At 42.8% G+C, this 231,217-nt stretch overlaps 1 protein-coding gene across 1 annotated transcript; it reads right to left on the bottom strand.

Moving 5' to 3' along the window:
- Positions 1-53,766: 53,766 nt before the first annotated feature.
- On the bottom strand, positions 53,767-192,364 carry CLIC4 (chloride intracellular channel 4). Its single transcript, XM_073615472.1, has 6 exons — positions 192,156-192,364; positions 115,573-115,682; positions 78,701-78,826; positions 78,386-78,492; positions 54,244-54,425; positions 53,767-54,151 (listed from the first exon to the last, which is right to left on the bottom strand). The coding sequence occupies exons 1-6, from the start codon at positions 192,222-192,224 to the stop codon at positions 53,987-53,989; spliced, it is 759 nt and encodes a 252-aa protein (XP_073471573.1). The 5' UTR covers positions 192,225-192,364; the 3' UTR covers positions 53,767-53,986.
- Between the last annotated feature and the right edge of the window lie 38,853 nt (positions 192,365-231,217).

Here is a 231,217-nt window from a genome sequence, read left to right as displayed (position 1 = left end):
GAACTATGATTCACATAAGAACCCGCGGTCTGGGGGCAGATACGGAGGAGACATGTCCCAATCATTGGGTGCGCATCTAACCTCCCTTTGCTCAGAGGGCAGCGGGTGACATAGAAAGTGAAAAGGACAGAATTTTGGTGTGAAACTATCATCGGCTGGTAGTCCTGCTGGGCACTAATAGGGAGGACAGCAAACGTGCATGCAACGCCAGTGCCTAGCACTTGGGTCAAAGATGAAGACTGGGACCAAAAAATATAAAATATCCCAGGGCGCCTAGGGGCCAATAGTTGGCTAGTGGTGAAAGGTGATGAGACAGCGGCATGGCGAGCAACAAGCATAAACAACATAGAATATAAAATACACATTATAACAAGCAGTATTTTACAATAAAGTACATAGATACAATATACAGTGGATATAATTATTGAATTCAGATATAAGTAGTGCATGCGTAGTACATTAAAGTATGCACCATTAGATAAATATAAAATTACAGATTAATACAAAAAAAATAATAAGTGGAAAATAGGGATTTGGATAAAGGAGTGGGAAAAAGAAAGAAAAGAAAGGGGGGGATGCGAGGAAGGGAAAGAGTGGGGGGAAGAGGGGAGCGGGAAAAAGGGGAGGAGAGGCAAAATGGGGGGTGGGAAAGGAGGGGCGTGGTTGGGGTACATGGGGGTGTTGTAATACGTTCGCTGATTTATGTGGGATATTATATTATTATATATATGTACACATACAGTACAATATTGACCTAGCAGAGACTCCCTCCCTTGTTGATGTTAATATGCAAGAATACAGATTAGGAATGTAGGTATCGCAGGACTCAAAAGGGTGTTCAGGTGGTATCTGTTAATCTAATCTAATTACACATATCAAAGGGGATTTGTTGATGTTGATATGCGGGAGTGCGGATCGGGGCGGTTAATGACTGCAACTGTTCAGGGCTAGGGGTTATTGTCTGTCTGAAAGACTCAAGCATATCAAAGGCCTAAATGGAAATGGCCAATCAAATTGCTCAGACATTCAGTGTCTAGTGAATATAACATTGCGTTCAGTCTATAGTATAGTCCTGTCTATGTATGACTATGAAGGCGCAAATCTAGGAAAAATGGGACTCTAAATTATATTTACTCTGCTGGATATTTTTGTCATCTGTGGACTTTGGACTTTGTTCTGTGTTGGAAGTCAATAAAGTGCATCTCTCTGGAAGAATTGGGTTGCTGCGGAAGAGTACTTACATCATTATAATAACTACTAATTAATTATCATACCCACTCTACATCATATATCACTACAGGGGGGAAAGAGAAAGGGGGGGGAGAAGGGGGAGGATAAGGAAGTGGGGTAAGGCAGAGGGGGTGAGGAACAGGTAATCAGGCCGTTGAGAGTGGTAATAAATGGTTTGATTACAGGAAGGGTTTGAAACTAACAGTCTCGTTTAGGCCATGGTATATCATGGCCTTCAGGCCATGTATCCATCTGGTCTCGAGCTGTAGTAAGGCACGGTCCACACTGCTGCCTCTGGTGTTATTCATTATTGGCCTTGGAGTTATTGCTTTGACATAATTTTTTGGTTGAATAATGATTTGATTTGGTATATTTTTCTATATTTTTGGATGCATAGAATGCACTTTTTGGTTAAGTTCTATTGGCAGATAGCATGTCTAATTTTATTTGTATTTTTTTTAATGCACACTAAAAAAAAATGTGGAGAATAATACTTGGCTATGTGTTTTACCTCAAATGACAGTTTGGGAGTAGACAGTTACATTTAAAAAAATACAATGTAAAATTGACAAGGGACACCAACATAGTTGTATCTTTGTTCTTAAAAATTACAGGATAATGGTGTTGTGGTAACTTGCCCAAAAAAAAATCATAATAATATTATTCTTGATATCACTAGAAAAAAAAAGCCTTTGAAAATTTGTTTGCAATAACTCCATCAGTATCACCAACAAAGCAGCTTCATTATTATCCCATTAAAGAAGAAGAGAATTGTGCTCTGCATTTGGAGATTTCATAATTTGCCGCGTCACGAATGTTAATTCTCCATTACAAACGCTAGTTTACAAGGCTGACCACTTCTGCTTCCGAGCATGCGTGTTTGTACTTTGAACTTTTGTCCGACAGACTTGTGTACACACAGTCGGAAAATCCAACACACATTTGTTGGTGGAAAATTTGAAGATATGCTAGCCAACATTTGTTGCCGGAAAGTCCAACAACAAATGTCCGATGGAGCATACACACGGTCGGATTTTCCGCCAACAGCCTGACATCCAACATTTCCCGTCAGAAAATCCGATCGTGTGTACGGGGCTTAAGTGTTAACTGTAACATTGTGCACTGGAGACCATTGTATTATTTTCTACCTCTATACACCTCACTTTTTTTTTCTAATAAAGGTTTACTGGATTTAAAAAAAAAAAAAAAATTGTTGCATCAACTAAAAATTTAAAGAGCAACTGCACTGTGGACACTATTTATTTAATATTTATTACAGATTTTTGTATAGCATCATCAATTTACGCAGCGCTTTACATATATATCATACATTCACATCTGTCCCTGTCCTCACTATGTCAAAAAAGGCAAAGGATTAGTCACCAGCAGGTATGAGCCAAACTGCCCTAGGTTTGGTTTGAGCAGAACTTTGAAGAAGTTCAGATGCTGAACCCAAACCCCACTAAAATCAATGTGAGCCGAAGCTGTCAAATAAAAAAAAAGGACAATTTGCTGGGTTAATTGGAAGGGGTTTTAAGGGGTGGTCACCATCCTGAGGAACATGTACTAATGCAAAAAAAAAAAAAAAATTGCCAGGACCAATTCCTTTAAATAACATGCTTGGGAGGGTGTCCCAATCCTGCCTTCGAAGGGATGCATCTCTGTTATGTACAGTGGCGTCTCCAGCTTTCATATTTAGGGGGGGGCACATGGGGGGACAGGGACAAAAGTAGGGGGGCAACTATAAAATATAGATATATCTATATATATAAATATATACTGGGGCCCTTTACTACTACCCCACAACGGCCCTTTCACATGTTCTGCAGTAAGCTCCCTTCCTACTGTATTGGGGCCCCCCAGGGTGGCAGAAAACAAGAGATATGTGTCACCAGTATACCAAGAAAATATAAGGATCCAAAGCAGTGGGAGAACTATCAGGGTTGCAAAGGTTGTCTTGCCTCTGGGCCCTGGTGTTCTGCCACTGTGGGGTTCCCCAGCCTCCTCTTGCTGTCCTGCTCCTGCTATTGACTGCTCTGGTCTGGCATCTCTTGGAATTTACAGGCTGGTTCTCCTGTCCTAAGGATGGGAGAAATCAGTCTGTTTTTTCAGTAACTGGGAGTCCTGGTGGAGTCCTTCCTGCAACTCGCTCTTCTCCCTGCCAATGAGGATACAGGGGAAGGAGCAGATCGGGTTTCCGTGTGAGCGCTCACATTATGCAGTGTCAGCAAGCAGAGGGAGGGGGGAGGAATCACCCGAAGGAGCTGACTGGGGAAGCTCTCCCTCTTAGACATTGATTTTTTGTAAAAAAAAAAAAAAAAAAAATGTTTTTTTTATTGGGGGGGGGGGGGGGGTGTTATATGGTGGGGCACAGCATAATGTTGGGGGGGTCAGGGCCCCCTCTGGCTCCCCGCTAGGGACGCCATTGGTTATGTACTGACATTTACCCAGGAATCATTCTTTAACCACTTCAGCCCCGGAAGGATTTACCCCCCTTCCTGACCAGAGCATTTTTTGCGATCCGGCACTGCGTCGCTTTAACTGACAATTGCGCGGTCATGCGATGTTGCACCCAAACAAAATTGACGTCCTTTTTTTCCCCACAAATAGAGCTTTCTTTTGGTGGTATTTGATCACCGCTGTGTTTTGTTTTTTTTTTCGCTATAAACAAAAAAAGACCGACAATTTTAAAAAGAAAGCAATATTTTTTACTTTTTGCTATAATAAATATCCCCCCAAAAAATATAAAAATCACCATGGCTCTGCGCATGCTGCCTTTGTTTTTTTTTATTGATGCCTAGTACCCACTTTTGATCTTTTACGCGGGCCCACTGATTTCATGATATGGCTCCGCATGTCCTCCTCCAATCCTCTGCACTGTATGTGGATAACATGTTACCTCAGTTTTATTCATTGTTTTATTTTTTCTTGGTGAATGATCATTGGTGTGAATTTGTTTTCTCTTGCCATTATAGCAGTCAACAACCCACCCACTTCCCTGTGTGTGTTGGTGAATCTATTTGAATTAATTACTGGAGGTGTGTACAGTAGTTGATCTGCTATATGCCTGTGTTGTCGGTATTGCTGTAACCAGGCTATGAATAGGTCTTTATCTGGACTGAAACGCGTCAGCGTGGGTTGTGCCATGGAACATTTTTCTCCTTATTTAAAATAAAGAAGATTTTTTTCTACCTTCACTTGTTGCCAACATTTGTTCATGAGTATAAACTGGGAAGCAGATGAAGACTGTTAGTTTGGCATGGTGAAGTGCCGAACTACAGCCAGAGAGAGGTATAATTGGGTTGCAGCACCTTACCTGTGTGGATCTGTGTGTGGATGCTCTCCATTCAGGTGCTGACAAACCTGTGATATATAGCGAATTGTGTATGGTGAGAATATATAACCACTTCAACCCTGGAAGGATTTGCGATGTTGTACCCTAACAACATTTATGTACTTTTTTCCCACAAATAGAGCTTTCTTTTGGTGGTATTTGATGCGGTTTTTATTTTTTGCACTATAAACAAAAAAAAAAAAGCGACAATTTTGAAAAAAAAACTCACAATATTTTGTACTTTTTGCTATAATAAATATCCAAAAAAAAAAAAAGAAATAACATTTCTTCATCAGTTTAGGCCGATATGTATTCTTCTACATATTTTTGGTAAAGAAAATCACAATAAGCGTATATTGATTGGTTTGTACAAAATTTATAGGGTCTACAAAATAGGGGATAGATTTATGGCATTTTTATTTTTTTTTTTTAATTAGTAATGGCACTAATAAACACCGTTCTGCCTCTCCATGTCACGATCGCGGGCCACCTGCAGACATCGAGTCCACAGGGCATGCGGGCATGCTCCCGCGGCATGCGCCGCTGGCAATGCGCGCGCTAGCCCACGATTTAAAGGGGACGTACAGGTATGCCCATTTGCACAGCCGTGCCATTCTGCCGATGTATAGCGTCGTGCGCTGGACGGCAATCGGTTAAAATGTTGGCCAAAAAAAAAGCACACAGACTCCTTTAAGGGTCTGCTGTTTAATTTGAGGACCTTTGGAAGGGTCAGTGTGCTGTTTTTTTTTTGTTATTTGCCTAACTTTCAGACAAGTTTTCCTTTATAAATGTCAGTGCTGCTGCAGCACCTTCTGTACATCACAGAGATGCATCACAGGCAGGATGGCACTGAATGCCAACAAGGGCCTGCATATTTTTTTTTCTTTGTAAATGTAGCACGGCCCCCTTGAGGCCCCCTTGGATTTACCTGTTCTGCTGCATCGCCATGACCCTGTGAACATTCCAACCCACATGACACTCTGGGTTCAGACATCTTGTACAACACCTTTGAATGACACATCACACAAGTCAAATATGTTTATATTATCTAAGCTTTTACTGGAGTAAGTAATGTGGTATTGATACACAAAGGAGGGTAATTGGTAAACCGACTTCTGGATAACAGCCCAGACTCGGAAGAATAATTTCCCGACAAGACAGCTTAGAAACAGTTTAACAGTACAAACGCATAATTTACATATATGCACAATGAGGTACCACCTGGAGTATAACTTGTAAGGACAGTAAAGGGTTAACTATCTAAGACAGGCAGTCATACACTAAAGGGGAATCTCAGGCCAGCCTATTCAACCTTTATATCCTAATGAGAGATTAGACAGAATAGGGATGGAATTAGGGCCATTTAAATGGTAATAACAGCCCAATGTCCAAGATGCAGGCCTGATCGTCTTTACTGGCAGTTGGAGCTCATTAGACTGTTTTCAATAAGGCACAGTGATGTGATAGTAAGCCGAAAGGCATAAACACTCTAGTAGTACTCCTTGAAGTGTTTTTAGGTAAAGGTGTCTATGTACAGTGTTCCAAACAGAATTGCAGTAAAGCGTTCCCAAGGTAAAGGTGTTTGTACACAGTGTTCAGATAAAGCAACAGGGAAGGATTGCAAAAGATGGGCAATTACACTCTCACTAACGACCAGACTGGCTAATGCCTTGCAGACAGTAACCCAGGAAGAGACGTCCTTCAGCGAAGCGACCAGCGATGACCCACAGCTGATAGGTATGGATGGCCATAGTGTAGATCTGCTGAGTGGGTGGAATCACTCGATCACCGCGTGGCAGGCCTCAGCCCCTCCCCCCGCACCACAGGGAGATGGCGCGGGGGGAGGGGCTGCGGCCTGGCACTACACTTGGCAAGGCCCAGGAAGAAGAAAGAGTGGGGTGGATCTCCTGACCCTTTTATAGTTCCTCCCAGGAGTCTCCTCGGGTTGTAGCAAGGATTCCTGGGATGTGTAGTCCAGATGTAATGTCACACAACGGAATCGCCGGTTTAACAGACTACTAATCCCACAATCCTTTTGGTCGGGCTCACAGATATGATGACAGTCACTGGTGCCCAGCACTAGAGGAATAGGTCTATAGGTGAAGAATGACGGGGAATTGCACAATAGTATGACTGTAGTCCACATCGCTACATAAAGATCACTTTTGCTGTAGCACAACCTACAACAAGAATGGTAAAAATTCTGTAGAATCCCCCCCCGACCCCCCAAAAAAAAGAAAAACACATACCAGACCAGTTGAGTCTGGTACAGATGTTAAGGGGAACTCCATGCAAAGAAAAAAAAAAAGAAAAAAATATGAGAGGTTGCCCTAGAAATCCATCCCAGACCTTTAATCTGAGCATGCAGTCTGTCTGGCCAGGAAGGGAAAAGGAACCATACCAGGCAAAGGGGTGTACCTTGCCTTTCCAATGCTGATGCAGACAAGGGCCTCTTCCCCAAAACCCTGGCAGGTGGTTATGGGGGTCTGGGAGGGCGGGGGGAAAAAAGCATCTGTGAATGGTGCCTGTGCCAAGTGATAAACCCCCTATGTTCACAATGGAGCAGGGCAGTTGCTTGGCACAGGACCTGGAAGCTAACAGTGATCACTGTAGTAGTGGTGCCTACTGCAGTGATTTCCAGTCTCCACAGGGATTAGCTAGGTATGACATATACATACTTACATTGGTCCAAGCTGGGCCAATGTAACTGGAAAAAACTTCAGCTTTAACAAATTTATATGTTCCCTATAACATAGCAACTTAAATTTTTGAGTTCAGTTCCACTTTAATTTAAGGAAAGAGTATACAACCTATTAGAATATACATGAAAGATACGGAAGCTGTAAAACTGAAATGGAGTGATGGACTAAGCATATGTCAGCGGTCAGCACACAGACAGACAGACAGACACATGTGCATTAGATTCTGTTCACACCCAAGTGACACCTAAGATGCTTTAAAAAATGATTTTTATGGTGTGTGGACACATAGTCGGGAGGTCCCATAGGAAATGGCTAGGCACCTGGTTTACCATGGGCATAGGTGCATCAAGCAACACAATTGGTGTGATCGGGTCCTTAAAATTGTGACATGCATCTACCACATATATTTGAAGATGTATGCAATTGACTTCTGTTTTTATTACAAAGAGAAAAAGATTAGAAGGAACCTCTTCTTTAACTAAGAAGGGGAGTGTCAGGCAGTTTGTTTTTGTATTGTATACTATTGTGAATTGTTGATTTACTAAGGGATTAGAATGTTCATTTGGCCCAGACAAGCTCTGGTTGCTTCACTCAATGTTTAAGGGAAATTGCTATTCTTTTTTTTTTTAATCCCCTAGTAATTCATTTGAGCACAGCTCCACAGTGCCAAGTAAACTGTTAACCCTTGTATTAAATTAACTGCACTTATTTACCTACATACTGTTAAGCCTAGTACTCACTGCTAGTTTGGCCCAGCAGGCTGAACGAAAAAAATACTGACAGCTCAGGTTGGAGCCGCTACACTAACAATCCAATGTTAGTACAGCGATCTCCCCTTCTGTTCTGTTGTGTTCTGATAGGGGGGTGGCCCCACTGCCAGAACACGCTAGTCAGTGCTCTCAGCCATTTTTGGCCATGCCTCTTCAACAGAAGCTGTCGGGCCGACTGCAGTACACAGGGGCCAAATGTCGGCCAGTTTCTATTGAATCACCCGATGCCATCCAACGTTCGGCCCGCATGTACGGGGCTTCTGTATTAGCATAGCAGGGACAAGGGGTGGGCAGGATGGACGGTTGCCCTGGGTGCAATGGATCACCTTAGGAATGGGGGCGCCTTCCTTCTGTTGCAAGGCTGACAGGAGAAATGACAGTGGCAGTGATTTTAAGAAGTGAGTGACTGCTGGGTGTAGGATCCCTAAAGGCATAAACATCGTGCGCAGTTTGGCATCTTTTCCCTGGGCGCTAGATGACCTTGTCCCAGTGCTGAGTGTTAGGTCCATTTCAGATGGCTGTTCCAAACAGCTGACGCGTTTCGCACTCTAGTTTGAGTGCTTACTCATAGATGATGAGCTATGAGTAAGCACTCAAACTAGAGTGCGAAACGCGTCAGCTGTGTCTGTACCATCTGCCTGATTGTCCTGTATTTTTGATGATCCTATTTTTACAATAAAGAAGAATTTTCAACTTCATCCAGTGTGCGGCATCCAGATTCTCTTGTTCCAAACCTGTGGGACATTGGCTGGGTTTGTGAAGCAAGTCCTGTTTTTCCAAACCACAAGGTGAAGTTGATAGCCCCATACATATTTACCGTTAGCTAGCCATAGCATATCGAGGAGCGATTTAAATATGTCAATGCGTAGTGTATTTCCTGAGATATTGGGCAGGAGCTGTATGGCAACTCCATCAAAGTCTACTTATCCTTTTTGCAAGGCTTTGTGAATTATGATTTCCTTCATTGTGTAATAATGTACTTGACATACGATATCTCAGGGACTTATGGGGGTCTGATGATTTGGGCCCAAGGGCCCTGTGGACTAGATAATGATCTTTTTAGGTCAGGCATCCTCTAATAGTTGACTGAAGATCCCAATTACAGTGTTTTAGTTTAGCCAGGGTGGTCGCCTCTGGAAGATCTCTTATGCAAACGTTGTTTCATCAGTTCTGGTCTTCTAAGTACTCTAATTGGAGTTGGAGGCAGGACAGGCGTGGAAGCACAGTGGCTAGGTTTGTTTCCAGGGCCTGTACCCTAATTTCTGTAGTTGAATTAGTTTTCTTATTACTATCCACAGCTGGGTGGTAGATTGTTGTATGGGGATTATGTGCTCCCTGAAAGTTTTTTCTATATGGGCAGAAAGATAGTCTGTCCTTAGCTGAGATATAGTGAAGTTCCGGAAAATCTGCAGGAAGGGTATCTGAGTGTACTTCCAGTTGGTGAGCGAGAGGTTGCGAAGGCAATGGGTCGTCCAAGGGATCCTGTTGTTCCAGGACTGATAGGCGCTGTATGTCTTGCTGAGACCCATCATTTGGCCCGTAAAAGTCTGGAGATGGAGTGCCCAGAGATCTGATCGCATGTGCATGTGAAAATATGTTAGAAGTTTTACTTCACCTTAATATGAATCAATAAAAAACTTTTTTTTTTAACTCTTTCACCATTGGTCTGGTGACCTTTTATTTGTATCCTAGTTGGAGGCACCCTGCTTTCATGACAGCAGTATTACTAGAGTTTTATTGAGCTTTGTGTATTGAACTAACTTGTTGCAATCATAAGACCTTGTCCACATGGGTAAAAAAGGTCTGTACAGTAATAATAAGTTGTTTGTTTATGCTTGTGGAGCCACCTGGAGCTGCATGCAGGCAGCAGTTGTACGGACTCCAGGACACAGCTAATTTTTGGCAGGCATGCAGGGGTAGGTGCACGGCCTCGAACGCAGACAATGTGTGTCCGGGGAACCTAACCCAGCTTGCCTTTCAAAATTGGCTATGCGCCTGTAGGCAGGTTGCCTATTGTGTATTTAGCTATCACCCAGCTGCTTGGGTCAGGGGAAAAGGATTAATGTTATGCCACCTTTCCCGGTGTGTTTGCGGTATTTTGCTGGGGTCCAGCCTCCCTCTTGTGTCCTATAAAAGGCAAGAGGTCTGGATCCTAAGGGGGTCCCGGGCGAACACTTGGAGAAAAGCATGGGGAACCTACACTAAAGACTTGCTGGTACCTGTGGTCCACTCTGGAACACGGATTTGCCTGAAGAACCCTGGAACATGGACTTCTCTGTTAGAGCATTCCCAAGCATGGACTTTTCTCCAACCTGGGACAGCCACAGTTAGGTTTAGTTAGGAATGGAACGTTATTGCATGTTATACATTTTTTGCCAAGTTTACAGTAAATGTTCATTCAACTGCTCAAAACCTGGTCTTAAGTTATTCAAGGGGTGCATGTAAAGATTTTGGAACATCAGAGAACTTGGGTCCTTAACCACAGTAAATGGTATGTGTAACAGCACTACAGCAGAGGTTCATGAGTAAATACAAGGAGAAACAACAACCAGTCATTGGCGTGGTACCCAATGGCGTCACAAGGGGGGGGGCAGAGGGGGGCCCTGACCCTCCCAACATTATGCTGTGCCCCACCATGTGCCCCCCAATTAAAAAAAAATTATTTTTTTTTTACAAAAAGGCAATTTCTAAGAGGGAGAGCGTGCCCAGTCAGCTCCTGCGGTTGATTCCTCCCCCCTCCCTCTACTCGCTTACACTGCATAATGCGAGCGCTCACACAACCACGGGCCGCCCGATCTGCTCCTTCCCCTGCATCCTCATTGGCAGGGAGAAGAGCGAGTTGCAGGAAGGACTCCACCAGGACTCTCAGTTACTGAAAAAACAGACTGGTTTCTCCCGTCCTTAGGACAGGAAAACCAGCCTGTAAATTCCAAGAGATGCCAGACCAGCGCTGTCAAAAGCAGGGGCAGGACAGCAAGAGGAGGCTGGGGAACCCCACAGTGGCAGAACACGAGGACCCGGTGGCAAGACAACCTTTGCAACCCTGATAGTTCTCCCACTGCTTTGGACCCTTATATTTTATTGGTATGCTGGTGACACATATCTCTTGTTTTCTGCCACCCTGGGGGTCCCCAATACAGTAGGAAGGGAGCTCACTGCAGAACATGTGAAAGGGCCCTTGTGGGATCATAATAAAGGGCCCCAGGAGATATATATATATATTTGCATTTTATAGTTGCCCCCCTACTTTTGTCCCTGCCCCCCATGTGCCCTACTAAATATGAAAGCTGGAGACGCCATGGGTGGTACCTGGTTAGGAGACAGGTTCTCCAGTAGCAATGAGGTTGGTATTCTGACTCACTCCCTAACTGTGTGTCTTGGTCAGTCACCGGGAGTGGACTAGCATCACAGAGATCTATGGCCTGGTCGCTTGGTACAAAAAGAGAAGAGTTAAGTGAGAGCACGTATGAGGTCTGTGCTATGTGGTCAGCTGGACCCTATTCTGTTACTGGGAGGTAACAAAGGTACGCTGACTTGTGGAGTGGGCAGCGACTCAGCCTCTCCCTTCAAATGCAACACATACTGTACGAGTGTGTAGGACATGAGAAGAAGAAGCTCAAGGAGGAACTCCATACCTTGGGTACCGCACACATGTGGCTCATCTCTGAGTTGGGAGACCGCCTTAATGTTTGGTTGTTCACATGACTGTGGCTTTTTCCTGGTCTTTGGGCATTGGTTAGCATGCCTTCGGCAAAGCATTACCCCACATGCAAGGGTTAGAGATCCTGTTCAATGCCTGGCATAGCCCAAAGAACCCACCGAGGGGGAGCCTCTCGTGTGACCCTTGCTTGGCACCCAATGAGATAGGGAAAACCTGGAGGACAAACTGTCAAACACCCCCTTACACAACGGAGTCTATACAGCTGCTGGGTGTCCATTCATTAATACAGGCTGCCTGCACACAGCTCTAGGCTCATAAACACCTTTATTCTTGTACAGGCCTCTGCGCCTCTATTACTGAGGCCTAAAACATTGTAAACAAAAATCCAGCACATTATAAGCTCATGAGTTTGCAAGAGAGGGTGGCTACATTTATATGTTTAGTGGGACCATGGGGAGTGACCTCTGTATACTGCTCTACCTACTACTGACCTCCACACACTGCAATACATCCCACTAACCTCTGTACACTGCTCTAAATCCTACTGACCTCTGTACACTGCAATACATCCTATTGAGCTCAGTACATCTCCCCACCTACTACAGACCTCTGTACACTGTCCTACATCTTACTGACCTCTGTACACTGCCCTACAAACTACCGACCTTTGTACACTGCAATACATCCTACTTACCTCTGTACATTGCTCTACCTACTACTGATTTCTGTACACTACTCTACCTACTGCTGTACACTACAATTCATCCTACTGACCTCTGTACACTGCTCTACATACTATTGACCCCTGGATACTGCCCTATCTACTACTGACCCCTGGGTGTTGCCCTATATATTACCGACCTCTGGACACCACCCTTCCTACTACTAACCGCTGGACACTGACACTGCCCTACATACAACTGACCCCTGCACACTGCCCTACCTACTACTGACCTCTGTACACTGCAATACATCCTACTAACCTCTGTACACTGCAATACATCCTACTGATTTCTATACACCGCCTCACCTACTACAGACCTCTGTACACTGCCCTACATCTTACTGACTTCTGTACACTGCCCTACATACTACTGACCTCTGTACACTGCCCTACCTACTACTGCCCCCTGTACACTGCCCTACAAACTACCTACCTCTGTACACTGCAATACATCCTACTTACCTGTGTACATTGCTCTACCCACTGCTGACTTCTGTACACTACTCTATCTACTACTGATACCTAGACGCTGTTCTAGCATAAGGCATACAATGGCTCATTTGATGCTTGGTTTTTTTGCTCTCAGTGGTCTCGGAACATGCAACTTCCATATATACTTTCTTCAAAGTTGAGATAATTTCCAAGCAGCTAGTAATAGGTCTATACAGAGCGACTTACTAGCACAGGTAAAGAACTGCACTCAGCCAAGCAAGATAGAAATATGAGAACATCACCACAGGTCTCCTGGAGGGTGGAATGAAAGCTTTGATCTCAGACCTGTTCTTTTTTTTCTGAACCCTGGAGTTTGGAGAGCAAGGGCCTGTGCTAAAATTTTAATTGTAATTGTAATTTTAGTTTGACATTAAACATTATACCAAAGAGTACACCACTCTGAAACCACATGTAAAGCCATATGTATGCATGTCTTCCAAAAATAATAATTTTCCCCCAGAGGCACTTGGAAAATTTTCTCTATAGTGATTAAGCAATACAGCTTGGCCAAGGGCCCACTCACATGTACATTCACAGTGTTAAAGTGTTAGGCTGGCTGTAGTCATAGTCTGAAGAGTGCTGCAGAGGACTCCAGGCACTTAACAACCACTATTCTGGATTGACAAGTTAAACATAATAGGAACTTATCATCGCTGAAAGACACAGAGGGGACCTCCAGCACCAGTATATTATCTGCATGGGGGGGCATCAACAAATTAGCTTGGAGTGATTATAAAAAGTCAATTAATACAAATAAAAACTAAGGTTCTTGTGCTTAGTTGTTTTACGTGAGTACATAACTTTACTACATATACTGATATATGTTTTCAAAGTGACACTAAACAATATCCCTATTCTCTAAAGCAGCGGTCCCCAACCTTTTTGGCACCTGGGGCCGGTTGCATGATAGAAAATTATGCCAAAGCCCAGGGGGCGATGCGGTTATCGCGGGCTATTTGTTGGGGCAATGGCAGGTGTTGGCACTTCAATCATCACGGCACCATGGTTGATATGTGTCAGGATGATTAAAGCGCATTATTTCTATTGTTACATTGTAATATAAAATTAAATAGTTCAACCATAATGCAGAAACAGTGGCAGCCCTGAGTGTGTCACTTGCCACCATCCCCTGCCACAAGATGCAGCTGGTCACTTGCCACGTCACCTGCCATCAGATGTAGCTTGTAACTTGCCACGTCACCTGTCACCAGATGCAGCTTGTCATCAGATGCAGCTTGTCACTTGCCACATTGCCTGCCACCAGATGCAGATTGTCACTTGCCATGTCACCTGCCACCAGATACAGATTGTCATGTGACCTGCCAACAGATGCAGCTTGTCACTTGCCACGTCACCTGCCACCAGATGCAGCTGGTCACTTGTCACATCACCTGCCACCAGATGCAGGTTTCCACTTGCCACGTCACCTCCCACCAGATGCAGCTTGTCAGTTGTCACATCACCTGCAACCAGAAGCGGATTGTTACTTGCCACGTCATCTGCCACCAGATGCGGATTGTCACTTGCCACGTCACCTGTCACCAGATCCAGCTTGTCATCAGATGCAGCTTGTCACTTGCCACGTCGCCTGCAACCAGATGCGGGTTGTTACTTGCCATATTGCTAGCCACCAGATGCAGATTGTCACTTGCCACGTCACCTGCCACCAGATGCAGATTGTTATGTCACCTGCCACCAGATGCAGCTTGTCACTTGCCACCAGATGCAGCTGGTCACTTGTCACGTCACCTGTCACCAGATGAAGCTTGTCACTTGCCACGTCACCTGGCACCAGATGCAGGTTGTCACTTGCTACCTCGCCTGCCACCAGATGCAGCTTGTCACTTGCCATGTTGCCTGCCACTAGATGCGGATTGTCACTTGCCACATTGCCTGCCACCAGATGCAGCTTGTCACGTAACCTGACACCAGATGCGGATTGTCTCATGTCACAACGCCTGACACCAGATGCAGGTTGTCAATTGCGATGTGGCCTGCCACCAGATGTAGCTTTTCACTTGCCATGTTGCCTGCCACCAGATGCAGCTTGTCACATGTAATGTCAACTGCCTTCAAATACAGCTTGTCACATGTCACATCACCTGCAACCAGATGCAGCTTGTCACTTGCCACATCACCTGCCACCAGATGCAGATTGCCACATCACCTGCCACCAGATGCAGCTTGTCACTTGCCACGTCGCCTGCCATCAGATGTAGCTTGTCACTTGCCAAGTCACCTGTCACCAGATTCAGCTTGTCACTTGTCACGTTGCCTGCAACCAGATGCGGATTGTCACTTGCCACATTGCCTGCCACCAGATGCGGACTGTCACTTGCCACGTCACCTGCCACCAGATGCAGATTGTCACGTCACCTGCCACCAGATGCAGCTTGTCACTTGCCACATCACCTGCCACCAGATGCAGATTGCCACATCACTTTTCACCAGATGCAGTTTGTTACTTGTCACCAGATGCAGCTTGTCACTTGCCACGTCACCTGCCACCAGATGCGGATTGTCACATTTATACATATGACCTTGGTGGTATGGACATGTCATTGCCATCATCCCATGCAAAATTGTAGAACATTATATATAACCTCTAACGGGATTTTTAAGGCAATGAAAATTTGTAAATTTACTTAAAATCAATTTTATTGTAGATCAAGAAAGATTATGACTATTTATACAAAATCAAATAAGTAGAGAAAGTTTAGTATAAAAAATTCATATTGCTAATATTGCATAGCTATAAAAACAATTCGAAGAAAGGTGATACAGCACACCACTCAATACAATCACCACAGATGAAAACCGTGGCGTCGAGTGGTGGATTTCCAACGCGTTTCAACCTGTGTGTTTTTATGATAAGTCTTCTTCAGGGAAATGCATCACATTCTAGAAAATCAAAAATGTCATATTACTATTTATATTTCTCTCAGTTAATGTATTTTAATTCCTGCAATGTGCAGATGTTCTATTACTCACATGTTTCCAGGATATTTTATGGACAAACATAGGTTCCCAACAAGGGTGGAAGGTACCAAGTCTCCAAAGATTAAATATCCTATAACTCCTACAAGACGGCTGGAGATATGCATTGAATCCAAATATTTGGCGTATTCAGCATCAAGTAGTGATAGCTGTGTAAAAAAGGAGGGGGCATGGTTAAAAAGAGGCCACAAAAATGACGGGGGAGGGAGGGGAAAGGACAGGAAAGGGGGGGGCCCCAGTGGGGCCCGGGAGGGGGAGAAAAACGGCGAGGGAAGGCCTGTAAGGACCCTCCACTCACACATCTCATCCCCCATCCCCTGTACATCCGCACAGACCCCTCACCATCCTCCAAATCCCCAAACCGCTCAGCGTCACCACGGAAACCAAAACGCCGCAAGGCCGCGCATGCGCACCACTACCACCGAACGTCAGCGTCACCACGGAGACGGACGACGCTGCAGGGTAGTGCATGCGTGCCGTGGGAACCTGCATTGAATCCCACACGCATCCCGCAGCGTAAAGCGGCCAGCCCGCTGCCATTTTAAGGAAGGGCTGTGCCCATACTAGTGTTTTATCTTCCCAAGCGAAAAGGATTGTCCCCATAAGGGAGTGAACCAAAGGACAGGATCACTCTCAAAGAACCCCCTGCATGTACCCTTATGCAGAAGAAAACATACCATTACAATGTATCCACCCTCCCTTTTAATCCGCAAAGTGCGGAAAGAGGGGAGGGGGGAAAAAAGGAGGGGGGGGAGAAAAGGGTATGATAAGTATTGGGCTAGATTAAATAATGGAAGAATTATATGTACAAAAACCACATAAGTCCCCACGCGCACTAAGATTGTAAAAAAGGCGGAGGGGGAGACTAGGACTAATAGCCACCGACACGAGAAGCTCCCCGTCTGAGGAGAACCCCAGGCAGGGAGAAATTGGAAGGCCCCCATGTATATCTAACACGGGGGCCCCCCTGTGCCGGGTAGGGTATAGGATGCAGGGGGTATATAGAAACCCCTGTCCGTAAGAAATCCTAGCAGACTGGTCCCCAATACCAGGTTAAACCCAGAGATACCCCAGAAGGGGGGGCAGAGTGCAGAACATAAACAGGAACAACCCCTAAATATTGATAATACATTGAACAAAGAGAATATAATCACATAAATATCGTTTGGAAGGGCTGGAATGCCCAAACCAGGTGATAGCAATAACCTCTAATCAAAAAGAGGAAAAAATTACACAAAATAATAAGGAGAACATTCAGATCATTATCTTAATTCGTTCCATCTAATAATTGAAATTGATAAAACTCCCCTAGGAGCAAAATATCTATCTAGTGCCTATACATACACCAGGGTTACTCATGGAGAGTAACCCACATAAGGAAGGATCTAGAGGGATGAGAGCATGGTCCATCTAAAGGGATGAGTGACCGCTCTAATGGAGAGTGGGGGGGCATCTTAATCGGTTTTGCCCAACCCAAAGCCCTCCAAAAAGGACCTGAAACTCTCCGTTTCATTCAAACCTGGGGGGTGGTGGCCCTAAGACGCCTGATCCAGCGCATCTCGAGCTGGAGCAGGATCTTGTTCCAATCACCCCCCCTGGCTGGTATATGGAGTCTATCCAGAACTGTAAAATTGACCTTGGGCATCCTATAATTATGTTGTTTGGCTACATGCCTACCCAAAGGTAGGTAAAGATTGCCTATGCCCATGCTGTGTATATGTTTTTCCACTCTTTTGGCAAATTCCTGTCGGGTCTTGCCGACATAAAAGGCCCCACACTGGCATTGCATTAAGTAGACTACCCCCCATGTTCTACAGTTGGCAAAGTGTCGCAACTGGAAAATCTCCCCACTAGGTAGGGTTATCTTGGTTCTTTTTCCTATGACTCCACATTGTGCGCATGATCCACATGGGTATGTACCCCAAGTTTTACAGGGACCTCTTCTCGCACTTCCTTTATATTCACTCTGTATGAGTGTATTGCCTATGGAGCCGGATTTCCTGTAGGTGATTTCCCGCGGCATGCATGCGCTACCCTGCAGCGTCGTCCGTCTCCGTGGTGACGCTCAGCGTCACCACAGATCTGACGTTCGGTGGTGGTGGTGCGCATGCGCGGCCTTGCGGCGTTTTGGTTTCCGTGGTGACGCTCAGCGTCACCATGTTTAAGCATATTGAAGGGCGGTTAGGGCTTGTGAGCTGCGCCATTGGTTGACGCGGCAACCAGCCCCCGCCCACATCACATAAAGGACGCCTGAGACGGCAAGATGGCGTCAATCCCCCCTCGGGAACCACAGAGGGATGTCAGAGCAGACGTTTGGCCCAATTTTCTCTACCATCCCTGGAGCACTTTTCGTTTGACATCTGACAATAGTAAGTGTTCTTTTTTCCAACTCATTTGACCTTTGCAAATGGGAAGTTTGTAAACTTTTTTTTTTTTTTTTTTGCCTTTGGGAGGAGGTTTGGGGATTTGGAGGATGGTGAGGGGTCTGTGCGGATGTACAGGGGATGGGGGATGAGATGTGTGAGTGGAGGGTCCTTACAGGCCTTCCCTTGCCGTTTTTCTCCCCCTCCCGGGCCCCCCCCCCTTTCCTGTCCTTTCCCCTCCCTCCCCCGTCATTTTTGTGGCCTCTTTTTAACCATGCCCCCTCCTTTTTTACACAGCTATCACTACTTGATGCTGAATACGCCAAATATTTGGATTCAATGCATATCTCCAGCCGTCTTGTAGGAGTTATAGGATATTTAATCTTTGTAAACTTGGTACCTTCCACCCTTGTTGGGAACCTATGTTTGTCCATAAGATATCCTGGAAAGATGTGAGTAATTGAACCTCTGCACATTGCAGGAATTATAATACATTAACTGAGAGAAATATAAATAGTAATATGACGTTTTTGATTTTCTAGAATGTGATGCATTTCCCTGAAGAAGACTTATCATAAAAACACACAGGTTGAAACGCATTGGAAATCCACCACTCGACGCCATGGTTTTCATCTGTGGTGATTGTATTGAGTGGTGTGCTGTATCACCTTTCTTCGAAATTGTTTTTATAGCTATGCAATATTAGCAATATGAATTTTTTATACTAAACTTTCTCTACTTATTTGATTTTGTATAAATAGTCATAATCTTTCTTGATCTACAATAAAATTAATTTTAAGTAAATTTACAAATTTTCATTGCCTTAAAAATCCCGTTAGAGGTTATATATAATGTCACTTGCCACATTGCCTGCCACCAGATGCGGATTGTCACTTGCCACCAGATGCAGATCGCCACGTCACCTGGCACCAGGTGCAGGTTGTCACTTGCTACTTTGCCTGCCACCAGATGCAAAGTGTCACTTGCCACGTCGCCTGCCACTAGATGTGGATTGTCATTTGCCACATTGCCTGCCACCAGATACAGCTTGTCATGTAATCTGCCACCAGATGCAGCTTGTCACATGTAACGTCACCTGCCTTCAGATGCAGCTTGTCACTTGCCACGTCGCCTGCCACCAGATGCAGCTTGTCACGTAACCTGCCACCAGATGTGGATTGTCACATCACGTCGCCTGGCACCAGATGCAGGTTGTCAATTGCGATGTCGCCTGCCAGTAGATGTCGCTTGTCACTTACCATGTTGCCTGCCACCAGATACAGCTTGTCACATGTAATGCCACCTGCCTTCAGATGCAGCTTGTCACTTGCCATGTCGCCTGCCACCAGATGCAGATTGTCACTTGCCACATTACCTGCCACCAGATGCAGATTGCCACGTCACCTGGCACCAGATGCAGGTTGTCAATTGCTACGTCGCCTGCCACCAGATGTAGATTGTCACTTGCCATGTCACCTGCCACTAGATGCGGATTGTCACATGCCACCAGATGCTGATTGTCACTTGCCACATCACCTGCCACCAGATGCAGATTGCCACATCACCTGCCACCAGATGCAGCTTGTCACTTGCCACGTCACCTGCCACCAGATGCAGCTGGTCACTTGTCACATCACCTGCCACCAGATGCAGGTTGCCACGTCACCTGCCACCAGATACAGCTTGTTACTTGCCACGTCACCTGCCACCAGATGCAGCTTGTCACTTGTCACGTCACCTACCACCAGATGCGGATTGTCACTTGCCATGTCACCTGCCACCAGATGTGGATTGTCACTATCCTGCAACAACAGAGACAGCAGAGAAAGAGGCTTCTCTTCCCAGCTTTTCAGCACATGTAAGGGCGGGCAGTGAGAGATGATGTAATCCGCCCGCCTGCTTACCGAGCCCATTTGCTCCCTCACTTGCCCACCAGCCAGCTTGCTCTCTCACCTGCCGGCCAGCCTGCCCTGCCGCCGCCCGGCTGAAGGGAGGCTACGGCCCAGTCACGGGACATGGCCTGGTGGTTGGGGACCTCTGTTCTAAACACGATCCATACACATCCACTATTTAATGGCCCCGTAATCAATTTTTTCAAGAAATTGTTTCTTTGTTGTGTATCTGCCTGTTTGTAATATCCTCTGTGAGCTCCAGAACATATCGTTTTCAACCTCACTTCCCTTTGTTTGGAATGAGTGGTGCATGCTAATTGTGGTCATGTGCACTACTCTATGCACACTACAGATCCCCTAGTCCATAGTCTACCTCATGAGTGAGCAAGAGAAGGTGGCTACATTTATACGTACAGTGGGACCATGGGGAGTGACCTCTGTATACTGTTCTACCTACTACTGACCTCTGTACACTGCAATACATCCTACTAACCTCTGTACACTGCTCTACATCCTACTGACCTCTGTACACTGCAATATATGCTACTGATCTCAGTACACCTCCCCACCTACTACAGACCTATGTACACTGTACTCTGTACACTGTCCTACATCTTACTGACCTCTGTACACTGCCCTACAAACTACAGACCTTTGTACACAGACCTTTGTACACTGCCCTACAAACTACTGACCTCTGTACATTGCAATACATCCTACTTACCTCTGTACATTGCTCTACCTACTACTGACTTCTGTACACTACTCTACCTACTACTGATCTCTGTACACTACAATACATCCTACTGAACTCTGTACACTACTCCACATACTACCGACCCCTGAACACTGCTCTACCTACTACTGACCCCTGGATGCTGTCCTACATACTACTGACCTCTGGACACCACCCTTCCTACTACTAACCGCTGGACACTGACACTGCACTACATACAACTGACCCCTGCACACTGCCCTACCTACTACTGACCTCTGTACACTGCAATACATCCTACTAACCTCTGTAGATTGCTCTACATCCTACTGACCTCTTTACACTGCAATACAACCTACTGATTTCTATACACCGCCCCACCTACTACAGACCTCTGTACACTGCCCTACATCTTACTGGCTTCTGTACACTGCCCTACATACTACTGACCTCTGTACACTGCCCTACAAACTACCTACCTCTGTACACTGCAATACATCCTACTTACCTCTGTACATTGCTCTACCTACTAATGACTTCTGTACACTCTACCTACTACTGATACCTAGACGCTGCTCTACATACTACTGACCTCTGGACACCACCCTACCTACTACTAACTGCTGAAAACTGACACTGCCCTACATAATACAGACAACTGGACACTGTCCTACATACAACTGACCTCTGCACACTGCCCTACCTACTACTTACCTCTGTACACTGCCCTAGATATTACTTACCTCTGGACTCTGCCCTACATGCTACTTACACTGGCCACAATTCAAAGCAGTCAGCCAGGCCAGAATTGAGGCCAGACAGACCTGAAGCTAGTCAAGCAAGTCACCCTGCAGTATCAGATGTTCTTCCTTTGTAATGGACTCTTGTATCAAACTTGTAGAGGTGACTACTTATCCAGACATGCAAGAAATTGTGAATGGAAGTGAATGCCAAGCTTCTCCCTAAAGGTAACTTTTAAGGTGGGCTAAGTTTATATTTTTTACAGTGATATTTGTTTTATAGTATTTTTTTAGCCTTTTTTCATGTCACCCTTACACTTTATTGGGGCATTTCTAGGTAATTTCTTTAAAAAAAAGTGATCACATAATCTCTGTTCTCAGCTACATATGAGGCTTGGAGAGGTGGAGGTGGAGAAACAGCAGTACAATGATCTTCCCATTGAATGGCTGTGCAGGGGGGCATGTCAGCACAAGTCTGATCATTGGAGGACAGGCAGGCTGTTCTCCAAGCACAGCCAGAAAACTGAAAATCCTAGGATGAATGTGCCTAATGTAGTCAATCTGAAATAGGAAAGCAGGGGAACTAGCAGGATCGAAAGCAAAAATAAAAATTAAGTACAGTGCTACGTTTAGAAAGAAAGTGAAAAGCAGCCAACACACCTATAGACTCAAGGCAGAAAAAAAACAAAAGAAACAAAAGTGTGGCGCTATATATCACATCCACAGCCGTGTGTATTACAATGAAGACATATAAAAATGGTGAATACTACCAAAAAAATGTATGACCATAAAATGGATAGTGTCAAATATTTAATCAGTGTTGATCACATATAAAGTAAATACACAATAATACTTAATCATCACATGTGCCAGTGATTAATAGAAACCCGTGCTGGTTCCATGAGCCAGACACCGAACATAAAAAATATAAAACTTTAGAAGTCCATAAAAAATGTGTAGAAAAATAGTGAAGAAAACATCAACAGAGTTCAAAGGGGGTGATGCATGGCCAGATGGTATTTACAGAATTTTAGTCGCACCAAATCTGGCGAGTGGGCAGAAGGGAGACCACCAGTGTGCATAGATTGTACATCAGTGCCGGGGCCAACACCAGGAGTAGAGGAGGCTTACCGGAAAGAATTGACCTGAAATGGCGTACGCCAGACAAGTCAAAAAAGCATAATAACCACTGGTTCTGGGAAATGCGTCTTGTCAGATGTCATCAACAGATGGTGGAAAGAAAAGGGGGGGTCCGCACGGCTTCCTCTCCCATAGGTGATCCAGCATAAGCCAAACGTGTAGTTTCATATGCCATGCAAGGAGCAAACAAAACTCACATAGCGTAAAAATGTTTTAAAACACCAGTTTATTAAAATAATAAAAAACAGACTCACATTTTGGAAGAACGAAACAGAGCTCAAATATCAAATAGCGGCGATCTTGAGGGGTCCACCCAACATGTTTCAGCTAAGGAGCCGTCATCTGGGGTATGGACCACCCTCACCTCACCACTCTATAAACAGAAGATGACCCCCACTGGGAGTGTCTACAAACCGGAAGTGCAACAAGTAAGAATCACTTCCGGTTTTCAGGGTCATAGGATGACTAATTGAATAGTTATATTAAGAACAAATTAATGAAGCAGAGAACCATATATCTCATGTTTCTAAATTAGAAGATTAAAAATGAAAAATAAGTACAAAAAAACGGTAAGCTGTGCCCTGAATCAGTCCATCTACCAGGAACTGGTCAGAGCGCTAGCCAAGCCTCCCTTTCAGCCAGCCTGCTTCTCAAGCCTCACTTTCATATGTGATGCACGTTCCATCACACAGAGAGGAAGTAATACCACTGCACTCCATAAGGAGGAAACCAAGCCTCAATCTGAGGCGAAGTGTCAGCAGAGAGGAGAAATAAATCAGTGCACTGAAAAAAGGCATTAGTGTTAAAATAAAAACAGATTGGAAAAGAAAAAGAAAAAAAAGGGGGATAAAAATTATTACACAAGGCTAATGCTTGCAATAACATTACCTTTTAAAGGTGATACAAGGACATTCTAATAAGGTTAATTAGTGATCAATATTAGAATCATGGACCATAATATTAAAGGGACACTGCCAATGGGGGACATCAACAGCATACATATCAAAAATTACATTCTGAATTAAACCATAATTATCCCGGACTCCATGACATAAATTAAGACAACCAGTAATATAATCATCTTGTATAGTAAAAAAACAATATTCTTTGTCATTAGACAATAAGAGAGATCATATTTATATTCAAGCTTGGTTAATAAAAGAGTTGATGTCCCACTCCACGTTTATACCCTGTGGAAAATGGGACCCCAACTCATATACCCAGTAGGTCTCTAAACGCGAGACACCTCTAAGAATCGACCCGCCCTGCCAGGGGGGCAAGTACCTATCTATAATGAGAAATTGAGTACCCACAGGGTTCCGATCGTGAACCTCCCTGTAGTGTCTAGGGACAGTGTGTTTAGTACTGCCCGCTTTAATAAGATTGATGTGTTCCGAAACCCATGTAGTAAAAGATCTGATGGTCTGGCCGACATATTGCTTGCCACAAGGGCAAGTTAAAAGATAAACTATTCCTGTAGTGGCACACGTGCAGAAATGTTTAATTTTGTAAGTACGGCCGGTCACGGTGGAAGAAAAACTATGACTAGCCCTTCTGCCACAGGTATTGAATTTACAGACCAAGCACTTTTTACAAGGATAAAATCCAATCAAGTTGTGGAAAAAGGATGGTCTCTCTGGTGGGTTGATGACATTAGGTGCTAACCTATTCCGGAGAGATGGAACACCCTTAAACACCACCTTTGGAGTCTTAGGCAACAGAGGTCCCAAGATTTTATCTGTTTTTAAAACATCCCAGTGATTTTCAAAAATTTTCTTAACATGCTTGTGCTGCATGGAGAAAGATGTCAAGAAGGACCATTTGAATTCATCATTCGTTTGTCTAGGTCTATCCTCTAATAATGACTGACGGTCTGTTGCACAAGCACTTTCGATCTCATTATCTAAATCCACAGAGTTATAACCCTTCTCCAGGAACCTATCTTTCAAGGTCATGGCCTGTAGTCTAAAAGTGTCTGAATCAGTACAGTTCCTTCGTAATCGTAGGAACTGACTTTTGGGAAGAGATCTGATCCAGGAACTGTGGTGGTAACTATCAGTCGATATGTATGCGTTCCTGTCGGTGGGCTAAAAGCGTCCTGTAGTCTAAAAGTGTCTGAATCAGTACAGTTCCTTCGTAATCGTAGGAACTGACTTTTGGGAACAGATCTGATCCAGGAACTGTGGTGGCAACTATCAGTCGATATGTATGCGTTCCTGTCGGTGGATTTAAAATAGGTACTAAATATAAATGAGGACCCACTTCTTTCAATGACAAGGTCTAAAAGAACTAGCAGGATCACCAGGGATTTCACACAAAGGAAGAAATACAAAGAGAACAGGATACTTTTTTTTTAACACAAGTACCTGGTGCAGCAGGCACATACAGTGCCTTGAAATTTTCCACATTTTGTCATGTTACAACCAAAAACGTAAATGTACTTTATTGGGATTTTATGTGATAGACCAACACAAAGTGGCACATAATTGTGAGGTGGAAGGAAAATGATAAATAGTTGTCAAAATTTTTTACAAATAATTATGTCAAAAGTGTGGCGTGCATTTGTATTCAGCCCCCTGAGTCAATACTTTGTAGAACCACAAGTAACGTGGTGCTTACTAATAACCAGTGAATAATAATCAACTAAATGCTTGCTTCTCAAAGTGCATGTGCTAAGTGAAAAACAATATATAATTTACGTGCAAATAGCAATCAAAAGTGCTAATGATAATCAAATCATAAGTAAATTGATTATCATAAAAACTCATAAGGATGCAAAAAATCCTAGTAAATATTGCATCCGTGACACATATCTCATGTGAATAATTGCAATAAAGGATTAACCTGAACAATTTATAAAATAAAGAATAACATAATAATTGCTACAAAAATCCTGAAAAATAAAATGTGCAAAATAAACGTGCAACATTAACGTGCATATAGCAACGTGCAAATAGCAATCAAAGAGTACAGATAATCATCAAAGTCTTTAAGTGAAATAAACAAGTCCCATAGGCGTGCACAAAAATCACACGAATAGTAAGTCCACACTGTGTAATTACAGTCATCAATGGTAAATAAAATAAAAATATTGTTTGAGAAATATTACACTATGGAGCCCTCTCTTTTCCTGCATGTAAATGAGCTTATTGCCCTGTGAGTGTGACTACGCTGAGGAGTTTTTGGGAATCGATCGACCAGTGTGGGGGTCTACAGAGAGGCTTATTGTCTTGCTGCATGAGGTGAGAGGCTGGGGGAAATAGTGTGGTGCACATCGAACGGTGGAAACTATCTGGATATTGGCACTTGCACTTTACCATTGATGACTCTAATTACACAGCGTGGACTTACTATTCGTGTGATTTTTGTGCACGTCTATGGGACTTGTTTATTTCACTTCCTAAAGACTTTGTTTGATGATTATCTGCACTCTTTGATTGCTATTTGCACATTGCTATTTGCACGTTGATGTTGCACATTTATATTGCACATTTTATTTTTCAAGATTTTTGTAGCAATTATTATGTTATTCTTTATTATATAAATTGTTCAGGTTAATCCTTTGTTGCAATTATTCACATGAGTCACAGATGCAATTATTTACTAGGATTTTTTGCATCCTTATGAGATATCATGATAATCAATTTGTTTAAGATTTGATTATCATTAGCACTTTTGATTGCTATTTGCATGTAAATTATATACTGTTTTGCACTTAGCACATGCACTTTGAGAAGCAAGCATTTAGTTTATTATTCACTGGTTAGTAAGCTCCACATTACTTGTTACTATTACCACATATGTTTAGTGCGAGAACACCTTTATGTTGGCAGCTACTTTGATAGGCTTATACACTGCGCATTAGTATTTCCTCTTTACAACTTTGTAGAACCACCTTTCGCTGCAATTACAGCTGCAAGTCTTTTTGGGGATGTCTCTACCAGCTTTGCACATCTATAGAGTGACATTTTTGGCCATTCTTCTTTGCAAAATAGCTCAAGCTCTGTCAGATTGGATGGAGAGCATCTGTGAACAGCAATTTTCAAGTTTTGCCACAGATTCTCAATTGGATTTAGGTCTTGACTTTGACTGGGCAATTCTAACACATGAATATGCTTTGATCTAAACTATTCCATTGTAGCTCTGGCTGTATGTTTAGGGTCGTTGTCCTGCTGGCTGGTGAACCTCCGCCCCAGTCTCAAGTCTTTTGCAGACTCTTATGCCGCGTACACACGAGCGGAATTTCCGGCAGAAAGAGTCAGATGGGAGCTTTTCATCGTATATTCCGACCGTATGTATGCCCCATCAGACTTTTTCCGTCGAAAAATCAGATGGACTTAGATAGAGAACATGTTCTATATTTTTCCGACGGAACAAATTACTATCGGAAAAAACGCTCGTCTGTATACTGTTCCGATGCACCAAAAACAACGCATGCTCTGAAGCAAATACGAGATGGAAGCTATTGACTACTGGCTATTGAACTTCCGTTTTCTAGTCCCGTTGTACGTATTGTACATCACCGCGTTCTGGACGGTGGAATTCTGTCGGAACTCTGTCGTAAAAACCTTCAGAGTTTATTCCAACGGCAAAACCGATCGTGTGTACAGGACATAACAGGTTTTCTTCTAAGATTGCCTTGTATTTGGCTGCATCCATATTCTCATAAACTCTGACCAGCTTCCCTGTCCCTGCTGAAGAAATGCATCCCCACAACATTATGTTGCCACCACCATGTTTCACCGTGGGGATGGTGTGTTCAGGGTGATGTGCAGTGTTAGTTTTGCTTTTAGGCCAAAAAGTTAAATTTTTATCTCATCTGACCAGAGCACCTTCTTCCACATGTTTGCTGTGTCCCCCACATGGCTTCTCGCAAACTGCAAACAGAACTTCTTATAGCTTTCTTTTAACAATAGCTTTCTTCTTGCCACTCTTCCATAAAGGCCAGATTTGTAGAGAGCATGACTAATAGTTGTCCTGTGGACAGATTCTCCCACCTGAGCTGTGGATCTCTGCAGCTCCTCCAGAGTTACCATGGGCCTCTTGGCTGCTTCGTCTGATGAATGCTTTCCTTGCCCGGCCTGTCAGTTTAGGTGGACGGCCATGTTTTCGTAGCTTTGCAGTTGTGCCATGCTCTTTCCATTTTCGAATGATGAATTGAGCAGTGCTCTGTGATATATTCAAAGCTTGGGATATATTTTATATCCTAACCCTGCTTTAAACTTCTCCACAACTTTATCCCTGACCTGTCTGGTGTGTTCCTTGGCCTTTATGATGCTGTTTGTTCACTAAGATTATCTAACAAACCTATGAGGGCTTCACAGAACAGCTGTATTTATAATGAGATTAAATTACACACAGATGGACTCTATTTACTAATTAGGTGACTTCGGAAGGCAATTGGTTCAACTAGATTTAAGTTAGGGGTATCAGAATAAAGGGGCTAAATACAAATGCACGCCCCACTTTTCAGATATTTATTTGTAAAAAATCTTGAAAACCATTTATTATTTTCCCTTCACTTTACAATTATGTGCCACACTGTGTTTATCACATAAAATCACAATAAAATACATTTACGGTTTTGGTTGTAACATGACAAAATGTGGAAAATTTCAAGGGGTATGAATACTTTTTCAAGGCACTGTATCTGGAATATGAAATGTTGAGATAGCATATTCTTTAACAATATGTAGAACCATACACATTTTCAATGAACACCCCATTACTAACTAAAGTACATTTTCTGCCTAAAATGGCTTCCTGGACACACAGCAAAAAAAAGCTGTCCCTTGAAACTTTTTTGAAATAATGGAAACTCTGGAAAAAAATTGTTATGGAGTTTATTGTTACTTTAAATTATCTTTTAAATTCAGCTTTAACGAAACATTGCAATCTTTCTCTACACAGGAGGCCAAATGTTATTTTATTTGCACTGAAATTAAAAATCTGCAGGCTTCAAACTGTTTTATAAAACTGTATGACAATGTTTCTCTGTGTTATTTATAGCTGCACCGGGTATATTATCAGAGATGTCATCAGGGAGTGGAGAATCTTCTTTCCCCTGTGCCAATGGTATATTTGTTTTAAGTTCTGCATATTACACCCTGAATGTTGACCTGCATTGCTGCCACTTTCTCTTCTGGGTTTAATGAACCTTATGTAAGGTGCCACTGGAGCACAAAACATGAAACATACAGTACTTATGACAAATCCTGAAAAGGATTGGTAAATGGTATTATTTGCCTGGAAGTGGTATTGTAATAGAAATTAAATATGTATAAAATAAGGGTATGAGCCGCACATCTGAACAATCCCAACAATCAATAGTACAGTATGCGACAACCTCAGCCTGGACGCCAACCAGGCCATGCCCTCATTTCGATCCACCCCTTGGAGCTTAATCATCCCCATGAATCCCCAAAATGTATTGAGGGCATGGTCTGGTTGGCGTCCAGGCTGAGGTTGCCACATACTGTACTATCGATTGATGGGATTGTTCAGATGTGTGGCTACAGGGAGACTATCCTTCATACCCAGTGATCACAGGAGCCAGGACGAGCTCCCTCCCACACTAGCACTCACAGCAGTGGATATCAAGGATTTTCATCCCTCTTGAGAGCCTAAGCAGTTCACATATTGCATCTTTTGGGTCACAATGTAAAAAATAAGTTTAATGATCATGACCATGGATTATCAAGCTGAGGTAGAACTTTTAGATCCAGACAAGCCTTTTTTTCTTCGTTTTTAAAAGTGTGGGAAAGAATTAGAACTTCAGTACATCTAAATGGGGTTCCACTGTAAGGATTTTCCTTTATTACCTGTCCTACTGACAACATTTTTTGCAGAAAGGAAGTAAGGAGAACTATTCAACAGCAACACATACAATCATAACAAATGCGTTTCTAAGTAGCCCCTATGACATCTCTCCCTCGCTTGCTGAATCAAGGTAGAATCTCATTCACCATCAACAGAAAGTCACCTCCCTGGTTCTGGTTCATCCAGTGAGGGAGCAATGTCATAGGGACAGGAGAATGGTTGCTTAGCAATCCTGGTGAGTTGTCATTACTGACAGGTTCGCTAGTGTGATATGGCCATAATTCAGGGAGTAATTTATCAAAACCAATGAAATATTTGCAGGATTGCTGCTAATATAAGCCATACTTACTATGTTCATGCCCCAGCACAGGTCACTGGCAGCTGACATTGCCTTCAGACTGTAGAGGGAAGTCTACATGCTTGTGTAGGGACTATATTTTTTGTGAATGAGCAATTGAAAAATCGTTTGGAAGGGACAGAGATTGGTGGAATTGATAAAGCCACAAGCTCATGCTAGAGCTGCACATTTATTGGCTCATGTGTTGTGTGCTGGACCCTTTAAAGTTAAATTCCAGTTTGCACTTAGAATTGCAACTAGAATTAAAAATGCTTCCTCCCCCCTTCTAAACCTGTGTAAAAGAGATTTATATAGTTTTATACCTACTTTCATCCTGCTCCGGTCTGGTCACATGATCCAATTCCCCTCTGTCAATCAGGGGTGGCTTCAGGGGAGAGGAGGGAGCACCAACAGCAGATGGGCAATAGGTGATGTCGCCGTTCCAGGCTTTACCAGCCATTGTTGAGCTCTCTCTTCTCTCCCCTGCAGCTGCTGATGGCTGACACAGGGGATCACAGTACATTACTTATTCTATTACAATTTAAAATCTGTGGAATAATTTGTAATCTGTCCTGTTATACTTTTGTTATCCCAAGCAAAACAGGATTATTAGTGTGCTCTTTTTGCATTGTCTTATTCTTTGTTTTATACCTACTTCAAAGCCTAGTCAGAACAGAGTTATACAGTATATATATATATATATATATATATATATATATATGTATATATGTATATATATATATATATATATATATATATATATATATATATATATATATATTGCAGAGTCCCTTCCATTGCTTTCTTTGTGATGACATCTAGTGGCTATTTTTGGTATTACTGCTATTTACCCGAACCCAGTTTTGCAACTTTGGAATTATACCGTGCTTTGTTCAGGACAAACTAGGCCTACATTTGATGGTATTTGCAATTGATATCTCTTGTTTTTTTTTTTTAAAATATCAGAATAAAACTGGCCCCCAAATAGTAAAAAATATATATTTTTAAAAATCTAGCTGTATATTTCTTGCCATTACCATGGCCCACCACAAAAAACAACCCAAAATAATTTCTCCTACTCATGACATGCATGTAGATACCACATATATGTGTACATTATGTGTTGTTTGTATCTGTAGAAGAGCCCAGAACCAACCTAAAACACACTGACACTGATGCTGAATAAATATAGTTTTTTTTTAAATCCTACTTAAGACACACCGACACTTTCACTGACACTGATGCTGACAAATATAAAACTTTTTTTCTCCTACTCAAAAGACACTGGCACTAACACTTGCACTGATGCTGACACTAACACTGAAACTGACACTAACCTAGATCCAGCTCACATCTAACTATATACAGTATATATATATATATATATATATATATATATATATATATACACACACACTATCACACAAAAGTGAGTACACCCCTCACAAGTTTATGTAAATGTTTTATTATATCTTTTCATGTGACAACACTGAAGAAATTACACTTTGCTACAATGTAAAGTAGTGAGTGCATAGCTTGTATAACAATGTAAATTTGCTGTCCCTCAAAACAACTGCACACTTCCATTAATGTCTAAACCGCTGACAACAAAAGTGAGTACACTCCTAAGTGAAAATGTTTTGTGTGGTCACCAATATTTTCCAGCACTGCCTTAACCCTCTTGGGCATAGAGTTCCCCAGAGCTTCACAGATTGCCACTGGAGTCCTCTTCCACTCCTCCATTATGACATCATGGAGCTGGTGGATGTTCCTCCACCCTCCATTTGAGGATGCCCCACAGATGCTCAATAGGGTTTAGGTCTGGAGACATGCTTGGCCAGTCCATCACCTTTACCCTCAGCTTCTTTAGCAAGGCAGTGGTCATCTTGGAGGTGTGTTTGGGGTCGTTATCATGTTGTAATACTGCCCTGAAGCCCAGTCTCCGAAGGGAGGGGATCATGCTCTGCTTCAGTATGTCACAGTACATGTTGGCATTCATGGTTCCCTCAATGAACTGTAGCTCCTCAGTGCCGGTAGCACTCCCACCCCCATGCTTGACTGTAGGCAAGACACACTTGTCTTTGTACTCCTCACCTGGTTGCCACCACACACACTTGTTGCCATCTGAACCAAATAAGTTTATCTTGGTCTCATCAGACCACAGGATATGGTTCCAGTAATCCATGTCCTTAGTCTCCTTGTCTTCAGCAAACTGTTTGCGGGCTTTCTTGTGCATCATCCTTAGAAGAGGCTTCCTTCTGGGACGACAGCCATGCAGACCAATTTGATGCAGTGTGTGCTGCAGCTCAGTTTCAGGTTCTTGGCAATCTTCTTATAGCCTAGGCCATCTTTATGTAGAGCAACAATTCTTTATTTCCGATCCTCAGAGAGTTATTTGCCATGAGGTGCCATGTTGAACTTTCATTCACCAGTATGGGAGAGTGAGAGCGATAACACCAAATTTAACACACCTGCTCCCCATTAACACCTGAGACCCTGAGACTAATGAATCACATGACACTAGGTAGGAAAAATGACTAATTGAGCCCAATTTGGACATTTTCACTTAGGGGTGTACTCACTTTTGTTGCCAGTGGTTTGGACATTAATGGCTGTGTGTAGCCAAGAGGGGGGGGGGGGGGGGTTGGGACTTTAAATGAGGCACAATATTTGTGCCTCCATCCCGGGTTCAAGTACATAAGAAGGGAATGTGGGACTTTAAATGAGGCAATTGACTTGTAGAGGTAGAGTATTTAGTAAACATTTTTTATTTGTAACAATAGTAAAAAAGTATTTTCATATATATACACATGCACAATGGCATAAACATAATGGATACATATACATTAGCTTGGCAGCACATAAGAGGTAGTAAATATTGATAAATATAATACAAGGAGTTTCATATTAGTAGGCATTAGTATACCATATGCAAAAGAGCTGCTATAAGATAGGTAAACATACACATTGATAATTGCATAGTACTCAATTAATTTTAGATGTATAAAAAGTATATATGGGCCAGTGAATATGTAATGAACCAGACTTGTCTGAGCACCCCATGGAAACTCGACGCGTTTCATGGCTATATGCCATTCAGCAGGAGTTGGGTACAGAAGTAAACTGTAAATATAAATAAATATGTAGTATTAGTAATTATGTTCTACCCCTTTAAAGGGAGAAAAGACCTCATGGGGAGAAAGATTTATACTCGCATGTCGGATAAAGCACTGTGCTTGGCTAGCATCGAGGAGGATGGGACCCCAAATGGTTGTCTGTTCCAGAGCTGAGGCAAGGAACCCCACCTCAGCCAAGAAAAGCTCCACATAGCATGCCCGATTGTTACAACACATTCCACATGTGTGGGGATGATTGCAAGTTTGGTGTTCTGGAAAAAATGTATAGAAATGAGAAAATTGTGTGTAAAAACAGTGAAAAAAGTAAAAAAAGTGAGAAAATGTGAAAAGTGAAAAAACATGGAGTGTTTAAGAGAAAAAAAAAAAAAAAATTGATACGTGTCTATTTTAAAGAGTGTTGTGTATGTATAAAAATACACACATACACCATAGTGAGTGGGTATGTTGCATGAGTCAAAGGAAAAAAGGGGGAAATGAATTGCATGTGTCTGTATCCAGTGAATGGGCTGTGTGTGTTACCTCCCTGGTGTCAAACACACAGTGAAATGGTAGGCAATCAAGCTCACCTGCTTAAGTAATCCAAGTGTGGGGCGGGTCCCCGACCAACGTCATGCACACCATCAAATGAGAGTAGGAGTTGGCAGTGAAATGCACCAGCGGCACAAGCGTCAAAGTGGAGCCACGCCAACCCCATCTTCGACGTGAGATGGACCAAGAACGTCCCTGTATTGCAGCGTCAAAAGACGCCACAAACAGGTCGTAACATGACGCCGATGCGCAGGAGGGCCCCCCCACCAATATCTCAAGGGAGACTTAGGAGGGAAGCACTGCTGCGCATCGCAGCTCCGGAATCAAGACAAGAAAAAGGGTGCCCCCCCATCCCCGATCCAAACCAGCCTCAGTGTGAATGGAGTCATATAGAACAACAGAGGCCCAGTAAAAAATATATATTTTTTATGTATAAATGAATTATAATTGGAGAAAATGGGCATGGTATCAAATAGTATATCTTATACAGATATTGCATATGTCATTATTTTGTAAAAGTTTAATCAAATGCAGATATACTTATAGTACAATGTCAAGTATACCGCCAGGTGCCATAGCATTGTAGATATCTCAAGTGTGTGAACCTTAAATAGGTGCACTAGCAACCAAGACAGACCTCACACATGGATGGCAGGGGAACACTGCCAATCCAAAAAATCAATTGCCTCCATCCCTGTTGCATATAGCCAAGAGGGGGGAGTTTGGGACTTTAAATGAGGCACAATATTTGTGCCTCCATCCCGGGTTCAAGTACATTCACTACTTTTCATTGTAGCCATGTGTCATTTCTTCAGTGTTGTCACATGAAAAGATATAATAAAATATTTACAAAAATGTGAGGGGTGTACTTACTTTTGTGAGATACTGTACCCCCCCCCTTCGGCTCAACACGGAGGTGTTGGAGGCACCAATGGACTCGGGAGAGGGCATCGGCATTATGATGTTGTGTCCCGGGTCTGTGCTCTACCACAAAATTGAACTCTTGGAGAGAAAGGAACCACCTTGTCACCCTGGCATTGGTGTGCTTGTTCTGTCTCATCCAGGTCAATGGGGCATAGTCTGACACCAGGCAAAACCTCCTACCTAGGAGAAAATATCGTAGGGAGTCCAGAGCCCACTTGATGGCAAGACACTCCCGCAGTTACTCTCCGCTGTTGTCAACTTCCTACTCAGAAAAACTACAGAGTCCTCTCCCCCATTGACCACTTGAGACAGGACCACTCCTAACCCTTCACTTGAAGCATCTGTCTGCATTACAATATCCTTAGCAAAATCTGGAGCTACGAGCACCGGATGCTGGCACAATATCGTCTTAAGCTTCTGAAAAGCTTTGTTGGCATCGGCATTCCACTTTATCATCACTGACTTTCTGCCTTTGGTCAAGTCAGTCAACGGCGGAGCAATGGTGGCAAAGTTGGGGACAAACCTCCGGTAATAGCCAACTATGCCCAAAAATGCTCTGACCTGCTTTTTGGTTAGGGGACGTATGGCTTCTACCTTACTCATTTGAGGCTTCACCAGCCCTCTACTCACAATGTACCCTAGGTACTTGGCTTCCTCCATCCCCATTGCACACTTCTTTGGATTGATGGTGAACCCTGCTCTTCTCAAGGAGTCTACGACTGCCTGAACCCGGGGAAGATGGGACTCCCAATCAGTGCTGAAAATAACTATGTCATCCAGGTAGACGGAAGCATATCGTCGATATGGACGCAAAGTTTTATCAATGGCCCGTTGGAATGTGGCGGATCAGAGTAGACCAAATGGTATCCTTTTGTATTGGAAGTGGCCTTCCGGGGTGGGGAAGGCTGTTTTCTTCCTGGCTGGAATCTGCCAGTACCACTTTGTGAGGTCCAGCATGGTGATATTCCTGGCCGGTGATATACCTCTCAATTAGCTTGTCTACCCGGGGCATGGGATATGCATCAAACTTGGAGAATTCATTAAGCTTTATAAAGTCTTTGCAGAAGCGAGGGGGGGGGGGGGCATTCGGGTTAGGTACCAACACGATTGGACTCGACCACTCGCTCTGCGACTCTTCAATGACTTCAAGCTGAGCTTCTGGGATACGATAAGGCTTTAACTGGATTTTTACATTGGGCTTGGTTACAATGTCATGCTCGATGATGTTGGTGAGACCATGCAATTCTGAAAACATGTCTCTATTTCTTTGCAGAAACTCTTTTGTTTGCTGGGTTTGGGGCCTAGACAGGGTAGCAGCAACCTGCCCCAGGTCAATCCCTGCAGGGTCCCCTGACTGGACACCTACCACTGCGGATATCTGTTCTCTGTCGCTCCAGGGTTTTAACAAATTTACGTGATAGATCTGGTATGGCTTTCTTTTCCCTGGCTGGTGTACCTTGTAGTTCACCTCACCCACCTTTTCTACTACCTCAAATGAACCTTGCCACTTGGCCAAGAACTTGCTCTCCACCGTGGGTATTAGAACAGCTGCCCGGTCTCCTATTTGAAACTTCCTGACTTTGGCCAGCCGGTTGTACACCCTTCTTTGGGCATCCTGAGCCTTCTGCAGATGCTCCCTCACTAACGGCATCACTTTAGCCACCCTCTCTCGCATTTGGGAGATATGCTCTACCACGGTTTTGTGAGGACTCACTTTCCACGTTACCTTTACTGGATCGAGCAACCCCTGGGACCTTCGCCCATACACTAGCTCAAACGGTGAGAAGCCCGTGGACGCTTGTGGAACCTCCCAGATGGCAAACAGGGCAGGGAGTAACATATCCCAATCTTTCCTGTCTTTCTGGATCACTCTTTTTAATATGGATTTTAGAGTTTTATTAAACCTCTCAACTAGGCCATCGGTCTGCAGGTGATAGACGGACGTCCGCAACTGCTTAATCTGAAACAGTTTGCACAAGTCCGCCATCACCTTTGACATAAAAGGGGTGCCCTGGTCTGTCAATATCTCTTTGGGCAACCCAGTTTGTGAAAACATTTGAAATAATTCCCAGGAAATGGCCTTAGGAGGAAGTTTTTCTTAAAGGGACTGCTTCTGGATACCTAGTTGCGTAGTCTAGGATGACTAATATATATTGGTGCCCCCTTACTGACTTTACCAGGGGTCCTACGAGATCCATAGCAATCCGCTCAAATGACACCTCAATAATTGGCAAGGGTACCAGGGGGTTTCTGTAGTGGGACACTGGGGCAGTTAACTGGCAAGTGGGACAAGATGCACAACATCTTTTAAGCTCGGCCTTCACCCCTGGCCAGTAAAACTGGTCAGTTATCCTGGCCCCTATTTTTTCCGCCCCAGGTGTCCTCCCAGTGTGTCGTTGTGGACTAGATCGAGGAGCATCCGCCTATACAGCTGGGGAACCAGCAACTGCTCCACAGTTTTCCCTCGGCTTTCAGCCGCTCGATAAACCAAGTCCCCCTTCAACGCAAAATGAGGAAACCTCTGATCTGCACCTGGTATTTGTGGGACCATATCAGTAACAGAAATCTGCTCTCGAGCATTGACCAAGGTAGGATCCTGTAACTGGGAGGTGCCAAATGCACCCCTGGATACATCCAGGTCCCAAATTAACATTCTCTGCAATGTCATTATCAATGACAGGTATCTCTACATTAGGAGGTGTGTTGTGAAGTTTTCAGGCCCGGACCCCTTAGACTGTCCCTTCCAGACCCAGTGTCCCCAGTCCTCTTGGCTGTCCTGGCAGTCCACTATGTACCTGGTTCCATAGTTCAAAAAACAGTGGACAGTCCCGCCCCACTATGATGTCATGTATCAGACTTCTTACCACCCCAACTTCTTGTGTCACCAAGGTATAGCCATAGGAAACAGTCACCGGCACCAGGTGGTACTCCCTGGTGTCCCCATGGATACACACTACCCGTAGAGTCTTACTTACTGGGTAGAGTCTCCCGATCACCCTGGCATGTACCAGTCCTGGTCTATAAAAAAAAAGTCCAACAAAGTGACAATGTGCTCCTTCAAATTGTTCTGTTCTTCTTGGAAAACAGTGCCCCATAAGAAACACACTCACTGCTATTATTCACCCCACAAGGAGGTATTTCACCTTCACAGTATGAGCCACTGTACAGCCTGTGGAGTGGGAGGAAACTTCCTGTCCTGTGTTCTCCAAGTGCCTCCTTGTCTGCGATGTAAGTGGTCTCCTCACTGTTAACCTCTTAGATGTTGCCCACATGTAGAGAGGAAAGAGACTCCATAGTGTGATACCGTACAAATATCCAAAAATGTATTAATAATACTGATGGGTACTCACATTTAATAAAAATCATTAAAAGCAAAAACAGTGTTTAAAAACAGGAAACTGGAGCGATCTGCGCTCCACGGCTCAAAGCCGGAAGTAATGCAATGATGCTGTATAGTCCCGCGGGACTATACTATCTGGAGCCAAAAGGAATGTCAGCCAAGCAAGTCTTTAACAGGAATTCAGGAAGTTTTGAACAAGCTTTGAAACAATGTAATTACACTAATCTTGCAAAGTTCAGATTATGATTATACAATGTTATACAATTTCAATAGGACCCAAAATTCAATTAGACAATAAGACCTCTTTCACACTGAAGGCGCCTGAAAAGCAACTCTCATGACCCCTCATGACCCCCCAGTGTGAAAGCCCAGGGTGCTTTCACACTGGGGCAGTGCCCTTGCAGGATGGGAAAAAAAGTCATGCAAGCAGCATCTTTGGGGTGGTTTGGGAGTGGTGTACACAACGCTGCCAAAATGCTCTGCCCATTGAAATGAATGGGCAGCACCGCAACGCAGGCACTTTTAATCCTTTGTTCGTCCGCTAGCGGGAGTTAAAAGCGCCCTGCTAGCGGCTGAAAAGCGGCCCCAGTGTGAAAGGGGTCTAAAGCATGTTTTTGTTCTTTGCTCTGTTCAACAGAACCTGATGTGGTTCATATTTAGAAAGCCTTGGAAGAACTTCAAATAGATGACAGCTCTACTTCATAGAAGGGACTATGGTTGTTTGGCTCCAGCTGGTTTCATTTTATTATATGTGGGGTACATATTTTTTTTAATGCTTTCCAATAAAAACTTGCCTAATAGTTTTCATCCAAATCTTTTAGAATGCAAGGTTTTCTTTTTTCAGTATAAAAGAAGATCTGTTTGAATCCAGATTTTAAGCACAGCAATCTTGGCTAAAGAACAAATTATGAGAGACTGTATTTTTCAGCCTTCAGAAATTCTTACATGCTCAGTCCCCAAAACTTTTCCTAATACAACCCATTCAGCCAATAAGCAAGATGATTTAGTAAAAGTATGGAGGAATAACAATGCGGCAATTTCCAGTAGTATTTTTTATTTTTTAGTTCTATAAAGACTTGTTAAATGATATATATTTTTTTTGTTAAAACTAGAAGCTAATGTATAAAGTCACATGAAAACTAATTTTTCTATATGCATTTCGTTCCAGGTGAGTTTGGATTTACGCTCTTTATGTCCTCTCCCCTCCTACCAGGCAGTTGGCTAGGTTTAGTATCACAAGAAAGTTCCAAATTTCCTAGCCACACAGGCACATCATATAGGCTGGCGATTTACCCACTCTGTATGTCTTACTATATTTGAACGATGACCTATGGTAATCTATACTTTGCTAACAGTTTGGTTCAAAATGTACAGACCCCTAGTGTGTGAAAAGTAGGCACCCAATAACAAAACTGCAGTCTATGGCAAGGCTACATAGAGAACAAAGCCTGTTATAATTGGCAGGCAATGTGGCAGTCTGGATTTTTTTTCATTATATTGGAGAATGTATTACTGTCAGCAGCACAATGTGTGGGTGGCTGGGCACTGTCCCTGGCAGCCCTGCTCACAACCTACGTGGCCTGTAGAGAGCCAAATGGCATTTTACTCAAATGCTTCCACATGGAGACATGCTTCAAAGATAAAGACGTGGTCTGGTTTGAACTGCAAAACAAGTCATTAGCTTCAATTATGTTTAAACTAAGATACAGGTATACTAAGAGACTGAGGGCTCAATTCACTAAACTTTAAATAACACACGAGTATTTGTGCAATTCAACGCGTGCAGTATTTAACCCAGGAACATGCAATTCACAAAAAAAAAAATGCACGTTAAATATCCCATGAGTTTATGTTATTTTTTACATTTTGCAGTATTTAACGTGTGTTTTTGCTCCTTATTTTATCACAGACCAGACCTCCGGCTGCAGCTGGAAGTGAAACATTTAGTAGCGGTATTTCTACCACTGCTAAATGTGACATTTCAGGTCAGGAATTCCTGATAAAACAGTAAAAAAATATTACAAGGTTTCTTCCCCCCCTCCAATGTCTATACCAGACCCTTGTCCGAGCATGCAGCCCATCAGGCCAGGAAGGGGGGGGGGGGGGGGAGAATGTGCACCTCTTCCCTCCTGAACCATACCAGGCCACATGCCCCCATCATGTGTGTGGGGGGGTAACCCCCTCCTGGCAAAGCACATTGTCCCCATGTTGATGACAAGGGCTTCTTGCCCACAACCCTGGCCTGGTGGTTGGGGGTGACTTATCAGAATCTAAAACCCCCCCAGATTCCAGCCCCACCATGAGAATGAGTGGTACCCCTACTCATTCACCAAAAAAGACAAGTGTACATAAAAACACAACAGTTTTTGACAAGTCCTTTATTAAAAAAAAAAAAAAAAAATTCTACCATCGTCAATCAGAACAAATGCCTCCCGCCCGCATGAAAAAAAAAAATCCGCTGCCCATGGACATTCCCACTCCGTCAGTTGGTTCACACCATCTTACAGGCAGCTTCCCCCTGCCACTTAAGTAAAAAAGGGGACAGGCCACACATCATTGACTATACATGAACACATACAGTGGGGACGGAAAGTATTCAGACCCTCTTTTTTTCACTCTTTGTTATATTGCAGCCATTTGCTAAAATCATTTAAGTTAATTTTTTTTTTTTCCTCATTAATGTACACACAGCACCCCATATTGACAGAAAAACACAGACATTCAGACCCTTTGCTGTGATACTCATATATTTAACTCAGGTGCTGTCCATTTCTTCTGATCATCCTTGAGATGGTTCTACACCTTCATTTGAGTCCAGCTGTGTTTGATTATACTGATTGGACTTGATTAGGAAAGCCACACACCTGTCTATATAAGACCTTACAGCTCACAGTGCATGTCAGAGCAAATGAGAATCATGAGGTCAAAGGAACTGCCTGAAGAGCTCAGAGACAGAATTGTGGCAAGGCACAGATCTGGCCAAGGTTACAAAAAAAATTCTGCTGCACTTAAGGTTCCTAAGAGCACAGTGGCCTCCATAATCCTTAAATGGAGAACGTTTGGGACGACCATGACCCTTCCTAGAGCTGGCTGTCCGGCCAAACTGAGCTATCGGGGGGAGAAGAGCCTTGGTAAGAGAGGTAAAGAAGAACCCAAAGATCACTGTGGCTGAGCTCCAGAGATGCAGTCGGGAGATGGAAGAAAGTTGTAGAAAGTCAACCATCACTGCAGCCCTCCACCAGTCAGGGCTTTATGGCAGAGTGGCCCGACGGAAGCCTCTCCTCAGTGTAAGACACATGAAAGCCCGCATGGAGTTTGCTAAAAAAAAAAAAAAAAAACACCCGAAGGACTCCAAGATGGTGAGAAATCAGATTCTCTGGTCTGATGAGACCAAGATAGAACTTTTTGGCCTTAATTCTAAGCAGTATGTGTGGAGAAAACCAGGCACTGCTCATCACCTGTCCGTTACAGTCCCAACAGTGAAGCATGGTGATGGCAGCATCATGCTGTGGGGGTGTTTTTCAGCTGCAGGTACAGGATGACTGGTTGCAATCGAGGGAAAGATGAATGCGGCCAAGTACAGGGATATCCTGGACGAAAACCTTCTCCAGAATGCTCAGGACCTCAGACTGGGCCGAAGGTTTACCTTCCAACAAGACAATGACCCTAAGCACACAGCTAAAATAACTAAGGAGTGGCTTCACAACTCCGTGACTGTTCTTGAATGGCCCAGCCAGAGCCCTGACTTAAACCCAATTGAGCATCTCTGGAGAGACCTAAAAATGGCTGTCCACCAACGTTTACCATCCAACCTGACAGAACTGGAGAGGATCTGCAAGGAGGAATGGCAGAGGATCCCCAAATCCAGGTGTGAAAAACTTGTTGCATCTTTCCCAAAAAGACTCATGGCTGTATTAGATCAAAAGGATGCTTCTACTAAATACTGAGCAAAGGGTCTGAATACTAAGGACCATGTGATATTCCAGTTTTTCTTTTTTTAATAAATCTGCAAAAACTTCAACAATTCTGTGTTTTTCTGTCAATATGGGGTGCTGTGTGTACATTAATGAGGAAAAAAATGAACTTAAATGATTTTAGCAAATGGCTACAATATAACAAAAAGAGTGAAAAATTTATGGGGGTATGAATATTTTCTGTCCCCACTGTACATTGTTGGTCAATGACTTTACAAGGGGACGGGGCCACTTGGTACTGTCATTGACCACACCCCATGTGTGGTCATTGATTGTGGGGGTGGGGCCCCCTTGCTTACTATACTCCCTTACATGGGATTGCAGAACCTGGGAGCCCGCTTTTTAGATTCCGATAAGTCCCCGCCCCCCACAACCAGGCCAGGGATGTGGGGAAGATATGGTAAGACGAGCATTTGTGCCCCCCCCCCATATTGAGGGCATACGGCAGGAGGGAGCTGCACGTTCATCTTTCCCCTTTCCCGCCCTGCCTAGCTACATGCTCAGATAATGGTCTGGTATGGAATTTGTGGGAGGCCATTTTTTTTTTTGGCAACATTTTTTCTCAGATTTTTTGCGGGGAGTTCCCCACTGACAGCAGGGATGAGTCATGGTTGTTGGGACGCTGGAGAGAGTGTCAACTCTCTAATAACCAGATCGATTACTTTCATGTATTCCCTAAATAATGAGTGGCTAGACTACTTATTTAATGGATGTATTTATTTATTTTTGTGAATTGACTTTAACCACCTTGAGACTGGATACTTTCCCCCCTTTCCTGCCCAGGCCAGTTTTCAGCTCTGTCACACTTTGAATGACAATTACCCAGGCATCCAACACTGTTTAAAAAAAAAAAATACAAATTTTATTTGTGTACAGATAGAGCTTTGGTGGTATTTAATCACTACTGTTTTTTGCTAAACAAAAAGATACAGAAAATTAAAAGAAACAAAAAATATTTTTCTTAGTTTCAGCTCTCAGTTCTTGAGGCCCTAAAATGGCAAGACAGAAATACCCCCCAAATTACCCCTTTATGGAAAGTACACAGCCCAAGGTATTTAGTAACAGTCATGGTGAGTTTTTTAACCGATTCCCGACCGGCGCACGCCGATGTACATCGGCAGAATGGCACGGCTGGGCAAATGGGCGTTCCTGTACGTCCATTTGAATTGCCTGCCATGCCATTGCGTGCGCGCCGGCCGGGAGCTCCGTGAGTCGGGTCGCGGGTCCCGCGGACTCGATCGCCGCGGGGATACCCGCGATCGCCTCACGGAGAGGACGAACGGGCAGATGCCGTTGTAAATAGCATCTCCCCGTTCTGCCTAGTGACAAGTGTCACTCAATCTCTGCTCCCTGTCATCGGAGCAGAGATCAGTGACGTCACACATACAGCCCATCCCCCTACAGTTAGTAATCACTCCCTAGGACACACTTAACCCCTCCCCGCCCCCTAGTGGTTAACCCCTTCACTGCCAGTGCCATTTACACAGTAATCAGTGCATTTTTAATTGCACTGATCGCTGTATAAATGACAATGGTCCCAAAAATGTGTCAAAAATGTCCGACATGTCCGCCATAACGTCGCAGTCACAATAAAAATCGCTGATCGCCACCATTACTAGTAAAAAAAAAAATTATTAATAAAAATGCCATAAAACTATCCCCTATTTAGTAAACGCTATAACGTTTGCGCAAACCAATTATTAAACGCTTATTGCGATTTTTTTTTAACAAAAATATGTAGAAGAATACGATCGGTCTAAACTAAGGAAAAAAAATGTTTTTTTATATATTTTTGGGGGATATTTATTATAGCAAAATGTAAAAAATAATGCGTTTTTTTCAAAATTGTCGCTCTTATTTTGTTTATAGCGCAAAAAATAAAAATCGCAGAGGTGATCAAATACCACCAAAAGAAAGCTCTATTTGTGGGAAAAAAAGGACGTCAATTTTGTTTGGGAGCCACGTCACACGACCGCGCAATTGTTAGTTAAAAGGACGCAGTGCCGAATCGCAAAAAACACTCTGGTCAGGAAGGGGGTAAAATCTTCCGGGTGGTTAAGCAATTTATTTTTGTCCCAATTTTTTGGAACATGACATTTTTTTCACAAAGTTGTCATTTTAAAAGAGAAGTATGTTTTGTTTTTTTATTCGGATATTTATACTTACCTAGGTGGATGCAGCATCAGACCGATGCTGCAGCTGACCCCGGTATCTCTGCACTGAGAACCGAGCCTCTGAACATCGCAGATGGCTTAGTTCTCACAGATCCAAGAGGAGAGCTGCTGCCTGTCAGTCAGCATCTCTTCTCTCTGCTCCTCCATGCTCATTGGAGCGCTGAGCTGTGGAGGGGCGGGGAGCGGCCGTCTCAGCGGCCCGATGAGACACGGGGACTGCCATCAGTCAGGGCAGCTGGCGGATCCAGACTTTAGAAGTGGGGATGACACGCTGCCTCGACTGATTGCAGTGACTTCAGCAGACTTCAGACCACTCTCCTCTGAAAACTGGTCACAGGAGTGCAAAACGAATTGCACGCCTGTGACCCTTAGGAGTAGCCCAGCCTAAAAAGCTCAGGCTGGACTTCTCCTTTAACAAGTTATATCTCAGACAGAGCATAGGCCTACTTGTAATTACACCCAAAACACATTCTGCTATGGCTCCTAAATATGGTGAGTCTATAGAAGACTTCAGTTTGCTGCCACATGTTTTTGGAAAAGAAAATGAAAGTTAAATTTTGTTTACACAAAGTTGTAGATCTTTCTCACACATAAGCATACTTAGAACTACAACCCAAATCACATTCTACTACTCCTCCCGAGTATGGAAATACCACATGTGAGACTTTTACTGTCCGGACTGATTATGTACTGAACAGCAACAGCCTGTGATCATGTTTTTTTGGTTACTCTGATTGTTTATTACAGTGATGATCACTGCCCCACCCGGCTGCATCTGTACATTCACCAGACAGGAGGCGGTCAATGTCAGTCTATGGGGTATTTACCGTACATAAATACCACAAACTGATAGCAAATTAACGGTTTCAATATCGCATTTGATATTTGGATCAAATGAGTCACATGATCCAAAGATCACATGCAATATCCTTTCATCAATTATGCCTAAAAAAAAAAAATTTAAGCTATGCAGATACAGGCATCATACAGGTATGTTTTTTTTAAAGTCGGTGGTCAGCTTTTATGTAAAAGCCATCCTAGTGGCCCCCACTGACCCCAGATCTCTCCATAAAGAGTACCTGTCACTGCCTTCTGCTGTCAAAAGGGATGTTCACATTCCTTGTAACAGCAATAAAAGAGATTAAAAAATACATTTAAGAAACTGCACAATAGCCTGGACAGCAATGCCAGCAGCAGCTGCAAGAGGAAAAGAGGGTCAGTGTATTAAATAAACATACACTGGGCATAATCGCTTTTGCGATGAGGGTATTAGCACCTATAAAAGGGTTAACAATTAGGCTTCTTTTACACTGATCCGCAGGTGCAGTGCAGTGTACCTGTGGCTTTCCTGTGGATTAGAGAAGGGTAGAGAAGTAAGCGCCACCTGAGTGTAGTATTAGCAACTGTTTTTAATGACACCAGGTAAAATTACACTTACGCCCTGTACACATGGTCGGATTTTCCAACTTGTCGTTGGAAATTACGACCGTGTGTGAGCTCCATCACACGTTTTCCATCGGAATTTCCGACACACAAAGTTTGAGAGCAGGATATAAAATTTTCCGACAACAAAATCCGTTGTCGGAAATTCCGATCGTGTGTACACAAATCCAAAGCACAAAGTGCCAGGCATGCTCAGAATAATTTAAGAGACGAAAGCTATTGGCTACTGCCCCGGTTATAGTCCAGACGTACATGTTTTACATTACCGCGTTCAGAACGATCGGATTTTCCGACAACTTTGTATGACCGTGTGTATGCAAGACAAGTTTGAGCCAACATCCGTTGGAAAAAATCCATGGATTTTGTTGTCGGAATGTTCGATCAATGTCCGACCATGTGTACAGGGCATTACAGGATAAAACCATAAAAAAAGAGGAAAGCCGTGTCTATAAGTCGAGTGGGGTATCCATCCAGAGGGATGTATCAATGCAAAAAACCCCTCTGTTTAACCTGTCAGTTCATACAACATGGTCAAAAAACTTTCACTGCTAAAAAGGGAAAAACTATACCCTAAAGGAATTCTACAACTACAAGAATTCTACTGCCTTACCTGCCCCTGTGGCCTATTGTACGTTGGCGGAACCATCAGAGCCCTAAGGGCACCTTTTGGTGAGCACTGGCGCTTTATCGAAAAAAGGCCATGACCACCACAGCGAACCCAAACACTTCCTGACACACCACGGCCAATCCACAGCTGGCCTTGGTGTGTGGGTCATTGAGTCCATCCCGGCCACATACCCTGCAGCCGAGCGGTACAAACACTTATGCCAGCAAGAAACCTACTGGATTTACTCCTTGAGCACCTTAGCACCTGGGGGGTTGAACGAGGATATTGAGGTGCACACTTTACTTTAAGTCACCCTGTCTCCTCATGAGACCACCCCTACAGATATAGACTCATTACAATACTTTTAATAACCATGCATAGGTACGCATATCCCTGTTTCTTGTGTTGTCCTAATACGCATGCCTCATCCATGTCCACTCACTTCTCATATTACCATTTTTTCTTTTTACTATTATTTTTTTTATCTATCTCACCCTCATTCCTATTATTACTCTGTTTTATTTTTAGCCTTATTCCTCATTTTTCATTCTTATAGTTATTTTTTATTATTATAATTATTTATTTTTATACTTATTTTCATTTTTATCTTTTATTTTTAATTTCATTTTCTTTTTTACTACTATTATTTTTATTTAGCGTGGGAAATATTATCATTTCTCGCTGTCATCCTTGTTTTATTTCATTTATACTTACCTTTACTTTCACTCCTATTTTTTATTTTTTCCATTTTCATCACCATTTATTTTTCCTCCTTATTCTTATTTTTTTATGACACTCCCAATTTACTAGTGCTCAACCCTCTTTTTATTCTGTGTCCACTGTATTACCGTGTAGCGCCCCTCTTGTCCACAGTCGGCGCTGTGCTTCTGTCGGCCGATGCTGGGACCTGTTGTCCTACGGCGCTGGCCTATAAATAGCACAGTGCAGACACCTCCCAATCAGGCATATTGAAGGAGCAGAGACTCCGAGTGCATAGCGTTTTCAAGCCTTTCTACAGCCTTCCTCCCTGGATGATCCCTCCCCTGGATACTGATCCCGGAAGCGTTCGAACGACCTATGATGTCACGCACGCTCCACGCCGGCCCCAGCCTCTTCGTGATGGACATAGAATGAGCTCCCGGCCGGTAATCCATCATCTGCAGCCCAGCATCCCTGCAGCGTCACCAGATCAGGACCAGAGGGCATACTGAGGACCGCTCACTAATACAGATGAGCTTTTTTTTATGTTTTTGTCCTGTGTTATTTTACCTGGTGTCATTAAAAACAGTTGCTAATACTACACTCAGGTGGCGCTTCCTTCTCTACCCTTCTCTTGCCCATTACAGAGCCAGCTCTCTGAGGACAGCAGCCACCTATTTTAACCATTGCACTGCCAGTTACTGCTTAACCCTTGAACTACCAGCCTGTCCATCATGGACTAAGTTGCTCAGCCATTTATATCTTATGTACTGTATGGACTTGTGTATCTGCGCTTACAGTTATCAATACCTTTTTTTCCTGCTGGTTAGCTGCACTGAGCCATAGACTATTATATCCTGTGGGTTTGGTGCACTTTCACAAAATGCACCACATCTGCAAGATATAATAGTGGGTAAACATCCAACAGGGATTGGGTCCACAAAAAAAAAATGATCCTGATTGTTTAAAATCTTTATTATTCTATTCAAAATGAAAAATATAGTTGAAATTCTTAACCATTTCATTGTGGCCCACAACTAGTTATCAAATCACTTAAGTGGCCCTTGCTCCTCAAGGTTGAGCACCCATCATCTAAATAGACATACAGTTGTGCTCCTATGTTTACATACCCTGGCAAAATTTATGATTTCTTGGCAATTTTTCAGAGAATATGAATGATAAAAACTTTTTTACTCATGGTTAGTGTTTGGCTGAAGCCATTTATTATCAGTCAACTCTTTTTAAATAGTAATCGCAACAGAAACTACCCAAATTACCCTGATCAAAAGTTTACATACCCTGGTGATTCTGGCCTGATGACATGCACACAAGTTGACACAAAGGGGTTTGATTGGCCATTAAAGGTAACCATCCTCACCTGTGATCTGTTTTCATCCAGTGCTGCACTGACATTTCTTGATTCTGAGTCATGGGTTAAGCAAAAGAATTATGAAAGGATCTGCGGGAAAAGGTAGTTGAACTGTATAAAACAGGAAAGGGATGTAAAAATATATCCAATGAATTGAGAATGCCAATCAGCAGTGTTCAAACTCTAATCAAGAAGTGGAAAATGAGGGGTTCTGTTGAAACCAAACCACGGTCAGGTAGATCAACTAGAATTTCAGCCACAACTGCCAGGAAAATTGTTCGGGATGCAAAGAAAAACCCACAAATTACTTCAGGTGAAATACAGGATTCTCTGAAAACATGTGGTGTGGCTGTTTCAAGATACACAATAAGGAGGCACTTGAAGAAATCCATTACTATGCAAATGCCACAAAGTATTCCGCTTACAATACTCCAAACAGCACAGAGACAAGCCTCAAACCTTCTGGCACAAAAGGTCATTTGGAGTGACGAGACCAAAATTGAGCTTTTTGGCCACAACCATAAACACTACATTTGGAGAGGATTCAACAAGGCCTATGATGAAAGGTACACCATTCCTACAGTGGTGGGTCGCTGATATTTTGGGGATGTACAAAAGGCACAAGAAATTTGGTCAAAATTTATGGCAAGATGAATGCAGTATATTATCAAAAAATACTGGAGGAACATTTGCATTCATCAGCCAGGAAGCTGCACATGGGACGTACATGACAATGATCCAAAACACAAGGCCAAGTTGACCTGTCATTGGTTTCGGCAGAATAAAGTGAAGGTTCTGGAGTGGCTATCTCAGTCTCCTGACCTCAATATCATTGAGCCACTCTGGGGAGGAGATCTCAAACGTACAGTTCATGCAAGACAGCCCAAGAATTTACAGGAACTAGAGGCTTTTTGCCAAGGGGAATGGGCAGCTTTACCATCTGAGAAGATAAAGAGCCTCATCCACAAATACCACAAAAGACTTCAAGCTGTCATTGATGTTAAAGGGGGCAATACATGGTATTAAGAACTGGGGTGTGTAAACTTTTGATCAGGGTCATTTGGGTAGTTTCTGTTGCCATTATGATTCAAATAGAGTAAACAGTCGACTGATAATAAACGGCTTCAGCCAAACACTAACTATGAGTGAAAGAAAACTGTCATCATTCATATTCTCTGAAAAATGGCCAAGAAATCATAAATTCTGCCAGGGTATGCAAACTTATGAGCACAACTGTATATAGAGAATGATATGTATAATAATGTGATGTTCTATCATGTACCCCATGTTTTTTTGTGTATGAGTTTTTTTACTCTCTGAACCTTTAAAGTACCACCATATACGGGAGACCTTCTTTCTATAAATATATAGAGATGTGGCAGAACCTCTTATTTATGATATACAGTATAGAGAATGAGCAGAGCTTTCTCAAGACAAATACTACAAGTAAAATTAAAAACAAAACAACTTTATTAATCAGCCAGACATAAAAATGTAAGCAATGTGTTTACAGTTTTTTTTTTTTACATATCAAACCTACTTTGGGTTGCTGGTTACAAAATTAAAAAAAATGTATTAGTACGCAATTGCTGACCTGGGGAAAAGCTACTTTTTGCATAAAACATAACCCCTCAGGAAGCACTGTGAAATGTGGGTGATGAAGATATTAATGGGGGTTAAACTGTGCCATTTGCGATGTATAGCAATTTTCACACACTCCATATTCTTGGATCAGCCACCTTCATGCATTAAATGTCTTCTGCTTCCTTGGTGAAAATAGAATAAAAAAACAAAAAAATATGCCATATGTATATAATCTATGTAACCAACAAGAAGCTTATAGCTTTCCAGCAATAAGTACATAACAGGTTAGAACATTGATTGGGAGATTTTCCAGAGTAAATTAACGTTGGACCAGTACTTGTGAGTGGTCCTTAAATAGCTATACACTAATGCCAACCACAAAATCTATCATGGTGACCTAACTGCAACAATTTACATTGTTGTATTTTGGTTGTAAGTTGCATTTGACAATCTACGCAATTGCAAGCTGGTGGATGAAAATGCCTAATGTATGGCTAGCAACAGACTAGAACTGGAGCAAACATACGGGATGACTCATATTACAGCTCAGCCATAATAATGACACTTTAACTGGTCTGTTGTATCAAAGGTCCCTGATTTTAAGTGACAGCTCCATATCTCGGAAGTGTTCCTGGTTTTCAGTCCTAACCAACTGTACCATAAAATCCCTTGCCTACTCTAGTCGCATTTTAGGTCAGCTTGGAAAAAACTCTTTAAAAACAAACAGAATACTTTTTCTAGATCTGGACTGCAACCCAGCAGTTGCAAGGACAGTAACGTTGTATTAAAACTGACACAACAAATTAAATTAGGAAATGTTCCTGTAAAATAAAATTTCTGGAATAAAAAAGTAGAAAAAAAAAATACTCCTATGTACAAGTGATTCATTTATCTGTTCATATTTTTTTTTTTAACTATACCATAAAAATGTACATTGGTTAGAAAACAGTGTTTTATCAAACAATACTAGAAGTGTTAATTGTTAAAATGATGTGAAACAGAAGTCTCACTGTGACTTGAAAGAATAATAAGGTAACATACTGGTAAAAATATCAGTTCAAATAAAGTCAGATTTTTAAAGTACCAGAGTGAAGGCCACTTTAAGGCAATATCCCAAAAACGCCTTTGAAATCCCTAAAGATACGGGGGACTCCTACTGATTTACAGATAGTCTGATACAAATGGGAAAAGTTTGCAAAAAAAGACAAGATAAACTGGTGACAGCCAAGAAACTTTATGAATGGTTTTCTGGTAAATGATTCATATTGACATTATATCAATACCAATATTTAAAGGGGGGTTCTTAAGTTGACATGCCCTTTAGGTACAATGATCTGACCATAGCTATAAAAGTAGTAATTACTAATTAGATGTTAACAAACAATGTGCAAAAATCAGGTAAATTATAACAGTCAAAAAAGTGCCTCAACAGAATGAATAGCGTATGCTGCTGTTAACTTACATAATGGCGAATTTGGCATAATGGAAATGACCTTATTGGTGGTAGTCATTACTATATGACTGAGTAGAAACAAAAGCCAAACCCTTGGATTTTAATTTAATTTTCCTGACCAAACTACATTTAATACATGTTAAATTTTGCTGAGTTATGCTCAAGGCAGAAAAGAAAGATATCTAAAAGGACAATGTAAATCTACAAGTTAAGAACTACAATATGGAAGACATTTCCATTTCTTAAAGCATGTCCGATGTAATGGCAAACACATGGCAATTGAAGGCTATGCAATGTCCTGCATAATTTAAAAAAAATATTTGTAATGTCTAATATGTTACTATACAAATTCCATTACCGTTTCAGGTGGACAGTTCTAGCACTAGAGGCAAACATTAAAGAGTTTCTGTCTTGTAGAACTCAGCAAAGTGTCTCATGTAATCAAAGTTAATGCAAAGTCCAAATGTGTTTTTTTTTTTTTTATTGTTTTTTTAGTTTTGGATAGAGTAGGGAATGGCTGAGTAGTAGGTTGGGTTTTTTTCTGTCTGTGCCCCATCAGAAAAATTTCCTTTTACTTTCTGTCCAACAGTAAGAAAGAAAAAGGCGATCTCTCCGAACCAGGGCAATATCCACTCTTAGACCAGACCAGCTTGCCCATTTCCATTCACCTTTGTTCCTGTGGCAATTTAAAATTTGGGATTTCTAATTACTTTGGGGTCATTCATACTATCTCGGCTCCATCTGCATAGATTAATGCAAGGGCACATAGAAAAAAACCTGTATTGTATGTTGCCCTGTTCACCCCACATTGAAGGTGGGTAAACAGCACAGCTCACTGCTCTGCAATTAACTGCGGTGCACAGATTTGAATTAAGTGTTATTCAACAACATTTATAGGGGGGTAAACAATGTCTTGGGTTGCAAAACACTGCTCCTTTCAACGGACACCAGCCCACATGCATTTTAGCAAGGGGGCTGGTATGAACAAGCCCTTTTTATTATCAGAGATAATGGTCAACAGAACAAAAGGTGAATCTCCACAGCGGGGACACAGATAAACACCTGACAGGCGTTTCATCTCCTCTGTAGTCTATTTAAAACAAAATATAGTTTTGTTTTTACATTCACTTTAAAACAGGATACACACGATTGGTTTATTGAGAACATACATTGTAGTGAAAGATTCTGTGTACTGCTACAAGTCGCTATGTGGACAGGAAAAAGATGAGATGTTCTCATTTTGAAAATAGTGTCATAATTGAGAAGCCACCTTAGTGTCTGTACTGCATTTCCATGTAATTTGAGACCACAATACAAATTATTGTGGTATCACACATTGCTAGATAAACAGCATATACTCCTTTAGTAAATCAACCACAATGCATTTACTTCCAAATTGATCAACGATGATCACTCATATTTTGACAGCACACAGGATATGTCATAGAAAGCTGTTAAACTGATGCACACAAAATCAGCCATGTGACAGGTAACACCCTATTAGTGACAGAGGCATTACTTATAATTATCAATGTATGATGGATTTATGTTAAAGATGTATAGCTGTATTGCCAAAAGCATCTGTGGCTAGATTCAAACACTCAAGCATCTGTGGCTAGATTTAACAAATAACAGTCAAGCCATCTGTGGAGTTCAGTATGTGGAGGTCATCATTGTTTGACATAAGATACTGTCCTAGTAAGAGTTTGTTTTGCTATCAGCCTACTCCTTCTTGCTCTCAATGTTAAGTTGGTGTCTGCTTGTCACCAACGAATATATATATATATATATATATATATATATATATATATATATATATATATATATATATATATAAAATCTATGTGCTGGAGATATTTCGATAACAATGCTGCTTTTTTATTTCCAATATCCATCTCCTTCAAATTTTAAAGGATATGTGTCATGTAACAGTATTTCAGCCAAGAGATTTGTATGCCCACAGCCCTTTCAAATAAGAGGTTCTCTCCCCAAACTGATGAATACTGTATCTAAAAAGATCAGGGAATCTCCTACTTCTTTTCCACATTTAAATGAGATGATTTAGCCTTTTGCTGCCTGTGTGGCACAATAATGACATAACCCCTTGAACAGCTGCTTAGCCTTCTCTGTACCATAACCATAAGAAAGAACTTGTTCTCAAAACAGCTGTCAAATTAAGAACCACTAATTCTTTTTATCTTCACCAGACAAGCTGAAAAAGCATCTGTAAAGACCTTGTTAAACTTTGCAGATAAATCAGACAAATCATGCTGGGCAGCAAAGCTCTGGCTGAAAAACAGCAAGCATGCCATAACTATAAAAAGGTAAAAAAATGGATGGGTAACTTTAGTTAAATAAATGTTTTCCTATTAATGGTCTTGTTTCTTTAGTTATGTACCATATAAAAATGTCTGCAGCAATACAGAGCATGGCACATCATGGGAAGAAACTTATGGCACAGTGTCTCACCCTGATGGACGGAAACCAAATTCAAAGGGAAGAAAAGGACAAAAAAACAAAAAAAAAAACAAACCAAACCACTGAACCCTTATCAGGTCATTAATAGTTTGCATGAAGTGAAAAAAAATATGTCTTATGTAAATTATTCTAACACTGCATTATTTAGCAACCATGTTTACTTATGTGACCCAATATATAGATTCCAAAACAATAACTTTATACGAAAACATTATGGGCTTAACGTGTGCCTCATTTTGGATTGGGATTAAATTTATGGAAAACACCAAATACATTTTTGTGAGGACATAAAAAAAATGGAATTCTGCCCTAGAAATATCTGTTGTAAATTAAGGCCTCGTCTGGTTTTTAAAATACAGTTCACTTGGTGAGCCTTTTGGCTACATCTGCATACGCAATTTCTATCTCTCTATCCTCTGGACAGGTGTTGTTAAATTCGTCTCTGCTGTATGCATTTGTCAGGTATCTCCAAATTCCGGTCATGGATTTTGGGAGGTCGAAGTTTCTGTACTTTTTGGTCACCACCTACAAAAGAGGCGAGAACAAAATTGAAAGAAGTCAAACATACTAAGACTTCTATGCATTACTGAAATTTCATCAATATTTTCTTCTCATACCTTGACTATGTGAAGCTTTGGCAAGAGGTTGCAGTCAGCCAAGGTCATTTCCTCACCATCCAAGAATTTACGGCTAGAAACTGTAAGGTCCTCCATACTGTTCTCATCTATTTCATCAGGTAGTGGTGAATTCAGGTAGTCGTCAAGCTTTTGCAAAGTTTTTAGAAGTCCTCTCTCCAATACTGCAGAACACAAGTGGGAAATATGTTTGAGCAAATCAAAATATCGTTGTGCAGAAAGAAGGACTAGGACATCAGTTAATAATCAAGTATTGAGCAATAATTTAGGGTGAGAAGTAAGATCAGAAGTGCGATATTCACAAATTAGGTAGACAATCGCTTTCACGATCACTGTTGTAGTTTACATTATGGTTATAGGACTGCAGAGGGCAGCACAGTGCTGCAGAAATGTACAAACATGCAGTAGTACCATTATTAGAAAACACTTCTTACACCTATACATTCACTAAAGCCAGAAATACAGCCACATATACACTATGGCTAGTTTTTTTTTTTTTTTAAATCTATGCTAGGGCTGTTATGATGCACTCCTTACCTCTCCCACAAATTCTCCCACCTCCTGCCCATCTTTCCCAAGCTCTTTCCCCCCTGCTTGTGGTGCAGGGCTGAGCTGGGGAAGGAGGACTACATTTGCTTTCTTTGGATGTGAATCTCTGAAAACCACAGCAGTGAGCACCTCAGGCAAGGGCACACTTCATGCAGGTGGTAAGAGTTGGGAGTAGGAAGCAAAGTTGTCAACCAGAGTGCTGAATAAAAGTTTTTCTACCACTGCTACTGGCCAAGCATTAGGAAATTTGTGAATTCACATTCACCAATCTCACCTGCAACAGAGCTGAACACTTCTGGGTTCCCCTTTGAGTGTGTCAGATCTCTAGACCAGCTCAGGTACACATAGGGGACCCTCTGTCCTCAAACTTTATCTGATATCTTATCAAATCTTTATCTGATATCTTATCAAATCTTTATCTGATATCTTATCAAACAGAAACCACTGGCTGATAGTAGACACATGCAGAAATTGTCCCAAAAAAAACAAAACAAAAACAAACATACATACCACTTTTTTTTATCAAACAACAACAATAATTTATTCTGTGTGCACTTTGTTCTTGGGTGATTAAGGTTCTGTTTTTTTTTTAGCATGCTTCAGACATACTATTTATTTAAAACACTAGCACTTTAAGGAAATGCAGATGTATACATTCTGCACATAACATCTAACGGCGAGTATCTGTGTTTCTCATCAAATTAAAAGAAAAACTATCTGGTTGCACGAAGCGAAAGAGCAAGAGACTGTCTCCTTCTGCACTCTCAAAACTAGCCCTAAAGTTAACCCCTAATAAATGTATTCAATGATTATCCCTGTATGCAGAAACAATAAATATGCATACAAAATTATCAGAATCAGAGCTTGCTCATAAACACCACATTGGTACAAATTACAGTTATTGAAAATTAGAAGGCATAAACTTGTAATTTTCTTTTTTTAACCTACCACATAAAAGGAATCATGACCAATATCTGACTTAACCTAACTAGGCATAAAATAAAAAAAAGCTCAGGGGTAAATCAAAGCTTGTGATGTCTGTCAAAAAATTGTGTATTTAAAGTGAAATGTTTGCTTTTAATTCTCCTTATAAAATGGCTTATTCAGGTCATGCTAACCATAGTGCAGAGCATGACAGCCTCTTACTTTTTCAAATCCACAAAGATACGTTTTTGGGGGGGGGGATAGAGAATGGAGGGTTACAGCCTCTCTAAAGTTTTCATTGCTGTCTGTGTCCTTGGTAAAGAGATTTCCGCTTATGTTCTTTTAGTACAGGAAATAATCTGTATTTTTTCTTGTTGGAAAGATTTCTAACATTTTAGTAGAGTGAGGAAGAGTTTAACCCCATACACACTACTATTAGATTTTCTGCAGACTTTTATCGTCAGATTTACCAAAATATATAATATGAGGTCAAACCTTATTTGTTGGTTTGTATGCAATCCGGCAGGCCCTTGCACTACATGGTTTTGGTAATTGAAGACAAAAATCTGCAGAAAATCTAATAGTGTGTATGGGATCTTAAGGCCCGTACACACGCTTTGATTTTTGGGCGTCAATTGCAATTCTTACCGTTAGTAAGGTGCTTTCGACAGCCGGATTTCACTTTTTCGTCAGAAGCTGGATGTGCAGACTATAAAATTTTTGTTGGATGTGAACTTAACATCTGATTTTCGTTTCATTTGTACGGTTTTCGTACAAAAAAAATTGTAAGCTCAAGACTGCGCATGCTCAGAAACAAAAAAAAATACATACAAAACTATTCAACACGTTACGTCACTTCTGACGTTGTATTCTGTCAAACGAAAATTCTCGTACTGTTAGTAACCTCTTCACTTTTGACAAGAGACTAGCATGCCACAAAAATCGGACGTTCTGTCATCCGAAAACCAAAAGCGTGTGTACGAGGCTTTAGAATGTGACAATGTTTAAGTTGCCGTCAGTCCTGTCTTTTTTAATGGAAAATTCACCCCTCACTTCTTTTATAGGTGTCACAGGTTTTTTTTTTTTTTTAACTCTTCTTCTCCGCCAAATAGAAAAACCACATAAAAATTATTTGGGTACTAATGCTTCAGTGCTCTATGGAAGCATAGCTGAGTAACAGCCACACCCCTCATCACAAACATCCTCAAACAGTATAAATAATCTACAGTGTCTAATCTTTTCACCTAACACAATTGACACACATTTCCACTTCACTCTAATGGTAATAAACCACTTGCCGCCCGCCATATAGCAGAAAGACGGCGGCAAAGTGGTTTCAATATCCTGACTGGGCGTTATATGACGTCCCCAGGGGGGCGCATTGCGGCGATCGTTGTTGCGGTGTGTCAATCTGACACACCTCAACTCCGATCTAGGTAAAAAGTCTCTGATGGAGACTCTTTATCACGTGATCAGCCGTGTCCAATCACGGCTGATCACGATGTAAATAGGAAGAGACGGTGATCGGTTTTTCCTCACTCGCGTCTGACAGACGCGAGTAGAGGAGAGCCGATCAGCTGCTCTCCTGACAGGGGAGGTCTGTGCTGATTGTTTATCAGCACAGCCCCCCTCGAGTCCCGCCCAGGACCACCATCATGCCACCCAGGACCACCAGGATGGTCATCCACACTGGACCACCAGGTATGCCCCCCCCTAGACCCCCAGGGAAATACTAATCCAGGCAGCTGCCAATCAGCGCCCACTCACAATGCTTACCACTGCCAGTGCCACCAGGGATGCCTATCAGTGCCCATCAGTGCCGCCTATCAGTGCCACCCATAAAAACCCATCTTTGCAGCCTTTCAGTGCCCACCTGTGTCACCCATGAGTGCCCATCAGTGCCGCCTATCAGTGCCACCCATCAGTGCCGCCTATCAGTGGCCATCGTCAGTGCCGTCTTATCAGTGCCCATCAGTGAAAGAGAAAACTTACTTATTTACAAAATTTTATAACAGAAACAAAAGCAAAAGAAAGCTCTATTTGTGGGAACAAAATGATAAAAACTTAGTTTGGGTACAGTATTGTATGACCGCGCAATTGAATTAAACTGGGGAAAGGGTAAGGGGAAGGGGACAAGGAGCATTATGAAGTGGCCAGATTAGGGTGGCCACAAAGTTCGTGATGAACTAATGCTGTAACCATATTAGTACGAAAAAGAAAAAGAGCACCCAGTGCTAGTGTCTGGGTAAGGGGTTACCTTAGCAAAGCTTCCTGATAATCAATCACTAGTTGGCTGAGTTGCCAGAAAGTTAAATAATTCACTTTATTTGGATAGTTAAAAAACATTAAACATTAGGCAACACACTTAATTAAAACGTTGATAAGTTAAACGCAGTAGGACCAAAAGGGCCCTATTACTGCGACTATAGTTTGGTAATAGGCCTGACACAACAAACAAAAAACGCACTAAACAAAACAAAAACAATACATACAACGGATGACAGCGCCCGGACGCCGTAAGGATTTTGCTAGTAGCTGGCTGGTAACGGGTGATCAAATTTATGTCACCAATTTAGTATCTGTTATTATGGTGTTAGTGTTCACAATTGGCCAAAAAATACAGCAAGAAAAATCCTTTTGGGGATAGGTGGGAATGGTGGTGGGGGAACAAGTTGGGTGGTTATTAACTACTGCCGGCTTCACTAGAAGTGCTAAGCACTGAAATTACAAAGCTCTTGGTAAAAATTAGAAAGCAGTAGAAGTCCACATGATGATGATCAGATCCTGGGCATATTTATGAGAGGGTTGGTTAAATAAGATGCGGTAAAGGAATGATTGTCCTTTGAGCAGTTTAGGTAAAAGTCATTAATATTAGTATAGTAAGTATAGAGAGTATTCTCAAATATATAAGGATAGGAAATCTACCAAACTTGACTCAGATGAATAGAGGTATTAGACTTTACCATTTGTTGCATCAGTTGTCCTCTAAGATCCGCTCTGGATTGTTCATTCAAAAATACTGCCCACCTGGTGAGAAGGAGTGCTGGTGAGAGGATGCAGCTCCGATGCAGACAGCATCAGCTGGAGGGACGGCGGGATCGTGGATTGTGAAACCGCGGTCACTACCTCCTAGTCAGATCGCTGCTGTAATAGCCACCTGCTGATGGAAGTCCTCCGGCTCCTGGTATTCCTCCTAGGGGCTTGAGTCCACCGCCAGTTGGTAGAGGAAATCAGATTGGTGCGGATGCCGGGTTAACGTCAGTGGGATGGGCTGGTCGGAGCGGTCAGCTGGCAGCAGCTACCTGACACTTCGTCTCGTCTCCTGATCTCACACACACACACACACTATGCCCGGCGCCCGCGGCGTGTCGGCGTTGATGACGTCAACGCGTTTCGCTATTGCCGATAGCGTAGCTTCTTCTCGGACGACTGAATTGTCATTCAAACTGCGACAGCACTGAAAGCTGAAAATTGGTCTGGGCAGGAAGGTGTATAAGTGCCCTGTATTGAAGTGGTTAAGGATAAGCTTAGCCGTGCTCGCAAACAGCACGTGCAGAGCCCACCAGGATGTCGGCACTGCGGAGCGCTAATCACAAGCAGTGAGACATTGCCTCGATGCGCGGCTGCAGAGATCGGGAAATGTCTCACTGCCTGTGATTAGAGCTGCGTCTTTTTTTATTTTTTTATTTTTTATTTTTTTACACAAATAGGAGGTTTCTTTTGGTGGTATTTAATCACTAGTGGTTTTTTATTTTTTGTGCTATAAATAAAAAAAGACCGTAAATTTTGTGAAAATAATGCCTTTTTCTTTGTTTTGGTCATAAAATTTTGCAAATTAGTAATTTTTCTTCATAATTTTTGGCCAAAATTTATACTGCCACATATCTTTGGTAAGAATAACCCAAATTAGTGTAAATTACTGTATTTGGTCTTTGTGAAGTTATAAAGTTAGAGTCTACAAACTATGGTGCCAATCACTGAAGATTGATCAAATCTGATCACACCTGATATACTGAAGGCCCATCTCATTTCTTGAGGCACTAACAAGTCAGGAAAGTACAAATACCCCCAAATGACCCCTTTTAAGAAAGTAGGTATTAAGTAGCATTGTGAATTTTTTTTAAGGTGTAATTTTTTCCCAGAATTCTTTGCAAAATGAAGATTTTTTTTTTTTTTTTTTACCAGTGTCGCTGGTGACGCTAGTTAGGGACCTAAATATTTAGGTTCGCCGTCAGCGTTTTATAGCGACAGGGACCCCCATATACTACCTAATAAATGTTTTAACCCCTTGATGGCCCCCTAGTTAACCCTTTCACCACTGATCACCGTATAAGTGTTACGGGTGACGCTGGTTAGTTTGTTTATTTTTTTTAGTGTCAGGGCACCCACCGTTTATTACCGAATAAAGGTTTAGCCCCCTGATCGCCCGGCGGTGATATGCGTCGCCCCAGGCAGCGTCAGATTAGCGCCAGTACCGCTAACACCCACGCACGCAGCATACGCCTCCCTTAGTGGTATAGTATCTGATCCGATCAGATCTATACTAGCGTCCCCAGCAGTTTAGGGTTCCCAAAAACACAGTGTTAGCGGGATCAGCCCAGATACCTGCTAGCACCTACATTTTGCCCCTCCGCCCGGCCCACCCAAGTGCAGTATCGATCGATCACTGTCACTTACAAAACACTAAACGCATAACTGCAGCGTTCGCAGAGTCAGGCCTGATCCCTGCGATCGCTAACAGTTTTTTTGGTAGTATTTTGGTGAACTGGCAAGCACCAGCCCCAAGCAGCGTCAGATTAGCGCCAGTACCGCTAACACCCACGCACGCACCGTACACCTCCCTTAGTGGTATAGTATCTGAACGGATCAATATCTGATCCGATCAGATCTATACTAGCGTCCCCAGCAGTTTAGGGTTCCCAAAAACACAGTGTTAGCGGGATCAGCCCAGATACCTGCTAGCACCTGCATTTTGCCCCTCCGCCCAGCCCAGCCCACCCAAGTGCAGTATCGATCGATCACTGTCACTTACAAAACACTAAACGCATAACTGCAGTGTTCGCAAAATCAGGCCTGATCCCTGCGATCGCTAACAGTTTTTTTGGTAGCTTTTTATTGAACTGGCAAGCGCCAGCGGCCTAGTACACCCTGGTCGTAGTCAAACCAGCACTGCAGTAACACTTGGTGACGTGGCGAGTCCCATAAGTGCAGTTCAAGCTGGTGAGGTGGCAAGCACAAGTAGTGTCCCGCTGCCACCAAAAAGACAAACACAGGCCCGTCGTGCCCTTCCTGCTGCATTCGCCAATCCTAATTGGGGACCCACCACTTCTGCAGCGCCCGTACTTCCCCCATTCACATCCCCAACCAAATGCAGTCGGCTGCATGAGAGGCATTTTCTTTATGTCCTCCCGAGTACCCCTACCCAACGAACCCCCAAAAAAGATGTCGTGTCTGCAGCAAGCGCGGATATAGGCGTGACACCTGCTATTATTGTCCCTCCTGTCCTGACAATCCTGGTCTTTGCATTGGTGAATGTTTTGAACGCTACCATTCATTAGTTGAGTATTAGCGTAGGGTACAGCATTGCACAGACTAGGCACACTTTCACAGGGTCTCCCAAGATGCCATCGCATTTTGAGAGATCCGAACCTGGAACCGGTTACCGTTATAAAAGTTAGTTACAAAAAAAAGTGTAAAAAAAAAAATATATAAAATAAAAAAAAAATAGTTGTCGTTTTATTGTTCTCTCTCTCTCTATTCTCTCTCTCTTGTTCTGCTCTTTTTTACTGTATTCTATTCTGCAATGTTTTATTGTTATTATGTTTTATCATGTTTGCTTTTCAGGTATGCAATTTTTTATACTTTACCGTTTACTGTGCTTTATTGTTAACCATTTTTTTGTCTTCAGGTACGCCATTCACGACTTTGAATGGTTATACCAGAATGATGCCTGCAGGTTTAGGTATCATTCTTTTCAGCCAGCGGTCGGCTTTCATGTAAAAGCAATCCTAGTGGCTAATTAGCCTCTAGACTGCTTTTACAAGCCGTGGGAGGGAATGCCCCCCCCCCCACCGTCTTCCGTGTTTTTCTCTGGCTCTCCTGTCTCAACAGGGAACCTGAGAATGCAGCCGGTGATTCAGCCAGCTGACCATAGAGCTGATCAGAGACCAGAGTGGCTCCAAACATCTCTATGGCCTAAGAAACCGGAAGCTACAAGCATTTTATGACTTAGATTTCGCCAGATGTAAATAGCGCCATTGGGAAATTGGGGAAGCATTTTATCACACCGATCTTGGTGTCATCAGATGCTTTGAGGGCAGAGGAGAGATCTAGGGTCTAATAGACCCCAATTTTTTCAAAAAAGAGTACCTGTCACTACCTATTGCTATCATAGGGGATATTTACATTCCCCGAGATAACAATAAAAATGATTAAAAAAAAAAAAAAATGAAAGGAACAGTTTAAAAATAAGATAAAAAAGCAAAAAAATAATAAAGAAAAAAAAAAAAAAAAAAAAAAAAAAAAAAAGCACCCCTGTCGCCCCCCTGCTCTCGCGCTAAGGCGAACGCAAGCGGCGGTCTGTCGTCAAACGTAAACAGCAATTGCACCATGCATGTGAGGTATCGCCGCGAAGGTCAGATTGAGGCCAGTAATTTTTGCAGTAGACCTCCTCTGTAAATCTAAAGTGGTAACCTGTAAAGGCTTTTAAAGGCTTTTAAAAATGTATTTATTTTGTTGCCACTGCACGTTTGTGCGCAATTTTAAAGCATGTCATGTTTGGTATCCATGTACTCGGCCTAAGATCATCTTTTTTATTTCATCAAACATTTGGGCAATATAGTGTGTTTTAGTGCATTAAAATTTAAAAAAAAAGTGTGTTTTTTCCCCAAAAAATGCGTTTGAAAAATCGCTGCGCAAATACTGTGTGAAAAAAAAAAATGAAACACCCACCATTTTAATATGTAGGGCATTTGCTTTAAAAAAAAATATATAAATGTTTGGGGGTTCAAAGTAATTTTTTTTCAAAAAAAAAAATAACTTTTTCATGTAAACAAAAAGTGTTAGAAAGGGCTTTGTCTTCAAGTGGTTAGAAGAGTTGGTGATGTGTGACATAAGCTTCTAAATGTTGTGCATAAAATGCCAGGACAGTTCAAAACCCCCCCAAATGACCCCATTTTGGAAAGTAGACACCCCAAGCTATTTGCTGAGAGGCATGTCGAGCCCATGGAATATTTTATATTGCGACACAAGTTGCGGGAAAGAGACAAATTTTTTTTTTTTTTTTTTTTGCACAAAGTTGTCACTAAATGATATATTGCTCAAACATGCCATGGGAATATGTGAAATTACACCCCAAAATACATTCTGCTGCTTCTCCTGAGTACGGGGATACCACATGTGTGAGACTTTTTGGGAGCCTAGCCGCGTATGGGACCCCGAAAACCAAGCACCGCCTTCAGGCTTTCTAAGGGCGTGAATTTTTGATTTCACTCTTCACTGCCTATCACAGTTTCGGAGGCCATGGAAAGCCCAGGTGGCACAAAACCCCCCCAAATGACCCCATTTTGGAAAGTAGACACCCCAAGCTATTTGCTGAGAGGTATAGTGAGTATTTTGCAGACCTCACTTTTTGTCACAAAGTTTTGAAAATTGAAAAAAGAAAAAAAAAAAAAAAAAAGTTTTCTTGTCTTTCTTCATTTTCAAAAACAAATGAGAGCTGCAAAATACTCACCATGCCTCTCAGCAAATAGCTTGGGGTGTCTACTTTCCAAAATGGGGTCATTTGGGGGGGTTTTGTGCCACCTGGGCATTCCATGGCCTCCGAAACTGCGATAGGCAGTGAAGAGTGAAATCAAAAATTTTCACCCTTAGAAATCCTGAAGGCGGTGCTTGGTTTTCGGGGCCCCGTACGCGGCTAGGCTCCCAAAAAGTCCCACACATGTGGTATCCCCAAACTCAGGAGAAGCAGCTAAATGTATTTTGGGGTGCAATTCCACATATGCCCATGGCCTGTGTGAGCAATATATCATTTAGTGACAACTTTGTGCAAAAAAAAAAAAAAAAAAGTGTCACTTTCCCGCAACTTGTGTCAAAATATAAAATATTCCATGGACTCAATATGCCTCTCAGCAAATAGCTTGGGGTGTCTACTTTCCAAAATGGGGTCATTTGGGGGGTTTTGTGCCACCTGGGCATTCCATGGCCTCCGAAACTGCGATAGGCAGTGAAGAGTGAAATCAAAAATTTACACCCTTAGAAATCCTGAAGGCGGTGCTTGGTTTTCGGGGCCCCGTACGCGGCTAAGCTCCCAAAAAGTGCCACACATGTGGTATCCCCATACTCAGGAGAAGCAGCTGAATGTATTTTGGGGTGCAATTCCACATAGGCCCATGGCCTGTGTGAGCAATATATCATTTAGTGACAACTTTTTGTAAATTTTTTTTTTTTTTTTTTTGTCCTTATTCAATCACTTGGGACAAAAAAAAAAAAATATTCAATGGGTTCAACATGCCTCTCAGCAATTTCCTTGGGGTGTCTACTTTCCAAAATGGGGTCATTTGGGGGGGTTTTGTACTGCCCTGCCATTTTAGCACCTCAAGAAATGACATAGGCAGTCATAAACTAAAAGCTGTGTAAATTACAGAAAATGTACCCTAGTTTGTAGACGCTATAACTTTTGCGCAAACCAATAAATATATGCTTATTGACATTTTTTTTTACCAAAGAATACATTTTGGCCTAAATGAATGACTAAAATTTAGTTTATTGGATTTTTTTTATAACAAAAAGTAGAAAATATCATTTTTTTTCAAAATTTTCGGTCTTTTTCCGTTTATAGCGCAAAAAATAAAAACTGCAGAGGTGATCAAATACCATCAAAAGAAAGCTCTATTTGTGGGAAGAAAAGGACGCAAATTTTGTTTGGGTACAGCATTGCATGACCGCGCAATTAGCAGTTAAAGCGACGCAGTGCCAAATTGGAAAAAGACCTCTGGTCCTTAGGCAGCATAATGGTCCGGGGCTCAAGTGGTTAAACAGGTTATTTCTCTCACAGAGCATATGCACACAACATATTACACCCCAAAATACATTCTGCTACTCTTTCCGAGTAGGGCGATACCACGTGTGAGACTTTTACACAGCCTGGTCACATACAAGGGCCCAACATTGAAGTAGCATATTCAGGCATTCTACGAGCATAAATGACATCTCATTACTCAACCACCTATTCCACTTTTGAAGGCCCCGGAGCACCAGGACAATGAAATTGCCCCCAAAATGACCCCATTTTGAAAAGCAAACACCCCAAAGTTGTCCATTTATCAGATATTTCCAACACATAGCATGTACATAGCAAAGATGACACCCCAAAATACATTCTGCTACTCCTGAGTATGGCGATACCACATGTGTGAGGCTTTTACACAGCCTGGCCACATACAGAGGCCCAACATCCAAGTTGCACCATCAGGCGTTCTAGGAGCATAAATTACATATATAATTTCCTGGCAACCTATCATTTTTGAAGGCCCTTCATATTTCTAACACATAGCATGTACATACCAAGAATTACAATCCAAAATAAATTCTACTGCGGAAAGGGTAAAAAAAAAAAAAAAAAAAAAAAAAGTTTTATCCATCCGGAAAAACAATTCTCACATATGTGAGACCCCTGTGTGCTACAGTAGCAGGGCAACAGATCAGTCCAAGCGGTAGGCAAAAGCATAGTCCATAAAACAGGCCAGGGTCAGTTCACGTGCAAGCAGTCCAAGCGATAGGCAGTAGCGTGTTGATAAAACAAGGCCAGGGTCAGTTCACGTGGCAGCAGTCCAAACGGTAGGCAGAGGCATAATCAAAAAACAGGCCAGGGTCAGTTCACGTGGAAGGCAGTGGCATAGTTATTTGGGGAAGCATGGAAAATGGTCAGCACAGATGATGAAAAAGGGGAAATGGTTAAAAAACCTTAGTTAGACTTACCGGTGACGGTATTTCTACGAGCCTTTCAGGACAGCACCTTGGAGAGAGCGTAGCTCCACCTCTTAGACAGGAAACACTGCGTGACAACGCCCCTTTAAAAAGCAGCTGCTTCCACCATGCCATCAGTTGTTACCGAGAAATCCTCCGACATGCTGGAAAATATAATCAGACAATTACCAGGTCCTATAATTATACTTTACATATGATAACCAAGGGAGGGAAGTAGGCTGCTGTCCTGAAAGGCTCGTAGAAATACCGTCACCGGTAAGTCTAACTAAGGTTTTCTCCCTTCGCCTTTCAGGACAGCACCTTGGAGAGGATAACCGAGAAACTTACTTCAGGGTGGGACTACTGCCTGCAAAACCTTCCTACCAAATGATTGGTCCGAGGCTGATAGTAGATCCAAGCGGTAGTGCCTTATGAAGGTCGAAAAACTGGACCATGTGGCAGCCTTGCAGATTTGCTCAGGAGATGCCCCAGCCCTTTCTGCCCATGATGCCGCCACTGCTCGAGTAGAATGAGGTAATACCCCTTCCGGAGGTTCCAGACCCAAAGATATGTATGCCTCTTTGATGGCCTGCTTTAACCATCTTCCAAGGGTGCTTTTGGAAGCTTTACCTCCTTTGTGAGTACCTTCCATTAAAACAAAGAGTGAGGATGACTTTCTGATTTCCTTTGTTCTTTCCAGATATTTAAGCAGGCACCTCCTGACATCAAGGGTATGGAAAGCTTCTTCTCCTGCTCCCGAAGGTAAAGGACAAAAAGTAGGGAGAATGATTTCCTGTGTACGGTGAAAAACTGAAGCCACCTTTGGTAGAAATGCTGGATCCGTCCTTAAGACTACCCTATCCTGTAGACATCTCATGAAGGGCTCTTTAATTGAAAGGGCTTGTAACTCACTAATTCTACGTGCGGAAGTTACTGCTACCAATAAAATAGTCTTTAACGTCAAGAAACGTAATGATGCTTCTTCTATGGGTTCAAACGGTGCCATAGTTAGACCCTGAAGAACTAAAGATAAATCCCATTTGGGAAAACTAACAACAGGTCTAGGCTTTACTTTTGCCATTGCCCTAAAAAATCTGATTATTAAAGGTTCCCCTGACAGGGTTCTTTCCAAAAAAACTGATAAAGCAGCTACCTGCGTCTTGAGCGTACTTGCTGCTAACCCCTTCTCCAATCCCTCTTGAAGAAATTCCAAAACTGAAAATGTGGTACGAAAATCAAAGTTTTTACTGGAACACCAAGAATTATAGATCTTCCAGACTTTAAAGTAAATGTCTCTCGTCACTTTTTTTCTACTTGCAAGAAGGGTAGAAATAAGCCTCTCTGATAAACCCTTTCGTCTTAAGATTTGTTCTTCAGAAACCAAGCTGTTAGTTTGAGGTAAGCTGGATCTGGATGGAGAATTCGGCCCTGACTCAACAGGTCTGTCCTGATTGGTAATCTCCAAGCAGGTTTCACTGAGAGGTTCATCAAGGTTGAAAACCAGGGTCTTTTTGGCCAATAAGGAGCTATTAATATTAGCTCCGTGGACTCCAATCTGAATTTGGCTAACACCTTTGGTATCAGTTGGAACGGGGGAAAAGCGTAGGACAGATGGAAGTCCCATTTGTGAGCTAACGCATCTACTCCGAGAGCTTGATCCTGTCTCTGAAGAGAGAAGAAGACTGGTATTTTTGCATTTTCCTCTTTTGCAAAGAGGTCCACTTGGGGATGACCCCAACTCTTGGAAATCTTTTCGAATAATTCCTGATTGAGAGACCACTCTGCTTCCCTTATTTCTTTCCTGCTGAGGAGATCTGCTAAGGTGTTTTCCGTCCCCTTTAGATGGACTGCTGATAGAGAGGCCACATTGTTCTCTGCCCATCTTAGGATCTGATGCGCTAGACCCATTAGGGTTTTGCTTTTTGTGCCCCCTTGCTTTGTTAAATATAATACTGTCGTCATATTGTCTGACAATATTTGGACATGTTGATTCACTAGAAATTCCTGGAGGGAGAGGAGGCTTAAGTGAACAGCCTTTAACTCTCTCCAATTTGAAGATCTTCTTGCTTCTGGTTTGGTCCAAACTCCCTGAACCGTTTTTTCTTCCAGGTGAGCTCCCCATCCCCAGGCGCTGGCATCTGTAGTCAGCCTTCTGGTTACCGGAAAGACCCAAGGAAGCCCTTTTGAAACGTTTCCTAGGTTCCTCCACCACCAGAGAGACCTTTTTGCTCTTGCCCCCAAGTTGAATTTCTTCTCCAGAGGTTCCTGGTATGACCAATTCATCAGGATATCCGATTGCAGAGGACGGGAATGCAATCTGGCCCACTGTACCGAAGGAATTGCTGCTGTCAACAGACCCAGAGCAGACATGGCTTGTCTTACAGAGATCTCTGCGTTGGATTGAAGTGTTATCAGGGTCAACTGCATCTTCTCTATTTTCTCCTGGGGTAGAAAAATTTTCTGTTCTATCGAGTCTATTTCGTACCCCAGAAACCTTACCCTTTGAGATGGAATTAAGTTTGACTTCTGAAGATTGAGAAGCCATCCCAAACCTCTTAAATGTGTTTGAACTGTCTGTAGGTTGACCTCTACTTGACCCCTTGAGTCTGCAAACAGTAGCAGATCGTCCAAATAGGGTACTATTGAAATCCCCTTCAGTCTCAGGGGCTCCAAAGATTCCGCCATCACTTTTGTGAATACCCTGGGAGAAGAGGAAAGACCGAAAGGCAGAGCCCGAAACTGCAGGTGCCAAATCTCCCCTCCCCCCAGATTGACTGCAAGACGCAGGAACCTTTGTGATGGGGGCGCTATTGGTATATGGAGATAGGCATCTCTCAAATCGATGGAAGCCATATGACATTTGGGGGTTAGCAAATTCCTTACTGAGAAAATCGTATCCATCCTGAATTTTTTGTATTTTATGGATCGATTTAGAACCTTTAAATTGAGAATCAGGCGGAACTTTCCTGATGGCTTTTTGACCATAAAAATGTGGGAGTAAAACCCCTTCCCCTCTTGATCTTTCGGAACCTGGGAAATGACCTTCTGTTGCATCAGTTCCTGTAACAGAGACTTCATGGCCAGAGCCTTTTCCCGATCCTTTGGCAGGTTTGTGATGTAAAACTGACTTGGGGGGCTTTGTGAGAATTCCAATTGATAACCCTTTTTGATTAACCCCAGAACAAAAGGACTCTTTGTTGTTTTTTCCCAGATTGGTAAGAAGTCCTGTAGTCTCCCCCCTACTAGATGGTCATTGTTTTTTAGGGGTTTGTTCTGGGGTTCTAAAGAGTACCCCACCTCTACCTCTTCCTCTCTGAGAAGACCAGGGTCTCTTCTGTGTGTGGTCCTTTTCCTTATCGGTTTGTCGAAAAGGACGAAAATTTTTCCTCTGCTGTACCGTTTTCTTCTTCTGTGGGAAAGCTTTCTTCTTGTCTGCTGTCCTGTCAAGGACAGTCTCTAGTTCTGGCCCAAACATCAGGTCTCCTGAAAAGGGAATTCCGCACAGTTTTACTTTAGAAGCTGAATCCCCTGACCAGGTCTTTAGCCAGAGTGCTCTTCTTGCTGAGTTAACAAGCGCAGAGGACCTGGCTGACATCCTGATAGATTCTGCAGAGGCATCTGCCATATATTTTACTGCCTTAAGCAGGGTAGGGAAGGACTCCAATAAGTCCTTTCTGGAGGTACCTGCCACAACATGATTTTTAAGTTGCTCTAACCAGCACTCCAGATTCCTAGCCACAACCGTAGCCGCCATTGCTGGCTTAAGATTAGCTAGAGATGAGTCCCAGGCTTTCTTCAGTAGCCCATCTGCCCTCTTATCCATAGCATCTTTGAGAATACCCATGTCCTCAAAAGCTAAATCAGTCTTCCTAGATACTTGAGAAAAGGCAGCGTCTATTTTTGGTTTTTTATTCCACAATAGTTCCTCATTCTCCTCAAAAGGAAACCTCCTTTTGAGGGTTTTAGAAAAAAACTGTCCTCTCTCTGGGTTCTTCCATTCCTTTTTAATAGTGTCTGTTAACACTTTATGCACAGGGAACACCCTGTGTTTAATTTCCTCCAGCCCCAGGTACATCTTATCATGCACAGACAGCTGAGCCTTTTCTTCCTGGATCTCCAGGGTAGTATAAATTGCCTTGAGTAATTCATCCACCTCCTCAAGTGACAGCTTATATCTAGATGATCTTGACTCTTCTTCCACCTCCTCCTCAGAATCAATGGTTGAGGGTGGAATGCTTTCCCTTTCCTCCTCCGACTCACTTTCCACCTGTCTGGAAGTGGACTGAGGGAAACTGGAGTGAGAACTCTGCTCTTGGCTGGAACTCTGGCCGTGCTTTACAAGGGAACGCACTGTCCCTAGGGCCTCTGCTAACTCCTTCCTCACAGAAGATAAGAGCTCTTTGCACTCTTGTGAGGATTCTTCTTTTACTAAATCCACAATGCAGGATTTGCACAGTGGTTTGGGCCAAGAGTCCCTTAAAGGATTTTTGCATGAGGGGCACTTTCTCCCTGTTCTCTCTGATTTGGCAGTAGCTTTCTGAAACAGAGAAACAAGAAAAAAACCCAGGTCCTTTAGAACTAAGGCTTCAGAGAAAAGTAGTACCTCCAGCCAACACCCTAAGTGCCCAGAGTCTCACTCCTTTGCTGAACTGCTAATGGAAACTGTTACCCCATAGCAGACAGCAGCAGGTTTTGAATAACTACATCAAAGATAAAACACCCAGTGATATAAAAGGAAAGAGGTGCCACCGCACCTCTCCTACCTGGGCCTGGCCGGGAACCTGGGCGCCTGCATCCGCCATTGCTGCTGACGATTCCGCTGTCTCCATAGTGCAATCCGCAGCTGCTGCACTGTGTACTAGGCTCCATGTGCCAAACAAAAGGAAGTCCCGGCCAGAGGACCCGCCCCTTCCTCCTGCGTTCCAGCAGCAGGAACCAATCGCTGCTACGCCCCGCCGGAAGTATCCGCCCACCGGAACTGACATCACCTGCTGTCCGGGATTCGGCGCCGCCATGCAGAGGCCTGGCATGGACGCTCTTACTGAGCACAACCGCGGCCCCCCGAACACCCCGGGTGGAAAACTTCCGGCAGACCATTACTCCTGTGAGCCGGAGAAGGAAAGGACACCGGAGCACCCTCCTCACGTAAGGGAAGGAGCTGGGTTGGTCTGAGTACCCAAACGTGGAGGTCCTGCCAAAACCCTCTCCTTGGAGAGAGCGCAGCCCCTCTGGTTCCCCAAGCAGTGCTTCCACCATGGCGGAGGAAACACTAAAACTGATGGCATGGTGGAAGCAGCTGCTTTTTAAAGGGGCGTTGTCACGCAGTGTTTCCTGTCTAAGAGGTGGAGCTACGCTCTCTCCAAGGTGCTGTCCTGAAAGGCGAAGGGAGAAATATGGTCTAATATTTTAGGGATGTATGATAAAGTTGGAAGCATTCACCAATGCAAAGGCCAGGTTGGGAGGGACACTGGGGACAATGGTAGCTGGTATCTTTTCGAAATTCTCTTTTGCTGTCTTCGGCCTGCTTCAGATGAAGGAATGTTGAAGGGGAAGTGGCGCTCATGAAGTCGGCTAACAGCATCAGAGCGAAGGTCTTGTGGGGGGGTCTTTGTTGACAGATGAGGGACGTGACAACTTCTATGAATTTTAGGAAGGGGCGGGGCTTTCTGTGGAATACGTAGGAATTATATATGGCCAAATGGATGAGATAAATTGCTACCTTCTTGTACCAGAATCGGGGACCTCCTTGTTGACAAATAGGGCTGAATCATTTGATCATTGAAATCCACCCCCCCATGTAGAGATTATAATCTTGGACACATGTTGGCTTTTCAATGGGACCTTGTCTTCTTTGAACCTCAATTGTAGTGTCGTCGTGGATGGTGGACATCATGTGCACGTCCCTTTTATCCTTCCACCTCAAGGCCAGCACTTCGTTGCATCTCAATGTTGCTCTTTCCCCCCTTCGCAGCTTTTTGTTCACTAGAGATTGTGGGAAGCCCTTCCTATTCTTTCTGGAGGTTGCACAGGCAAGGCTTTTTGCAATGTATAAGTTTTTGAAAAGGGGCAGGCTGGTGTAGAAGTTGTCAAGGTATATGTGATATCCTTTGTTTAGAAGTGGGTATGCCAGGTCCCATACAATCTTTCCAGTTGTGCCCATGTAGGCCGGTCACTCAGGGGGCTGGAAATCTGTTCCTTCATATATGCGGAACGCATACAGATATCCCGTCGCTCTCTCACAGAGCTTGTAAAAATTTTACTCCGTATCTGGCTCTTTTGCTAGGAATATATTGCTTTATTCCTAGCCAGCCTGAAAAGGGTACCAGAGACTCAGACACAAATATTCTGATCGGGAACATAGAGTTCTGCAAATTGTTGGTAAAAGAAATTTATCAGTGGGTAAATTTTATATAACATGTCGTAGTTTGGATTGCGGGGAGGGCACTGGGTGTTGTCACTAAAATGAAGAAAGCAAATTATCTCGTATCGGGACCTGGACATTACGGCAGAATAAATGGGCATGTGGTGGATGGGGTTGGTGGACCAATAGGCATGTCCTTCATTTTTTTTGTAATCCCCATGTTTATAGTGAGGCCCATAAACAATTTGAACTCCTCCAAATTCAGATCTCTCCACTCAAACGGACGGGCATATGATGATTGGGGGTTGTTGGCAATATACTGCTGGGCATATAAATTTATCTGGTCCACAATGAATTGCAGCAAAGTGTCAGGCAAAAACAGATAAAAACAAAACAATCGCTGTGAAATTGGGTGTTGGCCTGCACACCAGACTGTGCTGTGAAAGGGGGAATAATTGGTGATCCCGAGTCGGATAGGCAGCCATGTTGGATTGGCAAGACCATCTGGCATGCATGTAGAGGCCCTGGCTCTTGGGGGAGGTGACACTCCAGTAGTTGGGGGGATTTGAATTACCTGTGCTGGTACTCAGGCGTGATGTGGCAGCACTGGTACTGGGCCTTTGTTCCTGGGGCCCATCGCCGGTGGCAGCGCTGGTACTGGGCATTGGGTTCCTGGGGCCTATCGCTGGCAGCAGCGCTGGTACTGGGCCTGGGAATTTGTTTTTGGGGCCTATTGCTGGCGACAGCGCTGGTACTGGGCTTAGGAATATAATCCTGGTTGCTGGCAGCTGCCTGGTTTCCAGAGTGCCGTGCCCTTTTAGAAGGGACCCATTTTTCCTCCGAATCATTTGCCGATTCACTATTCTCAATCGGTTCAAATGCCAAATTTGATTCAGAATCAGAATTGGAATCTGATGAGAACTCCCTGCTGCTTTCATCAATCATGGAGAGGATCTGGAACGCCTCCTCACTAGTATAAAATCTTTTGGACATGACGCTGATGGCTGTGTGACAGATGGCGGTCACTGATGGGCTTTGCGATAGGTGATGACGGGTGACAGGCCACGGACGGTAACGGGGGATGGTCACTGACGGGTGACAGGGCACGTTCACTGATGGGTGACGTGTGATGGATGACAAGCTACGGTCCTTGATGGGTGCACCACTGATGGTTGACGGGTGATGGATGACAGGCTACGTTCACTGATGGGTGACGGGTGCACCACTGATGGTCACTGATGGCTGACGGTCACTGATGGGTGACGTGTGATGGATGACAGGCTACGGTCACTGATGGGCGACGGTCCCTGATGGGTGCACCGCCGACGGTCACTGATGGCAGTCTCTTATGTGACAGGTGCACTTTATGGGGTGACTGTTAGGTGACAGATTACAATGTGGGGGGGGGGGCGATGGGACAAGTGTTGTGCTTGGTGCATACAATACACACACAGATCGGTAATTCACTGCTCCTGGCTCTTCTCTCCTCACACTGGAAACTGTGTGTGAGGAGAGAAGAGCTGGTAACAGCTAGTTACCGCTCTGTGTTTACCACGTGATCGGCTGTGATCCAGCGCTGTCAGTCAACACTTGAACGTGGTGAAACTGAAGATCCTGCAAAAATATTAGTAGAGATAAGGCAATCGCCTCCAGCTCTCTCCAATTTGAGGACCTTGTCGCCTCCTTCTTGGACCAACTTCCTTGGGTGAAGTTTTTCTCTAGGTGGGCCCTCCATCCCCAGGAGCTGGCGTCTGTGGACAGTCTTCTTTCGACTAGAAAGGCCCAATTTAGACCCCTTGATAGGATATCCTGACTCTTCCACCACCAAAGTGACCTCTTCACCCGAGTTGGAATCTTCACCTGCGTGTCCAGGGATCTTAAGCTGAGATGCCATGACCTCAGGAGAAAAGTGTAGACCCTTGAAATGCAGTCTTGCCCACTGAATAGCCGGCATTGTTGAGGTCAGTACCCCTAATGCCGACATAACTTGTCATCGTTATCGGCTGGTTGGACTGCAGCATCGACACCGTGCATTGAACCTTGTCCTTTCTCTTGTGGGAGAAAAATCTTCTATTCAATTGAATTGATTAGGTAGCCCAGAAAGCAAACCTCTTGTGGTGGGTTTAGGGAGGATTTCTGGACGTTTAGAATCCATCCTAGAGATTCCAGATGGTTGGTTGCGTGCTTTGGCTAAATTGTCCTGCAACTTTTCCTTTGAGGGGGCGAAGAATAGTAGGTCGTCCAAATAGGGAATCACTGCGATTCCCCGAAGACGAAGCGGAGCTAGGGCTTCCACCATCACCTTGATAAAGACCAGAGGCGAGGATGACAAGGCCCTGAACTGTAAATGACGATTCACGCCTTCCATCTTTACCGCTAACCTGAGATACTTCTGGGAATGAAGTGAGATTGGGATATTCAGGTATGCATCCCTTAAATCTATTGACGCCATGTAAAATTCTGGGGTCAGATTTCTGACTGAAAAAAAATCGAGTCCATCTTGAACCTTCTGTACATGACAGATTTGTTCAGAGGTATTAGATTGAGGATCCGAATTTCCCTGTTGGCTTCTTTACCAAGAAAATGTGAGAATAAAAACCCTGTTGCCGCTCTTCTGGTGGTACCTGAATCACTACGTCCTGCTGCATCAGTTCCTTTAATGAGGACTTCATGGTCAGGGCTTTTATTGGATCCTTTGGGGTATTCTTCACAAGAAATCCTCTTAGGGGGAATTCCGTAAACCCTATTGCGTAGCTCTGAGAAAGAGTGCTCAGTATAAAATTGATTTGATGTTATGGCTGACCACTGCGGAAGAAAATTTTGCAGCCTTCCGCCTACCCGCAGGGTCGAGTCATTAGGATGTTTCGGCTTGCATAGGAGGATGGAAAAGAATGCCGCTTTTGCCTTTAGTTTTTTGTGCGGACCAATTCCTTTGCCCTCACCTGTGTGTTCCCAGCCTGAGCCCTTTGGGAGGTCGAAAAAAGTGCTTTGGGGGGGTTGTTTCTTTATCGGGAAGTCCTGTCTAGAATGGTGTCTAGATCAGGGCCAAAGAGAAGGTCACCTAAAAAAGGAATCCCACAGAGCTTGCTCTTCGATGCCGCATCACCTGGCCAAGTCTTCAGCCATAATGCTCTTCTTGCCAAATTTGTTAGGTCTGCTGATCTAGCCGACATTCTAATTGCTTCGGTTGAAGCATCCGCTATATAGGCTACCGCAGAGGACAAGGTAGAAAAAAAAAATATCCAAAATCTTTTTGGGCGAATCCGCTACTATGAGCTTTTGGTTGGTTAACCCAATACTCCAGGTTCTTGGCTATGCAGGTCATGGCCATAGCTGGCTTTAATTTGCTCATGGCCGATTGCCAAGAGCTCTTGAGCAAAAGATCCATACGCTTATCCATTGGATCCCTTAGGACCCCCATGTCTTCAAAGGTGAGGTCGGTGGATCTAGAGACCTGGGAGAAGGCAGCATTCAGCCTGGGAACCTTGTTCCATACCGCAGAGGGGTCTTCCTCAAAAACAGAAAACGTCTCTTGTGGTCTCTTGAGAAAAAGTTTTTTCTCTGGTTCCTGCCATTCTTTCTTTATGGAGTCTGAAATGACAGAATGAACTGGAAAAGTCCAAACTTTAGGTTCACCTAGACCCACGTACATGCGGTCGTGCAGTGTCGGTTCCTTCTTTTCGTCACTTAGGCCAAGGGTAACATGTATGGCTCTAAGAAGCCCATCAACTTCTTCCAGGGACAATTTGAATTTAGAGGGGGCTACTTCCACCCCCTCAGCCTCCTCTTCTGAACCCTCACTGGAAGGAGCGGGGAATTGCCTGGTAGAAGGGCCTTCGGAAGAGTTTCTCTTTCTGTCCCAGAGAACCTAGGAAGACTCAGATGTGGAGGGCTGACTAGCCGTCGGATTAGCCAACGTGTCACGGAATGACTGAATCGTGGCATACAGCTCCTTTTAGACTGAAGCAACCAGGTCATCACAAACCGAAGCCGATTCCTCTTTAACTAAGGAAGTAACGCAGGTGCTAAATAAGGCTTTCTTCCAATTTTCTCCCCATTTTGGCTTTGCCTGTTTCAGAGCTTTTGGCCTAAGAGAGCAAACAAAAAAAAGGGAAAAAAAGCCAGGAGGCCTTTGCTGAGACCCAGTCTCCGCCTGTGGACCACCCCAAGGTGCACTGTAAGAATGGATAGAAACAACCTAAAGTGCCCAGACCACCAGGGGGAAAAGAGGTCTGGAAACCCCAAGTAAAGGAACGGGCAGATTTAAGCTGCCCCCTACCTGGACCTTGCTGCCGCTTGTGCCTGTCCCCACCATTGCAGAGCTCGCCGTGTCCTCCATAGTGGGAGTGCAGTGCCTCACTCTTGGCTTTAAGCCCTGCTTCCGGACTCCCATAGTGCCACTGCACCAGACCGGAAATAGGTGCCAGCACCAACCCTGCCTCCTCCCCCTGAGTCCGGAAATGTCGCCGGATGCCGACCTGCCCTTGATGTCACTTCCGGTGCAGCCAAGACACTTCTCGGCCACCGCCAAATGGCGGCGCTGCACGTGCAGCCGCCGCTTGGCTGGAGCAGAGCGGGCTGGCCGGATCCCACTGCGGCTCTCCCCGAGCACCAATGGGGAAGAGGAGCCCAAATGTACCGCTGCCAAAGCCTGGGTAAATCGTGAGGGCTGAGGTCCTTGAAGAAAAAGGAGGAAAAATGGTGAGGAACCCCTGTCCCCCAGGAGCACCTGAGAGACCATGGATCCCCCCCCCCACGGATGTCCCCTCTGGGCTGGAGGAAACACAAAAACTGATGGATGGTAGGGAGGTGCCTCTCTTTAAAAGATGTGGAGGAAGGAGGTGTTTCCTGGTTTACAATGGGAGTAGTCACGATCTCTCAGGTGCTGTCCTGAAAGATGCCTTGGGAAAACAGTTTTTACGCAGCAGTGTACAAGAGGCCTAACAGTCTATGTGTATTATATTTTAAAATTAATTTCTTTACAGAGATAGATAGATAGAGATATATATATATATATATATATATATCTATATATATATATATATATCTATATATATATATATCTATATATATAGATATATCTATATATATAGATATATATATAATTTTTTTTTTTTATTAAATCAAACTTTATTACTGTCAGCACTTTGCACATATGCAGAAGTGGTCAGCAAATTTCTGAAAAATAACTTTATACCAACTCATAGCCATGAGTTGGTATTCATTCTCCAGCTGTGATGTTTTAATGGTTACAGACAGTGGTGGCAGCATAAGCCCCACACACTCGGACCACCACACAGGAGAAGTAACCTGGTAGATCTAAACAACTTATAATTTTGATGTTCCCACATTACCAATGTAAAACGCTCCCAGGATGAAGAAATTTCTATTTTGTGTAAATGCAGTTAGGCTCCTCTCACACCGAGGCGTCAGCGGTAAACCGCCGCTATTTTTATCATTGCTTTACCGTTGTTTTTGTGGAGGTTTTCAGCCACTAGTGGGGCGAAAAAGGATTAAAACCACCCGCAAAGCGCCGCTTTGGTGGCGCTGCCCATTCATTTCAATGGGCAAGAGCGGTGTATACACCGCTCCAAAGATGCTGCTTGCAGGAGTATTTTTAATGTCCTGCCAGCGCATCCCCTCAGTGTGAAAGCCCGAGAGCGTTCACACTGATATTGCAGGGGAACTGTTTTTCAGGCGCTATTTTTAACCCAAAAACACCTGAAAAAGGCCTCTGCGTAAGGGGTCTTAGAGTGATTGCACCTAGAAGCTGCTGAACGTCTAGGTGTGCATTCAGCCACAGGAAATAATTTACATGCTTCCAGGTGCATTTAGAAATTAGCTCCAAACACACCTGAGCACCTGTATTTGAATTCCACTGTGCCTGGGGCCTACGGGTTCAAACCAGAATAAAATCCCTCTGAAGAAACCGCACATCCACCATTTGCTCGTGTGACCCGCTTTCTTACTGGTCACTATCCAAAGCTGTGTGGCAGCGAGGCAGTGACCTGCACTGTGTAGTCAACAGCAAGCCTGGAGAAACAGTGCTTACATTATTAGGCTGCTACAGAAAGAGGAAAAAAAAAAACACAACAATTATCAACAATCAGCAGATATGCTGCTGTGGACTCAATCTGCTCATCATACTACAGAAACAAGTGCACTCTATGACCTCTGCAAGACATTATCACTCTAGATAGAGTGGGTACAAAAGCACAAAGCTGCCTCTATAGTCCATGGCCTTTTGTTAATGCAAGTTGTACCACAAAGACAGAGCCTTCACTGAAATACATCCTAATTGACACAGAGCAGTCGAGCAGTTACCTTCGTTGGCGTCTGGTTTGGAATTCTTGATATATGCTGAAAACTTAGCAAATATGTCCATGCCAGCAGTGTTGGATTCTGGATGCTTAGCTGCCAATTTACGGTACCTAGAAAAATAAAATGTTTGCATATTTTAAATAGGCTTATTTTTTGGCCTTTCTGAATTTTAAATATTGGCAAAAGATTGTCATTGAACAAACCATTTAGAAGTACTTTTAGTATAAAATTTTACTATAAACAAAAAAAGTGTTTGTATGTGAAATATGTAAGCTTGCAAAATAATCTGTACTATACTATAGAAATGAATTCACTTACTTGGGAGGGCATAGTACTTCTTCCAGAAACTCTTCTATCTTGTTCACATCAGTCTTCACTTCGTGGTTGTAGGTTATAAAGGGAGGATGTGTTCCTGGGGCAAGGTTTTGGAGGTCTGCTGGTTTTCTAACAAAATCAAAATGTTATATTACCTTTAAAGGAAAAGTAAGGCTTAACTACTTATAAGCAAGTGCAAGAAAAGAAACATGGTGGTGCCAACAGCAACAAAACTCAAACTTTCAATAGGGTTTAAAATGGTCAAGTTCCTTTTTTGCTGTCTAGTCCCACCCCCACATTGTGAAATTTCCCCTTGCCAAGTGAGGGAACATCTTTACGTGGACATGTGAAGGGATGTTTTTTTTTTTTTTTTTTTATAATTTTTTTTGTATATCAAAATGCTATTGGTATATTACATTATGTTACCCTTGTTACACTATGTATTACTTCAGGTCATGTGTGGAGTTTCTGGTGGAATTAGTCCTAGCGCATGCGAGTTCGCTAAGCCGTGGGTTTTACCACCTGTTAAAACTGGCATCACTTCTGCCCCTCTGCTGCACATTGCATGCAGAGGGGCCTCCGCGAGTGGTCACTGCGGCTTATATGAGATCCTGTAGTAGCTCATTGCAATTTAGGTCCTGTCCCTCTTGTGCATGTGTCTGCTCCTGGCAGTGGCGGACGCGAGCAGCCCAATGCTGACCTGGTTGACATTAGGTGCGGTTTTGTCGGCCGGGTATCATCACAGCACATGGGCAAAAGGTTAGGTGGCTTTGGGAGAGACACCTTAGACTGAGACAGGTGGTCACGCTGCACTGGTCTCCAAGGGTACCTGACGTTTTGAGGCTATTGAAAACAGGTAATTTGATTAGGCATTTGTGGCACATGGGTATGCGCTAAGTGGTTACTATTATTGACCATGGGGATGTGCGCCCTGGTAATGGAAGCTGGTTCTATGAGAGCTATGTTGTCTGTGTCTTGCAGTACCCTAAGGCCCCCTTTCACACTGGGGCGGCGACGGCGGTAAAATGGCGCTATTTTTAGCGCCGCTTTACCGTCGTTTTAGCTGCGGAATTCGGCCACTAGCAGGGGGGTTTTACCCCCCTGCTAGTGGCTGAGAAAGGGTTAAAACCACCGCAAAGCGCTGCTGCAGCAGCGCTTTGCTGGCAGTATAGCTGTGCTGCCCCCATTGATTTCAATGGGCAGGAGCGGTGTATACACCGCTCCTGCACTGCTCCAATAATGCTGCTAGCAGGATTTTTTACCGTCCTGCCAGCGCACCGCTCCAGTGTCGTCGGGGCCTTCACATTGGAGACACAGCAGCGGCTCTTTCAGGGCGCTTTGCAGGCTCTATTTTTAGCGCTGTAGCGCCTGCAAAGCACCCCAGTGTAAAAGGGGTCTTAGGGTTGATATACTACTGGTGTATACTTTGTTACCCACAGAGAGTTTCCTTAACATCCTCAGTCTGATCATCCTGTGCGATTCACAGCATGTATCCCTGGGAGCAGTGGATACATTTAACCCCAGCCTGTTCTAAGGTATACTGGTGAACAAATGGTCATGCTTAGCCCTACTGTTGGTACCTATGGTGTTGTATAATAGGTCTTATTTTGCATACATACCAGTTGTTTTAAATACAGACTCAGTGGACACTAGGATCCATCAGTGGTATATTTTAAGCAGCTTCCAATGTCCCCCACAAAAAATGTGTATGGATATTGTTTAGATATCAAAATGACCCAGTTGTTCTCCTTGTCGCCCCCGCATTGGGATTGGTGCTGCTGCCTGTCCATGGAGGTTCCCACCCGACTCTGAAAGGGTATATATATATATATATATATATATATATATATATATATATATATATATATATATATATATATATATATATATACACATACATATACATACACACACACATATACACACACACACACTTGCAGTCTATATCCAGTGTTATAATATTTAGGTATCAGAAAGGTCTATGTATGTATAATATTCGTTACATGTATTTCTTCCTTGAATAGACCCATTGCAAGCTGAGGAAGAAACCTTGTTGCAAAACACGTAGAGCCAAACTGGGGAAGGCGGAACCCCCTGCACCTGGTGGAGTTACAGATACTTGGTGTATTATATTAAAGTACAACTAAAAGGCAAGACTTTTTTTTTTAGTTTTGGATAGAGTGGTGGGATTAGAACACCTGTCAGGTTTTTATTGCTGTTTGTGCCCCCATTGGGGAGATTTACCCTATTTGTCCTGTTTACCATTATCATTGAAAGTGAAAGTAAAAGAAAGTCCCAAATTTTGGGTTGCCCTCAGAAAAGTAATAGCGGGGAAATTTTCCAATGGGGACGCTAGTTCTGGTGAACTGGGACTCCCCAAAGAATTTCCTCAATTTGCAGGGAGTTCCTCTCACTTCCTGTTTGGCTTTGGGATAGGAAGTAAAGGGAAATCTCATCAAACGGACACAGATGGCGAAAAAAAAAAAAAAAATCTGACAGGGGTTATAAGCCTCCATTACTCTATCCCAAATGGAAAAAAAAAAAAAAGGGTTTTGCGTATAGTTCTACTTTAAGTCATATACACAGCTCCCCCGTGTGTTACTTAGGGGGACTACACCATGCTCCACATTTAGAATGCATTGCCTTTTATTAAAATGTTATGATTAATTTCATGTCCCTTAAAGCGCCAAGTGTGGCACTGGGGGGGATAAAATAGACAAATGTGTGGAAGTTCCACTTTTGGGTGGAACTCTGCTTTAATGTGTTTTAAGGCTTTGTTAATATAGAAAACCTGGTTTAAAAAGAAAATTTGGATTGAAGTGTATGAAGTCCATGACCAATATCTGTAGAATTATTGTGCTTCAAGTGGACAAAGACAACAATCAAGACCCGATTGGAGCCCCAGCCCTTCCACGACTTTAAAAAAGGGTTTTGCTACCAGTATCTTCAACAACACTGGCAACTATTAGCTAACGAGGCTTTCTGATACGGTCAAATAAGCCACCATGTTCACAGCCTTCTTCGCTGCCAAACGGGGCCACCCAAACATCTGATGGCATTTGAAAATTGATGTAGAAAAGTACCCACACTTGAAGGATTTGGTCTCCAACCTTTTTTCCTTCTCCTTGACTTAATCAGCTACCGCAACCTTCTCTATGTCGCAAATTGGGAAAAGGACCTTGCCACCTGTCCAGATAAAAGGTATGTGGAATAAGATTCGTCTCTCCACCTCCAAGTGTTTAACAAAATGCCTACAAAACGCTGTCATTGCAGTAATTGACCCCCGACTGCATTTTTTGGCCCTGCTGTCTCCTTATTGTGCTTTCAGGGCTGTAAGGAAAGTGGCACTCATCCATATATGATGGTCATGCCCTAAAGCAACTTGATTCTGGATAAGGGTATACTCCTTGATCAGGTCAGTCTTGAAAATCTCACTAGCTCGCAACCCCTGGGAGACTCTGTTGCATAAACCAATCCAAAATCTAACCGCACAAAACTGGTGGAGTCTGTGTTTCTGTGAGCTCAGTACATGCTGGCTTGAGCCTGGAGACGATGGTTCCTCAATTTTGCTGAGGTTCAGCAAGGGCTATGGGGACCATGGTTCATAAGAAGCTCACTCGCATCCTTAAAATCTTCCATGCCATATTCCTAAAGCTTTGGGATCCCTGCAAATCCTATAATGCTCATCTGAATATGAACCTTGCTCTCAGTTTGACAGATCTCATCATTACCCCTACACACCCCAGCCGTCAGCCCATATGGACTCTTCCCTATTACTCTCCCTTCAAATTTTCCCTCACTCCTGTCTTTGCCCATTCCAGGCAAACGCTTCCATCTCCCTCTGTTCTCTCCAGTCTTCTCTCTACTTCTCATCCTGCCTCTTCTTGCTCCTCCTGCCTGCTCTAGTACCCCTTCATGAAGTATTTGATGTTTCCCCCCTCCGACAGTGTAGAAGATGCCCATGACAGCCAATAGAGCGCTCCTCGTCTGAACCATCCATTTCCCACTTCTTTTAAATACACCATGGATATTTAACATATTTAGACGTATGGATTTTTATCATATTTTAAGATTAACTTTACCAAGTCAGAGGCAATGGGAATAGCTGTCCCTAATAAAAATCAATAACATCTAGCTATAAATTTAAATGGACAGATCAAGCATTGAAATACCTGGGGACTACGATCCCAGTAGACCTTACACGCACGTGAGCTTAACTTTTCACCACTCTTATGTAAGGTGCGGACACTTCGGGAGAAATGGCATAGGGGGTTCTATCCCTTGTTTGGAAGGTGTAGCATTATAAAAAAAATGAATATTCTACCAAAGTTTTTGTACTTGCTTCAGGTTTTACCCATCAACATATCTTTACAGTATTTTAAGCAGATACATACATTATTCACTGAATTTATTTGGGCACATAAAAACTGAGGATTAATAGATTTCCGTTGACCCTCCCCAAATAATATGGTGAACTGGTGGTACCAGATATGTACAAATATTATCAGGCAGTACATCTAGGACATTTGATTGACTGGTGCAGACTCGGAGACCTAAAAATTAGGCCGAACCTGGAGCAGGAACAGAGCAATGTTTTGCTACTTAGAGCACCTTGGTGTTTTAGGGAGCTTTCACCTTATATTAAAAAACATCCATTGATTGGACCTACACTGCGTCAATGCTCTGGGCTTTTTTCCAGGGGTAGACTTTCATCAATGGAACCCCCATTATTCCCCATTCTGGGGGACCCACAATTTGCCCCCGGTTTATGCCAGGGAACTTTTGAAGCTCTGATGAAACAGGGGATATATAGGGTGTCTCAGTTTATGACATCAGAAGATTGGCCCACATTCCAGGTGTTGACAGCTGGAAACTGCCCCTTTCAATTGGACTTTTAGCGAGCAGCTTAGACATTTCTTATACTCCTTAAATACCCCTGATAGCTATAACCGGAATTTATTTCCATTCGAAGAACACTGTATTGAGGGAGGCTCTCTCTCTCTCTCATACAATCTTGAGGATGTATGCCCTGTTGACTGTTCCTCGGGGGGATTTCCAGCTACCGTTTTTTTCAAAAGTGGGAGTTGGATTTGAATACAACCTTTTGAGGAGCAGCACAATGGGATAATACACTCTCTATTTTTTAATCTTCAGAGGAGGAGAGGAGAGATATTATTATTATGAGGAGGGATATTTTTATTTTTTTGTGGGAAAGGGGTGTTGGTTAATAATATTTTTTCGGGGTTTCCAAATACAACCGTGCTTGAGCAAGCTCGAATATGGGGCCAGAATACGTCAAATATAGGACCAGAGGGAAAGAATCAAGATGACTAAGAAAAGGATATGTAGTAAACAGATTGTTTTGTGATTATTATTATAGCTGACTGTGTTATGGCATAATGTTTTCTTAAGAAAAAAAAAAAATTAATAAACCATGGAGTTTTTGCCTCCTTATGACTCATATCTGGTTCATGTATGTGTAATATATTCTAGTATTATGGTTGACCCTTTTATAGGATTGCACCACCTTTGTACTCCCAGCTGTTCCTTACTGTATTTTCTTGTACTGTTCTGTTAAAAACTCAAATACTTTGTGAGAACAAAAAAGGTTTTGCATTGCTGCACGTTGTACAGATCTTCCCTAATTTTCTGTCCAGATGGCACCAGCAATCAGGACAGCAAATGGAGGAAGTCTCTTCAATGCAGACTCAAATAGCAATGAAAACCTAACACTCCCACTTTAACCAAATCTATAGCAAAAGTCTGCAATTACACTTTAAGCGCAAAAGCATCTAATTGATTAAGGGAAACCCCTTTACGTTCCCCTTGCTTCCCTTCAATACAGAGTAATCATAGAATAATCCTTTTTGCTGCATTGCAAGCCAAATGGAATGCTTTGTGTGACCCATCAAACTGGAACTGCACATGCTTTTTATGTAGAACGGTTTGGAAATGCCCCATTCACTAAAGTTCAACAAGCTGATCCCAAAAATCATATTAGGGGATTTTATGCAATTAAAATTCACAGCTTCACCCTGAACAACTGCAGGAAATCACTTGGATGCCAGAGTGTTTGTCCCTGCCCCGATACACTCATAACCTACATTCCTTTCCACTTAAGTGTATACTTGTGCTTGCAGCAAGTAGTTCCCACTTTGGTCAACGTTCTCAACTGAACTAAACAGTAACATGGCAGAAAGCAACAAATGAAAGTACTAATATATGTCTTCTAATTTAACTTGTAATAAAGAAAAAAAAAAGTGAGAAGGCTGAAACTTAAACATGAAGCAAAACAAACATAAGACTACAAATATCACAAATAGAAGACAGGTAATTTAAAGTATCTAAATGCAGAAACTAACAAACTGAATGTACTAAAGCAGAGGTGCGCAACCTGTGGCCACAGAGCTCTTTGATGTAGCCCTCGACCTCAAAGCCAGGGAAGTGCACTATTTTAAAGTGGTATTCCGGCCAGGACATTTTTTTTTAAAAGTCAACAGCTACAAACACTGTAGCTGTTGACTTTAAATAAGTACACTTACCTGTCCTGGGTGCCCGCGATGTCGGCCGCCCGAGGCCGACCCAGCCCTCGGCTCTCGGCACCACCATCTTAACTAAGGGAAACAGGCAGTGGAGCCTTGCGGCTTCACTGCCAGTTTCCTACTGCGCACGCGCGAGCGGCGCAGTGTTCTGTGAATGGCCCGGTGGTTTTCTGGGAACACACACAGTTCCCAGAAGACAACGGGGCCGCTCACTGAGGAGCAGGACACGCCGTGGAATAGGAAGAGGCAGATTAGGAAGACTGCCTAGCAACAATTTTTTTTACGATTTTTCATGCAATTTTTTTATTTTAGGGTGGCCCTCTACTTTAAGCTACGAGTTTGGTGCACTTTCTGAAAGCATGCAAAAACTTCTGAAAGCAGGAGTTTTGATGCGCTTTCAGAAAGTGCACAGCACCTTCAATATATTCAGAGGAGTCTTTGGCAAAGCGCAGTTAACTCGCTAGAAAGCCGCACGTGCACTGCGCTGCACCCACAGTGCGGGTAAAACGCAATGCATCAGTGTGAAAGCAGCCCTATAGGGGGCTCAGGACAGTAAGGGCTCATTTACATTTGCGGTTAGGGGGGCCGTAAAACCCCATAGTTGAGATGAGATGTGTTTTTACCATAGCCGCACCCCCCCCCCCCCCAGTGTAGCATAAGGGGTCACAATGGTGACCCTGCCCCATGCTTAAGCAGGCCCCATGTGGCCTCTCTGTATTCTGTTTTACACTTGGACAGGAGGGACTGTGGGGGTGGCACATACAGGAACCAATCCTTTCCATTTTCCTCCTGCAAAAGCTTAAAGCTGGCTTCTCCTCCTTACCCTCCTACCAGCCCTATGCTATTCAAAATAAAAAATTCTAAACCATTTAATTTCATTGTGACCTGTGACAGTTAAGTGATTTGTTAAGTGGCCCTCACTCTTTAACAGGTTGAGCCCCCCTGTACTACAGTTTAACAGTCCTGATGAGGTGGCTGCATAAGTTTTTTTTCAGATTTTTTTCCCCCTTTATTTTCACCTGGCAATCCTGCAAATAACACCACCTATCTCTTTGTGGCTAGTGCTCATTTTTCCACTGTATCTATGGAGGCAGCCATGGTTGTCATACAGGCTAGACCAGGGCTCAAAATTTCAAGTCCTGAGCTACTAGCCAGGCCTCAATAGTTACATGCCATCAGTTACCCCAGCAAACCCCTACCCTGCCCCTAAACACTCCCTCGTAAATCTCATGAAATTACACTCTTAAATGTTTTAAGCAAAGAAGTTACAAAAAATAAAAATGAACAACTTCAAAAGAACAACAATATTAACAAAGGACATCAGTGCCACCTCCTCAGTGCAGCCTATCAGTACCCACCAGTGCAGGGAGGAAATTGCCCCCCGGGCTACTCTGATGCCCTGTAAAAAAGGATATTTTTGGAGGGCTGGAAATTTTGAGGGCTGGGCTAGCCTTCAAACATGTCTGCTTTGTTCATCTTCATTACATGGTGAAAAGATGGGATTGGTAATTTACAAAAAAAAAAAAAAAAAAAAAAAAAAAAAAAAAAAACCTCACAGGATGTAACAAGGACACTGCATTTCTGGCATGTTTGCCGTCACCACATTTAACCCTGGTTCACATTGGTACAATTTGACATGTCAAACTGGATCCAATGGCACCATCCTAATTGGTGCGACACTGCATTTGCAGCGCCGTACCAATTTCAAAGAGTAGTTTCTGTACTACTTTTTGCAATTTTGGGCTGTGATTTACATTGACATGTGTGCAAAAACCTGCACAGAGGTCTTTGAAATTGCGTCCGAAATCGGGACTGACATGCGGGAGTGAAATAGTGAGTTCAGCTGAACTCGCAGGGCTTCATTCCCGCAGCTCAGTGTGAACCGGGGCTGAAGGACGGATAAGCTGCAATATATTAAAGCACAACTCCAGCTATTTTTATGCTTTATCTTTGTTATTCCTTTTTATCTTTAATACATAAACACTCACTCTACTAAGGAATTCTGAACTGTACAGAGGACAGCCGCAATCCCAGCTTCCCTGCTGCATTGGAAAGGTGTATATGCATGACACAGGTTCCAGCATTGTGCCCCCCATTACCCCTCACTCTGCTGTACCATTTACAAAGCACAGCGATGGGGCAGCTGTGCTTTGTGAATGGCACAGCAGCCAGAGGCACATCAGGACGGGTGCTGTTCAGACACTATTTCAATGCAGCGGCTTGCAGAGATGCATCCTGAAGGCAGAAGTTTATCTATGCCCTTCCTACATTTCAGAACTAAAAGGTCATCTCTGTAAAATATATTGTTTGCAAGTCATTCTGTAGGCATCAGAAACACAAAACAGCCATTTGATATAAGACCCCTTCAGGTGCCTGCCTGTGTTTTCAGATATCTGGCAGAGCACTTAGGGAAACCACATACTGCTCAGTTGCTCTCTGTTTTTAGGCACTGCCGAATTTGTAGAGGCCAATCTGCTGACAGCCTTAAAACCGAAATAAACCCTCCTATACTTTACAGCCAAGGAAGCTGCTTCTGTTCGAGAGGCAACTGCCATGGTGCTGCTTGTGATCAGTTATGACACCAGTCAATTGATGGTTTGATTGAGGACACAAGTGTGACGGTTAGCAATCCTGGCATTCCAGGAATGAAATTTTTTAAAAAACATTAAGTTGATGGGTTTAGTTCTGCTTTATAATGTACTGCTGTTCAGGGGCTCTGGGCTTGGGCTAAATGGTGCAGCCTCTCCCCAACCCGCCACCTCTAGTGACAGCGAGTCAGGGATATTCTCCCCAAACTCTGTCACAATTAACCAAATTGTGAGGTTTGTGAGGGCCCACTTGGCCACGTAATTCATTCACAGAGGGAGGGCCCTGGTAGTTCATTGTGAACTGCAAGCCAACGGCCACAAAGACTCTTGGTACTTGTAGTTCTCAATGAACTACAAGGGTGATAAGCGCTCTAGGTAGCTCATGGTTTCTTCCTGTCAGTGTGTGAGCAGACAGCTTACACTGACTATCTGCAGGACTCCTGCATTGCACCCATGTTCTGCCAGTGCTGGGCAATGCTTTGCACGCTCCTAGTAAAAAAAAAAAAAAAAAAAAGGCACTTTTTTACCTGCAAAAAGATATGCATTTATTTTATTTTATTTATTTTTTTTTAACAAAGGAAAACTTATTTTTTAAGCACACAAGTGTGGTCACATATGTGGCAAGAGTTTTGAAGTTTTCCACATATAGTATCAGCACTAGCAGTCAGTGACAATCTACTGTGAAGTTCCAATGTGAAGTCTAAGAAGAAGAATAAAACCAAAATAAAAACGGAAAGAAAAAAAAAAAGGGTCCATGTGTTGTCATACAATGTGCTGCACTTCTGGCCTTCCTAGTCTGCAATTCCTGGGATCTCCTGGCAATAGCTTCCTAGAGACTGAAATAAAAAGTTGAGGATATTCATTGAATGACAACGTAGACTCTTTTCTTTCAGCTTTTATTCTTCTTATTAGACTTTACATTGGAATTTCACAGTAAATTGTCACTTATGGTGCAGCACATTGTGTGACAACAGGTGGACTTTTTTCTATGCTTTTATTTAGGTTTTATACTTCTTATGCCACGTACAAGTTCACCTTTGTAAAAAATAAATAAATGCATATCTTTTACTGTCTACTGCGACTGAGGCGATCTTGGCGAGGCTATGGGAGAGGACCTTCCAGAGGGAGCTGTTGGAGGTTTTACCTCTGAAATAAATTTGAGATCCTTAACCGCTTCCGGACCACCCCACAAACATTTACTGCAGCAGGGTGGCCCGGGTGCACAAAATCACGTGCCTGTACGTGATTTCGTGCATGCGGTTCAGGTGCCGCGCTCCTGCTGTGATTGGACACAGCGGGAGCCAATCGGCTGGCACGACCTGACGATCGTTCTGATGTAAACAAAGCACACCGCTGATCTGTCAGGAAGGAAAAGTGGGAGATCCTGTTTCAGCTTAGCTGAATCACAATCTCTTCCCCCTACAGTTAGAAACACCACCCAGGGAACAAAGTGAACCCCTTGATAACCCCTTCCCTGCCAGTGCCATTTATACAGTGATCAGTGCATTTTTATAGCACTGATCACTGTATTGGTGTCACTAGTCACCAAAAAGTGTCACATAGGGTCAGATTTTAACGCTGCAATGTCGCAGTCCCGCTAAAAATTGCAGACGCTATAAAACTTATGGGCTTATTGGGATTTTTTTTACCAAAAATATATGTAGCCAAATACATATTGGCCTAAATTGATGAAGAAATTCCACGCTTAGGTGTAAGTTAGTCAGGTGCCTCCCCCAAGGGGCTCCAATCGAAGTACCAATAGTAAAAGTGTATAAAAATGGAGTGGGTGGCGCTGCCCGTCACCTGAAGAGTGCTCCTTCAATGGGTCACTCTTCCCAGGTGAACACAAAAAAACAACATAAAAAATCGTGGTTGCTATAAAGGTCAGTTTTTTAGTAATGAAAAAAGTGGCAAAACTTGAAGTGACTTGTGCTTGTCCAAAAGTGACTCGTGCCTATGTAACAAGGTGACTTCCGTGCTCTCCTTCAGTTCCCCACTCACCAGATCCCTGTACCCCTGCAGGGGTAAATCGCATGCAGTGAGTGCAGTGGCAGTCCTCAGGGCATTCACTTAGTCCTTAGCTCCACACGTAATGGGATATCCAGATCCTTGTACTACTCCGGGGATAAGCCGTTCCCGATAGATTGAGTTATAGTAGTTGCCCTCTCTGTGGTAAACCACAGATTACCCTCATGGAAAAAAAGAGATGGGTACTTCGTACTGTAAATCTGGATGGTTTTATTAAGGTTAAAAAGTTAAAAAAAAAAAAACAAAAAACAACAACCACTTGACACAGTCAAGTGTAAAAACTAGCACAGCTTGGTTGCAGTACAGGAGCATGGAACTGGCATACGTTCCACTAACCGGAGCTCCGCAACCGGAAATGACATGAGTGCATACTAAGCCCTCGTCTTACATGTTTCGTCATAGGACATCATCTGTGGAGGCGCCATCTTGGTGCACCTCACGTCAGTTATAGTTTCACAAATCAGGATGTTTAGTGGCCATACAACCCGTGTCTAATTATCCTGCACATTGCGCACAAAGCCCCACAGATACCGGAGAGGAACATTCCCCCATATCTCCTCAAATAGTCTACTCTCCATAGGGATCTGTGTATGCTTGGGCCCTGCGCCCCCGGTGGTCAGATTTAGTATTTACGTCCTGCAATTGCGCTCAAAAGGAAAAAGAGTGTTGTTACTAGTAGTCCTGTTATTATAGTTCTATATGCATTGGCCATGCTAGACAGTTGAGCAGCACATTCTTGTATTTATTATTGCAATATACTAGGAAAAAATTATATTATTATAAATAAAATATGTTACAGTGCCCCTTCTAGGTGTGTGTTCCACATGAATGTACCCAGCAACCAATCCCCCCATGTGTGTTGTGACTAGATGCCCTAATCTGGTCCTCCAATCTTTTAATACACCCCTCCTTATTTATAGGGTTTGGTTCATGGTTCTGGAAAGTAAGCTCTGTCATATCCATTTCCTACAGAGGAAAACAAACTAATAGATGCTGGTTAAAAACTAGGTGGAATTCATATTTAGAAGTTGGATATAAAGCAATTGAGGTCTATATCGAGGTTGAGGCCCCCAGGCGCCAAAGACCCCAATCTATATATCCATTTAATTTAATCCTGTGAAACCAGAATTTTTTTTATTGCCCCCCCCCTCCAGTGGTCTTTAATATGGTCTATTCCATAAAATATCAGTCCTGTCAGGTATCTGTTATGGACTTCCTTGAAATGTCTGGAAAGGGTGTGTTTTGGGAACCCCTTCCTTATGTTAATGTGATTCTCACACAGGGGCCGAGTGGTCCTACCTACATACTTGAGGTGACATGGACATTCAATGACGTAGGTTACATGAGTGCTATTGCAGGTTATAAGCTCCTTTTTTGGTATTCCCTATTAACCACTTGCCGACTGCCTCACGCAGATATACTGCGGCAGAATGGCACAGGCAGGTAGAATCACGTACCTGTATGTGATCTGCCTCCCGCGGGCAGATTGGACCAATTGGACCCCCCCCCGGTGCCCGAGGCGGTTGGCTTCTGTCTGGGAGCGATGAGAGGTGAGGGGGAGACCATCCATTTGATTCGTGCCCCCCCCTTGCGATCGCTCCCAGCCAATCAGATTCTTCCTCTGCTGCTGTATGCTAAACAGCAGCAGAGGAAATGATGTCATCTCTCCTCGGCTCGGTATTTTCCGTTCCGGCGCCGAGGAGAGAAGACATCTGAGTGAGTTACACCAACACACACACACACACACAGTAGAACATGCCAGGCATACAATACACCCCCGATTCCCCCCCCCCCCCGTCACACTGACACCAAGCAGTTTTTTTTTGTTTCTGATCACTGCATTGGTGTCAGTTTGTGACAGTTAGTGTGGTAGGGCAGTTAGTGTTAGCCCCCTTTATGTCTAGGATACCCCCCCTAATAAAATTTTAACCCCTTGATCACCCCCCGTCGCCAGTGTCACTAAGCGATCGTTTTTCTGATCGCTGTATTAGTGTCACTGGTGACGCTAGTTAGGGAGGTAAATATTTAGGTTCGCCGTCAGCGTTTTATAGCGTCAGGGACCCCCATATACTACCTAATAAAGGTTTTAACCCCTTGATTGCCTCCTAGTTAACCCTTTCACCAGTAAACACCGTATAACTGCTACGGGTGATGCTGGTTAGTTCGTTTATTTTTTTTATAGTGTCAGGGCACCCGCCGTTTATTACCGAATAAAGGTTTAGCCCTATGATCGCCCGGCGGTGATATGCGTCGCCCCAGGCAGCGTCAGATTAGCGCCAGTACCGCTAACATTCACGCACGCACCGTACACCTCCCTTAGTGGTATAGTATCTGAACGGATCAATATCTGATCCGATCAGATCTATACTAGCGTCCCCAGCAGTTTAGGGTTCCCAAAAACGCAGTGTTAGGATCAGCCCAGATACCTGCTAGCACCTGCATTTTGCCCCTCCGCCCGGCCCAGCCCACCCAAGTGCAGTATCGATTGATCACTGTCACTTACAAAACACTAAACGCATAACTGCAGCGTTCGCAGAGTCAGGCCTGATCCCTGCGATCGCTAACAGTTTTTTTTTGGTAGCGTTTTGGTGAACTGGCAAGCACCAGCGGCCTAGTACACCCCGGTCGTAGTCAAACCAGCACTGCAGTAACACTTGGTGACGTGGCGAGTCCCATAAATGCAGTTCAAGCTGGTGAGGTGGCAAGCACAAGTAGTGTCCTGCTGCCACCAAGAAGAAGACAAACACAGGCCTGTCATGCCCATAGTGCCCTTCCTGCTGCATTCGCCAATCCTAATTGGGAACCCACCACTTCTGCAGCACCCGTACTCCCCCCATTCACATCCCCAACCAAATGCAGTCGGCTGCATGAGAGGCATTTTCTTTATGTCCTCCCGAGTACCCCTACCCAGCGAACCCCCCCAAAAAAGATGTCGTGTCTGCAGCAAGCGCGGATATAGGCGTGACACCCGCTATTATTGTCCCTCCTGTCCTGATAATCCTGGTCTTTGCATTGGTGAATGTTTTGAACGCTACCATACACTAGTTGAATATTAGCGTAGGGTACAGCATTGCACAGACTAGACACACTTTCACAGGGTCTCCCAAGATGCCATCGCATTTTGAGAGACCCGAACCTGGAACCGGTTACAGTTATAAAATATATATATATATATATATATATATATATATATATATATATATATATATATATATATATATATATATATATATATATATATATATATATATATATATATATATATATTTTTATTTATTTATTTTTTTTATATTTTTTTTTATAACTGTAACCGGTTCCAGGTTCGGGTCTCGCGATGGCATCTTGGGAGACCCTGTGAAAGTGTGTCTAGTCTGTGCAATGCTGTACCCTACGCTAATACTCAACTAGTGTATGGTAGCGTTCAAAACACATTATATATATATATATATATATATATATATATATATATATATATATATATATATATATATATATTCCAAGAGGTTGCTGCACTTAAAAACTTCTTTGCTTTATTTCACAATATCTTCAGGAGAGATTTACAAAGCAAGCACAATCATTCCAAGCAATATCAAAGGCAACAATTGCCTGCACAGTTTCAGATATGAATGGATTACGTATAAATATATAATATATATATATATATATATATATATATATAAATAAATAGTTCTCGTTTCATTGTTCTCTCTCTCTCTCTCTATTGTTCTGCTCTTTTTTACTGTATTCTATTCTGCAATGTTTTATTGTTATGTTTTATCATGCTTGCTTTTCAGGTATGCAATTTTTTATACTTTACCGTTTACTGTGTTTTATTGTTAACCATTTTTTTGTCTTCAGGTACGCAATTCACGACTTTGAGTGGTTATACCAGAATGATGCCTGCAGGTTTAGGTATCATCTTGGTATCATTTTCAGCCAGCGGTCGGCTTTCATGTAAAAGCAATCCTAGCAGCTAATTAGCCTCTAGACTGCTATTACAAGCAGTGGGAGGGAATGCCCCCCACCGTGTTTTTCTCTGGCTCTCCTGTCTCAACAGGGAACCTGAGAATGCAGCCGGTGATTCAGCCAGCTGACCATAGTGGCTCCAAACAGCTCTATGGCCTAAGAAACCGGAAGCTACGAGCATTTCATGACTTAGATTTCGCCGGATGTAAACAGCGCCATTGGGAAACTGGGAAAGCATTTTATCACACCGATCTTGATGCTTTGAGGGCAGAGGAGAGATCTAGGGTCTAATAGAACCCAATTTTTTCAAAAAAGAGAGTACCTGTCACTACCTATTGCTATCATAGGGGATATTCACATTCCCTGAGATAACAATAAAAATGATAAAAAAAAAAAAAAAAAGGAAAAGGAACAGTTTAAAACTAAGATAAAAAAGTAAAAAAATAATAAAGGGGAAAAAAAAAAAAAAAAAAAAAGAAAGTACCCCTGTCCTCCCCTGCTCTCGCGCTAAGGCGAACGCAAGCGTCGGTCTGGCGTCAAATGTAAACAGCAATTGCACCATGCATGTGAGGTATCACCGCGAAGGTCAGATCGCGGGTAGTAATTTTAGCAGTAGATCTCCTCTGTAAATCTAAAGTGGTAACCTGTAAAGGCTTTAAAAAATGTATTTATTTTGTTGCCACTGCACGTTTGTGCGCAATTTTAAAGCATGTCATGTTTGGTATCCATGTACTCGGCCTAAGATCATCTTTTTTATTTCATCAAACATTTGGGCAATATAGTGTGTTTTAGTGCATTCAAATTTTAAAAAGTGTTTTTTCCCCAAAAAAATGGGTTTGAAAAATTGCTGCGCAAATACTGTGTGAAAAAAAAAAAAATTAAACACCCACCATTTTAATCTGTAGGGCATTTGCTTTAAAAAAAATATATAATGTTTGAGGGTTCAAAGTAATTTTCTTGCAAAAAAAATAATTTTTTCATGTAAACAAAAAGTGTCAGAAAGGGCTTTGTCTTCAAGTGGTTAGAAGAGTGGGTGATGTGTGACATAAGCTTCTAAATGTTGTGCATAAAATGCCAGAACAGTTCAAACCCCCCCCAAATGACCCCATTTTGGAAAGTAGACACCCCAAGCTATTTGCTGAGAGGCATGTCGAGTCCATGGAATATTTTATATTGTGACACAAGTTGCGGGAAAAAGACAATTTTTTTTTTATTTTTGCACAAAGTTGTCACTAAATGATATATTGCTCAAACATGCTATGGGAATATGTGAAATTACACCCCAAAATACATTCTGTTGCTTCTCCTGAGTTCAGGGATACCACATGTGTGAGACTTTTTGGGAGCCTAGTCGCGCACGGGACCCCGAAAACCAAGCACCGCCTTCAGGCTTTCTAAGGGCGTCAATTTCTGATTTTACTCTTCACTGCCTATCACAGTTTCGGAGGCCATGGAATACCCAGGTGGCACAAAACCCCCCCAAATGACCCTATTTTGGAAAGTAGACACCCCAAGCTATTTGCTGAGAGGTATGGTGAGTATTTTGCAGACCTCACTTTTTGTCACAGTTTTGAAAATTGAAAAACGAAAGAAAAAAAAAAAAAAAGTTTTTTCTTGTCTTTCTTCATTTTCAAAAACAAATGAGAGCTGCAAAATACTCACCATGCCTCTCAGCAAATAGCTTGGGGTGTCTACTTTCCAAAATGGGGTCATTTGGGGGGGGGGGGGGTTGTGCCACCTGGGCATTCCATGGCCTCCGAAACTGTGATAGGCAGTGAAGAGTGAAATCAAAAATTTACACCCTTAGAAATCCTGAAGGCGGTGATTGGTTTTCGGGGCCCCGTGCACGGTTAGGCTCCCAAAAAGTCCCACACATGTGGTATCCCCATACTCAGGAGAAGCAGCTAAATGTATTTTGGGGTGCAATTCCACATATGCCCATGGCCTGTGTGAGCAATATATCATTTAGTGACAACTTTTTGTAATTTTTTATTTTTTTTGTCATTATTCAATCACTTGGGACAAAAAAAATAATATTCAATGGGCTCAAAATGCCTCTTAGCAATTTCCTTGGGGTGTCTACTTTCCAAAATGGGGTTATTTGGGAGGGGGGTTGTACTGCCCTGCCATTTTAGCAACTCAAGAAATGACATAGGCAGTCATAAACTAAAAGCTGTGTAAATTACAGAAAATGTACCCTAGTTTGTAGACGCTATAACTTTTGCGCAAACCAATAAATATACGCTTATTGACATTTTTTTTTACCAAAGACATGTGGCAGAATACATTTTGGCCTAAATGTATGACTAAAATTGAGTTTGAGATTTTTTTTATAACAAAAAGTAGAAAATGTCACTTTTTTTTCAAAATTTTCGGTCTTTTTCCATTTATAGCGCAAAAAATAAAAACCACAGAGGTGATCAAATAACATCAAAAGAAAGCTCTATTTGTGGGAAGAAAAGGACGCAAATTTCGTTTGGGTACAGCATTGCATGACCGAGCAATTAGCAGTTAAAGCGACGCAGTGCCAAATTGTAAAAAGTGCTCTGGTCAGGAAGGGGGTAAATCCTTCCGGGGCTGAAGTGGTTAAAGGCCCTAGATTTAAATGACTCTCTTCCACGGCTACTTCTTGCTCACGCTACATGGAAGGCATTTTTTGGCATCTGTAGAATCCCTTAATTTCTAAGAATATTTTGACAGGTTTTTTTTTTTTTTTTTTTTGGGGGGGGGGGGAAATCACATTATAGACTAGATGGTTTCTAAGCATGGGAGCTCCTCTGTACACAAACCTAGGTTTCTTTGGTAAGATTTTAGATAGAACCCCATCTTTTAGGATAGGCCAGTATTTTCTGATGATGTGTTCTATATAGACTGGTATGGTGTGTTAAACCCAGTAATATAGGGCATATCGGTATGGTTTTCTCCTTTATCTTTTTTGATCAATAGTGTATTTCTGTCCACTCTCTTTATTTTTCAGCTTCATTAAGTTGTTTTCTTGGTACCCTTTTTCCTCAAACCTCTTGATGAGAATATTAGCTTGTGTTTCAAAATCTTCCACCTTCCGACAATTCCTATGAATTCTCAACAGTTGCCCTTTGGGGATGTTCCCCTTCCACTTGGGGTGGTGGCAGCTTGAAGTTGGTATATATCCATTGCGGTCTGTTTTAAAAAAGGTCTTTGTATACAGCTCATTCCCTTTCTTGAAAATCTGTAAGTCTAGGTAATCAATCAACTGGTGGTCCCATTTCCCAGTAAAAGAGATCCCATATTTGATATAGTTAATTTCCCTGAGGAACTCTTCAAACAACTCCACTGATCCTTCCCATAGGATGAGTAGATCGTCTATGCATCTTCGATACAATTTTATTTGGGGTATTTTCCTGTCATAGATGTATTTTTCTTCCCGCATATTCATAAAAAGGTTAGCTAAACTGGGGGTATAAACGTGCCCCCATGGCTACACCTTTCGTCAGAACGTAATAATTTCTCCTATACCAGAAATCGTTACTTTCCATGGCTAATTGGAGACCTTCAAGGATGAAGCCTATTTGTTCTTCTCAATTTTGTGTTTTCGTGTAATGCTTTCTCTACTCCTTCCAAGCCATATTGCTGTATAATGCTGGTGTATAATGAGCTGACATCTATTGAGGCAAATAAGCAATTCCCAGCACCTTTGATATTTTGTAGTTCCGTTATTAGTTGTGTACTAATCTCTGAGGTACGATTTCCCTTTTGATACCAATGGTTTTAGGAATTAGTCAAAGTATTCTAACCGGGAAAAGAGGGAGTTGATTCCACTAATAATCGGCCTTCCTGGTGGCTCATGTATTTTTTTCTGGATGCTGTACATATGACAGTAGTAAGAGAACTAATATTATATATATATATATATATATATATATATATATATATATATATATATATATATATATATATATATATATATATATATATATATACACACATATACATACACACATTATATATATATATATATATATATATATATATATATATACACACACACACACACACACACTTCCTTCCTCCCCCCCCCCCCCGCAAAAGTTGTAAAGTTACCTTATGTAGGCCACTAGTATATTGCGGGCCTTGCCTGAAAAATGTCTGCGTGGCAATAATAAATACAAGAATGTGCCACTCAGTTGTCTAGCATGGCCAATGCATATAGTAACAACACTCTTTCCTTTTGATCTGGGTATACTATGATTTTAGAATGATTCGGATTTTTAGAAGTTTTACTTGGTAGTATCTGGATTGCAATGGAGAGCGCAATTGCAGGACGTAAATACTAAATCTGACCACCGGGGGCGCAGGGCCCAAGCATACACAGATCTCTATGGAGAGTAGACTATTTGAGGAAATACGGCGGAATATTCCTCTCCGGTATCTGTGGGGCTTTGTGCAAGATGTGCAGGATAATTAGACACAGGGATTTTATAAAATACATATGGCCACTAAAAATCCTGATTTGTTAACCCGCCTATGGGGGGTGGACTCTGCAAGACTGCCTACTATAACTGACGTGAGGTGCACCAAGATGGCACCGCCTCAGACGACGTCCTATGACGAAGCATGCAAGGCGGGGCTTGGTACACACTCACATCATTTCCAGTTGCGGAGCTCCGGTTAGTGGAACGCACGCCGGTTCCAAGCTCCTGTACTGCAACCAGGCTGTGCTAGTTTTCACAATTGACTGTGTCAAGTGGTTGTTTTTTTAAACTTTTTAACCTTAACCACTGGGCACTTAAACCCCCTTTCTAACCAGACCAATTTTGCAAATTAGGAATTTTTCTTCATAAATTTTGGCCAAAATTTATACTGCTACATATCTTTGGTAAAAATAACCAAAATCGGTGTATATTATTTGGTCTTTGTGAAAGTTATAGAGTCCACAAGCTATGGTGCCAATCTCTGAAAATGTATCACACCTGAAGTACTTGAGACCCTAACATGCCAGGAGAGTACAAATACCCCCAAATGACCCCTTTTTGGAAAGTAGACATTCCAAGGTATTTAGTAAGAGGCATGAGTTTTTGAAGTTGTAATTTTTTTGCACAATTCTTTGCAAAATCAAGTTTTGTTTTATTTTTTCCACAAAATGGTCATATTAGCAGGTTATTTCTCACACACAGCATATACATACCACAGATTACACCCCAAAATACATTCTGCTATTACTCCCAAGTATGACAATACCAAATGTGTGAGACTTTTACAAAAATGTGTGAGACTTTTACAAAATACAAACTTAGCATATACATTTATGGCTCAACAAGCCTGTATTAGTAATATACACAGGTGAACAAAAATAGTCCAAAAGAGACAGGCTGGAACAAGAGTAAACATCTCTATGTTGTAAATAGATGGTCAGATATGACTTCGATGTTTAAAAGTGTGCATCTTAAAAGACCAAAATAAGGAAGGGAGAGTAGAAGCAGGTGGGAAAAAGAGAAAGAAAGAGGGAGAGAAAGAATAGAAAAGAGGAGGTGAGGGGGAGGGGGAGACATTGGGATAAAAGAAAAAAAAAAAAAAAAGTTAATTCAAAGCGGTCTTGAGATCTTGATATGATTGGGAACTTTTGAAGGATATCCAGGTCTCCCAGGTGGCCGTGAATTTGGAAATGTTATCCAAGGCAGTATATATCAGCTCCTCCATCTCAGCGATACAATTTATTCTGTTAAGCCATTCAGGGATGAAAGGCGGAGCTGCGGATCGCCAGTGAGTAGGTAAACACATCCTTGCAGCGTTGATCATGTGCATGGCAACGGACTTATAGTAACTTTTTTAAGGAAGTTTAGTTACATGTAAGAAGTATTGCGCAGGACTGAAGTCCAGTGGGAGTAGTGACACTTGTTTTGTCAGGTCATGTACTCTACGCCAGAATGGTTGGAGCGACGGGCAGTACCATAAAATATGGAGGAATGTGCCCGTCTCTGTACCACACCACCAGCAGAGGTCAGAGATAGAGGGGGAGAATTTGTCTACCAATTCCGGTGTTCTATACCATCGGGTTTTCAATTTAAATCCATTCTCCTGGACAGACACATTCAGGGACCCTTTGTGAATGTACAAGTGAATGCGGGGGTATGGAATGGGGGGACGAATGAGTGCAGAGCGGTTCCATGGTTGTGGGGAGTTTCGTGAAACTTTGTTTGCGGGTCGGGTCAGTTAAATAATGTTTAAGCTGGAGGTAGGGCCAGAACGGGAATGTGCCCGTGTTAGAGAGCTTAGCGAGGTCAGTTTGTCGTAAGAAGCCGCCTCTTTGAAAGAAATGTTTAGCCAGCACTTCCTCGTGTGACCATTCTGCTTTCAAAAAAGGAGCCCGGTAGTCCTGGGGGAAGTCTGGATTACCTCTGACTGGAGTAAGGGGGCAAAGTTTAGCTGAGACCGCATGTACCGTGCATGCCCTATCGAATTCTTGCAAGGTGGCTGCTACCAGGGGGTGGGTTAAGGCTTGTGGCAGAAATTCTTTTTTAGAAAGCCATGGGGTACGATATAGGTCTGAATTCGTCACCAGGAAGACCGATTCCTCCACTTGCTTTGGGAAGCACCAATTTCTCCCAGCTTATCCGTGGGGGGTTTCTTACTCCAAAGGAAGGTTCTACATATGGACTTATAAAGTTTAAAGAAGGAGGGTGGCAAGCGAATAGGTACTGTTTGCATTGTGTACAGCACTCGGGGCAGGATCGTCATTTTAAGAATGGACTCTCTTCCAAACCAGGATATGGTCGGTTTATCACATTTTTGGAGATCTTGGCGTATATTATGTAGTTCCTGCTGGAAGTTTCTATTGTAAAGTTCTGTTAAGTCGGCAGGAAGTTGGATGCCCAGGTAGGTTATTGCATCCGTTTTCCAATGAAAAGGGGAAATTAAGTTGACAATGCTTTGCCATTTCCGTGGATAGGGATATATTTAATGCAAATGATTTAGAATAGTTAATTTTAAGGTTAGCATTTTATTTATTTATTTTTTTTACACAAAGTTGCCCATTCATACAATATTTCTAACACATTGCCTGGCCACATACAGAGGCTGGGTACGGCTGGGTACTGCCGAGTATGGTGGAGGGATGGCAGGATGCAGAGTATGGTGGAGGGATGGCAGGATGCAGAGTATGGTGGAGGGATGGCAGGATGCAGAGTATGGTGGAGGGATGGCAGGATGCAGAGTATGGTGGAGGGATGGCAGGATGCAGAGTATGGTGGAGGGATGGCAGGATGCAGAGTATGGTGGAGGGATGGCAGGATGCAGAGTATGGTGGAGGGATGGCAGGATGCAGAGTATGGTGGAGGGATGGCAGGATGCAGAGTATGGTGGAGGGATGGCAGGATGCAGAGTATGGTGGAGGGATGGCAGGATGCAGAGTATGGTGGAGGGATGGCAGGATGCAGAGTATGGTGGAGGGATGGCAGGATGCAGAGTATGGTGGAGGGATGGCAGGATGCAGAGTATGGTGGAGGGATGGCAGGATGCAGAGTATGGTGGAGGGATGGCAGGATGCAGAGTATGGTGGAGGGATGGCAGGATGCAGAGTATGGTGGAGGGATGGCAGGATGCAGAGTATGGTGGAGGGATGGCAGGATGCAGAGTATGGTGGAGGCATGGCAGGATGCAGAGTATGGTGGAGGGATGGCAGGATGCAGAGTATGGTGGAGGGATGGCAGGATGCAGAGTATGGTGGAGGGATGGCAGGATGCAGAGTATGGTGGAGGGATGGCAGGATGCAGAGTATGGTGGAGGGATGGCAGGATGCAGAGTATGGTGGAGGGATGGCAGGATGCAGAGTATGGTGCAGGGATGGCAGGATGCAGAGTATGGTGCAGGGATGGCAGGATGCAGAGTATGGTGGAGGGATGGCAGGATGCAGAGTATGGTGGAGGGATGGCAGGATGCAGAGAATGGTGGAGGGATGGCAGGATGCAGAGAATGGTGGAGGGATGGCAGGATGCAGAGAATGGTGGAGGGATGGCAGGATGCAGAGAATGGTGGAGGGATGGCAGGATGCAGAGTATGGTGGAGGGATGGCAGGATGCAGAGTATGGTGGAGGGATGGCAGAGGGATGGCAGGATGCAGAGTATGGTGGAGGGATGGCAGAGGGATGGCAGGATGCAGAGTATGGTGGAGGGATAGCAGATGCTGCAGTTGCCAGTGTCACTGAGCAGCGCTGTGGGCACTACACATCCAGCCCACAGCGCTGCTGCATCCGATCTCTCCCCTCCCTGCTCACACTGGAAGGAGAGGGGAGAGAGAGGAACCAGATATCATGACGGTTTGTTTACATGTGATCGCTTTCTTCATTTGACGGAGCGATCACGTGGTAAACGGCCCGCTATCAGCGGCCATTTACCGTGATCCGCCGGGTCGTGTGCGCGCCCCAAGGGGCGCAATTCTGGGAGGACGTCATAGTACGCTCTCCCAGAGTTATCGAACCGCCCTGGAGCCGTCATTCGGCTATGGGCCGGTTGTCAAATGGCTAATAAAACCATCCGGATTGACAGTACGAAGTACCCATCTCTTTTGTCCATGAGGGCAATCTGTGGTTTACCACAGAGAAGGCAACTACTATAACCTATTCTATCGGGAACAGCTTATCCCCGGAGTACAAGGATCTGGATATCCCATTACGTGTGGAGCTAAGGAGGAAGTGAATGCCCTGAGGACTGCCACTACACTCACTGCATGCGATTTACCCCTGCAGGGTGCAGGGATCTGGTGAGTGGGGAACTGAAGGGGAGCACGGAAGTCACCTAAGCTGTTACATAGGCACGAGTCACTTTTGGACAAGCACAAGTCACTTCAAATTTTGCCACTTTTTGCACTACTAAAAGACTGAACTTAAAAAAAAAAAAAAAAAACATAAAAAATGGTGGTTGATATATGTGTTTTTTTTCCTATGAAGAAATGCTTTATAATAGAATTTTGTTGCTAGTTGCTGAGAAAAATTGTTTAGGATAAAATCTGATCAAAATTGCTGATTGGGCAGGAACACCCAATATTACACTAAAACACATTCACTTTATATTGCAGACTGACACGTCAGCTTGCAAACAGTATCACCATTAGGGATTTTCTTATTTGTATTATTATTTTTTGTATAAACCTGCTTTAAAAGAAAGTGGGAACACCCATCAAATGTTTCTCTTGTGTGGGAACACCCACACTACTCAGCACCCACCACTTAAGAGTGATTCACTATGGAGGGTTACCCTCAGGTGATGGCAGTATTTTCTCACTTATTGCACATTCACCTGGGAAGAGTGACCCATTGGAGGAGCATTCTTCAGGTGACGGGCAACGCTATTTTTTTTACACTTTTAAAGAAGAAATTTGTTTTACATTATTTTTTGGATATGTATTATAGCAAAAAGTAAAAAATATTGTTTTTTTCAAAATTGACGGTCTTTGTTTATAGCTCAAAAAATAAAAAAACATTTAAAAAAAAAAAACCGCAGAGGTGATCAAATACCACCAAAAGAAAGCACTATTTGTGGGGAAAATTGTATTTTTTTGGGTACAGCGTTGCACGACCGCGCAATTGTCAGTTAGGCCCGGTTCACACTGATGCGAGTTCATAACGAATGCGATGCACCAAAAACACTTTAAATTCGCATGTCATCCCTAAAGTCATTGTTTTCAATGACGGTAGTTCACATACATGCGTTGCGATTCCTCTACGAAAGCGATGCAATAAAAAAAAAAGGGTCTTGTGCGAGTTTACTGCGTTGCGAATTTAGTCTCCATAGACATCAATGTAAAAATCGGTCTTGAATCGCATTGCTGGTTCACATATGTGCAAATTCGTCACCTCCAGCTCCTCCTCCACACACTCCACAAAAACCAGGAAGAGAAGGGGAAGTTTGGGTTCCATTGGCCAGACAGAAAATCGCAGTCACCTCCCAAAATTACAACTCATTCCAGTAGAATCGCAGTAAATTCGCAACAAACACATAATTAATTGACAAAGAAGATTCACAACGCAATCGGGTCAAAATCGTGCTAAATTCACAACACATCAGTGTGAACCTGGCCTTAAAGCGGTGCAGTGTCATATCGCAAAAAATGGTCTGGTTAGGACATGGGTAAAACCTTCCAGGGCTGAAGTGGTTAAAGGTAAAAAAGCCATGTCACCCCTCACAGATCCAAAAATTTGTGTAAATTGCATCTGTTTAACCAGTCTATGCACACTTGACATAGCGGTTCTGTGTATTCCAAGGGCATCTTAGTAGCACATTTTACATAACACTTCCTGGGAGTGGGCTTTGGCCACAGGGGCCCATGGCCGTGAGAAAAGGTATCCTTAACCTCGCATTACAGTGTGCACACCCAGTGACACCTGACCACCACCTGTAGTGCCGCAGCCTGCTCCCCCCCCCCCCCGAGCCAGCCAAGGGGGCGCTGCATCGTCACCCATCTCCGTGCCTGGGCTCAGAAGAAGCCGGAATCAAGGACACCTCCTGACTGCTGCTAAGGAGGGTTGCCTGCGACCGCCACCCGACCTCCTCCACCAAGAAAAAATGGCTCCAGTAGGTCCCACTGACCCCCACCACTCAAAGGCTCCTATTCCCCTGCTGCTGCACACCTGTCCCAGGTCAGCCCTTGGAAGATGGAGCCTTTCCAGTCCTTAGGCAACAGGTCTCCTCCAGATGGAGGAAACACAAAGACTGACCAGGGACCAGAGGGACTGCCTTAAAAAGGATAGAATGGCAATGTGTTCCCTGTGTAGGAGGAGGAGCACCATCTCTAAAGGGCTGACCTGGAGGACAATTGGGGAAAAATTTTAAGTTGTATTTCGGTCTTTAGATGATACGACAGATGTTTTATAGGGGTCACTAAACTCAGACCAATTAGAGGTATATTCATGGAAGTCCATTTTACCCGGGCAGCATTAAATCTAGGGTTGGAGTCTGTTATAAGGTCAGAATAGCAAGTTGAAATAAGTTTAGTAGGGTCTGGTCGTCTCAATATTTTCTCCAAGGGTGGTACTTGGATAGGAGTGTCTAGGAATCTAAATTGTGCCCGTACAGCATGGCGAAGATGGTAGTAGAATAAGTAATTGTTGGGCAAGTCAAAGTTTATTTGCAGTTGGTAGAAGGACTTAAAGCCTTGTTGGGTATATAGGTGACAGATACTTTACTCCTTCAGAGTACCACTGTTGCAGGTTGGGCAGGGAATATAATTTGTGAAGGGTGGGGTTAAACCACAGGGGGTTATTAGGGGAAGAAGACCAAGATTCCGTGGAGATTTGAGTAACTATTGTTTGGAACAGGGAGCGTGAGATACATATAATTGACGTACCCAGACAGGCCGGCACAAAACCCCTGTAAATAATGTTTTGAAGGGTTTCTAAGGAGGAGGAGACAATAGTCGGCTCTGTGGTGGTACAGGCATTAGCCGAAACAGGGTGCAGCCAATCATGGATAAGGACCAATTGAGAAGCTAAATAGTATAGGTAGAAATTAGGGAACGCCAGCCATGCTAAGCGAGTCGGAAGTCTGAGGGTCTCAAGCACTATTCTAGGAGGGTGACCTTGCCATAGAAATACTGTACAAATAGTGTCAATTCGTTTAAAAATGTACTTGGGTATTTTGCACAAAGAATTGGCCGGCACATATAGCAATTTAGGGAGATATATAAAATTTTAATAATGTTGGCCCTCCCCCATTAAATCTAGGGGTAAATCCATCCATTGCGTGGTTTGAAGCTGCAGTTGGGATAGCACAGGACATAGGTTATTAGCAATAGATAGTGATAAAAGGTAGTTGAACCGTGATACCTAAATATCTAAAGGAAGGGGAAATCTGGAGTCCGGGTGAATCAGAGGTATAGCTGTCTGGTCCAAAAGGAAATAAAATAGATTTGACCCAGTTTAACCGAGATCTAGAGTAGTCCCTGAATGTACTGGTTTCACACAGCAGAAAGTGACGAGAGTCATGAGGGTCAGCTAAGTATACCAGGGTAGCATCTGCATAGAGCGCTCCTCTATGCTTCCAATAGGGAGATCTCTAATTGAGGAGGAAGTACAAATATGTATGGCAATTGGTTCTATTGCTAGGACCAATAAGAGGCGTGACAGGGGGCATCCCTGCTGTGTACCTTGATGTATCAAAAGGTGTCAGTAACATGGGGGTTTACTCGGATATGAGCTACGGGGGTGGTATAGAGGAGTTTTATCCATGTTAACATACGGCCCAAAGCCATAGAGTTGTAATACTTGAAAAAGGTTGGGCCATTCAACACGGTCAAAGGCTTTACAGGTGTCTAGAGAAGCAATAGCATGGGTAGGATTGCAGTCATGGGGGTACTGCAAATGATGAAACAACCAGCGAATGTTCATTCCAGTGGAGCGACCAGGTATAAATCCACTCTGATCACTCTTTACTAGCCTTGCAACTACCTTACTGAGACAATTTGCCAAAATGCTAGGATCTTTACACATCCATATTAATAAGAGATTGGCCGATAAGAGTTAAATTTAAGGGGGTCTTTAGGAGGTTTCTGTAAAAGAATAATCAGCGCCTCTCGCATAGCAGGCGAGAGGATCCCAGCTTCCATAGCTTTATTAAATGTATGAAGAAAAGGACACAACAAATGGTGAAATTGGGCATACCATTCAGTTGGGAATCCATCTATGCCAGTGTGTTTGGTACACATAGCAGATTCTAGCAGCAGCGCAGTTTATATGGTTTTCATTTGCACTTGATTGCACGTTTAACGATTATAAAAAAAGGTGTGCACGGGTATTTCTGTTTATTAATCTAATGAAGGTCATGAAACCAAATTTTTTTTCTCCGTTCTCTAAAACCGTACAGGGTTTATACTATGTGGTTGGTGGATGCAAATAATTCTAAGCAAGGTTTCATAATTAGGCTATTTAGAACATCCAGAATTTTAAAGGACTGAATGTGTGCTGGTATGGGAAATACCCAAGCAAAGCTGAAAATCATGTGCTTTTTTGCACACATTTGTGATACGATTTAATAAAAGTTTAAGCCAGAAAAAAAGCTACAAAAATCCCCTTAGAATTAACTTAAGAGTAACTACAATTGCTTCATAATGGCTTTTCTAATGGATTTTAATTTTTTAGTGTACAAACTGATCTTTTATTTTTCATTACTTGTATACAATCTTTTTGTTACAAACATTTATACACTGGGTACTTTTATGACCATGTATTTGCAGAGCATCCCTACCAAACTACTGGCACAGTGGAAGTCACATCACTGTATACCAACTTCAGAAGTTCAAGACTGGCAGGTACTGGGTTCAATTTAAATGATATTCTAACTTTAAATTTAAAGTGATGCATCTGTTTGCAGAGCTGTCGCTGGCCTGGGAGAGAAGCAGGGGACCTTATCCGTTATCCAGCAAACACCCCCGTGTGTCCGGCGGGGTCTGGGAGTTTGTGGGGCCGCAGTAATCGTCCGGGGAGGCCGCGGCCTGTTGCGGCCTAGTGCGGCCTGCCGCTCACCGGACTTCCTGAGCCGCCGGCCCGCGGAGGAGCGCCGTGGTCAGCACGGACGACAATCCGGAGCGTGGATGCTGCTGTCCCCCACCATACTGAGGGTAACGGTGTCTGTCAGGGGCTGCCTGTGAGGGTAGGCTGCAGAATCCAGGGGCCAAGCATCCTATACACCTTTCAGATACTAACCCGGCTCTCTGCATCTCCCGCATTGATTATTCTGCTGTGTGCTCCTTAGATGCCATCCAGGAGATCAGCAAAGAAGCAGCCGCCTCCTAAGAAGCAGACCCCAGTGGTGTCACGTGCGGGGGTTGGTCGGCCCTCGGGTGTAGGCAGAGCCGCGGCCACGTTGTCGGCGCTGCAGCTTCTGGGAGACATGGAACACAACGAGGGAGACCAGCCACGGCCCTCGGGTATGGGGCAATCAGAAGCTAATGACTCCACTGCAGCTATCCTGGTGGCCATTGAGGAGAGTAAAACTATGGTCATGGGAAGGATTGACACATTAGCCATGGAGTGTGGCCTTATCCGACAAGACACGGACAAGTTTAGAGGCCGTGTCACTGCCGCTGAGAACAGAATTTCCGAATTAGAGGATAATACGGCTACTACCTCGCAGAATGTCGCAGAACTGCGACGCACAGTAAAGACTCTGATGGCGCGGTCCGAAGACGCCGAAAATAGACTGCGACGTAACAATGTGCGCGTGGTGGGTCTTCCTGAAGGCGCGGAGGGCTCACAACCAGCCAGCTTTGCTGAAAACTTCTTTAAAGAAATCCTTGACTTGCAACAAGTTTCCTCAGCATACATTGTGGAGCGTGCTCACAGGGTCCCATCAGGCCCGAGACCGCAGGGCGCCTTTCCCAGACCATTCCTGGTTCGGTTTCTCAATTACCGTGATAGGGATCTCATCCTTGCTGAAGCGCGGAAGAAACCACAGCTCCGTTTCGAAAATACCACCCTGCATTTCTTCCCGGATTTTCCCCCGGAGCTGCAGAGGCGTCGGCGCATGTTTGTGGAGGTCCGGAAGAGACTACGGGAAAGGGGCTTAAGTATAGCATGCTGTACCCCAGTAAGCTCCCAGTGGAACACCGGGGCTCTGTGAAGTTCTTTGAGGCCCCATCGGATGTCTCGGATTGGCTGGACACCCTGGTTTGAAGTGAATCATCACCTTTACTTCATATTCTTTAAAGGGGGAGGAAAGGAAGAGAAAGGAATTTGTTCTTTTTCCTGTTTTCTCAGGCGGTTATATTGCTTTAAACATACTCTCATTCATTATTGCTATAAGGCCTTGTATGGGCGGACATGGGCTCTTTAATCCGTATCCTATGGAGCTCCACGAAGACACAAGAAAAGGACACCTACACTTGCTGAACAGTTCGGCACACGTACTTCCAGTTTTATTTTTTGTTCACTGCCTTTTTTGGGAGTTTTTTGGGACTAAGCCACATACCAGTGGTTGTGTGGTTTTGTTTTTATTTTTGTTGGTTTCTGGTATAATGGCAGCAGGGGATAGCAACTTCACAGTTCACCACTCATAAGGGGGGATAGGTATAGTTAGGATATCCAAAAGTACTTGTAGATTGTACAAAGCACTGCACTTAGGCTCCTGTTATTTCATATTCTGTTTACAGGTTTATGGCTAAGTGTGCAAAAATTGTCTCATGGAATGTGAGAGGACTGAATAACAAATATAAAAGAGCATCCATATTTCAGTTCCTTAAACAGTCTAAGCCGCATATCACCTTCCTGCAAGAGACCCATCTAGATGGTAGTAGGGTCCTGGCTATGCGCAGACCCTGGGTCCAAAAATCTTTTCATGCGACTTTTTCCACATTCACCAGAGGCGTCTCAATTCTTATCAGCAAGGCCCTGCCATGTACTATACATCAGGTGTTCTCGGATCCAGGGGGTAGATATGTGGCTGTTCTATTGGATGTTTATCATTATAAAATGTTACTAGTGAATGTATACCTGCCTCCTCCTGTAAACGTTCAAATTTTATATGATTTATTTACCAGATTGGCTCCCTATGCTCAACTCCCTCTTATTATGATGGGTGATTTCAACGCCATTTTAGATTCGTTGGACTCCTCAAATCCAGGGAGAGTGGGTTCTGGTGATCTTCTGTCCTGGGCCGCAGTGACTGGGTTGACAGAGTTGTGGCGAGCTAGAAATCCAACGTGCAGAGCCTATACTCATGTCTCACAGACCCACCGCTCGGCCAGGATTGACATGGCGTTTGGAAACCAGGCCTTGTTACCATTTGTTAAGGACATAGCTTACCTGGCGGGGGGGGTTTATCTGATCATTGCCCTCTGTCCCTTGACCTCAGTATGTTGGGTGGAAGGGGGGCAGGGGGTTGGCGGCTGTCCCCAGGATGGCTGCAAAATGAACAGGTATCTGTCCGCTTACAGGAGTCTATCGCCTCTTACTGGTCATCTAATGAGAATACAGCGGACCCTCCGGTGGTTTGGGACGCATTTAAGGCAGTGATAAGGGGAGAATGTATTTCGGTGATAAAAGCTGAAAGGGTGGCTCATAATGCTGAGGTCGCCAGGTTACAGGAAGATGAGAGGGAATGTGCGGAGAGACATGCTGGCAGTCCTTCTGAGTCCACATATTTGTCTCTGATGGAGGCTAGGCATCTTCTCTCTCTACATTTCTCAGATTTGGCTCATACCGAGTTGGGACACAGGGCTAACTTAGTTTTTGCAGAAGGTGATACAAATGGGAAATTGCTGGCAAGGCTGGTGGCAGTTGATATTTAAATAACAAACATCCCAGTAGTTAGAGGGCGGGATGGCACTATGATCAGTGACCCCTTGGGTATATTGGAGGAATTTAGAAACTTCTTTTCTGAACTCTATGCTCCTATACCGAGGTATGATCAGGCAGATTTGAATGCTCTTTTGGATACACTGACCATCCCGAGTTTATCTGAAACTGACCAAGTGGAATTAGATAGTAAAATCACCACCAAAGAGATAACGGCAGCTCTTTTTTGACTTCCCACCCTGTAAGGCTCCGGGACCGGACGGCCTCCCCGCGGATTTTTATAAAAACCATGCTGACGAATTAGCCCCCAGACTGAACACACTCCTGGCCAAATGTTTAGAGCGGAACAGTCTTCCAGCCTCTATGCTAGAGGCCTATATGGTGCTATTAATGAAAACCGGGTAAAGATCCCTTAGATTGTTCTTCATACAGGCCAATCTCCCTCTTAAACACGGACCTGAAGATACTGACGAAGGTATTGGCCAACAGACTGGTCGGGGTGATCCCCTCCCTGGTCAATATAGACCAGACAGGTTTCATGCCCGGTAAATCCACTGACACTAATTTGAGAAGGTTGTTTACCCACCTCCAGCTACCGGGGTCTGAGGATGGAACCAGAATTATTGTGTCGATCGACATAGAAAAGGCGTTCGACTCAATTGATTGTTCGTATATGCTCCGGGTGCTGGAGGTTATGGGGTTCGGCAGCATTTTTAGGAGGTGGATAACGTTGTTATATTGCAATCCCAGAGTAGCAATTAGATTGGGTCAGAACACTTCTCCCTTCTTCTCGGTGGGCAGAGGCACCAGGCAGAGGTGCCCTCTGTCCCCATTTTTATTTGCGCTTATGATGGAACCCTTAGCAGTAGCACTCAGAACGTCTAGTGAAGTCAAGGCAATTAGAGTGAGTTCCATTAAGGAAAGTCTAGCATTATATGCGGATGACATGCTCTTGTTTTTGGAGGACCCTGAATCATCATTGCAGGTGGTTCTAAAAATTTTCAATGATTTCACAGTTTTTTCGGGTCTAAAAGGTGAACTGGAGCAAATCCTCCATTTTGCCATTAGATGTTGGGGCCAGGAAAGAGGCTGTCCATAATCTGCAGCTGAAGTGGGTTTCTTCCATCAAATACTTAGGAGTTCAAATTACTGCAGACAGTGCTGAATATGCGACTCTTAATCTACTTCCCCTATTGTCCTTTTTTAAGCAGAAGGCGCAGGCCTGGCAAAGGCTCCCTCTGTCACTGATAGGGAGGATAAGTTTATTGAAAATGAAAATTCTTCCAGTCATACTCTATTTTTTGAGACACACTCCGGTACGGCCTCCCAAATCCTTTAAAAAACTAGAGGGCATTACCAGTTAATTCATATGGGCCCCCAAACAACCACGCATAGGAATTAAGGTACTTCAGGAACCTTGGGGGCAGGGGGGTTTGGCCTTGCCTGACTGGAAGTAGTACTACCTAGCTGGTCAGATGGTATTTGTCCATAAATGGTTGACATCTGATGACGGAGATTCAGCAACTGTTGTGGAGGCGGCTCACTTGGGGTCATATGAGACCCTCCGGTTGGCCATTCACAGGGGTGTTGGGTCGGAGCTTCCTTTGACATTGGCCATGAAGGCCACTATTAAGGCTTGGGGGGAGGCAGTGGTGTTGGCGTGCCCGAGCTACTTGGGTTTCTCACCTCAGACTCCCTTGTGGGGGAACCCCAAGCTGTCTCATTTCTATTCCTTCCAGGATCCCATGGTGTGGGTGGTCAAGGGAAATAAGTTTCTAAAAGGACATCACCAAAGATGGAATACTTCTGACTTTTGACCAGCTAAAGACTAAGCATAACCTCCCTAACTCATATTTCTTCAGATACATACAGCTTCGACACGCATTTCAGGCCCAATTCAGAGATAGGGCGGTGGAGTCCATCCCATCGGCTTTAGAAGACATGCTCGTGGAAGAGGACCTCCCTAAAACGTTGTCGGTCACATATAAAGAACTGTTTAAGAAAAGTCCGGCGGCAATGGCTAAATGTAGAGAGTGTTGGGAGAGTGAAGTCCCCGATATGGATGGGGAGGACTGGGATGAAGTATGGGTGCATCCCTTCAAATATTTAGTCTCTGCAAGAGACAGGCTCATACATTTTAAATTTTTACACAGAATTTATTTTACACCGGCCAGATTAGCTGTAATCTACCCATCAGTCTCTTCGGCTTGTTGGAGATGTGGTTTTTCACCGGCAGATGCCAAACATATTTTCTGGGATTGCCCGCACATCAAGACTTTTTGGGAAGGAGTAATAGCATGTATAGAAGAAATTTTAAGTATACCTATCCCATTGTCCATTAGAGTATATTTGTTGGGCCTAGTAGAGGAGGTAGTTCCATCCAGAGCTCTAAGAACTTTATTAAACATTCTATTTTTCTATGCAAGAAAAGCCATATTATTTAAATGGAAGAATTCCGCTCCCCCTGGGGTTCCATTTTGGAAGGGTCTCGTAAATTCCATGATGCCATATTATAAGGCAACGTACCAATCCAGAGGGTGCGGAAAAAAGTTTGACAACTTTTGGCAGGCTTGGTTTGGCATGGAGGTTACGGCTGGATAGTTCTGCCCTAGATCTAATGACTGAGATAAAGTCATAGTCATGGGATACTGATCTAGCCAAATACATGAGGAGGGGTAGGAATTACTGGTAGTTGTATCCTTTGGTTCATAAATTAGCTAACCATTAAGTAAGGTGCAGTGCTTTGGGGAGTATAATAAACTCATACATTCATATTTACATCGTTTTACTTCAGATGGTCCCCCATTGGTAAAATTAGGAGAAGTCATTTTTCTATATTGTGGTGAACTGTGGTACAGGATGCTGGGGGGGGGTAGGTATAAGATGTCACCAGTGTTGGGTATACAAATGTTGGATTCAAGTCGACCATGTTGGTCAAGGAATGGCCGGTGTTGTGCCGGTCACTCCACTATTTTTGTATGTTTATATGTTCAAAAAATTTAATAAACAGAATTTATAAAAAAAAAAAAAAATTATAAAGAGCACTGGTAGTCCCAGAATTCTGTGATACTAAGAGGTTGATTTACAACTGGAGTGCAAAATCTGGTGCAGCCCTGCATAGAAATGAATCAGCTGCCAAACTTTGCACTCTTCAGTTTTAGTAAATCAGCCCCTAAATGTCACTCAGAATATATTACTGAATGCCAGTAAGAATTTCCCAGAAACCCTTGTGTGGAGAGTTGCAGAAAACAAGTGCTTATGTGTGAGTTGTCTTTAACAGATGCATTATGAATTTGTATGAACTGTATTAATGCACTCTCTGTTCCAATAGATTTTTAGTTAAACACGTGTAAAGCTTTCCTGTTTTTACTTGGCTATATTTAGCTTTTATTTTCTTTAACATAGATGTAACTTATGTAGAATTTAATGTGGTTTTCCACGGAAGTGTAGAAATGAATGTGCCTTATGGATACATACAGTATACACACACAAAACAGTATATTGTTGAAGAGAGATTCTGGGCGCTAACAGCAACTTTCATTGTTGCCAGTTTTCTCTGCACTGGTTGCCTTCTCTCTAAGCTTTTCAGCAATTCACTGTTTTCCAACCTGTCCTCAAATTCTAAGAATGGTGCAAGTTGTGGGGGTTAAAAAAAACGTACATGTACAATATATAGTGATTCAAGAATGTGGTAACCATAAGGCATAAAATTAAGGTCGGACTTGAGGACAAACATGAAACACTTAATCCAGGCAAATACAAAAAGACATTTGCCTGTCCTTAAGGCTCCATGCACACTAGCATTTTTTTAGGCTACAAAAATGCTGGAAAAAAAGGTTAGATAAAAAATGCTGGTAATAGTTTTTTGTAGTAGCAGTTTAGCAACGTTTAAGAGCGTTTTTGCAGTAAACAAACAAAAAGCTCAAAAAACACTATTACTAGTGTTTAGCAGCGTTTCTGCTGGAAAAAGGCTCCAAGAAATGCTACAAAAACTTTTTTTCTCTGCTCCTAGATGCTGAAGCTCAGAAAACGCTAATAGCCTAAAGTAGTATACATAGACACATAAGATAACACTACTTCACTTCTAGTGTGCATGGAGCCTGAAGCGGTTAAAAGGCTACATTTGCCAAAATAATGCAGCAGCTAACTAAAGATTGACCACTTCAATACAGGTCACTTCCTGCCCAAGCCAAGTTTCAGTTTTTAGCGCCGTCGCTTTTTAAAAATGACAATTGCGTCATGCGACACTGTACCCAAACAAAATTTTTAGCATTTTGTTCCCACAAATAGAGCTTTCTTTTAGTGGTATTTGATCGCCTCTGGGGTTTTTATTTTTTGCTAAACAAATAAAAAAAAAACCTTTATTTTTTTCAAAATTTTAAAGTTTGTTTCGGTTATAAAATTTTGTAAATAAATATGTTTTCTCCTTCACTGATGGGCACTAATATGCAGCACCGACAGGTGACACTGATATGACGCACTGATGGGCATTGAAAGGCTGCACTGATGGGAATCACTGATAAAGGAGGCACTGGCAGGCATTTATGATGGGCACTGATTGGCATACCTGGTGGTCCTATGTGAGCATCCTCGGGGGGCTGCGCTGATAATCACTACAGACCCCCCCTGTTAGGAGAGCAGCCGATCGGCTCTCCTGTCAGAGGCTCTTTATCGAGATTGGTGTTGCCACACCGCACCACCAATCGCCCCCAAGGGTGCGCGCCAGCTCATTATCCTGAAAGACATCATACGATAACGGAACCACCGCCCGGCCATCATTTTGCTATAGGCCGGGCAGGAAGTGGCTAAAGTGATTTTTAAAACTTATTTTTTAAAAACATGTAATACTTACCTGCTCTGTGCAATGGTTTTGCACAGAGCAGCCCCGATTCTCTTCTTCCCAGTCCCCCACCAGCGCCTCCCTCTTGACCAGTGCCCCCCCAATAGTAAGCTGCTTGGTATAGAGGCACTGGTGTGTGCTTGCTCCCGAGCCCCACTCTATGCGTCCATAAGACACAGAACTGTGGCTTGGCCCCACCCTCTCCTCATTGACATACTAGCTGTGACTGACAGCAGTAGGAGCCGATGGCTCCCGCTGCTGTGTCTCAGCCAATGAGAGAGAGACCCGGGACAGCCAAGACTCCTGTACTCATCGCTGGATCAAGAGGGGACACAGGTGAGTATTTGAGGGGGCAGCACACAGGTTTTTTACCGTCATGCATAGAATACATAAAAAAGTAAAAACCATCAGCCTTTCCAACCACTTTAACTACAAATTCTTATGTCTGAGGAAAATTGAAGAATCAAAAACAACTTTCTTAGGGGGGAAGCTCTTTGTCATAGCACTGGACCAGTGAATCCTACAACACTGGCCATCAATTTTCAGACAACTAATAAATTGAACATTTTACAGAAACAAAAAAGTCACTACAACAAAGCATCAGCACAAGATACTGTCTGCATGCAACTTTGAATTTTACCTTCTGTCTTACCTCTTAAGGTCAACAGTTGTGACATTGAACACTACTCCCTTCAGCCACAAGATCATAAAAAGTCTCTGGGAGAATGGGCAGTTTCCAATGCTCTCCCCATCACTGCCAGCCTAGAGAAAAAAAAAAAAAAAAAAAAAAAAAAAAGGCGTCATCATTGCAGTATCCAAATTGAATAAGGTCAATGCACACAGAAAGACAAAAGATAATGTTTAAGTACAAGGAGAATTTTGTTTCCTTATGGGAAACGTAACTGAATACTCTTGTTCCATCCACATACTTGTTTCATCTTTTAAAAGGGATCTCAGGGAACCAATCCCCATCCCCTAATTGCCGTGTTGGTTTAAATAAAAAAAAAAAAAAAAAAAAAAAAACAAAGCCACCAACTCTAAAATCACAGCCTTTACTTTCCTCAGGGCCAGTTCACAGCACATGCAGTCTAGTGCATTTTTTTTCTGCATCAAAAACGCATGGAAAGTAGGTTATACGGTTAATGTGTACACTCCCTACTGGCTGTGCATCATTGGGGTCCATGCAGGCTACAGGAGATTTGTACAGGTGACAGGTCATTGATGAGGAGGGGGGGGGCAGGCAGTATTAGGCACAGACTTTAATGCTGAATCACCAGTCTCAACTACCTGGGATAGGGGCTGACAAGGGCCACGCCACAGTGGACTTTGAGTAAAAAGTTTGTATGTATACAATACATACATATGAGGGGGGGGGTTACTTTGCTCATAAATGGGCTTTAAAAGAGTATTAAGTCCCAAAATTTTTTGTGGTCGCTGCATTAGTTTTCTTTTTTAGGCTCTTTTTCTTTTATTTATACATGGTCAGCAAGTCTGCTTTTCAAAAGAGAAAGCTGCCCTTCAGATGTAGCAGTTTCAGGGTTGAGACAAACCATTTACTACTGACAGGAGTGGTTACAATTACCAGCTATTATTCATTCATGTAGAACCTTTATCCCAAAAAGAAAAAAAAAGTGGTTGCTGTAATGGATTATAAAGTGTGAGCTGGAATTTGGCTTCAATTTGTTAGTGTATATAAATTTGCTAGTGCATCTAATGGTCCTTACACACTATGAAAAATGTGTACAAAAAAATACCACTTTCAAAGAGATTATACGATAATCTGATCATTAGTACACAGCTTTCGAGAGCCAATCACGACTTTATAACGATATTATCTGTTGGGACAAGCACGAAAAATGTCCTTCTATGCTAACAGTTCATATGATATTCGTTTAATTAGTACAGTTGCCGAAAGTTCGAAAATGCAATACAAATACACTACAACACATGACATCACTTCTGAATTTTTATTCTATTGTACGAGAATTCGTGTCAATTTATTAAACTTTTAATTTTCGATATGAGACTAGCATGCAAATAAAAACAGACGATCATTCATCCAATAATCTCATCGTGTGTACCAGGCATAACGCCCCCCCCGCTGAAAAAAAAAAAAAAAATTTTTTAAAGTCAGCAGCTACAAACACTGTAGCTGCTGACTTTTAATAAGGACACTTACCTGTCCAGGGAGCCTGCGACGTCGGCCCCCGGAGGCCGATCCTTCCATCGGATCGGGTGCTGGCGCCGCCATTCTATCTAAGGGAAACGGGCAGTGGAGCCTTGTGGCTTCACTGCCCGTTTCCTACTGCGTATGCGCGAGTCGCACGGCACTTTGTGAATGGGCGGCTGTCTTCTGGGACACACACAGGTCCCAGAAGACCGCGCGCCCAATTTCCCAGAACACCACGCGAGGGATGAAGAGAAGGAACAGCTCCGCAGAGAGGGAAGTGGCAGATTAGGAAGACTGCCTAGCAACAGGCTTTTCGGGTAAGTAAAAACATTTTTTTGTTCAAATGCTTTTTAAAAAAAAAATGTAAAGAGCCAGTTTATGTAATTTTTTTTTTTTTTTTTTTTTTAGGGTGGACCTCCACTTTAGTCATTTCTTCATTTCAAATGGCCATTTATTCAGGAGCACTGAAATGAATGGTCGCTCAATGGCTTGACATGCTTAGTGTGAATGCCCGTTTAAGCACGTCAGGTGTTTTTTAGCGGGTAAATGGTCCTCTCCTGAACGCACTGGCTGCGGGTTTGTTTTAATATGTTTGTTTTAAGAAATGTTATCATGCATAGGTCGTGAAGTTTATTTTCTTCAAATAGGAGGACAACATATAGCAAGACAATGCTAATCAGGGATTTGCTTTCATTTTCTGACCAGCAGTAGAGAAATGGCAAGAGGAAAATAGTATTTTTTTTTTAAAAGCAACACTTGCAAGATTCAAGGTATTGCAAATTTATAGGTTTCAGTTCCTGCAATTAAGTAGGAAGCCTATTGATAACAGTAGTGCATCTTCCTTTCTACAACCAGCCCCAACAACCCCCACCCTACCATCATTATAAGAAAAAAGTAGAAAGATTTAAGTTTCCAATAACCTGTTACATTTTTTAAGAGCCCAACTTTCAACCACTTGCCAGCTACAGGTATCAACCTTTTATGTAAAAGCCACCCTAGTGGCTAAATAGCCACAGGATGGCTTTTACAGGCAGTGGGAGTTCAACTTATCTCTCCCCACTGCCTGTCAAGCTCACCCGCGGGCCAGGCATGAAAGCAGGGGCTTCAGCCAGCTTACCGCAGAGCTCGTCAAGGACTGGAAGGTCTCCCAAGAGCTCTATAGCATAGGAAATCTAAGGCGACAAGCATTTTCATCACTTTCGTTTTCCCAGATGTAAACAGCGCCATTTAAAAATTTGAAAAGTATTTGATCACACTGATCTTGGTGTGATCAGAGGCTTTTAAGGGCAGAGGAGACATCTTGGGTCTAATAGACCCCAGATCTCGCCATATAGATTACCTGTCACTGCATATTGCTATCACAAATGGGATGTTTACATTGCTTGTGACAGCAATAAACGTAATAAAAAAAAAAAAAAAAGGTGCAAAAAATAAATAATGCAATAAATAAATAAAAACACACATTTAAAAGCGCCCCTGCCCCCCCTCCCCCCCCCCACCATCGCACACAAAGGAGAGCCCACGTGTACATGTAAACGGCAATCTATATACACCTTCTCTGTCATTTTAAACTGGTAACCTGTAAAGGCTTTTAAAACTTCACCTATGGCAGTTTGTTGCCATTTTAAATAGCGATATGTTCGGTATCCATTTATTTGGCACAACACCATCCTTTATATATTTTGCAAAAAAGTGGGTACTATATTGTGTATATTAAAATTCATGTGTATTTTTTTGTGTTAGAAAAAAAAACGCTGCACAAATAGTATGACAAAAAAAAAAAAAAAAAAAAAAAAAAGCAAAATCCTCCATTTTATTATCTAGGTCCTCTGCTAAAAAAATTAATAAATATATATGTTTGGAGGTTTCAAATAATTTTCTAGCAAAAATTACTGGATTTTTACTTAAACAAAAAGTATCAGAAAAAGGCCTGGTCTTACATTGCAAAGAAGATGCTTAGGCACTTATTAAATGATTTTAAAACACAGTACGAGATGGAAAGCCCCTTAGAGTACAAGATCCAAGCTTTATTACAAATTGCCAAGCCCTAATCTACTCCACTTTTCCAGAGTCACCCAGTTATAGCAGGGCATTGCACAATCTTTTCACATTCTGCTTCCAGAAGAGTATAACCTATTCTTAGCACATCCTCTATACCAGTGATGGCGAACCTTGGCTCCTATATTTTAGAACTACATTTCCCATGATGCTCATGCACTCTGCACTGTAGTCAAGCCTCATGGGAAATGTAGTTCCAAAACATCTGGGGTGCCAAGGTTCGCCATCACCGCTCTATACCCTTATCCTTGATAAGTAGCTCTGAATCTTGGTACAGCCAACCAAATAGAGGTCTATACTTAAACATATCTCAGAGTAAATAAAGAACAGTGAGTAATTTATTAACCAGACACATTATACAGCACTTCATAGAGCTCAGAGAACGATTCACATCAATACTTGTCCCAAAGCAGCCAATATCCCTACCACATTTATGTAAGCATATACTCTAGATCTAAAGTTAATCCTTTTCATACTAACTTATGAAAGATGAGCAATATTCCTGTCAGGATGAAGACAGTCAACCTGAATTTATATCACCTGCCATGCAAAAAAAAGCTGCAGCTAAGGCCAGGTTCCCACTGGTACGACAAACATTCCGACATTGGGAGCTTATGTCGCATGTCGTGTGAAAATCAATGTTTCCCTATGGGAGCCGTCTTAACTGGTCCGACGCAAAAGTCGGTCCGACTTTGAAAATGCTCCGTGCACTACTTTTGTCCGACTTTGATCCTATTTCAGCCCATTTAATATCACTGAAGTCGGATCAAAGTCAGATCGCCGTCTTGACTGATCCGACTTTGGCATGAGACTTGTGCTCTGATGATCTTGAAGGGGAACTCCACACCAAATTTTTTTATAAAAAAATGGCATGGGTTCCCCCTCCAAGAGCACACCAGGCCCTTCGGTCTGGTATGGATTTTAGGGGGAACCCCCCACGCAGTTTTTTCGCTGGATGCATGGTGTGCCACTACTTCTATTGGCACGGAGCGGGGTCACCGGGTGATGTCACCTGGAGGCCCCGCCCCTTACATCACCACCCGTGGCATGACGTCATAAGGAGCGGGCCTCCGGTGACCCCGCCCCATGCCAATATAAGTAGTGGCCCACCGTGCACCCGGCATTAGAGCGGGAGAGTCAACATCGGAAGAACAACAGAGGGAGAAGACAGCTGAGAAGAACCGGCAAAAGAGCGCGAAGACAGCGGACAAGACCCGGACAGTGGATAAAGCAGCGGACAGAGGGAGAAGAACCGGAGAGGGCTAGAAGACATTAGCGTAGAAGACTCGGAGAGGGGAGAAGAACCAGCAGAGGATGTCGGTGGAGGAGGCAGAAGAGCCAGAGAGGGGAGAAGATATCGGAAGAGATGGAGCTGCCTCAATAAAATTACTTTAAAAACATGTGTAATGCGTTTTATTTTTGACACTTTTTTTTTTAGGTGAATGGGTAGGGGTACAATGTACCCCATACTCATTCACAAAGGGTGGGGGGCCAGAATCTGGGGGCCAACTTGTTAATGGGGGCTTCCAGATTCGGATAAGGCCCCCACCCGCAGACCCCAACAACCAAGGGCCAGGGTTGTTGGGAAGAGGCCCTTATCAACATGGGGACAAGGTACTTTGGGTGGGGGGGGGCACCCACCCCCCCATGTTGAGGACATGTGGCCTGGTACGGTTCAGGAGGGGGGCCACTCGCTTGTTCCCAACCCCTTTCCTGACTTGCCGGGCTGTGTGCTCGGATAAGGGTCTGGTATGGATTTTGGAGGCACTCCAACGCTGTTTTTTCGGCGTGGGGGTTCCCCTGAAAATCCATACTAGACTGAAGGGCCTGGTATGCTCTTGGAGGGGGAACCCATGCCGTTTTTCTTTTTTTTTTACGTTGTGCATGGAGTTCCGCCTAAAGATTTATACCAGACAGTGCCTGGTATTGGTCGGGGATCAAAGTTGGATGCCTATTCATTGAAGTCGGATGCATAACAGACTTCAAGTCACAGGGCAAAGTCAGATCCAAAGTGGTACGACTGACGTGTTGTACCAGTGTGAACCCGGCCCTCAGACAGAGGGTACATTTTACAGAGCAATTAACATAAATGGTGGGTCTCAGGCTGCCAATTAATTAGGTATATTGGCCAGACAAGAAAGGTGCAACAAGGTGTACAACCCCTCTGGACCAGAACAATTTTTACATTTATGATATTGGCCCGTTTACAAGGCATGGTCTAAAAAGTTTCATGAATGGTATCAGAAAACAGAACAGACAATAAAAATAAAATTACTTTTATTGCCCTTCAAAATAGTCACCATCCTTCACAACACACTTTTGGCAAAGTTCATAAAGCTTCCGGAAACTGTCAAAGGCCTCTTTAGGAATCGATCGCAGAACCATGGTCACACATTGGATTACTTAATGGATGATGCCATCAGCATTGTCTTGACCTTGGACTTCTGCAGGCGACTTTTTGGGTCGCGGGGAACGCCATTCCATCGATTGCCGCTTGGATTCCAGATCGAACTGGTAGCACCAGGTCTCATCCCCTGTGATGATGGTTCGCAGAAAGGATGGATCCTGGTCCCAAATATTAATGACATTTTCTGAGGTTTCTATCTGTTTGCCTGTTCTGCTGGTCAACAGCAGACCCGAACGTGGCTCATCCTCAGTCATTTCCTACCTGTCACGAAAACATTTGAACCAGTCGTAAACGCATATTTTCTGCTCACGGCTTCTGTCCCATACACTTCCAACATTTCATGTGTCTATGTTCCCCAATTTGTAGCAGTACTTAATGTTCACTCGTTGTTCCATTGCACTGTGACCCTACCTCTCACACTGACTACGTTGTACTGCACGCTAGGTGGCGCTTCTCAACGTGTCTCTGGATAGCCAAGTGCATGTGCTCTTACTTGGCTCATGTTGCCATTGACATATCGGACCAGTCAAAACTTTAGACACACCTCATATTTCGACAACATTGTCATTACCCAACAAAATCTTTTTTTTTTTTCCCCAAAAAAAGGGGGAAATGTTGGGGCTCTGGACCTATGCAATTAGGATCATTACGCTGCACTTTACAGTCTACTGCCTTCTAGTGATAAAGTGATGCATTACATTTTTTATGGATTTGTGAAATCTGGTAAAATGTTGCCCTAGGGGCTCTATGGGGTTACTTTTAATGCTATTTCAATAAATATCTGACTTTATTCTGATACACATGTTCTATATTCTGTGGGTATCCAACAGTCCCTTTTCTCCCCATTTTCTTCCACTTTGTGGGTTTTAGTAAACAAAAAGTTACATTTTTAAAAAATATTTTATCGGCGTATAACACGCACCCCAAGTTTAGGAGGGAAGGAGGGAAGTTTAAGGGAAAAAAAAACAAAAAAACTTGCTTTTTAAATGCCCATCAATGCAGCCTTATCAGTGTCCATCTGCAGCCTTGCCCATCATTGCAGAATGATCGGTGTCCAGTTGCAGCCTTGCCCAACAGTGTCCATCTGCAGCCTTGCCCAAAATTGCAGCATGATTGGTTTTAAATTGTTATTGACTGCAGTTCCTCTTTAAATTGGTCTAGTTTCTATATTATTTGGGTTTTCCCCTAAGGTCAGACAATTGTTTGCTGTTGCCAGAGAGTGTTCTCCGGGAAATAGGGCAGGAAGAAATAACTGGGTTATAAATTGTTACCGCTGCTGAGATAGCCAGAGCTGGATGTCCTGTGTACTCGTCTCGCAGTCCCGCCCCTTGGCCCGGCTCCTATGATGGACACAACACCGGTCCAATGGCGGGATGTAAATGCTAGGAGGCGGGACTGGGCGGGACTGCGGAGCCAAGCCTAGCTGAGTACACAGTACACTCGGCTCAGTCTATTTTCGGTGGCTCTCGCTCCCTCCGAGGCAGCGGTTCGGCGTCCCCACGATTTTCCCCTGATTTTAAGGGAAAAACAGTGCGTGTTATACGCCGATAAATGCGGTATGTTTCTTGTACAAAGCATTTTTAAGTTATTTACAAATGAAGTACAGGCTTTTTTTTATTGTTTACATGGAAATGCAATAGTTTTAGTAATGTTTTAGTAAATATAAACTGCTAAATACCTTCTCTCATCAGCAGTATATAGCAGTCTTAGGACTTCTATCAGAGTCCGGCCGAGCACTGGTTAAAGCTTGTAGGAGGAGTTTCCATTCTCCCTTGATTGTCTAATGAGGCTGCAGGACCCCTGACCCTTTGTCTGGGCAGGGCTGATTGGCCCTGTACTGATCGCATGCACCCTTCCAAGAAAAAAACAAAAAACAAAAACTTTTGGCACATGCTCAGTTTGGTGTATATTGCTAGAGTGAATCAAAAGGCTCTGTTCTATCAGCAGATTGTTTGGGGACAGTAGTGGAAGAAGGGGAGGATCAGAGAAGACAGAATCAAGCAGCCTTTTTACACAATGCCGAGAATTAACCCCTTATGTTCCACAGTGAGTAGAACGAGCATGCTTTACTGCATATACAGACTGACTTTACTGTTGTGGGTTTAGTAACACTAGGTTTTCTTGTCCAACATATCCAATTTTAAATGGGAATGTATTAAAATTACAGATGAACATGCAAGTAAACATAAAAGAAAAAAAAAAAAGTAGCAGTAAGGATGGTGGTGTTAAGTACTGTATGTGTTTGGATGGTAGGAGGAAACAGAATCATGAAAAAAAAACAAAAACCAAAAAAAAACCTCATGCACTTTTATGCCCTGTACACAAGGTCGGATATTCCGACAACAAAATCCATGGATTTTTTTCCGACGGATGTTAGCTCAAACTTGTCTTGCATACACGCGGTCAAAGTTGTCGGAAAATCCGATCATTCTGAACGCGGTGACGTAAAACATGTACGTCGGGACTATAAACGGGGCAGTAGCCAATAGCTTTCGTCTCTTAATTTATTCTGAGCATGCGTGGCACTTTGTACGTCGGATTTGTGTACACACGATCAGAATTTCCGACAACGGATCTTGTTGTCGGAAAATTTTATAGCAAGCTCTCAAACTGTGTGATGGAATTTCCAACAACAAGGTCCTATCACACATTTTCCGTCAGAAAATCCGACCGTGTGTACAGAGCATTAATCTAATAATCTATAAACTCCATTCAGCCTGGGTCCCTGGTGAGATATGAACATAGCACCTAGATCTGCAAGAGGGCTAATCACTTAGCACGGTTCTGCCCAAGAAATATATTCAGTCCTATTAGCAGTAACAAGTGATGTCAGGGATATAGCGAGCGGCTCACTTCACACACAAAGATCTGTATTTTCCAGAGGCGCAGAAGACTGGAAGGTCTGTGCTCTAAAGTGCCAAAATTAAACAGAAACCTGATGCATCTGAAAGACACTATTCTGCTGGTGAAACTTTCCAGATGTGCCCGATGATCCAGGCTACAGAAGTACACATACTGTCTCTGTGTATAAAAACAACAGAATAAAAGTGTGGTCGTTATACAAGACCTTCATATAATTAGAACAAGTAAGAAAACACAGAAGGCAGAACGATACTGACTTGCATAACTCAGATTTTGAAGGAAAAGAGACAGGTTTTATTACATGAACACTTTCAAAAGGGGCTATCTGTAAAGAAAAAGTTCCAAAACCACTAATAAAAAAAGACAGGAGCACAAACACATTCACATGCATCTTGGCCTCAAATCAGACCATAGCTTTGCGTTAAGGGCCAAAGCTTTGTAAAGGGGGGGGGGGGGGGGGGGGGGGGGGGGAGAGTTTTCCTACACCTTGAATCTGTAATGTCCTCTACAAGCATGGATATGCAGTGATATTGACAGTCAGAAGAGACGGAGGAGATGTCATGTGCATACAGGTGCCTTTCATAGGCAAACAAATGGATCTTAAAAGGGAATCCCACTGCTAAACATGTCATGAGGCACAATTATGTAATACACACCTACAGTATGTGCAATGTCAAATATATAGCAACTTATATCAACATACATTTGGATGTATTCCCATTGATTTCAATGAAACACACACACAGTACAAAGGAGTGAAGGGCAGAAATGTGTTGACGATCTGTGAAGTATATTATACACACACACACACACACACACACACACACTGTGGCTGTTGGTTATGCACTGTACATTACGACATTGAGAAGGGAGGGGACATGATCCGCAGAACAAATGCAGCTTTGTGGCGCTGGTCGTTGCTACGAGCCACTTCCGGCCGAGGCAGACTCAGTAGACTCCCACTTGTAGTTCTTAGGACTCTGCAGATCACATTATCAGCACTGATTCTGGGCAGGATTAAATAGATCAATCCCACATACTCACTCCTAGATGCACTGTCCCGCCTCTGCAAGCGCCCCCCCAGCATCCTGCACTTTATGAAGGAAACGCCTTCATAAAGACCTTCCTTAACCCTACCTGTGTACGCTTGAAGCGTGCCAAAACCCCTTAGCACGTTCCAAGACAGGTATAGCACACATTATGTATGTTAGTTCTTTTTGGGCTTGCCCACACCAACCTTGCCCTCGTTAGAGTGATCTGTATTCAGAAGGCTCTTTAGAGAGCATTTCACAGGTGGTGGGGAAGTGTATGGCTTACTTTACCCCTTGAACCCTGCATTGCATATGGTTGCTAGGTGGTGCCACTTGAATGGCCACCGATTTGTTGGAGGGCAGCAAAAACATGGTTCAACAGCAGCATTTTACCACCACTCAACTTCTAGTGTTAACAAGCCCTTTGATAAACCACCAAAAAGGATTAACTATTAGACCTCATTTATACGGAGAATATTAATGCGCACATCCGCGTGAAGGCTGTGTTTCCCTATATGTAGATGTATAGGTGTTTCTATTTATGTCAGTTTGGGATGCAGCAGTTGCATGGCCTCAGCAGCTGTGTACCAATATGCTATCTGTATGGGTGTGGGTCCCCGAACACCGACAGTGTACACATTCAGGGATCCGCACCCACATAAAATGTCATAGATACACAGTGACCATGTCCATGCAGCCACTGCATCCCAACTGACATGAACAGAAACAGCTGTACATCCCTGAAGGGTTAGACACAGCCCTCACACAGGCATTTGCACTGATACACCCCGCCTGAAGGATGCCCCATTTTTACTCGAGTTGCTCTCTGAATATCATCTTGCATTCGGATTGCTCAGACAGCATTTCACAGACAGTGAGGAGTTGCTGGACTTCGGTGCTGCAAAAATTTAAAAAAAAAAAAAAAAAAAAAAAAAGTGTGGAGTTCCCCTTTAATATTCATGCCACTCAACCAGTATTTCGGTCCGATATGAATATAAAATGGGAACCCCACAGCTAAGAAACAAAAAAACAAAAAAACAAAAAAAAAAGGACATGGAACAGAACTGCAAACATGACAAATCATGCCTTTAAAAGCGGAGTTTCTCCCAAAAATGGAACTTCCTGTTTAAGGGAAGGTGACCCCCTGACATGCCCCATTTGGCATGTCATTTTTTTTTTGGGGGGGGAGCGGTAACCCTCTTTTTAGAGGGTTCCAGCTCCCACTTCCTCCCAGGGCACTGCAGCGAGGGAAGTCTAGGGTGCACTCAGGGTGTGGAGCCTACACTCCATCTCTACTACGTGGCATCTTAGGACCTCTTACAGCATTCAGCCATTGTGCCATGTTGATGTGTAACTGTATAGGCCACATTTTTCTCAGCAATAATTTATTGTTTGTCATATTTGTGAACTACATATAGTATAATAAATTTCTATTTTTGTATAGAATACGCATATTGTTTATTGGTGACACATAACCATCTGGGCCCTTAAAATCCCACAAGGGGGAACCTTGCTCTTTGTATATTATACAGCAAAAGGAGGGTAGTTACACATAAACTAACAGTGTGGCTGGGATTCAGTCACATACACAATGCATCTGTTGTAGGGAGGAAATCCTGGAGATCAGCTTTAAATTCTGTCAAGGCTATCTGGGCTACTGTCAGGATTTATATTGATGTCAGGGTCAGGTGGCTGCAGCACTCTAGCATGCACAGCATCGGACAATCCAAAAGTGTCAGAGGCCAATAAAGTCTACCCTATGACATATTTTTGAGGTCTGTATCCCCTGTGGGAGGATCCTCCCTTCTACTGGTTCTGGTGACCATTGTCATTGAGACAGACAGTGAAGGGTAATCATAGATTTCAGAGACGTTATTACAACTGGGTAATAGCAAACATTCTAGCGACAAACAAGACTGGGATGATCTTCAACTTGAGAGATTTCCTCCCACTTTATATTGCAGATCTAGGACAGAAAATGAAAGAAGCCTCCCTCAGCAGGATTAAGATGGAAAAAAAAAAATCTGATAGGGGGTTTATCTTTTCCATAGTCAATCCAAAAATAAATAGATTGCCTTTACACATACTTCAAAATATAGTATATGGACAACAGGGGGGAGCGAAGTTAGGAAGACTGTGTGTACATTTACCAGTTTTGTTCAGAAATCCCAACTCAAAGCTAAAATCTATTTTTTTACCGTTGAACCCCGGGAATGTTTCAAAATCAACCCTTGCAGTGGCTGTCCTTGACCCCCACCCCCGTAAGGGTTAAATGCTTGTTTAAGCCAGCTATGCATAAATTGAAATTGAGCCAGTTCAGCAGGGACTGGCCGGATTTCGATCCATGTAGGGTAGAGCTACACAATTATTCATTAAAAAAAAAAAAAAAACGGCAATTGTTTATGAACATTCCTCAGCGCTGGGAGATAAAAGGAAACATTGTAACATTTCCTTCTAGATCAAAAGGGAAGAACTTCTGTCTGCAAATGAGGTCAGTTTAAACACTTAAAAACTAAGCCTTTTTCTGACACTTGTTGCCTAAAATCAGTATTTTCTGCTAGAAAATGATACATTCAGCCTGCCCACACATGGTTCACATCTCAGCCGGTTCCTGCTGAACCGTCTATGGCCTGCCTAAGAGTTGTTTCTGTCACATTCCTGGAATTCAGCTTTAATGTGGTGGTGACATGGTCATATCACACCTATGTGTGCATTTATTTTAGGACACAGTATGACAATAGAGCTATTTAGATCATGTCATCCACCCTGCAGTGTGTCACAGTACACACACTGAAGTCCTGAAGTATTATCCACACACTGCAGAGAAAGGCATCCTCCAACGGATGCCTTTCATAGCTTAAATAGCCAGGAAATGCAAACGTGCGATTCCAGTTTAAAGTAAAGAAGTCATGGAAGCTTACAGATCAACAGCTGCACTGTAGTACACTGTACAAAAATATATTTCAATATAAATACGGATGGAGAGGATCTTCAGTCCTTCATGTGTTCACAGACCTTCTATCGCTTCTAACACAGGCGATAATTGGACAGTCTTTCATATAAAACTAGCACAGCACTTCTGACACTTGTTCATGGGGAGCAGTATGAGCTGGAAGTGCTGATGTGAGAATTCTCCAGCATAATGGAAGCCAAGGGAATATACACAATATAAAATACAACTCAAGTATACAGGAAGAGATTTACAAGGGGTACTCTGTCCCACCTTGCCCATAATAAGCAGAATTTGCTACAATATATGTAATAGCTACTGTAGATTGGACATATGTACTGGGATGAGGTCTGTGTTTCACTGCAGGAAAGGAAGAGGCCAGGACCTGAAAATCAGATTACACAACAGACAGAATAAGACCATAATTAATCTTATCTTATTAAAGCCGATTAACTTCTGTGAAGATAGTGGAAAGTGTCTGGAGCTAAAGATCAAATATTGTACATTAGAATATGAAATACCAAAAATGCAAAAGGATTAGAATATTACAGGATTGACACTTCCAGAAAAAGTTGCCCATATGGAGTTATAGCAAAAAAAAAAAAAAACACACAACAACTCGCAGGATACAGGAGAATGACTTTGGCAATCTCAGTCAAACTGCAAGATTTGACTTAGAGACATCAGTTTTCATGCACGTTGATATCAGTTTACTCAGGGGTTCACACCACAACGTTGATGTCCCATGTTGCAGATTCCTGCGCAGAAAAATCCACACGCGATACTAGCGTTGTGGTGAGAACAGGGCACAGAGAACAATTGTTTTTGTGTCCTTGCAGAATGCGTGCAGAAAAACGGACGTCTCTGTGCATGGTGTGAACAAGGCCTAAAGCTCATATATTCAATGTAGTCTAGGCTGGTAAAGAAAAAAAATCCTGGAAGGATCTTGTAGTTCAGTAATGTCCATCTAAAAAAAAAAAATCAAGAACCACAACCCTCCAGAGCTACAGAGTCGGGGCTAAATAATAAGAACAATGCTGGAGACTCATACGCCAGGGCTAACCGCCCAGTGTGCACCGGGCCTTACCTGTAAAACCCTTTTCTTGACATACATTACAGGACACAGGATTTGTCTTGGACCATGGGTCCAATTTTTTAAACGCACATTTTTTAAACGTGCCCGGTCCCGCGTGCAGAAGCGAACGCATACGTGAGTAGCGCCCGCATATGAAAACGGTGTTCAAACCACACATGTGAGGTATCACCGTGATCGTTAGAGCGAGAGCAATAATTCTAGCCCTAGACCTCCTCTGTAACTCAAAACATGCAACCTGTAGAACCTTAAACGTCGCCTATGGTGATTTAAGGGTAAAAGTTTGTCGCCATTCCACGAGGGGGCGCAATTTTGATGCATAACATGTTGGGTATCAATTTACTCGGCGTAATTTTATCTTTCACAATTTAAAAAAAAAAATTGGGCTAACTTTGTTGCCTTCTTTTTTATTTAAAAAAAAAAAGTGTATTTTTACAAAAAAAAGTGCGCTTGTAAGATCGCTGCGTGAATGCGGTGAGACAAAGTATTGCAACGACCGCCATTTTATTCTCTAGAGTGTTAGATAAAAAATATATACTGTTTGGGGGTTCCAAGTAATTTTCTAGCAAAATAATATATTTTTAAACTTGTAAACACCAAAATCTCAGAAAGAGGCTAAGTGATTAAAGTAGATCCAAAGCTAAAAGCGACTTTATTATTGGGTAGAATGTGGAAGTGTTTTTATTGTTGGGACCCTCTTGTCACAGGACAAAAAGTGATAAGTAATCCAAAATGTTACAGTCATTAGAACAAGAGGTGAGGATGGGGACTGTCAATGGGATTTTGTTTAACCACTTCAATACCGGGCACTTTCCCCCCTTCCTGCCCAGGACAATTTTTAGCTCTCAGCAATGTCGCACTTTGATAGACAATTACACGGTCATACAACACTGTACCCAAACTAAATTTTGGTAATTTTCTTCCCACAAATAGAGCTTTCTTTTGGTGGTATTAGATCACCTCTGCAGTTTTTAATTTTTGCGCTATAAAAACGAAAAAAAAAAAAAACGACAATTTAAAAAAAAAAAAAACAACAAATAAGAAAAAAACCTGATGGGCACTGATAGGTGGCATTGGATAGGCAGCACTGATGAGGAGCTACTGACAGGCATTACTGAGCAGCACTTTGATGGGGCACCGATTGGCACTTTTTTGGGCACTGACAGGCATTTATTATGGGGACAGGGGGGCAGGTGTTGGGCCCCTTTTGATGGGGGCTGTGCTGATAATCAAATATGCTGATTATCAGCACAGACCCCCCGACAGGGAGATCCACTGATCGGCTCTCCCTGTCAGCATGAACCGAGGAAGGCCACTTACCGGCACTTCCTGGTTCACGAGATTATCAGCTGTGATTGGTCACGGCTGATCATGTTGTAAGAAGCCTGTCAGAGGCTCCATATCACGATCAGAGTTGCGGTGTGTCACACTGACACACTGCACCCCAATCGCCACGCTGCGGGCGCGCGCCGGCTGTGTTATCCCAATCACGTCATATGACGTCTGGTCAGGATGTCACAACCACTTTGCCGCCGTCATTCTGCTATATGGTGGGCGGCAAGTGGATGTAAACCCTCACATAAACCCAGTAAAGTGAACAGCCTCAGATATACACAGGGATAAAACAAATCTCCCTACACAAGTCTTGCATGTATAGCTGCTGTCTTCATCATTATATACTGTTTAGAAAGTGCTCATAGTTGTTACAGATTGTCTCTTCCTGTTCAGCAATGCAGTGAAGCCTGGGCATGCTGCCTAGACAGTTGACTGGAGGAAAGGCACACACCCCCTCTCCTCATAGGTTAAGACTTTCAGCTCTGTCCCTTAAATAGTTCAGGGCTCTGCTAATCAATTTATAGCATCCTCCCCAACACAAAACTCAGGCTGCTTTTATCATATGTGAAGAGAACTTGTCAGGAGTTATCAGGCTGATAACAGAAGAAGGGGCAGGAGACAGCCATGGGACATAGTGCTTTGAAGAGAGATAACAAAACACTGCAGATATGTGCCCAGCTCAAAATTTCATGAATCGGGTTTACATCCACTTTACGTGGGTTTGAGCAGAAAGAGGGGAAAAAAAAAAAAAGCCTTACGGTCCCTTTGTAAAGCTTATGGATAGCAAAGAGCCGTAAATAACTGCACACCAGGAATTTGAGACTGAATAAGACAAGAGACTCTTGACTTGCAGGCACCCGCTGATATCTACTGCATGCTGCAACTTATGGTTCACTTAATTGATTTACAAGTTCATAATTGTAAGTAAACATTTGCAAGAGTAACCAACTACACAAAGAAAAAAAAAAGTAGGAAATACATAATGAACTACAGAATTTCTCTCTACAAAGGCAATAGGCTGACTACTAGTGCTGTAGGAAAATGGCATGGCGTCACTAACAAGGTTGAGGCTTTAGACTGGTAGTCACCACCTTTAATAGCATGCTTTGAAATGAATTATTTATATAATACCATTTTGTTGGTAGCAGCATCTGTTCACAGATGAATGCTGACGCTCCAGACAATTTGAAGGAGTTTGTGACTGAAGTACTGCACTACACTACAGTCCATATATAAAATCCTCTATACCAAAGAATAGATTTAAAGTAGAACTCAAGGCAAAATCCTTTCTCCCGGCTTTTAACATGTAACAAAAGCTGGATTTTATTTGAATTGAAGTACGTGCAATATATATTCTAAATAAATCCGTTAAGTGATTTTACACTATTGGAGTATTTCATCACCATTTAATTCCCTATATGCGCAGTTTATAGACAGTCATCTGAGCAAAGTATGGCATTTGAAAAGAGATTCTTCAATATATTCTGAGTTTATTTTGCCAAATACGAGAGTGAATGGCAACAGCATTCGGTGAGCCTTTTTCTTAGGCTCGATTCACACTAATGCGTTTGATGGATTTTGCAGAAATGCAGGGAAATTTTTTTTAACATGGGTTCCTACGGAACATGTTCATACCAATGCATTTTTGTGCTTCTGCATTTGTGGAAAGGGTCTGGGACTTTTACATGCAAAATGCAGCGTTTTGCATGTGATAGACTTCAATGGACCCACATTCAAAAACACAAGTACTGCAATTTTGCCGTGATTTGTGGGTTTTTTTTTCAAGCTGTACATTCACTTTATATAACTGGTTGCTAGAGGAGGGGGCTGGGAAGCTGACCACCGCGTCCTTAACAATCGATGAGTCATCAGCTGTCAGCAGGCTTCCCTGCTGAATGTAAAAAAAAAAAAAAAAAAAAAAATTGCGGGCTTAAAAAAGAAAAAACAAGAAACAAAAAACACATCAAGTCCATACCAGGCCCTTGGGTCTAGTATGGATTCAGAGGTGACCCACCCCCCCAGCCAAAAAAAAGGTATGGGGATCCCCCCCCCAAAATCCACAGCAGACCGAGCATGCAGTAGGCCAGGAAAGGGAGGAGGCGAGTGAGCACCCCCCCCCCGAACCATACCAGGCCGCATGCCCTCAACATGGGGGGGGGGGTGCTTTGGGGCAGGGGGGCTCTGCGCCCCCCACCGCAAAGCACCTTGCCCGCGCATTGATGGGGACAAGGGTCTATTCCTAACAACACTTGCCCAGTGGTTGCCAGGGTCTGCAGGTTGGGAGGCTTATTGAAATCTGGGGATCCAGATCCCAGCCTCCCCCCTATATGAATGAGCATATGGGGTACATTATACCCCCACCCATTCACCAAAAAAAGTAGTGTAGTGTGAAAAAAAAAAAATACAGTAGACAGTTTTTGACAAGTCTTATTAAAAATATCCTCTTCTCCGCTTCTTCCTCCGGTCTTCATCTTCTTCCTTCGGGCTTCTCCTTTTCCTGTCTTTGTCTGGTGTTCCTTCCTCTGCCACCGCCGCCCCTCCTCCGATGCTGCATCCCACTGATCTGTCCGCGCCAGTGTCAAGCATGTCCTAGATAACGGTGGGGGCATGGCGCCATCCAGAGACCCTGCCCCCTTGTGACGTCACAGACCCATCATGCCCCGGGTGGTGATGTCACAAGGGGGTGGGGTCTCTGGATGATGTCATGCAATGGACACGCTTGACTTTTGCGCATACAGATCAGTGGGACGCAGCATCGGAGGAGGGTTGTCGGCGGCAGAGGAAGGAGAACACCGGACAAAGACAACAGAAGAAAGAAGAGAGGGAGAAGGAGGAGGAGAAGCCCGGAGGAGGTAGATGCGGGAGAAGATGGAAGACCGGAGGAAGAAGCGGATACTTTTAATAAAAAAGACTTGTCAAAAACTGTCTATTGTATTTTTTCACACTACACTACTTTTTTTGGTGAATGATAGGGGTACAATGTACCCCATACTCATTCACATGGTGGGGGGGGTGTCTGGGGACCCCCTTGTTAAAAGGGGGCTTCCAGATTCCGATAAGCCCCCCGACAACCACCGGGCAAGGGATGTTGGGAAGACGCCCTTGTGCCCATCAACACGGGGGCAAGGTGCTTTGGGGTGGGGGGGTGCAGAGCCCCCCCCTGCCCCAGAGTACCCATCCCCCCCATGTTGAGGGCATGCGGCCTGGTATGGTTCAGGAGAGGGGGGATTTGGGTGGGCGCTCGCTCACCCCCCCTCCCATTCCTGACCTGCATGCACAGATAAGGGTCTGGTGTGGATTTTGGGGGGGACCCCACGCCATTTTTTTAAAAAATTTTGGCGCGGGGGGTCCCCTCCGAATCCATACTAGACCCTACGCTGTTTTTTTTTTTTTTTTTTCACAAGTGTGTGTGTGTGTGTGTGTGTGTGTGTGTGTGTGTGTCCAAAAATGTGGCAAGCACTGCAAAAAAGCACTGCAGAAACGCTCAAAAGCAACATGCATAGATGTGAATAGAGCTTTAAGGGGGCTGATCCCCTATTCATCACTGGTGGAGGATATCGGTGTATATGCACATATAATTTTTCTGCACTTTTCAAAAACTTTTTTGCACGATTCCCTTAGACATTCACATAAATTTGGATATTATTTGTCTTTAAGTCTAAATATTCTTTTGAGCGCTATTTTGGAAATATTAAATATATATGGATCTATAGATATAGGAGCAGATCGCCACCATTACTGGTAAAAACAATAAAGAAAAAAAAAATAAGTCCCTAAATCTATCCCTTATTTTGTAGACACTATACCATCAATATACACTATTAGTGAGGTTTTTTTCTTTTACATGTTGGCCTAAAGTGAATAATTTTTATATATTTTTTTGGATATGTATTATAGCAGAAAATAAAAAATAGTTTTTCTTCAAAATTGTCAGTCTTTTTGTTTATAGCGCAAAAAATAATTTAAAAAAAATGCATAGCTGATCAAATACCACCAAAAGAAAGCTCCATCTGTGGGGAAAAAAAAATGACCATTTTATTTATTTTAGTACAGCGTCACACGCAATTGTCAGTTAAAGTAACGCAGTGCTATATTGCAAAAAAATGGCCTGGTCATTAAGGGGGTAAATCCTACCAGGCCTGAAGTGGTTAAACAAGATAAAAAAAAATAAATAAAAAACACAACCACACACAGTGTTTTGTACATTTTCAGAAAGGATTGTAATATAACATGTATGTATGTATGTATGTATGTATGAAGACTCCCTTGTCATAGACCAGTAGCTTGATATAAGCTACCTGTGCCTGCTGTCACTAAGACATTTAGGAGTAGCAGCATGCCTTTTGTATCATCTGTCATAATGGGGTTAAAAACCAAAACATTAGCCCTTTATACAGTACAAAAACTGCAGATAATTACTACTATGAAAGTAGCATTTTATACTGTGAAACACCGAAAGATTATATATAAATAAAAAATAATAATAATAAAAAAAAAAAAAAAAAGAAGAAGATTCCCAGAAGTAGGATCTACAGGGTATTTTAACTGGGAGTCAGACATGAAGCTACATGAAAGGTGTAGGGGGAGATTCTTTTTTGCACGGATATATTTTAAACTATAATGCACAATACTGGTAAATTTTTACTTGAAATGTAATTGTAATACCTTATACGAGGTGCGTTCAAGTCAAACTGGGACTTTTGAGTTTATATAATGAAAGAAGAACTTGCAGGGGGTGGAAACTGCATTTTTTTTTTTTTTTTATATACTCCCCTGCTACATTTATTTACTTACAAAGAAAAAAAGAAAAAAAATCTTGCGAGCCACAATGTTCCTATGCTTAATAGACCATCAGTAACAAGTTGTTATATACTACAAGTATATCAAAGATGGATATCCAGCAGCAGACGCAGTTCACGTACTCATAATCGTGCACTAAACCGTAACATAAGATAATTACGTCGCGCTTGATTGTATGTTATATATATATATCCCGCTATTCACATCCATTGTGCATAATTGTGCTAAAAAATTATGAAATTATGTAAAAAAATAGTTATTTAAATAAACCTAAGAAATATCCAAACCCTCCTGTGGAAAAGTAAATAGTATCACTTCTATGCAATTTACATACAATATATGTATAGACCTGTGAACAATCACTATAAAGTGCATATAGTGCCAAAATATATATATACAATCGTGCATAAGAAAATATTAAAGAAGTGACTAAAAACATAAAAAAGCATGCACTGCTTCATATACCATGCGACATGCAAACGCAAAAACCGCAAACTGCGTTTAAATAGCCGTGATTCAAAGTTCTTATATAAGTGTCCCAAAATTAAAATTATAAAGTGCTTCCGTGTCCATAAATATCCATAGACGTCCAAGTCATCCAATGTGCTGAATTCCAGTGATTTAAACGATAATAGCGTGCCACAGTGCCCCCCCACAGTGGTTGCGCTCACCTTAGAGCGTGTGACACAGTGTTTAACTTGTGTCAAACCACGCTATGTAGCCACCCGCTGGGCTGTGTGCGGTAAGCCAGATTGATCTCCACTCTGGGTCAGTTAGGCTCCATAATCATGAAAACAAGGAGAGACTAATAGTGTAATTCCACTTAAACGTTTATTCCAACAAAACAAATTTCCCACAAAGGGGTACTCACATTTCGTGGGTGCTGTTGTGCACCAAACAATCAAAAAGCTCCAAAGGGTATACTGTGTGGTCTGCCGCGGGGTATGTGTTTTTCCCGGCTCAGCTGTTCGCTATTCCTCTGTACGCTGCTCGCTCCGTCCTGGCCCCTCCCCTACGCGTGTTCGACACAGGGAGTCACGTGTCTTCATCAGGGGGAAGACACGTGACTCCCTGTGTCCCAGCCCCTTACCACATGATCAGCTGTCAGTAAATGACGACTGATCACGTAATGTAAACAGAGGCTTGGTAATCTGCATTCCCTCCCCCCCCCCTCACACTGTCAGAGGGACATCGGTCCCTCACATAGAAAACCGTGGCTGCATTTTCTGTGCCCACCAGTGTCAGCTGCCAGTGCCCACTGTGCCACCTATCAGTATCCACCAGTGCCACCCACAGTGTCTCATAATCAGTGTCACCTAACAGTGCCCATCAGCGCAGCCTCATCAGAGAAAAACAGCCCTTTTTTTATGAAACAGTTTTGGGTTTTTTTCCCCAAATTTTTTCAGTCCTTCGATTTATTTAGCAAAAAATAAAAAACCCAGCAGCAATTAAATACCACCAAAAGATAGCTCTGTCTGTGCAAAAAAAAAAAAAAAAAAAAAAAATTTCATTTAGGTACACTGTAGCATGACCGCGCAATTGTCATTCAAAGAGTGACAGTACTGAAAGCTGAAAATTGTTCTGGGCAGGAAGGGGGTTCAAGTGCCCAGTAAGCAAGTGGATAAATAGAGTTCTGTTGTGAATATATTAGTGACCTCATGAGTACTGTAAACATCCGTTTGTATCATTCACCACCGTGCTTCTCTATAGACAATACTTGATTGTGCACCCTCCACCAGCCGTTATACCTGCTCACCTCAAAAATGAGTCAGCTAGACTCAGAAATAAATCTTTACTCCCACTCCTCTATGGTCTCTCCATTGATCAGCTGTTCACCACAAGCCCTTCTCTGCTTCAACCTTCTCCTGTATTTTTCCAATGAATAGAGAGTTGATTTCTCTTATATAGAGCACTGCTCCTTAGACTTTCCTCCACTTCTGTGAAAAATGCTCCAATTTCATGCAATCACAAAAACAGGATACATAGTGCTCTCTGCTTTTAAAAATGTATTATAAAACCCCGCTAAAAAGACACTTACAGGATCATAAAAATCAACCTCATGTGTACAATACAATAGCGCCCGCTGGCTCACCACCACGGCAACGTCATGGGCTCAGCTCCTCCCTTCCGCACACGTATCGACCCCCGATTGGTCTTCCTCGGCAGATCTGTGACTGAAGGACTGGCCCACATGTGCGGCACCCATCAGTAATAGGACACACTTGCCACTCACTACTGCGTGTGGTACCGCCACGCTAGCATCCCTTTTCATACCTGTAAAATTAAAAGTCCCGGTTTGACTTGAACACCACTCATATTACCTCCAGTCTGTTAGCCTTCAGCTTCCCTGGGTTCAGATGCTGATCTTTCCTGCATTGATCCCTTAAAGTGGATGTAAACCCTCTCCTATACCCAGTGAAGTGATACAAAGATGAAACAAATATCCCTACACAAGTTTTACAACTATATCTACTGTCTTCATCTTTCTATATTCTTTAGAAAGTGCACATTGTGTTCCTGTTTCAGAAGTGGGTGTGGAGTCTGTGCATACACCGTGTGTGAGCTGATTGGAGGAAAGGCACACACCCATCTCCACATAGGCAGAGGAACGAAGAAACTTGCAGAGCAGTGCTGTAAATAGACATGCTCTCTTAATTTATAGCAGCCTCCCCAACACAAATTTCCAGCTGGTTTTATCTCCTGTGTCGAAGAACTTGTCAAAAGTTATCATGCTGATAACAGAGGAACAGAGCAGCAGAGAGACACAGGACATAGAGCTTTGGAGAGAGATAAGTAAACACCACATATATACATTGAGGGGAAAAAAGTATTTGATCCCCTGCTGATTTTGTACATTTGCCCACTGACAAAAAAAAAAAATGATCAGCCTATAATTTTAATGGTAGATTTTAACAGTGAGAGACAGAACAAAAAACAAAAAAATCCAGAAAAACACATTTCAAAAAAGTTAAAATTGATTAGCATTTTAATGAGTGAAATAAGTATTTGATCCCCTATCAAATCAGCAAGATTTCTGGCTCCCAGGTGTCTTCTATACAGGTAACACAAGCTGAGATTAAGAGCACCCTCTTAAAGGGAGTGCTCCTAATCTCACCTTGTTTCCTGTATAAAAAAAGACACCTGTCCACAGAAGGAATCAGATCCCAATCTCTCCACCATGGCCAAAGACCAAAGAGCTGTCCAAGGATGTTGTTAGGGACAAGATTGTAGACCTACACAAGGCTGGAATGGGCTACAAGATCATCGCCAAACAACTTGGTGAGAGGGTGACAATAGTTGGTGCGATTATTCGTAAATCAAAGAAACACAAAATAACGGTCGAACCCCCTCGGTCTGGGGCTCTATGTAAGATCTCACCTGGTGGAGTTTCAACAATCATGAGAATGTGAGGAATCCGCTCAGAACTACACAGGAGAATCTTGTCAACGATCTCAATGTAGCTGGGACCATAGTCACTAAGAAAACAATTGGCAATACACTACGCCATGAAGGCCTGAAATCCTGCAGTGCCTGCAAGGTCCCCCTGCTCAAGAAAGCACATGTACAGACCCGTCTGAAGTTTACTAATGAACGTCTGAATGATTCAAAAGGAGAACTGATTAAAAAGTGTTGTGGTCAGATGATACCAAAATCAAGCTCTTTGGCATCAAATCAATGTGAGTGGAGGAGGAATGCTGCCTATGACCCCAAGAAAACCATCCCCACCATCAAATGTGGAGGTGGAAACCTTATGCTTTGGGGGCGTTTTTATGCTAAAAAGGGACAGGACAACTTCACCACATCAAAAGGGACAACGGACAGGGCCATGTAGCCTCAAATCTTGGGCGAAAACCTTCTTCCCTCACCCAGGGCATTGAAAATGGGTCGCGGATGGATATTCCAGCATGACAATGACCCAAAACACACAGCCAAGGCAACAAAAGAGTGGCTAAAGAAGAAGCACATTAAGGGCCTGGAGTGGCCAAGTCTAGCCAGTCATAGAAAATATGTGGAGGGAGCTGAAGGTTAGAGTTACCAAACTTCATCCTCGAAACCTTAAAGTGGAACGTCAGTAATTTTTCTCATCTTTCCATCTGTTAAATTTTCTGTCCTTGTTTAAAGTTGGGATAGTAAAACATTTTTTTCTGTCAGCAAATACCTTATACAGCCCACTTCCTGTGGGTCTGGTAAAACGCATAGGCTTATGATATCATGCACAGCTCTCTCTCTCTCTCTCTCATTCTCCTGAGTTTGCCAGGAAGGGGGGGGGGGGGGGGAGAGTCATAAGAGGGCCAATGAGAGCTGCAGGTGTGTGTCTTTGTAAATCCAGAAAGTGAACAGGCAGCAGCTTCAGCTGCCCACAGTTAAAATGATTGCAGCCAGACTCAGTGGAGGGAGATTTCTGCAGCATATTAGGCAAGTACAGAATCACAGTATATATAAAATATGCAAAGTGGTTGGAGGGAAGCTTCAGAATGGCAAAGTTGTTTGAGCAGACTGCAGTTCCTCTTTAATGACTTGGAGAGGACCTGCAAAGAGGAGTGTGTGCAAACCTGATGGCCAACTACAAGAAACGTCTGACCTCTGATTGCCAACAAGGGTTTTGCCACCAAGTACTAAGCCATGTTTTGCAAAGGGGTCAATTACTTATTTCACTCATTAAATGTAAAGGTTTTTCTGGATTTTCTGTGGTTATTCTGTTTCTTACTGTTAAAATAAACCTATCATTAAAATTATAGACTGATCATTTCTTTGTCAGTGGGCAAATGTACAAAATCAGCAGGGGATCAAATACTTTTATTCCTTCACTGATATGTGCCCAGGTCACATTTCATGAATCCTGTTTATAAACACTTTAACTGCTTGCTGCCCACCCACCGTCAAATGATGGCGGAGCAGTGCATCTCTCGTTCATATGACGGCGTCCCAGATTGGCCACCCCCCACGTTGCTAGGACACGGCGCGACCCCGATCTCTGTAAAGAGCCACGTCTGCAGCTATTTAACCATGTGATCGGCTGTGTCCAATCACAGCTGGTCACATGTAAACTAGGAAGAGCCGGTAATCAGCTCTCCTCTCCTCACACTGACAGAGTGTGAGGAGAGGAGAGCCGATCAGTGGCATCTCCTCACAGGGAGATATGTAGAAATGTAATCAGGGCACTGATCATCAGTGCCCTGATTACAATTAAGAAGTAAAAGAAAAAAAAAAAAAAAAAAAGAAAAAAAGAAGAAAGAAGAAGAAAGAAAGAAGAAAGAAAGAAGAAAGAAGTGTCACCAGTCAGGGCCCACCACTGCCCACAAGTGCCCATTAGCGATGCCAGTCAGCACTGGCAATCAGTGCCACCTATCAGTGCTGCCCATTACTGCAGTCAATCAATGCCCATCAGTGCCGCATAATCAGTGCCCATAAGTGCTGCCTCATCAGTGCCACCTCAAATTTACTGACAAAATTTAACAAAATTTTTGGTCTTTTTTTGTAAAAAAAAAAAAAAAAAAAACACACAACAACTCAGTAGTGATTAAATACCACCAAAAGAAAGCTATATGTGTGTGAAGAAAACAATAAAAAAAAAAAATTGTAAGTTGTTTGGGTACAGTGTGGCATGACCGCGCAATTGTCATTCAACAGCGCTGAAAGCTGAAAAATGTAGGAAGGGGGTATTAGTGCCTGGCAGGCAAGTGGTTAAAGTGATTGTTATATTTAAAAAAATAAAATCAACATTTACAAACATGTTGTACAGTACCTGCGATGTGCAATGGTTTTGCACAGAGCAGCCCTGATCCTCCTCTTCTAGTGTCCCCCCATCCTTCAGAGTGCCCTTACAGCAAGCTGCAAAGTGTAGTACAGGGTGGCCCTATAGCAAGGGTTTAAAAAAGAAAACTTCTGCTTTTGGAATCACTGTAAATCACTCCCTCCTCCTGCCCGGGACTACATGTCTCACGAGTCATTTCTCCTCACATTCACGTGTTCTCAGGCACTTATTAACATGTATGGACCATGTACTGAGCTGTATGTCTGCTGCACTGTATTTCTGATAAGTAAAACAAATAATGCATTCTGTATGCAGGCCAACTAAAATCGATAATAAAAATAGTTGTCAATTTTTTTTTTTTTATAAAATCAATTATAATTATGCTGATAAGTGGTTTCAGCTCTAAAGCAGACCCTCCATGAAAGTGACATTCCAACAGTATAGTGTGCTGTACTAGGTCAACTATGTATAGTAAAAACGTGGGAAAAAGGGCGTGGCATTCATGTGATGTCACCGTATGGCCCGACCCCATGTCTGTATAAGTCATAGCACACGGTGGACCTGGCATTACATCGGGAGAGTGCGTTGAGGCAACATCAGAAGAAGAACAGAGGTAGAAGAACTGGAGAGGGCTAGAAGACATCAGCGGAGAAGAACCGAAGAGGGGAGAAGAACCGACAGAGGCAGAAGACATCAGCAGAGGAGGAAAAAGAGCCAGATAGGGGAGAAGAAATCGGAAGCGACGCTGGAGCTGTCTTAATAAATCACTTTAGAAACGTGTACTGGGTTTTTTATTTAGGTGAAAGGGTAGGGGTACAATGTAGGTGTAAGGATGTGAACCTGCCAGCTACACGCTTGTGAAACATGTCAACTGCAATCCCTGTATCTGTCTGGCAAACCTTTGACAAGAAAGATTACATTCAAGAAAGTTCTTGGATTTCCAGTGTGCGGCCATTTTCGTTTCTTAGGGGTACAATGTACCCCATACTCATTCACATAGGGAGGGGGACCGGGATCTGGGGGCCCCCTTGTTAAAAGGGGGCTTCCAGATTCCGATAAGCCCCCGCCTGCAGACCCCGAAACCAACGGCCAGGGTTGTCGGGAAGAGGCCCTTGTTCAACATGACAGTCCCCCCATGTCGAGGACATGCGGCCTGGTATGGTTCAGGAGGGGAGGGGGGGGGGGTGATTGCTTGTCCCCACCCCCTCTGTGCTCGGATAAGGGTCTGGTATGGATTTGGGGGGGGGACCCAAGCCATTTTTTCGGCGTAGGGGTTCCCCTTAAAAAAATCAAAGCCAGACTGAAGGGCCTGGTATGCTCTTGGAGGGGGAAGCCCACACCATTTTTTTTTTTGTTTAATTTGGCGTGGAGTTCCCCCTAAAGATTCCTACCAGACTCAGTGGCTGGTATTGTCGGGGATCAAAGTCAGAACCCTGTTCATTGAAGTCGGATGGATGTCCGCCTTCAAGTCGCAGGGCAAAGTCTGATCCAGTGTCGTACCAGTGTGAACCCGGCCTAAGGTACTCAAACATGGCAGTTCCAGAAAATACTCTGTACAGGATTTGCAGATCAATCTTGGCATGCAATTTACATTACATTGAAGTGAATGGTTACTTAAAGACAATGGAGTTGATTCAATAAAGGCAAATCCATTTTGCACTGCAAGTGCAGTCGCTGTAGATCTGAGGGGAAGATCTGAAATCAGGGGAAGCTCTGCTGATTTTATGATGCAATCATGTACAAGCAAAAATGCTGTGTTTTTTATTTTCCTTGCACGTCCCCCTCAGATCTACAGCGACTGCAGTTGCCTTTAGTAAATAATCCTTCCGCTGTTTATTATGGCTCATGCACACAGGCGCAGGGGGCCCATACAGTGACCCTTGTACACAGCCATCTGTACAAACAGGGTGGACATAAAGCAATGATTTTTTTTTTTTTTTTTAACCCCCCCCCCCCCCAAATTGTTTTTATAAAATGAATTTGGAGTAAAAATGTATCTAAAAAGATTGTTTTCTATTTGAGATACATTAATAATTTAGTTTATTCAGCATGAAATGGAGCTTAGTTATGTAGCATGAGGCTGTACATTAAGCAATATTTACATTTTTTGGTAAACTCATTCAGTGAATCCAACCTCTGTAAGCGGAGATAACATGCACTGCATTGATGCATTCACACAATTTCACAGTAACCATGAGATAAAACAAAGTTCAGGAATATTCCTTTATCCCATTGGTTTTGCAAACCTATGTACACTACAAACTGTATGATTGAATCGGTTCTGATATCGCTGTTTTACTAACCTGACAGCTTATTATTCTAAATAGGAATCTTCATTTTGTTTGCAAATATTAAAGATTCTAACCATGACAATGAGTCTTTACATTTAAAGAGCACCTCATTTCAGATCCATCATGGCAGCGCCTGTTAGCGGGGCATCCACTCATCTGCTGCTGCCACGTCCCTCACCTTGTTGTGTCACTGCAGCATCACCAACAGTCCCATTAAAGTGAATGGGACTGTCGGTGAGTTAACAGCAGGTCAGAGGAGGAGCCACTGTGGGACAGATGACAGTTGCTCTTTAAAAATTATGATTTAGGCCTCATGCACACGGACGTTTTTACAGCCGCTTTTTTGAGCGTTTTTTTGCAGCTTAAAAAGGCATGTCTATGTTAAGCCCCTTTCACACTGGGGCGGTAGGGGGTGTCGACGGTAAAACAGCGCTATTTTTAGCGTGGTATTTGGCCGCTAGCGGTGCGGTTTTAACCCCCCGCTGGCGGACGAAAAAGGGTTAAATCCACTCGTATAGCGCGGCTATAGCTGCGGTATTGCCGCGGTATAGCCGCGCTGTCCCACTGATTTCAATGGGCAGGAGCGGTTTAGGAGTGGTGAATACACAGCTCCTTCACCACTCCAAAGATGCGGCTGACAGGAGATTTTTTCTTCTCCTGCCATCGCACCGCTTCAGTGTGAAAGCCCTCGGGCTTTCACACTGAACAAACAGCGGAGGCTGTTTTGGGGCGGTTTGCAGGCGGTATTTTTAGCGCAATAACGCCTGCAAACCGCCCCAGTGTGAAAGGGGCCTTAGTCTATGGCTTCATGCCCACCTAGGTGTTTTTGAGCTGCAAATGGCATAGGCATTTTTAAGCTGTAAAAAAAACCCAGGACCAGTGGGTTCTGAGAGACGTTTTTCAGCTGTAAAAATGCTCTAACACTGATAAACGCTCAAAAACGTCATTCACCAATGTTTAACGTTTTTGATCCATTGGGAAAAAAAAAAAAAATTTTGAAAAAAAAAAAAACAAAACGCTAAAAAACGCTAACGCGGAAAAACGCTCAAAAACACCATTGCAAAAACGTTGAAAAACGTTGAAAAAAAGCTGAAAAAAGCTGGAAGAAAAAAATCACTGCAAAGATACTGGCGTTTTCATAACGTTATTTTAACATCCCGTGTGCATGAGGCCTTAAAATTGAGTTGATTTAAATCAAGCCTTTTTACAAGTGATTTAAAAGCATTTAAAAAAACCCTGGTACAAATCAATGACAGGATGTGGCTGTATGCTGGTAAATGCAGATCCAAGCATATACATGTATACATTTAGGCCCCTGGAGACAGACAGTCTGCATTCAGGGACATACATCCCTACTTGTAAATGCTGGGATCTGTGTTGACCAACATACAGCTGAATGAGGTCATTGGATTTTTGTAGAAGCGACTGTATGCAACACCTATGACCCTGGGGCTTAAAAATATGGCCTACTTTTATGCTGTACGGCCCTTTACACCTATGCACAAGAGCCCTCAATGTTATAATGCAAGTATAATGAGTGTCCCTCAATTCAAGCCATGCATGTCAAAGTACCATCAGATTTGCTATTAGGAGTTTCCTAATATATAACACTCAATGTAAACAGGCTGGGTAAATGGCTTACTGCTGTAGTTAAAGTCTGTAGGAAAGTCAAGATCACGTCCTTCATTAAGTCCCAGGGGAGGAAAAAACAACCTCGTTTTTGTTGAACATGAAACGACAGCCTTATTTATAGAGCCTATCCATATATGGCAAAGTCTAAGGTTGTCAGAACGTTCATTCAATTGTTCCACATTGGTTACCCTTTCAGTCCACTACAGGGACTTATGCAGGCTTTTATCGTCTCCACTCACTGATCTTCATTGCTGTGTCTCTCTCTTCCCCCCCCCCCATTTTAAATATTCATTTTTTCCTTATTTCACTAAAGGCCTTATTGTACATCAGCTACATAGTGTCAAGTCACCTGGGAAGCTCTGCAAACACCTGATATTTCAGAGTTTTTCCAGGTTACCAACTCAGTATTCAGATGAGAAGAGCAATTTTATCTTCATATTACTTTTCAGTCAGTGATTCAAAGTATTGAAGTAAGAGGCTCACAGACTATTAGCATTTTCAGGCGGTGAGTAATGACAGCTTCCAAGATTTCTCATTCCTTGTCCTGCTAATGGAGGAGCGGAGAGAGGGCTCATGTGCCTATTCACATCAGTGTGCTGTGTAACGTGCGGTAACATGATGCGCACATTGGTGCGCGGCAGTGCCATTCATTCACCATTACAGTGCACTACAATGTATGGTAATACACTACAGCACACTGCTGAAAACGGTGCATGCATGATTCTTGGTCTGTTGTGGTGCACATGTGGATGGGACGTACCAGCAAACTGGGCTGGTGTGAATAAAGCAAATATGCTACATATTACACATACTATGTTGATTTCAAACACAAAAACAAAAACAGAACTTTATCATTAAACAGTGAAGACACATAAAAAATTTTTTATCTGATCTATTCATTTGCTTCTCTCTTTATGGGGCAAGCCTCTGATCCGATCCAGCCCCTTATGCAAACGTAACCAGCAAGTAATAGGTCATCTCTGCAGTAATCTGTTGCAGCAAAAAGTAGGGCAAAGTCGTATCAGCTTGGTTAGGGCCAGTTCCATCTGTGCAGTGCATTTTACATGTGTTAATTGAACTCTATAGAATGTGTGTTTTGATAAAAGTGCAACAGAGATGCAGGGAGTTAGATTTTTAACTACAAAGAAAAGTGAATTTAAAAGTGTTCAAATAATACATCTACAACTAGTCCTCTCTCTGAAGTCTGTAAACCAGCTGGCAAATTTTAGTTAGTAACAGCACAGTTACGGGTTTCCTGGCCAAGTCTGAGACAGGCCAGACATGCTTTTTTTGCTTACAACAGAGCAAGGGTTTTTGTAACAGGGCACAAGAACAAATAAACTGGAACCACTTTGATACTAAACATTTTCTCGGCAAACAGTTAAGAATTAGTGGACCAAGCATTGAAAAATAAAGAAGTTCTGCGATTGATTGTTCAGTCACAAAATATGCACCACCACAGCATTACCCCAAACCAAAGATATTTCCTGCCTCCCACCAATATACTTTCCACAAAAAGGGACAATCCAATGGGGCTGATGCAACCTCACTGTAAGATCCATGTGTGTGGAACATATTCAAATAACACCTGTTCCCGACAGAACAATTAATTTCTGGCAGTTGCTAGGAATTATCGCTGTGTGATGAGAAGACCAGATGGGATATGGCCTTCTTAAAGGGAATGATGAATTATAAATAAAAGCATTAGGTGGAGAAGAACTTTATTACTCTGTTGCATTAAGGTGTGAGGATCCTGCCTTTTGTAAGACTATTTCCCCACTTGGGAACATATATTAAAAAGAGAAACAGAGACCAGAAAGATATAGAACATGTTTGCACTATACCTGTATCATCACTGGATTTCTGAATGACAAAAGAAAAAGCTACAGGAAGAGAACACCGGACAATAAGGTAAAGAATGTGATTACCAAAAATATGTGAATTTTGGGTGAAAAATATTGATAAATTGACCCCCATGTGTGAGAGCCTACTACCTCTGCTACATCAGTGCTGACTAACAGCACAGATTCACAAGGGAAAAAAAAAAAAAAAAAAAAAAAAGGTGGCCATAACATTTAAAATTGCCAAGAGAATCTTGGCAGCTAGTGGCCCAAGGCATCATAAAAGGTTTCTTACAGGGGACAATTACAAATATATGAGCAAAATTAAAACAGTTCCAAAACAACCAATTCCATTTTCGTTTGGGTAATGTCAGCTGAGTGCAGACAGAGCATATTTTTAAATTCTAACTTTATGTGGATCGTTTTGTGCTGACAATGAACATGCTGACAGTAGAGAAGAGAGAAAGCAGTCTGCAGCTGCTTTTATTGTCCAATCACAGGCAGGAGAAAGGACAGGTGATCAAAATGTATGGCTTAAAGTGACAAGCGAAGATCCTCCTTAGCGCTCTGCCTGGAGTTCATGTTCAAAAGCCTAGTTAGCCATGTAGGTTATAAGAAATGCTGCCCTTTTAGGTAAAAAAAAAAAAAAATACAAAAAAAAAAAACCCCAAAAACACACACAATACCAAATTAGGTTAACATACAAAAGAACAAATCTGTGACAAACATCTGCAAAAACTATTCCTCTCCTGAAACAGAAGTATAGACCAAACAGAACTGCATGGACTAGTTGTGAACTTTGCACCGCTAATATGTGTACACACACAAAAAAGGTCTTCCATCCAGGTTAGGCGGCAGCATCATTCCATCATTTGCTTTTGCGTTGATTTCCTAGACCAGTGTTTCTCAACTCCAGTCCTCAAAGTGCCCCCCAACAGGTCATGTTTTCATGCTCTCCGTTATTTTGCACAGGTGATTTGATCAGTTTCACTGCCTTGGTAATTACCACAGTCGTTTCATCTGAGGGAAATCCTGAAAACATGACCTGCTGGGGCGCCTTGAGGACTGGAGTTGAGAAAACACTGTCCTAGAAAAAGAAGGCAATCTGTGCAAAGTTGTTGCTATACATAGAAATGTATACCATTTACAGCAACAGCAAAAAAGAAGAAGATAAAAAATTTAGACCCAACTCCAGCCAAAAATTGTTTTCTATGAAGCAGGAAAGGATTAGAAACTGACTGAATTTTTAGATTTCAATCTTTTTATATTTCAATCTTTTTATTGAGTTTGAGAACAAAGCCGGCTCCTCTAGCAGGGAGCAACAGGCAGATCAGTTACACTGATTGCTTTTTTTTCTTGAAGTTTGTATTCCTGCTGGTGAATTTCCCTCTAACTTCCCATCTGGACAGGAAGCAATAAGAAATCTCTCCAACAGCAACAGAAAAAACAGATGATTTCCTTAGAGATACCAGCGCAGGGGTTTCATCAGATTAGGTGACCCGTCAGATTTTGTAACGGAAGTGACGTTCAGTCGCCACCATCTTGCTACACCCCACACTCATCCACAGTAAGTATAAAGTGAGAAGGCGGCAAGCGGACATCTAGTTACACTCACCTGAGTCATAATAACTCAAAATAACGCAACACACAGCCATTAATGTCTAAGCCGCTGGCAACAAAAGTGAGTACACCCCTAAGTGAAAATTTCCAAATTGGGCCCACAATGTCATTTTGTGTGGCCACCATTATTTTCCAGCACTGCCTTAACCCTCTTGGGCATGGAGTTCACCAGAGCTTCACAGGTTGCCACTGGAGTCCTCTTCCACTCCTCCATGATGACATCACGGATTTGGTGGATTTTAGAGACCTTGCACTCCTCCACCTTCTGTTTGAGGATGCCCCACAGATGCTCAATAGGGTTTAGGTTTGGAGACATGCTTGGCCAATCCATCACCTTTACCCTCAGCTTCTTTAGCAAGGCAGTGGTCACCTTGGAGGTGTAATTGGGGTTGTCATTGAATACTGCCCCGCGGCCCAGTCTCTGAAGGGAGGGGATAATTCTCTACTTCAGTATGTCACAGTACATGTTGGCATTCATGCTTCCCTCAATGAACTGCAACTCCCAAGTGCCGGCAGCACTCATGCAGCCCCAGACCATGACACTCCCACCACCATGCTTGACTGTAGGCAAGACACACTTGTCTTTGTACTCCTCACCTGGTTGCCGCCACACAAATAACCAAATAAGTTTATCTTGGTCTCATCAGACCACAGGACATGGTTCCAGTAATCCATGTCCTTAGTCTGCTTGTCTTCAGCAAACTGTTTGTGGGCTTTCTTGTGCATCATCTTTAAAAGAGGCTTCCTTCTGGGACGACAGCCATGCAGACCAATTTGATGCAATGTGCGGCGTATGGTCTGAGCATTGACAGGCTGACCACCCACCCCTTCAACCTTTGCAGCAATGCTGGCAGCACTCATATGTCTATTTCCCAAGGACAACCTCTGGATATGACACTGAACATGTGCACTCAACTGCTTTGGTCGACCATGGCGTTCTGAGTGGAACCTGTCCTGTTAAAGCGCTGTATGGTCTTGGCCACCATGCTGCAGCTCAGTTTCAGGGTCTCAGCAATCTTCTTATAGCCTAGGCCAGAGATGTCGAACCTTGGCACCCCAGATGTTTTGGAACTACATTCCCCATGATGCTCAACTACACTGCGGAGTGCATGAGCATCATGGGAAATGTAATTCCAAAACATCTGGGGTGCCAAGGTTCACCATCACTGGCCTAGGCCATCTTTATGTAGAGCAACAATTCTTTTTTTCAGATCCTCAGAGTTCTTTGCCATGAATTGCCATGTTGAACTTCCAGTGACCAGTATGAGAGTGTGAGAGCGAAAACACCAAAATTTAAACACACCTGCTCCACATTCACACCTGAGACCTTGTAACACTAACGAGTCACATGACACAGGGAGGGAAAATGGCTAATCGGGCCCAATTTGGACATTTTCACCTAGGGGTGTACTCACTTTTGTTGCCAGCGGTTTAGACATTAATGGCTGTGTGTTTTGAGGGGACAGCAAATTTCCTTATACAAGCTGTACACTCACTACTTTACATTGTAGCAAAGTGTAATTTCATCAGTGTTATCACATGAAAAGATATAAAATATTTACAAAAATGTGAGGAGTGTACTCACTTTTGTGAGATACTGTATAGGAATAGAAAAACATTTAATCAGTTGGCCAAGACCATAAATATAGATGATGTACAGGAGTCCATGGAAAAAGCTTTATAGTACACCAACAGATGAGAACGAGAGACACTGAATGCTCATTTGAAAGTTTAACCACTTCTCGCCTACAGCAGAATGATGGCCAGGCGGTGGTTGCATTATCCTGACTGGGCGTCATGACTTCCAGCAGGATAATCCCTAGCATGCGCCCGCAGTGATCAGGGACAGAGTGTCCCTCAGACACAGCGCTTCCCCGATCAATGGTGGACCAAACCAATCTGTTTGCATCCCAAATTTATTGCTGCCAACCCCAATTCATCCTACGCCCGCATGTTCCAGTGGCAACGTCTAACACTGGACGAATTTGAATTGTTTTTTGGGCCTTACAAAAAAAAAAAAAAAAAAAATATGAACTCCATGCCTAGTGGTCCACCAACCCCATGCAGATACATTCTGCTGTCATGTCCAGGACATGATAAGACATGATTATGCGTTTTCTACACTTCAATGATAATTAGCAGTGCCCTCCCCAAGATCATCCCAACCACGACAAATTCTACAAGATACGCCCCCTAATCAATTCCTTTTGTGTGGACGAGTCCCTTATACATTTTACTGGCCGACTGCACTTCAAGCAGTATATACCAAGTAAGAGAGCCAGGTATGGGTTGAAATTAAATAAAATTGTGTGTTCACATTCCGTATTTATGAAGGCAAAGACTCCCAAGCTCCAGCCCTGTGATTGCCTCACATTAATTGGAACCAGTGGGAAAATTGTCTGGGAGCCGGCATACCTTCTGTTCAAAGAAGGATATCACTTGTATGTCGACAACTACTATACCAGCCTGCTTCCCACAAAATAACTGCAAAACTGAGAATCAGCATTCATGAGAAATGAGGAGGTATTGGCCATGAGGTGGAGGGACAAGAAAGATGTCCACATCTTCTCTGCCATCCACAATGACACCTTGGTGGAGATCCAGAGAAGATGTGGCCCCGTAAAGCCTGAATGTGTCCATGACTACAATATGTACATGGGGGGGGGGGGTGGATTAAAAGATCAGGTGCTACAACCCTATGTGTCAACCAGAAAGTCCCGTTATTAGTATAAGTAAGTTGCATTTCAACTCTTTCATATGGCCCTGTTTGATTAGCTTGTCTGCTACCAAAAAGCAACGCAAAACCAACAAATCACCTACCTCAAGTATATTGAAGACATCGTCACTGCCCTGATTTACCAACAAGGTCCCGCCCCAGGAAGCATTCCCTCTAATAGTGTCAGTCGACTTCACAAGCCACATTTTTCCTATAACATTCCTCCATAGAATCTGGAAGAGGACGCCAAAAGAAATGCCGTGTATGCAGCAGAGGAGAAGTTAGAAGAGATACCAGCTATTATGTCCCTCCCAACCTGCCCTGTGCATTGGAGATTGCTTCAAATATTAATCACACGTCCATCAGATATTAGTTCCCCTTATTAACAGACTGCCATTTCCCCATTTCAAATACCTGTGTGGATCATTTGCCTGCTACCAAGTTTCTATCTTCCACGTTAATTAACTGACCCTAGCCCGTTTACCGACAATGTCTTTGCCTGCCATTTTGCCTGCCTAGACCAATACTTTGGCTGTGCTAACCATATTGCTGCCTGTAATGACCCAGGACATTATGGACCATGTTTCTTCCTGCTGCTTGGATCAATACTTTGGCTGTGTTGACCAAATATCTGCCTGCTGCCTCTACTGACTATGGACAGTATTTCTGCCTGGAAACCTCTGCCTGTTACCTGGACCAATGCTTTGGCTGTGCTGACAGTATCTCTGCCTGTACAAACTCTGGACAGTATTCCTGCCTGGATTATTGCTTTTGCTGTCGCTGACCACATCCCTGTCTGCTGCCTGGACAGACGCTCTCCTCTGTGGACCACTGCACTTCTAAAACCAAGGTAATCTTGTTATTTGGTATGTACCTGCTACGTGTTAGAAAAATGAAGGGCCTTCAAAAATGTGATTGGTAGTCAGAAAATTATGTGTGTAATTTATGCTGCTAGAATGCCTGGAGGTGCTACTTGGATGTTGGGCCTCTGTATGTGGGCAGGCTGCGTAAAAGTCTCAAACATGTGGTGTCACCATACTCAGGAGGAGTAGCAGAATATATTTTGGGGTGTTATGTGTTAGAAATATCTTATAAATGGACAACTGAAAAAAAAAAAAAAAAAATTTTTTACCCATGCCGTTCTTTCAGAGTCCTGTGCTGTAAACGGTGGGAGTGACGTCATCACGGCTCCAGCCACTCACACAGCCAGAGTTCACAAACCCGGAAGGAAGATCAGGTGAAGATGGAAGCGCCTTCAGCATTGACAGCATGCTGCTAGAGGGCTTTGTTCTAAGGTAAGTTTCACATAATGTGCTAGTATGCGATGCATACTAGCACATTACGACATTGCCTTGCAGGTTAAAGAAAAAATAAAATTAAAAAAAAAAAAAAAACACAACGGTTTACTACCGCTTTAACAGACCTGCATGGCAATGTACAGAGGTGCATGACATAAGTATGCAGCAGAGTAGGGGATCAATTAAGAATAGAACCTAGGTTAGTGTCAGTTTTAGTATGGATTCACACATTTGCGATTTTGCTTGATGTGTTTTCCATTGAAATAAATGGAAATGTATCAAAACACACATCCTGACCCATGTAAACGTTCAATACAAAGTGCATTTCAACATTAAAATTTGCATGTAATTAAAGCCAGTGAGTACAGCCTACTTTTGTCAATACACTGCTTTGTTATCCAGGCACAGCTGTAGTGTATATCATGGAAGTCATTTCTGTCACTGATCTGAGAACACCTGGCTAGGATGCAGGAAGTTTGAAATAATATTAGTTTATAAGGCCTCATGCACACTGGACATTTTTGGACATTTTTTTACAGCTGCTGTTTTTGGCCTCAGACGTTTTTTTTCTACAGTCAATAAACTCCCCATAACGTTATCCGATGTGTCCATGCACACATAGGCTGTTAGCAGTTTTTGGCTGGGCTGTTTTTTGGCTTTAAAAAAAAAAAAAAAAAAAAAAAAAAAAAACTAGTGGGTTCTGAGAGGAGTTTTTCAGCTGTAAAAACGCTCTAACGTCAAATGCTGATAAACGTGGCTCACCAGCGTTTGACGTTCTTAATCCATTGAAAAAAAAAAAAAGCTAAAAACACTATTGAGAAACTCACTGCAAAGCTACTGGCGTTTTTAGAACATTATTTTAATGTCCAGTGTGCATGAGGCCTAAAAGTTTGTTCTCCAACTCAACACTAAGTATGCAGGTAGATACTTGTCCTGGCCTCTGTAAGGCCCCTTTCACATGGGGTGAACTGTTTTGATCAGTAGGGGATCTGTCCTCTGATCGGAGCAGAGAGGAGGCGGATTACAGGTCCCTGTCTGCTCAGTTTATACAGAGTGGACATGGACAGTGCCCCCTCTGCTCTATGGGTGGCCAGGTGTAAAAGGACTCTGCTGCCCTTTTACATCCGATCGGCCTACACGGGGAATGACAGATCCCCTTCCATTTGTCTTTAGCAGACCAGACTGATCAGGTCTGTCAGTAAAACGGACAGGTGGACCTGGTTGGAAAGGTCATGTGAAAGGGGCCTAACAGGCATGAGTTAACAGTCTCTCTCACATACAAATCATTGGTCTCGCCTCACAGCCGCCAACCCTCTTCCAGCTGTCATTTTTCATTGTAGGTTTGAATGCAAATTGGTTCAACAGGTCAATACACATACATGAAACACATGTATCAATGAAATTTCTGGGCCCATTTCTACAACAAAATTCATGGCAGACTTCACCTGCACCAGTGGAATACAACTGCCACTCCCTGGTTCGCACAATACAGCTATGAGAAGCCAATGTGGAGTAAATGCCAAGTGGTGTCCCTAGGTTAGACCAACAGGTGACAGCAAAGACAAACCAAGGACGAAAAGTGGCAACACAAGCTCAAATACAATACATACATATTTACAGTAGTTAGAGGCACAAGGGCACCATCATTTTATCCTCCTGCAGAAATTGTAGCTTTTCTAGAACGATCGGGGTTTTGGGCTTAAACACTTCAGCTCCGGAAAATTTTACTCCCTTCATGACCAGGCCATTTTTTTGCCATTTAGCACTGCACTACAATTTTATAGATAGATAGATCTATATATCTATCTTGCTTTTGGTGGTATTTGAGAGCTGCACAATTCTGGCCAAAATGAGAATCACAATTTTTTTTGCTTAGGATAAAAAGATCAGGATTCTCGTGATGTAAAATCTTCCACATTATACAAAAAAAAAAAAAAAAAAAAAAAAAAAAAAAAAATGGGCTAACTTTACTGGTTAGATTTTTTTTTTTTTTTTTAATTCATTAAAGTAATTTTTCCGAAAAAATTGCATTTGAAAGACCGCTGCGCAAATACAGTGTGACATAAAATATTGCAACAACCACCATTTTATTCTCTAGGGTGTCTACTAAAAAAATATATATGTTTGGGGGTTCTAAGTAATTTTCTATAAAGAAAAAAAATAAATAAATATGATTTTAACTTGAAACCAACAAATGTCAGAAAAAGGTTTAGTGTTTAAGTGGTTAAAATTTTTTCCCTTACACAGGAAGTCTATTCCATTGACAAATTGTTACAGTGTTTATACTTAAGTTCAACTGATAAAAAATGTTTTGTTTCTCGGCAGACTGCCCGGTTTTTCTCTTCCTTTCTTTTGAGGGCTGTGGCTTCAGAAAAGCAGAGAGAATCCTTTGCATAGAAAGAATTGTGAAACACTTTAGTCAAGATCGTGATAACGATTCTTTACGATTAATTGTGCATCTCTACCACTAGGTTTTATTTACTTTTTTATATTGAGGCCTCATTCACATGAGGCGGATCCGCTGCCACGGAGTCTGCCAGCTCAGCAGGAGATCTCTCCACTGAGCCGGCAGATGACAGGTCCCTCTGATCACTGAGCGGGGAGGGGCTTGTCGAGCGCCACTGGTTTCTATGGAGAGATCGGCCAAAAACGGACAGCATGTCCGTTTTCATCAGATCTCACCCGATCCGATAGGGAGATAGGGATGGATGCCAAAGTAGGGCCATCTGTCTGATTTTAGCGGATCGGATGTCAGCGGACATGTCCCCGCTGACATCCGTTGCTCCATAGATTAACATGGAGTGCCCGTTCAGGTCCGCCGACAAAACTGATAGGCGGACCTTAACGGTCCGTTCATGTGAAAGGTGCCTTAAACGGAATACAGACAAAAAAAACCCCATCACACACAATATTTTTTACTTTCTGCTATATATAAAAAAAAAAAAAAAAAAAAATAAAAAAAATAATAATAGCCAATGATTTTTTTTTGTAATCCCAAAATTTCGGCCAAAAAAAAAAAAAAAAAATTCCCTGTATAATATATATATATATATATATATATATATATATATATATTATATATATATATATATATATATATATATATATATATATATATATACACATATACATACATACATACATACACACAAGCAAAGCAAGGTGCCAGTCTTTACTCCCTGCTTGAAAGAAAGACAGAAGGAAAGAAAGAAAGAAAGAGAGACAGAAGGAAAGAAAGAAAGAAAGAGAGACAGAAGGAAAGAAAGAAAGAAAGAGAGACAGAAGGAAAGAGAGAAAGAAAGAGAGACAGAAGGAAAGAGAGAGACAGAAGGAAAGAGAGAGACAGAAGGAAAGAGAGAGACAGAAGGAAAGAGAGAGACAGAAGGAAAGAGAGAGACAGAAGGAAAGAGAGAGACAGAAGGAAAGAGAGAGACAGAAGGAAAGAGAGAGACAGAAGGAAAGAGAGAGACAGAAGGAAAGAGAGAGACAGAAGGAAAGAGAGAGACAGAAGGAAAGAGAGAGACAGAAGGAAAGAGAGAGACAGAAGGAAAGAGAGAGACAGAAGGAAAGAGAGAGACAGAAGGAAAGAGAGAGACAGAAGGAAAGAGAGAGACAGAAGGAAAGAGAGAGACAGAAGGAAAGAGAGAGACAGAAGGAAAGAGAGAGACAGAAGGAAAGAGAGAGACAGAAGGAAAGAGAGAGACAGAAAGAAAGAGAGAGAAAGAAAGAAAGAAAGAAAGAAAGAAAGAAAGAAAGAAAGAAAGAAAGAAAGAAAGAAAGAAAGAAAGAAAGAAAGAAAGAAAGAAAGAAAGAAAGAAAGAAAGAAAGAAAGAAAGAAAGAAAGAAAGAAAGAAAGAAAGAAAGAAAGAAAGAAAGAAAGAAAGAAAGAAAGAAAGAAAGAAAGAAAGAAAGAAAGAGACAGACAGGACGGCACATTGCTGCTGACAGTGGAGATCCCTGTTTACACCTACACAGGGCCTTCTTCTGTCATTTGCTCAGCCAATTGGCAGGTTCTGGCCATAAATATTTGGCCGAGACCCGCTGATCTGTTTGTGCTGTAGCAAATTGCATCACAGCGGGGGCAGGGGGCACGTGCATCCTTCTACCTTGAAATACAATATCATGTACATGGTCTAGCGCAGTAGGGCCGCCCTGCTGCAGTGCAAGTGCGGTGGGCAGTCCTGAAGGGATTTTAAACCATGATTAGTGCAGTTGTACTTCTTTGGGCTTATGTACACTACAGCTTCTAAATATGAGTTTAGAAGCTTTTGGTATTTTTTTTGCCTCCTAAACTCAACTCCATAAGACCCCTTTCACACCGAGCCACCCATAGCGTCGGGGGTAAAACACCGCTATTTCTAGCAGTGTTTTACCGTCGGATTAGCTGCGCATTTCGGCCGCTAGCGGGGCACTTTTACCCCCCCCCTGCTAGCGGCCGAGAAAGGGTTAAAACCGCCCGCAATAGTGGTGTTTTGCCGGCAGTATCCCAGCGCTGCCCCATTGATTTCAATGGGGAGCAGCGGTGGAGGAGCGGTAAACACACCACTCCTTCACCGCTCCAAAGAAGCTGCTGGCTGGACTTTTCCTGACGTCCTGCCAGCGCGCCGCTCACAAATGCTGCAGCTGTTTGAGGGCGGATTGCAGGCGCTATTTTTAACGCTATCGCGCCTGAAAAACGCCCTCGGTGTGAAAGGGGTCTAAAAGCCTGTGTTCATGCACACATTGGCCTTTATAAGAGTTTAAAAAAAAAAAAAGCGGCAAAATCGCAGGCGGTCAACCTAGTCTGTGTATGCGAACCCTTGGTGATTGTAGGTCTTTTGCGCTGTTTTTTCACAGGCAGACAGTAATGCATACTGTATGTGTGCAAGTTTAACCGCTTCAGCCCCAGAAGATTTTACCCCCTTCCTGACCAGAGCACTTTTTGCGATTCAGCGCTGCGTCGATTTAACTGATAATTGCGTGGTCGTGCGACGTTACACAAAAACAAAATTGACGTCCCTTTTTTTCCCACAAATAGAGCTTTCTTTTGGTGGTAGTTGATCACCTCTGCGGTTTTTAATTTTTTGCGCTATAAAACAAAAAAACAAAAAAAAAGCAATATTTTTTACTATAATAAATCCCCCCCAAAATAAATATATATATATATATATATATATATATATATATATATATATATATATATATATATATATATATACACATATACATACACACATATATACATATACACACACACACACACACACATATATAACATTTTCCTCAGTTTATGCTGACGAGGTCTGGCAAGTGGTAAAACGCTCTACTGTATAAATTCACAGATATAATGTGGGCTTTCTTTTACACCAACTTAAACATAAAAACAGGGACTAGATACTTTTTAACTCGAACTGGACTTTGACATCAGGCTGTTTCAAAGTGCCCGAGGACAGCATGAGTGCATCACAAAAGCAGCATCGTCTAATTAAAGTTAACAGGTTTGGAAAAATTGGAGTGTAGTAAAAGCTGCAAAGGAAGTTGGGAGAGACGAGTAATAAACACTCAGAAGGGATTGAGAGCATAAGTCAAGAGAGCGTGAGAGAGGAGGGGGAAGAGAGGAAAAACTGTATGGTTGGAGAGAGAATAAAAAGAACATTGAAGGGGGAAGGGTCGTGCAAGCACAGATCATCCTACTGCTGGACAGTTCATTAAAATCTACAACACTAATCCAAAATAAAAAAAAATCTAAGTAAAACTTTTTTTCCTTTTTCAATCTTGGATTGAGTAAGGCTCCATTCACACTAGCGAGCAGGGTGGATAAAAAGCAATGATTTTTTTTTTTTTTTTTTTTACATGGGATTTTCATGAAATCTATTTTAATAAAATGCTTGGAGTAAAAAATCTAAAGATAGTTTTCTGATACATTATTAATTTTGTTTATTCAGCATGAAATAGAGCTTAGTTATGTAGCATGAGGCTGTATATTATGAAATATTTAAATTTTTGGTAAACTCATTCAATTAATCCAAGCTCTGCAAGCCGAGATAACATGCACTGCATTGATGCATTCACATAATTTCCCAGTAACCATGAGATAAAACCACAGTTCAGGAATATTCCTTTATCCCATTTATCCTGTCAGCGGGCATCCATTCACTTGCTGCCGCCACGTCCCTCACCTTGTTGTGTCACTGCAGCATCACCAGCCATCCCATTAAAGTGAATGGGACTGTCAGTGAGTCAACAACGGGTCAGAGGTGACAGTTGCTCTTTAAAAATTAGGATTTAAAATAGAGTTGATTTAAATCAAATCAACCCTGCTAGCGAGACTCCAAAGTTGCACCGTTTCCTGTGCGACTGAGTGTGTCTTTGATCCGACTCTACACTCCCTGGAACAAAGTCGCAAGTAGTGCAGGCACTTTTTCAAAATCGCTGCCACCGTCACAACGATTTGAAGGGTGCCATTGAAAAGAATGGACTGCAACTTGTCATGTGACTTTGATATCCAAAGTTGCATGACAAGTCATAAAAGTGTGAATGAAGCCTAGGCGAAGGTGTTATACTACCTCGTCAATTCTTTTCATCTGCCATCTACTGTATGTCCCATTGTAGAGATTTCCCTTTACTTCCTTTGCCATAGCCACAACAGAAGCAAGGGAAAATCCATGGTTGTCGCCAGAACTGAAAGATTTCCCCTCTTTTCCTGTTCTGCTGACAATCAAAAATTTGAGATTTTCTTTTAACATTTAATTCTCAATGATAATGGTAAAAAGAGGACAAACCCAGAAGGTGCATCTCCCTAAAGGGGGACACCGGCCGCAATAAAAACCTGACAAGAGTTATAATCCCACTCCACTTATATACTAGTTATACTTTACTTGGACGGAGTGGGGAAGAGTTAAGCTGAATACACACTATAGGAAAATCGGGTGAACAATCGTCTGGTTTTCCTCAATGTTTCACAAGTGGAAAATGAGAATGGAAATAATGTAGGAAAATTCTCCTCGTTTATGGCTTCTGATCATGCATAGTCTTTCATATCTGATTTTTCACGTACGAAAACAGGAAACAAAATAGAGGGGGGATGTGAGCTGGCACAGCCACAATGACAAAACTCTATCCCAGTAGACATTTATACCTGCATTTACAGTTTATCCTTGCACCCAACTCCTGATGAGTGGACGAGAGCCATGAAACATGTAGAGTTTTTTTTAGGGTGCTCAGACGAGTTTGGCTTTTTACCTACCTTCATAATGTATTGGCCCGTGCTTGCATTTCATGTATAAAGATTTTATCAAGTATGGGGTCATTATGTGTATTTTTGTATATTTACATGTCAGCTCTTTTGCATATTGTTTTATCATTAGCCAATAACACAATATGTATTTTCAAAACTTTGGTATGTTCAAATGTATTTGATGAATAAAATTATATATTAACTTTATGCTATATCTGTTGCACGACTATTCTCTTCTTTTTATAAATAGTACAGAAACAAAAATCGTTAATTCTGTTCACATACGAGAACATTTTTGGAGTGTGCCCCTTCAGAAAATTTCATTTGGAAAGTTTGAATCGGATGTGGAAAATTGTGTACACACTATACGAAAATTGGACGATTGTGCCGCGTACAGAATTTTTCCTCCAATTTTCATATGTGTACCTGGCTTTAGAACTTCTGTAACATATTTGTCAGTCACTCTACTGGGGAGATTTTCCTCTCTTCCAGTGGGCGTTATTGGTTCAACCTGGTACAGTAAGGCTTGGTTCACAATAATGTGTGCACAGGACCAAGCACCGTGTGTAGGGCAGCCCATTCATTTAAAATGGTCTACCCTACCAATAAGGCAGGCAGGGAAAGAAGTCTCCAAACCTTTTGTAAAATTGTACCACACCAAACCACATGGGGGTGCCATTGAGAATTTACGGCACCACTGCGCATCTGCTAAAGAACAGCAGGTTTCTCTGTGTGTCGGGAAAGCATACAAATTTGCATGCATTTCTGATGGATGTTTATTAAGGATTAGAAAGTTTAAAGGATATCATGGAGATCAGTCCTGGTGCCACGTCATCACGACAAAGTCTGGATCCGCCAGGTGCGTGGACTGACACCCATATCAGCGAACCACAGAGCCTAAAATGGCCGTTCCGCCCCCTCCACAGCCCAGCACTCCAATGAGCACGGAGGGAGATGTGCAGAAAGCTATGGCTGACAGTCTACAGCTCTCTGCTCATGGAGCTCCGAAAACAGTGATCGAAGGTGTTCCATTGCTCGGTTTTCAGTGTATAGGCGGCGGGGGGACAGTTTCAGCATCAGACCAATGCTGCATCCATCTAGGCAAGTATAAAAATGGGGGGAAAAAATAAAACATAAAAAAACAAAAGAAACCCCTACTTCTCTTAAAATTTCTGCAGTAAAGACACATGGAAAAAAAACCCTTCTATTGTTTTCAGCCAAGGAAGCTGCCATCTTGGCTTCTGAGCTTAAACTGCCATGCTGCTGCACATGTGATCAGCTGTGACACCAGTTATTGGCTGGTTTGAACGTGAGAGCACAATCAATGTGACAGTTACATTCCCAGCACGTGCCGGGAATGTAACTCTTGTCAAAAACTATTAAAGCGGAAGTAAACCTATTCATTTAGCAGTTAAAAAAAAAAAAAAACGTTACATTCCCGGTACGAGTTAGGAATGTAACCGTCACATTGATTGTGCTCTCATGTTCAAACCAGCCAATAACTGGTGTCACAACTGAACACATTTGCAGCACCATGGCAGTTGAAGCTCAAACAGAGGCCAAGATGGCAGCTTCCTTGGCTGAAAACAATACGAGGGTTTACTTCCACTTTAAAGGAAAAATTTCAGGCTATTGATAAATATGCTTAAACCTGCTCCCACCCTCTTCTATATCCTAGTCCAACTACCCCGTGAAAGGAAGAGGTTTATACTTACCTTTTCTGAGGGCGCTCTGGTCCGGTCATGTGAACTGGAATTAGAATTCCAATTTAAAAAAGGGTTGTAAAGGGTATGTTTTTAGCTGTTCCCGGACCGCTCACCACACATTTACTGTGGCAGGGTGGCCCGGCTGCCCAAAACAACATACCTGTACGTTGTCTCTTCTTCTGGGTCTGGAACCCGCCGATCGATGACAGGAGAGGAAAACCACTGTTCTGTCAGAGGAAAAATGGAGATCTTGTGTTTCTGCTAAGCAGAAACACAGATCTCCTTTTTCCTCCAGTTAAACCATCCCCCACACAGAAGTCACTCCCTAGGAGCACACGTAACCCTTTGATTGCCCCTGATGTTAACCCCATCCCTGCCAGTGTCATTGGTACAGTGACAATGCATTTTTTTTAGCACTGATCACTGTATTAGAGTCACTGATCCCCAAAAAGTGTCCGCCATTACTAATAAAAATATCCTAAAGTTTGTAGACACGATGACTTTTGCACAAACTAATCAATATACGCTTATAGGGATTTTTAAAAATTTTTTTTTACTAAATACCATGTAGCAGAATGCATTATTGGCCTAAATTGATGAAGAAATTTGATTTTTTTTACTTTTTTTTTTTTTTTTTTTTAACATATGTTTTACAGCAGAAAAGTAAAAAAAATTTTTTTTTCCAAAATTGGTGGTCTTTTTTGTTTATAGCACAAGAAAAATTTGGGGGAAAAAAAAAAAAGACATAAAATTTGGGTACAGCGTTGCACGACTGCCCCCAATTGTCAGTTAAAGCAATGCAGTGCCGTATCGCCAAAAAAAAAAAAAAAAAAAAAAAAAAATGGACTGGTCATGAAGGTGGGTGAAGCCTTCCGGGCTGAAGTGGTTAAATTAAAAAAAAAAAAAAAAAAAAAAAAAAAAGCACACATTATAATTACCTGCTCTGTAAAAGTTTGGCACAGAGCGGCCCTGATCCTCCTCTTCTGGGGTGGCCCGCTGGCGCTCCTGGCTCCTCCTCTTCAACGCCCCCACGGAAAGCTGCTTTACATGGGGGGCACTCGTGCAGGCTTGCTATTAACAGACAGCGGGACTCGCCCCGCCACCTGGATTTGATTGACTGCAGTGGGAGCCAATGGTCGCTGGGCTCGTGCACATCCCTGGATCGGATTGGTCTTAAATAAGAAAAAGGGAGGGTCTGGGGGGCAGCTGCAGCAAAAAAGGTTTATCACCTTAATGCATTCTGGAGACTTTACAATCACTTTAAGGCTGACTCAGTAGACTCTGCAGTAATTATGTAGTAGCTGCTTTTCAAGCTCTCCTCCAGTGTTCCTCTGAGCAGTGCAATTAATACGCTATATGTAACCAGAAAGTGGTTCTGTATGAATGGAGATTGACAAGCAACTGACAGCTCCTGGTGTCACACGGACAGCATTTGTGTGAGAAGCCAATATGTAACAAAAGAACAAGAAAGCAGATGGCAACCACACGACTCCAAATACAAACAAGTCAAATGATTCTCATTTTACCTTACACCTGGTGTCAGGACATGAAACAATTACCCTCTGCCCCCAAGGTACAGGGCCTTCCTTAGCACTTTTTACAAACCATGGCTTCCTCCCAAGACACCACTCAATCATGCATAGAAATCAAAGATCATATGGGGCCTGGGAGCAGTATTTTGCAGTGACTTGACTAACAGATTAGGTTAATGTTTTTCTAAGTGAACCTGTGTGATAAAACATATCCTTATTGAAGTGTTTGTAGAGCCAACTCTATTATTCATTTCATTTTGGATAGACAAGGAAAGGGCTGTACACTAATCAGATCAGCGTATTTCTGCAGCAGGGAAGGCCAGGTATTTCTAATCAGCCTCTGACAGGAAGCCTGTACAAATTGATGACAGGCTAATACTGCAGCTGTCCCTGGCTATTTGAATGTAATTGCACAAGGAACCATTATAGAAGCTGGATTGTCTGTGTCCCAAGAATACACATCTATCACTAACTAAAGTCAATTGCTGCATGTGCGTTTAGAAGCGAACAGCCCTGGATAGTGTCAGCCTGTCATTTATTTGTACAGGCTCCATTTTCACGGATGATTAGAAAAACCTGCCTGTATCTGGCAAAGAAATACGCTGAATTTTGGTGGTGTGTGGCCATAATCATCTGTGAGCCGTAGCTGCATCCATGGTCCCTTTCAGGGTGGATAAAAATAATTACATTTTTTTAAACAATAGATTTTTTTTTTATATTCATTTTAATAAAATGCTTTTGGAGTAAAAATCTATCTAAAGATAGTTTTCCATTTAAGATACATTAATAATTTAGTTTATGTAGAATGAGGCTGGATATTCTGCAATATTTACTTTTTTGGAAACGCATTCAATAAATCCAAGCTCTGCAAGCTGAGATAACATGCACTGCATTGATGCATTCACACAATGTCACAGTAACCATGAGATAGGACAAAGTTCAGGAATATTCCTTTATCCCATTGTTTTGCAAATCTATGTACACTACAAACTGTATGATTGGATTGGTTCTGACATCGCTGTTTTACTTACCTGACAGCTTATTATTCTAAATAGGAGACCTTCATTTTGAATGCAAATATTAAAGATTTGAACTACCAGCAAGAATGAGTCCTTACATTTAAAGAGCACCTGTCATTTCAGATCCATCATGGCAGTACCCGTTAGCAAGCATCCATTTACCTGCTGCTGCGTCCCCCAACTTGTTGTGTCACTGCCGCACTGCGGAAAAGAGATGACAGTTGCTCTTTAAAAATTATGATTTAAATCAAGCCTTTTTTTACCAGCGATTTAAATCAAATTCACCCCGTCCCCTTTAGTAAGCAGCAATACAAAAGCCACTTTGCAGCCTTCTACGTTGCAATCAGGCAAATACCATCAGTCAGCATTGCAGAGAATTATAAAGAGCTGACATTTCAAAATCAGTAATCCGTACATACACCTTTGCTGGATGTTACTGTAAGGGCACTTGCACACTAGGGCAGACGGGCGTCGGCGGTAAAGCGCCGCTATTTCTAGTGGCACTTTACTGTTTTTGCAGTGCTTTTTGGCCGCTAGCGGGGCGCTTTAAACCCCTGCTAACGGCCGAAAAAGGGTCAAAAGCGCAGATGCAGCAGCGCTGCCCATTGATTTCAATGGGTGGGGACACTTTAGGAGTGGTGTATACACCGCTTCTACAGCGCCTCAAAGATGCTGCTTGCAGGACTTTTTTGAGCATCCTGCCAGCGCACCGCTCCAGTGTGAAAGCACTCTGGCTTTCACACTGAAGTGAGAGGCACTTTACAGGCGTAGTGTGAAATTAGCCTTAAAAAGGGGAAGTACACCCAAAGCTCGTTTGGCTGTACTTCTCCTGTGGATCACAGGAGTGCAGTTCGTTCTGCACTCCTGTGACCCATTTTCAGCTGACAGCAGGCTGAAATCCGCTGTCAAAATAATAACTGCTTAAGTAAATGTATATAAATGTAAATAACAGTGCAACAACTAATCCTCAAAAACAAAAATTGTTACAAACAAAAAATAGCAGTGAAGTTCAAAGAAAAAACAAGATGCTGTGATCTTCCACCTCTGTGTTCAGTAATATGTTAGTGTTCATAAATAATCCACCAATAGTTAGATGGCCGCTCACCTTATACTTAGACCCCCATTTCACAAGTGGGTGCCAGTAAGCAGTCCTCTAATGGGGACAAATTCAGATGAATGCTTCCGCTCCGCTCCTCTAACACCTCCCTTCAGTGCTGCATATACTCATTCAGCGGTATATAAAAAAAAAAGATAAACAAAGGAGATCTAGTGCTCTCTGTCAAAGTTTACTATCAAATAAAATAGGAGGTAGCACACTCACAAATAAAGGCACTCAACCATGCCAGCGTATCAAACAGGTGGCATATTTCCAATGCGCTTCAGCATAGATGGCAGTGACTGCAGGATGATAGCTGGGGGTCAGGCTCCTGATCCCAGATGCGTGTCGTCCTGGGCATGGACTTCATTGTTTTATTGTTGCCCGGTTATCTACATTTATATATACACACCTTCACTTAAGCAGTTATTTTGTTGCCAGTTGCGCTGCACTGCACACATGGTTCAATTTAGATTGAAGTGAGAACACTTTTGAGTGCCAAACAGCAACTGGATTTATTTGTATTCACTTGGTGATTTTTATAATATATGAATTTTGAGATGCTTTTATTTATTTGCGCTGATTAAGGTAGAGGTTAAATTAAGACCTTTGTCAGCTGATGTCACAGAGCCAGTCTAGGCTCGAGCAAGATCACGACAGTGAAGTTAGGATACGCCCACATGCCTAGACTGGCACCCAGCTCAGCCTCTCAGCAAGCTGCTGAGAGACTGAGCCGGTTGCCCCTGCCTGCCCGCACCCCCCAGCCAAGAGGGCAAAACAGACAGCGGTGACTGATCGTCACCAACTCACTGGGCCATGAAAACCAAGTGATCTGCGGCGTTTGATCACTCAGTTCTCAGTGTTAGAACCGGTGTGGGGTGGGGGGGCTTGGGGGAATTGGGTGTAAAAGGATGGGGTGGCAACCCTAACACATATGAATTACACAGGTTCTGAGACCAAGCGAGTTTAATTACTGTCTTAATCAACCACAGACTCTGCATAATTATTACGAGTTTCGTTTTAAAAGGATGAGGTGGCAACCCTACTAGGGAACGATGCTGCATCCACCTAGGTAAGTATGATTCTGCAAAAAAATAAAGTCCATACCTCTCTTTTAAAGTACAGCATCTCACAAAAGTGAGTACACCCCTCACATTTTTGTAAATATTTTATTCTATCTTTTCATGTGACAACACTGAAGAAATGACACTTTGCTACAATGTAAAGTAGTGAGTGTACAGCTTGTATAACAGTGTAAATTTGCTGTCCCCTCAAAATACCTCAACACACAGCCAATAATGTCTAAACCGCTGGCAACATAAGTGAGTACACCCCTAAGTGAAAATATCCATATTGGGCCCAATTAGCCATTTTCCCTCCCAGACGTCATGTGACTCGTTAGTGTTACAAGGTCTCATGTGTGAATGGGGAGCAGGTGTGTTAAATTTGGTGTTGTCGCTCTCACCCTCTCATACTGGTCACTGGAAGTTTAACATGGCACCTGATGGCAAAGAAATGTGAGGATCTGAAAAAAAGAATTGTTGCTCTACATAAAGATGGTCTAGGCTATAAGAAGGTTGCCAAGTCCCTGAAACTGAGCTGCAGCACAGTGGCCAAGACCATACAGCGGTTTAACAGGACAGGTTCCACTCAGAACAGGCCTCGCCATGGTCGAACAAAGAAGTGGAGTGCATGTGCTCAGCGTCATATCCAGAGGTTGTCTTTGGGAAATAGACGTATTCCTTCAGAGATTGGGCCGCAGGGCAGTATTCCAACATGATAACGACCCCAAACACACCTCCAAGACTACCACTGCCTTGCTAAAGAAGCTGAGGGTAAAAGTGATGGACTGGCCAAGCATGTCTCCAGACCTAATCCCTATTGAGCATTTGTGGGGTATCCTCAAAACGCTAGGTGGAGGAGCTCAAGGTCTCTAACATCCACCAGCTTCGCGATGTCCTCATGGAGGAGTGGAAGAGGACTCCAGTGGCAACTTGTGAAGCTCTGGTGAACTCCATGCCCAAGAGGGTTAAGGCAGTGCTGGAAAATAATGGTGGCCACAAAAAATATTGACACTTTGGGCCCAATTTGGACATTTTCACTTAGGAGTGTACTCACTTTTGTTGCCAGCGGTTTAGACATTAATGGCTGTGTGTTGCGTTATTTTGAGGGGACAGCAAATTTACACTGTTATACAAGCTGTTGTAGCAAAATGTCATTTCTTCAGTGTTGTCATATGAAAAGATAGAACAAAATATTTACAAAAATGTGAGGGGTGTACTCACTTTTGTGAGATACTGTATAACGAAAAGGCAAAACTTTTTCCGTTTTGGATACAGTGGAGAGGGAGTCAGACTTTACTGCTGTCCTGTTTACCATCATCAGTGAAAGTGAAAAAAAAGCCCACATTTTGGGTTGTCCCCAGAAAAGTACCATAGAGGAAATCTTCCAATGAGGGGACACTAGTTTTGGTGACCTGGGGGTCCTCAAGGAAGAAGTTTTGCCTATAGTTCTCCTTTTAGGAACAAAGTCTTACATGCATAAAAAGTTACTTCATCTACTATTTCTAAGGGCCGGTTCACACCAGTGCTATTTCAGATGAGACTTGAGTCGCACAAAAATGCATGACAATAGAAATCACATTGTTCTCAATGGTGTCTGCTCACATCAAAGCAACTCGCATGGCACAATATTGGAAAAAGTTCCTGTTTTCTGGTGTGGTTCCAGAGTGGATTTTGGCCTCATAGAATATACAAACCGGGTCCAAGTAGCACTACATAATCGCACAAATTTGGAGCAAAATTGGATTGCAGCAGTGTGAGCCTAACCTAGGTTTCCAAACTTAAAATTTTCTTGGCAACGTGAAGAGCTTAAGCCAACCATCTAACCGTACAAGTGACAGATGGACTTGCTTGATATATTTAACATACAAATAGCAAGGGAGACCCTCGACCAGTGATTAATAATTACCTTTTTAACAATGTCCCCACTATACATCATCCTATAAACTCTCTCATAGGCTCTGTTCGCAGAGAGCTCATGTGCTTAAAAAAAAAAAAAAAAAAAAAAAAAAAAAGGGGTCTCAGAGCTACCTTGTGCTATATAACCCCCGATACAAAAGTTCAAGCCAAATTTTGTCTAGGGAGCTCCTGTGTGCATAGGACCAGCTTTGTAGTGTCAAAGGTCATGTGAAAGCATCTTGTGCTACTCCCTATTAGGCTCCACTCATACTTGGCATTTCCGGAACATGCACAGAAAACATGTTTTATGTGCATTTTGGAAATGTGCCGCAAACGCGCACTGCGCTTGTGGTGCAATTATTTGTTAATGGCATCTCAAACACAGTCAGCAGATGCAGATTTTGCTGTGCAGACCCCAACTTCTGTCCTGGAAACTTACTGCATGCCAAAGTATTTTGTTTCACTACCTGTCCACTTTTGCAAGTTGCTTTTCCCCCATGCCCATCTGCAGAGCTGTCCTAAATGGCGTCGGCACTTCCGGTCCTGGCTGCCTATGTGATGTTGTCATCAGGTGATTCCCTTCACTCCTGAGATATTGGTGTCAAACCCAGGTGTACAAGGGAAATCGCCCGATTCTCTTTTGATTGACAGGTTGCCATAAGGAGAGGGCGGGAACTTCCGCTGCATCTGTCATGGCAACCAACTAACTGCACCATGCAGCGTTATTACTGTGCAGGAGCAAGATCGGGAGGTGCATGCTGGGTAGCCAGCTGCACCTAATCTCGGAAATAAACACAAGTGGGCTTCCGATGCCCAGAATTGTGATGGCATCTGCCTGCTTCTGAGATCAAGTAATTTTTTTTTTTTTTTTTTAGAGAAAAAAAAAAAAAAAAAAACCCACACCCCCACAAACAATATCCAAATTGTAATGTACATTCACATCAGTACCTGCCCTCAAGGAGCTTACAATCTAAGGTCCCTAACTCACATTCATACATAACTAGGGGTGCTGAAATTAATCGTTGCATCGCGATTCGGGTGTCCCCGATGCGGCATCGATGCATAAGGACCGATAAATCGATTGCAGGTGACGTCATGACGACTAGCCCCACCCCTGACGGGAAAGCGCTCGGAGCGTATTTTTAAAATTACTTTCTTTTAATAAATGCTGTGTTACAATGGATGATGCACCCCGCTGTATGTACTTTTTGAAAAAAAAAACCTGTCACTTCATACCGAAATTCGCAGTAGTACGATACATCCCGCTCATGTGACTCCTGGCCCGTCCCTCTCCTCTCCGCTCTCCTGAGTCCTGACATCAGCGGGGAATTCTCAGTCCCGCCCGCCTCTTTTGATACGATAGCTATAGTCAGCGGGCGGGGCTGAGAATTCCCCGCTGACGTCAGGACTCAGGAGACATGAGTTGAGAGCGGAGAGAGGAGGGGGGCGGGATGGGAGTCACATGAGCGGGATGTATTGTGCTACTGTGAAATTAGGTATGAAGTGACAGTTTTTTAAAAGGCACATACAGTACAGCGGGGCACATCATCCATTGTAACACAGCATTTATTAAAAGAAATTAATTGTAACAACAGTAAGTAGAGTACAAATGTGTACTCTACTTACATCTCACGCTCCGTGCTGACAGGTCCCTGGCTATCCTGTGCACATTCCACTGTTAACTCCTAGTGTGCTGGAAGGTGCAAACAGGAATGCCAAGGAACTGTCAGCACCAGTGGTGGCCCGTGCATTGTGGGGGGGTTAGTGAAGTGATGGCTGCATTTGACGGGCACAAGTGGCTGCGTTTGACAAACTGGGAATTGTGATGTTTCCCAGAAGATTGCAGGGTGAAAGGGCCGCCTAGGCGGCCCAAGCGGAAGTGGGAGCTCGTCGGTAATCGTGATGCATCGCGGAATCGAATCGTTGACCAGATAATCGTAATTGAATCGAATCGTGAGACCAGTGAAGATGCGCACCCCTAATACATACACATACTAGGGCCAATTTAGACAGGAGCCAATTAACCTCCCAGTGTGTCTTTGGAGTGTGGGAGGAAACCAGAGTACCCGGAGAAAACCTACAAGTTTTGCGCAGCACAACACTCGATAGTGCCGCTAGGCAGAAGCACAGGTGTGAACCTGGACTTAGCTTGCACAGCGTTTATCATCTTAGGTATTCCTTATTCCTGTGTGAATACAGCACATGGGCTGGGCCAAGCAATAGAGGATAACAGCAGTCTGTGCAGACCCAGTCCTTCATGGATGTGTTAGGTCATTATCAGCCTAGTTCATGTTTTTCCCTTAAAGCTGAGCTCCAGGCTCCTTTAGAAAAAAAATTAAGAGTAAGGAACTACACATACTGTAGCTGCTGACTTTTAATATTAGGACACTTACCTGTCCATGAATCCAGCGGTGTCTATACCCGAGCCAATTTTTCAATTGGCTCTCAAGTGCTGCCGCTGCCATCTTGGCTAAGGCAAGCCTTACAGCTTCACAGCCGGCTCCCTACTGTGCATGCGCGAAGCATGCTGCGCTTTGTGAATGGCCCGGCGGCAGGGGAAGGAGGGGAGCCAAACTTACAAATTAATTTGTGGCAGCGAAGTTAGCCAGAAGTGGGAACTTGTCAATTTTTTGGCATTACTTGGAATTTTTTCATATTTGTGGACTTCACAGCACTCATTTAGGTGTGATTAGGCTTTTATGTATATCACGGGTATATAGAACGAATGAATTATATAATTTGATAACTTTTTTTTATACACATTTATATGTATGTTTTTGTGACCATATATTAATATATTTTTCTGTGTGGATAAATCTGGGATATCCCTATTTATTTTTATTTAGCACTATCAATTAGGTAAGGGAGCACACTTTTTGCACATTAGGGAGACTGCTCCTATCACTAGTTCCCTGTATTCCCTATTTTGATAGAATCAAGGTAGCGCCATACACCCCATTTTTTTGCATTTTCAATACTGTTAGTCCCCTTAGGGAGCTAATTAGGGGAGGCTGCAACCTATTATCCTGAGCGCGGAGACAACAATATTCCCTGTCAAAACCAGGTACCTGCCCCCTCCCCTGAAAGGTGGAACTCCGCTTTAAGTGTATTTATCTGTAAACAAAACATAAATCAAGTGCCATTTGTCCTTTTTTCAACACAGATTACAGAAATGAGGCCAGAATCTGACTGGTTGTTGTATGAGCAATGCAGACTGCCATACTGCAAAGTCCTTTGTTATTGCTGATGGCTGTACCAAAGTAATTTCCATAACAAAAGAGTTTGATACACTTCAGCTGTCCATAATCCAAACAAAGCTTCAGAGGTGTCCTGGTAGAAATTGAACTGTGGGAAAATTCAAACTTCCACAAGTTTTAAAACTAAAAATCTAATTAGTTATCATAGGACTACTAAAATAGTCGTATTTGTTTGATAAATGTATTTGCAGAGTATGGAAAGCTTAGTTTTCAGAAAGAGTGCATATCCCAGGCAGCTAGAAATGAAAATAGGACACAAATCCCCCCCAGAGCAAACTCCCAGTATGTGGCACGAATAAATGACATTACGACAAAAGAAGAGTAATATCAGGTCAGAGAATGCCATTCATCAGTCACAGCTGTATGTCTGCTGCCAGACTAGAATTCAATGATTCGGGTTATAAATAAAGGACAATACAGCATCAGGTCAGACCAATATAAAAGGACATTGGCTGCCGTGGAAATGATTAATCACTCAAAGGAAGCAACACAAACAGAAGTAAGCAGATTGGATTCCAGCCCGCTCGGGTGTAAGCGCTGCAGATCTTACAGACCCCGGCACTACAGTTGTGTTGGGGTGGAGATCTGACATTAGTGCCAAAGTCTAGGATAGGAGATCTGCAGAGCAGACATCAACAGAATAATCTTTCCTGCATATGTAGCAGTTAGCCCCGGTTCACTCTGATGCGGTGTGAATTTAAAGCGGTACACAGTGCAAATTTACATTGCAACTTTTTTTTTTTTTTTTTTAAACATCGCAATGCGAATTCTGCTTAGCATGTGCATTTTTCATCCAAATTTGTGAGGTAAGTGGTCACATCTCCAAATATATTTTCTATAAAATCTAGGCAAAAAAAAAAAAAAAATTATTATTTACAAAAATAATTTGCAGTGATGTGAACATTGGACTGCAATTTCAATCCGGTCCCATAGAAGCCCATGGAAATTCGCACCGCACTGAACTCGCATAGGACCCTTTCTGAACTGGATCAAATTTGCACTACATATATGTGAACAGCCTTCATTGGAAATGCTTTTTTACATGACATCGGAATCTCTGCTTTTCGGATCACATCTGATCTGCATAGAATTCGCATAAATGTGAACTGGGGCTTAGAGAGATGAGACAAACCACTTACCGCTGACAGGGGTGCTTACAATGATCAGCTTTAACGTAAAACCTTTATTCCAAAAGAGAAAAAATAAATAACAACCTGTTGCTGTAACTTCTTGTGTAACAGCAGTGCGAGCTAGAGTTTGGCTTCAATATGTTATTGTATCTAAATCTGCTAGCTCATAGAAGACTAACCCCCCAAATTGACATTGCTGCTGTCCAAAGGCATCTCCATCCAGATTGGAGGCACTCGAATAGAGGGGGTGTTACTGGCCAGATCAGGTGAAAAAAATTTATATATATATATATATATATATATATATATATATATATATATATATATATATATATATATATATATATATATATATATATATATATATATATTTTAAACCACCACACCCACACACACCTAATGATTGGCAAGCTGCAATACATTACATTTTTTGATTTTGAGTTTAAGACCACTTAAGACAGCTTATTTGCATGTATTACCCAACACACGAAAATAGAGCATGCAGCATTTACAGCAGTGCATGGCATTGCTGACTGTCATGCTGTGCTGCAACTCATGTGCATTGAGAAGCTGCTTTGGGGTGCCACTCAGAATGAATGGTACCACATCACACGGCACAGCGGTGAGAATGGAGCCTTAAGCTGGTCTTGCTGAACTGGCCGAATTTTGATCCACCTTTGGCTGGCTTTAGGCTCCTTTCACACTAGTGGACTCCAAAGTTGCACGATTTCCAGTGCAACTTTGACACAACTTTAAAAGTGACTTTTACACTCTCTGGCATTGAAGTCTTATCAGAGTCAGATCAAAGTAGTGCAAAAACCTTTTCTGAAGTCGCAGTGACTTTAGTGTCAGCTCTCAGAGATAAATGGCATTTCCTAGTGTTAAATGAAAAAAAAAAAAAAAAAAAAAAAAAAAAAAAAAAAAAAAAAAAAAAAAAGAAGGAGCGCACCAGCCTAGTGCATTATCCTTGACAGATTAATTAAAAGCAAGATAAAATCTACTCACAAAAGGTCGAAAAAAAAAAAAAAAAATCGCATTGTATATGGCACAGAGGCAAATAGTCCAGTGGTAGCAGTTTTCCAGGTCCCAGGAAGGAGGCATACGGACTACTGCTGGCTAACGCGTTTCGAAGGTTACCCTTCTTCATCAGAGCCTTAATAGTGTTGGTCTCCTGCTGGCTTTTATACATGTGTCCATCCAGACAAGACTGGTCGGGTTAGTTCTAAGGCTCCTCCCTTAGTGGGCGGTCCTCTGAGAAGGGTGGGTCTTAGCTTTGTTATCATTATTATAAGGCCATAGTATATTTATTTTTAAAATGTTATATAAAAAAAAAAAAACAATCCCTTTGGGGCAAATCTGGTCCTATATGCGAGATACATTGACGACATTCTGATCATCTGGGATGGGTCGGATCAAAGTCTCCAGAACTTCTTAGAACACTGTAAAAACAATCCATTTGGGATAGAATTCACTCATGTTCTAGATGAGAAATGTCTGGTCTTTTTAGATTTGGAATTACAGAGTGACCAAGATGGCAACATTTTTTCCAAAACTCATTTTAAACCCAGCGGGGGAAATTCATACTTACACGCTAAAAGTAACCACCATCCCAGGTGGATACAGAATGTCCCCTTTGGACAATTTTGTCGCCTTAGACGGACATGTACCAAAAAAGAAGATTATCTAGAACAGAGCAAACTCCTCATGCAGAAATTTAGAGAAAAAGGTTACGAAGCCAACCACATAGAATCAGCCTTTTCTAAGTATCTGGCTCTCTATGATGATCCACCTAGTGGTGATTCGAACAACAAAAAATCTCGATACCAGACTACCCCTGATATCCAACAGGCCTGTTTCTCTACCCAATACACGTTCGAAATTCAGAAATGTTATCAAAAAGAATTGGAATATTCTGAAGCACGACCCTGTTTTGGGTAAGACACTCCCTGATCATCCTAATGACCCTGTTTTGGGTAAGACACTCCCTGATCATCCTAATATTGTTTTCCGGAAACCCCGAGATCTTAGGAGCCCCAAGTAGGGTAAAAACATTTACCAGCAAACCAACTAATAGTTGGACAAAAATATTTGACCAAAAAGGATGCTACAGGTGCGGTATTAAGAACTGTGGCACATGCATGTACATGTGGCATAGGAAAAAACCTGTAGCAGGGAGAGATGGGAGAATTCACCAAATTAAACAATTCATAAACTGTGGAACAGAGTATGTGATCTACGGTATCGTATGTCCATGTGGGCGTCTATACGTTGGCCGTACACAACGTCCAATGCGAGTTAGAATTGGTGAACATAAATGCGGCATCATAAATCTAAGAGACAAATATCCAGTCCCTCGACACTTTGTAGAGGCTCACCAAGGGGACCCCGCAGGCATGAAAGTATTCGGGATTGAGTCTATTGGAAGCGAGCTGGATACAGGAAGAAGACACCAGAGGCTTTGCAAAAGAGAAGCCTTCTGGATCTTTACCCTCGGAAGTCTCGCCCCAGGAGGCCTAAATGAAGACCCAGAAATACATAAAATAGTATAAATGCTAGCACTAAGCCACTGTGGAGGGCTAATTTTATATCCATTCAATTTACTAAACCTATTATTGCTGTGACATTCATTACCTGGCCCCATATATCACTCTTTACATAGAGGTTTTAAAGGTACTATCATCTCATTTCCATTGTTTAAGCCATATCCTATTTGATCTTATATTTCAGTTCATAGATTACATCAATGTAATACCCCTCTCACAGATATGTCCAATATACATTTACCATAAGACTAGATCACAGCCTATACGGGTCCTTCACGTGGTAGTGTGTATGCTTATATATGTGTCTACACGTGTAATCATATGTTATATATATATATAGTTATATATATATATATATATATATATATATATATATATATATATATATATATATATATATATATATATATATATATATATATATATATATATATATAAAATTTTATCTCCTTCTAACTTATAGTTCAGACGGTTTTGTCTGACTTTGGCCTCTATCTTTGCCTACGGCAAAATGGAGGCTATTGTTTACCATAGTAAGTTAATCTTTGGCGCACGGGATATGACGTCACGACTGCACTTCCACCCTGTGGACCGCAACCTGGAAGCAAAGGAGCGGCGTGCGTTCCACCAGGTTCTACAGGACACAGGAACGTGTCACCGGCCAAGATCTGTCAGCAATGGAAGCTGATACAGCCACAGTCCCCACAGAGACACTGTATTCGAGTGAATGAGCTGCCATCAGATGTATACACCACAAGGTATGCTACTCTATCTCCGACTTTAGACCTCTAATCAGTGTCCTCTGATGTATGTAATGTATTGATGAGAGGGGAGATGAGCTTATCTTCTGATATGCCTTGGCTCATATACATATTAGAATTGGCAGGACTATTTTAGTCTGTCTGTTGTTGGTTGTTTGCACTCCTGACTATATGCATGGCCTCTGATATAAATCTAATATAAATATGAATTATAAACTAAAAATTAGAAATTAAAAATGTAAAAGTAAAAAGTAAAAAGTAAAAACTAATAATCAAAATACCAGAGCTAGAACTAGAAATTACAAATAAAACTATAAATTAAACTAAAATCATATTAAACATAAAAAGTTTTTTTTTTTTTTTTTTAATAACATTTTAAAAATAAATATACTATGGCCTTATAATAATGATAACAAAGATAAGACCCCACCCTTCTCAGAGGACCGCCCACTAATTAAGGGAGGAGCCATAGAACTAACCCGACCAGTCTTGTCTGGATGGACACATGTATAAAAGCCAGCAGAAGACCAACACTATTAAGGCTCTGATGAAGAAGGGTAACCTTCGAAACGCGTTAGCCAGCAGTAGTCCGTACGCCTCCTTCCTGGGACCTGGAAAACTGCTACCACTGGACTATTTGCCTCTGTGCCATATACAATGCGATTTTTTCTTCGACCTTTGTGAGTAGATTTTATCTTGCTTTTAATTAAATAAATCTGTCAAGGATAATGCACTAGGCTGGTGCGCTCTTCCTTTTTTTCTTCTTTTATTTAACACTAGGACAATCCCATCCTTAAGAGCAGCAAGGCCGAAATCCACAGTCCTTCCCAATCCCTTGGGATCTTTTAGCCAATACACCTGTGCGCAAGAGTATTTTTGCATCTTTTCATAAATGGCATTTCACATGTCCTGCAGTTTTGGGTCTCAAGTCGTACAAGTGTGAAAGGAGCCTAAAGCTCGGTTCACACTGATGCGACATAGGATCCGCCTTGTGAGACCCCAAGTTGGATCACATGTGAAATTCAATGTTTCCCTATGAGAGCTGTCTTAACTGACTACTACACAAGTCTGTGACTTTAGAAAAGGATTATGCACTACTTTGGTCTGACTTCGATGCAGCGGAATGTAAAAAGTCAAAGTCAGCACAACTATGGAGTTGGGCTAGCGTGAACCGAGCATAACGCGCTGTTCACACCTGAGCATTTTTTCAGTTCGTAAAAACTCTGAAGCGTCAAAACACCCAAAAACCAAAATCCCATTTATTTCAAAGGCCCCTGTTCACATATGAGCATTTTGTCGCCTGAAGAGCAAAAAAAGTACAGGAGCTTCTTTTTGGCAGATTATAAGCGTTTTTTTGACCCCACAAACTTCAACAGAAACACCTGACTTGAGTAGAAAAATGCTCATAAAAAAAAAAAAAAAAAAAACACTCAAATGGCAGCTCTCCACCTTTAATTTCCTTTTCCTCTCCTCCCCCTAGTGGTTTCTATTGGCTAAACAAAAATGCCTGGAGCTGTAAAAATGTTTATAATATACTTCTACAACACATTAATAACTTATAATATACTTTTAAAACAATGTTTTTTTTTTGACAGGTACCCTGTCCCCACCTACGTCGGACCTCGCCGCAGCGAGCTACGCCAGAAGTCCAGCTTTCTCCTCCTTCCCCTACTGTCGGGCCAGCAGAAGAGCACAGCCGCACTTCGCGCATGTGCAGTAGGGACCCGGCCGTGAAGCCGAAAGGCTTCACGGCTGGGTTCCCTTAACAGCAATGGCAGGGGCAGCACCCAATGGAAATATCAGATGCGGTACTGACATCGCTTGACTTCAGGACAGGCAAATGTCCCAATATTAACCACTTAAGGACCAGCCTCGTTTTGGATTGTAGGCGTTTACATGTTTAAAACAGTTTTTTTTGCTAGAAAATTACTTAGAACCCCCAAACATTATATATTATGGTTTTTCTTCTAACACCCTAGAGAATAAAATGGCGGTCGTTGCAATACTTTTTTGCACCGTATTTGCGCAGCGGTCTTAAAAGCGCACTTTTGGAAAAAATTCACTTTTTTGAATAAATAAAATATATATATATATATATATATCAACAGTAAAGTTAGCCCAATTTTTTTTTATATTGTGAAATATAATGTTACCCCAAATAAATTGATACCCAACATTTCACACTTGAAAATTGCGCCTGCTCGTGGAATGGCGTCAAACTTTTACCCTCAAAAATCTCCATAGGCGACGTTTAAAAAAAAAATTCTACAGGTTGCATGTTTTGCGCTACAGCGGTCGCGGCGATACCTCACGTGTGGTTTGACCACCGTTTTCATATGCGGACGATACTCGCGTATGCGTTCGCTTCTGCGCGCGAGCTCATCGGGACGGGGGGGGGGGGGGGGGTGAAAAAAATTTTAATTTGTATTATTTATTTTTACACCGTTTTAAAAAAAAAAAAAAAAAAATTGTGTCACTTTTATTCCTATTACAAGGAATATAAACATCCCTTGTAATAGAAAAAAGCATGACAGGACCTCTTAAATATGAGATCTGGGGTCAAAAAGACCTCAGATCTCCTATTTACACTAAAATGCAAAAAAAAAAAAAGTCCTTTAAAAAAATTACATTTGAAAAAATGTGCCTTTAAGAGACGTGGGCAGAAGTGACGTTTTGACGTCGCTTCCACCCAGCAGTGTCATGGAGATGAGTGGGCGACATCTTAGCCTCACTCATCTCCAGACACAGGACGGAGACAGATGCGATCGCCTCCGCCGCTACCGACGGCTCCGGAGGGCACCGGATCACGGCGGGAGGGGCCCTCTCCCACCACCGATAAAAGTGATCTCGCTGTGAATCCGCCACAGGGACCACGTTTATCTGAAAGACGGCCGCCGCACGAAAACGGGGATATCCGCCGCCAAAGTTTGGACGTACATCGTCGTGTGGCAGTCGGTAAGTGGTTAAAAGTCAGCAGCTACAGTTTGTGTAGCTGCTGACTTAATTTTTTGAGGGGAAGGCAGAATGCACTCCAAAAAAAAAAAAAAAAATGCCAGTAAGCGAAACACTCTGGTGTGAATGGAGCCTAAATAGAAAACACATTTTACATTAGAAGTTTGGCAGGCTGCCATGATTCTGCTTCTCTAAAAAGTAATTGGGGAAAGAAGTGGATTTTCAGCTGTGACCGTTGAAGATGTATTTCTCCACAAAGTCTATAGATACAGAGGTAAGTGAAGACCCATGTTAAATAGGAGTCAGTACACCCCAGCCATCATTTAAAAGTGCCTCTGATTAACCCCAAATAAAGTTTATCTTTCCTGACACCTCTTAGTCACATCCTACAGCAAAAGCCATGGTCTGCAGAGAGCTTCCAAAGCATCAGAAGGATCTCATTGTTAAAAAGGTATCAGTCAGGAGAAGGGTACAAAAAGATCTTCCAAGGAATTAGATATACCATGGAACATAGCAAAGACAGTCATCATCAAGTGGAGAAAATATGTGACAACAGTGACATTACAAAGAACTAGACGTCCCTCCGAAAGTGATGAAAAGACGAGAAGAAAACTGGTCAGGGAGGCTGCCAAGAGGCCTACAGCAACATTAAAGGAGCTGCAGAAATATCTGGCAAGTACTGGCTGTGCGATACATGTGACAACAATCTCTCGTATTCTTCATATGTCAGGGCTATGGGGTAGAGTGGCAAGACAGAAGCCTTTGCTTATCAAGAAAAACATCCAAGCCCGGCTAAACTTTGCCATAACACATCTGAAGTCTCCCAAAAGCACGTGGGAAAATGCGTGCATTCTGGTCTGATGAAATCAAGGTTTTAACTTATTGACCATAATTTCCAAAAGATATGTTTGGTGCAAAAAACACTATACATCACCAAAAGAACACCATACCTACAGTGAAGCATGTTGGTGGCAGCATCAAGCTTTGGAGTGGTTTTTTCTTCTGGGACAGGGGGCTTAGTTAAAGGTAAAAGGGAGTTATGAACAGTTCTGAATACCAGTCAATATTGGCACACAACCGTCAGACTTCTGCTAGAAAGCTGAATGTGACGGGAGGGCCCGTGGAACTCAGAATCCCTTGGAAAGTAGGAGATGCCCTTGTTTCAGCTCCCCATACACCTCTTATGTCTAAGTCACCCTGTGCTATCCTGGCACAGGGTTAGTGAGAAAATATATCTTGGACTACTTAAAAATGGGACAGTAATATTTGACACTGAACATGAAGAGAACTTCAACTTTCAGCAGGACAACGACCCAAATCAACAAAAGAATGGCTTCACCAGAAGATTAAAGTTTTGGAATGGCCCAGATCTGAATCCGATTGAAAATCTGTAGGGGTGATCTGAAGAGGGCTGTGCACAGGAGATGTCCTTGCAATCTGACAGATTTGGAAAGTTTTTGCAAAGAGTGGGCAAATATTGCCAAGTCAAGATGTGCCATGCTGATAGACCCATACCCAAATAGACTGAGTGCTGTAATAAAGTCAAAAGGTGCTTCAACAAAGTATTAGTTTAAAGTGGATGTAAACCCCCAATTTTTTTTTTTTCTGTCATAATGTAGAGTATAAGATTTCCTATCATTTGAGCCCAGTCTTGCCACAAAGAGTTAATCCATCTCTGAGCAATCCTCTTATTGTTCAGTGAGACAAATCTTGACAAAGAGAAAAACTTTGTCAAATCCTCCCCCTTACTATGAGTGACAGGTGATTTACATCTCGTGCACTAGCCTAAGACATGCATTATTTTTTAATTCCCTCTCCCACTCCTTTCTTCAGCAGCTTTGCAAGGATTGGCTGTTCCACACCTCAGCATGATTTGGCATGCTGAAGTCATGTGGTTATTTTCCTGTCTTTTCACTGGATGTTAGAGATTATAGCAGAAGTTCAGTGTAAGAAATACACAGAAGAAAATGTATATTGACAAGGGGAGTGTAGAGGTGGGCGGGGAGTCTACTGACATCACGACTCCACCCACAGAATATGCAGTTTTCCAGGTCTCATAACAGACAGAGGGGAGATATTTGACAGGTAAAGATACATGCAGGAGGCATGTATATCCTTATAGATAACCCCTATGGCAGTAGTTTAGAAAGGATGACTTTGGGTTTACATCCACTTTAAGGGTGGGCACACTTAGGCTCCATTCACACTAGCGCGTTTTTTGATGCATTTTGCATTTTGCAGAAATGCACGGGAATTTTTTAACATGGGTTCCTATGGAACATGTTCACATCAATGCCTTTTTGTTTCTCTGCATTTTTGGAAAGGGTCAGGGACTTTTTTTCATGCAAAATGCAGCGTTTTGCATGTAATAGAATTCAATGGACAAGCATCAAAAACGCAAGTGCACCGTTTTTGCAGCGTTTTTTTTTTTTTTTTTTTTTTTTTTTTTAAGACTGTAAAAAAAAAAACAAAAAAAAAACAAAAAAAAAAAAACGCAAAACGCAAATCGCGGCAAAATCGCGGCACAAAAACGTGGCAAGCATGAAAAATAAAAACCTCCAAAAACGCTCAAAAGCAACATGCATAGGTGTGAATCGAGCCTTATGCAACCTTATTATTTTATTTTTTTTTTATTTTTACTTCCCTCCACCTAAAATATTTCAGTTTGTTGCTAATCTGAGTTGTACAGTTTAACACATTAACATCACATTAAAAAGGTGGAAAAAGTTCTGAAGTGATTTATCTTAGTCCAATTTTTTTACATCACAGAAACCTGACATTTTAACAGGGGTAAGTAGACTTTAGATCCACTGTATATCTATCTATAGATCGCTGAAATAAACATGCAAGTGTCAACGTCTCCATTAAAAGCTTGTTCTGGCCAGATTCCTCCCATGTGTCCCTATTGGAAACTGAGGACATTCAAAAACCAACTGGTAGGTTAGAAGGGCGTTGCAAACCTTGACCTAACAAAAAGTTGTAATTTCATGTAACTGCATCTGCCAATATCACCGGGTCTATGTACAATTTTGACATGTTCTTCAACGAAAGAAAACTCTGATTAGGCACTTTTGCAATATCAGCCCAGTGTGAAAATGGCTAGCTTTGTTACTTTATTGTATCTGGACAATAGGAGCAATATATAGTTCATCCCTGCTGCACTCAACACAAAGATCCAACTTAAAAATGATACAATGGGTGCTGCAGAGCCAGATGATACTGTACTAAAGCCTTTGGATAGTTCTATCCCTTTTTCCACTGACGTGAAGACGTGAGTGTTTGCGTATTGTATGTGTGTGGCCATGGTCAGTCAAAGTTCTTCATGCTGTGCCACAATGTTGATGCAATTGTGCCGAGTAATTGTTACCCCATAAAAGGGGCTGTGTGGTTTACAGCTGGACACACATGCCAAGATCTATTTAAATGGAGGATTAGCATGAGTCTTTATGGCTATAAACAATGCCATCTAGTACAGTGTAGACCAGAGACTACTGTGTGCAAACTCCTGGATATCTTCAAGAATGGAGTAGTAAAACAGGGTCAATAATCAAATAAACACTGTACTAATCTAAAACTGTCATATAATAACTCCCCAACATTCAGATTTCAGTTCTAGAGTAATCGGAAACAGCAGAAGGATCATCACACTCAAACTGCTGTCTGGAGAAAAGACAGCATTCACTGTAATACATTTAGAGTGAACTGGAAAATCCTTAAAATAAAATGCCATCAATAAAGCGCCCATTTTTTAATTTACACATTGAACAAACCCGAGCTTTATTTTATTTCTGGCACAAGCCCATGTTAACAACTGGCATAAGTAACCAGACAGACACACCCAAAACCTCTGGCTACATGTGCTGCCAACCTCCATGTTAATTTATGTCTTCAACACAGATGACTCATATGTCAAAACTATTCCTGCATTAAAAATAAATGACTACTTCGCCATTAACAACAAAAATCCCCAAATATGTGTGGGGAAAAAAAAAAAATACTTAGTGGTGTATTTTATGAAAGGACAAGTAAGCAAAAGGGTTTTCCATAAAAAAAATTAATTAATTAAAAAAATAGTCTGTTCTAAGAGCCCTTGCACACTGGGGCGGTTTGCAGGCGCTATTGCGCTAATAATAGCGCCTGCAAACCGCCCCGAAAGTGCCGCTGCTTTCATTCCAGTGTGCAAGCCCCGAGGGCTTGCACACTGGAGCGATGCGCTGGCAGGACGGTAAAAAAAAGTCCTGCCAGCAGCATCTTCGGAGCGGTGAAGGAGCGGTGTGTCTCCTTTACCGCTCCTGCCCATTGAAATCAATGGGACGGCGCGGCTATACCGCCGGCAAAGTGCCTCTGCAGAGGTGCTTTGCGGTGGTATTTAACCCTTTCTCGGCCGCTAGCGGGGGGTAAAACCGCCCCGCTAGCGGCCGCATACCGACGGTAAAACGCCGCTAATAATAGCGGCGTTTTACCGCCGACGCCGCCTCCGCCCCAGTGTGCAAGGGCTCTAAAAGACTCACTTATAAAACAAAACAACTCTAATAAGTGACTTTTGGCCCACATGTAAGCTTTTCCAGAACTTGCCTCTTGTGATCTTCTCTGCCTTTGTCCTAGTAGTAACTCAAGTAAGGAATTTATAAAAGAACATGGAAATATAATTCTTGCAGAACTCATTTACAAAGTATTAAAATTTGTGTACCATTTCTGGTGACACTACTTTTGAGAACCTGTTCGCCAACTACTGTCTGACACATCTGTAAAGGACTGTAAGGATACCTGGTGTAAAAAAAGCAAGCAAAACAGACTTGCTTTCATTTAGCCTTGGTGCACACTATGAACTTGTAAATTCCTGTTTAATTCACATACGATTCAGTGAGGTATGATTTGAGTCTGTTCAGTTTTCACTCTGCATTGCACCAAGGTCATGTATGCCGCAATTTTGGAACCGCACTGCAACCGATTGATTGCATGGTACTTTTGTACACCATGTAATCTGGTGCTGGCAAACATGCGGCATTTGCGATCTGCACGTGAGGTGTTAAGATTGCACCGACACACACACAGAGAATCACAAGGGCAGTGGAATTTGAATACAGTGCAGGAAACACTCACGGATCCCAGCATTTCCCACACAACATTAGTGTGAACCTAGGCTAAAATTCTATCTATAATGAAATTGTAAAATCATATTACTTGCCGCATTGTAATTTAATTAGTTGTAGCCTACTCCTATTAATCTGAATGATCTTGAGGTTTAAAAATTTACTTTGTGAAGATCCCAACACATTTACTTCTTTCAATTCTGTGACAAGTATTCACTATGCCTAGACATTGCTCTGTCACACATTTCACAGAGCCTGCTTTCTGAACTACAGAGGTGATGAGAGGAGGAGTTGTAAGAGGTGGAGTCTGTACAGGAATCACTGCTTGCTGACAGCAATGTATCATGGGACATGTAGTCCTTAGAAAATGACAGTAAACGGCAGAGGAGGAGGAGCTGCAAAGCATGCAGGGAATCCAGGAAGGTGTGGAAAGAAATGACCAGCAGACAGGCAGAACTCACAACACTGAAAGGAGATTGTTCAAAAAAGAATTTGGATTGCTAAATAGAACTATTGTTTACACTGAGATTATAAAAAAAAAAAAAAAAAGGGGAAGAAGAGGTGTATGCTGTGACCATAGCTGTCCTTTTAAAAACAAACAATGAGATAAACAGCTGCTGAACAGAAACAAACCTGATCTCACACTCTGCTTTGGATCAACGATGAGATGTATCCTGGAAAGGAGATCATACGAGTAAAGTGTATAGTGAATTGTCAGTTTAAAAGGGAACGGTTATGTTCTACATTGTCACAGTGCTAGATTTCCTATCCAAACTTTATGTTCTCTTTATAAACATAAAAGGTATTTTTTCCAAACCAAAAACACACACAAACAGTGGTCCATTTACACCACCATAAAAGTGTCATAAACATCCTTTTTAATACATGGGAGATGGGGAGACTACCTCAAAGTCAATTCAAGTCTTAAAAATTTCTCCTGATTCCCGCTGAATCAGTCAAAACTCAAACAGTGGCTCACCCCGTTAGTAAACTCGGGTCAACAAACTTTGATTGAAAAATCAAAGGAGCTGGGTGGAAAATATGATGCAGCCACTATTCGGGCCTTCAGGCTGCTGCAGCTGCCAGAATACAAGAGTCATCAAGGGAGATTTCTCTGTCCATGCTGTTAATTTGGACAAGAGAAACAAGCGGTTGCTCTAATTGAACAAGAGAAATACTACCATGTATGGCTTACCTCTAAGCTTTCCATTGCAGAGTGTTAATGCATGTTATGGCATGCATTAATGTGCATTGCGTTTAGGCAGACCACACATTATGAATAGGCTGCCAATGCACAATGGATGAAAAACCATTCAGGACCCTTTTCTTGGCATCACAACATACTACATATAGAGCAGATGAGTTCCGGTAATAAGAATTATTGTGCATGTATACACAGCGCACAAGCGTGAATGGACCCAAAAGGTGAAATAACTGCTTTTCTATTTGTATTATGAATTACTAATGTTGCCCTTCAAGATCACCACTTGTCATGTCACACTGAAGTTCAATTACATGGGACTGAGCAGTGAAAGCAAAACCATGTATTTTGCAGTGTAGGCCCGCAAGAGCTGAGGGCAAAGAATAGCATATAAAAACAAAAAGAATTAATCTGCCACTGATCTTGCTTGCAATCTGAAATATGATTGGCTGTTACTGTTCTTTGACCCTCATCACTGATGTTTGCATAGGTTTTAAAGTAGTACTAAATTCACCAATTACTTGCCTAGTAAACGATTCCTTGCTACACATTTAAGAAACACTTTGTACTTACTAATGTCTCACTGCATCCAAGCTATCTCTGGCTTCCAGTGCTGTGCTTCCCCAAACGTCTTCTGGGGAAAGGCACACATCTAATATTAGTCACCATATTAGATTCATCAAAACTCCATATCCCATCATACCGAGTGTAAATGCACGTGTCCCCTCAATCTTTTGCCTGCACGGACATACTCAGTCAGCCACACTGAAGACACCTCCGATCCACCTTCCAGAGAATTGATTGCCCTTGTGTTCACATTGTCACTTCATCAATATAAGGAACAGCAGAGGCATGTCTTTGGTGTTTGCTGTCCTCTTAACCTGCCTGCTTGTGTCAGTACAGGCAGCATGCACAAAAGGGTGGCTCTAACCACAGTGTGTAGTATGCTGCAAAGAAGCCACCCCAACGATGGAAAGTGCAGCCAGCACTGGGGGAGCCAGCAGGAGAAACAAAAAATAAATAAAAAACTAGCACATTAAGAGGCAGCATATATTGTTGGAGAGGGTCTCGAAAACACTTAGGGCACTTTCACACCGAGGCAGTGGGGGTGGTAAAGCGCCACTAGTTTTAGCTGCGCTTTACAGCTGTTTAAGTGGCAAGCTTTTAACCCCCCAAAGAGGTTAAAAATCGCCATCAAATGTCCTGATGACGCCTGGGGGGGGGGGGGGGGGGGAATGCGTTGATTTCTGGCTATTTTAAACCACCGAGGTCACTTCCGCCCTCCGTGGAACGCACACCGAGCAGCGGCGAACCTAGAAGAGTTGTTCTCTTTACTGATGCCTGTTTTTTTCCCCATAGTCTAGTAGGTGGCGCTAGTTAGGCGCTTATTGTGTGACCCTACAGTACTTCACTATTAGCTTCTCTTTCTATTTTTGGGGAGCCTATTGAATTCGTTTTTTCTGACCATCTCCAAGACCCCTGTTCATATGGAGAGTTTTTGAGGAATTCATCCCATCTCACCAGATCAATAGAGCACAAGCGTAAATGACCCAGAGACTGCAAAGCTGAGGGTCCATAATTTCTGGTGAGTGGGGTCACAAGAGGTGAGCGTGGCACACAGCACCTGGAATTATTATTGGAGCACTAAAGCACTTTATTTTGATTGGAGCACTTTGCACAATATTTGAGAATAATTTTTTTGTACTTATATGAATGTGTTATATGTAGCACTTTATTTATTATTATTATTTGTGCAAGTGCTGTATATATGTATACTTACTAATGACTCATTCTAGCCTCATTCAGCTACCGGTTGGGAGATCCTGCAATTGTCCAGAAATGGCCATTGCCTTATTTGGGTAATGTCAAGCAATACACCCCCCCCCATTGTTCACATTTACCTGTGGGCTGGGCAATTTACCAGTCAGAAGCTGAATGGAGCTGGGGACGAGTCATTGGTTGCCATGACACACCAACAAGGGAGCCATTTGTGGGAATATGTCATGTATGCCAGCTCACTGGGCTAGCTTACACTAGTGTTACCCTCTGAGGTGCGATCTATGTTTAAATCACTATTAGAGGGTATTTAACAGACGAGGAGGCGTTGCATAGCCTCCTCATCGCTTGCTTTAACCCCATTGAGCCTCGCACTAGTGTCACAAGTTGCGGAGCGCTCTCATTCAGTTGAATAGGTTGCATTCAGCAGGTGGTGACAATTTGTGCTCTGCCATGATGCAAAGCATTGCAGCCACTGAATATATTCTTCCCCCTTCTGCTGTCTTTGCAATATAAAAGGGGATTGTTTGGGGGTGTTAAAAGCGACTTAGATGTGAACTTTTACTGGCCACCCAAACACAAGTGTAACTGAGACCTTGACGTGGCGGTAGTAAGAACTTCCTTTGTCAGAAAGCTTTACAAAACTCTTGCAAACACTTTTTGAATTAGGGGCCATGCCAACAAAAAAGTGCAGTAACTGCTGTATTAAATGCCACCTTCCTCAGATTAATCCAAACTATTCACAGGCCGCACATGTCAGAACAATAAGGCCTAGTACACACTATTAGAAAAACAATCATCCGATTTTCCCCAAATGTTCGTACCATGTGGAAAACAAGAAAAACAACTGAATGGTACAAAAAGTCTCGAATGATAGAGGAAAACTTCCCACGAATGCAACTATGTGCCAGGGTAGACCATGGATTCTGATCATGTGCGGCCTTGCTCATTTTAAAAAAAAAAAAAAAAAAAAAAAAAAAGAAAAAAGGGGAAGAACAAATGCTGCACTAATTAAATGAAAACGGTTTGTCCTAGTGACGAATGAAACAACATTTTCAGCATGCCCCTTTTAAAATTTTCATCTGAAAAGTCAATATTGGCTCTTGAAAGCAGTATATTAATGAACAGAAAATCGAGCAATCGTTCTGAATACAGATATTTTTGTCCCATTTTCTAATAATGTGTACTAGGCTTGAGGAGCAACTCCACTTTTGTTGAGGGGAAAAAAAAAAAAAAAAAAAACCCCCAAGCAACCCATTCCCATCTGAATGATCTATGTAAAGAGCAAGGATTTTAACTTGTTCCCGCCTGCACTATAGCTGAAAGACAGCTACACCGCAGCTCTCTAGTTCTGAGGACATTCTGTCATGGACACAGCTGATCACAGTTCGGGGTAAATGGCCAATCACAGCGGCCCTTTATCATGTGATTAGCTGTGTCCAATCACAGCTGGTCACATGTAAACATACTTGTGAGTTATCAGCATTTCTTTCCTCACCCCCTGTCTCTGTGTAAGGAAAGGAGAGCTGATAACCGGCAAGTCTGACAATGCAGAACGAGCACATTCTTTACACTGATCATCAGGGCCCTAATGATCAGTGTAGCCCCACCAGTGAAGCCTCACCAGCGCCCCATCAGTGAAGAAAACATTTATTTGCAACATTTCATAAAACCAAATGTTTGCACTATTCATTTAGCAAAAAATAAAATACTCAGTGGTTAAAGATCACCAGAAAGAAAGCTCTGTCTCCAGAAGATGATAAAAATTTCATATGGGTACAGTGTTGCATGACAGCGCCGAAAGCTTAAAATTGGCCTGGGCAGGAAGGGGGTGAAAGTGCTTGGCATTAAAGCGGTTAACAAACTTTGCTGCAGATTCCTAACTTTTGTTATTCTGAAGAAATACCCGTTAGTCTGGGTTCACGTGTAAAGTGAAGGCGAATGGAAGTGATTTTGTAATCATTAATCAACTGCTGCACCTGCAGGGCTCTAATGAGGAAAGAGACAGCGTCTGCATCCCTTTAGAGTACCTCAAAAAAAAAAAAAAAAAAAAAAAGGGGGGGGGGAGGGAGTAGAAGATTTTTGCTGCAGAGGATGCCAGAAAATTTTTTTTTTAACTTGGATCAAATAGCCAAACCACACAAGCTGGAAATGCCATATCTGAGGGGGGTGTTCTCTACACATTCTGTGTGGAGAACACCTCCATGTTGCATTTTACAGAAAATTAAAGGGGCTGCAGATTAAAAATGAATCCTTTTCAATAACATTCAATATAACTTGAGAGAGACTCTTTTGGGGACCCCAGGCGGCTCTTAGCTCCTCCCCACATCAGATAACCCCCTAGGAAAAGCACTCTCCCGGGGGATACCTTGTGGGCACGCTCCGAAGTCCAGCAATTGGCATCCATAGAGGCCGAAAGCAGGACTCAACCCCGCCCCCCCACGTCATTGGATTTAATTGACAGCAGCGGGAGCCAATGGCTGCGCTGCTATCAATCTATCCACTCAAGAGCCGAAAACCCCCTGCAGAGAGACAGCGCATCCCCGTGGGACAAGTTTGATGGTTCAGGTAACTAAAACGGGGGGGGGGGGGTGGGGGGGGGTGTCACTGCTAGGTGTTTTTTTTTTTTTTTTTTTTTTTTTTGCAGTAAGGTGAAAAAACAAACACCACACACAAACCTTTACAACCCCTTTAAGGCTATGGCCATCTAAACAATTCTTACTTTAAGGTTTTACAACAGGTTTGGCCCCGCCCCTCAGAGCTTAGTTATGACTAAGCTCCGAGAAGCAGAGCGAAACATGTTAGGGTGTGGCCTGGTTGGAGTCCAGGCTGTGGTTGTCACTCTTAAGACCTGTATACACACACACACACACACACACACACACACACACACACACACAAAATCAGAAAAATCAGAAAATCGTTTGGAAAATACCGCTTTCGAATTGATCGTACGATAATCAAATCATTAGTACAGAGCTTTCGAGAGCCGATCAGGACAGTTCATCCGACATTATTCTATCGGAATAAATAAATAATAAATTACAACACATGACATCACTTCCAAATTTTTTTTCTGTCATGCGGGAATTTTCGTGACTTTAGTAAACTCAGATTCGATCTGAGATTAGCATGCAAAAAAAGGACGGATGATTATTCGTCCGATAATCTAATTGTGTGTATGGGGCATTACACTGATTCCAGACAGCAGATGTGCGGCTTACAGGGATTCCCCCTTTGTCTTGAGTCAAAGCAGGACGAGCTCCATCCCGCATCAGCACTCCCATGCTTGAAGATCTACACACCCCGCTTTAAAGAGCCTGAGCGGCACACCAAGTTATATTAGATCACCAAACTATACGTTTGGAGGTCAGCAGTTCTACTGGCCAGAGATACACTTTTATTCCCTTTGGGGCACTATAGCTTAGTGGCCAAATACGCAGCATCAAATGGTGACAACCGACACCCAGTGTTAATTTCGTTGACTAAAACATTTTAGTCGACTAAATGAATATTATTTTAGTCAACTAAAATTAAAACTGAGATGACTAAAATACGACTAATGCCCTGTACACACAACCAGTTTTGCCGTCGGAATAAACTCCGAAGGTTTCTCCGACGGAATTCCATTCAAGCAGTCTTGCCTACACACGGTCAAACTAAAGTCCGACCGTCCAGAACGCGGTGATGTACAACACTTACGACGGGACTAGAAAAAAAGGAAGTTCAATAGCCAGTAGTCAATAGCTTCTGTCTCGTACTTGCTTCAGAGCATGCGTCGTTTTTGGTCTGTCGGTACAGCATACAAATGAACGGTTTTCCCGATAGGAATTGGTTCCGTCAAAAATATTTAGAACATGTTCTATTTCTAGGTCCATCAGAATTTGAGAAAAAAGAAAGTCCGATGAGGCACACACACGATCGGAATAGATGATGAAAAGCTTCCGTCGGACTTTTTCTGTCGGACATTCCGCTCTTATGTACGCGGCATAAGGCCTCATTCCCACGAGGCGGATCCGCTGCCACAGAGTCCGCCAGCTCAGTAGGAGATCTCTCCGTTGATCACAGCTGAACCGGCGGACAGGTCCCACTCTGCTCACTGAGCGGGGGAGGGGCTTGTCAAGCGCCGCTGGTTGCTATGGAGAGATCGGATGAAAACGGACAGCGTGTCCAGATCTCAATCTGCCAGGGACGGATGCGAACGCAGGGCCATCTGTCTGATTTCAGCGGATCGGGCCGAATGTCAGCGGACATGTCACCGCTGACATCCATCGCTCCATAGATTAACATGGTGCTCCCGTTCAGGTCCACTGACAGGTGGATCTGAATGGTCTGACAATGTGAAAGGGGCCTTAAACTAAAATGCCATTTTAGTCAAAAGACTAAGACTAAAAACTAAATTGAAATTTGACTTCAAAATGAACACTGGTCTGTAGCGCATGTTCGTACCTTAATGTAATAATAAATAACATATTCGATTTTTCACTCCAGCAGTATATAATGAGATTGGAAATTGTAGAGAAATGTTAACTAGTGCATTACAATTTAATTACACCTATTAGATTTTAGACCACTAAAATGAGTTTTAGTCGACTAAAACGTACGTCATTTTTACTCGACTAAAACGTACGACATTTTTACTCGACTAAAACGTATGTCATTTTTACTCGACTAAAACAATTGCAGAAGACTAAAATGGGACTAAAACTAAAATGTCATTTTAGTCCTAAGACTGAATCGAAATTTGCTGCCAAAATGATCACTGCTGACACCTGCTACTGATGTTTCCATTGGTCAGTGACCTTCTACTGTATGATCCCCTAAGGATGAGACACATGTACTCCCAGAATCATGCTGAGAATGTAAGTACACAGGGGACAGAGCTCATCCAACATGATAGGTCAGGATGGTTGTGGTAATCTCCCATGCACCTGCCCGGCTTGTCCATCCCTCAGAGGTCAGCCTCCATACATAGAAGGAGCCCATCTTCTCCCAGCTTAGTCCAGGTCACAGAGCTCAGCACATTGGTGTTGTATAAGCAGCCCATTCACTAGGAAGATGACATCATGGTCCACACTGACCAGTCCCCCATGTGCAGTAGATGAAGCCAGGACATGGGAGGAGGCACACTTACCTTCACAAACAGTTCAATGAGGTTGTCTTTGTCCTCCTGCACTCCGTTGTGCGGCACAGAGATAGACATGCTGCTCTGATAATGTTAGTCAGCCAACTCTTCCCGGGCTCTTCCCCTCAGCTCCCTCCTGTCTTCTCCTCACACTTTCCCCGGTCCCGCTGTGTAGTAGAGTGATGGTGAGCAGGGAGAAGGCGCCCAGTACAATGAAGACTCTTCTTCTTCTTCCCTGACCGCCTATGTAACGGGACTTTACTGGCAGAAGAGGCACAGGAGAGGGGGGAGGAGGAGGAGCAGGGAGGGGCGGCCGCCCGCCATGTGGAGCCTTGTTTAACCGCTTCGCTCTCACAGTCTAGTAGAAGCTGAGGAGAGGGAGGAGAGGAGGGGGGATCACTAATCACTTCTTTTTCCTTTCAGTTTTCTGTTGGAAAGAGCCAGGGCGAGCACAGGATGTTCTCACATGGACATTCCACATAGGTTTCTGGAGAAATAGTGCAATTCCACATCTATTAGGAATACAGCCGTCAGCATTGTGAGGGAAAGTAAGGGGAGACGCCTTCTTCACAATCATAAAACGTTCTGCCTAGTAAGGGCGATGAGAACATCACACCGAGAATACTGCTTTCGGAGCAACCGTCCAAAAATCGAATTGTTAGTACGTAGCTTTCGAGGGCTGAGCGCGACAGTTCCCGAAAAATGTTCACATACGATAACGGAGCGACTGAATTTTGTGTAATTAGTATAATATTTGTATGAAAAAAAAAAAAAACCTGTGACCACACATGCTCAGAAAAGAGAGACTACATTAGAATCAATGGCGGCTGGTGTTTTGGGGGGGGGGGCAGCAAACAACCACACCCCATCCTCCCGGTCAGCCAGTGGCACCCCACTGCTCACCCGTCATCCAAACCCCTCCCCCCAGGGTTCTCGCAGTCGGTCATCCAGCACTTACCCCATCTAGACTCCTGGCGGGCAGTGCCAGTGGCTTCCTCCCACCTCCTCCTAGGCGTTCAATAGGACCGCCTGTCCTTTCAGCCAATCGAGTGATGGGTCTCACAACCCGCTTCCTGACGCCGCTGATGCTGTCACCGCTCCAGAGGCTTCCATATTCACCCGGTCTTCCTTCTGGGTTCAGGGACTTGGGCCATCTGACTGGACGAGCTGCAGTGATGTCATGCATGCGGGAGTCCCAGCCGCACCACACAGCTCTGAATGAACAGCACGGGTGTGCCGTACCTTCAGAGTGCATGCGCTAGTGACATCACCGGCTGCTGCTCGTTAGAATATCTCCTGAAAGGTGCACATTTAGGAGATATTAATTTTACCTACAGGTAGCCTTTATTATAAGCTTGCCTGTAGGTAAAAATAATATATGAGGGTTTACTACCACTTTAACTTGCTCCTGTATTTTTGCATCCTCCTCTCCACATGGTAAAAAAGAGCTTTTTATATGGGGGAGGGGGTTGAGATCCACCCTGACCCCCTCTCCTTCCCCCTCAATTGTTGCCATGCTCCTGAAGCCTTTCGGGATTTGCACATCGCCCTTCCCATGGGGTTTCATCTTTTACACAGTGCTGGAGGAGGAAGGACCTGGCCTGTGTCCTCAAGGTGCCAGCTGCCTGAACCTGGAAGAGACAGCCAGTTCCCAATGATGTCAGAGGAGAAGAGGGCCACACAAGACCCCACGTATTGCAGCTGAGAGCAGATCACAGCAGGGCACCCTTGGATTAGCTGGCCAGGCGAGTATGTGAATTCATGGTAAAAGTTGAACTGGTACTAAAATCTAATTTTTTTTTTTTTACCTTAGGCCGGGTTCACACTGGTACGACACGACTGTCGTACCATTTTGGATCCAACTTTGCCCTGCGGCTTGAAGTCCGACATGAATCCGACTTCAGTGAACAGGGATCCGACTTTGATCCCTGACAATAACAGTCACTGTGTCTAGTATGAATCTTTAGGGGGAACTCCACGACCATGTTAAAAAAACCCAGCATGGGTTCCCCCTCCAAGAGCATACCAGGCCCTTAGGTCTGGTATGGATTTTCAGAGGAACCCCCACACCAAAAAAACGGAGTTGGGGTCCCCCCAAAATCCATACCAGACCCTTATCCGAGCACACAGCCCGGCAGGTCAGGAAAGGGGGTGGGGACGAGCGAGCACCCCCCCTCCTGAATCGTACCATCTTGCATGCCCTCAACATGGGGGAGTGGGTGCTTTGGGGCAGGGGGGCCTCAGGTTGATGAGGACAAGGGCCTCTTCCCGACAACCCTGGCCGTTGGTTGTCGGGGTCTGTGGGCGGGGGGCTTATTGGAATCTGGAAGCCCCCTTTAACAAGATCCCGGCCCCCCACCCTATGTGAATGAGTATGGGGTACAATGTACACCTACCCATTCACCTAAAAAAGTGTCAAAAATAAAACACATTACACATGTTTTTTAAATAGGAGCCATTGACAGTCACAGGCAGTGAGGAGGGAGCAGAGAGCGGAACCAAGCCATGCTCTTTTTATCTTATGGACACAGAGCCAGCTCAGGAGCGAGCACGCACAAGTGCCCTCATAGCAAGCGGCCTGCACTCAGGGGGGGGGGCAGAAAAAATGGTATCAGGGCTGCTCTGTGCAAAACCATTGCACAGAGCAGGTAAATATAACATCTGGCCCATGGAACAATACATCCATCTCTGCTGCCCCATTTGATAACATTGTGCACCTGAGCAGCCAAGCACCAGGACTGCACTATGATGATAAGTAAAGTAGGCCCCATACTTCTCTATACCCAGAAGTACTGAGTATTTTTCATTGCTTCAGGTGACCAAAAAGAGCCACCGGAGGAAAGGGAAGGTATATATGCTGCTGATGGTTCTCCTGCAATGTGGATTAGTTGTATGAAGCTGTCATTCAGTCCTGGAAGATATATCGCTTTCAACTCCCAGATCCATTTGTCCTCTTTCTGTAAAACAACTTGAATAAAGTCTCCACTTCATGAGTTCTTAGATATTCTTTGTATTAGCCAACATCTTAGTAATTCAGTATTACCAATATGTTTAAATGCAAAGTGCCTTACTAAGGGTGATCTCAAATTTGTTGAACTAATGTCATATATGTGATCATATAGTCATTGTCTGTAGAAATCTCAGTAAAAGACCAGGATATAAACCACCCCCTCCATGTTACAATCATTACAGCTCCTGCACCTGAGAAGCCTTCCCATGGGCAGTCTTAACATCTGACCCTCAATCATAAATGAACAATATTCACATTTTCTACATATACCGCTGTCTGTGTAGTATATATAATATAGTGCAGTCCGTGTAGTATATATAATATAGTTCCGAGTATATAGTGCAGTCAGTGTAGTATATATAATACAGTGGAGAGTATATAGTGCAGTCCGTGTAGTATATATAATACAGTTCAGAGTATATAGTGCAGTCCGTGTAGTATATATAATACAGTTCAGTATATATAGTGCAGTCAGTGTAGTATATATACAGTCAGGTGAATGGTGTAGGAATTTCAACAGTTTGTATATGTGCCTCCCACTTTTTAGGGGACCAAAAGTAATGGGACAGATTAACAATCATCCATCAAACTTTCACTTTTTAATACTTGGTTGCAAATCCTTTGCAGTCAATTACAGCCTGAAGTCTGGAATACATAGACATCACCAGACGCTGGGTTTCATCCCCGGTGATGCTCTGCCAGGCCTCTACTGCAACTGTCTTCAGTTCCTGCTTGTTCTTGGGGCATTTTCCCTTCAGTTTTGTCTTCAGCAAGTGAAATGCATGCTCAATCGGATTCAGAAAAAAAAACGATCAAGGGGTTAATATGGCGCACAATGGAGGTAGCCGAGTACATATAACTAAAAATGGTGGGAGAAAGGGGGTGGGTTGGGGGTTCCTGAGAGGGGGAACTTGATGGTGGTAGTTAATGTTTCACAACAAGTTCGGGTTTTAGTCCATGTAAGGATAAAATGATGCTGAATAAATGGAAGGCAGCCAGTCTATAAAAGCTAGAAGAAGCTCTGGAACAAATAAAAAAGAAAGAAGGATGGCGCCCTCTAAGTGCAGCATGTATGTTAAAAATATTTATTACAATAGATAAAAACACTCACATTTGAGTTGCTAAAAACCAGCATGTAAAGTAGTTTCATCCTTGTGCTCTCGGGGGATGTGGGTGTCACGGGCCAGTGGAGGGGTTCCTGGGATGTGAGTCCTGTAACCTGGGTCCTGGTAGCTGTTCCAATGGTGCCGAGGGTCCTCAGAGCCTCCGGGCGGCCAGGATGTCGGTCATGGATCCTCCGTGGAGCGCCGTGCTGACCTGCGTCTTCACTTCCGGGAGCGGGGTGAGGCGGGCGGTGCTTCGCGTTCGGAGCATGCGTGCTCCTTCATCAGGCTATCTCTTTCTTTTTTATTCAATCGGATTCAGGTCAGGTGATTGACTTGGCCATTGCATAACATTCCACTTCTTTCCCTTAACAAAACTCTTTGGTTGCTTTTGCAGTATGCTTCAGGTCATTGTCCATCTGCACTGTGAAGCGCCGTCCAATGAGTTCTGAAGCATTTGGCTGATTATGAGCAGATAAGATTGACCGAAACACTTCAGAATCTTGCTGCTTTTGTCAGCAGTCACATCATCAATAAATACAAGAGAACCGTTCCATTGGCAGCCATACATGCCCACGCCATGACACTACCACCACCATGCTTCAATGATGAGGTGGTATGCTTTGGATCATGAGCAGTTCCTTTCCTTCTCCATACTCTTCTCTTCCCATCACTCTGGTACAAGTTGATCTTGGTCTCATCTGTCCATAGGATGTTGTTCCAGAACTGTGAAGGCTTTTTTATGTGTTGTTTAGCAAACTCTAATCTGGCCTTCCTGTTTTTGAGGCTCACCAATGGTTTACATCTTGTGGTGAACCCTCTGTATTCACTCTGGTGAAGTCTTCTCTTGATTGTTGACTTTGACACACATACACCTACCTCCTGGAAAGTGTTCTTGATCTGGCCAACTGTTGTGAAGGGTATTTTCTTCACCAGGAAAATAATTCTTCGGTCATCCACCACAGTTTTTTCTGTGGTCTTCCGGGTCTTTTGGTGTTGCTGAGCTCACCAGTGCGTTCTTTCTTTTTAAGGATGTTCCAAACAGTTTATTTGGCCACACCTAATGTTTTTGCTATCTCTCTGATGGGTTTGTTTTGTTTTTTCAGCCTAATGATGGCTTGCTTCACTGATAGTGACAGCTCTTTGGATCCCATATTGAAAGTTGACAGCAACAGATTCCAAATGCAAATAGCACACTTGAAATGAACTCTGGATCTTGTATCTGCTCCTTGTAAATGGGATAATGAGGGAATAACACACACCTGGCCATGGAACAGCTGAGCAGCCAATTGTCCCATTACTTTTGGTCCCTTAAAAAGTGGGAGGCACATATACAAACTGTTGTAATTCCTACACCGTTCACCTGATTTGGATGCAAATACCCTCAAATTAAAGCTGAAAGTCTGCAGTTAAAGCACATCTTGTTTGTTTCATTTCAAATCCATTGTGGTGGTGTATAGAGCCAAAAAGATTAGAATTGTGTTGATGTCCCAATATTTATGGACCTGACTGTATAATACAGTGGAGAGTATATAGCGCAGTCATTGCAGTATATATAATACAGTGTAGAATATATAGTGCAGTCAGTGTAGTGTATATAATACAGTGCAGTGTATATAGTGCAGTGCAGAGTATATAATACAGTGTATTGAAGTGGTTAAGAGGAACCCTATGACAGAATTAAGAAAAAAAATTGCACGGGGTCCCCCCAAAATCCATACCAGGCCCTTTGGGTCTGGTATGGATTTTAAGGGGAACTCCACGCCAAAATAAAAAAAAAAGAAAACCAGCTTGGAGTCCCCCACAAAATCCATACCAAAATCCATCCCTATTGGGTCTGGTATAGGTTTTAAGGCGAACTCCATGCCAAAATAAAAAAAAATTGTCGCGGGGTCCCCCTCAAAATCCATACCAGACCCTTATCCGAGCATGCAGCCTGGCAGGTCAGGAAAGGGAGGGGACAAGCGAGCGCCCCCCCCAACCATACGAAGCCGCTTGCCCTCAACATGGGGAGGGTGCTTTGGGGTTCCCCCAAAGCACCTTGTCCCCGGTGGTTGTTGGGGTCTGCAGGCAGGGGGGTGTATCAGAATCTGGAAGCCCCCTTTAACAAGGGGGCCCCCAGATCCCGCCCCCCCATGTGAATGGGTGTCGGTACATTGTACCCCTACCCATTCACCAGAAAAAGTGTCAAAAGTAAAAACCACAAGAGACAATTTTTTGACAATTCCTTTATTAAAAAAAAAGTATCCTGCGATGTACACCCATCTTTAATCACGCCTACGGACCAGAAAAATAGAAAAAATTAAAAAAGCTCCGCCTCCATGGAAGGCCTCCTGGCGACTGCTGTCTCCTGGCTTTGACAGCTGTTATATAGGCAAGGTCAGGGCCACCCGCTGACGTAACCCTCCTGCGGGCGTCATATTACTATGGGCGGGTAGGGAAATGGTTAAAATCACTGCTCCTGAAAAAACTATTGTTTTAAAAACTTTTTTTGCATTGATACATGTCCCCTAGGGCAGTACCCGGCTTCCCATACACATTTTATGGCAATAGCTTGCATAAAAGCCTTTAAAATGAGGACTTTTGATTTTTCATGTTCATTTCCAATAGACTTTAATAGGGTTGTTCGCTAGAACTTTTTGCCTGTTCGAAGTGTTCTGGTGCGAACTGAATCAGGGGACTGCTGTAAACATCCATGTGCTCATGTATTCCCGAAACTGCTCTTCTGCTCTCTGTGGAACCATTTGGAAAATACTTAATTTTTTAACTAGAATATCCTAACCACTCAGCTCAGGGGGGTCTTGTATTGTACAGTCAGAAGATAGTTTTAATTTTCTAGGTTTCTCTAGACAAAACCGCAGTAGGAATCTGTTGCCACTGGAAACACAGAAGTATGTATGGGTCATTCTTCACAAGCAGTATATAGTTTCCTGTAGCCTGCCAGTGACTTTAAGTTTATCCACAGTAAAATAAACTATTCTAAATGAACTTCATACATTCTATGTGTGTGTCTGGTGAATGTAAAGTAAAGGTAACAGGAAATTACATTCACAAGCTAATTAGTTGCTGTGGGCAATGATAATTTTTGTACATTGAACATTTTTATACGTGGAAAGCTGAATTTGGAATGGGGTTGCTAAACCGGTTCCCTTGTGTTCCTGTAAAACACAGTGTTTGATTTAAAAAGGAAATTATGTACATCTTCTTTCCTTGTCATTACATAATCTACTTTGGCCTGTTTCCTTTTTACACTTAAAGTGGAACTAAAATCTGCTCACATAATTTGTAATAAAAACATCTTTTCCATTCTGAAGCTTCCCTCCAACCACTTTGAATATGACTTTATATATACTGTGATTGTGTACTTGCAAAATATGCTGCAGAAATCTCCCCCCACTGAGTCTGGCTGCATCCATTTTAACTGTGGGCAGCTGCTGCCTGTTCACTTCCTGGATTTACACAGACACACAGAGGCACACCTCCAGCTCTGCAGCTCTCATTGGCCCTCTTATGACTCACCCCCCCTCCATATCTGGCAAAGTCTCATGAGAGTGAGAGAGAGAGCTGTGCATGATATCATAAGCCTAGGCTTTTTACCAGACAAGAAACAGGAAGTGGTCTGTATAAGGTATTTACTGGCAGAAACAAAATGTTTTACTATCCAAAGTTAAAACAACAAGGGCAGAAGATTTAAGAGATGGAAAGATGGAAAAATGACTGAAGTTCCACTTTAACAAAAAGGCAAAACTTTTTTTGTTTTTGTTTTGGATAGCGTGGAGAGGGATTGGAACGCCTGTCAGTGTTTATTGCTGTCTGTGCCCCCATTAGGGAGATTCACCCTATCTATTTATCCTGTTTACCATTATCATTGAAAGTGAACGTAAATCTAATTTTTTGCCACTGCTCTTCTTTTTGGAACTTCCCTTCCCCCCTCCAAATTTTTGCCCCCCCCCCCTTTTTTTTTTTTTTCCCTCAGTCCCTCTCAGTTACTGCACAAGGAAGGTCGGGGCAGTAACGCATGCCACTCCTAGTGAACTTGCCTCTACTTCCCGAGTGGAGGCAACTTTACAATATAATGGGGTTGAATATCCCCGAGTTCGCACTGACAAACGGTGCGATGGTTATTTTTTACCTAATAGCACTGTTGAATTGTTATTGTTATAGTTTAAAGAATGAAGCGCAATATGTCTCCTCTAACTCTGTTTCTTCCCTTCTTTTCCTCCTAACCCCTCTCTCTCTTGGTGCACTCCTGATACGGGTTCCTTATACACATCGGAGAAGACCTCTAAAACGTGAGTACGGTTTACCGAACACTTATGACCGATAGATCCTCTACTAAATTCACTATATTAACACATAATGTACAGGGTTTGAACTCCCCGGTTAAACGAACCAAAGCCTTCCAACAATACCATAAAATGAGAATTGATATCTTACTACTTCAAGAGACACATTTCTCGAAAACATCTGCCCCTAAATACTTGCATGCACGATACCCCACGTTTTTTGTGTCAAACGGACCGGACAAAAAACGGGGAGTAGCAATCTGCATAGCAAAACATATACCATTTTCACCCACTAACATCATTCGGGACAAAGAAGGACGTTATATTATGGCTAAGGGGAAAATACATGATAAGGTAGTTACACTGCTCTCTTACTACGCCCCTAACACAGGACAAAAACAGTTCCTACGCACAATGTTAACAACAATAATGCCACATGTGGAGGGACACGTGATCCTAGGTGGAGATAGCAATACTTCTTTAGATCAAATCCTAGATAAATCCAACCCAGGCAAAACGTTCCTAAAACACACCCCGAAACAAAGTGGAGAGATTGCCCGCCTGCTCCATAGTTATGATCTGATTGACATATGGAGAAATGCCCACCCCACGTCCAGAGACTTTACATTCTATTCCCATGTTCACAAAACATACTCCCGAATAGACCATTTATTTACACTCTCCCCGCTACTTTCATTTATTTCATCGACCAAAATCATCCCCATGGCCTGGTCAGACCATTCTTCAATACAAATCACTCTTACCGATCTATGGTCAAAATCTCAACCGTCGTCGTGGCGATTAAATGAATCCTTATTGAATGACCCTATTATTGCGACGGAAACAGAGCTAGCTCTTAAGGAATACTTCCGAAACAATCTTTCCTCATCCCCTTCCCCTATTATAACATGGGCGGCACACAAGGCCACCATCCGCGGTAAGCTGATTCAGCTTGCCTCTAGAGCGAAACGAGAGCGCAAACTCACGATAAAACAACAAACGGAAGAACTTCAACGCCTCACGCAGGAACAAAAGACCAATCAAACCATTGATCTCAGAGATCAGATCGATACAGCTCGCACAGCCCTAAATCTGAGCCTTACCACAAAAGCGGAAAAAAATATAAGATGGTCCAGACATAGATACTACACCATGGGAGATAAACCTAATAAACTTCTAGCTCGGAAACTAACCCCTAGACCATACACACCAGCCCTACCTAAATTACGTTTACATAATGGTCAGATTACGCAGAACCCACAGCTAATACTACAAGAATTTTTTTCTTTTTACTCTAAATTGTATGATACCCCTACACCTCTACATGAAACCAAAGCAGAGGAATTCCTCAGTGACATTACATTACCCACATTGGAACGGGACCACACAGAGCTAATGGAGGCGGAGTTCACAGCAGGGGAAGTGGCCGCAGCTATTAAACACATAAACCCTTCCAAAGCACCGGGTCCTGATGGTTTTTCTGGACATTACTACAGAAAATACACTGAAATACTAGTCCCCCATTTATGCTCTTTTTTTAATGAAATAAGAAAAGGAAACCCACTTCCAACACATGAAAATAATGCCTATATCCATATAATACCAAATAAAGATCTTGGAGATTGCGCAAATTACCGCCCAATATCACTAATTAATTTAGACTTAAAGATAATGACAAAGATTTTGGCCACTCGAATGAATTCGTTTATATCCAAATATATTCACCCAGACCAGGTGGGATTCGTCCCCAATCGCCAGGCCTCAGACCAAACTAGAAGAATTATCAACATAATATCTGCCCTGAACTCAGGGTGGGATGGGGGGGGGCCAGAGGGGAGCACTTTTGGTCTCCCTGGACTTACACAAGGCCTTTGACTCCCTGTCATGGGACTATCTATTTTTCATAATGAAACGCTATGGGTTTGGTCCGAATATCCTGAAGACACTAGAAAACATTTATCATACTCCCACAGCACACCTAGTTGTCAAGGGTTTCCGGTCTCAGCCAATAGACATACACAGAGGAACCAGATAGGGATGTCCACTATCCCCCTTGTTGTTCATTCTAGCATTAGAACCATTAGCTATAAAGATACGAGCCCATCCAGACATACAGGGAGTGAAGAGTGGCGACAGGGAACATAAGTGCGCGTTGTTTGCGGATGATCTGCTGCTGCTCCTCTCCTCCCCGATCACCACACTACCCACCTTGCACATGCTACTAACACAATTCACGTTAATCTCAGGCTTAAAAGTGAATCATTCGAAATCCCAAGCCCTAAACGTACTGCTACCAACGCACATAATCCGCGCTTTACGAAATTCATATACATTTAAGTGGAAAGATACAGCTCTCCCATATTTAGGTATCTTCCTTACCCCATCACTAGCCACATTATACAAATATAATTACCCCCCCTTGTTCAAAAAATTATTAGAGGATCTCAAACGATGGTCAAACAACCCTCCATCTTGGTTCGGTCGACTGTACTCAGTAAAAATGACTATTCTTCCGAAGGTTCAGGACTCTTCCCATAGCAATAGATAGAGCAGACCTAGCGAGGTTCCAGAATAAACTCCTGGAATTTATCTGGGGGAACAAGAGACCCAGGGTGAATAGACGAACATTATACACCCCCAAATTACAAGGTGGACTGGGAGTACCAGACCTGATAAAATATTATCACGCAGCGCAATTATCTCAGCTAACACGATTCCATACCCGACAATCAAACCCACTTTGGATGATAATGGAAACAGCGTTATTTCCCAATAAGGAGATCAGCCACCTAATGTGGATGAAACCAAAGGACAGACCGACAATAATGTGTCCGACACTGTCCTTTTCATTAGATCTGTGGGATAGACTGGCAACTACCTATAAGTTTAAATCTCCTCATACTCCATTGGCCCCATTACTGAATAATCCTATGTTCGCCCCGGGTCTCCGTCCCCACGAATTTAAATGGTGGACCAACAAGGGATTGTTACGGATAGCCGATCTATGCGACCACAGAGGGGTTATGTCAAAACAAGTTCTGCAGGAAAAGTACCAACTACCGAATACAGAAATATACCGCTATTCCCAGATAGCGCACTTCTTAACTACACTGAACCGTGGTTCAGATTTAACTAAATCCACCCAAATGGAAAATTTCTGCAGAACCATAGACAAACACTCGGGCCACATTTCATTGATATATGGTATTTTATCATCATCCTCTCAGAAATTGTTTTATATGAAAAAATGGGAGCAAGATACAGGTATCAGCCTAACAGCTGAAGAATGGCACAAAATGTCTCTCCAGGCCTCCAATTCATATATTAATACCTCTTTGATAGAGGCAAACTACAAAGTTCTGGTGAGATGGTATATGGTCCCAGTGAAAGTGGCAGCTTTTGTTCCGGGTGCCTCCCCGCAGTGCTTTAGAGGATGCAACAGCGAAGGCACCATGATACACACATGGTGGTCCTGCCCAAAAGTGCGTAGATTTTGGATCCGTACATACAACTTTATATATTCATTAACCCAAGTGAACTTAATCAAGTCACCCTTGCAGGCACTGTTGGGACACCCAGTGGACGGAGCATCGAAACACATGCGAAAACTCATAAATTTTGTATTTGTTGCAGCGAGAATAGCGATAGCTAAATCGTGGAAGTCTCCAACGATCCCCTTTTATCTTATAAAATCTAAACTGTCATGGATTATGGTTAATGAACATCTTTCTGCTATCTTAAATGACAAAATGCATTTGTTTGAAAGAATATGGGACCCTTGGATAAAATATATCTCGAATACATAATGCGATGGGATACCTAGAAATCCCTCGCTCTAAGACAGGAGTGCACCTCCCCCTCCCCTTCTTCTTTCTACCCTCTACTTCTCACTTTCCTATCTTTTTCTTTCTTGTTACCTTATTAAATATAATAAGCCCCAAAGAGTATAGGGTTGATCGAAGCCCTAGGGCCGTTATTGGAGGATCATTTACAGGTTACACCAAGTTGAGGAGCTGGGGAGTGAGAATTCTCCTCCAGAGACTCCTCAAGCTATGCATGAAACACAATAAGGAATTAATAACCATATGGAATTATCTGTTGTGTAACCTCCCTATCTCTTTCATTTTGTTCCTTTTATTTTTTCTTTGATTATTTTGTATAAACGTCTTGTTATTGGTTCTTACACCTTAAACAAAACATGTAAAACTTTAATCTTATATCTTTTGTAAAATCTTGAATAAAAATATTGGAAAAGAAAGTGAACGTAAAAGAAAATCCCAAATTTTGGGTTGCCCCCAGAAAAGTAATAGAGGGGAAATCTCCCAATGGGGACACTAGCTACTTAATTTGCAGGGATTTACTCTCACTTCTTGTGTGGTTATGGGACAGGAAGTGAAGGGAGATCTCCGCAATGGGATGCAGATGGTGAAAAAAAATATGACAGGGGTTATGACCCTCCCTTACTCTATCCAAAATATAAAAAAAAGGTTTGCCTATAGTTCTACTTTAAGAATACATGAGGTGACACGTTTGATTGCAGGTCCAGGTGGTGCCTTGTGATTCTTCTTCCTGATGGTACTCTTTTGCTGATTTTAGGTCATGTTATTCTGTACTGAGCACTAAATACATTATTATACATTGCATAATACATACAGCTGTGCATCATGAAGACCTGCCTACGGTATATATGAATTATGAAATAACTAGGAAAAGTGTGACAGTTCGTTAAATGGGATGAAATTCTGCATTTCTTAAACTTATAATAAAAAACTCTCCATACATATAGTAGTATAGCTGCTGAGTTAAAGGATGATATACAGTCCGATTTGATAAATATTCCATATATTAGGCAGTGCTTCCACGTGGAGAAATCCCCATGAAGATATCAACCTGACTCCCTGTAAAGATATCAGCCAGACTCAAACTGTGACATAACCATTATGGAATCAGTGCTCACGGTCATTAAAATCCTCCCTCCCTAAACTTTAGAAACTTCTTCTAGAGGCAGGGGGAAGTAATCAAACTCCCAGCCAGTGCAGCCCTGAGCAGACAAAACTAAACAATCAAAGCTTCTTTAGTTACAACAGGAGCCAAAAAGTAAATTTACCTAGCAGCCTAACTAGGAGGGTGCTACAATCCGTTAACATCTTACCTATAGTTTTTACATAAGGCATGTAGGAGAGTCTGAAGCCAGCTGGAAGAAGATTGTATAGTCCAGCCTTTTTCAACCAGGGTGCCCAGGCACCACCTTCAGGGGTGCCTTATGTCTAAAAATTGGCCAAAAATTGTATGCAAGCCAGTGGGTGGATGAAGTCTAACTTTAAGTTACACAAAGCTATAGGTTTTAATTGTGCACCATTACAACATTCTAGCTGCTGGTGTCCTAATGGGGTCACATTGGCTAAGTGAGGGAGAGAAACTGAGGGAGAAAAGAAACATTGGAATACCAGTGTGCAAAGGTGTATTTGTTTGGAAGAATGTATCACCTCTAACGTTGGGTGTCCAATATGTGTGGATGTGGGTGTCTTGACTGAATAAAGAGAAAAAGGATTAGGGAATAGGATTGGGACTTTACATGAGGCATGTGGATGTATGTAATAATATATATATAAAGTATAGGTACACTGGATGTCATAATCCCCTAGGGGCAATGCATGATAGCAATAGTGGCGAACATGATTAGACAATAGAATAAAGCATTTATGATATATGATTTATATGATTCATTTATTATATGATTCAAAATATAATCATAAAAAAATCAACAAAGTTGATATAGTAATAATACATTTAATAGATAATAAATTTCTAGACATGATTTGTGACACACAATAAATTAAAATCATAACAGAAATCGACTATATACAAATAATAAATACATAATTCACATAATTAATGCAGATAATGAACATGATGATTGGTTATAATTTATTGGAGCAAGCTTAGCTTGGCATCCCTGAGTGAACACTCAACGCGTTTCATGACCTGTTACACTCACGCACTATTATGTTACTCGTCATCCTTCATTTATCTAATATTGTTTATTATTTCTTAACACTATTGTATTCACTTATTAGTATTTTTTTCTTTCCTCTTACCTCTCTTACACAGAATTTGGCATATGCCATTTTACCATATACCAAATAATTTCAAATCTTGTGACGTGCTAGTGGTATCCTCCACCCACGTGAAGGATCAGAAATTGTGGCGCTATCAAAACACAATTGTGTTAACACTATATCCAGTGTACCAAACTAATCTAGTGAACCCATTATTTCAGGTGTAAAATAAAAAATCGAAATGAATACTGAATAAATCAGCTAAATACATCAAATAACTACCATACAAACAGTGACTTGGTGCTGATAATAACAAATTATATATGTGACACCTTCCTTAGATAATGAAAAATATATAGATAACTTAATATAAATCATTAACACCTTGCACTTTAACAATGTGACTAATAAATAAAGTCTGTGGAGGATACACACATGTGTGTGAAAAAAAGTCTGTGATAGTGGTTTAGTAAAGAACAACAATTGTGCCACAGCAAGTCCTTAGTGTATCTTGATGTTAGATGGAACCTTCCACCACACCTCTGTGTTCCGTGCTCCCTCTCCCTATAGACAGTCTCTCACCAGCTCACTTTGCCTCCACTCTCGTATGAGGCTACAAAGCAAAGGAGTATCCAGGTTACCAGCAGGGGTTAGGTCTCATCCATCCAGGGATTTGCTCCATATAAAAATGAAAAAACTCCCAATAGTGTGATAACGTAACAACTTTTAATAATCCACACTTCAAATAACACTTCAAAGGATGCACTCACATTATGTAAAATCTATCAAAGCACTGCACAAATCCACAGCAATCTGCACACAGCAAAATCAACACAGCGATCTGGATAAGCCTCACTGGGGGGGTTTGCGGTCACGGCGGACCCTGTCACAGCTGGCGTGTAAGAAGACTCTCTCACCCTCTCCTCGCTTGCTCGTCCACCGGACTCACCATCTCCCCTGTTAGGCAAACCTTAACGATCGCTTCCTTCTGTCACTTAGTATGTAGCGTTTAATGTCCGCTCGGCCACGCCCCCGACATGTTTCGCTACGTCTGTAGCTTATTCATGGGATAGGCCGCCCACAGCATCAATCTCCTTTTATGTACTCCCCTCCTCTCCATTCAAGCTAAGAGATCACAGTGCGCATGCGCATCCTGTGTGTCTTGCGCCTGCGCAGTACGAGTGTCCCCGTAAGCGCAAACCCCCGCTACTCCTACAGGCCGGTCTGTAGTGTATGATACAACTCAAACAGATTGTCGGCAGCTCTTTACTGGATCATCCATATTACTGGCTATCTTACAGAGCAGTGGGTGATTTTATAGCATTCTAGCGTTCTGACAGTGAGGCTTATCCAGATCGCTGTGTTGATTTTGCTGTGTGCAGATTGCTGTGGATTTGTGCAGTGCTTTGATAGATTTTACATAATGTGAGTGCATCCTTTGAAGTGTTATTTGAAGTGTGGATTATTAAAAGTTGTTACGTTATCACACTATTGGGAGTTTTTTCATTTTTATATGGAGCAAATCCCTGGATGGATGAGACCTAACCCCTGCTGGTAACCTGGATACTCCTTTGCTTTGTAGCCTCATACGAGAGTGGAGGCAAAGTGAGCTGGTGAGAGACTGTCTATAGGGAGAGGGAGCACGGAACACAGAGGTGTGGTGGAAGGTTCCATCTAACATCAAGATACACTAAGGACTTGCTGTGGCACAATTGTTGTTCTTTACTAAACCACTATCACAGACTTTTTTTCACACACATGTGTGTATCCTCCACAGACTTTATTTATTAGTCACATTGTTAAAGTGCAAGGTGTTAATGATTTATATTAAGTTATCTATATATTTTTCATTATCTAAGGAAGGTGTCACATATATAATTTGTTATTATCAGCACCAAGTCACTGTTTGTATGGTAGTTATTTGATGTATTTAGCTGATTTATTCAGTATTCATTTCGATTTTTTATTTTACACCTGAAATAATGGGTTCACTAGATTAGTTTGGTACACTGGATATAGTGTTAACACAATTGTGTTTTGATAGCGCCACAATTTCTGATCCTTCACGTGGGTGGAGGATACCACTAGCACGTCACAAGATTTGAAATTATTTGGTATATGGTTTATATTCACTAAAGTGGCAGCTATAGATAGGACAGCACCAACTGAGGATAGTCATAATCTAGGTTGATTTCCAGAGGCGCAGTGGTGGTCTACTTAGTATAGGGAGGGTGTCACACCTACAAGGACCGCACGTTAATATATGCCATTTTACGTATACAGCATGCATCACACCTTCCACAGGGGCCGTCAAGCCCGCTCCGTGGCTGTACATTCCTGTTGGTCCTTATTTGGGGACTTCCAGCCTCAGCCCCGGGTGAGATTACTCGCATTGGACCACCATCCAACCCCACCTTTGGAGCTTATTCCATCTTATGGGCTGCTTTGTAAGTAGTAAAGAATTTGCCCTTTCTTTCAACTTTAGGGTAAAATGCACAATTAGCTATTAAACTCATTATTTATCCCATTACTTTGTAGCTCAACCCATGCATCCAACTCCTGATGATTGGCAACAGGCCATGAAACATGTTGAGTGTTCACCCAGGGATGCCGAGCTAAGCTTACTCCAATAAATTATAACCAATCATCATGTTCATTATCTGCATTAATTATATGTGAATTATGTATTTATTATTTGTATATAATCGATTTCTGTTATGATTTATTGTGTGTCACAAATCATGTCTAGCAATTTATTATCTATTAAATGCATTACTATATCAACTATGTTGATTTTTTTATGATTATATTTCGTATATCATAAATGCTTTATTCTATTGCCTAATCATATTCGCCAGTATTGCTATCATGAATTGCCCCTAGGGGATTGTGACATCGAGTGTACCTATACTTTATATATATATATTATTACATAAATCCACATGCCTCATGTAAAGTCCCAATCCTATTCCCTAATCCTTTTTATATGCAGGGATGGAGGCATGTCGATGTTCAGTTCTAGGTTGAGACAGGTCACACACATTTCTAGTTTCTTGACTGAATAAAGTTTGAGAAACACTGGTACAGTCGTATGATACCTTAATTGAGCTTTTTGACTTTCAGACTAAATATCATAATAATTGTAAGCCACACACTGTACACCATCATAAACACAGCATCTCTACTGTGAAACATGGTGTTGGACGTTTCTCTGTAGCAGGACCTGGAAGGCTTGCAAAGGTAGAATGAATGCAGCAAAATATAGGGAATGTTTGAGGAAATCCAGATACAGTCTATAAGAAACATGGGTCTAAGGATATTTAAGCTTTATGCTCCCAAACATAAAGCTCGGACTACATAAGAATGGCTTAAAAACAAGCACAGCAACCTATGGTTCAGAAACCACATTGCAGATTGCAGATGTTTGACATTGCAGATGGATTTGCTGTTAGAAACAACAGGTCTGTGTCTAAAGGTTACATGGCGCAAGGAGGCATCTTTTCCTTTTACAGTTATGTACCACACCTCTTTTTCCATTATCAGTGGAGAAATGGTAATGTAAAAACATGAATTCCTCAGATTGGGACTTTAAACCGGACCACAAACAGTTTGATGGTAAAAAAAATTCAAAATTTATTACACATTGATAATATATAGCAACATGAACATGGGGATTTACGCAACAAACACAAATATTGGGAACAGAAATGGAAACCAGCTGCAAGGAAAAGCCCAGAGCTTTGTCAGACAGACAGAACATCCAACGCGTTTCGAAAAACAAAATGCAGATCTTCTTCAGGGACAGAGGGCTTGCGGGTTCCAGATCTGTAGCTTATATCACAAATGTTGATGTTCCACCCATAAAGACAAGGAACATAACTCAAGAATGAAAAGAAAGCGATGTCTGTCAGAACAGCGCACAAGCAACAGAGAATGTGAATGACATCAGCCAGGGGTCCGTATGTTGTGGGATGGTCTTATTGTATAACTTAGTGGTATAACTCTATATAGACCGTAGCTATAGAGGAGAGGTAGAATAGTACTTTCCCCTTAATGTAGGTCCGCTTGATAGAGAGTGTGTATCAAAAGTTATTAAACCATCCAGAACATCAATGGTTAGAGATGGTTGTATCCATCAGCCAGATACCTGGATGTGCCTTATGGATCTTAAAGTTGGACTCAAAAATGATGTGGCTGGTGGTGTCTGGCAAGGTAGAGCAGAGACTCTACGCGTTTCACAACATCATTGTTGCTTAGTCATAGCTTTGACTAAGCAACAATGATGTTGTAAAATGCATCAGATGTTTGCCCTGCTTCTGTTGTCACATGAACCTGGAATATTTATTACAATAAAGGCTTTTATCAGAGGGCGGCTGTCCAGAATCCATTTCTTCAATACTCCTGCCATTGCAGTCGTCGCCAGATTACCAGAGGTCAAGACCTGGAATAAGCAGTATGGACCAGTGAGCATATTTTAGACCAGCTATACTTTAATGGTTTCCTCAGCACAAACTGTTTCCAAAGACCCTATATACAGTCATACCACAATGTCCTTGCTCCCATTCCTATGGAAATTCAGTCTTCAATTTTAATGTTGTCGTAAGACCAGGATAAAAAGAACACGTAGACGCGTTTCGGCACACAGGCCTTGTTCACAGCATAAGTCATATTGTAATTGAACGTTATTAAAAATGACCTTTCCTTTTTAATCTGCAGCCGCTGTAATTTTCTTTAAATTCAATATGGCTACCTGGAGGTGTTCTCTATACAGAATGTGTACTGACCACCCCCAGAAACTTAATTTCCTGCTTGTGTGATTGGCTCACCAATTTTCCCAGAAGTCTGCATAAGATACAAGTCAAATTTCAGGCATCGCCTGCAACAAAAATGTCATTTTTGGTGAGATACTCCCAATGGGAATACGTCTAAAGGGATTCAGGCTCAGCAGCTTTTCTCATTAGTGCCCTGCAGTTGCACAGCTGGCTGATAATTATAAAACCACTCCCATTAGACCCACTCAGCACAGAGGAACAAACAGTGATTTCTTCAGAATAACAAAAGGTAGGAATCTGCAACAAAGTTTGTTATAATCCTTGTAATGTACGTAGATCACCCAGAGAGGAATGTTTTTTTCTCAACAAAAGTGGAGTTATGCTTTAAGAAAGAGAAAGGAAAGGGTTTTGGGACTTTAAATGAGGCATGTGTATGTACATAATGAAATAAAGGGTATCTAGTTGTAAACAGGCTACATGTCGTAGTTCCCAGTGGGAACAACATGTAACCGTAGGATTATAAGTTTAAATTCATAACTCCAATCAATTAAATGCAATTAATAGATACAATACACAGTATGATATATGATGTATCACAGGGATATGCAATTAGCGGACCTCCAGCTGTTGCAAAACTACAAGTCCCATCATGCCTTTGCCTCTGGGTGTCATGCTTGTGGCTGTCAGAGTCTTGCTATGCCTCATGGGACTTGTAGTTCTGCAACAGCTGGAGGTCCACTACCTGCATATCCCTGATGTATTATATAAATGATATATAATACATGATTTCCACAAAGAGGAACATAATAAATAATAATAATCATAATCATATTGACATATTTAATGTTAATAATTAATAAACATGATTGGTACAGGCGAAGGCAGATAATAGATTAATTAGATACAAATACAGGTCCAATAATTATGATCGTCATGATAAATGCAAACATTTAATAAAATTAACAGGATTCATAATTTTAAGACAAGCTTAGCTTGGCATCCTTGAGTCAAAACTCGACACGTTTCATGGTGTTAGCAGCCAATCATCAGGAGTAGGATGCATAGACTTTGGCTACAGGGTAAGATGGAAAAAATAAATAAATAAATCAAGTCTAAAAGGGTGTACCATATACTGTACAAGAGGGAACTGAGGACTTATACGTTACCTATGGTATAGCCCATATATATATAGATGGCCCAGCAGTCGCCCAAGATGGATTGGGATGGTGGCTCTGAGAGAGCCGTCCCTTCATTGTGTTATGTCATACAGGGAGATGGGGTAGGAAACTTATGCACAAAGGAAGATGAATGGATCTAAAAAATCTTCATTGCATCATGAGCATTCCTTGATAATGAGCAAAATAGATATTGTTAAAAATAGGTTAAAACTAATGGCACATATCTGTTTATGTGTTCAGGTAAGCATTTACAGTGCGCCCCCCTTTTGGGCTGGGGGTGCACTGTTTAGGCCAGCAAGTTCAGGGCCAGTGGAAGGTAGTTCCAATGCAAAGTTCAAACTTTCTGGAACTGGAGGCTGTTTGGTGCACTCTGCTAGCGTTCCAGCCGATATTACAAGAGCAAGCAGTCGGACAACAAGACCACAGTGGCTTACGTGGCCCGACAAGGCACCAGGAGTCTCCCCCTCTTAAGGGTGGCTTGCCAAATCTTCCTGTGGGTGGAAAAGAATGTCTGCTCTCTTACGGCAACTTATCTCCCGGGGTCCAAGAATGTACTAGCGGATCGATTGAGTCGGAAGTTCATAGATCAGAACGAATGGGGCATCAATCCCAAATATTTACAAAAGGTCTGGGGAATGACAGTTATAGATCTGATGGCAATGGAGAAAAATTTCCAGCTTTCACGCTTCTTCTCCCGAGTTTGGCATCCGCAAGCTCTGGGCCAAGATGTTCTCTCCAAACCATGGAATTTTCCTCTAGTTTATGTGTTTCCTCCGCTCCTGTTGATTTTCAAAGTCCTGTTGAAAATCCGTCGGGAGAAGGTCTCGACGATAGCAGTACTACCCTTCTGGCCCAGGGAGGGCCGTTGGTGTGGAAGATGACATTGTGCCAGCCTATTCCACTACCTCCTTCCCAGGTATAGGAAAAAGGAGAACAGTTGGGACTATATATAAGGCCGTGACCTGGTAAGGTCAATTGCCTCCATCTCTATCTATATGTCAAAAAAAGAGGGGAAGGGGATTAGGACTTTGAATGAAGCACGTGGGTATAAAAAATTCAGTTTATTGTATAAATTAACATACAAACGCACAATCATGAGTAAGTGTATATCCAATACAATTATAATAACTGGTACAATTCATAAAAATGTATATCTATACATACAATGTAGATGGGTTGCCACATGATTATAAACGATTATCAAAAATTATACATACTGACAGATATCAATTGAATGATAGGGACACAGCATATAATAGCTCTATGCATTTCGTGGATTGATCCATTCTTCAGGAGCATGAGTTCAATAAAATATAAAACCATACTTACAAGGTTGACTATATAATACAAGTGTGGCACTGTAGATTGGGGACCCCCAAAGGGGGGGCATCTCCAACGGGAGCTGAGGTGGTGTGAGTGGCCTGCTGTCCAGCAAGAAAATCATTCAGGGGAAACAGATTTCAAGAAACTGAAGTAGTCAGAGTGACAATAAGTGCTGAGACCATCAATGAAGGACTTCTGAAAAAATATATATGTATATATATTTTATTTACTGTAGTTATAATATGACATGTGCAAGGTGTCCTGTGCTCGGTAAAGAACAGGAGGATTGAAGTACTAGAGAGTATTGGTGGTAGCTAGGGTGTAAGAAGTGAAAAGTGATAAGGATATAAACGCATCACCAAGAAAGGTTGAATAAAACAAACAGTGCAGTGCAACTAGAGATGAATTCTAATTACCAATTAGACAGTGATTAGTTCATAGGGTCCTGGCATCCAAGGTGATTCATGTAGTGAACCAAAGTGAGCAGCAACACACCAGAGTGAATCTGACGTCCCTGGGTGAAGCCTATAAGGGCAGGGCCATCACACGCCCACCAACATCACGTAGGCGTGCACTGCAGTACAGGGGCGGATCCAGAGTCTATAATATAAATGGTAAATACCAGATTCTAGTCTTGGGAGGGGCACTGCCAGAAAATAAGTTTTTTTGCGGGCAATTTATCGGGGAAATGGCTGGGGTTAGCGCTTTAATCATCCTGGCACCATGGTTGTTATGGTGTCATGGTGATTGAAGCACATTATTTCTATTATTACATTTTTATGTAAAATGAAATGGTTCAACTCACCATAATGCAGAATTAGTGGAAGCCCTGAGTGTGTCACTTGCCACCGTCACCTGCCACCAGATGCGGATTCCACCTGCCACACCTTGCGGATTGTCACTTGCCACACCACCTGCCACACGTTGCGGATTGTCACTTGCCACCATCGCCTGCCACAAGTTGCGGATTGTCACTTGCCACGTCACCTGCCACACGTTGCGGATTGTCACTTGCTACCATCGCCTGCCACCAGATGCGAATGGTCACTTGTCACACCACCTGCCACAAGTTGCGGATTGTCACTTGCCACATCACCTGGCGCACGTTGCAGATTGTCACTTGCCACAAGTTGCAGATTGTCACTGCCACGTCTCTGCCACAAATTGCGGATTGTCACTTGCCTGCCACCAGATGCAAATTGTCACTTGCCATGTCACCTGCCACAAGTTGCGGATTGTCATTTGCTACGTCACCTGCCACTCATTGCAGGCTGTCACTTGTCACTCGTTGCCGATTGTCCCTTGCTGTGTCACTTTCCTGCTAAGGTGGGGATTGTCTCTTGCTGTGTCCCAGAGTCAGGCAGCAGAGAGATGATGTAATCTCTCTGCTGCCTGTGGCTGCCTGCACAGTGAGCGCGGAACTGCAGGGATGCAGGGCGGGCGGTGAGAGATGATGTCATCTCTCTGCTCCCCCACCCGCCAGCTTGCTGATTGGCCAGCCGCCCTCTCACCCACCGAGCGGCCCAGCTGCCCAGCCCACCCGTACTCTCATCCACCCGCCGAGCTGCTCAGCTGCCTGGCCCTCCCTCTCCCTCACCCGCCTGCGGAGCCGCCAGCTCTCTCTCAGTCCCCCACCCGCTCTCTCACCCGCCCACCTGCGGAGCCATGCGCTCTCTTACTCACCCGCCGAGCCGCTCAGCTGCCCAGCCCGCCTGCTCTCTCACCCACCCGCGGAGCTGCCCGCTCTCTCACCCTCCCACTAACTCACCCGCATCTAATTTCTTGGGGGGCAATTGCCCCGTTGCCCCCCTGGATCCGCCCCTGCTGCAGGAGGGAGGCGTCCTTGGGTGTGGCGGACCTGGTGTTGGTGCCATTACACTCCTCCATCTAGCCGCCAGATGGTACTACCGTGGAAAGGAGGGGCAGTGCCACAGCAGTGACACCGCACCTGCAACACACAAAAGGTGACGTTGATGCATGGCGCATGAACATCCACCCATCCTAGGTAGAAGGGGAGGAGGAGGGTCCGTAGCATGCATCGCAGCTCCCGGGAGGGATGGAAGCCAGAGGGCTCCTAAACCAGATCACATGACACACTAAAATAAAGCAAGGGAGGCTGTATATCTAATCATGCTGTGGACCCTCCTCCTCCCCTTCTACTTAGGGTGGGGGGACGTTCATGTGCCATGCATCGACGTCACCTTCTGTGTGTTGCAAGTGCGGTGTCACTGCTGTGGCCATAACGTTGGTGGGCGTGTGATGGCCCTGCCCTTATAGGCTTCACCCAGGAACATCAGATTCACTCTGGTGTGTCGTTGCTCACTTCGGTTCACTACATGAATCACCTTGGATCCCAGGACCCTATGAACTAATCACTGTCTAATTGGTAATTAGAATTCAGCTCTAGTTACACTGCACTGTTTGTTTTATTCAACCTTTCTTGGTGATGCGTTTATATCCTTATCACTTTTCACTTCTTACACCTTTCTATTCAACCTCTTCTGGTGATGCGTTTATATCCTCATCACTTTTCACTTCTTACACCCTGGCTACCACCAATACTCTCTAGTACTTCAATCCCCCTGTTCTTTACTGAGCACAGGACACCTTGCACGTGTCATACTATAACTATATAAAATATATATACGTATATATTTTTTCAGAAGTCCTTCATTGATGGTCACAACACTTATGGTCACTCTGACTACTTCAGTTTCTTGAAATCTGTCTCCCCTGTATGATTTTCTTGCTGGACAGCAGGCCACTCACACCACCTCAGCTCCCGTTGGAGATGCCCCTGCCTATGGGGGTCCCCGATCTACAGTGCCACACTTTTATTATATAGTCAACCTTGTAAGTATGGTAGAGAGTGGGTTTTTATATTTGGTTTTATTTTATTTTTTATGATTTTTCTTTTTTCCTTGGGTAGGATCAGACCATACAAGCAACTCCTTCTATTATATTTTATTGAACTCACGCGCATGCTCCTGAAGAGTGGATCAATTCAGGAAATGCATAGAGCTATTATATGCTGTGTCCCTATGATTCAATTGATATCTGTCAGTATGTAAAATTTTTGATACTAATCATTTATAATCATGTGGCAACCCGTCTACATTGCACTGTATGTATAGATATACATTTTTATAAATTGTACCAGTTATTATAATTGTATTGGATATACACTTACTCATGATTATGCGTTTGTATGTTAATTTATACGATAAACTGAATTTTGTATACCTACGTGCTTCATTCAAAGTCCCAATCCCCTTTCCCCTCTTTTTTTGACCTCCTTCCCAGGATCTTTTAATACAGAACGGGTTATGTCATCCAAACCCACAGACATTGAAACTGGTGGTGTGGAGATTGAAAGGAGATCTTTTAAACACTTGGTTCTCTCGGATCGGGTAATGGATACCTTATTGCAAGCTCAGAAGGAGACAACTAATTCGACCTATCACAGGATTTGGAAAACCTTCTTACGCTTCTCGACTGAAAGAAATTGGGATTCTATGTCCCCTTCGGTCTCTAATGTATTAGAATTCCTGTAAGTTGGGCTTGACAAAGCTTGGCCTACAATTCCTTAAAAGTGCAAGTGTCGGCTCTTTCTGCTATGTCAAACAAGAGATGGACTTTGGATCCTCTGTTTTGTTTTCCCCAATGGTCCAAAAAAGGGCATGGCAGTCCCGCCTAGAGTGGTGTCTCCTTGGCTTGTCAAGACTATTCAAATAGCGTACAAGGTTCTGGGCTTGTCACCACCCTTGGAGGTTAAGGTGCACTCTATGAGGGGCACGGCAGCTTCCTGGGTAGCGTATGCTAAGGTTTCGGCAGAAGTAGTGTACAGAGCAGCAAACTAGGGCGCACCTAACACTTTTATCTGACACTACAGCCTCGTCGGAGGCTTTTGGTTCTACTGTTTTGGCGGCGGCTGTCGGCCATTAAAAGATTTTGCCTCATTTAATTTCTCAGTTTGGTGTTTGTTGGCTAATAATATCTCGCCCTCCCTTTTTTACAGCGTATTGCTTGTTACGTCCCATGGTAGGCTGACATGAGGAGGTCCAGGAATAAGGAAAATTATTTTCTTACTTACCGTAATTTTCCTTTCTTGGATCCTCCTTATGTCAGCCGGGAACTCCCACCCAATTTCCATTGCGAGATGGGTATTTTTAAAAACTGTCTTAGGCAGACAGCCCTTGTTAGTTTTTATTGCTGTCTGTTTGTTCTGTATACCAATATCATTTAAAGTGAAAGTAAAAGAAAATCCCAAATTTTGGGTTGTCCCCAGAAAGGTAATAGAGGGAGAATCTTCCAACAGGGGCACTGCTTCTGGTGACCTGGGGGTCAGCAATGGAATTTGCAGAGATTTCCACTGACTTGTTGTGACTATGGGACAGGAAGTGAAGGGTAATCTCCCTAATGGGACACAGAAAGCAAATAAATTAACTGCCAGTTATGACCCTTACTTACTTTATCGAAAAAAAAAAGTTTTGCCCATAGTTCTACTTTACGTTACTAGACTAGATGGGGTGTTTGTGGGTAGAGCAGTTTGAAGTAACTGACTATTGAATCTGTTTTATAAAACGTCATCATTTCCTTATACACCATTACACAGTTTGATGTTTTCTGCTGTAGAGAACTATTGTTCCCTTTTGGTTACTGCAGCTTTTTATCAAAAAACAATTTAATTTAAAAAAAATGTGTTTTTTCAAATTTCTATTGCCACTTGTTGTTATAGTAATTTGTACTTATTGTCACTGCCTGTCTGACAATAACAGCTTTGTCACATACATCTCATGTTTGCACATCCTTGGAATGGTTTTAAATGCCTTTGCATCACTGACTTGCTATTTAAAAATTTGTAATAAAAAAGAAATTGAATTAGAAAAAAAAGTGGCTTCCAAACTGTGGCCTGTGGGCCTGAATTTGGTGTTTGTCTGCTTTTAACTGGCCCTTGGGGTACTATTCCTACCACTGACACCAATGACAGGGCACTATTCCTCCCACTGACACCAACAACTGGGCACTATGCCCCCATTGACACCAAAGATTGGGCATCATTCCTACCACTGACATCAATGATGGGATACGATTCTCCCACTGACACCAATAATGGGACACTATTTTTCCCACTGACACCAACAATGGGGCACTATTACTCACAATGACACCAACAATGGGGCTCTATTTCTCCCACTGATATCAATGATGGGCCATTATTCCTCCTTCATACTAATCACAGGCACTAGTTTTTTTAATTCCACAGACTACCAACCCTGCAGCTTTCCTTCTATTGACCGCCAAGTTTGTGGCATTGTTTACTTGCACTAATGCTGAGGCATTTTCTGTTTCCACTGCCCACATTACAGTGCCCCCTGAAGTCTGAAGGACAGTGAACTGCCTCTTTGTTTAGAAATTTTGGTGATGCCTGATTTACCATATTAAAATACTGCATATGGTAAATTATTATCTGTGTAGTAATTGGCACTGTTATAATTTGTACTGAACCCTTAAAAATGATATAAAATTATTTTTGTTGGTTATGGAACATAGTTAACTGTTCCATTGCTACAAAGTAAAGAATTGTTCTCTGTATATATTTCTAAGAATGCTTTGCTTTATTTATACAGCCCATGAATTTGGAAAAAATGGTTGTGCTCATGAATACTACTCAGAAGTCAGAACAGCCTCATGAGCTCTCTAGTCAGTTATTCTGCAACTGCTGTGTGAGTTAAATGAGTGCAGTTTTTACTGAATGCTTATTTGGAAATGTTCTACTGAGAAGGTGACGTAAAAAAGTATGACATAATGTCTGTTTGAAAGGGCTAGGTCTTTCTATTGGGTACAGGCTAAAAATAACACACATGAGGAAAATATAAAGTGCAACACAAAAAAAAACTGATTCATCCCAATCGTAATAGATTGTGACAGACGGTCAGACTAGCTACTTCTGCTGAACAGTTGTTGTTTTGAGACCTCTGTAGCCAGCATATTTAAAAAGATATGCCCAATCGGTTGATAGTGGCAACACAGACGTTTTGTTTACTTGGTCAATGTATTATTTTTTATAGTTTAGTAAATTACAGGCAACAAGAATGTTGTCTGCAGTCTGATATAGGGGCTTAATAGTACCAGATCATATAACCAACACCAAGGCAAAGGATGTTATGAAACTGGTGACAGAAGACAGCCATGCCTGGGCTTGTCAAAAAGTGCACACATCAGACTAACGTGGGATTCCCATTGGAACCGAAAAAGTTATCTTTACATTTTATGCATTTCATTTTTTTTTCTTTATATGATATATCATTGTACCTTTTTGTTTACTATACTTCTGCGTTAATAAGTCAAAAAAGCCAGGCCTACGATGCCTAATGATAAGTTCTGTAGACTATGGTAACCATCCATTCTGAATTTAGTTGAAACAGCTGATTTTCTAAAGGAGAATAAATGGTCAGCTAGCATAAAGAATAAGGTGATGCTTTGCTCAATTCATTCATTTAATTAAGTGTGAGCCAAAAACACATTTTTTTTATTGCATTTGTAACTGATTGGGTATAAATGTGAACATAGCGAAAAAAAACATCATCTTGTTCATATAGTTAAGCAAATATGCATTTTGTTAAGTGAACAACCTCTATTCCTTTAGTAAATAAGCCCTGTAACATCAGGGTCAGGTTGTGGGATTGCAGAGGAGACACAATATCAGGGTTTGAACCTCCTCCTGCCCTGTAGTAGTTTAACAGCATAGATAATTGGCAGAATAATCAGAGCTACTGCATAGAAAAGTCTCTATAATACTCTATAACAACAGAGATTATAGCAGAGAATCACTACTTCAGTAAACCAGTTCAGAACATAAACAGCTTTTTCTGATTATCCTCATAAATGACGTTCCTCACAGGGAAGTCCAGGGTGTAGCTCTGGTCTGAATAGCTGGAGGGATCCAAGGTCCACGGACAAAGAGCCACTTCACTGGACCTGGAGTATTCTGATAGCAATCAGGGAAGGGCTCCCCACTGGGTCTTTTGGAGAATCGGCAATTTATTAGGCTCCAGCCCAGCTGTCTGCATGCCAGTTGTGACAGTGGAGGGCCTCTTACATGGCTGCAGATCACTTGCCCAGCTATCTCTGCCCCATCAAGTTTGGCCTCTCTGAGCTCCTAATGGAGGAGAGGAATTTGTACTCTCTGGGCATGTCCAAGAATCTAGGAACGTGGGGACAAAAAGGGGCCTAGGCCTGCATCTGATCATTGTAAGAAAATGGGCACTCCGGTACAGTGGTCTAGCCTTCTCTAACCTCTGATCATTGTTTCTTCTTTGTGCTGCAGTGCAGCATAACCAGTAGAATACATGCTATGCAGGCAATAAAATCAGTACTATAGTGAGTCGGCAACTCATGGTAGATACAGTAAGTAATAGATTGTTAGGTGCAGTGACAAAACAGAAAAAGGCAGTATGGCTAAGTATAGGAAAGGTATGTAAAGGCAGGGGAAGCGATTGACAATTATGGAGGGGGACATCATGCAGAGCTGCTTTTACAATATACAGTCAGTCGTTTCCCTGTTGTCTAAAGCCTGTTCACACTGCAGCAGTAGTTCAAACTGGCCATGATTCATGGACATGCTCAGGGAATGTGCCAGGTGTTCCTCGGCACACCCTAATCACTACGTGCAGTGCCGATTCTCCCTACTGCCCAGGCTTCCCCGTGTTGGCCCCCCGCCATGCAGTGCTGCTGGGGATGTTTCAGGATGCAGAGTGGAGGAAGGGGCTAGTAAATATGTCCTTTTCTAAATGAACACAGTGGACACACTCACTCACTGTGCTCACTCATAACTGAAGCATAGTAAACTGTGTTTATTATGCTTCAGTTTGTGAATGAACAAGAAGCCCCTCAGCACAGAGCACTTCCCATTCATTCTCTGCCATTCATTCAGTCTCTGCTCCATGCAGCTGAGGCTGCAGAGAAAGGCATTTGTGTTTGAGCTTTAGGGTGCACACCCTAATGCCATGATTTAAGGGGAAAAAATGCATGTATGCTATGAAACTATGGGGTTTATTTACTAAAGGCAAATCCACTTTGCACTTTTCACTGTAGATTTGAGGGGGGCGTGCAAGGAAAAGAAAAAAAACAGCATTTTTGCTTGTACATGATTGGATGATAAAATCAGCAGAGCTTCCCTATCATTTCAGATCTTCCCCTCAGACCTACAGCGACTGCACTTCCAATTGCACTAGTAGTGCGAAGTGGATTTGCCTTTAGTAAATAAACCCCTTTATGTATAACTATGTATACACCCCTTGAAATCTTTAGCAGCTACTTTTCGGTGTAACAGATAGGATTTGACATTACAACCACTTTAACCTACAGGTAAGCCTAGATTAAGTCTTACCTGTAGTTGCAAGAAATACCTCCCAAACCTAAATGGTTTAGGAGATATTTGCAGAAATAGCTGCACCGATGTCTGCGGCGCATGCGCTGTAGACATTGGGCGCAGGCGCACTGAGCGTGCCCTTTCTAACGGCGATCATGCCGTTAGTGGCGGTACCAGCGCGCATGTGCGGGAGTGACGTCATCGCGACTCCGGCCAGTCACAGCGCCGGAGCCGCGATACCCGGAAGTCACTCCAGGATAGATGGCGGCGTCGGAGGAGGCGAACGAGGGCCGATGCGGGGGGGCTTCGATCTCAGGTAAGTCATTCATAATGAGCTAGTATGCTATGCATACTAGCTCATTATGCCTTTGTCTTTCCAGGTGTATTTTCTTTTTAGAGGCTTTACTTCCTCTAACTAGAAGTACAAGTTCTTTTAAAAGAATTAATTCTTACAGATTAATTTAAATGTCCTTGATTTTTTATTGCGAAAATGATTGCACTGGTTGCACACACATATATGTACAGTGGGGGAAAAAAGTATTTAGTCAGCCACCAATTGTACAAGTTCTCCCACTTAAAAAGATGAGAGAGGCCTGCAAATGTCATCATAGGTATACCTCAACTATGAGAGACAAAATGTGGAAACAAATCCACACAATCACATTGTCTGATTTTTGAAAGAATTTATTTGCAAATTATGGTGGAAAATAAGTATTTGGTCAATATCAAAAGTTCATCTCAATACTTTTTTATATATCCTTTGTTGGCAATGACAGAGGTCAAACGTATTCTGTAAGTCTACACAAGGTTGTCACACACTGTTGCTGGTATGTTGGCCCATTCCTCCATGCAGATCTCCTCTAGAGCAGTGATGTTTTGGGGCTGTCGCTGGGCAACACAGACTTTCAACTCCCTCCAAAGGTTTTCTATGGGGTTGAGATCTGGAGACTGGCTAGGTCACTCCAGGACCTTGAAATGCTTCTTACGAAGCCACTCCTTCGTTGCCCGGGCAGTGTGTTTGGGATCATTGTCATGCTGAAAGACCCAGCCACGTTTCGTCTTCAATGCCCTTGCTGATGGGAGGAGGTTTGCACTCAAAATCTCACAATACATGGCCCCATTCATTCTTTCATGTACACGGATCAGTCGCCCTGTTCCCTTTTCAGAGAAACAGCCCCAAAGCATGATGTTACCACCCCCATGCTTCACAGTAGGTATGGTGTTCTTTGGTTGCAACTCAGCATTCTCTCTCCTCCAAACATGATGAGTTGTGTTTCTACCAAACAGTTCTACTTTGGTTTCATCTGACCATATGACATTCTCCCAATCCTCTTCTGGATCATTCAAATGCTCTCTAGCAAACCTCAGATGGGCCCGGACATGTACTGGCTTAAGCAGGGGGACACGTCTGGCACTGCAGGATCTGAGTCCCTGGCGGCGTAGTGTTTTACTGATGGTAGCCTTTGTTACGTTGGTCCCAGCTCTCTGCAGGTCATTCACTAGGTCCCCCGTGTGGTTCTGGGATTTTTGTTCACCATTTTTGTGATCATTTTGACCCCACGGGGTGAGATCTTGCGTGGAGCCCCAGATCGAGGGAGATTATCAGTGGTCTTGTATGTCTTCCATTTTCTAATTATTGCTCCCACGGTTGATTTCTTCACACCAAGCTGCTTGCCTATTGCAGATTCAGTCTTCCCAGCCTGGTGCAGGTCTACAATTTTGTTTCTGGTGTCCTTCGACAGCTCTTTGGTCTTCACCATAGTGGAGTTTGGAGTGTGACTGTTTGAGGTTGTGGACAGGTGTCTTTTATACTGATAACAAGTTCAAACAGGTGCCATTAATACAGGTAATGAGAGGAGGACAGAGGAGCCTCTTACAGAAGAAGATACAGGTCTGTGAGAGCCAGAATTCTTGCTTGTTTGTAGGTGACCAAATACTTATTTTCCACCATAATTTGCAAATAAATTCTTTCAAAAATCAGACAATGTGATTGTCTGGATTTGTTTCCACATTTTGTCTCTCATAGTTGAAGTATACCTATGATGACAATTACAGGCCTTTCTCGTCTTTTTAAGTGGGAGAACTTGCACAATTGGTGGCTGACTAAATACTTTTTTGCCCCACTGTATATAAATATATACAATTTTGTTCAGGACCTTTTCCTTTAACCCAGTTCTTAGGCTTTTCATGCACAAAACATATTTTATGTATTTATTCCATGTAATTCTTTCAGTTTAGAAAGTGAAGGAGGATAGATTAGTTTTAAAATCTTATATATCAAAAACACAACACACTCAACAACACTAAATCATGGCTATAAAATAGGAGTCCTGTATGATCGAGTTGTTTAAAAGTTTCTTAGAATTTATAACAGCTTCACTATAGAATGATGGCAATGCAATGAAATGATTTTTCTCTGAATCCTCATCAAGTCCTATTATGGCTACAGTGGGTGTAACTGTGGACATGTTTCTTTTCACAAATGAGTATGTTTATGTGTCAGCTTCCTGGAGCTAGGAGCCTTGGACTTTTTGAAGAGGAAATATAGCTTTATAGAGCCAAAAGGAAACTGAAAATAAGATCAAATTTCTGTTTAAGATCTTTCGTGGTAAAGTAAATCTTTACTTTAGTTTCTTTATTTGTAATATCAAGTCAAGCGTAGAAATCACTCCTCTAACAAATATATGGTTTGTAATAAAATGTTAGTAAATCTTTCGGTGGGAGATAGTAGTGCTGATGTAGAACAAAAATAACTATGCAGTCTAGCAGCAAAAGAGTGATAACTTTGTTATGACCCTGGTGTAAGTAGTGTAAATGCATCCTGCCAAAGAAGTCAGCACCAGGGTGTAGGCAGGTGGCCTACAGTGTTTTAGATAGGAAGTTGGCTGGCCCAGGCTGGGGACAAGTTCATGTTCTGCATCTCTGTTCCCGGGGTTTTTGGTCCCTGCCTATCCACCCTTTATTATATAATCAGGGGGAAGGCTAGGTTTAGGGCCTTTATCTGTTTCTCGTTCCTTGAGATACAGTAGCTGTCATGAAGTGCTAAGTGGGACTGCTGCACCCAGCAGTCCATCAGAAGACACCGGGAGCCTGGTGAACTACCAAGTCTTGGAGGATTCCACTAAAGGACTATTACCTTGTTGAGGTACCCCTGGGCAGCCTAGCTGAGTCAGGTAGGGGATGTTGCACTGAATTGTACATGTTGGACGTTACAACAAAATGTTCAGTAAAGTTGTCCCAACTGTTCTAAGCCTGGTCTGAAGTCATTTAAAGGGGTGCATGATGGTTTCTGAAAGAACTAGGATCAGTAAAGCACATGTGGGATATAAAGTAAAGTCACTACGAAAGGTGTACTCAACAAGAGAAGCAGTAGGAGTAATTCAGTTGCTGTGGGTAACCATATATAGTTACTATGTTACGAAGACCCATAGCCTGGCCACATGGTATCGGAGAGAAGGAGGTAACAAGTGCACACATGAAGTCCACACTAAGTGCATGGCAGGACCACATTCTGGGAGTGAGGTGAGAGAGTTAATCCAGCTCTGAGCAATCCTCTTATCTTTTTTCAGTAAGATAAAAACTGACACGCAGAGAAATAGTAGTCAGTTCTTCCACCTTGCTGTGAGTGACAAGTGATTTACATATCTCATGCAGGAGCCTGAGAGAGACATTCAGTGTACTTCAGATCCCCTTCTGCTTTCATCTCCAGCTCTCCCAGGATTGGCTGCTCCACACCTCAGCATGATTGGGCATGCTGAAGTCATGTTGTGACTTTTCTGGGTTTTGACTGGATGTTAGTGATCATAGCAGAAGTTCAATGTAAGGAACACACTGGAGAAAATGCATGTTGATAAGAGGAGTGTAGAGGTGGGCGGAGAGTCTATTGACATCATGACTCCAACCACTGATCTCCGGACAACAGACCCATCCACAGAATCTGCAGTTTTTTGAATCTCATAACAGACAGAGGGGAGACATTTGACAGGTAAGGATACATACAGGAGGCAGCCCTCAAGTTTTCCACTCGCATTTTGCAAGTGGAAAATAGGGCTTGCGAACTGGGCCGCCTGGGAGTGGGGGGGGGGCGAGCACCACCGGTGGGTGGGGTTGATCAGGAGCCATTCTCCCAGTCATCATCCTGGTGGAAGAGAGCATGGAGGAAGAGGAGAGCCACGGGGTCACCGAGCGGCATAGCACGCTGTTACAGCTTACATTGAAATTGCCTCCGCTTTGCTCGTCTTTACACACAGCCCCGCCTCCTCCTAACCCCGCGCCTGTGATAGACAGAATGTGTGTCCAATGCTGGGATGTGTTCTGTCTATCACAGGCGTGGGGTCAGGAGGGGGCAGGGCTGTGTGTGATGGCAAGCAGAGCAGAGGCAATTTCAATATAAGCTGTAACTGCGTACTCCACATTGCAGCCTCACTATGCCCCCATTGCAGACTCACTGTGCCAACATTGCAGCCTCACTGTGCCCCACATTGCAGCCTCACTGTGCCAACATTGCAGCCTCACCGTGCCCCTTGCAGCCTCACCATGCCCCTTGCAGCCTCACTGTGCCAACATTGCAGCCTTACTGTGCCTCACATTGCAGCCTCACTGTGCCTCCATTGCAGACTCACTGTGCCAACATTGCAGCCTCACTGTGCCCCACATTGCAGCCTCACTGTGCCCCACATTGCAGCCTCACTGTGCCCCTTGCAGCCTCACTGTGCCAAAATTGCAGTCTTGCTGTGCCCCACATTGCAGCCTCACTGTGCCCCTTGCAGCCTCACTGTGCCCCACATTGCAGCCTCATTGTGCCCCTTGCAGCCTCACTGTGCCAACATTGCAGCCTCACTGTGCCCTACATTTTAGCCTGACTGTGCCCCACATTGTAGCCTCATTGTGCCTAACATTACAGCCTCGCCAGGGTGGAGGAAGAGAGAGGGTGGCCAGATCATGACTGGAGGAATAGGAGAGCCATGGGATCACAGAGCGTGACTAGCACACTGTTACAGCTTTTATTGAAATTGCCTCCACTCTGCTCGTCATCACACACAGCCCCGCCTCCTCCTGACCCCGTGTCTGTGATAGACAGAACACATCCCAGCATTGGACCAGCATTCGGTGAGGCTGTAATGTGGGACACAGTGAGGCTGCAATATTGGCACAGTGAGGCTGCAAGGGGCACAGTGAGGCTGCAATGTGGGGCACAGTGAGGCTGCAATGTTGGCACAGTGAGGCTGCAAGGGGCACGGTGAGGCTGCATGGGGCACAGTGAGGCTGCAAGGGGCACGGTGAGGCTGCAATGGGGGCACGGTGAGGCTGCAATGTTGGCACAGTGAGGCTGCAATGTGAGGCACAGTGAGGCTGCAATGTTGGCACAGTGAGTCTGCAATGGGGGCACAGTGAGGCTGCAATGTGGGGCACAGTGAGGCTGCGATGTGGGGCACAGTGAGGCTGCGATGTGGGGCCCAGTGAGGCTGCAAGGGGCACAGTGAGGCTGCAATGTTGGCACAGTGAGGCTGCAATGTGGGGCATAGTGAGGCTGCAATATGGGGCACGGTGAGGCTGCAAGGGGCACAGTGAGTCTGCAATGGGGGCATGGTGAGGTTGCAATGTTGGGCACGGAGAGGCTGCAATGATGGGAACGGTGAGGCTGCAATGATGGGCACAGGTCATGTTGCAATGATGGGCACAGGTGAGCCTGTATTGATGGGCACTGGTGAGACTGTGCTGAGGGGAACTGATAAAGTTGTTGTTAATATTTATTTTTGTAACTTAATTCTGCATAAAACATTTAAGTGTCCTTTCATTAGATAATTTATGAGGGCATGATTAGGGGCAGAATTAGGGGCGGGGGCAAGGGCAAGGTAGGGATTTGGCGGGGCAACAGGTGGTAACGCTTGAGGCCTGGCTAGTAGCTCAGAACTTGAAATTTTGAGCTCTGCAGGATGCATCTATATCCTTATAGATAACCACTATGGCAGTAGTTTAGAAAGGATGAGAGTGGGTTTACATCCACTTTAAGGCTTGGACACCTGGGATTGCAGAACTTCCTCATTTAATATCTTCTTTATTCTATACTTATTTTTAATGTGCCTGTCATTTCTATAGGAACAGTTTTTCTGGCTCTCTGCTTTGTCTGATGCCGCGTACACACGGGCGGACTTTTCGATGGACTTGGTCCGGTGGACTTTACAACGGACTTTACGACAGACTTTCCGACGGACTTTCGAATGAACGGACTTGCTTACACATGATCAACCTAAGTCCAACCTAAGTCGAACTTTTGGGGGAAAAAAGTCCGCAGGAGCCCACACAGGATCGAATTATCCAACGGAGTCCGGTCCGCTGGACCAAGTCTGCCGTAAAGTCCGCTCGAGGGTACGCGGCATTACAGGTCATTAGGTCATTGGGGTATCTGAGTAGATTTAACAGCTCTGTGCTTGTTGCCAGGGAAAACAGAAACATTCCTACATTTATTTATTGTTTTTATTTTTTTTTTCATTTCAGTGGAAAGTACTGTCACTAATAATCTGGCACTTCTATCTTTTGATACTTTCCCTATGCCAACATTTTCTTCAAATCTGGAGATTTAGCGAACCTCCACCCTTCCTCCCTCTTTTTCTGTTATGGTAAATTCTATGTGGGGAATGTTGTTCACTATGTGAGTGAACAGGCAATTATTAACAGTGGTGATTGGGGCCTGGGCCTAAATGGCTGAGCGTTAGCTGGTGATTTGTGTATGTCCTATATGAACTTTAATTTCTTATGTTGATGTATCTAAGCCCAAATGGCTACCTCTGGTTTGGTTTGGATTGATAAAGTTACTTAAAGTGGAGTTCCACCCACTTTTACAACTCTTCAGCATCCCTCACTAAACTGCGCACTGTAAACGAATTGGATATTTTTAAATTTTTTTTCTCAGCACCTACTGTATATCTGCTGTATTCATTTTTCACTTCCTCCTCCCTGGCCGTGGCCCATCGCATCATTTCTGTTTGGAATGCCTTCTGGGAAGGGGCGGCAACTTCCTCTGACACTGCCGTTGCTATGGAAACCTGACCTGAAACCTATTACACTGCTTGTGCTGCACTGAGCATGTGCAAGATCTGCAAGGATGAGATCCAGGAAGAAATACAGTCTGGCTTCAGATGCCCACATTTAAGATGGCCACGGCCTGCTGTAAGTTTATAAAATAACAAACTACTGCTATAAACTAACAAAACAGACCTTAGTTTACAGACTAACTTTACTAGAATACATTAAGCTTGTGTATTATAGGGGTATTTTTATTTAAAAAGTATAATTTTGGAACACCACTTTAATAGGATTATTTGAAGTTATTATGTTATTTGGTTTGAAGTGGTTGTAAACCCTTACATATACCCAGCGAAGTGACTGGCCTCAGATGATACATAGAGATGAATTAAATCCCCCTACATAATTTGTGCCTGTTTATCTGCAGTCTTCTATTCTCTACAGCCAAGTGCAGAGTTTATAAAGCTTGTCTGACAATTCAGAAAAAAAGGAGGTGTAGAGATGAAAGCTACACTCCGCAGAGCTCAGTGAGGAAAGTTCTGAGAGTTGATTGGAGGGAAGGGACCCACCCCCCATTCACACAGCTCACAGAAAAAGAGCTGAAGCTGTCAATCTTCTGGAGATCCCTCCCCTGTCACCATTTTTTTCTTGGTGTCAGGAAAACTTGTCAGAGGTGATTCATGCTGATAGCAGAGGAACGGGACAGCAGACAGAAATTACACTTAGTGCTTTTAATTGAGGCAAGTACTTTCTGTAGAGGGATATGCTTTGTTTATAATTCATGTCTGAGGTTTATAACCACTTTAACCACTTCCCTACCTGCCCATAGTCATATGACGTCCACAGATGGGATCTCCCATCCTGGGTGGACGTCATATGACGTCCTGGGATTCCCGGCCGTCTAGGGGGCGCGCGCGCGCGCCCGCCGCGTTCCTCGGGACCCGGTGCGTGTGCCCGGCAGCCGCGATGTCCGCCGGGCACCCGCGATTGCCCGTTAACCGGGCCGGCATGTGGATCTGTGTGTGTAAACACACAGATCCACAGCCTGTCAGCTCTGAGGAGAGCGATCTGTGTTCCCAGAACGGAGGAACACAGATCGGTCTCCTCCCCTAGTGCGTCCCCTCCCCCTTCAGTTAGAATCATTCCCTAGGAAACATATTAACCCCTCCCCGCCCCCTAGTGGTTAACCCCTTCACTGCCTGTCACATTTACACAGTAATCAATGCAATTTTATAGCATTGATCGTTGTATAAATGTGATTGGTCCCAAAAATGTGTCAAAAGTGTCTGATGTGTCCGCCATAATGTCGCAGTCACCAAAAAAAATCGTGATCGCCGCTAAAAAAAAATAAAAAAATTTTTTTTTAAAAAAATGCCATAAATCTATCCCGTATTTTGTAGACGCTATAACTTTTGCGCAAACCAATCAATATACGGTTATTGCGATTTTTTTACCAAAAATATGTAGAAGAATACGTATCGGTCAAAACTGAGGAAAAAATGTGTTTTTAAAAAAAAAAATTGGGATATTTATTATAGCAAAAAGTAAAAAATATTGTGTTTTTTTCAAAATTGTCGCTCTTCTTTTGTTTATAGCGCAAAAAATAAAAACCGCAGAGGCGATCAAATACCACCAAAAAAAAGCTCTATTTGTGGTGAAAAAAAGGACGTCAATTTCTTTTGGGTACAACGTCGCACGACCGCGCAATTGACGTTTAAAGTGTGACAGTGCTGAAAACTAAAAATTGGCCTGGGAAGGAAGGGGGAGAAATTGCCCGGTATTGAACCGGTTAAGGCTAAGTTCACCTTTTCCACTAGAATGACACTTTCACAATAAATAAAAGAGTTTCTTACTGTTCTTTCTGCACAAGCCTTCCCTAACCACTTATTCCTCCTATACCCTCCTCCACTGAAGCCTTTTATCTATCTTCAACCTCTTTA

Source organism: Aquarana catesbeiana, linkage group LG02 (assembly GCF_042186555.1).
Source record: "Aquarana catesbeiana isolate 2022-GZ linkage group LG02, ASM4218655v1, whole genome shotgun sequence".
In the NCBI taxonomy this organism is placed as follows: domain Eukaryota; kingdom Metazoa; phylum Chordata; class Amphibia; order Anura; family Ranidae; genus Aquarana; species Aquarana catesbeiana.
Note: the sequence above shows the minus strand (reverse complement) of the source record. Positions and strands in the feature narration are given on the sequence as shown.

What these genes read in the sequence shown, in the direction of transcription:
- CLIC4 (XM_073615472.1), bottom strand. Translation starts at nt 192,224, where the DNA reads ATGTCTATCTCTGTGCCGCACAACGGAGTGCAGGAGGACAAAGACAAC. An exon ending in ACAACTGTTGACCTTAAGAG is followed by an intron (nt 78,827 to 115,572) that starts GTAAGACAGAAG and finishes TGATTTTGTTAG; the next exon opens with AAAACCAGCAGACCTCCAAA. An exon ending in CAAACCAGACGCCAACGAAG is followed by an intron (nt 54,426 to 78,385) that starts GTAACTGCTCGA and finishes TGTGTTCTGCAG; the next exon opens with TATTGGAGAGAGGACTTCTA.